Source organism: Notamacropus eugenii, chromosome 1 (genome assembly GCF_028372415.1).
Source record: "Notamacropus eugenii isolate mMacEug1 chromosome 1, mMacEug1.pri_v2, whole genome shotgun sequence".
In the NCBI taxonomy this organism is placed as follows: domain Eukaryota; kingdom Metazoa; phylum Chordata; class Mammalia; order Diprotodontia; family Macropodidae; genus Notamacropus; species Notamacropus eugenii.
The window spans coordinates 259721109-259943289 of record NC_092872.1 but is presented as its reverse complement, the minus strand read 5'-3'; the positions used below and the strand labels follow the sequence as shown (position 1 = coordinate 259943289).

Sequence of the window (222181 nt, the reverse complement as noted above, 5' to 3'; positions counted from 1 at the left end):
ACATGGCATGTTGATCTTCTAGGCTGTATTTGTATGTAGTTCTCCCACCACCTTTCAGCCTTCAGAGCAAACCTTGTTAAGGAATAATGACCATTTCTAGTTCCTAAGAAATGAAGAGGGAGCCAGACTTGAGATGTTCTCCTAGTTTCACAACTTCAGAAGTAGTTGTTTATAAAGTTGAAAGTAGTTGTTCTGCAGGCACATAATTTCAAGCTGGCTGCTTTGAAGGCAAATAAGACTGGTAATTCCCAGTATCTCCCACTGCTACCACCAATAAGTTTGTTTTTTGTCTTTTTGAGTAAAAATTCTTTGGCTGGGATCAAAGATGACCTGTTTGAACTTGCAATTCTAAACATTTAACAAAATGTGTTATGATTATAGAATGTCAGAGCTGACTAATCTGTCTCTCAGGTCCTTCTCAGCTCTGACATGGCATTTTTCCTTTGTTGCATAATTACTCTGTGACACTGGCCCTTTTCATAAGCATGTGGGAGCAAGAAAGGACCTCAACTCATTACGTGCAAGAGTCCAAAGCTTTTTTGGTCCCCATGGTTTTATTCAATGTGAAAGAATAAATTCTAGAGTTTACTGTGTAAAAATGCATATAAGAAATAAAGTAGTAATTTTTCAAAAAGAAAAGGCTGGGATGTGATTCAAGAGTACACCAAAGTTTTTTGTAACTTCATTCATTGGAAATCAATTCTAAATAAATCAAAATATGCCCCATACCCCTTATCTAGTCATACGCCTCTTGTTTTACAAGTAGGGAGACTAAGGCCCAGACAGAGGAGAATGGAGTTGCCCAAGGCATAGGTAGAATTAATGGAATAGCCATGATTTAGGGAAACCCAGTTTCCTTAACCCTCTGACCAGTGCTCTATTACTACTTTCTAAAACATCAGTCTCTTGAAAGTTAGGATTCTATACAATTATTGTGAAAGTGTCTGTTCATTATATTCAAATTAAAATATTTTAATTGGTCTGTATGGGACCTTGGAAGCCATATAATCCAACAAAAGATGTTAATGAATTCAGGTTGGGTTTTTCAAATTTTTCCACTAGCATTGTTTTAACGTGGTATTTTTGTTTTTTTAAAAAAAGTTTTATTTCTCTTGTTTTTACATGACCTATTTCCCTGTGTTCTTTCCCCTTTCCCTGCTCAGAGAGATATTTCTTGTAATAAAAATTTTTTTAAAAGAAAAAAACTAAAAAATCAACACTTCAAAAGTGTGACATGATATTATGCAGTGATACACAATCATTGGCCTCTCCTCTGCAAAGGAACAGGGGAACGGGGTCTTCTCATCATTTCTTTAGGGCCAAGTTTGGTCATTGTAATATTACAACATTCAGTTTTAATAATTATCTGATTCCTTCCAGTTACATTGTTATCATCGTGTAGTTTGAATCAATCAGTCTTTCAGTGCTTTTCTAAATTCATCAAAGTTCTTGAAATCTTGTTTTTCATGGTCTGACATATGCCTTTCACAAGTCAGGATTTTGGTGAATTCTGAGTTGGATGAACTCAACATGCACAGAAATGTCAGGCCATGGATGGTACATTTGATATATGGACTGTTCACTGATTAACTTCCCGGAATGTCTAACTAGAAGTGAGCAAGATGGGATCTCAGTTTAGCCACTAGCTAAGCATTCCTGAATAGGTTTGGAGCTAGGAGTGAGCCTGAGATGAGACACCCTGCCAAGAAGTCTTTGGGAACTTACTGAGATGAACATTTCTGCTTAATGTGATGCCTGTTGCCATGGAGACACCATGGTAACAACTTGGGGAACTTTGGAAGTTTCTAAGCAGATTCATGGCAGTTTTATTTTTTTTCTCTTAAGATGTAAGTGAGGAGTAATTTGGTTTACGTGATAGGGGACATGCCCTCATGGCTCTTGTAAACATGGATAAGACATAAAGAATGCAAGGTAACTTTCCTTCAGAAAGGAAGTTGAATGTTGTAAAGACATCTTTGACCTGTCACTGCATTTCCAGGGAAAGGCCAGCTAGACACATTCTATGGCTTCATAATTGTGCAGGGTGCCTTTTCTGAATAGATAGGTTAGCAAAGCAGTTTATGTATATTCTCATACCAACTCAAGTAGGTAGGGACTAGAGATGTGATGTATGCAATTTGCAGATGAGGAAGCTAAGATTCAGAAGTTGATTTACTTGTGGGTTTATACCTAGTAAGTGCTAAGAGGCAGGATTTGAATCCAACAATTCCAAATCCCGCACTTGATGTAGTACCCCTCTTCATACTGGAGTGGATTTTTTTGTGCTTTTTTAGCTTATTTCAATGCCAAAACATGGGTTTCTTGGTGAGACAGAGTGGTAGGATAATGACCCCAGGTGTAGGGAACTTGGTACAGTGAAAATGACATGAAATTTGGAATGAATTCTTGCTGAATTTAAAGTTGTAAAATTTAATTTAAATAAAATGAAGAGATTGAAGTAGATAATTTCTAGGTAGAGTCTTTCCTACTCTAAGCCCTGTAATTGCAGGGAGCCAACCTAGTAGCAATTAACAGGTAGCTGGTGCAGTGGGTAGAGTCCTGGGCCCAGAGTCAGGAAGATGAGTTTAACTCAAGCCTTGAACACTTCCTAGCTATGCCACCTGGGCAAGTCATAATCTCTGCCTCAGTGTCCTTAACTATAAAATGGGAATAATAATGGCATCCACTTCCCAAGTTTATTAGGATCAGATGGGATATTTGTAAAGCACTTGGCACAGTGCCTGGCACATAGTTGGCACTTAATAAATGCTTGTTCCCTCCCTCCCCTCTTCCTTGAGACCTGAGGGTCCTTGTCCTGCTCCCAAGGTGCTCATCCACTAATGATTCTGCTCAGAGTGCCACACCAGGTGTTTGAAAAGCAAATAAACACCTACCCAGGCCTTGTGTCAGGTGCTGAGGATATAAGAAAGGTCTCAGAAGCCATCTGATCTGACCCCTTCATTTTACAGGGTAGCAGACAGTCATTGTGGGGGGGGGGGGCGGGAGATTTGAGTCCATGTTCTCTGACTCTAGACACTGTCTTTCCCCTCTGTTGGGGAAGAAAACAGATAAAATAGATGTACACAAGATAATCCCAAGAGGAGTTGGGATCAGGGAAGATTTCCTGTAGGAGGTGGTGTTTGATTTCAGCATCCTAGGAGGTAGAGGGGAGGGAGTATGTGAGAAACAAGAAGATGCTGTGGAGGCAGAATATGAAGGCCTTTCAATAACATATGGAGAAGTTTATATCCTATTAGAATTTGTATTTTGGTTATATTAAAGGGGTCCCCCTTAGGCGGTCTGGCAAAACATCTGGATCCCATCTCTGAATGATATTTTTAAATGCATAAAATAAGATGTATGAGATGACAAAGAAAGCCAATTATATTGAAACATAGTTAGCAAAAAAACCAAACAAGTACACAGAACTCAGGTTAAGACCCCTGCCCCATAGAATTGCTTGATTTTTTTTTTTTTGTCATCATATGCCCAGCACTGGGCACCCAGCCAGGTCCTCAGAACTGATTCGATTGAATCATCTGGTGGGGAAAGTAGAGTCAGAGGTCATGGGATCAAATCCTACCACCAGTGCTCTCTGGGGACAAACTCATTTGAAGCTCATCCACCCCATTTCCACCCCCCCCCCCCAAAGTGAGTTAGACTGCCTTGATTGACTGGGTTTGTTGTTTTTGTTGTTACCCCTGGCGGCTGGTTTCTGAAGAAGCAGATGTTTGAGACCTGCTCACCAAGGCAATCATTTTGTAATGAAGGAAGAACTTCTTTGGAAAAGCAACAACTTCTGGAGCATCATGTAGGTTCAGAGGTCTGGGTGTCTGGAAGCCCAGAGGAAAGTGGGATCTCTCCCCTCAATGTAGTACAATAAAATCCTGATTTGGGGTAGTATTTGGTGAAGATTTAGGAAGCCAAGAATGGCATTCTTCCAGCCCTAGAAGACCTTATTTATTGAAATGAGTTATAAGAATATGGGGAGGGGCAGAGCCAAGATGGTGGAGTAAAGGCTCATCTACCATCTCCCAAACAATTTTAAAATAATACCTCAAAATGAACTCTGGAGCAGTAAAACAGACAAAAGAAAAGTATGAAACAATATTCCAGCCCAAAATAGCTTAGAAGGTTAGCATGAAAGTTTCACCTAAAAAAGTAAAGAGAGGGCAGTCAGACAACTGGTTAGGAAATTACAGGTGAGCCTTAACTGGCACTGGGTGCAAGATTCATTGCCCATACATGCCTATATGTGGGATCCAGGTAGTAGTCACAGGGTTAGGAGGAATGCTAATGGGAACGGGTTCCCTGACCATAGTTTCAGGTCAGAAAACATTGCCTGTGATCACTCCCAGATCAGAGCACAGGCCAGGAGAGCAATGACCACACCTTTTCGTAGATCATACCGCCTTAGAAGAACTAAAAACTTAAAGGATCCCCCCAATCCTCCCAAAAAACTCTGAAAACACAAAAAAACAAGCTTGGGACACCTCTGAAAAAGTCAAGAAATAAGCTGGGAAAATGAGCAAGTAACAACCAAAAAACCTGACTGTAGAAAGTTATTACAGTGACAGAAGATCAAAACACAAATTCAGAAGAGAGCAACAATGTCAAAACGCCTACATACAAAGCCTCAAAGAACAATGTGAATTGGTATCAGGACCAAAAAGAACTCATGGAAGAGCTCAAAAATCAAATAAGACAGATAGAGGGAAAAATGGGGAAGAAATGAGAGTGATGCAAGAAAATCATGGGGAAAAAAAGCAGCTTGATAAATGAAGCACAAAAATAATACAGAAGAAAATAATGCCTTAAAAAACAGAATCCTAGGCCAAATCGGAAAAACAAAATTCATTGAGAGAATTCCTTAAGAAGAATTGGCCAAATGGGAAAAGAGACGCAAGAACTCAATGAGGAAAATATTAAAAATTAGAATTGGGAGGAGCCAAGATGGCAGAATAGAAGCAGAGCCCTACTATAGGTCTCACCCCAAACCCCTCAATAAGCCTGTAAAAAATGACTCTAAACAAAATTTAGAGCAGCGGAAGCCACAAAATGACAGATTGAAGCAAATTTCCAGCCCAAGACTATCTGGAAGGTTGATGGGAAGAGTATCACATTAGGCTGAAGGTGGAGTGCAGTTCAGCCACAGTGGCACAGACTGAATGGAAGCAGGCCTTAGGGGAGGCTGCTTCTGGAACTCCTCACTTAAATCCCAAAAGTCAAGTAATTGGCTGGGAAAATAAGCTAAAGGGTGGGGGATGGGGGGAGGAGAAACAGACTATAGATTCTTTCTTGGTGAAGAGATATTTTCTTACGTCATTGGTGATGAGGAAGATCAAAACATACAGTCAGAAGAAGACAATAAAGCCAAAGCTCCTGCATCCAAAGCCTCTAAGAAAAATGTGAATTGGTCTCAGACCATGGAAGAGCTCAAAAAGAATTTTGAAAATGAAGTCAAAGAAGCAGAGGAAAAATTGGGAAGAGAAATGAGAGTGATGCAAAAAAAAAAATCATGAAAAATAAGTCAGCAGCTTGCTAAAGGAAACCTTCAAAATTGCTGAAGAAAATAACACCTTTAAAAAGAGACTTAAAAGTGGCAAAAAGAGGTCCAACGCCAATGAGAAGGATGCTTTAAGAAGCAGAATGAGCCAAATGGAAAAAGAAGTCTGAAAGCTCACTGAAGAAAATAATTCTTTAAAAATTAGAATGGAGCAAATGGAAGCTAATGATTTTATGAGAAATCAAGAAATTGCAAAACAAAACTAGAAGAATGAGAAAAATAGAAGACTATGTGAAGTCTCTCATTGGAAAAAACAACTGACTTGAAAAATGGATCCAGGAGAGGTAATTTAAAATTATTGGACTGCCGGAAAGCCATGATAAAAAAAAAGAGCCTACACATCATCTTTCAAGAAATTATCAAAGAAAACTGCCCTGGTGTTCTAGAACTAGAGGGTAAAATAGAAATGGAAAGAATTCACCAATCGTCTCCTGAAACAGATCCCAAAAGGAAAACTAGGAATATTGTCACCAAATCCCGGAGTTCCCAAGTCAAGGAGAAAATATTACAAGCAGCCAGAAAGAAACAATTCAAGTGTTGTGGAAACACAATCAAGATAACACAGGATTTAGCAGCTTTAACACTAAGGGACAGGTGGGCTTGGAATAACATTCCAGATGTTAAAGGGACAAGAGGGCTTGGAATATGATATTCCAGACGTTAAAGGAGATAGGATTAAAACCAAGAATCACCTACCCAGCAAAACTGGATATAATACTTCAGGGGGGAAAATGGAACTTCAATGAAATAGAGGACTTCAAAGTGTTTTTGTTGAAAAGACCAGAGCTGAATAGAAAATTTGACGTTCAAATACAAGAATCAAGAGAAGCATGAAAAGTTAAACAGGAAAGAGAAACCATAAGGAACTTATTATAGGTGAACTGTCTACATTCCATAGTTGGAGGGAATGTGTGTGTGTGTGTGTGTGTGTGTGTGTGTGTGTGTGTGTGTGTGTGTGTGTAGAGAGAGAGTCACAGGTTCAGCTGAATATGAAGGGATTATGTCTAAAAAAAGAAAAGAGTTGAGAGAAATGTACTTGGAGAAAGAGAAAGGGAGAGGTAGAATGTGGTAAATCATCTCACATAGAAGAGGCAAGAAAAAGCTTTTACAAGGGAGGGGAAGAAGGGGAAGGTGAGAGGGAATAAGTGAATCTTCCTTTCATTGGATTTGGCTTCAGGAGGAAATAAAATACACACTCAATTGGGTATGGAAGTGTATCTTACCCTGCAGGAAAGCAGGGGGGAAGGGGATAAGAGAGGGGGGATAATAGAAGAGACAACAGTTGGGGGAAAGGGTAATCAGAAACACTGGTGGTGGAACAGGTCAAAGGAGAGAACTGAATAAATGGAGGGTAGTACAGGATTGAGGGAAATAATCTTTCACAACATCTCTGTTCTGGAGGTGTTTTGCATGACCACACATGTATAACCATTATCAGATTGCTTACCTTCTTAATGAGGGTGGGTGGGGAGGAGGGAAGGGAGAGAATGTGTAATTCAAATCTTTAAAAATGAATGTTAGAGGTTGTTTTTACCTGCAACTAGGAAATAAGATATATAAGCAATGGAGTATAAAAATCTATCTTACCCTACAGGAAAATAGAAGGGAAAAAGATAAGGTGGGGGTCGGGGGGCAGGAGAGATGATAGAAGGGAGGGCATATTGGAGGAAAAGACAGAATACATGCTGTTCAGGGGTGGGGGTAGGAGGGAGATGGGGAGAAAAATTTGCAAAATTTTGTGGAAGTGAATGTTGAAAACTAAAAATAAATTTATATGAAAAAAATAGAATTGTGTTAAAGTGGAAGCTAATGACTCCAGGAGACCAATAAACAATAAAAAACGAATGAAAAACATAGAAGAAAATGAGATTTCTCATTGGAAAATAACTGACCTGGAAAATAGATTGAGGAGACATAATTAAGAATTATTGGACTACCTGAAAGCCACGATAAAAAAAAAAAAAAGCCTTGACATAATTCAAGAAATTATTAAGGAAAACTGCCTTGATATCCTAGAACCAGAGGGTAAAACAGAAATGGAAATGATCCACAAATTATCTCCTGAGATCCCCAAATGAAAACTCCCAGAAATAGTACAGGCAAATTCCAGAGCTCCCAGTTCAAAGAGAAAATACTTCAAGCAACCAGGAAGAAATAGTTGAAATATTGTGGAGTCACAGTTAGGATAACCCAAGAATTAATAGCTTCTATATTAAAGACCTGGAGGGTTTGAAATATGATATTCCAAAGGGGAAAGGAGCTAGGATTACAACCAAGAGTCACTTGCCCAGCAAAACTAAGTACAATCCTTGTGTGTTGGGGGTGTGGGGGGGAATTGATATTTTATGAAATAGAAGACTTCCAAGCATTCCTGATGGAAAGCCCAGAGCTGAATAGAAGATTTGACATTTAAACACTAGACTCAAGCATGAAAAGGTAAATAGGAAAGAGAAATCATAAGGAGTTCGAGGTTAAACTGTATTTTTACATGGGAAGATGATACATGTAACTCCTAAGAACTTTATTATTATTAGGTCAGTTAGAAGGAGTGTACATAGAGTGCATGAGTATAAGTTGACTATGATGTGATGATATCCAAAAAATAAGAAATTTAACAGGTGAGAAAGAGAGATGCACCGGGATAAGGAGTAAGGGAGGGGGGATAGAATGGGGTAAATTATCTCACATAAAAGAGGCACGAAGGAGCTTTTACAATGGAGGGTGAGATGAGGGGGTGGCAATGCTTGAACCTTATTCTCATTGGAATTGGCTGAAAGCGGGAATAATATACACTCATTTAGAATGGGAAGAGGGGGAAGGCTGAGAGAAAGGAGGGCAGATTCAGGGAAATGATGAGCAGAAGCAAAACCCTTGAGGGACAGGGTGAAAGAAAAAGAAGGATAAATGGGGAAAATGGGATGGAGGGAAATGCTAATCAAATGGGAATGGGATGAACTCACTAATAAGATGGAAGTGGATAGCAAGATTAAAAATAAAAATCCTACAATATGTTGTTTGCAGGGAACACTTGAAGCAGAGAGATGCACACAGTAAAGGTAAAAGCTAGAGCAGAATCTATATAATAGCTTAGCTTCAGCTGAAGTAAAAAAAAAAAGCAGGGGTAATAATTATTATCTCAGACAAAGCAAAAAGCAAGAATAGATCTAATTAAAAAAGATAAGAAAGCTACATTTTGTTGAAAGGTATCGTAGATAATGAAGTAATAACAGCACACTAAACATGCACCAAATAGTATAGCATCCACATTCTTAAAGGAAAGGTTAAATGTGTCACAGGAAGAAATAGACAATAAAACTATACTAGTGGAGGATTTCAGCTTTCCCCTTTCAGACCTGGATAAATCTAACAAAAAAAAAATTAACAAGAAAGAAGTTAAGGAGATGAATAAAATTCTAGAAAAATATAGATGTAATAGACGTCTGTAGAAAATTGAATAGAATGGGCTCAGGCCATGGAAGAGCTCAAAAAGAATTTTGAAAATCAAGTTAGAGAGGTGGAGGAAAAAGTGGGAAGAGAAATGAGAGAGATGAAAGAAAAGCATGAAAAGCAGATCAGCTCCCTGCTAAAGGAGAACCAAAAAAATGTTGAAGAAATTAACACCTTGAAAACTAGCCTAACTCAATTGGCAAAAGAGGTTCAAAAAGCCAATGAGGAGAAGAATGCTTTCAAAAGCAGAATTAGCCAAATGGAAAAGGGATTCAAAAGCTCACTGAAGAAAATAGTTCTTTCAAAACTAGAATGGCACAGATGGACGCTAAGGACTTTGTGAGAAAGACAGATATCACAGAACATAGCGAGAAGATTGGAAAAATGGAAGATAATGTGAAGTATCTCATTGGAAAAACAACTGACCTGGAAAATAGATTCGGGAGAGACAATGTAAAAATTTTGGGACTACCTGAAAACCATGATCAAAAGAAGAGCCTAGACATCATCTTCCATGAAATTATCAAGAAAATTGAATAGAAATTAAAACGAATATGCCGTTTTCTCAGCAGTACATGGCACCTACACAGAAATTGACCATGTATTAGGGCATAAAAATCTCACAAACAAATGTAGAAAAGCAGAAATATGAACTACATCCTTTTCAGATCATAATGAAATAAAAACATTCAATAAAGAGCTGCAGAAAGATTGAAAATTAATTGGACACTAGATCTAATCCTAAAGAATGAGTGAGTCAAAAACCAAATCATAGAGACAATAATTAAAGAGAATGACAACAATGAGATAATATACCAAAATTTCTGAGAGGTAGCCAAAGCAGTACTTAGGGGAAAATTTATATCTAAATGCTTGTATAAGTAAAATAGAAAAAGAACAGATCAATGAATTGGGCATGCAACTAAAACTAGAAAGAGAACAAATTTAAAATTCCCAATTAAACGCCAAATTGCAAATCCTGAAAATCGAAGGAGAGATTAATAAAATTGAAGATGAGAAAACCAGTGAAGTAAATAAACTAATAAAACTAGGAGCTGGTTTTATAGGGAAAATCCTCCAGTAAAATAGATAAGCCATTGGTTAATTTGATTTTTCAAAACCCCCAAATTTCCAGTATAAAAAATAAAAAGGGTGAATTCACCAACAAAGAGGAAATTAAAGCAATTATCAGGAGCTATTTTGCTCAGTTATATGCTGATAAATCTGACAATGTAAGTGAAATGGATGAATGTTTACAAAAAATATAAATTGCCCAGATTAATAGAAAAGGAGGTAGAATACTTAAGTAGCCTATTTTAGAGGGGAAAAATGAACAAGCCATCAATGAACTCCTTAAGAAAAGATCCCCAGGGCCAGATAGATTCACAAATGAATTCTACCAAACATTTAAAGAACAATTAATTTCAATGGTATATAAACTATTTGGAAAAATTGGCAAAAATAAATGAATTTTACCAAAGTCCTTTTGTGACACAAATATTGTGCTGATACCTAAACCAGGAAGAGAGAAAACAAGAAAATTATAAACCAGTCTCCCTAATATTGATGCCAAAAATTTTTAAGAATATACTAGCAAAGAGATTACAGCACTATATCATGAGCTATGAGCAGTTAGGATTTATATGAGAAATGCAGGGCTAGTTCAATATTAGAAAAACACATCAGCATAACTGACCATATCAATACAAAAACAACAAACATCATATGATTATCTCAATAGATGCAGAAAAAGCTTTTGACAAAATACAACACTCATTTCTACTAAAAACTCTAGAAAGCATAGGAATAAAGGGAACTTTTCTTAAAACGATAAGTAGCATTTACCTAAAACCAAAAGCAACCATTATTTGTAATGGGGATAAGCTTAGAAGCATTCCCAGTAAGATCAGAGTGAAACAAGGATGCTCATTATCACTACCATTATTCGTAGAGATGTTAACTGTAGCAATAAGAGAAGAAAAAGAGACTAAAGGAATTAGAATAGGCAACAAGGAAACAAAATTCCCTATCTGCAGATGATATGATGGGATACTATATTAGAGAATCAACTAAAAAATTGCTTGAGATAATTAACAACTTTAGCAAAGTTACAGGATATAAAATCCACAGAAATCATCAGCTTTTCTATGTATTACCAACAAAGTCCAGCAGCAAGATAAAAAGAGAAATTCTATTTAAAATAAACTGTAGATAATATAAAATATTTGGGAATCACCTGCCAAGAGAAATCAAAAAACTAAATGAATACAATTACAAAACACTTTTCTCTGTCTTTCTGTCTCTCTCTGTCTCTGTCTCTGTCTCTCTCTCTCCCCCTTCTCTTTGTGTTTCCCTTTCCATTTCTCTGTCTCTCTCTGTCATACACATGCCTGCCTCCCCAACCCCCCAATAAATCAATGTATCTTGTACTTTGAGTTGTGGACTCCTTGCCTCACCCTGCTCCCAATCTGTCTCCCAGGTATTAAGTGACTGGTTTGCCCTTCCTGTTTCATCTTGTGTTTCCTGTTGCTGTCTGTGGTGATAGAGGCTCTAGTCTGAGCTTAGAGAGGTGGGGATATCTATGGATGTCACTCATTAAGGTGCCTCCTAACTGTTTGGATGGGCCCACTAACAGGGTTCAAGGTCTCTCCTCTTACGTTTTTAATATAGCAGACCTAACTCTGAAGACTTGGTTGGGAGGATGGTGGAGTGTGAGGAGTTCAAGGTTTGGACTGAGTCCTGACTTTGCCTCACTGCCTGTGTGGCCCTGGGCCACATTCTATCTCTCTGTGTCTCAACAACTTCCTTGTAAAAACAGAGTTGGACTTAGGCGTTCTTAACTTGAGAACTGTCAACTTTTTAAAAAGTTTTTAAAATATTTTTTCTAATTACACGTGGAAACAATTTTTAACATTTGTTTTTCAAAATTTTGAGTTCTAAACTCTCTCTTTCCCCCTCTCCCTTCCCTCTTCTCTGGGAAGGCAAGCAATTTGACATATATTATATATGTGCAGTCATGCAAAACATATTTCTGTATTATCCATGTTGCACAAAAAATACAGACAAAAAAACCCAAGAAAAATGTAGTTAAAATAGTATGCTTTGATCTTCATTCAAACTCAACCAGTTCTTCCTCTGGATGTGAATCCTTCAGAATTGTCTTAGATCATGGTATTGCTGGGAAAATTAAGTCATCCACAGTCAGTCATGGTATGATATTACTGTTACTGTGTACAGTGTCCTCGTGGTTTTGCTCCCTTCACTTTGCATCAATTCATATGTCTTCCCATATTTTTATTAAATCATTCTGCTGGTTGTTTCTTTTAGTACAATTGTATTCCATCACAATCATATACCACAACTTGTTCAACCATTCTCCATTTGATGGACATAACCCTCAATTTTCAATTCTTTGCCATCACAAAAAAGCTGTTGTAAATATTTTCACACATATAGGCAACTTGTTTGTTTAGAAAAAATATTTTGGTAACTGTATTTCAATCTAATTAGTTTCTGTTGTAATCCTATGTGATTTGATACTTTTAAAAACATGATTCTGAGAAGGAATCCACAGGTGTCCTCAGACTGCCAGAGTCATCCAAGACACACCAAAAGGATGAAGAGTCTCTGGTCCAGGGGAGTCCAAGGTCCCTCCTTCGACTGATGAGAGTTCCTCCAAGGACTACAGACTTATTCATCTCTGTCCACCACAGCTCTGACTCCTTTAATTTAGGTCCTGCTTCTCCCACCAAAATTTTTGGCCAAGGGAAGGTTGGCAGAGAGTTGGGTAGAGAGCCTTGCATAGCAATTACTTTTAGTAGTCAGAAAAAAAGATCTAAAATGGTCCATCAGCAGATCATTTCCCCATCCCCCAACACACATTCTCTCTCTCTCTCTCTCTCTCTCTCTCTCTCTCTCTCTCTCTCTCTCTCTCTCTCTCTCTCTCTCTCTCTGTCTCTCTCTGTCTCTCTCCCTTTCCCTCTCCCTCTCTCTCTCTGTCCCTTGGTAATCTGCCAGAGCCTTCCTTGTGGACAATAGAGAAAGTGTCACAGGAGGGAGGGAGGAAGGGACAGTGATAAAGGTAAAGCTTAATCATTGAACCATTTGGGCGGCGTAGAGATAGGCCTCCTTCCCTGGAAGGCTTCCCTGGGAAGGGAGCAGGGCTGTGAGCAAAGGAGGTCCGGGCTGAACTGTTGGCAGAAAACGCTGCTGCCATTCTCCGGGAAAGAACTGTGCCCTGGGGCCGGACCAGCTCTCCAAGGAAAATGTTTGCTGTACATTTGCTGGCTTTTTATTTCACAAAGCTGAAAGAAGATCAGATTAAGAAGGTCAGGTAGGGGGGAGCAGTTTGGGATGGGGAGGATGCTTGGGGGAAAGACCAGGATGACAAAGGGTCAACCTGAAGAAATCTAGACTTTGGGGCAGTTGCACAGGAGGAGTGCCCTTACCAGTGGGTCAACATGGGGACCTGGAGGAAAGAGGGCTTCGACTACTTGGATGGATCCGTGATCTCACGGGTCTAAATATTCTCAGACAGAGCAGCTCACAGTCCCTCTGTTCTTTCCCATCCTATTTGATTCATGGGATCTCAGGAAATTAAATTCAGGACTGGAAAAGTCTGAAGCTGTCTGGATTGAGGCCCTCATTGTACGATGGGGAAGCTGAGTCTCTAAAAGATTAGGTGACTCACTTACCGTCACATCAGTAATATGAATTAAAGTGAGATTTGAACCTGGGTCTTTTGACCAGAAGGGGCTTTCTCTTGTTTTCATTTATGTTGTTAGGTCGGTATTCACTGAAGGATTGGAGAGGACCATTATCTGCTCATGGTTATTTTCTTGTGATGCTTTATTAGAAAAATCATTTTACTGCCCACCCCTGCTGTTAGCTGTGTGACCCTGGGCAAATCTGTTTGCTTCTCTTAGGCTCAGTCTCAGCATCTGTAAAATGAAGGGGCAGTCAAGCAAATTAGCAAACAAGCATTAATTAAGCACCCTACAATGACAACTCCAGCCTGGATGACCACTGAGCCTCTCAGGGCCTCAGTTTCTTTATCTGTCTCTGAGATCCCTCCCCATTCTCAATGTGTGAGTCTGTGTGTGAGGAAGTGTGCCAGGAGCTAGACAGACAAAAACAAACAATGAAACTATCCCTGCCCTCTGGCAGCTTATGTTTTGTTGAGGGTAACATGTACATGGAGTACAAAGTAATTTCTATGGGGAAGGGCGCAAACAATAGGGAGGGATCAGGCTAGGAAGGAAGCCAGGGATTCTACTGATGATCTCAAAGGTCCGTTCTAATGTCAAAACAGCCAGGTAGCTTTAATTTAAAACCTGAATTCAGATCCCAGCTCAGGCTCTTATTAGCTGTGTCAGAATCTGGGCAAGTTGCTTAACCTTGCTCAGCCTCATCTTCCTGATCTATAAAATGGGTCTGAGGTCCCTTTAACCTCTAAATCTGTGATTCTAGGATGCCTGAGCTGCAAAGTCCAAGCCAAGCTGGGATTTTCTGGGGTATTGTGCTGAGTTTTCCCATCCAGGGGTTTGGAAAAGAAGATCAGACTGCTTTGCTGAGCATTTGCCTGGGCTGTGAAGGCTTTCCCCTCCTGTTGTGTCTGGTCTGTACGCATAGGGCCATTGAGATGAACTGGATGGTGGCCAGGCTCCTGTCAGCTCTGTGGTAAAAGCCCTGCGACTCTTAGCATCCTTATTCATTAATAACCAATACCTGTGCTTGGACTTTGATACATAGACATAGGAAACCATAAAGTCTCACTCAGCTCTTGAAGCATTTAATTTCAAGAGAAAAGGGATGGTTGGAGCAAAGACAAGTAGAGTTCAACCAAGATAGATGAGATATGAAATTAAAAAAAAAATCTTGCCAACTTAGCAAATGTACATATATGAAATCTGGACCATTTTATATAAATATAAATACATATTTCTATGTTTATGTACATATATAAATATAAGCATATTTATGCCAAACAAGATTTTATTTGTTAGGTTCCTGAGGCCCTCTGTTGGCTATGGAAGGGGCAGAGCATTGAATCTTTCACTCCATTCTGCTTAGATACTCTAATATTAGCCCCATGGTAGTAATTCTTTGTAACTTGGGTTGACTCTTCACTGGCATTGGGACCCAGTGGGAAAGTTGCTGGATTTAGAATTATAGGCCTTGGGTTTGAATTCTAAGTCTTCTTAGTGTTTATGTGACCTTGGATATGTCTCGTCTTGGGGCCATTTCTTGGGCCCGTTTCATTTGCCCGAGACAGCATTTTGATCCGATCTTGGTGATAGGACTCTGTAGGTTGGATGCCCCAATTTATCTGTATCCACACGTCCCTTTCAGGTGTCTGTCAAGGCTAGTCCAGTCAAGTCAACAAGCCTTTATTAGACATTTACTGTGGCAAGGCATAGTACAATGGAGGGCAAAGATAGTGAGAGGTAAGGGATAAAATACTGCACCTGGAATCAGCAGTGCTCAGGTTCAAATCCTGCCTCTGATGCTAGCTGGGTGGCTCCGGGTCACTAGACCTCTCTACGACTCAGTTTTCTTATCTGCAAAGGAGGAGATTAGACTCGGTGACCTCTCAGGACCTCCTCAGCTCTGATCCTGTGAACAAAGACCTGGGTACAGCTCCCTTTACTTCTAACGCTTGCTGACTCTGTGTCCCTGGTCAAATTTCCTCTGGAGCTCAAGGATAAACAGGATGAGTGTCCCTAGAATAGGTTCAGCAATGCACCAAGACTTTTGGGACACTGCTATTTGGGCTACCTGCTGTTCAGGACCTTGCTGAGGCTCAAAACCCTGGATAATGGGATGTATTATTGTCATCATTATTGCTAACTTCGTGCCCCTGTTGGTGGTACTGCATCTCCCTGCAAGATGTGGGTAAGTCATTGTACTTATCACCTATCTCCTCTCCAGAGAGAGGGATTAGTATGAGGAAAGTTCTTTACAAACCTCAGAGCCCTAGAGAGAGGGAATCTGTTATTATTATCAGAGTAGTGGTGTAGACAGAGCTCTGGTTTGGAGTTCCAGCTTTGTCACTTCCTAGTTGCACGCCTTTGTAGGCCTCCATTTCCTCATCTGTAAAATGATGAGGTTGGATAGATATGCCTTCTTAGGGCCCTTCTATCTCTGAGGCTGGTGTGACTTCAGATCACTCACTCTCTGGGCCTCCCAATGCAGGGGTAGGAATTACAGCTATGATTCCCATTACTCAGATGAGAAAACCAAGGCTCATGGACAGAGTGCTAGCTTTGGAGCCAAGATGACCTGGGCTCAAATCCCACTTCGTGATACAGTGGGGAGTATATATGCTGTATTTGGAGTCAGGACTTGGATTCCATTCCCACTTCTGCAGTTTCATACCTGTGTGATCCTGAAACCTCTATGAGCCCCTGTGTGGTTTCATCTGTGAAATGGGAGCAAGGAAGATAAAATAACCTTTAAAGGCTCCTTCCAACTTTAAAATCCTGTGATTCTTACCCTGGAGCATTAAAAATTAAAGGAGCATTTAAGTCAGAAAGTTTTAAACTGGGAACCATCAACAGAGTGGGGAAGGTAAAAATGTAAAAAGATGAAAACATTATACCTTCATTTCCCCTAACCTCTGCTTGAATGTTTATGATTTTTCTTCAGTTATTTAAAAATAATTGGAGCCAGTTAGCTTCTTCTGATGCCCGGAGATGTCCATGGCACCACAAACATAAAAAGCCCTGCTTTAGGCAGCCAGCCTGCCCCTCCTTGGGCATGGTGAGTTCCCTTTGAGAAGTCCAGGTTGTCAAGATAAGAGACATGCACTCACTAGAGGTCAAGATACCCCTGGCAAAATCACCTCCCTGTCTCCCAGGGGAACTTCATGGCGCTAGCCACCTTCAGGATCCAGTGCCTCCTGTCCTGAAAGCTGGGAAAACTGCACTTTATTGCTGGTTTTGTTTCTTTGGCCTCTGTGAATTTGAAAGCATCCATAACGTCCCCACCCTGCACCCCCAATCACACTGTGTCCATTTACCCTTAAAATTCAACAACGGCTCTCTCTGGTCTCTTGAGAGGTATGGGGTAGGGGCCCACAATTTCTGGCCGGTTTCCTGTCTACTTCAGAGGGTGGGTTGGCTGGACTCTGAACTCTGGGTGCCCAGCAGCGCTGTTCCCAAGCTTACCCTGAGACTTGCCAATTTGCATCTCCTTTGTGCTATTTCTTCTTCAGTCTCGTGTCTCATGAGTCATGGCAGAAGCAGGCTCGGCATTCTCAGAGACAATGCCATCATTTTCTACCCGCAGCCCCATGCCCCGCTGTACTGCATGGCTTAGCACAGGGTTTGGCACATAGCAAGAGCCTAATTAAATGCATTTTTCACTTGTTCATTCACTGAATGGGTGCAGAAACCTTGCCTATTTGTGTTTTAAAGTACAACTCTCAGGGTTCCTTAATATTTGATTATTGTTAGTAAATTAGTTGTGTCTGACTCTTTGTGACTCCATTTGGGGTTTTCTTGGCAGAGATACTGGACAGGTTTGTCATTTCCTTCTCCAGTTCCTTTTCCAGATAAGGAAACTGAGGCAAATAAGGTTAAATGACTTGGCTAGGGTCACACAATTAGTGTGTCTGAAATGGGATTTGAACTCAGGTCCTCCTGACTCCAGGACAAGTAGTACTCTGTTAAAACTAAGGGGCATCTAGCTGCCCCAAACTGGATTATAAGTGAATGTACATCACAGTTGGCAAACTTTACAGGACTTTGCATTCGTTGTCTCATTTAAGCCCCACAACAATCTTGAGAGATAGGTGCTACTATCAGACTGAAAGGGGAAAAAAATGACTTCTCTGAGATCACACAGTTTGGCAAGGTCAGAGGCAGGATTTGAATTCAGACCTTCCTGATTTTAAGGCTAACCAATGGTGCTTACTATGTGCCAGGCCCTGGAGATTCAAAGGATGAAACAGTCCCTACTGTCCCAGAATTTATTCACATGCCACAATCCTTTGTAAGGGGCAGCTCATGAGAAACCCCATTAGATCCCTACTATGTTTATCCTTGTGAGACATATTGAGTGGGGGGTGATAGAGGTTTCATTCATTCAATAAGCATTTATTAAGTGCCTATTAAGCACAAAGCACTATCCTGGGAACTGGGGTTACATAGACAAAGATTGAAATAGTCCCTCCCCTCAAGAAGCTTATAGGCCAGATTTATACTCAGCAGACTTCAAGTCCAGGGCTCTCCAAATAAGGATAAGGTCATACACCTAGAGCTAGAGGGTCATTCAGATGCTCTGCAGAAGAAAGCCAGAGGAATCTGAAGGTTGGGACAGAGTCAGGAAGATCCCAGAGACCCGGCCTGTACTCAAGGCTCCAAGCTGTCCAGAAAGGTCACTGTTCAGAAAGACTGATGAGGATGAGTCCAGTTCTGGTCCAGTTTCCAGGCTTACTGGGGATCATCTGGCCTGAGCACTTGGGGCAGCATCACCGAGGCTCAGGGGTCAGTCAGGAGGACAGTCTGCCTCTCATGGACTCCGACAGATTTGAGAATTCTTTGCCCGGCACAACAACATGTTCATGGTCTGTTCTCTGAAATCGGGGGACAATTCATTGTCCTCATGTCAGTCAGTTACCCGTTAAAGATTTGACCTCTTCCTATCAGGCCCATCTGAGCCTCAGTGAATATTAATAATAAATACTGAAAGTCCCTCTAATGCTTTAAGAGAGACTATTTCTCTTACAATTACCCTAGGAGGAAGGCATGTTAAGTAAGATTAAGGGATAATTAACAATGTTATTGCATGCTAAGGTGTGCAAAATGTTTTACAAATGTCTCATTTGATCCCCACAATATCCATGCAAGGTGGGTGCCATTATTATTTCCATTTTACATATGAGGAAACTGAGGCAGGCAATGGACTTCAAGTCCAGAGCTCTCAAAATAATGATAAGGTCGTACACTAGAGCTAGCGGATCATCCAGTCATTTTGCAGATGAGGGATGTATGAGGGAACTGAGGCCTGGACAGGGAATGTCCTTTAGCCTTATTGGCCATCGTTAAGTGGCCAGAAGCTGCTGAATTCAAGATGTAGGAGTAGGGGTAAGGATGGGGTGAGGGCATGGTACAAGGCGAGCCTCGGGGCTTCTCAGAGTCACACCCTTGGTGTCTGTTTTAGGTGGACAGGTTCCTGTATGACATGCGACTCTCGGATGACACACTGCGGGACATCATGACACGTTTCCAAGCTGAGATGGAGAAAGGCCTGGGAAAGGACACCAATCCCACAGCGTGTGTGAAAATGCTGCCCACTTTTGTCAGGGCCATCCCAGACGGGTCAGGTGAGCATTCTCCAAAGACCTTTGGGGAGGTCTGGTCCGCAGTGCTGCTCCAAGCCTGACCATGTCTTCCCTCTTGGCTGCCAAGCTGGAGAATGGGAGATGTAGATGAGAAGTGAATTGTCAGACCCTGTCCACTCACAGATGGTGTGCCAGGTGGGTGTTGTGGGACTTCGTGCCTGCAGAGGACCTTAGAGGTTATTTTACTGAAGCCTTTTGTTGTACAGATCAGGAAACTGAGGTCTAGAAGCAATGATCTGACTTACCCAAGGTTGGACATCTAGTCAGTGACATAGTCAGGCCTTCTGCATGTTGACTCTTATGCTTAGCATACAGTAAGTGCTTAATAACTGTCTTTTCATTTATTCGTTGCTGGTTACAGCCAACCTGGTCTTCTCATTTTAAGTTGGTAATTCTCTGTTTACAAAGGATGAAACTAAGGAACAAAGATAGTACTAAATAGTAACGATGATGGTAATAAAAGCTAGCATTTATGGAACACTTTAAGGTCTGCAAAGAGCTTTACAGCTCTTCATGACAGCCTGCAGAGGTAGGTGCTATTATTATCCCCATTTTACAGATGGGGAAACCAAGGCATAAAGAAATTAAGTGAGTTCCTCAGGATTACACAGAATAAGAAGTGTCTGGGGCAGGATTTGATGGCTTGCAGGCCAAAAAGATCTTGTAAGACCCATCCCCTCAGTGTCCCAGCAGCTCACTAAGGTTACAGAGTCCACATTCATCCAGGCTGGCAGAGGAAGCCTCCCCCTCCCCCAAGAACTTCCTGCATTGATGGAATCACAGGGATGGGTCACAGACAAAAAACAAACATCTAAGGGATATAAAAGAGGATGTACCCCTTCTGAGAATGACCCTTGTCAGGTGGTCTCTGGCTTAGTTTAGAATGAGTTGTGGTCCTCAGCCCTGCAGCCTCCCCCCAGAGAGGCATCCCTAGTAGAGGCAGTCTGGCTCAGTGGGGAAGGCTAGGCTGAAAATCAATCAGGGCCTCGAGTTCCAATCTTGGCATTCTTGCCTGTGTGACCTTAGGCAGGTATTTTCCCTATCTGGGACTCAGTTTTTCCACCTGTAAAGGGAGAGGTTTGAACTCAGTGATCTTCAGGGTTTCTTTAAGTTCTAAAATTCTAAGGATCTTTTAAAATATTGAAGGTATCACTCTATGAAAGGCATTCCAAATCACCTCCTTAAGCTTCACCAATTTGTGCTTGGTGCTTGGAAGGAGGAAAAGATCATGTGCTTAGTTTGGGACATGTTGAGTTTGAGACGTCTGCAGGGCGTCCAATTTGAAATGTCCAGTGTCCAATGGAGAGATTCAAGGCTGGAGGTTGGGAGAGAGGTTAGGGCTGGATAAATAGATTGGAGAATCTTCACCACAGAGATTATACTTGAATCTATGGAAGCCAATGAGTTCACCAAGTGAAATCAATATAGAGGGAGAAGGGCTGTGGGGCGCACTTGGAATCAGATGCTTTGGGTTCCATTTTCTACCCTGCCATTTACCATCTATGTGACCTTGGGCAAGTCAATCTGTCCCTCAGTTTCCCCAAGTGTAAAATGAATCATCTGGACTAAGATCTCTTTCAGCTTTAAGTCCTATGATCCTCTGAGAGCAATCACACTGTCTATAGCTGAGGAGACTCAGAGGAAGGGATATGACCGACCTATCTGAGGCTCTCAACATCCCTACCCCCAGTGCCAGGCTGAGCTCTGATTTCCTGAGTCATCCTGGGGCCAGGACTATGTCCTTCAGACTTTTGCTGCCACTGCTACCTCACCTCTGTCCCCTGGATCAACCGACAAGTGGGCTTGGGGAGCAAAGGTAGGCGGAAGTGTTTGTGGGCAGGATGCGGAGGCAGCCAGGACCCCACCTGCCTCTCCTGGAAGCTGTCAGCTGCTGCTCAGGCAGCAGGTGGAATCTCCTCCACCACTGCCATTCAATGGGCAGCCTCAGAACACCAGAAGCTTTCCCAGTGTCTGACATGCTCTTTCCTCCTTAAAAAGAGTGTCTGAAATTTCACACAAACTGCCCTGATTCTCTGTATGACTCTGATTTCCCTTCCGTCCTCTGGCAATTGATTAGCAAACCCTAATTCTGAGGGTATTTGGCCAGAACTCTGCACCCTTAGGTCTCCCTGTTCTTGTACCCACTCAGTGCTCAGACCATAGGAGGGTCAGAGCCGGGGGTCCCTTGGAACTTAGAATATAAGAGCCAAAAGAGACCTTAGCAATTCATTCATTCATTCATTCATTCATTCATTCATTCATTCATTCATAAAACACCACGTGTCTCCCCTGTACAAGGTTCCAAGCTGCAACGTGGTGCTGCTGATTCAGAGCTGGCCTCACAATATAGAAGACTTGAGTACAACTCCCATTTGATACATCCTGTGTGATCCTGGGCAGGTCCCTTAATGGTTCAGTGTCCCCAGGCAATTCTCTATGATGAAATTGGAGAGCAAAGTGCATTGGTAGAAGGAGTTGCCTTACCAGGAGGACCCTCTGCTAGTGAGATCTCAAGTCATACCCTATGAGCCAAGGTTCAAAGGGAAAGCTCAAGAGCTTGGGAAAGGCCCTGTGAAGAAGGGGGTGATTTCTAAGAGCGATGGCTGGAATATCTGAACTGGAATGACCTTTAAAGGCCTTACATTTTACAAATGAAGAAAATTAGTCCTAGGAAGGGAAAATGACTTGCTCAAGGTCACACAGAGCGAACAACTCTTTGAATTCTTCTTTTGAGGCCAGAGTAGAGGGGCCTTTATGCAACGGCTGCTCAGGATTGAGTGGAGTCAGAAGGGTTCTTGGCTCCAGGGGTCAATCAGCCTTCTCCCTCAGGTTCACCTATAGCTGGACAGATCCTGGCCTGAGGTTTCTGGGAAACCATGGGGTGAGTCACTGATTGCCTCCCAGGATGTTTGAGAAGCGATAGCAGCACTCTGTACAAGGAAGCAACAATCTTCCTAACTTCCCTGTCCCAGGGGCCCAGCACCACTTGAAGCATTGGGGATTGTTATTCCATGTCTCATTTCCTCCTGCCCTTGGATCCCCCTAACTGAGGGTGATTGGTAGCTGGAAGATGGAGGAGAAACAGAAGCCAGAGGCCCAGGGTCCAAATCTGGTCTCTGCCCCTTGTCACTTGTGTCACTAAGGGAAGTGGCTTCCCTTATTTCCTGATCTATGAAGCGAGGGGGATCCGACGTGATGATGCCTGAGGTCCCTTCCTGCTCTGGCTGTGATCCCTCTAATCCCATGGAGCATCTGGTCTTGTTGATGGCCAGGGCTGAGAATGTCACCACTCATGAAATCCTTTGAGAAGCTCAGAGGGTTGAGACCATCTTACAAAACCTCCTCCTTTTACAGATCAAGAAACTAGGGCCTGAAGAAGCTATGTGACTTACCTACTTGGGCCATCTGGTTCTACTGGCCCAGTGTTCTTTCCCAATGATCAGCGTTTATACATCATTTTCAGATTGGCAAATCACTTTGCGTGCATGACTTCAAATGAACCTCACAGCACCTCTGTGAGGTAGTACTGATATTATGATAGCCTCCTTGTAGAGATGGGAAAACTGAGGCTCAGACCAGCCTCATGGTGTAATAGATCTAGAGAAGGGAAGGCATGAGATTAAATCCTGCCTCTGACACTTGCTCCTAGTGTGATGACTGTGAACAAGTCTGCTGCTTGCCTGGTCCCTCCCCGGTTATTCTACTGTGGCTGGGTCCATGAGTCCTAAGACCCAAGGAGGCTTTTCCCTTTTGCAGAGAAGGGCGAGTTCCTTGCTTTGGACCTTGGCGGCTCCAAGTTCCGTGTCCTGACGGTTCAAGTGTCTGAACAGGGCAAGCGGAACGTTCACATGGAGAGCCAGTTCTATCCGACCCCCAAGGAAATCATCCATGGCAATGGTTCAGAGGTACGTGGCTTGAGGGGCAGTGAGAGGGTGGCAGTCCATGCTGCTGACCCTGCTCGGCCTTCACACCCTTTCCCTCCTCCTCCCCCCAGCTCTTTGACTACGTAGCTGATTGTGTGACTGATTTCATGAAGACGCGGAACATAGAACACAAGAAATTACCTCTTGGGCTGACGTTTTCTTTTCCCTGTCAGCAGAGTAAGTTGGAAGAGGTACGTGGGGCCCACATGGTTTTACAGGTTTATTTTTTGTTTCTGACTAAGTTCTAGAACAGAGCAGTGGGAAAAACAGACTTTGGAGTCTGATGACCTTGGTCTAAGGCAGGTAAGGCAGGTGTTTGGGGGGTTTGGGACTAGAACTGTGATTTGTTGGTATAGGATTCCCAGGTGAGGAAACTCCCTCTGCTGTGCAGTTTGTCACTTTTTCTGAAACTCGAGTCTCTTGGAGATTTGCCTGGGACACTAAGAAGCCATTCAGCCAGTAGTAGGCAGTGGAAGGTCTTTCTGACTCCAGTGCCACTATCCACTAAGGCACATTGCCCCACTTTACAGAGAGAAGCAGCATGACAGAGACACGGTGGCTTGGCCCTGGTCCCACTGCTAGTGAGTGAGGGAGCCAGGCTGAGGATGGAGGTCTCTGGATTCTCTGGCCTGTCCTTATCTCCCTACCCCATGATCCTTCACTAGTGAGTCCTAAAGGTGGCTAAAATATAAGGAAAAACCTCTGGAGAGAGAGAGAAAGAAGTAAAGATCGCTGGGTAAGGAAAAGAAAGCCAAGCAGCTTTTCAAGCTGGTGTTGAGTTGTGAAATTCCCAAGCATTTTGATGGCATCTGAAACCTTCTCATAGGGAATCCTGCTTTCATGGACTAAGAAATTTAAGGTTCGGGGAGTTCAGGATACGAATGTGGTGAGCAGCCTGACCAAAGCTCTGAAAAGACACAAGGTAAGGCTCTTATACCAGTCTGGAGACGTGTGTGTGTGTGTGTGTGTGTGTGTGTGTGTGTGTGTGTGTGAATTTGCTGTAAATCATGGCAGAATGGGAGCCAGTCCACTCCCCAGTTGTAATGGATGCCAAATGTCCTCTGCTTGTGGTACCCAGTCATGCTTTCAGAAGAGAGATTAGGAACCCAAAGTGGGGTGGCTTTTGCTAGCTTTAGTTCTCTTTCTTGCTACTTTCTCTCTATTTTGCTTTAGGATTTAAAGCCATTTTTCTCTTTATGATGACCACCTCTTGCCTTCTAGGAACTAATCTTTTTTCTTTTCAAAACATGGTCTTGGTCCCAAAGCCTTGAGTATAAGTATATATAGAGAGATCAAAGTTTCCAGTGTAGAATAATTCATTCTGCCACCCCAAATGGTCTCATATGAAGATACCCACAGACTGTCATAGATGTAGGGGACCATTTCTGCTTCTCAAAGTATGTGCAGTAGTCTGTAGAAAGGAATTTTTGTATCCTGGACAAGGGATATGAAAGGCAGCTTAAGTGGTGGAGAGGGGGATAGAGATCCTGGAAGGTGAAGGTGATATGAGGAGGCTGCCATAGTGGGAGAGCTTGCACAGAACCCCATGGGAGGAGACAGGTCTCAAGTGATTGGTATGAGGTCAGTGATGGAAAGATTAATGAGTTGGCTGGAGGACCATTTGTCCATACAGTGTCCCATGGGAAAGAAACATAGACTTTATGAAACCAGTGTGAGACTGATACTAGAGAGGTAGAGTTTGATTCTAGCCAACTAGGTATTCAACTCCATTTATTCTGCCCCGCCAAAGGACTGCAAGTACTATCAATGCCCTCCACACTCAGGGCCCTATGTCAAAGCTCCAACTACCCAACCCTAGTTACTCTTAGCAGGTGCTCCAATATCGTCTTGTAGAAACTCCTCGGTTCCCAAGCCAAAAGGGCTTTCATTAGACAAATCCTAAGGTCTTCATTTGAGTAACTGAAATGCAAGGATGTCCTGCTCATTTTATGGGATCTGATTGTCCAGGAAGCTATATCCAAGGACCTTGGCTGCCATCTTCCACATGATCTTTTACCACTTTTAATCCTTTATCATGGCCAAAAAGTAGGCAGTCCTTTAGACTCCTAATAAGACAGAGAACATGATGAATGGTGGCAATCTGAAGTGATGATGGAGCCTGCTTCTCTCTATTGGTCAATTTGTAGGAAGGAAAGTGTAAAAACTAGGCTTGCCCTCTCTCTAATAGGTGATGTGACTTCTTCCCCTTCAGGATATCGATGTGGATGTCCTGGCCTTGGTCAATGACACAGTGGCAACCATGATGACCTGCGCCTATGATGACCCTCGCTGTGAAGTTGGAGTCATTGTTGGTAATTTCACTTGGAAATTGTTTTGGGGCCAGGATGAGCAACAAGTAGACAATCCAGCTCATCAGAGCGATTCCCTGTTTCAGCTGTGGGAAGCCTGCGTGTTTGGGCCGAGGAGAGCAGCATGGGCTGAATTAAGAAGGAAGAGAACCCAGGGAAGTGGTGGTCAGCTTGGACAACTGGAATAATGGGGAGGGGGAGAAGATGTTTCTGAGAGAGAGAATCATGGGTCAAATGTTACCTGAGGAGCACTGAGCTCAGTGCGAATGTCCATTAAGCACCTACTATGTGCAAGGCACTGTGATAGCTACTGGGAACAGTGATAAAAAAAAGATAATCTTTGCAGTCATGTGATGTAGGGGATGAGAACTAGGTCTTAGTGAGCCTCAAACACCAATTGAGTCAGGGAGATACAGCACCCAAAAAACTGATGTGATTATGGGCTGCTCTGAGAGGCATTGCTTCTTGGAATTTGGAGGTGATAGTCCTGCCGTACTCTGTTAATGAAATCTTAGTAATCTACAGTAAGAGAGAAGTGGGTGGGGAGGGGCAACGTCCCACTTTTCTCTGCCCTGGACAGGCTACATCTGAGCCTTCATCTCCTGTTGTGGTCATTACAAGGTCAAGAAAGACACTAATAAACTGGAGAGTGTCCAGAAGAGAGCAGCTAGGATGGGAAGGGTTTGGAGTCCATACCATATAGGGATAAATGGAAGGAACTGGGCAAAGAAGCTATGATGGGGCCATGCTAGCTGTCTGTGAATGTCGGAAGGGCTGTCCTGGGGAGGAGGGATTCAGTGATTTCCCCAGGCCCAAAGTGGAATGGGCTGCTTCGCCTGATAGGGGTAGAATGCCTTTGCCCTTCCACTGGTCATTCAAGCAGAAGCTGTGTTGTAGAGAAGAAACTCTTCCAAGTGTGTGTTGGATTAGAGTAGAGGGCTCTGACTGTCCCTCTCCACTTGGTGATATTGAGTTAGAAGGCTATATAGCAGCCAGCTTTCATATGGGGCAGCTAGGTGGGGCCATAGTATATAGAGTCCATAGACTCATTCAGTTTCCTGAATTTAACCTGGCCTCAGACACTTACCAGCTGTGTGACCCTGGTCAAGTCACTTCACCCCTATTTGCCTCAGTTTCCTCCTCTGTAAAATGAACTGGAGAAGAAAATGGCAAACTACCCCAGTATTTTTGCCAAGAAAACCCCAGATGGGGTCATAAAGAGTAGGACACGACTGAAAACGACTTACTAACAAGATAGCATTTGTATAACACTTTACTGGTTACAAAGTTTTTATATAGATTATCTCATTTGATCTTTACCAGTTTTAAATCAATGAGGAAAAGGGGCTTTGGTTGTCATATCCCTTGTGCTCCCTTCTCATATCTAAGCATTTAACACTGCCAAAAAAAAAAGAAAGAAAAAAAGAAAGAGAAAAAGAAAATGGTTGATCCTTAAACTTTCACTTTCTTGTAGCCAGGGAGCTCACTCTGGGAAATATTTATATTAAATTATTTATTTATTTTTCAAGAATATTTTTTATTTTATCTTTTCTTCAATTACTTGTAAAAACATTTTTTAACATTCATTTTAAAAATAATTTTTGAGTTCCAAATTCCTTCCCTCTTCCTTAAGAAGATAAGCATTGTAATGTAGGTTATAAATGTGCAATCATTCAAAACATTTCCATATTAGTCATGTTGCAAAACCCACAAATGAACACAAATGAACAACAAGAAAAATAAAATATGTTTTTATCTGCATTCAGACTCTGTAAGTTTTCGCCCTGGAGGTGGATACCATTCTTCATCAAAAAGTCCTTCAGAATTTCTTGTATTGAATTGCTGAGAATAGCCAAGTTGGTCATAGGTGATCATTACACAATGGTGCTGTTGCTGTATACAATGTTCTCCTGGTTCTGCTCACTTCACTTTCCATCAGTTCACATAAATCTTTCCAGATTTTTCTGAAACCATCCTACTCATCATTTCTTATAGCACAATAATATTCCATCACAATCATATACTATAGTTCGGTCATCCCCAATTGATGGACATCTCCTCAATTTCCAATTCTTCGCCACCACAAAAAGAGCTAGTATAAATATTTTTGGACATATAGGACCTTTTCCTTTTCCTTTGATCTCTTTGGGAGACAGACCTAGTATTGGTATTGCTGGGTCAGAGGGTATACAGTTTTATAGCCCTTTGGGCAGAGTTGCAAATTGCTCTCCAGAAAGGTTGGATCAGATCCCAACTCCACCAAGAGTGCATTAGTGTTCCAATTTCTCCATATTCCCTCCAATATTTGTCATTTTAAAAATTCTGTCATATTAGCCAATCTGATAGGTATGAGGTGGTACCTAGAGTTGTTTTAACCTACATCTCTCTAATCAATACTGATTAAGCACATTTTTTTATATGACTATAAATAGCTTTAATTTCTTCACATGAAAACTGCCTGTTCATATCCTTTAACCATTTACCAATTGAGGAATGGATTATATTCTTATAAATATGACTCAGTTCTCTATATATTTGAGAGGTGAGACCTTTATCAGAGAAACTTGCTGTAAAATTTTTCCTCAGTTTCCTGCTTTCCTTCTAATTTTGGCTAATTGGTTTTGTTTGTGCAAAAAGCCTTTTAATATAATAAAAATTATCCATCTTATACCCTGTAATGTCTCTATTTCTTATTTGGTCATAAACTTTTCCTTTATCCATCTTTCTGACAGGTAAATTTTTCCATGCTCCCCTACTTTGCTTATGACAATACCCTTTATGTCTAATGCGTATACTCATTTTGACCTTATCTTGGTATGCAGTGTGAGATATAGGTCTATGTCTAGTTTCTGCCAAACTACTCTCCAATTTTCCTAGTAATTTTTGTCAAATAGTGATTTCTTGTCTCAAAAGCTTAGATCTTTGAGTTTATCAAACACTAGATTACTGTGGTCATTTACTACTGTCTCTTGTGTACCTAATCTATTCCCCTGATCCACCACTCCATTTTTTAGTTAGTACCAGATTGTTTTAATGATTATTGCTTTATAGTAAAGTTTGTGATCTGATACATCTAGGTTCCTTTACACTTTTTCTCTGATTCCCTTGATATTCTCAACCTTTTGTTCTTCCAGATAAATTTCATTTTTTTTTTAGATCTATATGATGTGACTTTACTCCATCACAACCTGGAGTAACAACAAAGAAACTTCCCACAGAGAAGAGTAGCTAATTGGAGGCAGTGGGGAACATATCACAGAGATGTGCAGCGAATACTCTAAGGGACTCCTCAAAGTCTGGAGGTTTTCCCCTAGCTTTGTGTGATTGTCATCCTTTGCATGTGATAACAGGTTTCTCTCTGACTTGTCATTTAGGAACTGGTACCAATGCCTGTTACATGGAGGACATGAGCAATATCGACATGGTGGAAGGAGATGAGGGCAGAATGTGTATCAACACCGAGTGGGGTGCCTTTGGGGAGGACGGCTCCTTGGAAGACATCCGGACTGAGTTTGACAGAGAGCTAGACTTGGGGTCCATCAATCCAGGGAAACAACTGTGAGTGATTTTCTGTCTTTCAAGCACAGAGTGATCCTTGGGATGGAGGCTGGCTGCTTGAGGCTCTGTGCTTTGTGACTGCAGGGGTTTTCAGTGGCTGCTCATGAAAAGGTGACAAATTGAGATTTCAAAGCTTAAGAAGAAGTCTCCTTAATAACATCACCGCGTCTTAATCAGAGGCAGTCCCAGTCTTGCCAAGTCAGAGAACTATCTCCCTTCCCTTCCTCTCTGTTCTTGCTGCTCTGGCCTCTATATTAGTCATTCCCCTCCCTTGCACTCTGGCCGGAGCTGGCATTCACCTGGCCCTTTAAAGTTCACAAAGCCCCTTACATAAGCAATCTCATTGGATCATCATAAGAAACCTAGGAAATAGGAGCTATAACTCATCTTCACCCTTTCCCAGAATAGGTTTTTTCCCCTTTATACTTTTGGTCATGACCCACTTTTGCTCCAATGTCTTCTGAGGTTCCCTATTACTTAACAAGCAAAGACTCCTAATATCGTGGTGTTCAAGGTCTTCTGCAATCTGGCACCACCTTTTCTTCCTGGATTTAGCTTGAATTACTCTCTTTCTCGTAATCTGGTCCTGCCTCACTGACCTAATCTGTGCCCTTAGACAGGTCTTGTCCCCTCTGTCCTGGGGACCTTCATATCTGAAACATCTGAGTAGGAAGAAACTGTTTTTGAAATTAAATCTTTTATTAGAACCAACTATCCTTGGTTAATAACATTTCCATTTCAATTGCTTCATTTCAGCACCACACACAGTGTCATAATGCTTTCCCAGTCCTTTTAATGCTCCATGGGATTCTTTGTCCATTTCTTTTCATTCACTTTTTCCTTTATATGGCTACTGGGTGAATGTCATTTTTCTGGACTTGCTTTGTTTTGTTTTGTTTTTTTTTCACTTTGCATTATTTTATAAACAGCTTTCCAGATACTTTGTGGGTCTCACTTTCTGTCTTCATTCCATTACTGTGCTCCACAATTTAACCATTCTCTTGTCCATGGACATTTAGGCTGTTTACAGTTTTGGGTTTGGATGCTTTTTTTACATATTAATTTTTAAAAAAAAATTATACATGATGTTGCTCTGGAATCTTTGAGCATTAGTTGCTCTTTTTTTAGGGTCATTTTTGATAGCACCTTCATGCCATCTTCCTAACAGCAGAATCATTTGGAGCATGGTTTTTCCCAGGTGTGTGAGTACATATGCCATGAGTTCCTAAATAGAGCAAACACAACAAGTCCTCCAGAAGGAGCTGGTTCTCTAGGTGGGGCCGCATGAACCTGGGCAAGCTCTCTGGGCCTCAGATCCCCAACTTCAAAAGGCTGTCAATGAGGATGTGAACTTGACCGAGGCAGCTTGAAGAGCTTCGGAGAAAGGTGCTGTCCAAAGTAGGTCATCTTTGTCCCTTTCCTTGAATCTCAGGTTCGAGAAGATGATTAGCGGGTTGTACATGGGGGAACTGGTCCGACTTATTCTGCTGAAGATGACGAAGGCCGGCCTCCTGTTCCGTGGCGAGAAATCCTCCGCTCTCTACACCAAGGGCAAGATCGAAACCCGACACGTGGCTGCTATGGAGAAGTGAGATGTCCTCTGTCTTTGCTGTGTTCTTTAGCTTACTGTACCCTTGCCCAGCTCTTCCCCATCTATCTTGACCTGGGTGACAATGCCAAATTCTTCTTAATGCTAGAGGTGGTCAGATAGTGCAGTGGTTAGAATGCTGGACATGGAATCAGGAAGTCCTGAGTTCAAATCCAGTCTCAGATCTCTCTAGCTATCTTGACCAAATCATTGAACTTTTATTTGCCTCAGTTTCCTCATCTGTAAGATGGAGATAATAATAGCACTCTGCCTCCCAGAGTTGTTGTAAGGATCAAATGAGATAATTCTAAAGCACTTAGCACAATTCCTGGCATATGGTAAGTGCTAGATAATTATTGGTTAATATTATTATTAGCTATAAAACAAGGATAATAATAATGGGATATTATCTCTCAGAGTTTTGTGAAGATAAAGTGAGGTAATTTGTCACGTTCTTTGTAAGATCTTACAGTTCTATATGAAATGTTAGCTATTGTTATTACATACATATGTTATTATTACATTACTAATCTATAATGATCATTATTATTATTAATTCTGTGTTAGGCAGTTCATGGGATCACAAAATGTAAGAACTGTAAGGACCTTAGAAGCCTGGTTTAATCCACTTATTTTGCAGATGAGTAAACTAAGGCTCAGAAAGAGAGAGTGTTCAGGTCATTCAGGTCCAAGTTTACAGAAGATATAAAAGAAACTGACTTGACCACAGTCACACAGCTGAAAGTGACAAAGCTAGATCTCAAACAAACCCCGGCCCCCTGATCCCAGAGCCAGCAGGTGCACGCTGGACCCTGTGTCGGCAGAAGGGACCTTCCACACGGCTCAACTCGCTGGGTCTCATCCTCCTTCTCCTCTTCCTTCTTCCTCTCTTTCCCTGCTGCCCAGGTCTGCCTGGGAGGCTGGCTCAGGGTTCCCAGTCCTGGGCTCTTAATGTTGTCTTTTGTTCTGTGCCCAAGGACAGCCTTTGGTTTGGAAGGTTTTATTTGCTTTTTAATTATGAATTTAATAACAACCTCAATGGATATAAATAAGAAAAAAACAGTGATGACAAAATTCCAAAATAAATCTCCAAATCTGAATGATTTAATTGTGGCCAAAGAAGAATTTAAACCAAATAATCTATTCTAGACTCCTCCCCCTCCTTCTTACCTTGTACTTAGAAAATGTGCTGCTGCTGTTTTTTCTTTTTTAATGTAGGTCAAGCAAGGGTGTTTGGCCTGTTGTCTCTGCCTCACTTCATAGAAAGCTTTTCCTCTTTTCTTGTACAGTTTGTATTTTTTCACACCTTAAAATGCACAAATATTCAAGATGCCTCACATGTATCACTCTGAGCCTCAGTTTTCCTGGCCTGTAACCTTGGGTCAGATGATGCCTGGATCATAGATTTAGGAATGGAAAGGACTCCAAAGGCCATCAAATCCACTCCCTCGTTGGCTCTCCCAGATCTGGTGCCACACTTTGCTGAGCTCTTTCTCAGGCATTGAATGTGAGGGTTGTTCCCAGCTTTTTTTACTATTACAAGTAAGCCTGCTTTGAATAAGCAGTTTGTGGATAGGCCATAGATGGAGAGCTGGAGAGAACATTAGAGGTCACTGAGTCTATCCTCCTTCACTGAACAGCCAGGTAAAGGAGGCTGAGGTTTAAGGGACTAGCCCAGGTTCACACAGCTAGTGAATGTCCAATGTAGGATTTGAACTGAGGGCTTCCTGACTCCAAGTCCAAAGTTCTACCCACTGGACCACTTCCCTAGTGCTCTCAGGTTTACAAAGTTGTTCCCTCAGAGGTACCTTGTGAGGCACATCATCTAAGTGTTATTATCCCCATTTTATAGATGAGAAAACTGAGGCTCAGATAAGTGTGTTGCTTGCCTATAGTCACGCAGCCCAGCTAGTGAGTATCAGAGCAGGGATTCCAAACTCCACACTCAGGTAGTTTGGGGCAGTAGGTCAGTCTATATGTTTTTGTTCTCTTGGTTCTTAACCAGGTATAAGGAAGGCCTCCAGAATACCAGAGAGATCCTGATGGAACTGGGCCTGGAGCCTTCAGAGGAGGACTGCTTGGCGGTGCAGCATGTGTGTACCATCGTCTCCTTCCGATCAGCTAATCTCTGTGCGGCAGCCCTGGCTGCCATCCTGACCCGCCTGCGGGAGAATAAGAAGCTGACCCGGCTCCGGACCACTGTGGGAATGGATGGCACCCTCTACAAAACTCACCCTCAGTAAGGAGCGCCCCCTTTCACTGCCCTACAGCCAATGGGCAGAACTCTGCTCCCTCCCAGTACTGGCTCTGTGGCTCCTCACTGCACTTGCCTCAGTTTCCTCATCTGTAAAATGATGTAGGTGACGTGTCAGGCCCCATCTAGCACTTAGACTGCAGGCCCTGAATGTTCATTTGTCGTCTCTAAGGCTGGAAGGGGCCATTTCTGGCCCAACCCTCCTCACTGTGCAGAGGAGGAAGCTCAGGCTCAGGGCCATCCAAATAGTGGCCTTTGAACCTGGGTCTTCTGATGTCAGAGCCATCACTTTCTGACAGCCTCATCTGGGCAGACTCATGGAAGAACCAATCCCTAAAGGCTTTGGAATCTCTAGTGGACTCAGGTCAGGAGGGTCCTGAACATAAGGAATGTCTTTAAGTTCTGGTGAGAGACAGGGAGAGGGAGAAGGAGAGAGAGAGAGAGAGATGGAGAGAAAGGGGAGAGAGAGAAGAGTGAGTGAGAAGAGAGAGAAGAGAGAGAGAAAGAGGGAGGGGGGGAGAGAGAGAGAGAGGGAGAGAGAGAGAGAGAGAGAGAGAGAGAGGGAGAGAGAGAGAGAGAGAGAGAGAGGAAGAGAGAGAGAGAAAGAGAGAGAGAGAGAGAGAGAGAGAGAGAGAGAGAGAGAGAGAGAGAGAGAGAGAGAGAGAGAGAGAGAGAGAGAAGAGATCGAGAGAAAGGGGAGAAAGTGAGAGCTCAGTGACCATGCTGCTGTTGAGGACTCTAGGGTTGCTTTCCTTTTGGCTTTTGCCTCCCTAACATCAAGGGGAGAGAGTGAAAGGGGAGAGAACAAGCATTTACACAGCACCTACTATGTGCCAGGCATTGTGCTAATGTAAATATTATCTCATTTGACCCTCACATCAGCCCTGGGAGGCGGGGGTTGTTATTATCCCCATTTTACAGTTGAGGAGACTGAGCAGAAATTAAGTGACCTTCTCAGGGTCACGTAGCTTGTAAGTGTCTGAGGCAGGATTTGAGCTCAGGTCTTCCTGCCCCCAGGTTCAGTGCTCTATTGGTCTACCACAGTACCTGGAACATGTAGGTTGAAATGAGTTGAATTTGATTACATTACTCTTGTAGAGGTGTTCTATTGAGGTCACTCATTGTTCTTCTGAGGTAAGTCCTCTGGTCATGCCCATCTGGCAGAAGGACAAGGTTTACCTAGCCAATGTGAAGGATGCTCCAGGGAAGTAGAGGCCTTTGAGAAGCTTCTGGGGGAGTGGCAGGGAAGGTCCTGGGCTGATGGTACTTGGAAGGATGGGCTGTGGTACTAGGTGGAGGCTCCAGAAGCTGAAGACAGGCCAGCAGGGAGAGCTCTGGATTGGGAGTTAGAGGGCCTTGCTACAGAGCCCAGCTCTCCCTTTCCCATCTGAGTCCCCTGGGGTCAGGCTCTTCCTGTCTCCAAAGTTCAGTTTCCTCCTTTGTAACCTGAAGGGATTGGTCTAGGTGTCTGAGTCCCTTGGGCTCTAAATCCTTCATCTCATGATCCATGGGCGGTTCCTCCACTGCAGGTACCCAAAGCGCCTACACAAAGTGGTGAGGAAACTGGTCCCCAACTGTGATGTCCGGTTCCTCCTCTCTGAGAGTGGGAGCGCCAAGGGTGCGGCCATGGTGACCGCCGTGGCTGCTCGGGTCCAGGCTCAAAGGAAGCAGATTGACGCAGTGCTGTCCCTGTTCCAGCTGACGCGAGAGCACCTGGTGAATGTGATGCACAAGATGAGGGCCGAGATGGACTATGGGCTGAAGAAGGAGACCCAGCCACTGGCCACAGTGAAGATGCTGCCCACCTATGTCTGTGCCATGCCCGACGGGACAGGTATGGAGGAGGTGGAGGGATCCGGCCCTCCAGCTGCCACTTTGTGTGTGGCCTGATTTAGATCTTTATACGGATTTTCAAAGCCTTGTTTTAGCCCCAGAGCTTAGAGCCCCAGGACATCTAATCCAATTCACTCCCTTTACAGACAAGGAAACAAACCCAGAGAGGAGACTTGCCCAGGGTCACATGCCTGCTTACTTTGGACATGGATAGGCTGGGCAGGCATGCTAGGGTGGGAATCAGCTCCTCAGAGGTAGTTATCTCCATGACAAAAACCGCAAATTCACCCAAACAAAAAGTGTTATACTATAAAAAATCAATTATGTGGGGGCAACTAGGTGGCACATTGGACAGAGTGCCAAGCCTGGAGTCAGGAAGTCTTGAGTTCAAATCTGGCCTCAGACCCTGGGTAAGTCCCGTTACTCCTATTTGCCTCAGTTCCTCATCTGTAAAATGGGGATGAGCGGGAGAAGGAAATGTCAAACCACTCCAGTATCTTTGCCAAGAAAACTCCATGGACAAAAGTCCAGAGTCAGACACAAGTGAATAAATACGATCCGTTACATTCTTATTTACATTTCCAAGACAGACACTAACAGACAAAGAATGAAACAAAACATGATCTAAATCTCCAAACAAGACTTAAACTTTGAGGTTTTTGTGTTTTGGTAACAAAAGAAAAATAATGTTCTAACATTCAATTTAAACAAAATAAAAACTCGGAATGTCATTTTGTTCCCTTCTGAATCCCCAGGGTCCCCAGCCTGTTGCCCACGTGTGTCCTCTTCTTATCGCTCGTTCTTACTTTGCCTCCATCTGAAGCGGGAGTTGTTAACCTTTTTGTGCCACCAGGACCCCCCAGACCCCACAGGCTGGTGACCCCTTCTCAGAATCATATTTTTTAATTCATAAAATAAAATGTCTAAGATTTGCCAGGAAAACCAATGGTTACATCATTCATAGGCACTCATTTTTAGGGTACCTAATGATGACGATAATAATGGCTAGCACTTACATACTGCTTTAAGGTTCATGAAGTGCTTTACAAATATTATCTCATTTGCTCATCTCGACAACCCTGAGAAGTAGGGGCATTCTTATCACCATTTACAGATGAGAAAACAAGGCAGACAGTGTTTCAGCGATTTGCCCAGGGTTACACAGCAAGTAAGTTTCTGAGGCTGGATTTGAACTCAGATCTACCTGACTCCAGTTTTATTCACTGTACCACTTAGGTGCCTAAATATTTTTTGAGTGAGTGAAAAACTGCTTACTAAGCCTCCCTCCTGCGCTGCGCTCATGAGAGTGAGATGAACCCTTCCTTCAAGGTGCTTATAATGTTATGGGGAAGGGCAAGAAAAAGTGTTTGGCTCTAGAAGAGGTCCCAGAGAGGGCAGGCCAGTGACACCAGTGCAGATGGGGCCACATGAGCAGCCTTCTGTAATATTTCTTTTTGCTGAGTTTTGCCTGGCTTTTGCAGGGCAGGGAAGTAGGACAGCTGGTCAGGATTGGAATGCCCTTTAGAAAGGCTCCCCAAATTGCACAGTTATATCTGTACAGTACAAAAAGTATAACCTGGCTCTGAACCCAGAGCCTCTGGGTTCAAATTCTGGTTTGGAAGCTTGCACCCTGTGTGACCTTGGGCAAGTTACCTCTCTAGGACTTAAGTTTCCTCACCATTAGACTGGACAGTCTCTAATGTCTCTTCCAGCTTTGTCTATGATTTTATTATGCTGTATTTGATTCACATTTCTGCCTCAAGAAACAGTAGGGAATCACGAAATGGGAAGCCAGTCTCGGGCTCAGAGAGACCTGAGTTCAAATCCATCTTCTGACACATGGTGGCTATGTGACAGTCAAGTCTCTTTACCTCTCTGTGCCCCAGGAAACTCTCTTACACTGTTAAGATACAGAGAGAGTATTCACACCAGAAATCCCTAACACCGATGAAATCAAAATCCAGATTTTAAAAAGTCCAACAAAACCCCAAATCCCAACAGACTTCTGCCTCAGCTGTCCCTCACGGACCTGTGACAAGTCCATCAATTCCTCCTCAGTTCTAGACCCCCTCAGAAGGTCCTTCCACTTTGAGATCCTGTGGTCCCTAGGAATAGACTTCAAGAAGTGGTGGTTTCTCCTGTGTAGCTGCTCCCTCTGCTGGCAAAGATCAAATCTCGTGATGACCTTGTAATTCAATTCAATGATTATTTTTTATTAAGCACCCTTTATGTCACAGGCCATGGAGATACAGAGATAAAAATGAATCAGGCCCTGCCCTCAGGGAACTCACACACTACTCTATAGAATGTGGTTCTTTGTGAGTTACAATGGCCCAAAAATTCATCCCCCCGGTGACCAATGTGGTGATGAGCCTCGGTCCATTTAGGGAGGTGGGTCCTTGATAACGGCTGGCCTGTCTCAAGTCTTTGCAGCTGGGTTGGACTTGCCAGATCCTTGTGCTCCACAGGCCCAGTCTTGGAGGTACCACCGCAGGTCATCAGAAGTCATTAATACATCAGAGTTTATCCCACAAGTTTCCACCGTTTGGGTGTACTTGTTGTTTCTGTGAAGTCATTTTCATTCACATCTGACTCTTTGTGACTCCATTTGGAGTTTTCTTGGAAGAGATAGTGGAGCAGTTCATCATTTCCTTCTCCAGCTCATTTACAGATGAGGAAACTGAGGCAAACAGGGTGAAGTGACTTATCTAGGGTCATGCAAACCTCATAAAATTTGAACTCATTTCCTCATAAAATGAGGGTGATGAGCTTTGGTGGGGCACCAGGGAAGAGATGGCCTCTGAGGCCCCTTCCGGGCTTAAATCTGTGAGTCTATGAGCATCTTTAGAACTCCTGGTTCATTTGGAAGAGCTGCTGCTCACAAGACACCCCGATGTTCCTCCCTGCAGAGAAGGGCAAATACCTGGCTCTGGATCTTGGAGGGACCAATTTTCGGGTCTTGCTGGTGAAGATCAGAAGCGGGCGGAGGTCAGTAAGGATGTATAATAAGATCTTCGCCATCCCACTGGAGATTATGCAGGGCACGGGGGAAGAGGTAACTCTGGGCACCTGCCCCTGTGAGTCCCTGGGCCAAGCGGGGGGGAGGGTGCCTCCCCTGGCCTTCTTGTGATTCCCCCCTCTCCCCTTTCTCTGCAGCTGTTCGACCACATTGTACACTGCATCGCCGACTTCCTCGAATACATGGGCATCAAGGGGGCCAGTCGGCTTCCCTTGGGCTTCACGTTCTCCTTCCCCTGCCGACAAACCGGCCTGGACAAGGTAAGGCCCAGGCCTCTGCAGCCTAGACCATGCTCTGGCCTTCCTTCCCTCAGGATGTTCCTGAGTTGTAGGCCACTTAGTGACACCAGGCTGCTGGGGGGGACCTCACAGGGCATCCAGCATCTGACAGATGAGGAAACTGAGGCACACAAAGGAGGAGGGACCTGTGTGAGGTCACATAGTCATTAAATGTCAGAGGTGGGATTCAAACTCTGCGTTTCTGATTCTAAATCCAGTGCCCTGGAGATGGACAGGGGTGGGGGGGAGGATGAGGGAGGGGCCTCACCCAACACCCAGCAGAACAATGACAAAAGTCAGAGTGGATGTGCATGTTTATGATGGAGCATTTATTAAGCACTTTCTATGTACTTTGGGGCCACACACACAAGAAGGCAAAACAATCCCTGCTCATCTGAGGGTGCTTACATCCTAATAGGAGAAGATAACACATGGAGGGGTTCTGGAAAGGAGAGGAGGTATATGCGTGGGATGTGAAAGCTGGTATGGTTGGAGATGATGGGAAAGGGCTTCAATTGCCAGAGTCCTGTAGCCCAGCGGAGTCTCTTTCCCCATCCAAAAAAACATGGAGTGGTTAGAAATGAAGAAATATACTCTACGGAAGAATAGTGGTATCAGAGCAGATGGGAAAGGAGAAGGGGGAAGAAGCCTCCTGTGAGCCAGGCACTGTGCTAAGGGCTTTTTAAATCCGATCTCATGTGATCCTCGCAACAACCTGGGAGATCACTGTTGCTACTATCCTCATTTTACTGATGAGGAAACTGAGGCAGACAGAGGTGAAGTAACTTGACCAAATTCACACATCCATTGTGTGTCAGAGTTAAGACTTGGAACTAACTCTAAAACTTTTTGATCTGTCCACCTCTGGAGCTTGTCCATCCTGCTACCTGTGCCTACAATACCTTCCTTCCCCTTCTGCCCCTGGTGAATTCCTCCTCATCTTTTCAAATCCAGCTCCAGGAAAACTCCCCTGATCAATTTGGTCTGTCAACAATAACCTTGCCCTTTAAAGACCCCCCTTTTTTTAATTCTGATACACCGATGTTATATTGTGTATCAAACTGTGTGTGTGTATGTGAACATCTTATTTCTCTCCTAGCTTAGTAGTGCCATAAACCCAGAGATCAGATCTTTTCAAACAGTACATGTCCCTGAGCATTCAGCCAGAGCAACATATACAGCAGGTGCTTGATAAATGCTTGCTGCTTTGAATCATAGCGTTTCAGTCAGGTAGCATTCTCAGCCATCAGCACCATCTCTCCCCTTTCGGGAGGAGTTCTGACTTATTGCCATTCTCTCGCTTATTGTACTAACAGGCAGATAGAGCAGGGACAGGGCTGGTCATTTCCATTTTCCAGAGGAAAAAACCAAGGCTTATGGGTTGGATTGGAGACTTGCTAGAAACCACATAGGCCAGTGGCCGAGTTAGGACTTGAACCCACTTCCTTAGTCCTTGGACCATAGATTCCCTCTCCATCCAATACTCAGTTTAACTAAGACTCAGAGTATCATGTGGAACTTCTTTGCTTTTTCTAAAAATCCTCTTGGATAGAGCTTCCTGGCGTTAATGGAAACATCCTTTCATTGCCCCTCTTGGAGCTGGTGGGGACTCTAGAGGTCCTGTGATCCATCTTCTCTGGAGCAGAAATGGCACTTGAGGCACACTGGGGACTCTGTCCTAGACCCTCTTTTCCCATTCCATCCTCCACACACCCATCGACTCCACATCTTGAGTTTACTAAGCTAATCACAATCTGACCCTTGTCATGATCAAGGTCATGATGAGCTGTATGGGCACTTGTGGAATGTGCATGTGTGTGTGTGTGTGTGTGTGTGTGTGTGTGTGTGTGTTAGTTGATTGATTCTTCTGTTTGACTTTCTGCCTTCTCTTCCAGGGGATACTGGTGGAATGGACCAAAGGATTCAAAGCCACAGACTGTGAAGGGGAGGATGTCGTGGACATGCTCAGGGAAGCCATTAAGAGAAGAAATGTAGGTGCTGTGGATCCTTACACGACTTGCTTCCCTTGCCCTTATATTCCCCAACTCTCCAAGTCCTGCTTCCCCTGAGTGCCTCCAGCCTAGGAGCACAGGGGTGATGAGATAGGAGGAAACCCTGGGTCTGCTGTGGTGGGCTCCCAATGCTTATCATAGAACTCCCTCATGTTGTAGGAATTTGAACTGGATATTGTTGCGGTTGTCAATGACACCGTGGGCACCATGATGACCTGTGGCTATGAAGACCCTGACTGTGAGATTGGCCTCATTGCAGGTAAGTCTGATTTCATCTGTTACAATATCTCCTGCTCCCTGGAGCCTGATTGTTTGGTTCAGTGGTTCTTGCCACAGGACCAGAAGGTTAGGGATTTGTTACTGTCTCTGGGCTGCATCTCAGCTCTCACGCCAAGCTATTTGATTCTGAGTAATTCATTTAATCTGTCTGAGCCTTGACTTCCTCATCTGTAAAATGGGGTAAATAATACCTGGGCTACCTACCCCCAAAGCTGCTGTGAAGAAGGTGGTTTGTAAACTGTTAGAGCTTTATAGACATGTGAGTTGTTTTATTATATAGGTGGGGAAACTGAGGCACAGAAGATAATTTACCCAAAGTTATATTGCCAAGAAATAAGATAGCTAGGACCAGGGTCTCAGATCTAATTCTTAATCTGAGCAGAGTCTGTCTCTTGCTAGGGACCTTTAGACAAAAGTTTCCTCACCTGAGGACTTGTTTAGATAGACATATAGACAGATAGATATAGAGAGATAGAAGAGATAGATGGATGGATGGATGGATATATACATAGATGAATGGATAGATTGCTTGAGAGACAGATGGATAAATAGATATATAACTATTTCAATAGAACTGGTTTCCTTTGTAATCCTATGTATTTTATTTCACGCATTTAAAAACGTGACTTGGAGAAGGCATCCATAGGTTTCACTAGCCTGCCAAAGTGGCCCAGGACACACAAAAGGTTAAGACCCCTGAAATAGGTGATAAGGTGGCCCTTGTGGTAGCCTGCTGCAATGGGGGAAATGTTGGTTGTGGGGTTGGAGGAGCTGGGCTCTAAGCCTGCCTCTGTTGTCCTCTGTAAAATGAAGGCTGGGTCTGGATGTTTTCTGAGGCTCCTCCCAGACCTCCATCTATTATCCTTTTATCCTTCCTTGCCCTTGAGGGAGGAGAAAAACAAATCAATTCACTGGATGTGTAATAAGTGGCTTTCCTGTGCAAGGCCCTGTGCTGGTCCCTGAGGATATGACAAAACCAAGCATGCATACGAGTACACACACACACACACACACACACACACACACACACACGTGCATGCACATGCACTTGTACACTCATACGAGCAGGGAGTTTGCAGATCCTAGAATCTTGGAATCCTAGAGTTGAAAGGAACCCAAGAGATCCCCTGGTCTAATCTGTGTCTGACCTCATAACGATGTATCCTTGAAAGGATCACAGATGAAGAGCTACCCTGGGACACACACCCAATCCCCTCCTTTTATAGATGAAGGAAGTTAAATGAGGGGGCTGAGGTCACACAGGACTCCACACAGAGGATTCTTTCCTCTGCCATATTAATAACCCTATGTATTCATTAATAATTTAAAAATTAGACTGCTAAATGACCAAGACCTCCAGTTTAGCAACAGGACAAAACCAGATCCCTGTTCTCTTTACTCTGAGTTACCCAAATTCCTTTATCACTTGTATTTTCTACAACACCCCTTTAATTGAACTACCAGCTTCCAGTCTCTTCTCTTCAGCCCATCCTCGACTCAGATGCCAAAGTAATTCTTCTAAAGCACAAGTCTGATGCTTTAATGTGGCTCTGGGGAAGCACCATGTGGGACACCTGAGACATCTGGTTCTGTGCCAAGGAGGTGAGTGTCTCTGGACAGTAGGATACACTCCAGCTGGCCCTGTCACACAGAGCAGGTGTAGAGTCCATGCCAACCAATGGATTATTCTAGGACCGGCCTAACTCAATGCAACTGAGCTCATCACATGAGCAAACACTGGGCATAGATTTTTTTTGGCTACAGCAGTTCATGAAACTCCACTGTAGGGCAGAGTGTTTGCCATGTGAGTCTGAGGCAGGTTTGTCTAAGCTGTCGACATCGCAGCTCCTCAAAATATCATTGAGGTTGATGGCCATTGGACTTTCTTTCAGGAACAGGCAGCAATGTGTGCTACATGGAGGAGATGCGGAACATCGAGCTGGTAGAAGGCAGTGAGGGCAAGATGTGTATTAATACCGAGTGGGGTGGATTTGGGGATAACGGCTGCCTGGATGAGATCAGGACCCAGTATGACACTGAAGTGGATGAAGGCTCCCTAAATCCTGGCAAACAGAGGTAAAGTAGAGGGAGTTCTGAGGCAAGCTTCATGTGAGGGCTGCCTGAGGCAGGGAGAGAACATTGGGCCTGGGTTTAGATCTTGGTTCTGCTACTTATTTATTCCTGTATAACCTTCAGCAACTCATTTAGTTTACTTGAGCCTTAGTTTCCTCATCTGTAAAAAGAGGGGGTTGGACTAGGTGACTTTTAAAGTCCTTTCCAGCCCTCAATCTATGAGCTTAGGGCCTGGCAGGGTTATGCTGGGGCTTATTTCAAAAGCTCACTGACTTGATCTCTCCCCCAACAAGGTGAATTTGAAGCAAACCCTAATGTCTTGGACAATAGTCTTTTAAAAGGCAGTTGCCCTTCTATTTATATTTTTAAAAAAATAAGCATAGGAGTCAAAAGATTTTTCTTCATTGTGATAATATTTATTTATAAGAGTTGATGTTATATGTAATGGATAAACATTAGAGACTGCCACTAAAAGCAGGGGAAAGGCAGGTTTGTCTACTCTTGCCACTCCCATTCAGAATAATTTTTAAAATTCTAATAATAACAATAAAGAAAGAACAGGAGATGAAAGGATTAAGTGCTAGTAAATAAGGAATTTACAAACCTCTTTTTGATAAATTTTTGTATACTCAGAGAAGTCAAGAGACATAATAAAAACATTTGAGATGATGATGATAAGATGCCTTATCTCAGGGTTTTTAAGGACCATGCAATAGATTGTGAGTTGGGAGGAAGAGAGTCCTACCAAGGTGGAAGAGCTCTGAGTATGGGCTGGTGATAGACCATACGTCATCGGCATAGCTCAATTCAGACAGGTCTAAATTACTAGGTTAGCCAACAGAGGAGGATTTTTTTCTCAACCACTCAAAATTGACTCTAGAGGGGATGCATTTATATAAACACTATTTACACATCTATAATTAAGTGCAATTATTCTTATATCAGTAACTTTTTTTTTTTTTACTGCGTTGGAGTTCACTGTTTCCTTGTAACAATACTGTGAGATAGATAGAGCATTGATTAGACACTCAGTATATGTTAGGCCCTGGGAATACAAGTACATGCAAAGAAGACATTCCCTGTCTCAGTAAGATTATATTCCAATAGGGGTAGATAACATGTAAAGAGGAACTGCAAATAGGAGAGGTGCCATGACTAGGGAGATGAATGGCCAGGGTGGGGTGGAGTGGAGTGGAGACAACATGACAGAAGTTGTCCAGGAAAGGTTGTGGAGACCCAGAACCAAGCGAGACAAGGCAATAATGACTACTCCCATGTTACAGATGAAGAAACTGAGGCACAAGAAACTGAAGCAGCCTAATGACTCACTCAAAGTCACATCGCTTTTCATCATGACTTGGTTATTGTCCCCATTTATTCTTCCATGACAAAGGTATGAAAAGATGACCAGTGGCATGTACCTCGGGGAAATCGTGAGGCAGATTTTGATTGACCTAACCAAGCATGGACTCTTGTTTCGAGGGCAGATTTCAGAACGGCTCAGGACCAGGGGCATATTTGAAACCAAGTTCTTGTCTCAGATCGAAAGGTAATGACTCTGCTTGTGTGTCGCTCTCTCAGGCTTATGTAAATGCCAGTCTTTCTGAGTCCTAGAGCGGGTCTGTGATCAAGGGTGGTGAGAGAGCGGGGAATTGTGCCCCTGGGTGTATGATTGAAAGAGTCAGCACAGCGTTCTTTAAAAGTTACCTCTCTTCTAGGTGCCTCTGATGGATTTAAAAAAAAAATGCATAACAGTGATAACAAAAATAGCTTATGTTCTTTGTAAACTCATTGATTGCAGGATCAGAGATCCAGGGCTAACAGGAAACTTAGAGGTCACAGAGTCTAACCTCTGCTTTTACAGATGGGGAAAATGAGGCACAGAGAGGTTCAGTGACTTACCCAGGGTCACACAGCTAGTACCTCAGTGTTTGAGGCAGGGTTTTAAGCCAGGTATTCCTGACTCCAAATCCAGCACTTTATCCACTGTGTCATGCAGTCTCACAATAACCACAAGAGATTACTTTTTAATGTGAATGGTTTAATCAAATTGTTCTCCAAATACTAACTTGGGTCAGTTGCCCTGGATGATGGGTTGGAAACAAGAAGAAGAAATTTGGGGGTTAGGGGGTAGGCAAGACCTGGCTACGGCCCCAGAAAATCACCCTTGAGCAGCATGAGGATCTTGGACACTTGGGGATTGGGGAGGGTTAGGCTGTGGAAGAGAAGAATATCTGTAGGACCTGACATCTGTGGTGTGCCTGACAATCTACAGACGGCTGTGTGTACATTCTGTCATTCAGTCCTGAGGTACAGACTGGAAATGGTGACCTTATTCAAAGGGTAGTGTTTTGGAAAGAGCCTTGGATTTGATATCTGAAAATCTGGGTTCCAATTCTGGTTGTGCTTGGTTAGGTCCACCCAAGACATCTATAAAGGATAAGGATGGGAACTGGGCTTGTGATTTAATAGGTATAGGGAATTCCCAGGGACGGCAAGCCTTCTCTGAGTCTTTGTTTCTTCATCTGTCAATCAAAGGAGTCAGACTAGATCGTTTCTTTCTAAGACTTCAGGACTTCGAGCAGGAAATGACCTGAGAGATCATCTCCTTTAATCCCTTTGTTTTACAGAATGGGAAACTGAGTCTTTAGAGTAGTGTGACATAACATGTCCAGTGAACAACTCTGACTCCACCTGGATACTCTGTGATCCATGCAGGCTTCTTCTGGGGACGAGGAAGCCACCATGTCCCTCTGGTGCTGCTAGAATGGTCTTCTACTAATCACATACTCTGAGACCTGGGATCTCAGTCAGGCACATATTCCATTCTCCTTAACAGAGCTCACAATCCATGGGTCCCTTGCCCATCATGGGCAGCTCTTGTCCATGGCATCCTCTAAGTTCAACACAAGGGATCCTCCTTATGTGCCAGGGGGTTTCTTTAATCATCTGCCCAAATGCAGCACCAACACCACCAAAAGTCTTTTCAGGCCATTGCTGAAGGCGACACATCTGTTTTCAGAGAGCTTGGCTACTCCTGTGTGGGAGGCATGTTTAATGGGAAGGGAGGCTGCTTTCCTCTGTGTTTGATTTCAAGAGCCCTACTGTGTAGAAGATAAAAGGAAGGAAGGTACTTCCCTCCCAGTTCTGCTGAAGAGACTGGAGGCGATAAGTCTGCCCAGCGAGCACTAATGTCCAATCAAGAGAGCTGGGGTGGAAACCTTGGTTCTGCATCTCATTGCTTTTGGATGTTGTCTTTTCTCAGGGGCTTAGTTAGCTCGTATATAAAATAAAGAGGTTCAACTAGAACTTCTCTAAGGGGCCTTCAGTCTGGTAACAAGAACACTAGACTTAGAATCAGGAAGACCTAAGTTCAGATCCAACCTCAGACACTCACTAGGTGTGTGACCCTGGACAAGTCACTTAACCTGTGCCTCAGTTTCCTTATCTGTAAGAGGAGAATAATAATAGCACCTGCTTCCAGGGTTGTTGAGGATCAAATGAGTTAGAGTATTCTTTAAGATTTTGCAAATCTTAAAACACCATATAAGTGCTATTATTATTATGAGTCCTCAGTCAATCTCCCTAAATTTCAGAAGATACTGTCCAATCCTCCGTGTTCTCTAAACATCACCTTGCTCAGAGTCTGGTGATACAATTAAAATTCGATAAATACTTATTACTCATCTACTCTGTAGGTGCTGTCATAGGTGCTGATTCAAAGATGAAAAGAATGACCCAGTTCTTTTCCTTATGGAGATAGCCTAGTGGCAAGAGATAGGCTTGAGATTACAGGAGAGCTGGGCTCCAATCCTGCTTGTGACGAGCCCTGGGCAGCCTTCTACAGTCTTTTCTCTCTGAACTTCAGTTTCCTCATTGGAAAAAATGGAAGATACACTTGGGATTGTCCACCTTTCAGGGTTACTGTGAGCACGAAATGAGGTGATCAATGATGTATAGTGCCATAGAAAAGCCAGCTCTTCATTACATACATTACATATAGGACTCCCAGGAGGGACATGACACACAAATATAATGCAAGGGAAATAATAAAAATAACGGTTAGATTTATATTGTGCTTTAAGGTTGGCAAAACACTTTACAAATAGCATCTCACTGGGTCCTCACAACAACCCTGGGAGGTAGGGGTTATTATCTCCATTTTACAGATGAAGAAACTGAGGCAGACAGAGGTTAAGGGACTTAAGTGTCTGACACTCTGTGCGCTGTGGTACCACCTAGCTACCTCAAAGGAGGGTCTAGACCAGATACCCTTAGTAAATTTGAGGAAAGAGAGAACCCTTTCAGCTGAGATATCAGGAAAGATTCCATAAAGGAGTTGACATTTGAACTAATCCATGAGTCTTAAAATAAGATGGATTTATATATAAATACATTATAAACACAAATGTTTGTATTTATATAAATGTATAAATATAGTATATAATTATTACATAATTATATATTACCACAACATATTGAATCTATAAAATTATATTAAAATAATGTTTAAAATACGTACATATCTTATTTTTATTCATGTCTTTTATTTTTATATCATTGTCATTTTCCATCCCCATTCAGCAGATTGAACCCTTTCTTATGACAAAGAAAAGCAAGTAAGCAAAAACTCACAATGCAGAAATAAGGTCTGGCAGCTTATATAATTATTCTATCCAGGTTGTTTCACCTTTCTCTGCTCTCAAGGGGACGATATGTTTCATTATCTCTTATCCAGGCCCTTCGCTATTTTTTTTTCCCCTTTTACCCAGAGTTCAACTTGCTTCTATTGATCTTCAAATTTACCTTGTAGTAGTCAAAGTATAAATTGTTCTCTTGGTTCTTCTTGTTTCACTTTCCATCAGTTTATACAAATTTTCCCATTTCTCTGAATTCCTCATATACATCATGACTTTTTGCATAACAATATTCCATTACATTTGTCTACTATGATTTTTTCAGCCACACCCCCAACTGCTTCTAGTGCTTTGCACTCAAAGAAAATCTTAAGACCATTTTGGTACATATTGGACTGTTATATTTTTTTTTAGGAATGTATGCCTAATAGTAGAATTGATGGATCAAAGAGTATGGGCAGTTTGGTAGGAAGTACCTTCTGGGCATGCGAGAAGCATTGTGTGGGGAAGGGAGACGGCATTTGAAGCTAAAGAGACAATCAGTTGTCTAGCTAGTGGGTGTGAAGAAGGATGTAAAATACCTGAGAGGCTAGGTTGGAGCCCAGTTATAGAAGACTTACAATGCCTTTCTGAAGAGTTGATGTTTTATTTCATTGGTAATAGGGAGCCAATAAGGAAGGTATATGAGCGGGAAGATGGCACAGTCAGAAGTGTGCCTTAGGAAAAATCCTTTGGTAGATGAATTGGAAAAGGGAGAGACTGGAGATGGTGAGACCAATGAGAACTTTTAAGATGAGGATCTGAAGAAGAGTCATGGTGGTGTGAGTGGAGAGAATAGGATCAATGAGTAATGTTGCCAAAGTAGAATGGACAGTACTTAGCTTTAAGGGGCAAGAGAGAAGGAGGAATTAAGTAGGACTCTAATATTCTGAACCTCAATGGCCACAAGAATGGTGGTGCCCTCCACAGAGATAGAAATGTTGGGAGGAAGTGGTAGGTTTGGGGGCAGAAGGGAGTTGAGTCTTATAAGCCCTTAGGACACCCAAGAGGCCATTCCCAGCACTTGGAGATGTTGACCTGGAACTCAGGGCTAGAAATAAAGTTTTGAGAGTCATTGGCTTAGAGAGGATGGTGGAACCCATGGGAACAGAGCAGATAACCAAAAGGCAGGGTAGAAAAAGAAAAGAGGAGAGGACCTAGAACAGAGCCTTGAGGGACCCCAGATACCCTTTGAAGATGGAAGGAAGACAAAAGATGAGCAAAGGATACTGAGAAGCAATCAGATGGCTAAGAGGAGGACCAGGAAAAGGTGTTGTCATCAAAGCCAAGAGGAGGAGTGAGCAACCAGGAGAAGAGTGGGTGATACTGTTAGAAGCTACCGAAAGGTTAAGGGAACTACAAAAGAGCCATTTGGCCGGATAATTAAGAGGTCATTGGTGGCCTTTGACATAGTAGTTTCATTCCAGGGGAAGCCAAAATTCAAGCCACAGTGGGCTGAGAAGTGAGTGGGTGATGTGGCAGTGATGGCAGTGGGCGTAGATGATTGATATCAGATGTTTGTTGGTGAAAGCAGTGTCATTGTTTTCCCTCATTTTCAAAAAGGACCATGGTATCAGAAAGGTGATACCATGACTTGCAAGTGAGGGAGGGTTGTGCAAAGAGACCAGATTCACCCTCTCCTCCACATAGAGCAGGACAACTAAAGATGGCTCTGATGCAATGGGAGACCTTGGTCTTTTTCTTCAGTGAGAGGCAAGATGTCAAGAAATTTCCCGAAGGGAGGGAGTCTGGGCTCTCCAGCTTTTTCTTCTCCAAATCTAATTCAGATAATGGGCTGAGTCTAGAGGGTGACCCATAGCTATAGCAGGAAATTTATCTTCATGAACTTGGATGTAATTGTCTCATGTGATTCATTTATTCATTCAACAGACAAGCTATTCTGGTGCTGTCCAGAAGCACTCTCTGCCTTTGAGGAGTTTACGATTCAGTTGGAGATATGAGATGAGAGAGATCAAGCTTTTCTCTGGCTCATTGTCCCCACCCTGGAACACAAGTCTAGGCTAAGTCAGCTCCCTTGGATTTAAGAGCCATCTCTATGCTGATGACTCTCAAATGTACCTGTCCTGCCCAGTCTCTCTGCTGACTTCAGACATCTTGAATTGGATGTCCAGTAGACCTTTTAAAGTCAATATGTCCAAAATGGGGGTCATTATCTTTCCTCCAACCAGACCACCCTATCATGTGGACCAAGGGACCATCCAGGAGTCCCTGGTTGCGTATAACTTTTAGCAAGGGACTAGGGCACATGTATTCCTAAAAGGGGCCAACTCCATGGGAAGTACCCCCATGTCAGCAGATTGGTGTCTCCTGATTACCATATTACATGGAAAATAAGGAAGCTGGAGTGGCAGATTTTCCAGCTCTTAACAGCCTGGGAATCTTATACAGACAAAGTGAGCAGCCTAGATATGGTGGGTTCCTCTGGCAATGGTTGGAATCTTTGGTCTCCTCCCAGGTCTTAAACTCCGAGTAGAAGGAGACTTTAGACCCTCATGTGCCTTTTTGATCAGATTCTTTTCTTTTCTTTGGCTGCGATGTGTTCTAGTGATGGGCTGGCCCTCCTCCAGGTTCGGAGAATCCTGCAGCAGCTGGGCCTGGACAGCACCTGTGAAGACAGCATTGTGGTGAAGGAGGTATGCGGGGCTGTGTCTCAGCGAGCGGCCCAGCTCTGTGGGGCAGGTCTGGCTGCCATTGTGGAGAAGAGACGAGAAGACCGGAACCTTGAGCACCTAAAAATCACTGTTGGTGTGGATGGAACACTCTACAAACTGCATCCTCAGTGAGTATCCTGAGAAGCTTAGTCACAGTGCCAGGAATACAGTAGGTGCTTAATAAAGACTTCTTGACTTGCTCAGTGTAGGGGAAGAGATGTGGATTGGAAGCCAGGAGACCTGGGGATTCAATCCTGGCCCTTCTATTGATTAACCAATCACTCAGTTAACAGTCATTTATTAAGTGCCTCATGTGTCAGGCACATAGTAGGACAACAAAGACAAATATGAAAGTGTCTGCCCGCAAGGAGCTTACACTTTGTCAGAGGAGACCAAATATCCATATAGAGGAGTATTCAAAATAAATACAGAACAAGATACTGACCAGCTTTCTCACTCCAAGCTTCATCACTCATCTCTAAAGCAGGACAAATAATAATGATAATAACAATTTTCATTTCCATGGCACAGGGAGCTTTCTCCCAGCACTGCTCTCCTTGGCGTCCCAGTTGTGACATGTGGGAGTCCTTGGGCTCTCCAAAGTTGTGCCAATGGAAGGCAAGCTTGGGCAAGTTCTCCCAGGTTGGGAAGGCTTCGCGAACAGGCCCAATGATGGTCCATGTGTCTCTAGTTCTAACACCTGCCCAGCCAGTAACAATGGCTAACATGCATATATGGTGCTTAAAGACTTGAAAAGCACCTAAGCTCAGAGGGTCAGAACAACCCAGGTTGGCTGTAGAATGAGGAATTTGAACAGCCTCAGCAGCCCTCAGTGCCAGTCATTCTGCATTGGTAGAGGGGAGCAAAGGGAAGCATCGTGGTACCTTGAGAGGAGCTTCATATTTTGCATCTGATGCTTACCATCTTTGGCAAGCTACTCAATCCTGCTGGGCCTTAGTTATACCAAATGGGTGTAGTATCTTTAAAAATATGAATTATGGAAATGATTTAAAATTTCCAAAAATAAATACACACAGACAGACATAGTTAGGAGGGGTGGCTAGGTGGTGCAATGGATAGAGAGAGTGTTAGGTCTAATGTTAGGAAGATGAGTTTTCCTGAGTTCAAATCTGATTGCAGACATTTACCAGCTGTGTGACCCTGGTCAAATAAGTAATTTAACCCTGTTTACCTCAGTTTCCTCATCTGTAAAATGAGCTGGAGAAGGAAATGGTAAACCATTCCATTATCTTTGCCCTACTAGGATCATGGAGAATCAGACATGATTGAAGAAAGAGCCACTAACATTTCCTAATTTCGTGTTTCAGATATTTAAAATGTAAAATACTATGATGTGATTTTTGTTTTTCTTATATAAATTGTTGAGGTAGAGTTGGTAGCCAACTCTGGTAGCTTAAGGAGAGGCCAAATTCTCTATTCCATTCCTTCTTCCCCTCTCTCAAGCATATGGGCTAATCCCTCAAATTCAGCATCTCAGACAACTTTCTAAATCTAAGTTATGCAAAGCTCCTCATTGACATTGATGAAAGGAGGTTCCACAATGGGAATTCCCAACATCTTTGAAATAACAGTTCTAAACCAAATTAAAAATCGAATCTTATTATAGGCCCAGTGAAAGATGGCATGTCTGTTATCCCAGAGCTAGCCTAGATAAGTTCAGAGAGACTCACCATCAGGTTGGCCAAAGAGGGATGAGTTTTTAAGTCATGACAATTCTTAGAAATTGCCTATAATTACTATTATATCACCATCTTACATTTATGCAGCATTTTAATGTCTGCAAAGCTCTTTAAAGACATTCTTTCATTTGGTCCAAACAACAGCTTGTGGAACAGGTGTTGTTATTAGTCCGTTGGACAGATGCGGAACTGAGCCTAAGAGAGGTGAGGGGACATACACAGCATTTGCACTAACTCAAGATCTTCGATACTGAATCTGTGAGTCTGGCTGAGGCTTCATTCCACATACTTACCTGGTGTCTCCCACAACCAGAAAGGGCAGCAGGACCTTTCTGATCATTTCAAAGAGCCCCACCACAAGGGTAAGCTTAGGCACGGAGGTCATTCACAAACCAAATCCTTGAGTGAGAAAGGGAAGACCTCTCTGTCCAGCTCTTACACTTTCTCCCTTTGCAATTTTCTGTAGCTTTTCTCGGATCTTGCGGGAAACTGTCAAAGAGCTGGCCCCTCAGTGCGATGTGACATTCATGCTGTCTGAAGATGGGAGTGGAAAGGGGGCCGCCCTGATCACAGCTGTGGCCAAGAGACTGCATCTGAAGAAGGACAACTAAGAACTGAGAGGAAGAACTGCTCAGAGTCAGCTGGAATCTAGTGGTCTAGGTCCTTTGCCAACCTCCTTCCCTTGGGAACTAAATTGAGTACAAAAAGGGGCCACACTGCTCTTTTTGGCCAATAGGGGGAGCCCAGGGGCCTACTTGTCTCAGTCTTGACACGGCCCAACAGGAAATCTATGGGGTTATAAGGGTAGGTAGCCAGTGTTAGTTCACTGTGGAATACTCTGGAGCAGAGCGTTCCTGGAGTGAGGCCTTGCCCAATGTAGTGGGTTCTGAAAAACTTTGTAGTCCTTCCACAAATTAGAGCCAACAGATCTTAAGGCTAATATAGCTCGAAGAAATTAGATTATTCAAGAGTGTGTGTCATGCTGCTTGCTTTAGCTGAACTTTGTCTCATTCCAGGCACACACGTACAAAAAATGGCAAATTCTAGCTCTGTCTGGGAGTTTCATTCCCCACATATAACCCTTTGTCACAGGCCCCCTCAGAAATCGCAGTGAGTAACCTCACCAGGCCAGTTCCCAAGTCCTGAGGCAGCTTCCTTCCTTGTAGATGTGAGCCTAATACTTGGATGACTTGAAATTTATGATAAACTTCCCCATGGGGATGATGAAGAACTGCTCCCTTGCTCCAAGATCCTAGGGTTCCAACAGTAAATTTTGTCCCCTCCTTGCTAAGAGAAATAAATATTTTGAAACCTTTTTATTTTTTGTTACTGTGACCTTGACAGAACCCAGCAAATAGGAACCTTTCTATATACAAAGAAGAACTGAGAGGATTGTATATGAAACTACTACTCCTTGTACATAGCTCAGTTTTTGAAAAGCAAATAATAAATTTAACATGTTAGGTTCAAAGAAGTCCTGATTGTGTCTGCCTCTGAACTTCCTTTTGATCACTCTGTGCATTTTAAAATACTTCATCCATGCTGTGCTTTCCTTCTTCTTTTTTTGGCAACAGAATCACTAACCCCCTCTAATACACACACACACATACACACTCAATTTTCTTTTTAAATCTTCTCATGTAGCAAACGTTTATAGTTAAGCAAAACAAATTCCTGAATTGGTCATGTATAAAACTATATGTCATATTCTGCCCTCTAAGTCCTTTACCTCTCTTTCAAGAAATGGCTAATATGCTTCATTTTTGGTCCATTCCTGGAATTGTGGTTGGTCATTTCATTGGTTAGTGTTTTCAGATCTTTTTTTTTTTAATTAATTTTTAACATTTATTTTCACACAATTTTGGGTTACAAATTTTCTCCCCTTTTCTCCCCTCCCCCCCCCAAACCCGAGCTTTCTAATTGCCCCTGTGGCCTATCTGCTCTCTCCTCTATCCTCCCTCCCTGCCCTTGTCTCCGTCTTCTCTTTTGTCCTGTAGGACCAGATAGCTTTCTTGACCCCTTAACCTGTATTTCTTGTTACCCAGTGGTTAGAACATTACATTTGGTCCTAACACTTTGAGTTCCAATCTTCTTAGCTCCCTTCCTCTCCACCCCTTCCCCTTGAAAGACAGGCAATTCAATATAGGCCATATCTGTTTAGTTTTGCAAATGATTTCCATACTAGTTGTGTTGTATAGGACTAACTATATTTCCCTCCATCCTATCCTGTCCCCTTTTACTTCTATTTTCTTATGGTCCTTTCCTCCCCATGAGTGTCGACCTCATATTGCATTCTCCTCCCCATGCCCTCCCCTCCATCCTCCCCCTCACCCTGTTTGTGCCCCTGTCCCCCACTCTCCTGTATTATGAGATAGGTTTTCCTATCAAAATGAGTGTGCATTATATTCTTTCCTTTAGTGGAATGTGATGAGAGTAGACCTCATGTTTTTCTCTTGCCTCCCCTCTTTATCCCACCACTAATAAGTCTTTTGCTTGCCTCTTTTATGAGAGATAATTTGCCCCATATAACTTCTCCCTTTCTCCTCCCAATATTTCTCTCTCACTGCTTGATTTCATTTTTTTTTAATATATGATCCCATCCTCTTCAATTCACTCTGTACACTCTGTCTCTATGTATGTGTGCGTGTGTGCATGTGTGTGTGTGTGTACTCCCACCCAGTGCCCAGATACTGAAATGTTTCAAGAGTTATAAATATTATCTTTCCATGTAGGAATGTAAACAGTTCAACTTTAGTAAGTCCCTTATGATTTCTCTTTGCTGTTTGCCTTTTCATGCTTCTCTTCATTCTTGTGTTAGAAAGTCAAATTTTCTTTCCAGCTCTGGTCTTTTCATCAGGAAAATTTGAAAGTCTTCTATTTCATTGAAAGACCATTTTTTCTCCTGAAGTATTATACTCAGTTTTGCTGGGTAGGTGATTCTTGGCTTCAGTCCTAGTTCCTTTGACTTCTGGAATATCCTATTCCATTCCCTTCTATCCCTCAATGTAGAGGGTGCCAGATCTTGTGCTATCCTGATTGTATTTCCAAATACTTGAATTGTTTCTTTCTAGCTGCTTGCAATATTTTCTCTTTCACCTGGGAATTCTGGAATTTGGCCACAATGCTCCTAGGAGTTTCTCTTTTTGGATCTCTTTCATGCGGTGTTCTGTGGATTCCTTGAATATTTATTTTGCCTTCTGGTTCTAGAATCTCAGGGCAGTTTTCCTTGATAATTTCATGGAAGATGATGTCTAGGCTCTTCTTTTGATCATGGTTTTCAGGTAGTCCCAGAATTTTTACATTGTCTCTCCTGATTCTATTTTCCAGGTCAGTTGTTTTTCCAATAAGATATTTCACATTATCTTCCATTTTTCCAATCTTCTCGCTATGTTCTGAGATATCTGTCTTTCTCGAAAAGTCCTTAGCGTCCATCCGTACCATTCCAGTTTTGAAAGATCTATTTTCTTCAGTGAGCTTTTGAATCTCCTTTTCCATTTGGTTAATTCTGCTTTTGAAAGCATTCTTCTCCTCATTGGCCCCTTGCACCTCCCTTGCCAGCTGAGTTAGGCTAGTTCTCAAGGTGCCAATTTCTTCAAGATTTTTTTGGTTCTCCTTTAGCAGGGAGTTGATCTGCTTTTCATGCTTCTCTTTCATCCCTCTCATTTCCCTTCCCAGTCTTTCCTCCACCTCTCTAACTTGATTTTCAAAATTCCTCTTGACCTCTTCCATGGCCCGAGCCCATTGGGTGGGCTGGGACACAGAATCCTCGATTTCTGTGTCTTTGCCTGATGGCAAGCATTGTTCCTCCCCATCAGAAAGGAAGGGAGGAAGTGTCTTTTCTCCGAGAAAGTACCCTTCAATAGTTTTATTTCTTTTCCCTTTTCTGGGCATTCTCCCTAGCCAGTGGCTTGACCTCTGAATATTCTCCTCACACCCACCTCGCCTCCTGGTCCTCCCAGCCAGCGTTTGGGGACTGAGATTCAAATGCTGCTTCCCGCCTTAGGATTTTTGGCAGGGGCAGGGCTGCTATTCAGTGTGAGAATTAAGTTCAGGTGGTCAGGGGTAGGGCCGCCTCTCAGGCATAGTTCCCTCTGGGGGTTTATGCACAGACCTTCCACAATGGATCCAGGCTCCTGCCCGTTTGGGGAGCCCCCGTCCGCAGCCGCCTCTCAGCCCCCAATTCCCGGGGGGGCCTGAGCCATTGGGGCACCCCACTCCCCTCTCAACCCGCCAAAGAGATTCTCTCACCCACCCCCATCAGTCACCTGTTGGTGGGGGGGCTTGTGCCGCCGCTGAAGATCCTGCCTCCGGAGCCCTCTCAGATCTGTGCCTCTCGGATCCGCGGCTGCCGCTGCCGCAGGTCCGGGCTGGGCTCCACGTCTGCAGCGCGACGGACCTTTTGCGAGAGGTTTGCAGGTCCCTCTGTGGGTGGGGAGACCCGCGTAGCCGCTGGAGATCCCGTCCCCGTAGCCCTCTCAGATCTCCTCCCCTCCGTGTCGTGGCCACAGCAGGGCCGCACTCCGCTCCCCGTCCTGGCGCCCAGTCCGGCGCGAAGGACCCCCCCCCGAGAGAGGTCCACAGGTCTCTCCGGAGCAGAAATCTCCCTCGCTCCAATACTCCGTGGTCTCTGGGTGCAGAATTCACCCTGGCTTGGTCCCCTCTAGCCGTTCTGTGGTTTGTGTGTTCGGAGCTATATGTATGTGCGTCTTTCTACTTCGCCATCTTGGCTCCAGTGTTTTCAGATCTTTAGAGGTGATTTTCTTCCCACTGTTATAATCATTGTATAAACTGTTTTTCTGATTGTGCTCACTTCACTCTGCACCAGTTCATATGAATCTTCCTAGGTTTCTCTGAGTTCATCCCTTTTTTCGCTGCTCATATAATATGTCATATTGCACAATAATATGCCATCATCTTCCTGTGTGATCATCTTTTCAGTCATTCCCCAGTTCATGTCAATCAGTCAGTAAGCATTTGTTAGCAGAGACAATATTCAAACCCAAGTCTTCTTTCTGCAAATCTAGGCTGTTTTTATCATCCCATAAACATTTCTAGTCAGTAATAAAAAGTCAACATGCATTTATTATTAAGCACCTACTATGTGCTAGGAATGGTGCTAAGTTCTAGGGATAGAAAGAAAGGCAAAACCTAGTCCCTGCCCTCTATTCTAATGGAGAAAACCACATGCAAAAAACTAGATTCTACAAGAGCTATACAGAGTTCTTGTAGATAATAATGATATTAATGAGGTAACAGTAGAGGGAATGTCCTAGTAACTTCAGGAAAGTACTCCTGCAGAAGATAGGATCTGAGTTGAGTCTTGACAGAAGCTGGGGAATGAAGAGTAAGGAGATAGAGGGAGGGGCAGAATATTCCAGGCATGGAATATAGCCAATGAAAAGTCACATGGGAGGTCAGGGAGGCAGAACAACCAGGGGCCCAGAAATCACTGGATTGTACAGGATGGGGGGGTGGAATAAGGTGTAAGAAGGGAAGGGGAAAGAAAGGGAAGGAGGAGAAGAAAAAAGTGAATGTTTCAAGAGGGTAGTAAAGATTTGTGAAATAAACTAGAGCTCAAATTATAGATTCTTTGCCCTACCATGAAATCTGATTGAATTAAAAAAAATTAAGGCAGGACAAAGACCTTCATGCACTTTTTTTAAGAAACTGTGTTTTTTGTTTTTCCTCCTTCCTTCCTGCTTTCCTTCCTTCCTTCCTTCCTTCCTTCCTTCCTTCCTTCCTTCCTTCCTTCCTTCCTGTCTCCCTTTCTTCCTTCTTCTTTCTTTTTTGCATGTGTATGTATTTTTTTTTAATCTGTTCATTTAGCAGAGGGGGCAACAAGCAATAACCCCTACACACTTTCTGTATGAACCTGGTGCTTTTACTGGGATGGAAGAAATAGACTCCTGGTGTGTCTATTTCTTACCTTGTCCGTGGTCATTTCTGTTGTTGTCCACAAGTGTTATATAGGTAAATATGATCAGTTGTATATATGTGGTTTCTCACAAACCTTTGCTCAAGGTGTTGCTGTGTGGCCTCCGTGCCCTTCCATGCCCTTCCACATGACATCTCTACATTACTAATAGCCACTTCTAGCCACTTCTAGAATAGAAAATGACCCTGATGCAGTAAAGCACTTTTATGGGCCTGAAAGCTTCTCCATTTGCTGGGTAAACAGTAGAGACTTGGCAATTGAAGAAGCTTTCAACCAGCTTAAAATACTTTATTGTATGTATTATTTATTTGATGAAAGAATCAGAATTCAAAAAGACCTCCACAGGCTAGAATATTGAACATACTGCTAAGATAAAATTTAATTGGAAAAAATGTAAGATCTTATTCTTGGGCTAAAAAAAAATCAACTTCCCAAGTACAAGATGACTAGAAGATTTATTTTTAAAAGATCTAGGAGTTTTAGTGGGCCACAAGTTCAACAGAAGTTAAGAGTGTGATGTAGAAGCCAGGAAAGGTTGACAAGCAGCAAGCATTTAAGTGTTCACTGTATACCAGGCACTGTGGATATTGTTGTTCAGTTATTCCATCATGTCTAAATCTTTATGACCCTGTGGACCATAGCACTAGACACCAGTAGTGTCTGTGGAGTTTTCCTGGTAAAGATACTGGAGTGGTTTGTCATTTCCTTCTCCAGTGGACTAAGGCAAACAGAGGTTAAGTGACTTGCTAGTCTGGAGAGATAGAAGCACAACTGGGAGGAGAATGAATCATGGGTAGGCCTGTGTCTGTCCCCAAAATGGAGACCCCCTAGAAGTAACCCCACCAATGGGAGAAAGAAATGAGTGGAAAGACATTCCGGGATGAGAAGGCCAAATCATGGTGGCCAAGTCTGAAAGGGTCAGAAACATAACTAGGAGGGGAAATTTTCAAGCTCATGAAATCTTAGAAATGTATACTCTTCAGGACTAAGGACAGGTCAATCTCACTGTTCTCAGCCCTGGTCCAACCATACCTGGACTGTTGTGTTTTGCTCCCCTCCCCTATTTTAGGAAGATCCTTGAGAAATGGAGACCTTATTCTAAGGAAGTGAACCAAGATGGTGGAGGGATCTGAGTCCAGGCTGTTTAAGGATCATTTGAAAGAAATGGGATAGTTTTGCCTAGAGAAGACTCAATGGGGTCATGATGGGAAAGATGTGAAAGGCTGTTTCATGCAGGAAGAATCAGATGGATTTTACTAGACCTCGGAGGCAGGAGGAGGAGGAATGGGGAGGAGGTGGGGAGGAGATGTTGCAAAGCTGGGATTATGGTAAGGAAGAATTGTCCTAATAATCTGAGTTTTCCTAAAAGTGACTCAAACTCAGGTCTTCTGACTCCAAGGGTTCTTTCTATTCCAAGTTCCTGTTTTTTAAGCTTCCACTTAAGAGGACCTTCCAGGGATACTATTCACTCTACCATGCAGTCTTTCTTTCTAGCTTTGGTTAAGTTACTTTCTCTTTCTGGGCCTCAGTTTCTTCACCTGTAAAATAAGTGCATTAGATTGAGTGATGACTAATTCCAGATCCCTTGATTTTTGGTCTCTAAAATAGTGGACTTGGGTTTGGAACTATGCCCAAAGGGCTACAAAAATGTTCATACCATTTGACCCAGCAATATTACTTCTAGGACTGTATTCCCAAGAGATCATAAAAATGGGGAAGGGTCCCACATGTACAAAAATATTTATAGCAGCACTCTTTGTAGTGGCCAAAAACTGGAAATCAAGGGGATGCCCATCAATTGGGGAATGGCTGAATAAATTATGGCATATGAATGTAATGGACTACTATTGTGCCATAAGAAATGATGAACAAGAAGACTTCAGAGAGGCCTGGAAGGACTTATATGATCTGATGCTGAGCGAAAGGAGCAGAACCAGGAGAACTTTGTGCACAGCAACAACCACAGTGTGCTAGAGTTTTTTCTGGTAGACTTGGATCTTCATAGCAATGCAAGGACATAAAAAAAAATTCCCAATGGTCTTCTAAGGCAAAATGCCTTCCACATCCAGAGAAAGAAATATGAAATTCAATCGCAGAATGTAGTAGATCATTTTTTTTGTGTGTGTGTGTCTATGTGTGTGTGTATTATGTTTTGGTTTGCTATATGATTTCTCCATTTATTTTAGTTCTTCTACACAGCATGACTATAGTGAAAATGTATTCTATAGGAATGTTCTATAGATCCTATATGGATCCTATATAGAATTGTATGTCGTCTTCGGGGGGGGGGAGGGGGGTGGTAGGGGGTAGGTAGGGGGAAAAAATCTAAGTTTTATGGTAGTGATTGTAGAACACTAAAAATAAATAAAAAGAACATATATATTAAAAAAAATAATAGACTTGGAAGTACTTCCTCTACCATACTATTGTGCCTAAGCTCATTATTACTGTTGTCCTTTACTATTCAGGTCTCCTCCATCTCACAATCTCTGGCACATAATAGGTGCTTAGTAAATACCTGTTCCACCAGTAACTTTCAGTTCAGTACTTCTGCCACTGCTCCATGCTGTTCTCCCTGCCTCAGTTATCTTTCCCAGTCCTTTTGCTCTCTGTAAACCACCCCAGCTTCCCTGATTCTATCAAAAGTCCAAGGTTGTTTCTCATAGTCAGCTCCAACAGCCCAGAAGAGCTGATTGTTAAATGTTGATTGTGAGCATTTACACCATGAAAATCAGCAAATGCCACAGAGCGAGGCTTTACTTATTGTTTTGTTGATTGTCTCAACTTAAGAAAGTGATGGAGAAATTTTAGATTAACTGTAAAAGTGCATTGTATTTTCAGGGAGCCAGTTGTTAAAAGCTACCACTTCTCTGTTTTTCTCTCCCAACCCTCTTCATAGAAGCATGTGATTAAAGACTTTACCAAATTTTCCAACCATCTAGTTTGTCTCTCCACATAAGATCATGATCAGAGCTTTAAACCTGAACAGGGGATCTTAGAGGTCCATCCGACTGATGTCCCACTGTCATTCTACAGATAAGGAAACTGAGGTCTAGGGAGGGGCAGTGACTCACCAAAGGTCACCAGGTAGTAAGTATTGGATCAGGCCCCACTTCTGACATCCTTGACACTAGACCAGGTTTAGTTTGTGAAACGTCAATGGAACAGGGCTTCCAGAGAACCCTGGTGAAGACTCGAAAGCCAGAGTTGTCCAGGCAACCTTGTTGCATTCCACCTGATTCATGGCGTCATAGGATTCTGGGCCTGGAAGGGAACTTGAAAGATTATTAGCATCAAGACACCCACCCCTGCTCCATCTAGGGGAGATGGTGTCTACTCTAGCTCTAGACACCACTGGGGGAAAAGAAGCTACAACCACCTTAGGTAACCTCTTGTGCTTAAGTGGCCTCTAATGTTTGGAAATGTGTCTTTTGAACTAATCTCCCTTGCCTGAGAAATGTTTTGTGTATCTTCTTAGCCTTAGCTTACTGCGTAGATAGATGTATGGATGGATGAATAGGTGGATGGATGTATGGATGGATGTATGGATGGATAGATAGGTAGACAGATAAGTTATGAAATGCTTACTTGGTGCCAGACTCTTTGCTAAGCACTGTGGATAAAAATACAAGCAATGCAATCTCTGCCCTCAAGGAACTTACATCCTAACAGAAGAAAACATATAGAAAGAAACTGGAAATGAGTTAGGTGGTACGGAGTACCAGAGGAGGGAAAGAAAAGGGTTGCAATTCAACAGATGATGAGAAAGAGATAGAGAGAGAGATTCCAGCTGAGTGAGGTGATGTAAGGCTGGGGTGCTTTCTAAAATGGTGGATTCAAGGAGGAAGCCTCCAATGAGGAGAAGAGGGTTCTGGGTTGGAGGTTTCCCAGAGTGACAAGAAGATGAGAGTTGTTGAGTACTGACTTGGCTGGTTCTTTTCTAGGGATAATAACCTTAGGTTTTTTAAAGCTTTCTTCATGGGTTATCTTTGTTCATGCTTCACATGTTCACATGACTTTGATTGAGTTTCCTCACCCACATTGTACACATTAATTGAGTGAAGGGTTTGTCTCCTGAAGTACCTACAACTAATGTTTACTTCTAATATCCTACTCATCCCCCCAAGAAACCATATTTTGTGGGTGATATGGTCAGCTCATGGGCTGTCATGGAGCCTTAGAGTAATGAGCTCCCTAGAAATGAGGGGCAGCACAATATTGCAGAAAGAATCCTATGTTTGCAGACACAGGATTGTGGCATGTATGACTTTGGGTAACTCATTTGCCTTTTGCCATGGCAAATTCCTCTTTTCTCAAATGTGCAGATTGGATGATCCTTTCCAACTCTAAATCTTTCCAACCTCTGAATGAATTTGCATCTAGGTTCTGTTACTTGCTGCCTGAATAATCTTGGTTGGGTAAATCATTCAACTTCTGGTTCCTCCCCTGTTAGATGAGATCAGTGAGAATATTTGCCCTGACCATAGAAGAGAGTGCCTGTACTAAACCTTGAAGCTCATGAGGTTGCCATGAGGAGCCAAGAAATGGATACAACTTCTGTGCCAAGTTAAAAATGTTATTTTTCTGTTGCACCTTGGAAAAGCAACTGACTTTAGGGCCAAGGAACTTGGGTTCAAATCCAATCTTTTTCATTTACTACTGGTGGAACTTTGAGCAAGTCATTTAACCTCCTTGGGGACTCAGTTATTTTAACTATATGCACTATAGGTTTTTGGTTCATAAATAGCATTCAGGGAATCATAAAAGTGTTTGGATTATTACTATTAGCATAAAACTGAATTTCATCTACCTTCTTACTGAGCCAGGAATCTTGCATCTCTCTAAGCTTTGCTTATACTTTGCTTTTGATGTAATTAAATGCTGTCTTCTTAGAAGTGGATTAACTATCCTGCTGGTGAATCCTATGGAGTTCTGGTTTTTAACTTAGCAGCTTCTGAATTTCCCCATCATTTCTCAAAAACTTATGGTGCATCACAACTACTCAGTGCTAATGGAGCCACATTGACTAGTGAAAAGGACATGATCCTAGAGAGATGAGCCGAACACTTGACTGTTTACCTCAGTTTGAAGTCAATCCCTCCTCAGCTGAACTTCCAACTGAAGAAGAGGTTTTGAAGAACATTAGACTCCTTTCATGTGGCAAAGCACCTGGTACTGATTCTATTCCAGCTGAGATTTACAAGGTAGGGGGACTATTGCTCATATAAAAGTTGACTGAAATTTTCTAGGTTGTATGGAAAGAGGACGTTATCCCTCAGGAGTTTAAGGATACCTCCACTGTCCATCTCTATGAAGGCAAAGGGAATAGACTGTTCTATGACAATCACAGCGGGGTCTCTCTCTTAGTCATTGCTGGTAAGATTCTTGCTAGAGTCCTCCTTAATAGGCTGATCCTTCACGGGAAGATGGCCACATACCTGAGAGCCAGTGTGTTTTCAGAAAGGGCCGAAGAACAGTTGATATGGTGTTTGCTGCCTGACAGCTCCAGGAGAAATGCCAGGAGCAGAACAGGGGTCTGTATACAACATTTGTAGATCTGACCAAGGCCTTTGACACTGTAAGTCATGAGGACTTTTGGAAAATTATGTCAAAATCTGGTTGCCCAGAGAAGTTCATCAGTATTGTACATCAATTTCATGATGGCATGTTTGCTCGAGTTCTGGATAGTGGACAATGCTCTCATGCCTTCCAGTCACCAGTGGAGCAAAACAGGACTGTGTACTTGATCCCATGCTTTTCAGCATGATGTTTCCAGCCATGTGGTCAAATGCTTTCAATGAGGATGAACACAGCATCAAGGTCAACTACCATACTGATGGTAAGTTCTTCAATTTGAAAAGGTTACAAGCCAAGACGAAAGTGGAGGGAGTGTTGGTGCATGATTTTCTGTTTGCTGATGATTGTGCACTCAGTGCAGTCTCTGAAGCTGAGATGCAACAAAATATGGATCAATTCTCTGCTGCCTGTGCTAATTTTGGCCTAATAATTAACACCAAGAAAACACAGGTGCTCCATTAGTCACCTTCACACCATCCATACGTGGAACCATTGGTTACAACAAATGGAGAAGTTTTGAATGCTGTGGATGAGTTCTCTTACCTTGGTAGTATACTTTCCAGGGATGTACACATTGACAATGAGGTTGAGGCACACATTGCCAGAGGTAGCTCAGTGTTTGGGAGGCTCCAAAGAAAAGTCTGGGAGAGAAGAGGTATTAGACTGACTACTGAACTGAAGGACTACAGAGCTGTTGTGCTGACCTCATTGTTATATGCCTGTGAAACATGAACAATCTACCAGCACCATTCCAGGAAACTGGATTGTTTCCATTTTAACTGTCTCAGGAAGATTTTGAGGATCACCTGGCAGGATAAAGTGCCAGACAGGGAGGTCCTTGCTTGAACTAAACTGCCAAGCATTCAAACTATGCTTCAGAGAGCACAGCTCCGATGAGCTGGCCACATTGTTCAAATGCAAAATGTACGCTTGCCAAAAAGACTACTCTGTGGAGAAATTGCATGGGGCAGGTGATCACATGGTAATCAGAAGAAGCGATACAAGGACACTCTCAAGGTCTCTGTAAAGAACTTTGGATTTGATTGTATGACATGCGAGACACTGGAATAGGACTGCTCATGATGGCATGCCCATATCAGAAAGGGTGCTGTGCTCTATGAGCAAAGCAGAATTGAGACAGCAAAAAGTAAACATAGAATGTGCAGATTTGGAGTATCCAACCCAAATGTTCACAAGGACTATATGTGCCCAGTCTGTGGTAGAGCATTCCAAACTTGTATTGGTCTGAACAGCCATAGTTGGACACACTGAAACTTGAGTTTGTCATGGTGATGTCATTTTGGTCCTCTCTGAGAATGAAGGACAACAACCAAGCAACTTTAACTATAAAATGAGGGGATTGGACCATACTTATTTTATGTCGATATATGTGTCTGTATATGTATACATGCACACAGAATACATATACTTATGTGTATGTATATGTATATACACACACACACACACAGAAAAAGAAAGAAAGATAGATAAGTAGATAAAGAGGTATATACTTGCCCTTACTGCACTGTCTTCCCTGTTAGAATATAAACTCCTTGAGAGCAGGAATTCTTTTGCTCTTTGCACTTGTATTCCTGGTTTACTAAAGGCTTATTGATGGTTTGATTATTTCACCAAATGGTCTCAAGGCTCTTTCTAGCTCTAGGTCTCCGATCCACAATATGGGAAAACCCATTGTCATCTATAAAATCCTGTCAAATGTGAATTGGTGGGAATGTTTCAAGGATGAATTACAAAATGGGATTTTCCTAGGTGGTTTTCCCATGACTACTCCTTTTTGTTAAAAAAAAGTTTTTATTGATGTCTTCTGTTTTTAGCATCATCATTTTTGTCCAGCATTCTTCCCCTTTCCTCTCCCAGTGAGCCATCCCATATAACAAATAATATCTTTTTTTAAGAGCAAAAAAAAAAAAAAGGAAAGGAAAAGGAAAAAAGAAATCAGCACAATCTATCAATACATTGAAAAAGTCCAAAAACAATACCTGGGGACTTCCTGCCTCCATGAAAAGGGAGTTGTGGGAGTCCTCTCATGTTTTTCATTAGAATCCTGCTTGACCTTTATAATTTTGTTATATTCACTATGGAGTTTTTGGTGTAAAGTTGTTCTTCCCATTAAAATTTTATAGTCATTGTGTATATCATTTTCTTGTTTATTTATTTCATTCTGCATTGGTTTATACAGATCTTTCAATATTTCTCTTAGTTCATCACAAAATCATTTCTTATGGCACAGCAATAATCTGCTACATTTATGTATCTCTGTTTAGCCATGCTCTCTTCCATGGGCATCTACATTGTCCCCCCCCCCCTTTTTTGTTTTTTGTTTTTGCTATCACAAAAGTGCTGTTATAAATATTTTAGTGTAAAATATTGGAGAGTTTCTTCTTATCAATGGATTTCTTGGCATAAAAATCCAGCACTAGAGTTCAAAGGAAATGGACATTTTAGTCCCCCCTACCTTTTGTTTTTACATAATTCTAAAATGCTTTCAAAATGGTTGTACCATGTCACAGCTCTACCAACAATGCTTTAATGTCTAACTTCCCATAACCCTGTCAAAATTGACTGTTGTTATTTGCTGTCATTGCCAATTTTCAGGGTAGGAGGTGAAACCTCATGGTTGTTTCAATTTGCATTTCTCTTATTAATGATTTGGGATATTTTTTCATGTGGTTGTGAATACTTTGCAAATCTTCATATCCTTTGACTACTTATCTATTGGGCAATAGCTATATATATGTATATATTTATATCTATCTATTTATTATACCTTGGATATCAAACTCTTACTGAAATTTGAAACAAATATAACCTCCCATTCAACAATTGGTGCATTCATTTTGTCTATGCAGAAACTTCAGTTTTATGTAATCACTTATCTTTTGTAATTGCCTTTGTTTCTTCTTTAATTATGAATACATACTGTACTCATAACTGTGAAGGACAAATGATCTGTTTCTCTTCTAATTTTTAATGATCTTTAATGCTAAGGTCATGTATCCATTTAGAATATACTGTGGAATTGGATGTAAGGTACTTGTTTCATGACTATCACTAAGTGAAAGAAACCAAGCCTCCTTTAGAATAGAGTCATCATTTCTTTTGGGCAATATTTCATCCCAAGACGGTCAGTCAAGGACCTCTAGAACATTTCATATGAGGGCCAGTCGAAGGAACTGGAAGTCTTTAACCTGGAGAAGAGATGACTTAGAGACTTAGAGAGAGGAGGCATGATAGCATGGAAGAACAACTAGAGTTGTCTTTCTTGGCTCTAGTCGGCAGAAATGGGTGCAAGCTGGAATGGTGACAAGAGCTAAGGAGGAAAATTTTGGGTTGTAGTAAAGAAAAGCTGCTCAGTGAGAGCTATCCCCAAATAGCATGTGCTGCCTAGGAGAGTAGTGTGGGTTCTCCCTCACTCTTCAATAGAATCTGTATGACCACTTGTTGGAGAGAGTTTAGAGAGACTTCCTGCCTTAGGACAGATTGGATATGAGGTCTCCTCCAGCTAATGAGTAGCAGTCCTCCCTCTTCATTCCCTCTCCTTGCTTCTGGGGCATTCAAGACTCCAACAGTTAATCTCACTTAGTGGATAGTTGACTGCTTGATTATGAGTAAGAATAGCTCTCACTTCTCTAGTACTTTAGGCTATTTTTTTCTTCTAACTTAAATTTTCTTTTTTATTATGAAACTAAAAATCATCAGCAAATATGAATATTTTAGCATACAAAGAGTAAAAAAGGAGAACTTAAGAAATCTTGAACTCCTATTATGTCAGTTTGTTTTTTTAAAGTTTAACAAAATTTAACACGGAAGTAACAAAATTCTCCTCTTTGTGCCCCTTCTGAAACATTTGGTTTTATTCTATGTAATTTTAAATGTTCTCTTGATGTTCTTTAATTTTTTTCTTTTAAAATTTCTTAAAGAAGCAGAACCAGGAAAATTTTGTACACAGCAACAACCACAGTTTGCAAGGAATTTTTCTGGTAGACTTAGTACTTCATTGAAATGCATGGACTTAAAAAATTTCCAATGGACTCTTAAGGCAAAACACCTTCTACATCCAGAGAAAGATCTACGGAATTGGATCGCAGACAGAAGCAGACCATTTTCTTTTGTATTATATTATGTTTTGTTTCATTTTATGATTTTCCCCTTTCATTTTAATTCTTCTATGCAACATGCATTTAATAGGAAAAAAAATCTCTTACCACTACCTACTAACTCTTCCCCTAGTCCCACTTAGAAGCTCTCCCTTGTAACCAGTTAGTATAGTTAATCAAAACAATTCAACACACTGGTCACATCTGAAAATGATATTTCTTATTCTATGCCTCTAGTCCACCATCTCTGTACCAAGAAGTGGGAAACATACTTCATCATCAATGATGATTGATCAAATGATTGATCATATTCAAAATTATTTTCCTTTATATTGTTATGGTCATTGTCTCTCAGTTCTACTCACCTCATTCTATATCACTTAATACGAGGCTTTCTAAGCTTCTCTGAATTTGCCATACTTGTTATTTCTTAAGGAGGAGTAATATTCCATTACATTAATATACCAATTTGTTTGGCTCTTCCCCAGCTGATGGTTACTCATTTTTCCCAATCCTTTTTTTCAAAGAAAAGGGTGCATATATACACACATTATAAATATGGTTGTATGTATATACATATATATAAACATTTTGTACACACAGCTCTCTTTATTATGTTTGGCTTCTTTGGGATGTTATACCTATTAAAACTATTGCTGGGTCAAAGGTTATGCACAGTTTGTTAATTTTCTAGGCATAGTTTAACATTGCTCTCTAGAATGGCTAGACCAATTCATAGATCCAACAGTGAATCCATGTGCCTGTTTGCTCATAGCCCCTCCAACATTTTTTATTTTCCTTTTTTGTCAACTTTGCCCATCTGATGGATGTGAGATGGAACTTCAGAATTGTTTTAATTTGCATTTTTGTTATTAGAGATTAGAGATTTGGTTCATTTCTCATATGATTGTCAATATCCTGCATTTCTTCTTTAGAAACTGCCTGCTCATAATCTTCAATCTTTTATCTATTAGGGGATGACTTTGTTCTTCTATATTTGTAGTAATTCTCTGTATGCCAAGATCTTAGTTGTTTCTTTTTTTATGTTAAGCTTTAAGTCAGCTTTTATACTCTCCTCTTTCAACCCTTATCTAGAGACTTCTTTATTCTTCTTCACTTTCTATCATCAGAATGGTATCATCTACATATCTGAGGTTGTTATTTCTTCTGGCAGTCTGAACTCTGACTTTTGATTCATCCAGCCTGGCATTTTACATGATGCACTCTGCATATAAATTAAATAAGGTGACAATATATAGTTTTGTCATACTCCTTTTCCAATCTTAAACCAATCAGTTGTTCCATGTTTGGTTCTGTAGATTCTTGGCCCGCATTCAGGTTCCTCAGGAGACAAGTTAGATGTCTGATACTCCTATCTCTTTGAGGACTTGCCACATTTAGTTGTGATCCACACAGTCAAAGGTTTTAGTGTAGTCAATGAAGCAGAAGTAGTTGTTTTTTTCTGGAACTCCTTTGCTTTCTCCATAATCCAACAAATGTTGGCAATTTGGTCTCTAGTTCCTCTGCCTCTTCAAAAACCAGACTACTCTTCTGGTAATTCTTAGTTCACATATTGCTGAAGTCTACCTTACAGAATCTTGAGCATAACCTTGCTAGAGTGTGAAATGAACATAATTGTTCAGTAGTTTGAACATTCCTTGGCATTGTCCTTCTTTAGGAGTGGGACATAAACTGATCTTTTCTACTCCAGTGGCCACTGTTCAGTTTTCCAAATTTGCTGGCATATTGACTGCAGTACTTTAACAGTATCATCTTTTAGCATTTTAAATAGCTCAGCTGGAACAAACATTCCAAAGAAAAATAAGAGCAAGAAATCTAAATGGCTGTTTGATGAGACTTTACAAATAAATTAGGAAAGAAGGAAAGGTAAAGGAGAATGGAAAAAATATATCCAACTGAAAGCAGAATTTCAAAGAACAGCAAGGAGAGATAAGAAGGTTTTCTTAAATGTGCAATGCAAGAAATAGAAGAAAACGATAGAATGGGAAAGACAAGAGATCTCTTCAAGGAGATTAGAAATATCAAGGGAACATTTCAGGCAAAAATGGGCATGATAAAAGACAAACATGGTAGGGACTTAACAGAAGTGGAAGAGATTAAGAAGAAGTGGTAAGAAACACAAAAGGAACATACAAGAAAGATTTTTAACATCACCAATAACCATGTTACTCACCTAGAGCCAGAAATCCTGGAGAATGAAATCAAGTGGGCCTCAGGAAGCATTGCTAACAATAAGGCCACTGGAGGTGATGGAATTACAGCTGAGCTATTTAGATTCCTAAAAGATGATGCTGTCAAAGTGCTGCACTCAATGTACCAGCAAATTTGAAAAACATACAGAGCACACAAAGGTATAAAGTAGGTGAAAAGAATGTGAGCCAAATAGTTGATAGTGTTTGACAAAAGTGGACTTCAGGAGGAAGACTCAGGCTGGATGGATTAATCAGGGATGGAAACTGAGGAAGGCCCTCAAGGAAATAGTATAGAGACAGGGAGATGTAGGAGATCACTTAGCTTGGGGAACCCTGATCTGGAAGTCTGGAGAACTGGATTCTAATTTTGGTTCATCCACTGTCTCAGCATATTATCTGAACAACACAGCCATCACAGGATTCAGCACCAGAATCATCTAGAAAAACCTTCATTTTTATAGCAAAAGACATTGTGGACCAGAGGTGAAGGCTCACATAGCCAAGGGGTGGAAGAGGTAGGAGGCTGGCCCTCTGTTCACTGGATCATCCTACAAGGATCATTATTTCCATTTTGCACATGAGGAAATAGAAGTTCAGAGATGTTAATTGTCTTACCTGAGTCACATAGCTAGCAAATCTTAGAGGCAGGAGGTGATGAACTCATGCTTCCCTGACTCTCTTTAGGGAAGAGGACAAAGTGCCCAACACCCTTTGGAACAAGCTGACTTTTGTGACATTGTACTAATCATAATACTCCAGTCTTATAAAAGCACCTATTTTGTAACCACTGAGTTTGTAACCACAGAGCTCAGTTACAAAACCCTTGACTTCTGATGGAAAAGAGTCATAACAATGCAAAGGAGTACACGGAAACCAACCCTTACTTGTCCTCCTTTAAAGACTGCACCTCCTCTGGTAACCTCCAGGGCCTCTGGGCCCCTTCTTGTTTTCAGTTTTCCCAACTTGAAAGAGCTAAGAGTCCTGGGATCCTGCATTTGTAAAGGAGTTGCCCATGCTTCCAGGCAGAGATGCCCAGCCCTGATTTTGCAATATGTCAAGTGTCATGAAATCTTGAGAAGTCTTGATAATTGTATGGAGAATGCCTCTTGTCTAGCTGGCTGTGTGAAGTTGAAGGGGCAACCCATGGAGCTGGACCCAGCCGGTCAAACAAATATTCATTAAGTGTTTGCTGTGTGACAAGCACTATGTTAAGTGCTAGGAACACAAAGAAAGGCAAAAACATGGTCTTTGCCCTCACATGGGAGAGGCAACATGCTAAGAAACTGTTTTGTTGGGGTTTTTTACAGGAAAAAAATGTCCAATACATACCTATATAGCTGTTAGAGGTGGTTGCTTTTCTCTCCATTATAAATCCCCTGATTTTGTGAGATAGAATGGGAAACTGGGAGGGAGGAAGATGAGAAGAAGAAAAGGAGGAAAAGGAGGATAAAAAGGAGGAGATAGATAGATACATAGGGAGAGAGAGAGAGAGAGAGAGGAAGATCAAATGTCTATCACATTTCCGTGTATTGTGTCCAGGAAGTTATAACCCAGGGTTTGAGTAAATTGGCAAGTATCTCTCCACCAATGATAAAAGCCTTATGCAAATGTATCCAGACTTGAACCCAAAGTTCCAAAGATATATACAGAGTGAGTAAAGGAGCAGTAAGCTTAGCGGGGAAACACGCTGGGAGTGTCTTATACAGCCATGGCTGATAGACAGTGAGCTGGGTCCAGAATGAATTAGAAGAGGCAAGGGCTGGTTGACACTTCAGGAACTGGGCAACACTTCAGAGATTCCCAAGATATTGCCTATTATCCAAACAGTCATTAACATCAATATTTCTTTGACAATGCCATAGGACTATGAATCAGAGAGCACCTCAGTCTCAAAAGAATTGAAATTTCAGGTGACCCAAAAGGTTCATGATGGCCATCAGCACATGATCAATGAAGACGTGCTCAAGGAGGGGAGACTTGGAATCATAGATCCAGAATTCTACCAGTCCTAGCCCTTCCCTCACTTTGCAAATGAGTAAATGAGGTCTAGAGAATCTAAATGACTTGCCCAAGGTCACACTGGTAGCACATGGCAAGACCAGGATTTCAACCCAGGTCTGCTGACTCCAAATTCAGCCCTTTTTTCCCTATAGCATAATGCTTCTCTGTTTATCCAGAACAGGTATCATGGGAAATGGTGATGAGTCAGATAGGTGTTGAAAGCAAAAATCTAGTGGGCCAGGTATGACTCAGTCTGGTTTAGTAGGTCAAGTTCAAGGTTGGAATGAAATAATACAGACATTCAATGAACATGTGACAATCAACAGAACCATAAGGATTGGGGGAAGGCTATGGACCAGAGCTGATTGGATCAGATGTTGTTGAGTCATTTGACTTGTGTCCATTCATGGGGCTTTCTTGACAAAGACACTAGAGTGACTTGCCATTTCCTCCTCCAGGTCATTTTACAGATAAGGAAATTGGGTCCAGTGACTTGCTCAGGGTCACATAGCTAGCAAGTGTCTGAGGCTGAATTTGAGCTTATGAAGATGCGTCTTTCTGATGCCAATCCTAACACACTATGGCGCTAGGATAAGACAAAGATGAATTTAGATCTTCACCAGCAGAAGGGGTTGCTTCACAGATTTGGAGTCTGGTTCCATTAAAGTGTTTAAGTGTCTTGAAGCCTGTGGAAAGTAGCCTTGGATCTGGACACTCTAGATCCTGGGAAGCTAGGCCAATGGATGACAAACTCTGGCAGGCCCAGGTTCTGCCTGGGGGCCCAGTGATGGCTTGTGTTCTCTTCTCCCAATGACCAATCTAGCTAAGTTTGGAGAAGCTGTCCTTGGGGAAGAGATTTGGGGGACATCTGAAGACATCATAAAGAATTGTGGGATTTCCACTGGTGGAGAGAGCGGCCACACTAAAGAAATCACAAATACCTGAAGCACTGATGTTTTAGATTTTAAAAATGGACACCCTACAAGACCTCATTTATGAGACTGGCACAGAAGGAAAAGGAAACTTGCAAAATAAAATTTAAGGAAAGGTCAGCGCCTTGGAAGGGAGTCCTCCATTTGGGTTGGGATCCTGGCCCTGGCATTTATTACTTGAATGACCTTAGTCGAGTTCCGTACTTTCTATGGGCCTCCATTATCTTCCTCTATAAAATAAGGGGGAGTTGGAGCAGTCTGGCTTTAAGCTCTCAATCTATGTTTTGTAGTTACTTAAACTCCCAGATGAAGAAACTGGGGCCCACAGTGAGGAGGTATCTTGCCCTTGGTCCCCCAGCGACTTAATCTCCAGTCCCATCTCCTATTTTATTCTATATTGTTATGTTCATTTTTCTCATCGAGATGGTTTTGTTTCCCCTTCTGAACTAGAAGCTCATTGAAGGCAAGAACTAGGTCTTATCAGCCCTTCTCATGTCACTCACAGTACCTGTCCCTGGCTGGCTAAATTGGAGGTGCTCCATCCACATTTATCAATCAAGTACTGATTCATTTCAGCAAGTGTTTGTTCAATGTTTAGAATGTGCCAGGGACAGAGACACAATAATCCTGTAGTTGTGGATTGAAGACTGAAGGAAGTGAAAGGTTCTAGAGGTGGAGGTGAGGAGGGGCCTCAGGGGAGACCTTCAGCTATCAGAAGATGAATCTCATCTCTCCGAATAGGACATGTGCTCATCATTCAACTTTAAATGCCAATGAGAGGAATCCGTATTGTGTCCTAGAGATAGAGTCACCAGAGCTTCTTAGAAAGGGCTGTCTGGAGCAGATGGAGAGAAGGGGCTGGGGGCCTTGCCAAGCTAGGTTTGGGGGCCTTAACTGGGCAGAGTGCTGAGTCACTTCTTGGCATCTTGGGGCTCCTCTGGAGATGGAACACAGAGGCGGCAGCGGCGGCGGGGCAGCTGGGGCCAGGGCATTCCTACTGGCAAACTTCACTGGCGGTTTAAGGGCCGCACAAAGAGAAATTGCCAGCCCTGGGAGGAGGGGGTTGGCATGTGTGAGGATGAGAACTGAGATCCCTGCCCCACCCCCCTCCTCACTACCATGTTTCCCAGGCTAGGACACTGTGGGAGCACATAGCTAGCATTTTTCCATTGAGATTAGCAAGTCTTTGACTTCCTGCACTAGTGAGGCTTTAGCTCAATGAAGAGCTGTGGTCCGGTGCTGAAAAGGGCTTTGAGAGGACCCAGCACTGACTGGGTTCTTCAGTTGTCAATAGATGAAATTCAGCTGTCTGATCAGGACACACACTGGCAGATGGTTCTTTCCCTGCTCATCATCACCAGTGAATGTACTGGGCACCTGCTAGAGTGCCCCAGCTGCATTTCAGCTCCTCCATCCTGAAGCTGATCTTGCTGAGAATGGTTCACAGTCAACATTTCACAGTGAGTGAGCATGGCAGGTTTCTGGGACTGTTTCTTTCCTCTTTTGGGCAGGGAGCTGTTGGACTCTTCAAACGAGTAGCTATCTAGATTAATTCATAGACTCATAAAGTTCTCGCTGGAAGGGAACTTGGAAGTTAAAACCCTACATTTTGCAAGTGGGAAAACTGAGGCCCAGAGAAGTTACATAAATTGTCCAAGGTCACACAGGTAATAAATGACAGTTAGGATTCGAACCCAGGTCCTCCAACCCAGAAATCCAGAATTCTTTTGGTTGTGTTAGTCTGGTTCAGAGGAACTGTGATCTCATCAGCACAGGCACTTTCTCCACCAGTACAGGGACTCTGAGCTCTCTCTGAGCTCCTTTCAGCTCTAAATCCTGTGAGTCAACCACCCTTTTTAATCTCATGTAATTCTTCGTCATGCCTGATGATCAGAGAATCTTGAGAAGTAGGATGGAACAAGTACTCTCTGATGTTTACTTCCTTGGGCAAGTCCTTGGTCCTCAGTTTCCTCATCTGTAAAGTGAAAGATTCAATCTTTTTCAAGGTGGTCTCTAGCTCTAATCCTATGATCCTATGTATGCCCTTGGGCAAGTAGTGAGCTCCCCATCGCTGGAGGTCTCACCTTCCCCAAGCCTCAGTTTTCTCACTTGCATAATGAAGGGGTCAGATAGATCTTTTCCCAGGTCCTTCCTGTGCCAACATGCTGAACAGTAAATGCTGAAGAATCTGAAAAAAGGACGAACTGAACGTAATTATGACCTGTCCAGCGCTGCAAATTCTGTTCTAAAATGCTCATCAATTTTTTATTCCCAATGCATGACTTTCTGAACTCTCACCCTAAGGAGGGGCATAACACCCAGGCCCCTGATGCTTTCAAAGATTCCCTTTCCAGATTTCACTGGCTAAGTGTCAAGTAACCCAGGTCTGGTCTATGTAGAAGTAAAGAGCAGCTGCTTGGTCAAGTGGTAAGCTCCCCCTCCCTGGAGGTGTTCAAAGAGACACTGGTTCCCATAGGTGACTTTTGGCCTTGTCTTGTCCAGAGCCAGGCCTCCACAGTCACTTCCAAACCAAGCTGCATATAAGTACCCCCTCTACTTGCCCCCCGGAGTTCCCCTTTATTTTCTACGTTTCTCCAGTTAGAATACAAGTTCCGTGAGAGCAGTTACTATCATGCTTGCTTATATTTGTAACCTCAGGTGCTTGGCACACTGTGAGCACTTAATAAATGCTTTTTCATTCATTCATTCATGAGGACATCTTGGGGATGTGGTAGCAAGCTTTCTGGTTTGAGTTGAACTAGCTGGTCTTTGAGATCCCTTTCCCTTCTGATATTCTCTGATTCCAGAAAATGCATCGAGAGCCAACTTCGCTGCAAGGGGTCTCACTCAAAGTGGAGAATTAGGATGTGGGCCTAAAAGATACAAAAGGAAGGCCTGGAGAGGGGAAGGGAATTGTCTAGGGTCACATAATAATAAGGAATAAAATGGAGTTTAGACTGAAGGATGATAATAATAATAGCTAACATTTATAAAGCGCCTCCTGTACCCCAAACACTTTACAAATATTATCTCATGTGATCCTCACAACAGTTGGGAGGTTGGTGGTGTTATTATATCCATTTCACAGTGGAAGAAACTGAGACAAACAGAGTTTAAGTGACTTGCCCAGAGTCACTCAGCTAGGAAATATCTGAGGTCCAATTTAAACTCAGTGTTCTTGGATACAAGCTCAGTGTTCTCATGATATCCACCTAGCTGGATGATCTCTGAGATTCCTTCCAGTCCTTGGTCCTACCTTGCCTATTTTGACCATTGCCTTGAATTACCTGGGCAGCTAAGTGGCACCAGATCCTCAGGTGAGTTCAAATTCATCCTCAGACACTTCTCAGCTGTGTGACCCTGGGCAAGTCACTTCATCCTGTTTGTCTCAGTTTTCTCACCTGTAAAATGAACTGGAGAAAGAAATGAAAAACCACTCGAGTATCTTCACCAAGAAAACCCCAAATAGGGTCACAAAGAGTCAGATATGACTGAAAAATGACTAAATAAAACAACATTGAATCACCTTCCCCCTACTTCACAATGGATTAAACAAAAGTATTTCTAAAAACACCACCAGCTACAAATAAGTCCTGGGTTTGAGGATTCCATGGGTCCCTACCCTGCCTATTCTGGTGTGTGGCTGTTGTGTGGCTCAAATGGAAAACTACATTGACTTTGAGGAGCTGCTCCTTCCTGCAGGTTTAAAGCTATAAGGGACCCCAGACATCCTCCAGGGCAGGGGTTCTTAATTTTTTTTAATATCATGGACCCCCTTTGGCAGTCTGGTGAAGCCTGTGGACTTCTTCTTAGAATAATATTTTAAAATAATTGAAGGAAATGCTACATTACAGTTTGAGGTGAATGAAAAATATAGTTTTCCTCATCCAATTTCAGAGAAATTGAGCCACTGATATCAGTTGACCTTTTCTAATTGTCATCAGAGCCATAACTAAGGCAGGGCAAGTAAGGTTCAACCCCAGGACACCAGTATTTCTGAGATGCTGCCCTCCCTACTTCTCTGCTTATCTCAGGCACAAAAATTCCTAATTAAAGCTCTGCCTTTCATTTTACACAGAGGAAAGAGGAGCCCTGGAGAATGGAAATGACTTCCCTAAGGTCACATAGCAGATCCCATGACTTTATATCTAGTCCACTATAACACCACCTCCAGTCAGTTCTATTTTTTTCTTTTTGGGCAGTGTACCGCTTTAGCCAAGCCACTCCAAGCGCCTTCAGAGAGCCTTGCTTTTCTGACAAACACATCTTTGTCTTTCTGTTATCAGAGCACCCACCAACAAGCTAAAGGATTTTGCTTGGAGCTTTGTGGCAGTGGACGGCTAAGCAGAGGGGCAAATCTACCCAGGGTTCCTGCTTCCTGCCAAGAAACCTTGGTGGGATTGCAGGAGAGAGCATGTGCTGTCCTTGTGGAAAAATGAAAACCTAAACAAGCAGCTTATAACACAAGGCAACTGGAAACGGGTATGTGAGAGGCAAGGGGGGATCTGAAAGGAAGCTGGACCCCTTCTGATGACAGGCCTACCCCCCCTCTTCGTTATTGGTACTTTTCTGCTTGGCAGGTCACAGTTTCCTTTATAAAGTGGGGGGGTGATTCCCAGAGCCTTAACTGGGGTAGTACAATCAGGGCTTTGTCCAGGACATTGCCATCCAAGGTGGGGGTGCTTCTGAGAGTATGCACTGACTCTTGAGCATTCAACATTGAGTACTGCCTTGTGGAAAGTAGCTCACTAGGTGGTGCAGGGCCTGGAGTTTTTGCCCATGTGAGCCTAGCCTATTGCCTGACACATAGTAGGTGCTTAATCAATGTTTGGTGATTGGCTGATAGAAGATCCTTTTCAAGAGCTCCTAGAGGTGTTTAGCCTTTAGGAAAGAGGTTTTAGGATGAGGATGGAGTGAGATACTCATATGGAGGAAGGTTAGACCCTTCTTCTTGACCCAAGAGGCAGACCTAGGAGCTACAGCATAACTTTGCAGGAAAGAAGATTCTAGCTTAATTTAAGGAAAAGCTACTTAGCAATTGGCACTAAGCAGAAGTGGAATGAGTTGTCTCAAGAGGGAGTAGATGGTCCACCATTAGAAGTCTTCAGGCGAAGGCTGAATAAGTACATTTTGGGGATGGCATTCTGTTGGAGGCAGTGGGTATGTGTATGGGGTGGGAGGGGTATTTGCTCAGGTACAGAGTAGATCCATTTGACCCTAAGATCCCTTCTAACTCGCAGATCCTTTGGTTCTGTGCATATGTAGATCAGGTTAGAACTGGCTGAACTGAATAAGATGGAATTCAGTAAGGATCAATGAAAAATCTTGCACCTGGGTCCAAAAACCAACTTCACAAGTTCAAAATGGGGGTGGTATGGTTAGACAGCTGTTGTTCTGAAAAAGATATGGGGGTTTTAGTGGACTGCAAGCAGTGTGTGGTAGCAACCAAAAGGCTAATGGAAGCCTAGGCTACACTAAGAAGGCTGAACTTCTAGGGCTCGGGAGGTAACAGTCTCCCCTTCAGGCCCTATGCAGAGTTGTGTTCAGTCCTGGGGCATGCATTAACTGGGGAGGATCCAGAGGAGGACAAGTAGAATGTTGAGGGTCCTTGAGGATCAGGTGAAGAGACCAGGTATGTTTCTCTGAAGAAGGGAAGACTCCGGAGGGCACAGGTGCAAAGGAGCATGATATGTTTAGGGGAACACAACAGCAGATGAGGCTAGAGCTTGGTAACAAATATATTTGAAAGTCAGCTCCCTATTCCCATCAGGCTAAAACATCAACACTTCTGGCTTTTGAAACCCTGTATGTCCTGAGCCCATCAAACCTTTATTTATTATTCATTACTTTCCTTTCTGCAAATTAATCTCTCTGTTCCTCACACATGAGACTCCCATCACCCATCTCCATGCCTTTATATTGACTGTGCTCCCTGCCTAGAATGCACTCCCTCCTTAACTCTGCCTCTTAGAATCTCTTCTTTCCTTCTAGACTCAGTGCAAGGGCCACCTTTGGCATAAAGCCTTTCCTGAACCCCTTGCTGCTAGTACCCTCCAGTCCCCAATAATTTTGGAGTTTATTTCTTATATATCTGCTACATATTGGCATATGCACATCTTATCTCCCCCTCTAAAAAGTAAACGCTTTCCGAGTGAACATTGTTTCACTTTTGCCTTTGTATCCCAAGCACCTGGTACAAAGTAGTTGCTTAATAGATGCTCATTAACTAACTGATTGGTTGGGTGAATGGAGATTCAGGAAGAAGACCAAGACTGCAGCCTTGGAAATAAAGCCCCAGTTTTCTCCTCGGCTGTTTCTTCTTTTTGATTATAAGCTTAAATGGTAACTATTATTGCTGTTGTCTCCGTTATTGCTAATATTACTCGCCAGTCAATAAATATTGATTAAGCTCTTACTCTACTAAGCCCTGGGGATACAGAAAGAGGCAAAAGACAGTCCCTGTCCTCAAGGAGTCCATGATCCAATGGGGGGACAATGTGCAAACAATGATGTAGAGACAAGCTCTGTGGAGGTGTGTTCGTCCTTCGTTGCTGAAGAAGACCATGCCGTCAGAGAAATAATGACATGACTTGCACTTCACTTTGTTTGGAGTGAGGGAGGGCTGTGCAGGTCACCAGCCTCACTTCTCCTCCAGAGTCATCTGAAACCAGTGACCAGATATTCATCAAGATGAGTGGAGATGATCCAGGATGAGACAGGCAATTGGGGTTAAGTGACTTGCCCAAGGTCACACAGCTAATGAGTGTCAAGTGTCTGAGGTGAGATTTGAACTCAGGTCCTCCTGACTCCTGCACTGGTGCTCTATCCGCTGCACTACCTAGCTGCCTCACACTCTATGGAGGATAAATAAGAAATGATTGAAGTGGAAGGTCCTGGCATTCAGACATAAAATCCCAAGAGATGGGATTTCAGTTGGGACTTAAGGAAGTCACGGAGGCCAGTAATGGGAGCAGAGGAGGGAGAGTGTTCCAGATGTGGGAGATGGCCAGAGAGAATTCCCAGAGCTGAGAGATAGAACAGCAGGAGGTCTGGGTCACTGGAACTGAGGGTATGCACTGGGGAGTAAGGTAGTCATCTTGATGTCATGGTAAGAAGACTGGAAAGGGAGGAGGGGGCCAGAGCAGGAAGAGCTTTGAATGACCAACAGAGTATTTTGTATTTGATCCTAAAGGTGATACGGAGCCACTGGAGTTTATTTGAGTAGGGGGTGATATGGTCAGACCTGAGATTTAGGAAAATCCCTTTGGTGGCTGAATCTAGGGTGGATTGGAGAGGGGAGAGACTGGAGGCAGGCAGTACCACAAGCAGCTATTGCAATAATCAAGGCACGAGGTGAGGAGGGTCTGCACTAAGGTGGAGGCAATGCATGGAGAAAATGGGGCTTGAGTAATTAGGGAGATGCCAGGGCAATAGATTGGGTATGAGGTCAGGGGTGAGCTTACTACGCTGCAAACTAGGGGAGAGCAATGCTAGCATCTAATCCAGATTTTATCAAGCGCACAGTAGGTAATCAATAAAAACTGAATGAATAATTGGATAAATCCATTCATTCTAGAAAAGGGGTCACTAAGATCAGCCCACATTCTCCTGTGCTGGGAAAATTCACTTAACCTTTGCTGTGAATACATATGATTTTCTCTGTTTATTATTCATTTCAGCAAACAACTTAAATATGAATTAAATATGTTACGAACCAGTGTTAAAATTAAATTAAATATCTACTGTTTTCCAGGGGCAGGGCAGAGCACTAGGGACACAATAATAATGAGCATTTTTATGGCCCTTTAATGTTTGCAAAACACTTGACACATTATCCCATTTGATCCTCAAGAGAACCCTGGGAGGTTAAATGCAATTATTATCCCCATTTTGCAGATGAGTAAACAGACTGAGAAGGATTAAGTGAATTTCCCAGGGTCACACATTATATAAGTGTCTGATGTGGGATCTGAATTTAGGTTTTCCTGACTCCAGGTCCAACACTAACCACTACACAAAACTGCCTCTCCAAAAAAAGCAAAACTTTTTTTTATTCCACTCTCAAGGAATTTACAGTCTATCAAATGACCTTTGTTAAGTCTCTGTTCACTTAAGGTCAGCATGGCTTAGTAACTTGAGAGCTGCTTCGTAGCCAGGAAGACCTGGTTTCAAGACCTGCCCTGAGAGATAGATAGCTGATAATAATAGATGATCTCATAATATCATCATAGATGATAGATAGACTGATATGTAGTAGTTATAATAGAAGGTAAATATAACAAATAGATGATAGCTACAACAGATATGGATGGATTGATGATAGCTATAATGGATGATAGATATTGATAGATGCTAGATTGATATATGATAGATATATTAGGTATAGAGAGATGATTGATATGTGATAGGTCTAATAAATGATAGATTGATTAATATATGACAGATATAATAAGTGACCTTCTAAGGCTACAAGTTGTCGAGAAAGCCCTGAAGTTCATTGTCCTTTTATCGGTGAAATTGTAAGTCAAATTCTGTTCCTTATCATTCAGTCAGGTTTTCAGCACATTGACTAGGATTATCCGCCTCTAATGAGAAGTTTCCAAAAAGCTCTTGGTGCAGTGGCTCCCACAGAGAAATGCGCCAAACATACTTGAAGCTACTTTTTGAGAGGCAGTATGGCATAATGGTTGGAGTCCTGGATTTGAGTTGGAGGATCTGGATTTCGATCCTACCATCCCCACTGTATAAACCTGAGCAAGTCACTGACCCTCTCTGAGCTTTAGTTTCCTCATCTGTGAAATGGGAATGATAGAACCTGCAGTAACTTCCTCTCAAGGTTGTTATGAAGACTCAGTGGTAAAACAGATTTAAAGCCCCTTGCAAACATTAGTGTCATATAAATGTCATCAATTATACCAACGGCACAGTCACAAATCTAGCAACCTCTCTTCATTCCTCTTCCATCTTCTGCTGACAAAAATCACTGCAAATGAGACGTGGAGCCCTTGTTCTTCCTGTGAATGTTCCTGCTCTGGGACCAAGCATTCTGTGGAATGTATTTCTTCCCATGTTTCATTCTGTATGTGACCAATTCTCGATCATCCCGTTTGTGGATTTTCAGTGTCAAAAGTTAAATTTCAGAAACCTTACTCCAATAAGCAGGATGCTTCTGCCCTTATCTTCTTATACTATCTCCTGTTTTCTCTTGGTTGGCAAATTTTCAGGAAATGTAACTAATTTTTATTATTAATAAAAACAAAATGTAATTTAGAGGCAATCTGACATAAAAATCAAATCATTGAATGTACACCAAATCAAAACAGGAATGAAAATTACCCACTGTTTGACATTTTCCATAAAATTATTCTTTCTTTTAGGAAGATTGGGCTCATAGGTTCAGGGCTGGAACCTCACCATTTTACAGATGAGGAAACTGAGGCCTGGGGAAATCAATTGACTTGACCATGGGGTCTTGTAACTAGTAAGGAACAGACACAAGATTTTAACCTAGATTATTTGACTAAAGAACCAATGCTTTCCCTATTAGATTGTGAAAAAAATAACATGGTGTAGTAGATAGGACATTGGATTTAGGATCAGGAAGATCTTGGGCAAATCACTTAACTGACTTCGGCCTCACTTTTCCCATCTGTAAAATGAAAGGGTTGGACTAGATGGTCTATCTCTATCTCTAAGACCCTTTGAAGCCTTTAGCTGGTAAAAAGGGCATTGATGCCCAATAGGCCATGATAGCAGCTTCTAGCCATGGGCTAGAAATAGAAATTTCCACAGGGGAGGATAGTGATCTATTAGCAGATATCAGCCCATGGATCAGTGGACTGTCAACCTCAATTAACTGCCAGGAAACCCCTGACTTTCATTCTTTGGCATTATATCCTCTTGGATTGGAAAGAGATCGAGGCTGAGGTTTGACAAACTGAGGCAAGTAGGGAAGAAGCAGGTTAGAACCTGAGTCTATCTCTCTTTTCTTCTTTCCTCCTCAGTCTGACCCTCACCAGCTGGCTGACTGGGGAGAAAGAAGAGGAAGGCCCAGATCACCCAGAATCCCTTCAGCTACAATGGGACAGACCTGCCAGCATATGGGATGTGTAAGTTGTCCTATGGCATTTCTTATTAACTTCCAGACCAGAGGTTCTTAACTTGGGGTCCATGAACAAGCCTGTGAACTTGAGTGGGGAAAAAATTTACATCATGATGTCCACTAACCTTTGTTTTTATTTCTAATCCCATATATTTTTTATGCATTTAAATCATTGTTCTGAGAAAGGGTCCATAGGCTTGACGAGATTGACTGCCATGAAAAAGTTAAGCCCTCCTGGACTATGGTCTCTTAGTTTGACCATGGGGAGCTCTTTAAGTGGCCGTGGCCCCATTTGGCATCTAGTTGGCTTTTTTTACATCCATTTTACAGATGAAGAAATTGAGACTCAAAGAAATGAAATGACTTGCCTAGAATCACACAGCTGGGGAGGGAATGTCCGAAGCAGAATTTAAAGTCAGGTCTTGCTGACTGCCCAGTCCAAATCTCTATCCATTGCACCACGGTTCAATTTTACAGAGATCAGAGGTAAATCTGTTTGCCAGAAGTCACTAAGTTAGTAGTAAATGTGGACCTTGGACCTGAGATGTTTGCCTCCAAATCAATCAATCAATCAATCAATCAATCAATGACAAGCAGAGATTATGTGCCTGGCTTTGTGCTCAGTACAGACAAAAGCAAAGCACTCTCTACCCCGACGGTACTTAAGCACTAGCAAACTGACCTTTCCATTCTCCCAGGGTCCTTAACCTGAGGCCCATGGACAGACTTCAGGGATTCTCTGACCTTGAATAGGAAAACACTGGCACGTTTACTTCTACTAACCTTTGTTTCCCTTTGTCATCCTATGTATCTTCCATGTCTCCTCATCTAGGAAATGAGAAGGGTTGACAAATGATCTCCAAAAGCTCCAAATCCTAGGAATACTTGCCTGGACCTTGTTATCAAACCCCAGGCACTTACCTTACCAAGGCTTGCTACCGAGGCAGGGTGCCCCCTCCTGCCCATCCCCCTCCCTGGCTGTGGTTCACTGCTTATTAGAAACTGAGGCCAAGAGGGTGGACCTGTGACTCCTTCTCCCCTCTCCAGGGTGGCCTTCCTTGCTTTATTTGGCAATTGATAGGGAAGTATCATTTGCCCCATTTGACTTCTCCTAGAGTCTAAAATGTGTTCTTCAGTATCCTTGACCCCAAAGGAAAAACATCTGCTTTTTAGGATGGTTTCATTTAAGAAAGAAGCTTGCACTTCTGCTCCCATTTTCCAGATGGGGAAAATGAAGAGCAGTGGGCTAAGTTAAGGGGATGACTTTAAAGATACACAACCAGAGTCCATTGCTTAATAAATGACTGATAAAGAAGTGCTGGTAGGGTTATAGATTCAGAACTGGAAGAAACTTCAGCCCTCTTTACAGCCCTTCATGTCTTGACTCTGATTTATACCCCTCCCCACCATTCTAATTACATGTTAGCTCCTATACTACTCACTCCAGCCCAACTGGCCTGGCTGCTTCTCACACTGACCTCTATCTTCCTTCTCCAGGATGTGCACGGACTGTACCCCAAGCCCAGAAATGATTCCCTTCTCACAGCTGCTGCTTCCAGCATTTCCTTCCAAATTTTACTCAGATTAAGTGCCTGTGTATGCTGGTATTGTCTCCCTCCAAACATATAGTTTGGAATTATTTTGTTCTATTTTCTATATTCTTGTTTGGGAATATCTTGTCTCCTTATCCTCTTTGATCCCAAGATGATTTCTTAAAGTAGGCACTTAAGAGATGCATTGTTGATCAATTGATTGACTTAATATATAATCCCCTCACTTTATAAAGAAACTGAACCTCAGAGAGGGAAAGTAAATTATACTGTAATGAACTCATCATATTTAGTGAGGATCTCAGGGGCATCTAGACTTATACCTACTTACAAGGATGAAGAGAGACCACAGCATACCTGAAAGTAGTTTGTTGTTCAGTTGTTTCAGTCATGTCCTACTCTTAGTGACCCCATGTGGGGTTTTCTTGGCAAAGATACTGCAGTGGTTTGCCATTCCTTCTCCAGCTCATTTTACAGATGAGGAAACTGAGGCAAATGGAGTTAAGTGACTTGCTCTGCTATTAAGTGTCTGAGACTGAATTTGAACTCAGGACTTCCTGATTCCAGGCCTGGCATTGTAATTGATGAACATTCACTCTATCTTGCTGGAACACAGGTCCCAACTTTCTGCAATTCTCCATTCCAGTTCCTGGCCCCCTCCATGCTAGAACACTAAGTCTAACTTAGAGAATAGTAAATATACCAACACCACCCTTCTGGGAAAGGCCATGGAAATCACAGTTCCCTCTGACTTCCCTTACTCCTTCCTGGCCACCATTCACCTACATGTGTCACCTTCTCCTATTAGAACAAAAGCTCTTTGAAGGTAAGAATTGTCTCGCTTGTTTCCATTTATATTCCCAGGGGTTAGCACAGTGCTTGGCATATCATACTTAATTATTCATTTATTCCTTCCTTCCATATTTCCCAACCATATAGGACATCATGGGAAGGATAGAAATATTAGCAATACGGGTTTTTGTGTCTGGGAAGATCTTGGAATCACTGAAAGTGCTCCCATTTTGCTCAAGCAATCCAGTCTGCTCTTCTCTGATTCCATTCAGGGAGGCTCACTGAGCCTCCACAGCATCTTTCCAAAGTATAGGTTCAGATGGGCAGACTCAATAGGCCACCAATACAACTGCAAATCCTAAGTTGGGCAAGGGGAATTCTTCATCTATTTGGTTTTTCTTGTGTGGATTGTTAGAACAAATTCTTTAGAGCGACTATGGATTTCATGAAGAAGACCTTGCTATTCTGCTGTTTGATGCACTCAGCACAATGTTCCCCACAAATAACATCTGGAAAACCTCACCATCTATAAGGAATCCTTGCATTCTGTGCAGGAATCCTCCATGATAGTGGCAGATATCAGTCTTATCGATTGATGATTTTCAAAAGACAAGAAAGATGAAGATGAGCAAATAGGTGCCTGGTTAGCTGTTGTTGATGTCCTACTGATTATTTTTTTCCTGGTGATAATGTCTGTGCTTTCCTTCCCCGTTATTCAGTATCTTTCCCTCCTTTGAAGATCTTGAAAATGAATTCCTTGTTGCTTTCAAAATTGCACAGATTTCCTCCTCTAGCTTGGTTCAGCTACTCTTCCTGTCTTCCATAGTCCTATTTCCATTTGTTCATAGGGCTCATCAGGGCCTGAGGCATTGGGTTTAGAGTTGGTGGCTTCCCCATCAATGATGAGGAAAATAGTTTGTTATAAAAACGCTAATATATATCCATTTCATTTTTGTCCCTTTGTTGCCTTCCTTCTCATTTTATTTATTAACACTCTGGGGATGATCTAGTTTAACTGAGACTCATACCAAGCTTTTGCCAGACTCAGTTTCCCTTCCACTACTCATCACTGTTATTGCTTGTCATATTCTACCATTTTCTTCCATGTTTCTTAAAATACATTCATATTGACATCTCTAGTTTTTGTATCACATATATTACTAGTAAACCTTTCGTTCCTTTCCCTTCCAGAGATAGATCTTTTATAATGAAGAATATAAAAGGGGGGGAAAAGCCAGTTCAGCAAAATTATGCAACATGTGGAAAATGTCTGACATTATATATGTTCCATTCCTACAGTCCTCTTCCTCCCTCTAGAATATTTTGTGAATTTACATGCTAAGTCAACATTGCTGGTCATTGCTGTGTCTCTCCATTTGGACATGAAACATTTGATGACTGAGGAGATTTCTGGGCTCTTTTGGTAGTCTCCTTGTGGTGATTGATTTATATCTGTTACACTTCTGTAGGAAATGGTCAGTTTGTTCGAATGTCTATGCCTTTGTCCATTCTTCTTTGGGAATGCTGAAAAGCTTTCCTCACTTATATAGGCAATAGGCTAGATGTGGTGAGTCAGGATATCAGTGTTTGAGTCCCAGCTGCCATATTTATGAATTAGGAAACCAATCTCTCTCTCAACCTCCTAGGATTACTATGAGGAAATCACTTTGAAAACCTTAAAGCCCTTTATAAATGTGAATTAGGATTATTGTCTTTGGTAGATCAGGTTTCCTAAGAGAGGACTCCTTTCCTCTAGCTCCAGCTTCAGGGCCCCCAGTGATTATTGTTTAACCCCTGAGATAATCATATCAGAAGAGATAAGAGTGTTTTAGTTAATAGCCAACAGATCTTTAATGAGTATCTTTTACAAGCAAGGCTGTTGCTGTTGTCCTTTATTCTCCAAGAGGACCATGACATCAGGGAGGAAACAGGCATTTAGATAACACCTACTATGTGCCAGGCACTCTGCTAAGCATTTGATCCTCACAACAACTCTGTGAGGTAGGTGTTGGCATTATCTCCTTTTTACAGTTGAAGAAACTGAGGCAAGCAGAGTCACACAGTTAGAAAGTAACAGGTCAAATTTGAACTCAGGTCTTCCACACTCCAGGCCCAGAGCTCTGTGCACTATGGCTTCCATATTATGATAGCCACTGTATTGGTTCAGTCATGTCCAACTCTTTGTGACCCCATTTTGGGGTTTTCTTAGCAAAGATACTGGAGGGGTTTGTCATTTTCTTCTCCTATAAAGAGATGCTTAAGATGGTAGATGTCCTGGGAAAAGCTTTGAGCCTGGAATCAAGATACCTGTGTTCAGGGCAAGTCACCTAGCTTTTTTGAATCTCAATTTCCTACTCTGTAAAATGGGACCAATAATACCTGCCCTTTCTACTTGACAGAAAGTGATTTGCAAATGTTATGTTTTTTTTAAAATAAATGAGATTTCATATTATTAGAATCCCTGCCCTCAAGGAGCTTACTACATAATTAGAGAAATAAAACATACTTGCATGGAATGAGAGGGGATGGCAACTAGACCTGTGATTTCATTGGTATGAACAACTCCTCCTCCCACTTTGGGGTAGGTACCCTCTCTGTAACTTATAACAGAGCTTCCTAGAGCACAGAGAAGTTAAATAACTTACGCAGGGTCACACAGCCATTATGAACCCTGATCTTTCTGGATCTAAGGCTAGTATTCTGTTATGTCATGCTGCCTCCTATCAACACAAAATTAAGATGGCAAGCTAGCTTAGGATGAAAGCTGATAGTGTTGCCTTGGGAAAAGGGGCTGTTCTGTAGTGAGAGCCCACCCAAAGGTTGTTGGAGTGGATTGCTTCCTTGGCTCTTGACACCATCTAGCTTGATGCCTGTTGGGTACTCTGATCTTTTTCTGTGTGTTCATTTTTCTCTTATAAAGAGAGATTGTTAGCAGTATTTCAACACACCAATTCCTTCTTCCCATTCCTGAGGGTTAGGCATGGGCCTTAGAGATACATCATTTTCATAAACTACAGATGATGACGTTTCTATTCATGTGGTGGGAACTTTATGGGGTTCAGTCATCTGGGCTGACCATTTCCTTCGCTGACACCTCTTGTTGCTGTTGTTGCTTCAGTTACCCTCCAAACTTGACTTTCAGAGTACTGGGAACCAACTAGGTCTTTTGGTCCTATCCTCTGTGAGGCCCAGGCAGCCCCATATTCCCCCTTGCTATCTGGGGCTCTTCAGACTTACAGGTACCCTCCTCCTAACCTCCTTCCACCCCAGTCTCAGAAAACTGTAATCCTACCAGGCCCCTACCATTGCCTCTGGGAAAGGTTTGTTCATGGACTTCTCTAGTGTCCCACTTGCTAACTTTGTGTTTTTCTAGATGCCAACTCCCTTCCTGCCCACCAGTACTCTATCTGTGTGGTTTCCCTGATTTGAACCCCTAGGGGGCTGGAACTATCTCCCTTTTTATTTATTCCTTCCCTACACACATAGTAAGCACTTAATAAATGCTTTCCATTCACTCATACATTCATTTGTGTTACTCATCTGTCCGTCTTTGGTCAGAGCTCCTTGGATGGATGAGAGCTGAATACACTGAGTCCCACAATAAACCTCTTTTTCCTTTGTTGTCTTGGGCACATTACTGGATCCTCAGGTTCCTTCCAGTCCTGTGGGCTTACACCTTCCTACGTCCATTGATCACAGAATTTAAAGTTAGAAAATCTGGTTCACATTCTAATTCAGATACTACTAGTGCTTCATGTATACAATTGAGCAGATTGAATGAGAAGATTGCTAAAGTCCCTTTGGAGCTTGAAATCTATGATCCTATCCATGTTACCTGGGGCAAATCCCTTTCCTTCTCTGGGTCTCAATTTTTTCTTTTGCAAAATGAAGGATCAGCTTAGATGATCCCTAAGGTTCTTTCCAGTTTTAAACCCCATCATCCATCACTGCTTGAGTTTGGGTCATGTTTGATCTGCTTTGGAGATCTCTCAGAACATCCCCCAGATGTGAGAAAAGTCCACAGAATTTCACCAGACCATATTAAATCATCTTCCTTTTTCAAATCCCTCCAGACTCATCAAAGAATTAGTCTAACCCTTAAACTAAGGAGGAGGATCTAAGGCTAGCTTTGCTTTTGATGACCTGAGGCTGAACTGCTTCTGGCTTATCACGGACTTGAATCCAAAAGACTGAATGAAAATGAACCTAGTAGTGATTCAAACTGGCAACAGGGTGTCATGGAAAGAACTCTGGATTTGGAGATTCACAGGACCTGAAGTTCAAACTCCAGGCTTCCAGTCATTTAATCTCTGTGCCTAAATGTCACTTCTGTAAAATGAGGGAGGTCTCCATCCCTTAATCCTGTAACCTCTCAGGAGAAAGTGAGGCCAAATGGTTAGTGTGTAGGAGCTTGGAATGTTAAGATCCCACACTTAGGGGCTATGGGGCCACTGGCAGTCTCTTCATTGGCTGAGCTTCAGTTTGCTTCTATGTAAAATGACCTAGTTGAAATAGATGGTTTCTAAAGTCATTTTCTGCTCTAGTTCTATGGTCCTAGAACCCTATGACCTTTCTGAGCTACCAAAAGCCCTGTGGTTGCCCCTTATATCACCTCCCTTCTGGCAACGACAATTCCTTTGGAGATGAGGTCTCTCTACAAGGTGGAAGCCTGGCTTCTGAAATGTCCCTGCATCCCTGAAATGATCCACACATGCCTAGAGGTTTTGTTTCTTATTAGTGTCCAGAAAGCCAAATTTCTAAACTGGCTTTCTTCAGCTGAACTGTCCTATTTCTAATGTCAAGGGGATGAGAGAGAGGGTCCAAAGTGGAATTCCTCTAGCACAATAAGCTCTAGAATTATGTAATTATATCTAATTACTATGGAGTAAAGTCTTCAGACGCTGTAAGATCACCCCATCTGCCCCTTACTCCACTCCCTTTTTTGCCCAATCCCACCAACAGGCAACTATCTTGTCTGCTTTGGTGTTGAACAGTGGCTCTGACCCTAACTACCTGGGATCTTGGACCCTGTGCCTCTGAGCATCTGGTATATAGGGAGGCAGTTGGACTAGACAGTTTCTTAGATTCCCTTCTAGATCTAAATAGAAAATTCTATCTGTATGACTTTGGGCAAGTCACTAAACCTCTTAGAATCTTAGTTTTCTTCTCTGAAAAAATGAGTGGATTGGATGGGATCATTGCTCACATTCCTGAAAGCTCTTGCTACTACTTCCCCATGATGCCCTCAGAGGTCTTCTGTAACCTATAGACACCCCCTCCCCACCCCATTGGAGAAACACTAAGTTAAATGTTCCTGGTCAGCACAGGCACATAGAAGGTCTGACTTCCAGCAATTGTGAAACCTCTGCTATTTGCAGGAGTGTTTTTGTTCCCTCCTCCTTTATAGTCACTGAGTGCAGAGCCTTTAGCCCCAGACCAAAACCTGTTCCTGACCTTCAATATTGTGTCTATGTCCATTGGCTTTCTGAGAAAGAATCTGATAGAGCTAGAGTGACTGAGTCATCAACGTAGCTATCTAAGCCAGCTTAACAAAGTGTATTTTACTTTCTGTTTTGTCTTGTTTTTCTTCAATGCTGAAGAGTTGTGAGCCATCAATTACTCTTCCCTTGGACGATGAAAAGGTAAGGTGTTCAAGTGTATCCTTTCCATGGTTCTGCTATCCCTTGCTTTGGATTAATAAATGGGAGTCCTTAATAAAGCCCAATCTGCATTAATTTTCCAGAGGATGAATTCAATTTCATCCAGCATCAGGGTAACTGTGCTGGGTTCTGGAGATGTAAAACCAAAAAAAAAGTCTCTATTCCTATTGAAAGGATACAATATATCTTCAGAAAATTAAATACAAAATATATACAAAATAGCAACCAGGAGACAGAAAAAGACTTTGTGTAGTGGGTAGTACCTCCTACATGTACTTAGAAGAAAGTTAGGAATTCTAAGAGGCAGAGGACAAGCAGGAGTACATTCTGATTATTGGGAGAAGGAGAAGAAAACCTTCTCTGCAAAGGCCCCAAGATGGGTAATAGATAATGTGAATGGTAGTCAGCAGGTTTGATTGACTTGAATGGAGAGCGAATAAGGGGAGTGATAAAACCTAAGACTTGAGGACACAAGAGAGGAAGGGAAGCACCTTCCTCCATCTAGTTCAAAGGGATAAGCTCTGCCTGGGAAAGACACATCAAGATTGGTCAGCTGTGGTGAGTAGGATAGGGAGTTGACGAGGGAGGTATAGAAGAGTTGCCTAGCAGGAGTGAGGGCCTAGTTGGGATGGGTAATATAAATTTGTAGTGGATATAGAATGTTTGCTTGATTTTCTCCATCTTAATTGAGCAACTTGTGTAGCAGTGAAGGCAGCAGATGGTGGGAGTGTTCCTAGGTGGAGATTTAGTGGGGCACAAGTGGCAATATGATGAGGGGAGCAAGGGGCAATGTAGAGTTGAACTGGGTCATTAAGGGATTAAGGTGAGGATAGAAAGAGGGTGGGACTAATGTAAAGGTGATGCCCTGAGAGAGAACTGAAGTGTCATGGAACTGATGATCACAGTGTGGATGAAGGATGGTTCTATGGCAGAGAGATGGAAAGCCAATAGACTGTAATCAGTTAAGGGACTTATTAACAACATTTGTGGGTAATTGAGAAAGCAAGAACCATCTTTGTGATGGCTGAGGTGGGATGGAGGACTCAATCATAGGAAATAAGTAGGTTGAAGAATTGGTAGGTTAGAGTATTTGAGGGAGAATCAAAGTGTATGAGGGCAAGGATGAAGTGGAAAGAGAAATTTGGAGCCAGGTGCTGAACTCACTGAGGAAGGAAGAGGAGGTCCTGGGGGCCTGTAGATAACAGTTGTCTGGATTTTGATTGGGTAGTAGATGTGAATTGCATAAACCTCAAAAGAGGAGGTTACTGAATGATATTGGTGAGGGGGAGAACCTGGAATTATCAGTGGGGAACAAAGACTATTTTAATTTCCCTACCTTGACCAATGAGTTGAGGAGAAAAAGTTAAAGTACAACCAGCACTGGAAAGGGTGGCCAGGAAGGCAGTGTCATCAGGAGGGAGCTAGAGCTAGGTCTCAGTGATTGCTAGAAGATAGAAGCAGTGTGTAAGAAAAAGTTTTAAGATGAAAGCAAGTGTGTTGCCTATGGAGCAGGCATCCCAGAAAGCACAGTAGAAGAGGTAGGTGGCATTTGGCTTGGGAGTCTGGGGGAAGGGAATAAGGAATTGGGGAATAGGAGATGGGGAATGGGGTGCCTCTTTCTACTAGAAGTCAAGATTTGAGGGGGATCTTGAGAAGTAGAAAAGGGATAAAGGCTGAAATATGATCCTGAAGGACCAGAGCTCTCAGAACTTGATCTTGGGCTATCACTTTCTTAGAGTTATAAAGAAAAAAGCAGGAAATCAACTCTACCAACCACAGGAAAAATCAAGCTGATGAAAGCTTGGTGCTGGTATACCATTTGGACATGTGTCTAAAACACAGTAGATATTTAATAAATGCTTTTTGGACATTTAGGAATGGAAGAAATTATTTTTCTCCCCTTCCTCTCTAAGGATAAATCAGACCCACCATGGAGTCCACGGGGCATTGAATATGGATGCTTTTCAAATATCCCTCTTTTTCTCTAAGACTCATGTTACATTACCTGACTCTAGATCGCCCCTACTCAGTGGTCTCACTACCAGCTCAGTGATCTACCAGCAGACACAGTACTACATATTTTGACTCTGATGTCTTGTCCTTTAATCAATTTCCCCTCTGTGTTGACACACAAATATTTTAAGGAGAAAAACCTTAGAATTTTTATAAAGTTACAAGTAGTGTGAATCTAGAGAGGGCCCTATAAGAATGAGACACAAGGATGTGTCCCTGGGGAGGTAGGGATGTCAGTAGGCACTGACTTTTGGTGGAGTAGGTAGCAATGAATCACAGATATTCAAGACTTCTCCCAATATTGCTCATGCCCATGGGCAGGTATGGATAATGGGATGAGCTGTGTATAGTAAGCAGGAAGTACCACCATCCTTTGACAATGTTGCCATAGTCAATCTCTTTCCACCCAGTAGCTGCTTGAAAAAGAAGTTCAAGAAGGGTCTTATATCTTCGACTTAAGAATAATATTCTATTGTGGAAGGTTGCCTTTTTTGGGGCAGACATGCATTTAGAATACAGATTGCTGAAGGAGGCACCTGGATCATTCAGCTCAATCCTAGTGATCATTGGAATAATGTGTCAGCCAGTTTATTCTTCTGTGCTCTCCAGTAGAGGGAAGGAACTAAGGATGGAGATGAATGGGAAAAGAGAAGGTTTCAAGTCTACCAACAGCTTCATCCAGTTGTAGACCTCTTCCTCCTCCCACTCCATTCATATGGGTTTGACTTAAAAAGAGTCATCCATTACCTGAAATCTTAGCTTATATGCCTCCCCTTGCTTATTCATTCAACAAACAATTGATTCATATGTGTTCACCAAAAAAAAAAAAAAAAAGCAAAACTAGTCATTAAGTATACACTGCCCCCATAGCACTGAAATGGGGTCTTTCAACCTTGTGGAGCTTACAGTGTAATAGAGATCTAAGTCACAAACACAGATAACTATAATATGTTTTACATGAAGACTGCATTGGATAGTTACAAAATGGAATCTATATGAGGTTGTCACCCACTCAGGGTTAGAGGGTGCAAGGATGAGGATTGCAAACGGTTCATGGAGAATTTGAGTTTAGCTTTAAATGATGGACAGGAATGCAACACTTGAAGAAAGAGAAATGGGGGCACCGAGGCAAAGAAAATAGCGTGAGCAAAGACAGAGAGGTGGGAAATACGTTCAGAGACCAAGACGCAAATAAATTTGGCTATAGACTAGAGTGTCTGGAGGATCCAATGTGAAATAAGGCTGGAAGAGTAGGATGGCATTGTGTTGTGGAAGGCCTTGAATGCCAGACTAAACTTCTAGATTCAATAAGAGGGACAATAAAGATTTTCAAGTAAAGGACTGAGGTGACTAAACTTGGTCAAAGGAAGATTATTTTGACAGCATTTGAGGGATGGATTGGATGGGGAGAGTGGAGCTACAGATCTGTTACGACACTATTGTGGCAGTCCAGGAGGATGGTAATCAAGGTCTATGGGAGGGTAGTAGGTCTGGAAACAGAGATGATGGCACAGGTTCAAGAGTTATGGCAGAAATGAAATCTACAGGCCTTGGTGACTGGAGAGAGAAAAGTCCAAAAGATCCCAAGGTTTCACACATGGAGTAGGCAGAGTTAATGGTGATACCATGGATGGAAATAGTCATGCAGCAGGAAGAGGGAGGGAGAAAACCAACAAGGCTGCCTTTGGACATGCTGAGCTTGAGGCGGTGAGGAGATATCCAGGAGAAACATTACTGCTCAGAGCATTCATACCTAGATAAAGACAGCCTAGGATATATGAGGCCATTTTGGGTGCCTTACCACCAGAAGGCAGTGATGAAGCTGGGCTCTAGGTGGTAAATCAAGATCTCTGAGAGGCCTTTACTCAGGCACTTTACTCTTCTGTTTGGCTCTTTCAATAACCCTTGGGCAAATGGCCTGAGGAATTATGGCTATGGGATTGGTCAGGGTCATCTCCAGGATGACTGTGGCAGTGTTCCATCACTGCAGCAAGAGGAGCTCTCTTCTTCAAGGCATGTGAGGTGAGGGAAGGCCTTTGAGTCTCTATCAGAATTCAAAGTACTTTTGGAAGCTCATATCCCTTCTGGACACGATCTCTTTGCTAGGATCCCTTTCAGACTGGATTTCCCTTAGGGAAGGACTAGACCATGGTATTGCACAGTGAGCATGTAGGCAGGTAGAATGGTTTAGGCATCCCTTATTTCTCTAGCTTGCCAGATGTTCCTTTCTCTGTTCTGAAAATGGGATATTGTGGTTGTTCAGTTGTTTTAGTTGTTTCTGACTCTTCATGACTCCTTTTGGAGTTTTCTTGGCAAAGATACTGGAGTGGTTTGCCATTTCCATCTCTAGCCCATTTTACGGATGAGAAAATTGAGGCAGAGTAATTTGTCCAGGGTCACGCAGCAAGTAAGTGTTTGAGGCTAGATTTGAACTCAGGAAGATGAGTCTTCCTGACTCAGGGCCTGACACTTTATCACTGAGTCACGTAACTGTCCTTAAAAATGGGATGGTCTCTCAGAAACCACAATCTTTTAAATTGTAGATAAGGAACATTTCCTTCAGGATTTCTATTATCTGGACTTTAGTGGGTAGAGAGGACAGTGTTGAATGAGAGGTAATGAAAAATATTTTTTGAATGCCTTCTGTGGAAGAGACCATGAAGGACTTTTACAATGTTAAAGAGAGATGGAGGGAGGAAGAAGGGGGAGAAATCAAGGCCATAAACCAAACTTTGTCCACATTAGGTTTACTAGGTACTGCTGTCTACAGGTTTTCTTTGCCAACTCTCTGATACCAACATGTCTCCTTACACTATCTGATGGGTGCAGCTGCTCACAAAACAGCCCAACACATTTCTGCCCTACAAAGTGACCCTAAATATGTGAACCAAATAGAACAGTATTTAATATGCCTAAAAGAAAAGCTAATTGAATTATAGGAAAAAATAGAAAGTAAAACAGTAATTGCTCTGCCCCTTTAATTTAATTAATTAATTTAATTAATGTGCCCCTTTGAGAATGCAAGGACTGTTTCTGAGACAATCAACTGTGTGTAGACAATTGGCTGGCTACTGTTTGGCCACTATTTTCCCTGGGCAAGAAAAGAAGGATGTTCTGCAGTGAGTTAACACAGTGATACTCAATCTTCCATTCTTGGGACATTGCTGAAGGAACTCAGGAAGATCTTGGTCATGTTGGTTAGATTTGTCTAATTCTGAAAGTGTTACCAACTTCCCTCACCTCAGCTTGTCATCCACTGGATGAAAGCTGATCCTGGTTGAAGAGATACAGTAATAGTTCTGTGAATCGAATTTTCTATTTTAATTGAAACTCTTGAGAAGGAACAAGATGATAATCCATGAATACTGAGGTGCAGCATTGCGCTAGGCATTTTGTGTTACAGAAGGGAGGCAGCAGAATATACTGGAAAGAACAGTGGACTTGGAGTCAGGAGAGACCTGGGTTCAAATTCTAGTTCTGATGCTCACTAAATGGGCAAGTTCCACTGTGAGCAGTGGTCTTCTCATCTGCAAAACGGGGTTAACAAAACTTGCATTACCTCCCAGTGAAGAAGACGTTGTTTGGTAAGCCTTAAAGCAATATAGAAATAGTTGTTATTATATCTAAGTACAAGACATGATCTTATCTCTTCAATATAGGCCCTCCTAGGCCCCTAGGAGCTTCTTTCAAGTTGAAGAAATAAGACTAACTTGATGACAGAAAAGAGTATAATTATAATTAATTGTCACATTACATATAATGCCTCTAGAAGCTGAGAAAATCAATATAGGTTGGAGTGGTCAGGGGAGGATTTCACAGGGCAAGCTGGACCTGGAGATATACTTTAAAGGATAGTGAAGATTTGGGTGAACACAGATGAGAGGAAAAAATGGGTAAATATGAGAAAACAGAGAATGAGCATGGATGGCATGATGGGGAGGTGGTCCAAACAGTCAAAATGGCCCAATGAGAGATAAGGTTTGAATTGGAGGTTGGGGGAAATGGGATTTCCAATCAAATCCAACAAGTATTTACTGTCTACTGCAAGAATTGCCAAACTGAGTTACGCATCCTTTAGTGGACACGAGAAGCTTGTCAAGATGTACAGGGAATATTTGGTAAATAACTATGGAATACTATTGAAATTAATCTGTGTGTTTGTCCTTCATTGCCTGAAGAAGACCATGCCGTCAGAGAAGTAATGACATGACTTGTACTTGAGTTTGTTTGGAGTGAGGGAGGGCTGTGCAGGTCACCAGCCTCACTTCTCCTCCAGAGCCATTTGATTCCAGTGACCAGATATTCATCAGGATGACTGGAGATGACCCAAGATGAGGCAATTGGGGTTAAATGACTTGCCCAAGGCCACACAGCTAGTGAGTGTCAAGTGTCTGAGGTGATTTGAACTCAGGTCCTGCTGACCCCTGCACTGGTGCTCTATTCACTGCACCACCTAGCTGCCCTTAAAATTAATCTACCTTGTTTCTGATGCACAGATTCATGGTAAATTCTAGAATATATTTCATTTCACATTGAATAGAGCACATGGGAAGGTTCTACAGAGAGCCACAGGGTACAGGGAAAGAAAAGGACTGGGAAGGTCCTGAGGATACACACTCAGAAAGAGTCCCTACCTTCAAAGAGTTTGTTGAGTGAGAGAGTGGTGATACAATTTGGAAACAGATAAGCATATTAACCATTTCAAAACCATTTGAAGTCCAGAAGGAGCACTGATATTTGGGAGGGAAGGGATTAGGAAAGACTTCCTCTATGTCGTGGTGGTACATGAGCTAGGCCTTGAGGGAAGCCAGCGATTTCAAGAGGTGAAGGACTTTATTCTAGTCCTGGGCTGGGGGGGCTGGAGGGGAGGAAGGCATAAGGAAAGGCAATGGGAATGGAGAGGATGAGATAGAGAGAAGAAACATCTTGTAGGTAAAATTGATGAGTCTTTGTAAGTGATGATATGGAGGATTAAAGAGAGTTGGAATTGGGGTTATGACTTGTGATTTTAGTACAATCTGTTAGCAAGAGTCTGAGAAAGTTGCTCTTAAACTTTTATCTGATTGTTCCCTGATCTTCTGGCAAACGCCATACTACAAATGTAATCTTGTTGCTTACCAATGGATTGTCTCTCCCTGATTAATGGATTGCTAGCATGAAGGTGATGTTTATGGACATGTAACTGAAGGTGTTGACTTAGGCTAGGAGGTTGTTCTTGGTTCTTCCCATCCTCAAGCCTCACCCCCAACTTGGCAAGATCTCATTCATAGGAAATGTGACTTTCATGGCCTCATCTACACTGGAAAAACAAAGTGGATAAAGGTTATATACTAGCTACTCATAGCATGAAGTTGAGTCAGAAGCCCTGCAAGTGCTGCAGATACCAGTGAACTGAGTCCAGAGCTGAACATGAGGATGAAACTGGACTGAGATTACCTTTAGGAAAACACACAATGCCTTTAGCTGATTTCTGCTAAATCCTGTCTTCTTAACACCAGTATTCTTTCTGAGATGGTCATGTATATTGGAACACCACAGAAAAATCAAAATTGCAGACAATTCAAAGGGTGATGACAAGTTGCATAGTGGGTCAGGTGCCAGGACATCATGCCAATAATGAGTTGCACATGAGGAATGGCCTAAAGATGCTTACCAGGACTTGTATAATGAGAAAAGGTACTAGATAATTGGTAAGAGTGAGAGATGACAAAGAAGATGCTCAAGGGTTCCCCTGGGGTCCACAAAATACTAAAAAAGGGAGGTCTCTAGTATGCTAGGTGGATCCTCTCTGAAGAAGCTATGGCTTATAAGAGGTGGAGAAAGATCACACAAGTATATATGTGTGTGTGTGTGTCTGCGTGTGTGTGTGTGTGTCTGTGTGTGTTCAGGCATTTTTCAGTTGTGCTGAATTTTTCATGACCCCATTTGGAATTTTCTTAGCAAAGATATTGAAGGGATTTGCCATATCCTCCTCCAGCTCATTTACAGATGAGGAAACTGAGGCAAACAGGGTTAAGTGACTTGCCCAGGGTCACCCAGCTAGTTGTCTGAGGCTGTATTTGAACTCAGGTCTTCCTAATTCCAGGCTTGGTACTTTATTCACTGACCCACTCAGGAGTTGTTGTTGCTGTTGTGTTTGTCCTTCATTCTCAAAGAGGACCACGACATCAAGATGATGACATGACTTGCAGTTGACTTTGATTTAAGTGAGGTAGGGCTGTGCAGGTCACCAGCCTCACTTCTCCTCCAGAGCCATCTGGGTTCAGTGGCCTGCTATTCATCAGGATGACTGGAGATGGCCCAGGATGCAATGTGAGACCCTGGAACTTTCAGGCTAAGGTCTAATCACATTCTCACTTTGAGTGAGATACACCCATTCAATGAACAGGCTTCTATAAGTAGTTACTCAAGAGATGGCCCCTTTAATCAAAAAATAAAAATCAAACTTGTAGGGGAAGACCCTCAGGGTTCCTGGGTAAAAGAGAAACAATTGCTATTTAGTAATTACAATCACTCCATGGGCGAGGATTTGTTGTCCAGTCTATGAGCTCCAGTGAGTTAGGTTTAAGGCTTGATCTTTGAGCAAGAAATGTAGCCAGTAAACCTAGAGGAATAAAGGCAGCTTTTGGGCATGGAGTGTACCTTCTCCTAGGTAGAACACCAGAGGACAGGAGGAGGAGGAAAGGAGGTGCTATTCACTCACAGGTTGTATTTGTCCTTTGTTCTGGAAGAGGATCATGACATCTAGATGATGACATGACTTGCAGTTGATTTTGATTTGAGTGAGGGAGGGCTGTGCAAGGTCACCAACTTCACTTTCTTCTGAGCCATCTGGGTCCAGTGGCCTGATATTCCTACTCTGAAGCAGGATCAAGATGGAGAAGGCATGGGAGGGATTGCTATCTTCTTCCTAGGTTCCCTGAGGCCAATGAGACTGTGGATCCATCTAAGTGTAATCATCTGTAGAGGTCTATTTCAGCACTAGTTTTGACACCATTTGGTTAAGAGGAGTTTGTTTGGGAATATCCTTATTTTAGAGGTCACAGATTGCAGACGTATTGGAACCAGGTGAGAATTTGGAGATTATCTGATCTAAACCTGCCACCTTACAAATGGGGAAACTGAAGTCCAGGCAGATTGTCTTTTGCCTAATGTTAGGAAGCCAAAGGGTTGTTTACAAGTTCATGGATCTAGAATGGGGAGAGACCTTAGAGGTCATCGAGACCTATCCTCACATTTTACAGATGAGGAAACTGACGCTGAGGGTTTCAAAGGGTGGTAACACAGTTAGAATTTGAATTCAGATCCTATGACTTCACATTTCAGGGTGCTTACCACTCCAACGTTAAAATTCTGGCATTATTTACCTTTGATGTCTCTAAGAGCACCAAGAGGCAAAGACAAACAGGACTAAGCCTGGGTCCCTTGTGCTCCAGGCCAGTGGGTTTTTTCATGACATTAAAACTGCCTTCTCTCATTATGAGCTCTTTCCTTCTTCCATTATTGGCTTGCTTGAGTGAATCACAGCTATTGAAATGGGTAGAGTGCTGGACTTGGAGTCAGAAAGATTGGAGTTCAAATTCTACTTCAGATCCCTATTAGCTATGTGACCCTTTCCCAGGTTCAGTTTCCTCATCTGTAAAATGGGAATAATAGATAATAACAAGTATTTCACAGGGTTGTTGTGGGGATCAGAAGAGATAACCTATATAAAACACTTTGCAAATCTTAAGGTTATTAGTAATAATTATTATAATAATAATAAAGTATTATTGTTGTTATTTTTATACAAATACAAAAATACAAAAAAAAGACAGTCCCTGTCCTTAGGAGCTTACATGCGAGGGAGAAGGGGAGAGAACACACAAAAGGAAGCTGAAAGGGAGGTAGGGGCATCTAGGGAAGGTCAGAGAGGTCCCACAGAAGAGTAGCCTGGTAAGAAATGATACATCCTGAGCTGAGCACCCTCCTTAAGTGGAGGCCCCAATCACTCCCTAAACCTCAAGGTTGTAGAGGGTGTAATTTGTAAGAGAATATGACAACAAGTAACTAATTTTATACGCAGCCCCTCAGTGTCCTACACTGGAAGAGTGATAGGTGGTGACTATAGGCCCGGATTCAAATTCTTACTCTTTCACTTGTTACCTGTGTGACCTTTAGCAAGTCACCTAACCTCTGGACCTTAATTTCCTTTTTTTATAAAATGATCTATTAAACTAGAGGACACTTCTAGCTCTAATTCTATGTTCCTCTGACTTTCTTCAGGGGCACTATGGCATAGTATATAAAGAGGCAGTCTTGGGTTCATGTCCAGTACCCATCTGCATCAGTAACATTTCCTCACCCAGAATTCCCTATACCAATAATATTACAGGTCTAGTTAGAAAAAAAAATCTCAAGTAATTTTTCTTGGGCCTCATTTTGGACTCACCTCCCCTAGGATCAATCAACCCATAAGCATTTATTAATATTAGCATTTACACATAACTTCAAAGTTTGCAAAACATTTTACAAACATCATATTTTATCTTCATAACAATCCTGAAAGGTGGGTGCTATTATTGGCTCCCAGTTGAGGAAACTGAGTCAGACAGAGGTTAAGTGACTTGCCCAAGATCACACAGGTTGTGTTTGAGGCAGGTTGAATTTAGGTCGTCTTATTTCAGGTTCAGTGCTCTATTCATTGTGTTATCCAGTTGTCTCTTTCTTAATCAGGTCCTGAGGATATGAGTATAAATAAGGATACCATCCTTGCTCTCAGGATTACATTCTATGTGGAGATAACTTATACATAGATAAATAGACAGATAATGACTAGAAGGTAATGAGTGAGGAAGTGTACCAGTGGTTGGCAAGAGGGGCTGGAGATTAGTAAAGGTTTTGTGTAGAAAGTGGAGTTTGAGCTAGGTCTTAGGAAGTGAAGGCAGAGGGGAGGCGGTGCCTTTTGGTTGAGAGGCATGAGATGAGTGATGGAGAGCCTCGTGAGAGAGAAGGCCGGTTGGGTCCAGGGGTGGGGAACCTGTGGCCTCAAAGCCACATGTAACCCTCTAGGTCCTCAAGTGTGGCCCTTTGACTGGATTCCTCAAGGCCTGCAGGTTTCTCACCCCTATTAGATTCTAGAATGCAGGAAAGGAAATAATGTCCAATGGGTAGGGAAAAGAGAAGTTGGAGCCTCGTTATGTAGAAATTTCAAGTCAAATAGGATTTTACTTTTGCTTCTGGAGGGGAACCATCTGCACATCTGGAAAATCCCTTAGGCAGCTCTGTTGGAGGAAGGATTGAAGAGGCAAAAGGTGATAGATCCAAGGTCTAAGGCGGTGGTGGGTGTCAACAGAGAGGAATGTCAACCACCAGAAAGGAGGAGGAGGTGGAAATGACAAGACTTAGCCACAGACTGGATTTGTGGGGTGAGGGAGAGGGAAGCATCCAAAAGGACTCCCATATACCACACCTGAGAAAATGGAGAAATGGTGTCACTGCGAGGGGAATGCTTTCTAACTTCTAAACACTGGGCAAATGAGTGCCAAGGTCTCTCCTATCACTAAAGCCAAGGAGTTGAGAATGAATTCATTGTCTCTCCTCTCTGAATCTTTCTGTCTTTGTAAAATGATGGGATTAAATTATTCCCTTTTTCCCTAGGATTTAGAGCTAGAACATCAGGACTTTAGCGATTATCGAATTCAGTCATCTCTGAGGGCCCTTGAGGCCGCTGACATCTTCCGACTCTGTGATTAAACCCAGCATCCAATGAGCCCTAGAGGCTTGGAGGTTTAGATGGCTTGTGTTTGTGTATGACCAGTGTCTGTGGCTGGGCAGCTCTCACATCTATAGCAGGAGAAGGGCACTGCTTTTGGAGTCCTAGGACCTCTATTAGAATCCAAGATCTGCCCGTACTACCTAGGTGACCTTGGTCAAGTCCTTCACCCGTCCCCCCTCCTCGCCCCTTTCAGTCAGTTTCTTCCTCTGTAACGTGGACTCAGATGATCCCGAAGTACATTCACTCTCAAGGCTGACATTCTGTGGGCAGAGGAATGAGGAAATATCAGGTCAGATTTTTAGGGAGTGCTTATAGGCTTTGCAAAATGCTTAACGTTAGAAGTTTGGAAGTCTGATTTATTCTTATCCCATGAGGTTTCAAGGATTAAAAAATTCACCACCAAAGAGCCTGAGTGTCTCCCCCTTTCTCTAGGTCTCAGTAAAATGCCCCACCGGGCAGGGTTGGTGACGGTTTTAGGTTGTTTTTTTTTTTTTTTTCCAGCTCCCACTGTCTGGGATCAAATGCGAGAGCTTGACAGAGAGGTGTAAACACCAAGTGCTGTCTGAGGGTCAGAGGGAAGCGGTGCGAAGGCTGGGAGAAGGGGAATTTGGAAGCTTATGCTTCCAGGGCGATGGAGCTCCCCGGCCTGGCCCTAGCCTAGTGCTGCAAATCCGCCCTCCTGGACGGGGCGGGGCGGCTACATCAGCCACTTCTTGAGGTGTACTAGTCTAGCTGTTTCCCTCCCCCCTCTTCCCCACCCCCCCCCCCCCCGCCCTGGATCGTGACGTGTTTGAGGCGGGGCGGTGCCTGCTCCCCCTCTCCCCTCCCCCCTCCCCTGACTTTCAAGGCAGCCCGGCGCCTTCCTGCCACCGCGAGGGGGAATGGCTACCACGATTGATGCTTTGCTGGGTTTATTGCCACCATCGGAGATGGAGAGGCCGCTTGCTTGCTGCTCAAGCCCGCGCCCTCCGTATCCAGGCGCCCCAACCCAAGGCCCTTAAGTCTGGGGCTTGCCTGTGGAATTCCTTGAGGTTGTGTGACCCCCTCTCCCTCCCCATCCATCTTCCATCCTCACCATCCGACGGTGGGAGCTGGGACGGATCTTGGAGAACAATTTATCCGAGGAGGGCAGCGAGACCATAGACTCCGAGACTTGGAACTGGCCTCGAAGTATTGTACTTAGAACGAGGGACACAAAACCTAGAATGCGAGTGCGTGAAAGGGGGCTGATAGTATCAGAATGATCGTGCACGAAGATATACCAGGCCATGGAACGTTGCAGCAGAGCATCATAGAATGTTCTTGCAGGAACGTTGCAACAGGGCATCATGGAATGTCAGACATAGAACTCGAGAACGCCGCTTAGGGAACGTCAGGGCTGGAGGGAACCCCGTCATTACCCAGAGGCAGAACCTCTGGGGGCAGGAGGGAGGAGGAAGGTTCGAAGCTGGACGGCGCTCTTTTGTCCAGCCGTCATCTCCAACCATCCCTTCACCTAGAGCCGCAGCAACCAGGGATTGGGGCAGGAAGGCGGGTGGGGCTCCCGACCCCATCGTCCCCTCTCCACCCCCACTAACCCCACTCAAGCAGGCCTTCCTTGAGGTACGTGGGCGACGTGCCCATGCCGGGATGCTGGACTGGCGGGGGGATGGGGGGGATGTCCACCCGCCCCGCCGCTCCGCCCCGAGTCCCGCGCTGGCTCTGCCCTTCCAGCAGCCAGACCGGGATGCCGCCCTAGTCCCGGCCCGGGTGCCCCGCCCGGCCACCGCGCTGCAGCAGAGCCGGGAGCCGGCAGCCAATGGGAGAGCAGGAGGTGGGCCGGCTTAGCGCTGTCACCCTCCCCTGGAGGAGGAGGAGGAGGAGGAGAGAAGGAGGGAGAAGCGTCCGCGTCTTCTCCATCTGCGAGGGAGGAGGAAGGAGCGGCGTCCCCAGGCCCGGCACAGACGCGGAGGGAGGACCCCAGGCCAGTTCGGGAGTCTCAGTGGAGCGCAGCGCAGTCAGGGGCCCCAGGGCTAGGGCTCGCCTTCGCCGGCACCATGATAGCCGCGCAGCTGCTCGCCTATTACTTTACCGAATTAAAGGATGACCGGATCAAGAAGGTGGGTGCCGGTCCGGGGGTGCACAGTTCTGCCTCCCCGCAAGGCTTTTCTCCCTCCCAGCTCCATCCTCCCGGGAGGCCAGCGTCTGCAGCTGGAGCTGCGCGCATTTCCTCGGAAAGCAGCTGCTGCCGCATGGAATCCCGGATCCCCCTCCAACCCCCCCCCCCCCCCGCCTTCCCGGGGAGCCCTCCCCTGCTCCCAGGTTCTAACCTGAGCACGGGGTGGTCTCTGCTTGGCCAGACAGCCCCTGAGACCCATCGGCTTACTGCAGTGTCCTTGAAAACAGGATGGAGATGTCCCTTTTACCCCCAAGCAGCCCCATACTGTAGAAGCAAGATTTTCCATCCCCAAGGCCTCTGTTACCGTCCTCGGAATTAGCTCCCTCCGGGCCATAGGCTTTGTACCCAGCATGGGGGGTGGGGGGTGAGTGAAGGCTCGGATTCGGAAAAGCCTTTAGAGGGTGGAGGAAGAAAAACCCAATCTAGTAGTTTCTTAACTGGGGGCCACTGGGGCCCACTCGCCTATTTTTTCTCATCTGCTCTTAGCTGGGATAGCTTGTTAATTAAGATGGAGGGGGGAGCCAGCTACAGGCATTCCCCAGGATCCCGTAATTTGGGGGTGGGGGCAGGGTGAGAAGAACACCATTGGCTCACTTGTCCCTTCTTTCCCAGCTTCTGATCTGACTGGATTTCCCAACTCCAGAAAGACGGAGTTGTAATTTTCCCCAAATCATGGGAATAAAATAAGATCCTTTGGTCATTTCAGCCGTATTTAGGACTAATATGCCCCTGTATTTCTGTATCTGCATAGACATACATATACATACAGTGTATATGGGTTGCTTTAGGATGCCTTTGGAGCCTTAGTGGTGGGGTTCACCATATGTGTGACTGTGACTATTTGTGTCTGTATTAAGGATCCCCACACAAACTTATGTGATGATGCTGGGCCTTTCCAGCACGGTGCAATATGATCTGCTCCTACCAGACTAACATTTGCAATGTCTGGTTGAAACAAAATGTGTGCCCAAAGCACCCCACAGATCAGAGCAGGGCTCTGGGCTTCTGCATGTGGGCTCCAAGCCTTGTGATGAGGGAGCCCTAGCTTTAGGTGACCACAGGGGTGAGGTCTTCTGAGGACTCACTGTCTTTTTTTTTTCTTCCAGTGGAAGTTGTCCTTGTATATTGCTCCATTCCTCTTTTCTTGCATAAGATTCTGGTAAAAGAGTAGATATGTATACAGGAGTGGAAAACAAACCTTGCAGGGCATTGGGGACAGCCCACCCAGAAAGATGGCATCCCATGGCCAAGGTCACACTCAGCTAGAATGTGACAGTACCAGGGCTGAATACTCCGACTCAGCTCTTGGGCTGTTACAGGGAGGATCTGACCTGTGGAATGAGAAGTGAGGGCCAAAGTAGCCTTTTGAAGAGTACGGTAGATAACTGAATGAAAAGAAGGCTGAAATGGTGACCTATTGCCCTGGATGGAATCTGCAAGCAGCAGAATTAGGAAGGTTTAAGTCTTCTTTCCTTAACTCTCTTCCCCAGCACTGAGACATATTTAGCCCTGAGAACAGGTTATCATGTTTCCCCAGTGATTAGTGGTTGAGAAAGCTTGGGTGAACTGCTTCTTTATTCTTGCTTTAGAAATGACAAGGTCTGAGGATCACCGAGCACCTTTTATGGGCTGCCAAGTGCTAGCTAGCCAAATCACATTTACAGTATGTAGACACCTGGTTCCTTATCGGGCTTTCTCATCTTTGGGAAGTTAGGATAACTTCCATTTTAAAATGGAGGAAATGGGGCTGAGGCTGTTAATTTTAACAATCCAAGGGTCCTTGGTTAGATTTTAGAGGGTCTATGAGCTTGGATGGGGGAAACTTTATTTTGATTTCTCATTTAGTATTTCCTTCAATTATTTAAAAACATTATTTTGAGAAAGGGCCCAAAGGCAACACCAGATTCCAGATAGGTTCATGACCTAAAAAGGGGTTAAGAACCCATGATCAGACTTTTTTTAAGGCTTGCAAAGCATTTACACGTTATTTCAGTTGACTTGATCATCAGAGGAAGGGAACCATAGTCACTTGTCTCCAAGATAGGATTCAAGTCTTACATAGTGTCTTATAGAGTTGACAATGACCATATATAGTATCTCAGATCCTGGGGGTAGTGTAAACAGGGGGAGAGTCATAGAACCACAAAACCAAAGACTCATCTCCTCCTAACTTTGCGGCTCAGAGGAAGTGAATTAGGCCTCAGTTTCCTCATCCCTTTGAAGAGGGGGCTGCAGAGAATGATGGCTTTCCCTCTGGGCATGTTTTCATTCATGGTGTCTGCCCTCTCTCTTTCTCAGTGGGATTCCAGTGTCCCAGGCTTCTGTCCTGTCCCAGGGGTCTGAGTGACATGGGATAGGGGGGGAGGGATTTTCAAAGCATGATGACTCCTCTTCTCTGTGGGATGCTTTAGGTGGGGTCCTGCTACTAAGCCAGGTATTTGTAAGGCCTCTTTCAGGCTGGAGAATTCTGTGAATCATTTCCCAGAGGTTAAGCCTTTTTTGGGGGGCAGGTAGGATTTTTTTGAGGGGAGGAAGGGAACGAGAGAGGAGAGAAAGAGAGAAAGAGGAATAGAGAGAGGAGAGAGAATGCTTTTTAAAAGCTTAAACTGGGTGTGGCCCAAGAAGAAACCACACACACACACACACACACACACACACTCTCTCTCTCTCTCTCTCTCTCTCTCTCTCTCTCTCTCTCTCTCTCTCTCTCTCTCTCTCTCTCTGTGTATTGTCAGCTTCCTGTCTAGGCCTGGCCTCATGGTACTTGGTTGTCCTGATGACCTTGATCAGTTGTCCTAAGTGAGACAATGTACGTAAAGTGCTTTGCAAACATTGAAGTACTACGTACGTGGGAGCTAATATTATTACTTGGTAAATACCTCTCCCTTTCAGGGGCTCCTGGCACTACACATAATCTAGTCTTACTCTCACCTCCTTACTATTCCCTGGTGGGGCTTACAGAGGAGGCTCCTTTTAAAAAATATAGTCAATAAACTTTTATTAAGTCCCTACTATGTGCTGAGCACTCCTACTTAACAAGGGATCTTAGAAACTACCTAGGACCCCTCCCATTTTATAAATAAATTAAGAAGGGTCACTGCTGGCCTGGGAAAGGGGAACATGTATCTCTCACACTTGCCTCCTTTGAAGGAAATGGAGGTGGTCTCTGATAATAATATTAGTGAAGACTGGCTATAGTGCCTTAGCTCATTTGATTTTTCATAAGCGATTTTCAAAGGAGTCAGGAAGACCTGAGTTCAAATCCTGCTGTAGATACTAGCAGTTTGACCCTGGGCAAGTCTCTTTATCTCACTTATCTCATCTGTAAAACAGATTATGAGGAACAAATGACATTAATTGTAAAGCCATTAGCACAGTCCCTGCATGTAGTAAGTACTATATAAATGCTAGATATTATTATTATTATTATTATCAGCATTTTACAGATGAGGAAAGTGAGGCAAAGAGGTTAAGCCTCTTGCCCAGAGTCACAGAGATAGTAAGTTCTGAGATGGGAACCCACTGTCTCCCATTGGTACTTAGTAGAGCATTAGGTATGTAAGGCTATTGTCATCATGATGAGGACTTGTTTCTATAGTCCTTTGGAGCAGATAACTGAGGCTTAGAAGAGTGTCGAACAAGGGACAGATTTAAAATCCAAAGGATCTGGGCCTAAGTCTCAGCCCTGCCACCTGTTTGACCTTGGACAAGTTATTTCTGGGCCCCGTTTTTCTCATCTATAAAATGAAAGGATTGAATTAGATGATCTTTAAGGCCCTAAATCTATGATCCTATAAAGTGAAGCCAAATTGGCAAGGGAAAGGTCAATTAATATCCACTAGGGCTCAGGATGCCCACCAGTCATTTTTGCTTCAAGACTCTGGATACTTTAAATTGAGTTTCTGTTTGTGATTTTTAAAAGCATTTACTGGTCATCTTCTCACTAGCTCTTTCTCTTTGGGATCAGGGAACTTGGGTACAACTGCTATTTCTAATATACTGACTAGCTCTGTGACCCAGGTTAAATTTGCTCTTCTGTAACGCAGGGAAAATATTTGCCCTACCTGCCTCACACAGGGAGAAAAGAGCTTTGTATCCCTGTGACCAAATCATTCAGCCTCAGTTTCTTCTTCTGCAAAATGGGGATAATCATGCTCTACCTACCTAACATTAGATCCAGAGCTAGAAAGGGACATTAGGGTATAGTTGAGGAAAACTGAGGCCTGGAAAACTGGAATCACATGCCCAAGGTCATCCAGGTCAACCTGACTCCAAACAAAACCTTCATTTCCACTGAGTCACACTGCCTTCCTGACGTTGTGAGGCAAGTGCCCTGGAAACTTTAAAGCCTTAGAGAAACGAGAGTATATTATTGTGAAATATAAGTTATCATTTGCCCTGAAGGAGACCCTGAGAGAATAAACCGGACAGAATATCATGGTGGTGCAGAAAAGGCCCTAGTTCTGACATTTATTCACTTTGCGCCTTGGAACAAATAAGTTTTCTCTCTCCAGGACTCAGATTCCTCGGCTGTAAAATGATGAGTTTGGATCACGTAACCTTTGAGGTCCCTTCTGTGATTCACCAAACTTAACCTCTCTTTAAGCAGGAGCTTATGTACTATTGTGTTTGCTTAGAGAAAGTTTATCCAGGAAGATAAGAAGTTGGCTTTTCAAGGACTATGTTTTCTTCCTTGCTAACTTAAAAAGGCAAACCAAAAACAAACCCCCAAAACACAATAGCTAGAAATGGAGACTTTATTTCCTTCTGTTTTTTCTCTCATTGAGCCCCCTACTATCATTATCCCCATTTTACAGATTAACAAACTGAGGTGTGACTTGATTGATGACAGAAACTTAATAAGTGATATCTCAGGTAAGATTAGTTAGAAAACTTTATCCAAAGATGCACATCCCCATTCTGGGCTTCAGTTACCTAAGACACATAGATCTACATATAGATAATAAATGCCCTCTTCCTTTGTTCCACAAACATGATGAGATTGTGAATATTTGCATGGAAGGTGGACTGAGTATATCTGTTCAGATATGGAGGGTCACAGCTCCAAATTGGATGGGTTCTCTAGAAAGGAAGTGATGTGTGTCAGGCTGCTGCAGCTGACTGTGGTGGTTGGGTCCCAAGGAGCCTAGGGGTGGCCTTTCTCAAGGATTTATCTTTACCTTTAACCCCCCCCCCCCCAATTTCTCCAGAACTAAATACTAGTCTAGAGTTACACATTATTTTGTTCCATATTTTTTCTCTCTGATTCATCAAGTTATGGAACGGTACAGTTAAAATTCAGAGGACCTTGGCTGGAATACTGCCTCCCCTATAAAATAGAAGATTTGGACTGGATGGATCCCTTCCAGCAACTGTTGTCTTCTTGTAAAGTACACATTTGGCAAAAAATCAGGGACAGGAATTGAACCCAGGTTCTCCAGACCCAGTGCTGCCTTCCTTTTCAGCTCTACTCCTCTGAACTCTCATTCATATAGCGCTCTTTCAAGATTTCAAAATACGTTGCATATTTTATGAACCATACTGCTTCTCATATTCAATAATCACTGCCCTTTATGTAGAGTTTTAAGGTTTGCAGTGTAGGAAGTGCTGGCCTTGGAAGTCAGAAGCCCTAAGGTTGAATTCAGCCTCTTGATACGATCCTGGGCATGTCACTTAACTTCTCATCCTCAAGTTTCCTTGTGTGTAAAATGGGTATAATTATAGTACTCCCCTCCTGAGGTTATTGTGAAGATAAAACGAAATAACTTGAAAAATGCCCTGCAAACCCTATATAAATGTTAGCTATTATTATTTTCTATAGTTTGATCTTCACAAGAATCCTGGAAGGTTAGTACTGCAGATAGTCTTCCCTCCATTTTATAGACATAAAACCTGAGTTTGAATGAGGTTAAAATGAATCTGTTTGAAAATTGAAAAATGTCCAAAGAAAAATCCAAATATAGACCCAGAAAGTGTGGGAGAGGGTACAGCAGTCAGACTTACACCTAAACAGAATTTGCATATCTATCTAGTCCTCCCATGTGACTGAAGGAAACGAGAGGTGTTGAATGGCTAGGCACTGACCTGGGCCTCTTCCCCAAACAAGAGGAGACAAAGGCAAACATTTCTGATATTATCTCAGTGGGTGCCCACTCTGTGGGATCCTTATCTGATAAAATACCAATTAGCCAGGGGTGCCCAGACTCCTTGAAAGACAGGGAGGGAAGCTTTGGAGAATGTGTGTGAGAATTAGTTGCAGAAGAATAAACATACTGGATTCATAGAAGTCCAGGAAGCCTAATGGTGTGTTAGTTTCAACTGTCTCCAACCATGAGCTAGTTATGTCAATTTCAACTCTCTAGCCATCAGACAGCTATGTCAGTTTCAGCTCTCTCAGTTATGTTAGTTTCATTTCTCTCTAGTGATGATACAGTCATGTCATCTTCAACTGTCTCCCAGATTGGTCAGTTTCAACTCTCTAGCCATGAGATAGCTATGTCAATTTCAGTTATCTCCCAACTATGTCAGTTTTAACTGTCTCCAGCTATGAGACAGCTGGCCCAAATTCAGAGTAAGTCACTGTTTTGAGAAATGTTTCACTTCTTTTCAAGAGCTTGTAAGATGGGGAGCTTAGGGAGAACTAAGCAGACCCTTAGAGTCAGACAAACCCTAGCTGCTAAATATTTCAGGAACACTTCACAGCAGGTGCTTGAATCAGCCATTCTTCATTGATTGAGGGCCCTCTTTGAGTGTCAGTAGAAGATGCTATATAAAGAAGGTGAAGTTTCTATTCTTCTTGGAGAGACACAGGGCACACATCAAATGAGGTTCAAATGAGATAAGCCATAGAGTTCTATATAAATGCTAGCTCTGTGACCCAGTGACTAAGTCAACCTCTCATTTTACATATGAGGAAACAGGCCCAGAAGGGGAAGCATCTTGCTCTAGACATTAAGTGGCAGAGCTGGGATTTGAACCCAGGTCCTCTAATGGCCAATTTAACACTTTCCACTACTTGCCATTTAGAGGGTCTCAGAGAGGACCCTGGATGGGAGTCAGGGGACTTCTCATCCTGTTCCCTACCACCAACTAGCTGTAAGACCTTGGGCAAATTCTCTGACTCATTTTGTTTTTTGTGCTAATCTCAGTATCGGAATGTGAAGGGGTGAGGGGTTGAGCAAAAAACTAGACAGTTTAAGTTATCCATAAAATGAGAGGGTAGGTCTTGATGAGCTAATGTCTACTCCCCCCTTCCTTTTCCTTAATTCTGTCCCACATTTTAGAGAGACTGAAGTGTGTGGAAATAGCATTGGGAAGCAGTCAGAAAAATCTAGATTAGTTTTGAGTCTGCCACTTAATTTCAGGGTGACTCTGGGAAAATCACTTTACATATCGGGGCTTCACATAACTATGCTCCTGGGTGATTCCTTGACCTCAAGTGTTGAAGAGGAGGAGCAGTGTATGTAAAGTACTTTTGCAAACTTTAAAAAGTACCATAGGAATCTATCTCATTTCTAATTTTTAAAGAAGAATGAGCTTTTGGAATAAAAACTGGAACTAAAATCTCACTTTCCTAAAACATTTTAATTTCTCTTCCTTCTAGGACCCATTTTGGTTGATTGATAACCAACATAAAAATAGTCTTTTATAAACCATTAACCAAAATGCCACATAAAAACAAAAAAACCTTTTGAATTGATCAGGTTTTCCCTGATATTACCTGTGTTCAGAAAATCAGGAACATATTTTGAGAACCACATTTTTCATCCTCAACATCTCTGAAGGAGGCAGAATGGGAAACTTACTCTTTCCATCTTGTGGCTAAAAGAAATGAAGGCCTAGACAGGCAAGATGACCTTTCTCTAGGTAATTTTCTAGTAATGACAGCCTGTGTTCTATTCTTGTGGAATTAAATTTCTTAAGGGCAGGGAGTATTTTTTTTTTCTTTGCCTTTGGTCATTTATTTGTTGGGGAATGACCCTCGTGTCAGTTTCTTATGTCTCACATATCAGACTTTTATAAGAGATGTTTGATGCAAAGATTTTTTTTCCCACTCCATAGTTTCTTTTTATTCCAGCTACATTGATTTAGTTCATGCAGAGGGCTTTAAAATTTTCTTAAGTCCTATTGCCTAACATAGTGTCTAATTCATAGTAGGAATTTAGTAAACGTGTGTTGAATCAAGTCCCAGAATCTGTGGGTTTTCTTATCTTTTTTTAAGGTAGATGAAAATTTACTGAAGGAACTTGAAAGTATAGTAACTCATTGCTTGTTCAAATTACATTCTGAAATTGGAGAGGAATTTGGTAGCATCATTATTTTGTTGCTTTTTGACTGTTTTATTTTCCACTGGTAACAGAACCTGTGCTTGGAAATCTCCATTCCCCTTCTCCCACTCCAGGAACTGACTCATCAATAATTTTGAGAATATTCTCTTTTCATAGATAGGGTCTTATGATTTAGAGTTGGCAGGGACCTAGCCACAATGGTCATCTGGTCTAACCTTCATCATTTTCTGTCATTGAAGCACTAGGAAGTTAAGTTTGTAAGTGACTGTAAGTCAGTCCTTTGTACTCTCTCCTTACGTGTGTTCATTCATGTTTTGACACGGAGCTTGGTATAAAATTAGCCCAGGACCTAATTCGCCTTATCAGGTAGAGCTGTTTTGGAAAGTATGACTGCATTAAGTTGACAGGGTCTATTATGAGAAACACCAACTTCATTGACTGCTGCTAATGAAATATTTATATAATCCCAGCTTTATGGATTAAAAAAAAAGTCTTTTAAAAAAACCTCTTAGTTTTATTTGGTAGACGTACATTAAACTTTTTAGGGAATGAAAACAAGGATGAGGACCTATTGACTTCCTATCACAAGTCCTTGTCTCTATATTTCTTGCCCTAGGCTGGCCCTTCTTTTGTGGCTTCCAGGCATGTCTGTTTTCTGGGTAAGGAGTGGATGACTAAATCCGGAGGCAGGCAGAGCTAAAACATGAAATGTGCAGTACAACCCTTGAAAATAGAATCTGTCTCCCTAACCGTGGAGGAAGTGTACACACCCACATTGTTATTTCCCTAGGCCCTTGAATGAGCAAAAGACATTCTGCATTCCAAGTCATGAATGGTCAGTGTGACACTGGCTCAGAATATTTAACCTTGATGAGGCTCAGAGTTCTTGAGAAATGACTGGACTTGGGCATCTTTAAGGGAAAAGTTCTTAATTTGGGGGTGGGGTGGGGAACTTTTAATAAATATTTTCATAACTATTTCACTATAATCGGTTTCCTTTGTACTCCTATGTATTTTATTTTTATGCATTTGATAACATTCTTCTGGGAAGGGGCCCATCAGCTTCACTTGACTGCCAGAGGGGCCCAGAACACCAAAAAGGAACTCCCTGATCCAAGTTCTTAGATTCTGTGATTTTAAATACTTGTCATTGCCATGCAAAAGCTAGGCCTTTTTTCCTGGCTCCATATCAGTTTGGATTGCCAGCACCTTGGACTCTCACAGGATCATATGGCCCCAATTTATTGACTAACTTTGGGTAAAACTCCACCACTCAGGATCCATGGCCCCTGTTTATTGACTGACTTTGGGTAAGACACTCCACCACTCCCTCACTAAACTGCTCCATTGACAAAATAAGAAAGAGTAATAGCTTTCTTTGCTCAAAGGGATGGGCTTAGGCTGTTGTCATCAGAGGAATTTTTAAAATTAAAAAAAAGCAAACAACAACCCATACCTTTGTGCATGAAAAACTAATATAGAAAGTACTTTGAACTCCTTAGAGACCAGAGTATCAGACTGAAATGAATGGTTTTCTAGAAGTCTGTTTACATATCCAGCCTTCAGTACTTTTTGCTTAGAAATAATATTATAAAGGGGGAAAGTAGGGCAAGCCCCCAGGCCAGCCCATTAAGATTTATGGATTGTTGCCATTTATACAGGGTGTCCCCAAAATCTTAGTGTAGTTTTAAAGCTTTAAATTTTAATAGTTTTCAGCTGCACTAAGTCTTTTGGGATACCCTGTTTAGCTCTTAAAGGTTTGCAAAATATTTTATAGATGTTATGCAACTGACCCCCTTGACAACTCCATTAGGTAGTTACTAAGGAAAATCAATCAATCAAATATTTTTTTTTACTTTTAAAAATTTATTTTATTTTTAATTTATGGAATAAAACAAGCATTTCCATAACATAGTACAATTTAAAAAAAGATGATTGCACATGAAACTGCAAATCCGTTATGTGTACAGCTTGTATTCCCTTTAAATATATGTTCTAAAATATTTATAACAGCTCTCTTTGTGGTGGCAAAGAACTGGAAATTTGGGCATGCCCATCAGTTGGGGAATGACTGAACAAGTTGTGGTATGTGGTTGTGGTGGAATACCACTATGCTGTAGGAAATAATGAGCTTGATGATCTTAGAAAAAACAAGCATTTATTAAGCTCCTATTATGTGCCAGGCACCGTGATACCCTGAGTTGCACTGGGGACACAAAAAAGGGCAAAAACATTATTCCTGTCTTCAAGGAACTCACATTCTAGTGGAGGAGACAAATCCTCTTCCTTTAAAATACTTAAAGATGTGGATGATATCTGTTCCTTTGCCCTAAGTCTCCTCCAGGCCAAGGCATCCTCAGCTGACATGAACTCTATCTAGGCCTTTCATCATCATGATGGGCTTCTCCAGGACACTCTTTTAACTTATCCTAAATCTTCCCAAAATGTGGTTCCCCACTACTTCAGGTATGGCAGGATCAGGACTGAGATCATTGGTAAGATCAGCCTCAATCCAAGATGCTGTGTGTGCCTCATCCACACACCTCATTATTGACTCACCCAGAGCTGTTGGCCAATCCTGCCTCCCCCACTTGTACTTGTGAAGCTGATTTTTTTTAGCCCAAGTGTAAGACTTTCCATTTATCCCTGGTAGGCTTTTTCTGACTCTGTTTGGCCCAGTGTTCCAGCCCTCCAAGTTCTTTTTATATCTTGCCTCTGTTGGGTTAACAGTCTCTCCCTACTTTTTGTCATCTGTGGCATTGATAAACATGCCATCTCTGCCTTTATCTGAGTCACTGATGATATGAGTAAATAGTGCAGGGCCAATAATGATTGACATTTATATAGCATTTTAAGATTTGCCAGGTACTCTTACATATTTTATCTCATATCAACTTTATGATGTGGGGCTTCAAATGGTAATTTAATTTTGAGTCCAGATGAGATTTTATCAATTTGGGGAACTAGAGAGATATGTATTAGCTATCAGTTGCTTACAGAGTTGCTCTGAGCACTGAGAGGTTGTCACCTGACTATATTCCCACATAATTAAGCCTACTATGTGTCAGGCAGTGAGCTAACCACTGGGCATGCAGAGAGAGGCAAAAAGTGGTCTTTGTCTTCCAGGAGTTCACAGTTTAATGGGGAAAGACATCATGTAAACAACTTTGTACAATTAATATATACATATATACATGCACACATGTCTCTACAGAAGGAAGTTAAGGAGGACCAGTCAGAAACCAGGGACTGAACTAAGGTCTCCACTTCAAAGATCTTTGGATCATTGACTTGGAACAGGAAGGGCCTTTAGAAACTATCCAGTCGAATTTTTACAGTTGAGGAAGCAGACCCAGGGATGCAAAAAATTGTCCATGGTCACATTAGGGAGTACGAGGAGACCGAGGCTAGTTTTGAACTCAGACTCTCTCATTCTACTTCAATACTTTTCCCACTATACAAGCTGCCTCTATGGTTAGGTGTTACAGGTGTTATTATCCCCACTTGATAGATGAGGAAACAGACACCGGGAGATAATGTGACTTTTCCAGGGTCACACAGCTGGCAAGTGTCGAGTCTTTCTGACTTCAGGTCTCTTTTCCACTGTGCCACAGCATCTCAGGGCAAGCAAAGATTCCGGGAGTACCCTGTGTTTAAAGTCCTCAGTAACAGTGGAGCTCACTCTTCATTCATTCACCTACTTGTCCATTTCCATAGTTGCAATTCATTGTGTCCATTGTGGGAGGTATTGGGGAAAAGAGTGAGCATGTCCACTGGGGAATACTGCCAGGTGTGGGAGCTGATCTGGAGGCAGCCAGGTGGCTCTGTGGCTAGAGCCTGAAGACTTGAATTCAGATCTCTCTGTGTGACCCTGGGCAAGACATTTCACTGCTGTTTGCCTCAACTTTCCCATCAAACGAGGATGACAGTAATACTATCTACCTCCTTCCCAGGGTTGTTGTGAGGATTGAAAGAGATAATGTAAAATGCTTAGCACATACCAGGTGCTTTAAAAATATTTAATCTGAAACAAACAAACAGAAAAATCTAGATGTTGGAAAGAAAGCCACTGTTGTGCCAGTGTAGAGAGGACTACAGGTAGGACATTTGTTAAAGACCTTTTGGCTGTCCACAGATAAGGCTGGTTGTGTCTTTGCCTGGGACAAGCCTGAAGGGAGATTGGATTCATGGGTGCCCATTTGGGAGAGGGAATGAAGGAGTGCAGAGACTGGGAAGTAAGACCTCCCCATAGGGACCCCATAAAGATGGAGCATATGCATAGAAAAGCCTCAGTGGCAGTGTAATGGCTCAATAGGTTGGAATGGAAAGAGTGCCAAATTTGAAGTTAGGAAACCTGGGTCTGTTTGAGATTGGCATGGGATACTGGCTCATAGATTTAGAACTGAAGGTGACCTTGAGCATTGACCTTGGGAGTTAGGACTCCTAGGCTTGAATCAAAGCTCTGTTGCCTTGAGCAACTCAACAAAATCTTTCTTACACCTAAGTTTGGGGATAGTAATACTTGAGATCATAGAATTTAGATCAGGAAGAGACCTTTAATATCGAGTTCAACCCTCTCATTTTACAAATGAGAAAACTGAGGCCCAGATCTGATGGCTTATTTTGTTGAACTATAACTTATTATAAGAGAAGTTCTGTTGTTAAGGAGGGAGGAAGTAAGGGAAGTGATAGTTATATTTTTTAACCAGCCATAAAGTGGTTGTTTAAACAACCTAGCATGGAAGAAACTGTAGCCAACAGAGGTAATGGGTTGCCCAAGATCAGATGAGGCAGTCAGTGCCAGAATCATGTGGAGAGGCAGGTCCTCTGACTTGAAATCCAGTGCTCTTTACCCCATTCTAGCACTTTGCCTCACCCAATTGTTATGGCAGCCATAATCATAGATCATCGGGGCTGGAAAGGGGCCTCAGAGGTCTAGTCGATGAGCTGAGCACCAGAGAGCTGAAGAAACCAACGTTACCCAGGGATCAAGTTGGCAGAGTATGAACTGAGGTCCTCTGACTCCAGATCCATTGTTCTCTAATATCATGAGGATCAAATGTCATAATAGTTATAAGGCGATTACCCCAGTGCCTGGCACACAGTAGGCACTTAATAAATGCTTGTTCCTCCCTCACTTCATGGCTTTGCAAAAGGAAAAGTGCTATAGAAACAAATAGTGTCATTATTATCATGGGCAAATCACTTGCCTTCAGTGACTGTTTCCTCATCTGTAAAATGAGTGTGGGGTTAGATTGGATGACCTCTGTGGTCCCTTCCAGATGCTCCACTGTTACCCTGAGCTAAGCTGGGCTATGACAAGAGGTCCTACGGCTTCTGGCTGAACGGATTTCTGGAATGCCTTCCTCTTGAAGGCTTATATGCTTACAGAGTACATAGTTATATTTGTGTGTATTGTTTCACTGCCTCTTCTATGAGGATGTAAGGTCTTTGAGGGCAGGAAGAGTTTCATTTTTGTCTTTACCTTTCCAGTGCCCAATACAATGCCCAGCACATAGTAGGGTTGTAGAATTTTAGTTTTAGATCTCAAAGGGACCTTCAAGGCTGCCCAGTCTAACGCCCTCATTTTACAGATGACAGGCTCACATAGTAAGTGACCGGGAGGTAGTAATAGAACCTGCTTCCTCTGACACTAAATTCAGTTCTCTTTCCACTGTACCCTATTGGATCAATTAAAGGGCTCAAATCAGGCAGAATATCTGTTATCCTTGTTTTTTCCAATGGAAAAACACAGAAGGCTTGACGTGACCTGTCCAAGGTCACATTGTGCATGTCAATGCTACAGTAAATCCTACGATAAAGGTAAAGCTTTCCCTTCTGCCCAATCCCCCCTTTCCCTCACTGAGCCTGCAGGAGGCATGGGAGTTGCTTCAGTGGTTGCCTGGGTGCCCTTCATATCCCAGGGCTCCTGTTTGTCCTGCCATACTACATTCCATCGCTATTCACCCGAGCGATCAGTAGCTGCCTGTATTTTTAGCTGGTTCAATGTAACAGCTTTGTCCTAGGCCCTGGGCAAGGACCCCAACAGTGGGAGGCTGCTGCCACCTGGGGTCAAGGCCACTGAGAGGTCAGGGTAACCTGGGCTGCAAGGTCTTGGACTTGAAACTTGAATTAACTCAGAGGGTTTCCCAGCCCCAAGCCTGGGCTTTGCAGAAAAGCCTAAGAAACCATGGAGGAAGGGTAAAAGTATTATCTGAGGAAAGGCTGATGGTACTGATAAGATGTATGTGACAAGAAAAGAGTGAATTGCAGAATCTGAGAACTGCAAGGGATGTCATTGGTCAATCCAACCCATGCTAGCAAGGAATCCCCACCGTAACACCCCCAGAAGTGGTCTTCCAGTCTCTTCTTGAAGACCTCTAAGGAACCCACCATGTCTTCAGCCAGTCCATTCATTCCACTTTGGGACTGTTCAAAATAATAGGAAGTTTTTCCTGATATCAGGCCTAAATTCTTCTGTTGGTGACTTCTCCCATTGCTATTCATTGTAATGAAGGGAGAAAAGCCAGCAGTTCTTAGACAGGGACCACAGAGGCCATCATTCTTAAGTTCTTGGGTTCCATTTTGTCCAGATGTCTCTTCCTCCCAACCCCTAGTGCTTTGAAGTTTACAAAGCACTTTACTTCCATTATCTCACACGAGCCTCCTTGAAACTCTGTGAGATAAGTACTGTGGGCATTTTTATTTTCATTTTATAGATGAAGAGACTGAGGCTTAGAAAGTGTTAGTAGAGTGATATTGAAACTGTTACATATACCTATCCATGTACACGTCATCTACCTGGATAGAATTTAAGTTCTATGAGGGCAGTGCTTGTTGACTTTTGTCTTTGTATCACCAGTGCTAGTGCCTGGCACTAAGTCCATGTCTAGTAAATGCTGGTTTATTGATTGATTGGTAATTCCATATTTCTTGAGGTGGTGGAGGATTAAGAATCCTGGGTTTTCCAATAAGTGCCCAGGAACACCTCACCATCATAGGACTGAAAGCTGGAAAGGATTTTAGCTCCTTTGATCCAACCCCAGTTGGCCCCAGATCACATGCTAGAAAGTCAGTGTCAGTGTTGGGGAATTGGAACCCTTTTTGTCTCAGCTGTGGGATACAGATGATTCCTGAGATTCTGTTATCTGGAAAGCCAGGATGCACCTGGAATCATCTCACCCAATTTGCTCATCTGTAAGATGGGGGAGGCTGGGTTTGGATTGGCTGGCTTATGGTTCTTTTAATGCTAGGAAACAGGGCTGCCATGAAGGAAGACAGCTCATTGAGAGGCCCTGGGAGCCAGTCAGTGCAGGGCAGGGTGAGGAGGCTTCAGGTCTTATCTGAAGGAACAAGCCCTTCTGATAAGCCCGCCCTGTGGGAAGTCACCAAAGACTTTCGCGGCTTTTCTGCTCATGCACCCTGTTCAAGCATTGCGTGGCCCCATACTGGATGGACAGAAGTAGCTGAGGCATGAGCTGGGGGCCCAGAACACCTGCAGGGGACCTCTAGCAGATGCTCTTCTACAGCCCATGTCCATGAGGACAGAATAACTTAGCCTGACGGGAGAATCTAATGCAGGGGGGATGCCGAGGCGAGGAGTAAGCAGAGTCAGATGGGGCCTACTATGGAAGATGATGGCCCGGGGAAGGTGAGTCAAGGGCCAGCTTTGGAAGGTGGTGAGCTGGCCCTTCCTGCATGAGAGGGAAGATATTTCAGGAAGTGTGGGAAGTTGCAGGTGCAGCTGTGGAAATGGATGTGTGGAAAAGGGCAGATCATGGGGCTTTTGAGGAGAAACTTGAATCACCAATGAGGCAGAGTCCCCAAGTGGAGGGACCATGGTATCTGAGTGTAAATCCTGACTCTGCTGCTTAGGCTAATCATTCTACTTTCTCCAGGTCTCCATTTTGACTGGGGGAATCTCCAAAGTTGCTTATTTCTGAACGTGACCCTCTCCTCTGTGCCAAGAATCGTATGAATGCAGTTAGATTTAGATTTGGATTTAGGGAGCCTTTTTTTTTTTTGTGCCAGCCTATCACACTCTCAGAGAATTGGCAGCCTTTAGTCAGGGTCTCTCTGCTGTTCTTAAAAAGAAAAAAATCACCTTGTTGATCTCTTTTGTTTTTAAAATCACCTTTGTTTCTAAGCATGCCCCTCTCCCTCCCCATCTGTCAAGTTACTCCTTGTAACAAAAATTTTAAGAAGAGAAAATGAAATAATTAATAAAAACTAAGTGACACCTCATACCCCCAAGGGCCTCCTCTTCCCTGGCAAAGACCCCTTCTGTTATTCTGAGCAGAGATGGGAGCAGGGAGAGGAAGGAGCTTGTGTTTTAAGCAGGAAATGGGGTCAGGCCCTTGGTTAGGGAGAAGGGAGCCAGGCCAGTTGGAGGCTGTAGCAGAGGTTCTAGTTGGGGGCCAGGGCCTTAAAAAATGGATCAGGCCTGCCCTTCCTCCCCTGGAAGACATGAAAGAGGGGAGTGAGCTGAGCCAACAGCTTGTGACTGGCCTGGACCTTGCCAGAGGGCAAAGCATCTCCGGATGCTGTGGGCATGGGAAGCAGGAAGCCCTAACCCTCTGTTCATCTAATAAGGACGGAGGCTGTGTTCCCAGGCCATCCCTCTAGGTAGCTCAGACCTGGGGTTCGGCTGAGTCATTCTAATATCCTGGTGGGAAAGACCTCTGGACTCAAAAAGACAAGAAGACCTGGGTTCAAAACCCCCTCCTGCCCCTTAGTGCTTGTGTGACCTTGAGCAAGTCACTGCTTTGTGCCTCAGTTTCCTCATCTGTAAAATGATGATATTGGATGCAGTGACCTCCGAGTTCTCTTCCAGCTCTGTCTGTCTGTCCTCTACTCCTGAGTCACAGTTGGATTCATATAAATCTTTTTTCAAATACCTACTTGCTCTCGCCACCCCTCAGGGTCTCTCCTCTGTATAATGGGTATGATGCTGCTCATAGGACATAGCTGAGGTAGTATCTGTGTAGTACTTTTTTGCTATTATTAATGGAAGAAATGGAGTTTGCTGTTCCCATTTCAAGGGTTGTTCAATACTCAAAGGGATCCAGGAACTCCTTGGTGGGAATGTTGTCCCGCCTCCCCAGTGAGATGAATTGAAGCCCTGTTTCTCTGTCTTTCCACACGTTCTTCACAGGAGGTCCACTCAATGTGCTTTAAAAAGAAACTTTTCAGATTTCCTCCAGGTCTCAGTTTACTTTTCTGCAAAATGGGACGATAATGTTTACTAGTTTTCTTAATTTTTTTTAAGATCCTAGTAAAGTAGGCTGCTCTTGAATTGTGGTCCTTGGAGGCAGGGCAGTAGGTAATGAGGTGGTGTGATCCAGGGTTAAGCCAGCAGTGCCTAAGAAAGGGAGGCTCCCTCCAAGGAGCCACTGAAGAGCCTCAGGGATGTTTACTGGGGAGAAGAGGAGTCAGTTTGCTGGGTAGGGACTGGAGAGTGGGGAGCATGACAACTGCCTTCAAGTATTTGGAGGCACCAGGTTTATGGAGGAGGGATACATTAGGTTTGGATCCCAGGAGCAATATGTGGGAAGTGGAGAGAGGCAAATTTAAGTCTAGCTTATGAAAGAAACAATTCAGGATTTATTGTTAAAAGTGAGACAGCTGCGTGTCAGGAGGCTGAGGGTTTGTCATCATCAAAGATCTTCAGGCAGAGGCTAGGTTCCAGGGTATTCTCAGCCAGGAGCCTCTGGGCTCCTTGCTGGTGACCCTTACAGCTCCTTCCCTCCCCTGAAGCAAGGAGGCTTTTCTGAACCTGGCCCCCAAAGGAGCCCTGGATCCTTCCTTGTGAATTTCTTTCCAAGTTAGACCCCTCAGTAACAAGGCTGGCTTGGTTAGAGGGGACCCAGCGATCACAGGCCCAAAGATCATTGGCCACAAGCTCAGGGTGGGGGTGGCCAGGATGGGGATTTTCCATGGTCCTTCCTCCTCCCACAGGGAGAAAAGTGCCAGGATCTATCTCCTGGTATTGCTGTACTAGCTTCAGGAAGCTGGACCATGGCTCTAGATGCTTGGGCCACTTTGGGGCAAGCTGAGACTTGGTCTTCTCAGGTCAGGCTTCCTGCCCTTTGCTGTTGCTGTGGCCTGGAAAATGAGATGCAGGAGGTGGAGGCGGCCCTGGGGAGTTTTAAGCTGAATGTGTTCCTGAGCTTGGAGCCAATCCGGTTTGGGTTATTAGCTGGGAGGCCTGGGGCCAGGGAGCTTGGCACACTGCTGCAGATGGGGTTGGGCTAGGTTTGGTTTCATTTTGAGGCTCATAGATTTTTCAAGCTAAAATGGACCTTGGAAATTAATGTGCTCAATCCCCTCATTTTACAGAGGAGGGAGACTTGGAGAGAAGAGATGTGTCCACCCCCCACCCCCCCAATCCCTCCAGCTAATGGATGGGAGCATTTTTTCTACATCAGTTATTGGTGGTAGTAGTAATAGTAAATGTAAGTCACCAATGAAGACATTTTTCTCCTTATTAGGAATGATTGCATTTTCATGGGGGCCTCATACTTAGCTGCCTCTAGAAATTGTAAGAGGGCCAGTGCCCTCCCTTAGTAAAATGGGAATCATCACAGCCCTTCCAGAGTTATTGTTTGGTATGCACAATGCTTTGGAAAGCCTCTATAATGTAGGCCATTATTGTCACCACATTTATTTTTGCACATATTCTGAATAGACCTAGGTATGTCCCTGTTGTCTTCTCCAGTGTAATGTAAGCTCCTGGCTCTGTGCTTAATAAATGCTTTGTTGATTATTTAATTGTCCCTTTACTCTGGACCTGATGGTTCATCTGTTGGGAAATTCTGCACTGGGTAGGGAGCGGGGAGTGGTGAGCAGGAGCAGGGAGGAACAATTTTTCTTTTCATGCAATATAGCTTTGAGTCTGGGATTGGGGTGAAGTTTTCCAAAGCCTGGTCTGGACTAAGAGAGTGTTTACCTTGCATATGTCCAGCCCAGGGAGTGGCACCTTAGGACATCTCTCATTTCATTGATGGCTAAAGGCCACTCACATGCTCATTCCTGGTGCTGTCAGTATTGTGGCCACCAGTAACAGAACTTTCAGGTTTTCAAGATTTGTTTACATCTCTTATTTGATTTGAGCAGTCCTTTACTGTGTGTCAGGCAGTATGCTCAGGGCTGGGGACTGAAAATCAAAAATGACCAAGTTCATGGGGTCTGCAGTACCCATGCAGTCATCCAGTCTTCTACCAGGACACCTGGCTTACTCGTCTTGCCATCTGCCTTGTTGCATCCTCCCCACCAGATGAAGGCACCCTCGGATGGGGTCCTCTAAGCACCAAACACCCTTACCATAAGGAAGTTAATCCATTTAACTCTGAGATGCTACTATCTGTCTTGCTGCTGCCCCCTTCCTACCAGGAACAGGCACCCTCCAATGGGAACCTCTAGGTCTCAAGTCTTCTCGTCACAAGGAAGTTAATCCATATAACTCTGGGCCTCCACTTTGGAGCAAGTCTGTCCTGACCAGGAAGTGAGTGAATGAGAACTCACCTACCCTGCTCTCTCTAGCTGGCATCTTCACATCCCATGTAACCTTACATTCACCAGAACTCCAGGGCCTACCCAGGGAGGTCATGTTGGTGTCAGTCCTGCTGTCCCCTGCTCATTTTTCCACTCCTTTTCTATTATATCTGGCTCTTGCTTTCGACAGAATCATCAAATCCATATTGCCATTGCTACTGGAAAGAGCATGATCATTGACCATCCCTGTGACTGCCTAAAGCAGAACTCTCCTCCCTGACCCCAATCCCCTCTTTAGATTGTATCTCCCTCTCATTGTGTGAACTCCTTGAAGACAGAGACAGTTCTGTCTTGGTGTACTCAACACCTGGAACAGGGCTTGTCCCCCAGTAGGTGCCTAATAAATGCTTGTAGATTGACTGGGCTTGTAGGTACAAGGGTTGGAAGGGCCCTTGCAGCCATCTTGTCTGGCATGGACATTTCTAACAAGTGGTCATCTGGACTCTGCTGAAAGGAGGCAGGACTCATCAGACAGCCTGTTATTCTTTGGTTATTTTCAGTCGTGTCCAACTCTTCATGATCCCATTTGGGGTTTTCTTGGCAAAGATATTGGGGTGGTTTACCATTCCCTTCTCCAGTGCATCCCCTTTATACAAACGAGGAACTGAGGTAAACAGGGGTTAAGTGACATGCCCAGTCACTGGGGCAGCTAAGTGGATAGTGGATAGAGTGCTGGGTCTGAAGTCAAGAAGACTCATCATCCTGAGCTCAAATCTGGCCTCAGACACTCACCAGCTATGTGACCCTGAGCAAGTCACTGAACCCTGTTTGCCTCAATTTCCTCATCTGTAAATGACCCAGAGAAGGAAATGGCAAAGCCCTCCAGTATCTGCCAAGAAAACCCCAAAAAAGGTCATGAAGAGTTGGACAGGGCTGAAAAATGACTGAACAACAAAGACTTGCCCAGGGTCACATAGCTAGCAGGTGTCTGAGGTGAGCTGCCCTAGGTGCTTAATCAGTGCTTACTGACTGATTCAGAGGTCCCTTCTTGCTTTAAATCAGTGGTTGAGCCTGTGTGTGTTTGGGGGAAGGGGACAGCCAAATAGCAGAATTGTGAGGAAAAGGAGGCAGAAAGTCTAAATGCCTTTTTTAGAGTTTTGGCAGGGAAGGAGAAAGAGGGTAGCCAGTCAATAAGGCCTTATTTATTCAGTATGGCCTATGTGCCTAGGATGGTGCTAAGCACTGAGTAGTCAAGGGAAGGGGAAATGTGAGCATTTTAGCAGGTGGACAGAGAAGGAGCCAGTAGAAAAGGAGTAATACCGTGGACATTTATTAAACACCGCCTGTGTGCAGAGCAGCTCCACATTTCGGGCTTTGGTCCTTTAATAGTTTTACAGTCTCATTGATGTGGCTCCTTCTTCCAGAGATCCAGATTGCAGCCTGTCTGTGCCCTCTCTTTCTGTGGAGTCCTGATGCATGACCTCCCATCTTTCCTCAGCAATGGGGTTCATTCAATGTTCTGGGGGCCTTGCTCTGGATTTTGGCCTTGGCTAGTGGAGCTCAAGTGCTGGCCACTGGTTAGTACTCATTCTTCCACAACTAGCCTGCCATCTTGCTTCTCTGAGCATGTTCTTCCATCACTTCTCTTGGTCAGTTCTTGTTTGGTAATAAGAGGCAGCTGGTGGCTTTGTGGATAGAGCACTGGTCCTGGGGTCAGGAAGACCTGAGTGTTCAAATCCAGCCTTAGACACTTCCTAGATATGTGACCCTAGGCAAGTCATTTAACCTCTGAATGCCTGACAAAATGGATCCATTGGAGAAGGAAATGGCAGACCACTCTAGTATCTTTGCCAAGAAAATTCTACTTGGGGTCATGAAGAATCGGACATGACTGAACAACCACCAAATGAGTAGCAGCCTACTCAAGGCTATCCAGAGAGATGAATATCTCTTTGAAGTCCTTGGAGTGAATTCAACTTGAATTCTTCAGAGACTTTCCTGTCCCATGACTGGAAGCTGGACAGCATCAGGAGAAGAGTGTAGTTGTTAAAGAGGGGACCTCTGTTATAGACACCAACAAGCATTTTTTTAAGTGCCTGCTGTATGTCAGTACTAGGGATAGAAAGAAGAATAAAATGGAGCTTGTGATCCAGGTGGGTGAGCCAACATGTACACATGTAGGGCTACATAACACAGATACAAGATAATTTGGGGGAGTGGAAGAGTGAGTAGGGCATGAGTAAATGGAGGGATTGGGCAAGGTTCCATGTTGAAGGCACCACTTCATTCTGAGTCAAGGATACAAAGTGGAGGTGAAGAGGGATGGAATTCCAGGTATGAGGAACAGCCAAGGCAAAGGCACAGAGATGGGAGATAAGTGTTGCATAGAAGGTACAGTAAGTAGGTCCTTGTAGCTGAATCATAGATATGTGAAGTGTGTGGAAGGGAGACAGAGGAAGAATGGAAAAGTAGGAATGGCCAGGTTATGAATTGCTTTAAAAGCCAAACAGAATGTTTGCTGAGGATGAATAGAGAGCTCCTGGGATTTACTGAGTGGGTGTGGCAGGTGATGAGATCAGACCCATGCTTTAGGAAAAGCTTTGACAGCTGTGTGGATAAATTGGCATAGGGAGAAACTTGAGGCACCGAGAAGGCTATTACATACTGGAGGTATGAGTTGAGAGAAGGGGGTAGATACCTGAGATTTTTGTGGAGGTAGAAATGTCAAAATTTGACATTTGGTCTGAGAATCAGGAAGTTCTGAGTCCAAATCCTACTTTTAATGCTTACTATCTATGTGATACTGGGGAAGTCACTTCCCTTTTCTCTCTCAGCCTCAATTTCCTCATCTGTAAAATTAGGATAATAATAGTACCTACTTCAGAGGGTTGTTTGAAGGATCAAATGAAATTATATGTATATGTATATAGTGCTTTGCCAGCCATAAATCACATGCTTCCCCTCCTATCATTATTATTACTAATGAGCTGAATGGGTTGAGGATGGCACCATGGTTGTGAACCTGATATGTTAAAAGGTTAACAGTACATCCTGCAACAGAAAAAGGGGAGCTTGGAAGAGGGGAGGTTTGGGAAGCAAAGGCAACAAGGGCTGTTTTAGACATACGGAATTTTGAGATGCCTCTGGGGCATCCATTTTGAAATGTCCAATAGGCAGTTGGCAGCATGAGACTGCAGCTCAGAAAAGAGCCTAGGGTTGGAAATATAGATCTGGAGATTATTACTATAAAGAGAAAAACTAAACCCATATGAATCAATGAGGTCACTAAGTTGATGAGGTCTCAAATGATTATAAAAGACAAGCAGGTCTCTTGCTTTCCCAGAGCCAAGAGAGAGAAGATCCTGTAGAAGAAGGGCTCTAAGCAAAATGGTGGATGAAGACAAGGTGGGAAATGTGGCTGTGTGTAGAAGGACCATCTGGTCTTAGACTGTTGAAGTTGAGGAGACATGGGGGAAGACAGATGTTCAAGGTGTGGAAAAGGAGAGATGAAGATTTGAGGACCTCTGGTACTTCAGCAAAGTAGGAAGCAAGGTCATCTTGAGGTGAACATGAGGAGAGGCGGTTTGGAAATTCTTTGGAGAATATGACCAAAGTCAGGTAACATCGGTGAGGTCAGAAGGCAGAAATTTGCAGTATGCTCATGCACTTCAGCATCATTTCTTCTGCTTGGGAGCAGAGAGTAGGGGCAGCTGGAGATCAAGGGAGTGAGAGTTTGTGAATTGGGAATGAGTGCCTCCTTGCAATAGTAAATCACAGGGTTAAGACTAAAGGGAGAGAAGGAAAGCCAGGACAGGGCTGATGGATGGGGAAAAGAGAGTTCCTCCTGGGTCCTGAGGTGTTCATAGGTGCTGTGAATCATCAATTCTTACAGCTGGAAAAGGTCATCTCATCCATCTCTGAATCTCCCTGTTTCTATGCAGGGATTCATCAAAAAATGAGGATCTATTCATTTTCTAAAACCATCCAGAAAAAGAGAATGCAAAGTGAAGTTTGGGGAATGAGCAAGTGAGAGACATTCTTCTCTGAGTCTTGAGGGAATTCTGAAGACGAATACGTGACTGAAGCAGCTGCAGGAGATAGAAAGGCAGCCAGAATGTGAGGAGGGCTGAGGGGGAGGAAGGCAAAACCACAAGAGTCTAAGCCTGCTGGAAAGGAGAGAACATGGAGACAGTGGGGGAAATGAGCTGTGACCATTTGATAGAATGGTTTAATAATAGATGTTTAAGAGCTGCTGGCAGGGAAAGCAAGAGATTCATTGATTATTTCTTTAGGAAGGGAGCCAGGAGAATTTCTAGGTTAATCTTAGTTTAATTTCAATTGGGGGTTAACTAGTCTAACTCTCATTTTACAAAGGAGTAAACTGAGGCCCATTTAATTAATTAATTTTAAAGATGAAATGATAATTTTTTTCAGTTATCAGAAATTTGCCTTTTTTCTCTCATATCTCCCTTGTCTTTCCCAAGAAAGCAAGAAGGAAGAAAACCTATGTAGTCAAGGAGAGATGAGCAAAACAAAGTCTTGTATTGGCCATATCCAAAAACATGTCTTTTTGTGCATAGTTGTCTTTCACCTCTCTGTCAAGAAATAGGCACGTTCTTCATCATCTCTCTGGGGGCCCATTAAAAAAAACAATCAACGTTTGGCTTTTCTTCTAGCCTTCCGTGCCACTCTTAGCCCTGCCATCCTATTCCTTTCTTACTCTCACCACCTAGACTTGTACCCATCTGCTGGGAATGAGGAGCTAGAGTGCCTTGGTGGGTACCAAATGCTTCATCTATTCCTTCTCCATCATTTTCTTTCTCTTCTTGCTCCATGCTGGACTCCTAGCTTTTCCAGAGCCCCAGGTTGCTTTGGAAGCTGAGTATTCTCCATGGAAGATAAGCCTGAAAGGAGATCAAACTATGGGGGAAAGAAAGGAGCCATAGTGACTTGGTTTGCTTTCTAAGTCCGTTGGATCTTCCTTTTTGAGTGCCTTCTGTGCACCAGTAGAAAAGATTTAAGCAGGGAAAGTCCCTGTCCTGAAGAGACCCCTGAGTCTGCTGGCTGTTTCCTCCTTTCTTTCTTAAAAGTTGTGCTAGGTTATAGGCTCATAGGTCTTGAAGTGGAAGAAAGCCCAGACCACTGAGTACAATCCCCTCGTTTTGTAGAAGAGCAAAAGTGACTTCCCAAGGAAGTCTGGTGGAAATAACCCTGGCTTTGGAGTCAGGAGGACTTGTTATCTGTGTAGCCTTACCTGGATTGTGAATTGGGTTGGATTAGATAAAATGAATGTTGATCGGTTTGGTTGATTGATTGATTGAGATGGTGTCAGAGATTCCTTCCAGCTCTCTGAGTCAATCAGTCAGTAAACATTTATTAAGAACCTACCATGTCCCAGGCTTGGCTAAGCACAGACTTGGGTTCAAATCCCATCTCTGTCACTTCATATCTGAGTGACCTTGGACAAGTCACTAATATCTCTTGATCTCAGTTTTCATATTGTAAAAATGAAGGGCTTCTTCTAGCTGGCTGGTGTTTTGAGCTTGACCATACCCATAAAGAAGAAAGTCAGTTTGTGAGCATTTATGAAGCTCCTGTGGTATACTGTCTTCCACACATTCTGGAAGGATACAAAGAAAGGGCAGTTTATGATTCATGCATGCACGGTCCAAGAACTAATGAGTCTGTCTGGAAGGACAGAGCCTTTGTTCTGACTTTGGACCAGTGACCACTTCTCTGCTGTTTCTCAGTTTTCTCTTCTGTCAAAATGCAGTAGTTGGAATTAAAATGCCAGCAATTTCCTCACTTCCCTCCCTCTTTCCATTGTCATTTCCTTTCATTTCTCCATCCTCTTCCCCTCCCTGTTTTGCATCTCATTTCCAAGGAGCCTTTCCCCCTGGGCTCTGGAGCTCATCTTTCCCCTTCTGGATCCTCCCAGTCTTTCTGGATTGTTCCCTTCATGATCAGACAGGTCTCCCAGAGAAAAGGAAAAAAAGGAAAGCTTTTTCTTACCTCCAAGGCCCCTGGGAGTCACCCCCATCCTCTTCCTCTGCTACTTCTGCTAAATTTCTTGGAAAAGTCTTCACATGTCATGCTCCTTTCTTATCTCTCTTATCTTGTGCTCATTCTCCCGCTCTGGCTTCTCCTCCTTCCATCTGACTGTCTTTGTCAGTCCAATGACCCAGGCCTGCAGTGCCAGATCTGACGCCCTACCCCCTCTCCATCTTCCTCAATCTCCCTGCAGCATATGACCAGGTCAACCTCTCCTTCCCTGAAACCGTGTCCACAGTCTCCGCTCCGGAAATAAATGAGACACAGTGTTGACAGTTAACTATGACTGTGGGGATCCAGAGGGGTTATTGAATCTCTCAGTAATCCAGTTTCCTACTTGGTCAAATACTGTGAGGGTGCTGCTTGAAATAAAAATGTCCTCTAAGATTTACAATCGCAGTTCTGTGAATGACTTACCCTGTTGGTGCCTCCATTTCCTTCTCTGTAAAATGAGACAATTGTTGGTCTAGATACCTCCAAGGTCTCTTCTAACTCTAAATCTGTGATTTAGTTACTTAATCTCTCTGGGACTGAGGGGATTAATTGGAGTAGATGGACTCTGAGGTCCCCTTTGAGCTCTAAATCCCACAAAATTGTGATCTCATGAGCTGGTGGAATCCTACAGAATCCTTTAAGGGTTCCTGGAATAATCCAGTCCAATAAGTATGTTAAACACCTACTGTGTGGAAAGTACTGTACCAGGATGCAAAGACAAGGTAAAAGGAGTCCTGACCTTTAAGGAACTTCTATTCTCCAGACTCAAAAATCACCTCCTCCCCAAGTCTCCTAGCCAGAAATCTTCCTCCTTCTGGCCCTGTGGCAGTTTGCTTGTGTATGATGTGGATACAAATTGTGCCCTAAGGATTAGTAAGGGTCACTTTCCCAGGTTCTCTGAGGGAGTTTGAAGCTCATTCTGTAGCCCATCCTGTAATTGGAGGGTATCCTAATGCCTTTTCCCCCTTTTCTTGAAATAACATGCAACTTGTATCGAAAGAATGGCTTTTGTCCCCCTTGTCCTGTGTTCCCTGTCCTGTCTTTCATCTTCCTTATCCTGTGTCATGATAACTTTTCCTTATCTTGCAAGCAGTCACTTTCCTCACCTTGTTTATACTTATCCTGTCCCTAAATCTCCAACCCCCATAAGAAACCCCAAAATTACATCATCATCCTCCAGGCTGTATGGCTTTCTGTCTGTAAGTCTGGATTTTTTCCTATGTCAGGGCCTTTGTTTAGCTCCTTGCTAAATCTCAGGTCCCTGTGCTTTCATGTCAATAAAGCTTCCATTAGCTAAAGAGAAGATCTAAGTGAATTCTTTCGTATCTGAACCAGCTCTCCTAGCTGGCACCTCAAGAGTGAGCACTATCACGTTCCTCCTTTATTGTATTCATTTGCACATGGATCTCATCTCCCATTCTAGACTATAAGTTATTTGAAGGTGGACCTCAGTAGATTCCAGACTGTGCCCAGCACAGTGCCTTGCTAGATAGAGATAAGGAGAGGGGGAGGTCAGGCCTCTGGATACTGGTGAGATTGGCCAGCCCTTGCTAAAGCATTGACTGTTCTGGGAGGGACCAGGGAGGAAGGTTTGGAATATGAAATAGAGCCTGCAGACTGGACTGCGTGTCATTGAATCAGTACATTTCTGCACCAGGGATAGGAGAGAAGGGGAGGTGTGGCCCCTCTGGAAATCAGAATCTAGCTTTTCTCTAGTCAGGGCACAAATCTGCTCTCCTATCCCTCTTCACATGTTTCAGGCAAACCCAAAGCAAAGCCTCCTAGCATGGGCCCATTCCTCTTGCCTTATAACCTGGTCTAGTTATGGTCCTCTGCTAGTCGGCCCCTTGGTGCTCTGAGAAGCTCACCATGGTTTCCCTTCCTACTGGTTCAGGCACCTCATCTGAACAAACGGTTAGGACAAAGAATGATTTTCTACCTGTTTGACTTGGAAGAATACATGCAGACTCTTATAAGTACACACAGCCCAGGGGCTCTTTCTTGTGAGATCTCTGTCTGGCCACTGGTCAGAGAACAGTCATTTTGGGAGAGGACATTCTGGAATGAAAAGTAGGATTGGGAAAGTATGAGTAGGGTTGGGTGTACAAGATGATCCATAGCCTATTTTTCCATTCAGGTATTGAACTTTTTCATGTGGGAAGCCAAGGACTGAATGAGTGGTCATGAGGGCCCAGCAGACTTTAGCCATGAGTTTAATCCAGAGCCCCACAGAAGCAGGATTGGTCTTTCTCCACACCTCAACCTCCTTCATTGAAGTCTTTCTTTTCTCTCCCCCTAGATCGACAAGTACCTTTATTCCATGCGGCTCTCAGATGAAATGCTTAATGAGGTCACAAAACGATTTAAGAAAGCTATGATAAATGGCCTCTCCAGAAATTATAATGTAACTGCTTCTGTGAAGATGCTGCCAACATTCGTGAGATCCATTCCCGATGGCTCAGGTAAGATGGCGGGCATATTATGGAAGAGTGTGTCAAGGGAGCACAAATAGTTAAACTTTAAGATTTACACATGTGTCATGTTTGATCTTCAAAAACATCCTGGGAGGTAGCCACTATCATTATTATTAATTATTATGGTTCTCATGTTACAGATAGATGGGGAAACCAAAGCCCTGAGAGATTAACCTAGGAAGGGTCTAAGGCAGGATTCAAACACAAGTCTTCCTGACTCTTAAGTCCAGTGTCCTGGCACATGGCCTTTACCAAAGAAGTACTTTCATTGTGGAGCTCTGAAGTATTGAGGCCAGTATAGGGACCAGTATAGGAATTCTTGACCTCTTCCCCAGTCAGATCACATGTGGGGGCCACATCTCACAAAGGACATTACAGTATGTCTTGAAGAGGGTGACCCGGATGATGAAAGGGGCTTAAGAAGACTAGGCTGCACTGGATTGGTTGGAAGAAGCAGGGGATATTTTGCGGGGCTAATAGAAGGCTTAGGGAACCGATAGCTGCCCTCAGGGCTTGTTCTCAGAGGGCAGAAGCAGAAAACAGTGAGAGTTAGAAGAGAAACAGGTATGTTGTCTGATTAAAAAAAAAAAAAAAAGCTTTCTAATAAAGCTGTCCAAAAAGGAAAAGTGTGTCCCCAGAGATTGTGCCCTGTCCCTGGGGGGAGGTCTCTGAGCAAAGTCTACACGACCTCTTTGTTGGATAATGCAGAGAGAAATCTTCTTTAGGTACAGGTTGGACCAGCTGACCTCTGAGGTCCTGGACTCTCTGGGATTCTAAATAGACCTGGGGCAAAAAACAGTTGAACAAGGTGGGGACTGGTGATGGTTGCAGCAGTATACATTTCAGTATTCATTTCAGACAGTCATGCCTAGGGGGAACAACACTCCTTAGGAGAGGAAAGCCACAGTGATCACGAATCTTAGGAGTGTTGGCCAAAGATCAGGGGAAGAGAACTGGGTCTTGGCACAAGCCAGAGGAGAACTGAGAGGTCTATCCTGGTTACCCACTTTAGGACGTACTTCATCTGTAATGTCTTCCTAAGAAGTGGCCCCCAGAACAAAACACAGGATTCCAGGTGTGATCTGACTGAGGCAGAAGCCAAGAATTCCTAGTTATGACTCTGATCCTATGTCCTCTAGGGTTCCACAATTCAGGGATGGCAATCTGCCCATAAGAAGGAAGTATGTCCCACCAGATATTGGTGCCCTGAAGCAAAGCCCTGATTGCCTCACCTCAGTTACAGCTTTGAATCACTATTGTTGATTTCCTTAGTCTGAAAGTCCACTTACGGGCTCTTTGGAGAGTAATTCTTTCAGTTTTCTAGACCTCCTTCCAGTGTACCAAATAATAAAAAATATCTCACATTTACTCAGCACTTCAATGTTTTAAAAAGTACTTTCCTTCCAGAAAACCTGAGGGAAAAAATATTTCACATTTACCCAGTTTTAAGGCATTAATTAACAAAACACATTTCCCTAAGCAATTCTGAGGGAGACCCTGTAAGCATTATTTATTCCCATTTTCTAGGTGAGAAGATGGAGGCTTAGAGAGGGAGAATGACCTCTCCTCAAAGCTAGTAAGTGGGACTCTAGGATGCCCAGTCCAGGCTGCCTGGCCTGAGTGGTCAACTGAGGCTTAGAGACTTAAGGTGACTTGTCCAGGGTCATGTGTTTAGTAAGTGTCAGACCTGGGGCTTGAACCTGTGCCTCAGACTTTTCATCTCATGATTTTTCGTCTCTGCTTCACTACTTTTCAAAATTTATCAGTCTGCCCTTGACATGAAGTCTTACCTCTCTTGAGGAGACAATTTCCCTGTTCACAGGTGGGGGCTTTAAAATTATTTTTCCCATCATCTGAATCATCAAAAAATACAAGCATTTCAAGCTACAAAGGAGGGCAAAGGAGCTTGTTATGTATGGAAGCATTTACTTCTCTTCTGTTTTTTCAAGTATCTATTGAATAGTTTAAAAAGGTAGTAACTAGATTGCCCGGTTTGTATGCCCTTCAGGGCTTCTTTGTTTTGCATCTGTGGATTCTTAAGAGGTTTTATTGATCATTCCTTTTGTGCTTCTCCCTACCACCCCCTGCATCCCCCTTCCCCCCACCATAAACAATTCACCTCATGCACAGGCTGTGTCTGAGAAGATAAATCTACCCAGAGTCAGGAGGCAGGCCAGAAGAGCCTTCAGGAGTCACTGTATTGGTTGGAGTCTTTCAGGTTTTCTTCTGCGGTATTGTAGAATAAAGGAGGCACAGTTCTTCGGGCTTGCTCACTTTTCCCAGCATCAGTTCATGTAGGTTTTCCCAGGTGGGAACCCCAGGCTTCTGTGGGATCTGCTCAGTATGTGGACACAAGATCACCTGAAGTTAGGAAGGAAAAGACAGTCATGAGATCATAGATCTGGATCTTAGAGGCCAAGGACCTAAGGTCCCAGGGAGGTCATGGTTTGCCCAGAGTCTAATAGCATGAGGCAAGATTTAACCCATTTTCTCTGTTCCTCTCAGTGGCCTCACCCAGTCCCTTCTTACCCACTAGGTAAGAGAGGTGAACTCCCCCACAATCCTGTTAGATTTTTGCCCTTCTTTGAGAGGGGAAGGCTGGAGGTGGACGAGGGCGGTAACAGAGAAGTTCTCATGGTTTGCTCTCCTGTGGCCTGACCTATCTGGGAATCTGCCCTTCCTACTTTGTGGAGGGCATCCTGCCCTGTAATGAGGCAGACTCCTGGCCCCATGTGAGCCACCCCTGGTCATTTGCAGGTTCTGGAGCTGCAGAGATGGCTAGACAAATCCTGGGAAGGGCCTTCGAGGTTCCTCGGGGGATGTTCTCTGAATTTTCATGCCCATCTGCCCCTGATTTTCCTCTCCCTCTTCTGGAGCCTCTGGCTTTGAACGGGTAAGAGACACAGGAAATGAATGTCAGGAGGAGTTGGGCAGCAACTACTGCTGCCGCTTTAGTGCCCAAGGCACCAGACGGGTCAGACCTGGGAGCCTGCTGGGACTTCCTCTTCCGACCGCAGCCTGCTTTTAGCCTGAGTGCTATGAGTCTGTTCATCAGAACTGGATGAAGGGGTTGCAGCCTCTCTGTTTACTCCTCCTCCCGAGTCGTTGAACAGTGTTTGTGTCTAGGGCACAAATTGGCATTTTCATCCCTGGCATTACTGTGGCAGCTTCGATATCAAGCTTAGACCCATCCAGGGCAGTCCAACAACCAGCTATTCCAGTGGGAGGCAGCTTGATATAGTGAAAGGGGAATTCCAGGGCCTGGATTCAAACCCCAGCACTGCCACTGACTTCTTGAGAGGCCTCAGGCTGGGCCTCAGTTTCCTTGTTTGTCAGTCCCATCCAGGTCTGGCAATCCTAGGAAGTCCTCCATGTTCTGGGCACTGGGCTAGATGGATTAACCCTCAAACTTTGCCTTCTGAAGGAGATGTGCAGACCAAGACTACACTAGATAATCAGAGAGAGGGAGGGCACTGGAAATTGGGGGGGAGGGAATCAGGAGTGGCTTCCTGTAGGGGATGACGCATGAGTTAAGCCTTGATGAAAGTCAGGAAGTCTAAGAGACTTGGTAAATTCCAGAGAACCAGGAGTACAGTCTTGATGAGACAAGAGTCCTTTTGTAAAAAAAAACAAAAAAACAACCCAAAAAACAAACAAAAAAAAAGCATTTTGTTTGAAGGATTCTGGAACCTTTATCCCCCGCAGGACTAGCCCCTTTCTGTAGGAGGTAAGCCTGAGAGGCAGGAGAAGCAGCTGCAGTGGATGTGATTGGCCCTAACAAAAGTCACCTGATCTCCACTTAGTGAGAGCAGAGAGGGAAAGACGATACCTCCCCAAGGTCACCCGTGTCTAGTGCGCTTTTCCCCCTACTCCCTCAGGATATCAGAGCCTTTTCAGCTGTGACAGGTGCAGCCTGGGCAGGGCTTTGTCCGAGCTGAGGAGCACCTGTCTTTATGCTTAGGACTCAGCTATTCCCCATCCGCTGGCTCCCCTCCTCCCATGGTTATCAGGGGCTCTCTTCCTAACCAGAAGGCCCCTGGTCTCTGGAGGCAGGTAGTCTGGAGCTTAGAGGCATGATCGTGGGATAACAGTCTTACTTTGGAAACAGTCACTTAAGGGTGCACTGTGACTCCAGGTGGCAGCAGTCAGGGGAGGAAGAGGAAGAAGAGGGTGGTGGTATTTTTTTAAATAATAAGTTTTTATTAATATTTTCAATTTCTTACATTACTATGTAAGTTCGTCTCTCCCTTCCCATCTCATAGCACAAATGGTATTTTTTAAGAGCAGAATAAAATGTCACCACAAGTGGTTGATATATTAAAAGTTCAAAAATATGAGTAATGTGTGACTGACCACCTGTGGACCTCCTATCTCTCTCCCTCACTCGAAGGGGAGGTGGAGTAGGTCTTCTCATATCCCTGAAGCATCTTTTGTAAGAAGTCACCTGCATTCTCTAACTCGTATATCCTGGAGTGGACCTGGCCAGATTGCAGTGAGGCCTTGAAGCCCCCTAATCCCCCCATTTTTGGAAGATTTTCTAGCCCCTTTGGTCAGTGTGTGTGTTCTGCAGCCTCCAGGATGGGGCCCCAGAACAGTAAGTCAGATGGTCCTGTTCTACTTCTAAAATATTAATCACAGCTCCACACAGAGTAATTAGTCACCAACTGAATTGGTGTTAATCCCGAAGCACCCAAGTAACAATTGAAACTAAATGTGGAGAAATTCCCTTCTTAGAGAGAGGGCCAGGGAAGTGTCTGCTCAGGCTTTTGAGTGATAGAAACAGTGATAATAATAACTGATGTTTACAGAGCACTTTTTAAAGGTTTACAAATATTATCTCATTTAATTCTCATTGTACAGATATAGAAACTGAGGCTTGGAGATAAAGTGACTTGCCCAGGGTCACACAGCTGGTCTGTGTGGGAGTCAGAAATAAGACCAGGTCTCTCCTGACTCTTGAGTCCTGGGCTCTTTCTTAAATACTTTCTGTGAGCCAGGCACTGTGCTAAATGATATAAGAATTTTCCTCTTCTGTGTTCTCATAGGACTTATTGTCCTTGCAGAAAGCTTTTCAATTCCATGTAGACTTGTCTGGATTATTACAATGACCTCCCAGTTAAATGAGTCACCCTGCCTTAACATTTTTCTTCTTTTAATCCATCTTGTGCTCTGATGCAGAATGATGCTCCTTAAGTTTGGATTTGACCATGTGACTCCCCTGCTTTACCTACAGCAGCTGACCTGTCCAGGGAACAGTGCCTGAGATGTAGAAAAGGTGCCGTTCTGCATTGATAGAGGGAGGTTCAGTCTTCTTGTCCCTGTCCCCTTTTCCCCACCATTGGAAGTCTTGTATTGGAGACCAAGTGGCCATTTGTTGGTGACATTGTAAGGGAGAGGCAACTGAGGAAGAGGCAGGAGGCTGGTTGGTATCCAGAATCCCTTCTGACTCTGAGATTCTGGAAGTTTGAGGTGTTGCCAAGAGCTTCAGATGGAGATGTTCAAGGGACAAGTGAAAATAATAATAACCAACATTTATGGAGCACTTTTAGGTACTTTAATCATCTCCTTTGAACTCTGTGATAGCTCTGCAAGGTAGATGCTACAGGCCTGCTTGTCCTCCTCTTAGAGATGAATGAATTGAGACTTATAGAGGTTAAATTCCTTGCCCACTGTCACACAACTAATAAAGATCAGAAACTGAATTCCAACCCACTCATGCTGACTTAGAGTGTAGAATCCTAACCACTGGACCATGCTGCCTCCCAAAGTGGGACTTTTTAGGGAAAAAGATCCAAAGATAGAGATAGAAAATATTCATTGGAAAACACATACAAGAATCACAGAGGATGAGAAGGCATAGAGGGGCAGCAATCAGTGTCAGTGAAGGGAGTAAATAAAACCATTCCTCTCTGGAGTTTCCAGCTAAAGTGGTCATAGAGGGCCTTACATCTTAGGAGCAGTTAGTCTGGTGGTCAACTTTTAGAAGACAGGGACATACACTTTCTTTAGGGAACTAATCAGGAGGTGAGCTATAGTGAGGCTTCCAATGTGAGCAGCTGAATTTCTAAGCAGAGCAAAGGTAGGCATTTCAGAAAGGTAGCATTTGTTTGCACTATCATCCAGGGCTGACTCCCACTTGAAAAAGACATCTGTCCCAATGTTTGTTTTCCATTATGGTCTGCCTGCAGTGACTGTCATTAAAAAGTGGAGAGTTGCTAGTGGCCCTTCAGATGGTTTATTTAATAAATGTTCTTGTGGAAGTCACTCTGGCTTCAGGGCTAATGGTAAGTGTTGGAAAAGTAAGCAAAAATGGGTGCATTTTCAAGGGAATGACTGTAAGGTACATTGGTAGGAATATCCTAACTCATGGCCAGAGTTGATGACCTCTGCCTCCTGGACTCGGGTTTTTAGGTTTCCATACCAAAAGAAAGGGGCTTAATATGGAAATATGTCTACATGATTACACATATATAGCCTATGTCAAATTGCTTACTGTTTTAGGGAGGGGGAAGGAGGGAGAAAATTTGGAACTCAAAATTTTTAAAAATTAAACATTAAAAATTGTCTTTACATGTAATTGGAAAAAATAAAATACTACCAAACAAACAAAAACAAAAGAAAGTGTCTTCAGGGATGAAATACCTTTAGAGCCAAAAGAGACCTTTGAAGTTATTGAGTCCAGCTCCCTGGCTCAGAAACCTTAAGTGACTTACAAAGGGTCGCATGGCCAGTAAGCATCAGAAGTGGATTGGAACTCAGACATTTATAATTTCAAGCCCAGTACCCCCTAGCTGAGGTAGTCAGAATGGTAGAAAGGAAACTGTAGTAGATTCCAAGATGGTAGTTGTATTAAATGAAATTGGAAGATTCAAAAGATGTACCTGATCTTTTATGTTTATTTATTTTATTCCGTCCAATTAAAAAAAACAACACAAAAATATCCATTATATATAGGACAGTATTCTTGGAGCTGGGGCAATAATGGCGATTAACAAGGAATTGTTCTTATGCTGGCTGAGGGGAGGGGGAAGAGGCATTGTAATATGGATAATCTGAGGAGGAATTGAGTGCAAACAATGGAGGGATATTTATTTAGTTTCAGTTTTATTCACTCAGTACAATGGATCTCAAACTTACTAGCTACAGTGACCATGGAGAAGTCTTGATACCTCTCTTTGTTGTAGGCAACTAAGATTGTAAATTCTAGAAGATTAGCCTGTTTGTATTTGTAGAAGGAGTTTTCACACCAGAGATTGATTCCCTGAACTGGTCTAATCACAAATCTGCACCAAAAAAAAATTTGTAGAGTGCTATTTTCATAGCCCCGTGAGATATGCAAATATTTTGCAAATGGAAATTATTTTCCCTAATATTTTGAAGTCAGTACCTGCTTACTGTTTTTCGGGCACTGTGCTAAGGGCTATGGGTAGAAATAGAGGCAAAAACACCCATAACCTTCCATTAGGTATCTAATCTAGTCCAACAAGGATTGCTATATGCTAGGCAATGGGGATATTAAAAAAACAACAACAAAAACAACCCAACCCAACCGTTAAGAAGTTTCCATATGGGGATATGTTGTTATTTGAGAAGAGAGAATCCTAATAACTGGGGGCATAAGGAAAAGCTCTCCACATTCAACTATAAAATGAGTGTGGGGTACTAGATGAGCTGCATTAATAAAGCTGCATGTGTGTGTGTGTGTGTGTGGAGGGAGAGAGAGAGAGAAAGAGCAAGAGAGAGTGAGAGACCTTTTTTTTGTATCACTAGAGCTTAACATGATGCCTGGCACATAGGCACTTTGTAAATGCTAATTAACAGACTATGGGCCCATGTTACCATCTCTAGCACATATGCAGATTCTGGAATGAAGCTTGTGATACTATGAGATGGAGGGGAGGTGGGAATGCCTTCTAAGCCTAGAGACCGTCCTGCTCAAAAGTATGGAGGTCAAAGATGGAGTGTCAATTCAGAGAACAGTAAGTGAGCCATTTGGACTGGAACATAGTGTGGATGAAAGGAGTAGTAATATGCAATAAGCCTGGTAATGGTAGAGTAGAACCAGATTTTATTGGCCTGAATGGACTATGTGGTTGATCCAAGATGGTGACTCTTACCAGCCAGTCCATCAACAAACAGTGAGTACCTGCTGTGTGCAGTGCACCATCCTTAGGATTTTGGGGACTACAAAAAAGTTCAAGATGGTGTCCCTACTCTAAGGTGGCTTCCAATCTGGAGATATATCTATATCGGAAAGTAATTATAAATGAAAACTTTCATTCTTATCTTTGTTTCTCCAGTGCCATATAAAGTAAGCACTCAAATGTTTAGTGAGTGCCCTTTGGTGTGGCACAGACAATCATTTCAATGTCATGCCAGTCTCTGCCTTTAAGAAACATGTGCCACCTTTTTGTTTTGGCAAGGAATCCCTTCCCTGAGGAACCAGGGGAGGCACAGCCTCAGGTTTGGAGGTTATTGGGTTACTTGTCTCTGATGGTATTTGAACAGGTTCACAATAGATTGAACAGAGGGGCTGGCATGAAACAAAGCCTTCACCTGGATGAATGGCTGAAAGCACTTTTCCTCCTTTACCAATTTAAAATGTCCTCCCCTTTCCCCGCCTAATGAGCCATCACTTATCACAGAGAATTAGAAAAGAGAAGAAAAGCAATTCTGCAAAATTCATAGATACTGAGTCTGACAGTAAATGTAGTGTGTCACACCCCTAGACTCCCATCTCTGACTGCAAAGAATCTCATATTGCTTCTGGGAGATCAAACTTGGTCATTAGAATGACCTGGAATTCAGTTTCTTTGCATGAGTTCATTTCTAATACTTCTCCTACACTGTAATATTATATGGCTCTGCATCCCATCTCCTAGCACTTATTTCCTGCATGACTTTAGGCAGAGAACATCATCTCTTGATCTTGGTTGTATGACTTGTAAAGTGGAGATAATATTGCCTATACTGTATCCCTCCTAGGACTGTTCTGAGAAAATCTCTTTTCAAAGCAAGGTAAATCAATAGGACTGACCCAGAGTCTATGCCAGTAGAGAATCACCTTGGACAGCTCCTCCCAAGCTAGAAAGACTTTGATTCCCCAGCCTCCATCAGGGAGGGAAAAGGAACCCTTGACTGTGAGTTTTGTTGTCAAGAAAACAGCCTAATAATAATGACTGACATTTAATCACACTTTAAGGCTTATAAAATGCATAACCTTCCACCCTGGTCTTCCTGATGCCTAGTCCAGTATTCTGTCTATTAGCTCTTCACTGCCTGCACAGCTCTGGAGACGGGAGAGAGAGAGTTCAGATCAGATTGGTTACAACATAGAATGGATGGAAGAAGAAGAAAACTGAGCAAAAACTCTTCAAGTATTCTCCCTAGGCAGAACAGCAATAGGGATTGTCATGATAGGATGAATGGGATGACTTTTCTCAGGACTGGCATCTGACATGACACTTTTTATTTCTTAAACAGAAAAAGGAGATTTCATTGCTCTGGATCTTGGTGGGTCTTCCTTTCGAATTTTACGAGTGCAAGTGTCTCATGAGAAATATCAGACTGTTCAAATGGATTCAGAGGTTTATGAAACGCCTGAGAGTATAATGAATGGCAGCGGAGTCCAGGTGGGTAATCCTCCACATCTCCACCACACCCCTTAATCCTTACAAAGGGGAGGGGGGTGTTCAATTAACAGGCATTCATTTTCTTCTCCCACCCATCGAAAAAAAAAACCCCAAACCCTCACAATAGATATGCATAGTTAAGGAAAACAAATTCCCATATTGACCTTGTCCTCCATCTATGTGTATGTGTCTGTCTTTCTGTCTGTCTGTTGGCACCCTGAGTCCATCTCCTCTTGCCCTAGCTTTCCATCCCTAAGCACTGGTCCCCTCCTACACTCTTTCTGTGATCCAGCACTAGCCAGTAGTGAGCCACAGAGCTGCCATTTGGCACTGGTTTTACCCCCAGCACAGACCAGTCTGGGCCAGTTCTGGGCCCTCCCCTTGTCCTGGTGCACAGCTCTCTTTCAGCAATCCCTGAACTGAAATGTGATCTCACACACTCCTGGCTAGACTCCATCCCCAGTGTCTGCAGTCTCCATCTCTGTCTCTCCAGCACATCTGGGCTGGAAAAAAGGCTCACTGTGTTTTTTTCCTTGGATCTCCTGATCAGGCCCCAGACTATGTTTTTTCTATCTTTTTGGAGTAATTATAGGAGAAATCTTGGCTGTACTTCCTGCTACTCCCACTGTATTGACTGGTCTTTACTCATTAACTCTTGAGGGCCAGCTCTCCATCAATGTTACCTCTGACAAAGTCAATTCTTGGGTGTTTGGATCAAACAAACAAGAAATCCTCAGTAACCCTGGGTCAGATGAGCACAGATCTCTGTGATGTGTCTCCAGAAACACAGAACTAAATAATGGATGAACAAGTATTTATTAACATGCTTAGTACTTGATTTATTATTAAAGGCTTACTGTCTGCAAGGTAGTGAGCTGGGGAATGGGGATATTGAGACAAACAGTTTCTGTCCTTAAGGGCTTATATTCTCTTATACAGAAAAATTTGTCCAAAATCAATCTTAGTTTTAGGAGGGATGGAGAGGTGGGAGGAGAGGTGCTAGAAGCTGGAAGGAATCCAGAATGGCTTCCTGGAGGAGGAGGTGGTGACTAAGCTGAGCTTTGAGGGATACCAGAGCTTCTAGAGAGAAGCTTGCAATGAAATGTTCTGTCATTACACTCAGAGTCTGGCTAGGAATCAGAGGTTTACCCAGACTGCCAGGTGGGAAGCCACCTTCTATGTAAGCAAGTGAAAGCTGAGCCTTTTGTTGAGCCAGGATGGGTGTGTTAAGGAAATACTGTGTACCTTGTAGGGAGAGGCATTGGTGCCCTTCACTATCTCAGGGGCCTTCGGGAACTTGGCACAAGATAGGGGCCACTTTCATCTGGTAGCCTCAGGGTTATCTGGAGAAATGCTCCTCCCATATGGATTACTTCCACAGAATGACCTGTTTCCTGCCTCCCCATCCCCACCCTCCTCATTCACACTCCCCTTCCTCCTCACTCCTAGCTCAGATGCTGGAAAAACTTTACTCACAATTAGAACTCGCCCAAAATGGACAGAACCTCTGTAGATAAGGAGTGGATTTTCCTTTGGTTGGAGGCCTGTAAGCTGCCTTTGATGTGGTGGATGACTCAGTAGCCACTTTTGCTTTCATCCCTACCTGGATGCCAAGGGTTGTTAAGGTTCCATATCTCTAGGTCTTATCAGGTCCTTGGCACTCTACAAACACTCGATGAGGAAAGGGTGGGAGCAGGGCACTGGCACAGGGCCTCCTAAGGGTGGCCCCCTGAAAGTTAGAGGATCACACATCTAGAACTGAGAGGGAGGGCCTCAGAGACCACTGTGTTTGATCCCCTCACTTTACAGATGAGAAGACTGAGACCCAAGGAGGTTTGTGACTTGTCCAATGGGGTCACACAGGTAGTTAGTATTGGAAGTAGCATTGAACCTAGGTGGTCCTATTCCAAAACCATACTACTTCCAAGTCACATACTAGCCTCCTTTCAGTGGAAACTAGACTGTATCCATGTGCTTAGGAGCCCTGCCCCCTCCTTTTTGAGCCATGTGTCTTCCATACCTAATTCCAAGATGGGGTGGTCTCCCATCTGAAGGACTACTGGGGCTTCACAAGGAAACAAGATGGCCTCAGATCCCCATCAGGAGGAAGTGGAAAGTGAGAAACCCTGTCCCTCTTGTTCCAGTTAGGTAGCAATGGTTAGAGTATGTCTGGCTCATTTTTCTGGTCAAGATTGGTCCAGATTTAATCAGCCTTTCAGTCAATCTGTTCCAAACCACTTCCTAGTCCATGAGGGTGTCCAGTTTCCATTCTGAAGAGCCTTCACGCTCATCATGTGGCTTTGTCCTTGGCTGGGCTGTTTCTCCTGGCAGATGAGACATCCTGGCTCCTCCAGTTCAAGGCTGTTTGGGTGACTCGCAGGCTGTGTCCATGATGCATTTTCAGACCCTGCTCAGGTGCTTTCTTGGGGGACACAGAGGAGCATTCTACAAAGAACTAACTCTTTGTCTCTGAATGGAGCTCCAAACAGGGCTGGAATTCCCAAGATCTAGACTTCCACTCTGAAGGGTCATAGGATGGTAGACTCTGAGCTGAAAGGGACTTCAGAGACCCCTCATTTTACAGTGAGGTTCAGTTTGGGGAAGTGACTTATACACTCAGAATTAGAAGGAACCTCTGAAGCCATCTACCCCTCATTTTACATATGGGAAACTGAGGTCCAAAGAAGGGGCCTCTTTTTGGCCTTCGAGCCTTGATTTCTCTGTTGACAAAATAAATAATACTATTCCCTCCTGACCTGTTTCAGATGGGTTATGTAAGGATAAAAATAAGCAGCCTGATCATTTGAGGCTTTATTCTCATAGTAGTGTGGTATAGTAGAAAGAGGATTAGCTTGGGAGTCAAAAGATCTGTGTTCTAATCCTGGCTTTGCTATTTATTGTATTACATCTGTGACTTTGGGAAGGTCACTTTGGGAAGTGACCTTCCTCTTTCCAGGTGCCAGTTTCCTCCTCAGTTAGTCAGCAGACATTAAGTGCTCACTATATGTCAGGCATTGTGCTAAATGTTGGGACACAGAGAAAGGCAAAAACAACCTCCCAAAACCTTCCAGTGGGACAGATGATGTAAATAATTAGGTGCTTAGAAGAAGTAACCTCCGAGAGGAAGGCACCAGCAGCCAAGGGAGATCAGGAAAAGCCTCTAGCACAAAGTGGGATTTGAGCTGAGTCTTGAAGGAAGCCAGGGAACTTTAAATGCCAAGCAGAGGACTTTATAATTTGATCCTAGAGGTAATAGGGAGCCCCTAGAATTTATTGGATAATGGGTGACACAGACTGATGTAGGAGATTGGACAGCTGTGTGAAGGATGGATTGGAGTGGGAAGAGCCTGGGCAGGGCACCCAATTATAAGACTGTTGCGTTAGTCCAGGCGGGTGCTGAAGGCCTGCACCAGATCGTGCAGACAGTGTTAACAGAGAGAAGGGGTCTTGTAGGAAAGTTGCTTTCGAAGGGTCCTCCTAGCTCAAAATCTAGATTCTTGTGATTCTGCTGAGGAATGAGTGTGGGCCTCCTTAGAGTACAAATGTAAGGGAATAAAATTATTATCCTGGCCTTAAATGGTGCCATGAAACAGGAAAACATCTCATATTGACTCCTTTGGTTAAATTGATCCCTTTGGTTCTGACCCATGCACAGAGCTATCATGACACAACTGGGGACATGATTTCTACCTCCTCCCCACAGAGAATGTGCATATTTTTCTCCTAGCCCCTCCCAGCACCTCACTATCTGGGGGTCTCATGGCTATCATACCCCTATTCTCAGAGGCTTAAGGTCTCCATGGCCCAACTAAGCCACTTGGCCTGGTAGAGCAAATGCCAAGGTGGGAGAGAATGCCCAAGATCAGCACCCCCTCTTCTGCCATTCCCTCCTCCTTCCCCAGTCACTTTGCTATGTACCTATCCTCTGAGAACCTTCTGTTGTGATAAGGATTTAGAGTCATTTATTGAGTCCTAGCTTAGCCACTTTCTGGGTAGGTCTGTCCTTGGCTAAGTCTCTTCACCTCTCTAGGCCTTGACTCCCTCATCTGTAAAATGCAAAGGTTGAATTTGGTGCCCCTCCATTGCTAAATCTCTTGTCAAATGAGAGGATATTTGTCAAGCTCCTTGCACATAGTAAATACTTAATAGATGCTTGTTCTCTTGCTCTGTTCTATGATCCTCCCTTGTTCCTTCATCTCCAGGTGTTTACTGAATCCTGGCTTTCTCCTGAAGATGCCACACCCCTTGGCAGTTCAAACCCTACACCCTTTGACACAGTAGGCTAGGAGTGGAGCTTGGCTCACTCCTTGCTCTTCTGCCCCTGTCTCCAGTAACTACCCCTTCTCCATCCTGCCCCCATCTGGGTTGCTGTCACCTTCAGACCTCCAGATCTTCTCTCCTGAATAAATCCTCTACCTGACTCTATGCCAGTTCCTGCCCCACTCAGTCTCCTTGCTTCCTGTTCCCTTTCGTCGTCTGTTCTAAGCTGCCTCACTCCTTAGAGCCTCCATGCACCCCTACAGCTAGGCTCGACTGAGTTTGCCCCTGCGAGCAGAATTCTTACTTAAGAGTTCTGTCCTGGCCTGTTGAAACTGGACCAGTTTTCTCTGTGCAGGGTGTTGTGTAGGCAGCCTGAGGTCAGCCTGCTGTTTATTTTCCTAAGAACATGATTTGAATCTGATTCAAACATTAGTTTCCCTGTTTGTTTCCCCTTTTGCTGTTAATAAATGTCTCTGGGTTTGCCAACATTTTTACATAACAAGCTCTCCAGAAACAGGTATCCCTCACTCATCACATACTCACCTGGCCCATTTTATCCATTCCTGATATGTATTTAATTATCTGAAAGGCTCATCTCACAAACCTCTGCTCATGAAGGTGATTTCTGAACCACATATTTATTGTTACTACATTTCAGCGAAGCATAGGGGGTAGAAGCTGACTCTGGAGTCAGAAAGCCCTGGGTTCAAGCCTTTGACATCTTGCTGAGTGCCTCTCCCCAAGTCACTTCACTCAGTGCCCCATGAAACTCACTCAAGCTTTTGAGAAGGTGCTGCCCAGCCCAGTGAGGGGGTGCATCACAGCCTCGCGTTTATCACTCAGTTTCAGAGATTCAGAGACATTAGTTAGCTTCCCTAAGGTCATACAGTAAGTGTGACAAAGGCAAGGTCCAGAGTGACCTGACTCCCTTCGTTATTCATTTATTGAGTGCTCTCTCTTGTGCTGGGTGAGATAGAGAAAAATCAAATATGGTCCCTATCTTTGAGGTCCTTTCCCTTCCCTTTCCCTTTCCCTTTCCCCTTCCCCTTTTCCCTTCCCTTCCCTTCCCTTCCCTTCCCTTCCTTTCCCTTCCCTTCCCCTTTTCCCTTCCCTTCCCTTCCCTTCCCCTTTTCCCTTCCCTTCCCTTCCCTTCCCCTTTTCCCTTCCCTTCCCTTCCCTTCCCGAAGTCCCTGTCCTCAGAAGCTTACATTCCAATAGGGGATACAATAGAGACAGTGGAGAGAAGAAAGTATTGGATGCTTGCATCCAGGGTAGGGGATTAGGGGTGGGACAAGCCATCTAGAAACATAAATTAGACTTTGGTTAAATGCATTAGAAAGATACAGGGTGCCAAGTTAAGGTGGGAGAGAGAGAAGAGCGAGGAGAAAGAGGGGAGAGAGAGGAAAGAGAGGGAGAGAGAGAAGTGGAAGAGGAGGAGGAAAGAGAGGAGGAAAGAGAAGAGAGAGGAGAGGAGTTGAGAGAGCATGAATCAGTAAACTCCTAGGGTAGAGCTGCTGTGAGTCATTAGGGGCTAGCTTGTCTTCTATCACACCTAAGTGCCCTCCTGAGACTGTAGCAATTTGGTTTAAGGTTTCCATACTCTGCTTCTCAGATGTCTTTCCAAATAGCAAGTTTCTCTGATAAAAGCCTCATTTCTCAAATATACAGAGAATTGAGTCAAATTTATAAGAATGTGAGTCATTCCCCAAAAGATAAATGGCCACAAGATATGGACAGGCAGTTTTCAGATGAAGAGATTCAAAGCTATCTATAGGCATATGGAAAAATGTGCTAAATCATTATTGATTCGAGAAATGCAATTAAAACAACTCTGAGGTACCACCTAATACCTATAAGATTGACTAATATGACAGAAAAGGAAAATGATAAATATTGGGGAGGATGTGGAGAAATAGAGACACTAATGTAATATTGGTAGAATTGTGAACTGATCCAACCATTCTGGAGGGCAATTTGGAACTATGCCTAAAGGACTATAAAGCTGTATATATCCTTTGATCCAGCAATACCAATACTAGGTCTGTATCCCAATGAGATTTTTAAAAAAGGACCTATGTGTACAAAAATATTTATATTGTGGTTGCAAAGAATTGGAAATTGAGGGGATGCCCATCAGTTGGAGAATGGCTGAACAAGTTGTGGTATATGAATATAATGGAACACTATTGTGCTATAAGAGATGATGAGCAGGCAGATTCAGAAAAACTTACATGAACTGATGCTGAGTGAAATGAGCAAAACCAGGAAAACACTGTACACAGTAGCAGCAACATTGTATCAGCTGTGAATGACTTCGCTATTTTCAAATGTCTGTCCAGCTTCTAACTTCTCCGCTTTTGAGATCTGGTCATCTGCAAGGAAGAAAGTGGTGGCTCACACTCTCTGTATGAGCTTTTATAGCTCTCCTATAGACTGATGTTCTTCAGCTAAGAGGCAGTATTGCCCACTAGAGAGAATACTTTACCTAGAATGAAGAAGACAGACATTTACTTGCTTTGGAGCTGGAAGGAACCTCAGAGGTCATCTAGTCCAAGGGGTCTTAACCTATGTGTGGGTGTCTGGGAACAGATTTAAGAGAGTTTATGAACTTGGATGGAAAAAAATCCATCTTATTTTCACTAACTTCTAATTGAAACTGAGCATTTTCTTTAATTATGAAGGAAAAGATTATTCTGAGGGAGGGATTCCAAGGCCTCACCAGGCTGCCATAGGGATCCATGATACAAAAAAGATTAATAACCTCTGATTTATCCCACCCCTTTATTTTACCGATGAGGAAACTGAAGCCTCGGTAGGCCTAGGAGAGCCATGATTTGAACCCAGATTCAGCCTCCTTTAAGCTTCACTTGGCTTCAGCTCTCCCTTCTGTAAAATGGGAATAATAATATAGGACCACTGTAAGATAGAAGGGACATGATGGATGCAGAATGCATAGTCCTTATTCTGCAGGGGACCAGATGAATGCATTTCATACCCAAGCTATCCCATTATCCCATTTATAATTGTATGACATGCCAGCCCCCCACCCCACAGTGTCCTGGAAAGGATTTTCTAATAGATTTTAGATCAGTCTGAAATGTAGGTCAAGAGAAGCTTATCCAGGCTTGCAGAGGGGATGATGAGTCATATGTATCCCTTCCAGCCACCACACTTGGTTTAGCCCCCAGAGGTACAGCAGGCTCTGAGGAAGAGACAAACTGTTATAAATTATAATGAACCAGTATCTCTGTTGATGTGATGGCCAAGCCTGATGTCAGGTAAATGACACAAAGCCTGTTCTCTGGAATCTTAGGCTGGTGGTGATGGGGAGGATATTGGAGAAGGACCCTTGCTGGGAGATGCTTCTCCACTAAGAGCCCAGGGCTGGGGCTGGAGGCAGCAGCTGTCAGGTCATATGTGAGAGTGTATTCCTTCTCTTAACTCTCCAGGGATGCCTCCATGAGCTGCAAGGGGCCCTGCTGTTGTACTGTCAGCCTTCACAAGCCAGTGGGTTTTCATCAAATAAAAATCCCAGGCAGGCTGGTGTTCAGCCGAAAAGCTCTGAAATCAGAAGGACTCACAATAATGTGGGTCCTGACTCATCAAACAGAGCTGCCACATATTCATGGGGGACAAAAGGCCAGGGCAGAGTCTTAGGTCTGTGAAAGGAAATTGGATGGAGAAGAGGGGATGTTTAGCCTGGGGAAGAAAAGATTTAGGGGGCCCATGATAGTTACTTTGTAGTATCTGAAGGACAGACATATAGAGGAAGGTTTTACCTGAGCCTAGAGGGCAGAAAGAGGAACAATGAATTGATGGAACTTACAGAGATGCCAATCTTGGGTCAATGTGAGGAGAAGCTTCCCAAAAGCTAGAGCTGTACAAATGTAGAAGAGCTGCATGGGCAAAAACCCATAGCATCTCAGTTTCAGAGTTGGAAGGGAAGAATGGGTCCATCTAGTCCAACCTCAACCCAAAAGGAATCCCCACTAACCCACTGTAATGTCCCCAAGTGCTCTTCCACCAAAAGGGTTCTCATGGCCTCCTAAGACAGTCCATTTGTTCCCCTTTTGGACAGCTCTTGTAATAAGCTTTTTCCTCCATTAAGGCTAAATTGTTCCTTGTTTCCTGGAAAGTGGAAAGTCTCTGGAGAGCAGGTGTTTTTCCCTCTTTTTGGAGAGTGCCATGTTCTCTCCCTTCAGCACCTTTCTCACTTTGAACTGCTGGTTATTTTTTCCCTTCTGTTTCTTCTAGCTTTTTGATCATGTTGCTGAATGCCTGGGTGACTTCATGGAGAAAAAGAATATTAAAGACAAGAATTTACCTGTTGGATTTACCTTTTCCTTCCCCTGCCGACAGACAAAAATCGATGAGGTAAGAATGTCCTAGAACTCCGTGGCTACCTGGTGTTCTGGGCCTAAAAACAAGCAAAAGAAGTTTCTTGGTTCATTTTCCTTGGTTGGGTCCATGATGGAGGATCCTGGGAAGTTCTGTGATGGAGATTCAGTGATATAGATTCCATGACTGAGAGTCAGTGATGGAATCTGTAATGGAGTTGGAACGTCTGTGATACCCATCCCATGATTGACAATCCATGCTGGAGATCCATAGTAGAGTGCCCATTAAGGGAAGTCTACATGATATTTACTCTGAAGTAGTGGTATAAAGAAAATCATCTGCAAAAATGAATGTGACTCTGAACTTTGGCTATTCTGATATGCTTTTTTCCTCAATTATTTTAATTATTAGCATATTTTTAGGAGAGGAGTGTAAAGGTCCTTTGGGTAGAGGAGGAAGTTTATAAAATTTCTCCAAATGAAGGAAAACCTAGCTGGGCTTGAGATGAATCCAACAGAGGGAAAGAAGGGCCAGGCCTTACTGGATCATGTATGAGCCTTTCCTTCCTGAGCCATTTTTGTGTGGCCCATGTAGTCTTCAGGAGGAAGAGGCAGGTTGGGGGTAAGGGGGTGGTTTTATTCTTTTTCTTTTCTCAACCACCTCATGCCTCCTATTTCCAATGTATCTATGGACACAGCCTCCATGTATAAGTATACAACATATATATATGTAGATAGATAGATATACATATATATACATATATACACATATGTATATATACAAACTTATAGGTATACATTTAATGAATATTCTCCAGTATTTGTATTTGGCATTATTGATATTAATGTTCTGTTGATATTAATAATTAATAACATATAATAATATTTATGTATAATATATAAACATTATATAATATTCTATGAAAATATTAAATATGTATTATATAATAAATAATAATTAATGATATTGATGATTATAATAGTTAATAATAATAGAGAAACAGCACAATGTGGTAGCTGGAAGGCCTGCCTTCAGAAAAGATCTGGAATCCAAGTCCTCACTCTGACACTGGACAGGTCACTTAGTTTGTCTGTCAGTCCTGGAGACATTTCCTTATAGGTTACCGCTGAGCTGCTGAGTTGTGTCAATGAAAGGGGTTTCCACACTGGGAATTTACAGGGCCAGACCAAAATAGTTAAGAGTATGTTGTTGTTTTTGTTGTCATGTGGTGGGAGTGAAACTCACAGTTAGATGTGATTTTAAAATCTAAAGTCACTTGGCACTGCATCTTCTGGGCCTTTGGTTTAAGCTTTACCTTCTTTTGTCCAACTTTTCCACCCACAAGTTATGTGACCTTGGTCAAGTCACTTTCTATGACTCAAATTTCCTTATCTGTCAAATGGTTATAATAATCAGGGCGCTGTTATAAACCAGTTGAAAATCTAAAATCAAGGGAGCAGCCTCTTCTGGAGGATTGAAGAATGGGAATGAGATGAACTGGTGAACCATTGAAGTAATATAGGTCCACAGAATATGGAATTGGACCCCTGAAAAGGAAGCAACTTCCTGTTCTCCACAGAGTGATGGTGAGGATCCATCAGTACAGTCAGGATGAGAGAACATGGCATTCAAATGTCACCTCTGCCACTTACTGCTTGTGTGACCTTGGGTGCCTCTCTGAGCTTCAGTTTCCCCATCTGTAAAATGGAGTGATTGGACTAGATGTCCTCTGAATCATAGCTCTAAAGCAATGAATTCTGTGCTAGGCTCTAGAACTGATCACAGGAGGAAAAGACAAAGTCTGGTGCTTGGAGACCATCTGCTCAGAAGGACCCAGGCAGTTATGTGCTGACCCTACATGAACAAGGAGAAAGTTTGTTGTCTTCATGTCAGCTAACATTCAGAGACTGCTCTGTGCAAGGCTATAGAATGATCCCCACTCTCAAAGAGGGCATTCTACTAGGAACAGATAACATGTATACAACTAAGTAAGCACAAAGTAATTTGATTAGAGGGAGAGTGTTAACCACTGAAAGGCATCAGGAAGGAAGTGACAGTTGGCAGAGTATATATCTAGCTGGGACACATCACACTGCCACCAGGGACTGGTTAAACCCAATCCCCATTATTCACTTCTGATGAGTTAAATGACACCTGTGTGAAAAGATACTGTGGGATCTCTAGAGATTGTGAACTTCTGGGCAGAAAACGGAAGATGTTAGAGGCACAGGTGGCATTTTATATCCCTTGGCTGCCAGGGAATGATAGGGGCTTCTGAAAAGAGGGACAGATATAAGAAGCACGAATGTTAATTTGATAATAAGATTATATTAATATATATTTATAAGATCATTAGATTAATATGATCATATTGGAGAACAGCATTTGGATCTTTAGACCAGAGCTGGAGTTTTAGGAATGATGGACTCTTTGCCAAGGATGGAGTGTAGCTAATGGGGCTGGAAAGCGTAGAGATTTGCACGTTTGATTAAGAGAATTCTACTTTGAATTTGGAGGGGATAGAAGAAGACTGCCCACATACATCTCCTAAGCCAGGTGCCATGAGAAGATTAACTTCAGAGAGGCCTAATGTTTGAATGAGAGACAATCCCCAAAGTGTGGCAGTAATGTTTCATGCCTTTGCACCCCAAGCACCCAGTTCAGTGCCTCACACATCATATATGCTCATCTCTTTGCTTGATGATTGACACACTGGATTGTGGGAGGATAGATTTCAAAGAGTTCAGAGAAACAGGGTCCTCTGGCCCAAGATTCTGTAGAACATGGAGAGGCAGAGATCAGCTTAAGAGGAATGGCACCACCCTCAGAAACACAGCCCCAGTGATGAGAACAGAAGGAAAAAGGGAGTGTTGTGTCTAGATGAGAGCTGTCTGATTCACTGGGGCACAGTACTCCTGAGTGAAAATTTAATTAGGAAATATTTAACAAAATAAATAAAAAATATATTAGAAAATTATTGTGTTCAGTTGTGTCTGACTCTTCATGATCCCATTTGGGGTTTTCTTGACAAAGATACTGGAGTCGCTTGCGATTTCCTTCTCTAGCTCATTTTACAGATGAGGAAACTGAGGCAAACAGGGTTAAGGGACTTGCCTAGGGTCACACAGCTAGTAAGTGTCTGAGGTCAGATTTGAACTTGAATCTTCCTGACTCTAGACCTGGCACTCTAACCACTGAGCCACCTAGCTGCCCAATAGAAAATAGAAAGTGTTAGCTTGTGGTTTTTTAAGTCCATTTGAGGGACTGTTTCCATTTGAGTTTGACAGCACTGTTCTAGATGGAGGGTGGAGCTCCATCTTAGACTTTACCAAGATATGAGGAGAGGAGAAGAGAGGTGAGGAGAAGAGAGGAGGGTAGATCTGGGCTCAGAATGATCGCAGGAGGGTAACAGGTGATGGGGAAGGCAGAACTTCTCAACCTCATTTTTCTTCTGCTTTCTCCACTTTATCTCCAGAAGTTTTTTTTCAACCTTGGCAAGTCTTGGAAGACCTTGTGTTGAGTCTCCAGACACTGATTGGTGTATGTGTGAGTAAATGACACAGACAATGTGCCAAGAGATGAAGATACAGAGACAAAAAGGAAACAATTCCAACCCTCAGGGAGCTTGTATTCTATTAAGGGAAACAAGCCATCTATATCTCTCTGTATATCTAGGCATATGTAAGGCAATTGGGACTGGACGTTTGATTTACTTGGGATAGAATCCTCCCAGGTGAGGAAAATCCCTCCAGCAAAACAAATGGGCACTCAACTTACTGTCTTAAGAAAATTGCTGAGAGTGTTCCACAGAGTCACACAGCCAATATGTGTCACAGGCAGGATTAGAACCTAGGTCTTCCTGGACTGTTAGATGGTGCAATGGGTAGAGGACTGGATCTGGAGTCAGGAAGACCTGAGTTCAAGTCTAGCCTCAGACATAGAACCCACCTGACAGACAGACTGTAAAGTACTTTGTAATCCTTAGGGCACTATATACATGGGAGTAGCTAGATGGTGGTGGGGTTAAGAATGCTGTATTTGGAATCTTGGGAGACCTGAGTTCATATCCTGCCTGAGATAAATGCTAACTTAGTGACATTGAGCAAATTATTTAACTTGTTTGCCTCAGTTTACTCATCTGTATAATGGGGAAAATAATAACACCTACCTCCTCCTCAGGTTGCTTTGAAAATCAAATGAATTCATTGTGAAGCATTTAGCACAATGCCTGGCACACACACAGTAGGTGCTATATATTAGTTATTATTATTTAATTTTTTAAAATTTTATTACTCCTAGTTCCAAGATCAGCTCTACATCCACCATGCTAAGCTACCTCTCAGACCAATATAAAAAAGACATTTAAAAATAGATACAAGACAATGGCGGGAGGGGCAGAGAAAAGCATGAATAGTTGGGGTGATCAGGAAAGGGCCTCATGTAGAAGATAACACTTGAGTTCAGCTTAGAAGGAAATGAAACATACTAAGGAAGAGGTAAGGAAGTAAGTGCATTCCAGGAATAGGGCACAGTCAGAGCAAAGGCATGGAGGTAGGAGATGGGGTATCATCATATAAAAGAAAAAAATGAGGTCACTTTGGTGACATTATAGAATGTGTGAAAGGGGTTGATGAGTAAGAAATCTATCCCAAGTCGTGAAAACCTTTGAATGATGAGCAGAGGGATTTATGTACCAAATAGAATAATCTTCAGATTGAGAAATAGAGGACAAAAATGATCAGTAGGGGGTTGAAATCTAAACTAGAGAAAGCACTGTTAAGATGCATCCTTTTTTTGGAGGAGGCAAGGATGGATTCTGGACTTTTGATTTAATTAATATAGGGAACTTCCTGTGTGGAAATGACCTTCACCGATGAAGATTAGTCACTTACAGACTCTAAGAGCTGCTTGGGTTACTGGCACATTTTTTTAACTCCCAGTCCAGAACTCTCTTCATTACACTATTCTCTCTGGACTTTTGGGGAGGGGAGGAGGGGAATTGGGGGTGCATGTAGCCCTACAGGAGGAAGTATGGTCTCTGGAGGCATTTTGAAGGACAGGTCACAGCCAGTTTTCTGATGTGAGATGGAGAGCCATCATGCACTTATCCCAGCTCTTTATTTCTAATCATTTTCTCCCAGCAAACCCTGTCAGGACATAATTGCATTTTTTTGCAGGATGCCAGGGCCAGAACTACAGATTGTTAATTTAATTCTATTAAGCATCTACCATGTTCTAGGCACTGAGCTGGGTATTGGGGGATGAGGGGACATACTGAGATGTTCTTATGTCCTTGCCATCTTTTCATAGGCAGCCCCCTTTCAGGGATTTTCCCTTACACATCCTTAAAATGAACAAACAAGGAAGCCACCCATCAGGAATGAGTCAGTGGTGAGAACAAAAGCTCTGGTGTGCATAGCACTCACCGGTGTGCTGTGTGACTCTGGTCAAACCACCTGCCTTCTCTGGGACAGATTTCTCTTCTGTCCTGGGACCATATCTTTACACTCCAGTTTTATTGGTGCCCTATGTTTCCTACCACAATCATTTCCCTGTGTAAACCTCCCCCAAGCCCCACACAGAGAGATCCCTTCCTCATTACAAAGAAAACCAGTCAAGGAAAATACACAGACATGTGTCTGATAGGGCAGGAGGTATTACATACTGGTGGACCCTCATGTGTTTTATTATTTGTTGTCTGGGACTGATTGGTCATTGACGTGACTCTGAATTCAGCAGACTTGTAGCGTTTGTCTTCATTTACATCACTGCAGTCACTGTATAGACTGTGCGTATTGTACATCACATATTGTATGTATTGTGCGTATATTTGTGTGTTATGTACATATGCATATATTGTGTGCTGTGTGTACTGTACATATATTGTATATTGTGTGTGTTGTGTATGTTGTGTGTATCATACATATATTGTGTATGTTGTGTACATGTACATATAATATGTGTTATGTATGTTGTATGTATATTGTATATTGTGTATATTGTGTGTATTGTGCGTATATTTGTGTGTTATGTACGTATGCATATATTGTGTGCTGTGTGTACTGTACATATATTGTATATTGTGTGTGTTGTGTATGTTGTGTTATCATACATATATTGTGTATGCTGTACATATATTTGTATATGTTGTGTATATATGCATATATTGTAGGTTGCATATATCATACATTTGTTGTGTATATTGTGCATATATTCATGTGTGTTGTGTGTATTGTACATATGTTGTACATGTTGTGTATGTGCTTTTAGTCCTATTCTCTTGGCTTTCCATCTGTTGTTACACAATTTCCCATGTTTAAATGAGTTCCTCATATTTGTCATTCCTTTTGGCACAGCAATATAGACCGTAATTGATTTATCCACTCTCTAATTGATAGGCAGGATTTTGCTACCACGGAAAGTACTGCTACAAATATTTTGTGCATGCATACATACACATCATGTACCCATGGATGACATTTCTTTCTTGCTTTGACCTCATTGGGCTATGTACTCAATAGTAGGATCACTTGGTCAAAGGGCATGACTTTTCTGGAATAATTACACATTGTTTTCCAAAACGGTAAGCATATTTACTAACTCCATCAACCTTTGGTGTGCCTGTTTTCCCATAGCTTCTCCAACATTGACCATTTCTATCTTGAATTGTCTATGCCAATTTGATGTGTATGGTGTGAATGATCAGGTGTTTTTGATTTGCATTTCTCTTGTTATTGATGATTTCGAATGTTTTTTGTGGTTATTGATGTTTTGCATTACTTCTTTTGAAAAATGTTATCTTTTGACCATCAAGAACGGGTTTTTAGTTTTTTGTGTTTTCATCAATAGTTTTTATGCTTCTATATTTTATATATTATATATTACTACTTGTTATGTCTCCTATTAGAACATAAACTCTGGGCAAGCAAGATTGTTTCATTATTTTGTATTTGTATCCCCAGTGCCTGACACATAGTAGGTGCTTAATAAATGCTTGTGGATTGGTAGAATTCCTTATTTGTCTAGACATGAGACTTTTATCAGTGGTATTTGAACCCTTTAGGTTTTGAAAGAGTTTTGACCCCTCATATACTGTCTTGTCCTTCACAGGCTGTCCTGATCACCTGGACCAAGCGCTTCAAAGCCAGTGGTGTGGAGGGATCTGATGTGGTACAGCTGCTCAACAAAGCAATCAAGAAGCGAGGGGTAATTTCTCTTTGATATTCAGGCACCAGAGGATTAATTACCATGGTTGGAGTGCTTTCTAAAATGAGTAGAGACATTTTCCTGGCTTATCAGTCACTGCACTTGGGCAAGGTTGGAAGGCATAGGCAATCTTAGGAAGCCAAGGATCTGGAGTCCAGAAGGTCAGGCAGAACAGAAATACCAGTGAGTCTGACCCTTGGATGCTAGGTGTCTGACCTCTCTCAATCAGTGATTATAGATACCTGATTCTATACACTGAGAGAATAAAGGTGCTCCAGTCCTAAGGAATCCAAATCTTTTAGGGTGTGGCACATTGCAGTATACCATCTTGGAGTTTACCCAGATAAAGTCCAGGCCTAGATGATTGAGTCAATGTGTTTTTTCCTAATTTGATTGTATCTCAGGATTCAGTTTTAGTTCAAACCCCAGTGAGAACAAAACCAGTAATGGCAGTAAAGCAGAGAGAGATTCTTCTTCTGGGAGGCCTGCCTTCCCATGGCTTCTGTCTCTCCATCTGCGTGATAGCCAAGCTTTTCTGTTGGGTCTATCCCACAGCAGTGCCTGAAGGTGGCACCTTATTTCTGTCCTCAGGATTATGAAGCCAACATCGTGGCTGTTGTGAACGATACCGTGGGGACAATGATGACTTGTGCCTTTGATGACCAGGAGTGCGAAGTGGGTCTGATCATTGGTAAGGTTACTGCCTGGCCTATCCTTGAGTTAGGGGTGGCTGCAGGCCTCTGTCTGTTGTCCTTGGGTCCCACCCCTCCATGTTTTCTCTTCAAGGTACCGGCACCAACGCCTGCTACATGGAAGAGATGCGGCACATTGACGTAGTGGAGGGAGATGAAGGGCGTATGTGCATCAACACAGAGTGGGGGGCCTTTGGGGATGATGGCAGCATGCATGAGTTCCGCACAGAGTTTGACAAGGAGATCGACCGGGGATCCCTCAACCCTGGGAAACAGCTGTGAGTCCCCTGACTGGTCATCCCTGCTTTTAGGGTACCTCAACATCGAGATGTCAGGACTCAGGGAGAGGAGAAGATAAGGCAGGTGGTGACAGTCAGGAAGATCTGGGGGAAGCATTGTGGGTCAGATCCTATTTCTGGGCCTCAGTTTCCCTATCTGTAAAATGGCAGCTAACATCTCTCTGAGCACTAAATCTTTGTGTCTGTGAACCTTGATCTGTTACTTGCCCAGGGACATACAAGTGATAAGCATAAGAAGCGAGATTCAAATCCTGCAGATTTAAGGCCATATTTCCATTGCCTTTCTATGTGGGGTAGATGTGTTGTCAGAATAGCATCTGTCCTATGGAGCTCTGAAGCTGCTCTGATCCTCAGAACAGCCCTGTGTGATAAGTGCTATCATATCATCCCCATTCTCTAGATGAAGAAACTGAGGCTCCCAGCTCATCTGAGCCCAGGTTCATAGGCTCTGAAAATTAACACTGGAAGGGACCCTACAGGCCATTTAGGCCAACCCCTTCATTTTACAGATGAGGAAACTGAGGCCCAGAGAGGAGAAAAAGGGCCTGCTCAAGGTCATCCAGAGGTAGTAATATCAGAGAGGGGTCCTGTAGCAAATAAATGTCAGGCAGAATTTGAACCATGGTCTTCCTCACTCTGGGTTCAGTGATCCATACATTATACCATGGTGTCTTACGTTTGCATTGGCATGAGAACCTTTGTCCAGATGTGGAAAGGCATAAATCTATGAGGCATCTGTAAAGTAAGTGAGGATAGGGAGAGTCGTTCACACACATAGCAAAAATATTCTTGGGGGGTGCCTTCTTGGGGCTGCGGGGATCATAAATCGAGTACCCTGCCCCTCTCCTTTCTGCCTTCTGTCCAGACAGCATGGGCCTAACAGACTACTAAGATAGGGCTGCCTCTGGTGGGCAGTATCACAATGTCTGCCCATTCTAGCAGAATTTGGGAGTGACAGGGGGTGAATAGGTAAACAGATCCAAGACTGGTGACTTCTTTTGAAGTCTGGACCTGTGATCTGTGGTCTATGATCCCGTTACACATATCAGCAACATGTCTTGACTGGTAAGTGAGAGGCCCAGGGTCACCCAGCCAGTGTGTGTCAGCGGTGGGCCTAGAACTCAATTCTTTCTGACTCTGAGGCTGGCTCTGGATCCAGTAATCCAGGCTGCCTTTTGGGTTTTGTTAGCAAGGTCATTTTTGGATTTATGAGCTCATGGCATCAGAGAGAAGAAAATATATAGATGGACTGGAGACTGTAATTCACAGTTTTGTTCACCTTCAAATGTCCTGGTGACTTGAGGCCCTTCTGGGCCCTCAGAGTGATGACTCATTGTCTGGGCTGGCTCCGCAGAATGGGGCCTGTGTCAGAGGACAGCTCCCTGTTTTCACAGTGATGAGGGCACCGTCCCTGTACTGTTAAATTGGATGCCAGGGGCTGAGAGCTGACCAGAGTGGGGTAGTGCCTTTGGCCAGCAGTCCTCGTCTGCGTAGCAGAGTAGAGTGTTGAGTTGGCCATCTGGCCTGCCCTTGAAGACCTCTAGTATTGGGGAACTCACTACCTTTCAAGACTTGCCATCCTACCCTGGGGGTAGTTGTGATTTGTAGCAATCATTTCCTTATTTTAAACTGAAATCTTCTAGGTGCAACTTCTTGGTCAAAGTCCTTAGTTCCACTTTCTGGGGCCAAGTGGAATATACCTAATTCCTCTTCCACATGAGGTTCCTTCAGCTACTTGAAGACAGCTGTCATTTCCTCCCTGAATCATCTTCTTCAGGCTAAACATGCCCAGCACCTTTAACTGATCCTCCCATTTGGCATCATTTCCAGCATCCTGAGAACAGGGACCATGTTTTTGCCTTTCTTTGTATCTACAGTGTTAGCTTAGTACAGTTCCTGGCACATAGTAGGTGCTTAATAAATGCTCATTGACAGACTATTCCCTGTCTTCTGAAGCTCCCACCTATCAGTCTCCTTCCTAAAACGTGACACTCCAAGGCACACCCCGCCCATGTGGCCTGATCAGAGCAGAAACCCCTTGTTTCAAATACTATTATTCTGAAATCCTCCTGCTCGACCTTTCTGTCCTGTTCTTAGGCAGTTGACATAGAAACATTTATTAAGTACTCATTTTGTGCCAGGCCCTGGCCGTTGCAGCCTTTTGGGGTGGCCAGATCCCAAGTTCTTTTTGCTCCTGGATTCCTCGCATCAAGGGTGTCAGACCCAGAGGGGTGGCTGCTCTGTCCATAAGGCCATTGCTGACTTAGTTTTGGAGAGTGACAGTATCGATGTTTTATGACATTTTCAGTCATTTTGTTGACTATTTCCCAATTCCATTTGTATGCTGCATGTGGACAGGCCACGTGTTGGACTCCTGCCTTAGGACACTTCCAGAACATCACAGGGGAAGCTTGGCATTGAGGAAAGAGCCCCAGATTTGGAGTCCAGGAGACCTGGGTTCGAGTTCCTAGCTCTGCTACCTCAGACAAATCACTCAATTTTCTTGGGACTCAGGTCCCTCTACTGAAAAATGGAGGAGGTAGTACTTATACTGCCTCCTTAGAGGCCTGCTGTGAGCATCACGTGAGACAGCTTGGGCAGCTCAGTGGGGCAGTGCAGAGTTAACAAGACCTGAGTTCAAATCCAGCCACAGACACCTACTAGTCTCATGACCCTGGCAAAGTCACTTAACCTCTGTCTGCCTCAGCTTTCTCATCTATAAAATGGGGATAATATAGGGTTGTGGTGAGGATGAAATGAGATACTTTTTGTGAAAGTCTTTTGTAAGCCTTAAGGCACCATAGAAATGCTGACTGTTATGATGAAAAGACTTTGTCAGCTTCAAAGTGCTAGAGTCATAACTGACATTTCTATAGTACTGACCCAGCGTTTGCTCCTCTCAACTCTCTGAAGTAGGTGCTTATTCATTGGCCCATTTTACAGATAAGAAAATTGAGACCCAGAGAGAGTAAGCATGTGTAAGCAAGAAAGAAAGGAAGTAAGCTGTGGTCCTACCACCTTGTAAGGAGCCAGAGGTGAGATTTTGTCTTAGCTTCCAATTGTCCTGCATTCTATAAAGTCAGCTTTTGTTGGGGTCACCATATTGTCGTTCAGCATTCCAAATTGAACCCTCCACTCCTGCTCTCGTTGGTCAAGTCCATGGTCCCTCAGCATTTAGAACTGCTATGTGCCCTCAGGAAGTTCCCTTAACCTGTCTATTTTTCAAGCAGCACCTCTGGAAAATGGGTGGGGTAAGAACAGAGGACCAGCTAAGGAAGTGCAAGTAATCAGCATTGCAAGTCTTAAATTCCCGGAGAAATGTCAGCCATCTTTTCATGGTTAACATTTATATAAGGTGAACATTTAATAGTTATGTTGTATTTCAATAATAGCTATTTAAAAAATTTCTAAAAAAATAAAATATTTTTTAATGAGGATAAGGATTAGACTGTCATTGGTGTAGGAAACTCTCTCTGCCAATAGGGGATTGTCATAATATGTTGAATATTGTTAAACTAAGCAACATTAACACTAAATAGAAGCAAAGCAAGACCCCAGCCCCCACCCCTCTCCTCGTCTGAGCAGGCCCTCACTGAACGATGCCGAGGGATGTAGAAGCACTTATTTCTTTCTTCTTCAATAAGGGGGTATCTGGGCTGGGGTCTCCCATGAATGCTGAGGTTAACACTTCTCACTGCCCTCAGTTCTCCGGGGCATGGCTACACCCGCCCATTGGTAGGTGAGACTATGCCCAGCTTCACTAGGGCATCTTCTACCAGTTGGAGGGAGACACAAGCTTTGGGGCTGGCCTGCCCTGGGAACTGAGAGAAGATCGTGGTTATTTTAATTCTTTAAATTTTACCCACATTTCTATCATTCTTTAGAGTTTGTGCACATTTTAGAAGACAGGACATCGATTTAGACCATTTAGTCTAACTCCTCTCATTTGACGTGGTTTTAACGTACCACCTTCTAGACCAATGGATCCTAGTAAGTGAAGTACTGTAGGTATGATTCTCCCCATTTCACAACTGAGGTTAAAACCCCAGAGAGGTTAAGCCACCTGCCCATAGTCACACAGTCACTAAGTGTCAGAGGGGAGATGTCCACCCTGCTCTTTCTGAGTTCTGGATCCAAGGTGAATGTGCTGAGCCTGGGCCTTGGTAGGGTTGGGGGTGCAGGGACGGGCCATGGCCCAGGTTGGCTCAGGCGATGGTTTCCATGAGAAATGATCAGGGTCTTGGCCAGGACTGCGGCTTCATCCTCAGGGCTTACCCAGGCAAGCCCATTCCCGTGGCGAGAGGAAACAATGAAAGCAGTGTTCTCACAGTGCCAGATGTTGACAGAAGGGGAGAGGGCAGCTGCCAAGCAGGTTTGAGCTGCTTCCCCTGGGGATCAGCTCTCATGATGTAGGTTTATCCCATTGCTCCAAGTACCTGGGGTCTGTCTTAGCACCCCACAGCAGTCTTTGACCAGACTGTTCACTGGCCAGGCACTCCCCTTTTCAGAAAACAGCACTGGCCCCCACTTGCCAGCTGGATGGGGTCTAAGCCCCACTGCCTTGACCTTCCAGGTTCTTGGCCTCATTCTGTCCATCTGACCTCTCCCCCCACTCCCAGATGCAGCCCCCTCTTCTCTCTTCCCTCCGTTCCTTTACGTATTGAAAAGTGGTGGTTCTAATCCTCCCTCTCCCACTGGGTGACCTTGAGTACCTTGTATTTTCTCTCTTTTCCTGTCTTGTCCAGTGGGATTGGATGGAGATGATTCCCCAGCCCCTCATAGGGCGGTAGTGAGACCCTGATGAGGAAGTGATTGTAAATGTGCTTTTAAAAGGCTCTAGGCAATATGAAAGGCAGTCTGGTCTAATGGATCGGTTCAAATCCTGCCTCAGGAACCTCTTGGTTGTGCGACCCTGGGCTTGAAGATGCGTCCACAATTCAAGGTTAAGTGTCTCTATATCTTTCAGCTATGACATGAACTTGAAGGTCTTCAGCATCCTGGTCCTCCCCAGATATCTTCTCCATCCTCATTGTCGTTCCTAAAATGAGGTACCTGGAATGGACCACACTATTCTAGATCTGATCTGGCCAGGGCAGAAGATGGCAGGGCTGTCACTTCCCTATGAATCCATAAGCATTTATTAAATACCTCCTGTGTCCCTGTCACTGTGTTAGGTGCTAGGGATACCAGTACAAAGAATGAAATAATCCCTAATCTCAGTGGGCACGGATTTTTTTTTAAAATTTAATTTTATTATTATTTTTTTTAATGTTTTACAATCATTGCCATAAAATTAAGATTTTATCCCCCCCATACCTACCCCCCACTACCCTCTTCCCTCCCCATGACAGCATACAATTCTGTACAGCTTCTACATTTACTTTCCTATTGAGTACGTTTTCACTATAGTCATGCTATGTAGTCGATCTAAAATAAATGGAAGAAATCATATAACAAATCAAAACATAATAGACATACACACACACACACGATCTGCTACATTCTGTGATTGAATTCCATAGTTCTTTCTCTGAGTGTGGAAGGCATTTTGCCTTAGAAGACCATTGGGAATTTTTTTTTAAGTTCTTGCGTTGTTACGAAGTTCCAGTTCTACCAGAAAAAACTCTCGCACACTGTGGTCGTTGCTGTGCATAAAGTTCTCCTGGTTCTGCTCCTTTCACTCAACATCAGATCATATAAGTCCTTCCAGGCCTCTCTGAAGTCTTCTTGTTCATCATTTCTTATGGCACAATAGTACTCCATTACATTCATGTACCATAATTTATTCAGCCATTCCCCAATTGATGGGCATCCCCTTGACTTCCAGTTTTTGGCAACTACAAAGAGTGCTGCTATAAATATTTTTGTACATGTGGGACACTTTCCCATTTTTATGATCTCTTGGAGATACAGTCCTAGTAGTGGTATTGCTGGGTCAAAGGATCTTTTTTTTTTTTTTAGTGGGCACAGATTTTAAAGGGGAGAGACAACACAGACCTAGACAGTCAAGGATGTATCCACATTGGATCCCTCTGGGATCTTTTATCAGCTTTCACGTTCCTCCTTGGATAGTGTCTGGCCATGTCCTTGCCCAAGTTAACCCAGGGGATCGATGAGTTGCCACATCCCAACAAAGAGGTGATGGACTCAGTGCAGAATGAAATACACATTTTTGGCCGGGCCTGATATTGAAACTTGTTTTGTATGCTTATGCTTATTTATTGCAAGGATTTCCCCCCTCTTTTTCTTCTTTTTTCATTGGGGATGGGGGAGGTGGGAAGTAGAGAAAATAGATTTTTATTCATTGATAAAATTTAAAGTGTTTTTTAAACCCATGGTAGGGGATCTATCCAGTGTGCTGTCTGCCTGTCTCTAGATCTGTTGATAGTTTGTGGATGGATACCTTATTCCTTGCTCTTGTGAGTAGGCCCATTTTTTCCTGCTTTAACATATCTCCTGGACATTTTTTCATGCATAACAAAGTTCATCCTCTTCCTACCCACGATGCCCTTCTTCACATTCTTTGGGTGACTCATACCTTGAATTCTTTGAAGACTGGAAGGATCTAATGACTTGCAGTCAGGTAGTGTCACCAGAATACTGTTAAAAAGAGGTACCTTTGTTTCAGGGAAGAACTTGGGGTTATTACAAGTCCTGCTCATTTTCTCAAAGACTACCCTACCCATTGTTCTCTTCCTGTTCAAGGTTGGGCCTAGCTCATTGCACAATGAGCTTTTGTCCAGGATGGATGTGCTGACAGACTGGCTCTGTAGAATGGCCATCTAACCCAATGTTACAGTTGGGATTACAGATGCTTTCTACTTGTCTTTTCATGCATGTATGTCTGGACTAAATACTTGGAGTTCAGCTTTGTTCTGATTGACCCCTCAGGGAAGAAGCAAGAGGAATTAGTGGAAATTACAGAGGAGCAGATTTAGGCTGGACCTTAGGGAACACTTCCTAACAATTAGAACTATCCAGAAGGGGAGTGGGCTGCTTTATGTAACTTACATGTCATGTTTCCACTTTTATGGAGCAAGACCTGTAAGATACATGTTCTGCAGTCCTAGTGAGGACAAGACTTGGCTGCCCCTGATTGTTTAAGATCCCCGGGACTGACCTCCTCAAACAGTATAGCCATGAGCTGCCCATGCACAGTTTAGCCTGGTCCCTACAATTTTCTAGTTGGAGAATCCTTTGAGGTTTGCTCTTTATTCTCTGCTTCAAGATCTATGCTTCAGAATGACTAGTCTTGATTCCAGAAGACAAATGATGAGTGTCGATCAATAAGCTAGTATTAGTCATCCACTCTATGCTAGGCATTGGGCTAGGTACTGGGGATATAAGGGGAAAAAAAAAGAAATAATACCTGACTGCAATGAGCTTACATTCCATTGGGGTGATAACGTATTTATAAAATAAATGTAATAGATACAAGGTGATTTTTTTTTGGAAGGGGGAGAAGTTACTAGTAACTGAGAGTAAAATAAAGGCTTCATGTATTTTTTTTTAAATTAGAGTTATTTATAATTTTTTGATTTATAAGTATTTTATCACTCTTCCCTACAATGGAAAAAAAGGAAAAGGAAAACCAAAGCCTTATGACAAAAATGCATAATCAAGCAAATCAAATTCTCACATTGGCTAAATGTGTACATCTCATTTTGCACCTGTAGCCCCTTTCCTCCTGATGTCATGAGGTAGGCAGCACATTGCATCAGTCTTCTTGAGTCATGGTTGGTCATTGGAGAGATTAAAGTTCTTAAATATTACTATAGGCTTCATATAGAAGGTGGCACTTGAGCTGAGTTTTCAAGGAAACTAGAAATTCTCAGAGGCAGAGATTAGGGGAAGTGTGCTCTAGCTCCACAATACAAAGAATGGAATGCTGTGTGCAAGGAACAGTAAAGGACTGATTGACTCATTCATAGAGTATGTGAAGGAAAATAATATATACCAAGGAAAGCCAGGTGTGAAGGGCAGAAACACTGAAGAGTTTTCTGTTTGCTTCTAGAGGTAACAGGGAGTCAGTAGCATTTATTGAGCTCAGGAATGATATGGTCAGTCAGTCCCCAAACATTTATTAAGCATGTTCTATGTTCCAGGCATTTTGCTAAGCACTGAGGATACAAAAAAGGGAAAACTTGTCTCTGCCCTCAAGGAGGTCACAGTCTAATGGGTGAGACAACATACAAACAACTATGTACCATCGGGACAGATACAGAATTAATTGGGGGTAGTCTCAGAGAAAAGGTGTTAAGAAGGACTAGGAAAGGCTTCCTCTGGAAGGTGAGATTTTAGTTGGGACTTGAAGGAAGCCAGGGACGAAAGAGGTCGAAATGAGGAAGGAAAGTGTTCCAAGCATGGGAAATAACCAGAGAAAAATCTGGAGCCAAGAGATGGTGTCTTGTTCTGGGGACAGTCAGGATGTCAGTGTTGCTGGACTAAAGAGTACACATCTCGGAGAAAACTATGAGAAAACTGGAAAGGAAGGAGAGGGCAGGGTCAGGAAGGGCTTTGAATGCCAAAAAGAGTCATTTTGTATTGGATCTGAAGGCAATAGGGAGCCACTGGAGTTTTTTGAGTAGGAGGGGGTGACATGGTCAGATCTGCATTTTAAGAAAGTCACTTTAGTGGCTGAATTGGAGTGAGGAGAGACCTGAAGGAGGCAGATCCCCCAACAGGTGATTGTAATAATTTAGGCATGAGGTGATGAAGGTCTTCACTAGAGAGGAGAGAAGGAGGCATATTCAAAACATGTTAAAGAAGTGAAATTGGGCTTTGGCAGCAGCTTGGATATGGGGGATGAGAGAGAGTAAGGAAGCCTAGGATGACTCCTAGGTTGTAAGTTTGGGTGACTGGGAAGGTGAAGTAGGATTCTGAGTATAATGAGTTCATTTTTGGACATGATGAGTTTAAGATATTTATGAGATATCTCATTTGAAATGTTCAATGAGTAGGTGGAGATGCTATTTTGAAGATTAGGACCAGATAACTAAATCAGATCATCAATAAAAAGATGATAATCGAATCCATGGAAACTGATGCAGTCACTGGGTGAAATAGCATCTAGGGAGAGAAGAAGGCAGCCCAGGACAAAGCCTTGGAGAACACCCACAATTAGGGACCATAATGTGGATGATGATTCAGCAATGGAAACTGGGAAGGAGTGGTCAGACAGCTAAGAGGAGAACCAAGAGACAGCGAGGTCATGAAAACCTAGAGAGAAGTAAGTATCAAGGAGAAAAGAGTTGAGAGGTCAAAGAAGGATGAGTCTTAGGAAAAGACCCTCAGGTTTGGTGATTATGGGACCACCAGTAAATTTAGAGAGAGCCGTTTCGGTTTAATGATGAAGTTGGAAGCAAGATGCAGAGAGATTGAAAATTGAGGAAGAGGACAAAAAGTGGAGGTGCGAATATCAAAACTTTTTCAATTTTTTAATTTGTTTTCAGTTTTCTACAATCACTTCCATATGTTTTAAATTTTCTCCCTCCCCTTCCTCTTCCCTCCCCAAGATGGCATCTAATGTGATGTGGGCTCTACACATACATTCCTTTTAAACACATTTTCACATTACCCTTGTTGCACAGAAGAATTATAATGAATGAGAGAAACCATGAGAAATAAAAACAGAATAAAACAAAAAAATGAAGAGTCTGGCAGAAAACTTTAAGGAATAAGTCTAAGAAAGGGAAGAGAAGCAATAGAGGGATGATTGTAGTGAGGGTTTTTTCTTTTTCCAGGTTGGGGAAAAATTGAATGTGTTTGAAGATAGTAGAAGGGAGCACATAGACAGAAAGAAGTTAAAGATTAGAGATAGTGGGGGGATGATCGTGGGGACATTCAGCTGGAGAAGATGGAAGGGAATGGGATAAATTACATACTGAGTAGTTGGGTCTGGCAAGGAGAAGAGCCACCTCTTCATCAGGGACTGAAATAAAGAAGACCATGGGGGTTGATCTTGAGAGAGAGAGCTATTGTCCCACCCCCTGGAAAATGAAGTTACCACCGTTTTGTATTTGTTATGACCATGACAAAGGGTCTAGCCTAACAAATAGTGGTCCAGCAGGCTCTATGTCCAGTTCCCTGGGGGCATCTTTTTTTTTTTTTTTTGGTATGGTCTCTCTGTTGCCTAAGCTTGCTGTTTTCCTCTTCACAGGTTTGAGAAGATGGTTAGTGGCATGTACATGGGGGAGCTTGTCAGACTGATTATTGTGAAGATGGCAAAGGGGGGCCTCCTGTTTGAAGGGCGGATCACACCTGAGCTGCTCACCAAAGGGAAATTTGAAACCAAGAATGTGTCTGCCATTGAGAAGTAGGTGGCTCCTTCCTTTCTATATCTGATTCTGCCATCCCAGAGCACTCCAGCATTGCTGGCCTTTGCTTCCTGGCCTTTTAACATTTTCTCCAAGAGATAGTCTTGTTTCCAGTCAGTCTGTGGACCTTGGGAAAGGGAGGATCAGCGATTATTCCCAGAATAGAGCAGATGGGTCCTCTCTACTGGTTAGTCTGTTCTCCATTAGTTCACCCTAAAGGTACCTTGGATTGGCCACAGCATCCAAATCACAGTGCCACTGGATGCCTCAGCTTCAAAGCCTTGCCTTTACTAAATCCTAAAAGGATGGGTTGGGCAGGGACAAGAACAGTGCTGACATCAGCCAAGCAAGCGATGAGCCAGAAAGCAGATGGTTTGGGTGATGGAGCAAGGATTAAAAATCCCCAGGACTTCGCTTCTTGAGGATTTCCCTCCCAAATTTCCTTAAGTGACTTTTTCAAAGCTCAGCCCAGAGAGCACTATAATTCTAGCTTTAAGCATTTTGCCTGGCAATCTAGCAGCTGCTTCTGAGTATTAAATAAGAAACCTGGGAATTCACTCTTCTTATGTATTTGCTAGTCAAGTGTCTCTCCCCTTACGGGCAAAACTGAGTGAAGAGTTCAAGAGTCTTAAGAGCCTTGAAAATTAGTTATCAATGAGTCAGAGGGCAGCTGGAGCCTGGGGTCCACAGACTACACTCCCTCCCGAGGGAGCTATAGATGGCTTTCAAGGGGGAGGGAGTTATGAATTTGGTTGTTGTTTTAATAACTATATTTCAGTATAATTGGTTTCCTTTGTAATCCTGTGTATTTTATTTGATGCAATTAAAAACATTTTAAGAAGGGTTCCATAGGCTTTAGTAGACTGCCAAAAAACTGACCTCTATAATACCCACCCCCCACAAAAGAATGAAGAAAACTGATTCTGTAGGACAGCACCAAGAATGATGCGTGACCTGGAATCTTACCACACCAGTCAGTCAAGTTTCTGAAAGGTTGTCAACAGAAAGAGAGTGGATTTATTCTTCTTCTCCCTAAGAGGGCAGCACTAGAATAATGGGGGGTAGTTATAAATTTGGGTATGAGATCAGGAAAAAGTTGCAAACAATGAGAGCTGACCCTGAGTGGAGTGAGCTACCTTGGGTGGTGGTGAGTTTCCCCTCATTGGGGGCCTTTAAGTGGAGGCTGAATAATCACTTGTCATAGGTGAGGTTGAGGCCAGATGAGGGCAGAGGCTGGACCAGGCCTCTGAGGTTCATTCCAACTGAAATTCTGTGAACTAGAGCATCAAGTAGCATTTTTGTGTTTATCACCAACAAACTCTTCTATCAGTACAGGGGACACCAAGTGGACATTGGAATATCCCTGGAATTTGGGGGTGAGTGGTCCGTATTGGAACATCTGCTTTCATCAGTGACTGGAACTTTCACTTTGCATAGGATGAGGGGCTTCGCTTTTCATGTTCTCTCCAGAATGGCTTGCCTATATGTTGACCTGGATGGCCTCTGAAATCCCTGTAAATGAGAAAAATGGGGGTGGGCCAAGATCTGAAGACTGAGGTTAGATAATTCAATTCAACAGCATTTATCATGCACCTGGCACTATGCTAGGAGCTAGAAAAACACCACCAAAGTGGGATGGTCCTTACCCTCAACGATTTTACATTTTATAGGGAGATAAAAGAATGGATGCTGCGAAGTCAGTATGAAATAGCTCTAAATTACCATTGAGATTTATCTGTCTTGGTCCCTGTTCAGGTCTTAAGTTTACTTCCTCTTCCTTCTCTGTAAAGGAAAGGGATTCGATTATGTGACCTTTAATGTCCCTTCTTGCTCTAAATCTCTAATCTGAAAAATCCTAAAATTTTAACATTTTTTCTCATTCTATATCCCTTTGGCAGTCTGGTGAAGCCTATGAACCTTCTCAGAATACCATGTTTAAATGTATAAGATAAGTTATATAAGATTACAAAGGGGATTGATTATATTGAAATAAAAGTGTGATTATTTTCCTGCATCCAAGTTCAGGGACCTTTTGAAATCTATCCATAGATCCCTCCGGGATCCTTGCACCCCAGGAGAAGAACCCTACTATGATTTGTCTGTGAGTAATTACTCATGACTGGCCATGCTACTTCTTTGTTCCAGCAATATGACCCAATTAACATAGGGCTTTCCATCATCTAACGTGGTAGGTCTTCCTCATGGCCCTATCAGAGTCTAAGTCATTACAGTAGTGTCTGACTCTTCATAATCCCATTTGGGGTTTTCTTGGCAGAGATGCGACAGTGATTTGCCATTTCCTTCTCCAGCTCATTTTATAGGTGAGGAAACTGAGGTAAACAGGGTGAAGTGACAGGGTCACACAGCTAGAAAGTGTCTGAGGCCAGATTTGAACTCATGAAGATGAGTCTTACTGACTCCAGGCCTGGAGCTCTATCCACTGTGCCATACAATTGCCCAATTCCATGGTCACTCACCATGTCTGACTCTGGATAACTTGTAATCTCTTGTGTGACCCTGCCCTTCATGCACCCTAATGTGTCTCTCTGACCTTATAGAACTAAGGAAGGCCTCCAAAGAGCCCAAGAAATCCTGACCAACCTTGGCTTGGAGCCATCCCCTGAAGATTGCGTCTCTGTCCAGCATGTGTGTGCCATTGTCTCACATCGATCAGCCAACCTGGTGGCTGCCATGTTGGCTGGCATCTTATCTCGCCTAAAAGAAAACAAGGGTGTGACTCGGCTGAGGACCACCATTGGTGTGGATGGGACACTTTACAAGTTTCATCCACAGTGAGTCTTCTATCTCTGTAACTAACCACTGATATGCCAAGCATTGCTTATAGATTAATTGACTGAGTGATTGATTGGTTGATTAGGCAGGCAGGCAGAACCAGAGGCATAGTGGAGATCTGATGACAGTTTGGTCAGAACCAGCACCAACAGATATGAAATAGCACAATGTACTCAGGTTAGAAAACTAACAGAGAAGTTTTGTCATATAGCCATTGGAAGCTCTAGTTCTACCTCCCCCTCTTTTTGGGGAGGGCAGTCCAGGTTAAGTGACTTACCCAGAGTCATACAACTAGTGAATGTCTGAGGTCAGATTTGAACTCAGATCTTCCTGACTCCAGGACTAGTACTCTATCCGCTGCCTCACCCTCTTTTTTACAGGGTGGGAAGCTGAGGCTCAGCCAGGCAAAGTGATTAGACCAGAGGTTGGAACCAGGATTCTTCAAACCTGGTGTTCTTTTTACCAGCTCTTGTTTCTCTCTTTAGCCCAAGAAGGCAGAAGTAGGAATAGTGGGTGAAATTGGAAAAGGGCCAGATTTAAGCAGATTTAAGGAAAGCCTTCTTAGCTATTCAAACACAGAGTGGAATCCCTTGGGAGGTAGTGAGCTCCCCTTCACCTGGAGGTCTTTAATCCAAGATTAAATGAATTAATCCTATGTAAAGTGATTTTTAATGTGCGTGCTAGCTCTTGCCATCATAATTAATTATTGTTATTATTGAAAACAAAAGGGAAAAACAAACTGAAAGAATTTTTTTTCCAGGAATGGGCTAGACTGGAGGGTGGCAAGGTCCCTTTCAACTCTGAAATTGTGCTTGGGAGCGATTGCAGAATGTGCTGTGGAGAGATGTCCCAGGTCTTTGAGGAAGAATCCATTTTCTTAAGGGACCTTGGATTCAGGCATCTGAGTCACCATCCTAAGGTCCTCCTGGGCCTCACCTCCTTATAACCCTTATGGGCCCCTGTCTGCCTTCCCTTTTGTTTTTCCATGATGATGATGATGATGATGATGATGATGGTGATGGTGGTGATGGTGCACTGGAAGGTTACTAAAGCACTTTACATATATATATATATATGTATGTGGTTAATTCCTTTTGATCCACCAAAGGTCTCACCAGTTATTTCCAGTTTCCAGAAATAGAGGGTAGATAGCATTTGTATGTGGTCTAGACAGTGACTCAAGACAATTCCAAAGGACCCATGATGAAAAGTGATAAACTCTGAGACAGAAGCACGATGTCTGTGGAAGCTGTAGCAATGATAATGATCATAATAAATCGCTAGCCACTTGACATGCATCATCTCACAACAAACCTGTGAGCAAAGAGCTGTGATTTTCTCCACTTTGCAGGTGAGGAAAACACAAGAAATTCAGTGACTTACCCAGAGTCACGCTGTTAGTAAATCACTAAGGCAGAAGATGGGTTCAGGCCTTCCTGACTCCAAGTCCAATGCTCTGTGCACTGTCCCTTTTTCTCCCGCCAAGACTGTCCAGGCTCCATATAAATGCAAGGTAGTGTTATAGAGTAGAGTGACCCAAAAGTCTTGGTGTGGTTTTATTTTTACTACCTTAGAAGCTTCCTAAAATGTAACACACCACCTTTGGGACAACCTGTATAAACACTGAATGCAGATAATTTAGGTTTGAAAAAAATTTCCCCCAACATGGTCCCCTCTTGTTCAGTAGGCTCTGAATATTTCTTAGGGCTGTGAAGCAGAATCTATAAACTGTGATCTTTGAGATGCCTTTTTCTTCTCTTTGCATCATAGCACAGTTGTGGGGTGTTGGCAGTGGGGGGTAGAGAGACGTGTGCCACACTGGTTCCCAGAGTCTGATGACGTTGTCCCCCCTACACCACTAGCTATGCCCGTCGATTCCACAAGACCCTGCGGCGCTTGGTCCCTGACTGTGATGTGCGCTTCATCCTCTCCGAGAGCGGGAGTGGGAAGGGGGCTGCCATGGTGACCGCTGTGGCCTATCGGCTGGCTGAGCAGCACAGGCAGATGGAGGAGATACTGGCCCCTCTCAAGCTCAGCAACGAGCAGCTCTTGCAGGTGAAGAACAGAATGCGGGTAGAGATGGATCTTGGATTACAGAAGAACACCAATGAAACGGCCAAAGTAAAGATGCTGCCGTCCTTCGTCTGTGGCACCCCCGACGGAACCGGTGAGCTCCTCTGGGTGAGGGAGGGGCCATCAGCCCACCTGCCCCTGTTATTTCCCAGGGGACCTGGAGCGCATCTTCTTCATTCTCCTAGAAGGAGAACAGGCATCTCCATTAATTCTGTGAATTCCCTTTAGAGATGTCAGTGGATCATCTCAGGGCCCTTCCTCCCTTCAGGTGTCTGCCTGAGGAAGGTCTAAAAGTCCTCAGTCCATGTGTGCATGCACATGTATATGTGTGCATATGTATGTGTGAGAGAACCATCAGCCTGTGTCCTTGAACCACTCATTCTCCAGTCTGAGCTTTCCTCCAGAAATCTGGGAGCGTGTCTGAGCGAGCAGTAGCCTGGCTGTTAGGGTACCCTTATACCCCTGTTTTCTGATGCCTGGCAGAGAGCGGAGACTTCCTGGCCCTGGACCTTGGTGGCACAAACTTCCGGGTCCTGCTGGTAAAGATCCGCAGTGGAAAGAAGAGAAGTGCTGAAATGCACAACAAGATCTACGCCATCCCTGAGGAAGTGATGCAGGGCACCGGGGAGGAGGTGAGAGAGGGACAGGTCGGGGGCTTTCCTGGGCTAGCCAGAGCACGGCCATTCCCAGGGCTTCAGGTTGCTGGTACTCATGCACAGGGAATAATCGTTTAATCTGTTAGTATTTCATTTAGATTAATATTTATTTAAATGTATTTCACAATATTTGAATCTATTTCTATTCTACTGAAACTTTTAATAATAATTCTATTAAATCTATTTCTTTGGAAAACTGAGTAGCACCCTAGAGTACTGAAAGTGTGAGGGTTTTGCCGTAACAACAACAACAATAAAATAATTATAGCTAGCATTTATATAGTGCCTTAAGAGTGTTTTGCCATAATAACAATAATAATGAAATAATTTTAACTAGCATTTACATAGTGCCTTTAAGAGTGTTTTGCCATAATGATAATAGCAATAAAGATAAAATAATAGCTAGAATTTAAATGGTACTTTAAGATACACATGCTATCTCATTTGATCCTCACATCAATCCTGGGAGGGAGCTACCATTATTCTCCCTGTTTTACAGATAAGGAAACTGAGGCAGACAGAGATTAAGTGACTTGCCCAGGTCACACTACTAGTAAGTGTCTGAGACTGGATTTGAACTTGGATCTTCCTGATTCCAAGTCTAGTTCTCAGAAAGACATATCCTGGAGGAAGATCATAAGGTCATAGATTTAGATCTAGAAAGGACCATGGAGGTTATTGAATCCAGGTGCCTCGCTTTACAGATGAGGAAACTGAGACTCAAAGGCCAGGTAACTCGTATGAGGTAGGATTGGAATCCTGGTCTTGGGCTCGGTAGCCTGGGTTGGTCTGTGCAGGCTCTCACTGGAGGAGTCACATGTGGTTCTCCATCTTTCTTCTCCAGCTCTTTGACCACATTGTTTCCTGTATCTCTGACTTCCTCGACTACATGGGGATCAAGGGTGCCAGGCTGCCCCTAGGCTTCACCTTTTCCTTCCCTTGCCGACAGACCAGCTTGGATGGGGTGAGTTGTGCCACGTCTCAGGTCTGTACTTTGACTCCCAGGTCGTGGGGGATAGAAATCTGGCTCCTCCCATTTCCAGATGCTCTGTGGGAGGCTCATTGGACCAGCTGGCACCATGGTCCACTGGGCTACAAAAAGCCTCAATATCTCCCTTGCTGATCTTTGATGAGCATGAATGGGGAAATACCATGAAAGCTGTGGGATTTTTAAGTATTTGAATCACTGGTTATTGTTTTTAATCCTTGTCCATTTTATAAATCACTTTTTCTGTGTTGTGGGGGGCCTGCCAGTAAAAAATGAACCTTTTCTTTCCTTAGGGCATCTTGCTCACATGGACTAAGGGATTTAATGCATCCAACTGTGAAGGACAAGATGTGCCCACCTTGCTGAGAGAAGCTATTAAAAGGAGAGAGGTAACAGCTTTAATTGAGTTTAGCCCCACCTGGTTACTGCTGTGACACCTGGGTGCTCAGGAGTTCCCACGGGCTGGACCTGAGCTGGGGGAATGTGGTCCAGAGATAGGCACCTCCTCTGCACCCTAATGTTGGAGAGGCTCAGCTCTTAGCATTGGCCCTGGAGCATAGTAGGTCCCTCTAGGGCTAAGAGATGCTCAGGGACTTTGACCATGTTCACATGACCAGGATGAGGTAGACACGTCTTCCTGAATCTCAGGCTAGCTCTAACCACTTTGTCACGCTGCCCCTCGTGGCTTTTGGTTAAATCTCTCAAAGATTCAGTCTCTGTTTACCAATCTTTCAGTAGTGAAGAATCATAAAATAGCAGGGATGGGAGAGACCTTTAGGGTACTGGAGCTGGCCAGGACCTTAGAACATAAAGTGTTGAAAATAGAAAGAAACTGAGAATTAGGGAACCTAGAATATATTAGATTCTAATAATATTTGAACCTAGATCTAAGAGGAATCTTAGAACATTGAATGTCACCAAGTTCTTAAAGGAGTCTGTGGACCTTTCAGGAGGAGGTCCATGAACCTGGATGGGGAAAAAATGACAACTTTATTTTCACTTATCTCTAAAGTCACATTCATTTTTTAAAATGTTGAGTTCCAAATTCTCTCCCTCCCTACAGCCCCTCCCCCACTCATTGAGAAGCAGTTTGATGTCCATAATAATACATTTAGCATTTCTTTCTTTCTAAAAAAAGTCTTTATTTTTAAAATTTATTTTTTTTAAACGTTGAATTCCAAATTGTCTTCCTCCCTCATTGAGAAGGCAAGCAATATAATATCAGACATTTAGCATTTCTTTTTTTACAATATTGAGTTCTAAATTTTCTCCTTCCCTTCAGCCACTCCCCAGTCATCTCCTCCTCCCTCCACGAAGAAGGAAAGCAGCATATCCATGTGAAGTCATGCAAAGCCTATTTCTGTTAGCCATGTTAATATTTCTTTCAAACAAGAAACAACATTATTTCTGAGTAGAGGTCCCTGGCTTTCACCAGTTTGCCCATGGAGGTTGGGACACACACTCCTGCTGGAGCTCAACTTACTCATTTTATAGGTAGGGAAACTGAGGCGCAGGGACCCAGCATCAGAGACGAGATTTGAACCTGTAGTTTCTGAATCTCAGGTTGACGTTCTTTCCTGAACTGGCCCGCAATAGTCACATCCAAAGGAGGTGTGACTAGTGTGGTTAGGGGACTGGAGAACACAGCAGATGAGGTCAGTGAAGAGAATGTGAGATATTTAGCATAGAGAAGTTTACGGTGGGAGTAAACATAGAGGCAGGATTCTAACTCAGATCTTCTTAGTGCCTTGGATTCATGACCCACACTGCCTTTCTGCTTCCCTTTCTGAACTGTGATCCCCGGAACCAAACACAGTTCTCCAGATGGAGTAAAACCAAAAGGTCTATGAACGTTTTACAGGTTCCTATTAAAACACAAAAATCAAAACCTTGAGGCCTGTGCTCTATGTAATCTTATCCCACACCCTACTCTCTCCAAAGGAATTTGATCTGGATGTTGTTGCCTTGGTCAATGACACGGTGGGTACCATGATGACCTGTGCCTATGAAGAGCCGACTTGCGAAATTGGACTCATTGTAGGTGAGTCTCAGATGAACTCTGGTTCCCTAGTGTCTAGCTGCCCCTGTAAGTCCTGGGGATTAGCCCAGTAATTATTTTTTTTAATAATTAAATTTTATTTTTCATTTTTAACACAGTTTATAACAGATAAGACAATTCAAACTATTGGTCAGGTGATACATCTTTTTAAAGCATTTACAATATGGACCACAAAAGAATTTTTTTTTAAAACATTAACCAGCTAAGACACAAATAATATTTATGTTGCTAACTTCACAAGCTCTTGACCTAATTGTCTCCACAGTATTACTAAGAATTAAAGGACCCTAACTTGTTGTTGGTCTAAAGTCCTATGCCTAAAAGCTTAATTTTAGACAGCCTCAGATGTTCCTCTACCCATAATCTATAATTTAATAGATCTGGTATTAAGTTCACAAACCTTTTGACTATAGGAAATTGCCACCAAGAGTAGGGACATTGCAGGGATACCATATCTCCCCAACTTCGTGTCAATTCCAGGCAGGATTAGATTGTCCACTTGCATTCAGTCAGGCTTAAAGTCTGCCAGGTGTCAGTGGGGAAATTTGAGTCAGGAGAATCCTACCTCAGCCCAGGCTGAATAGCCGCTCTCCCACCCTTCTAATGAGATCACCTTTTGCAGTTCATACCAGCATCTCACCAGCTTACTGGCATCATGGATTGGAGGCTCAGACTGCCTTTCTTGCCATTCATACCTGGAGTTAAACTCAGAAAAACAGTCACTTAATAGTCCCATAGCATCTAAAAATTAGCCCAGTAGTTATTGCCAGTCTGGCTTATAGGCTGTGGACGTGTGTGGGGAGTCCTCATTCTGGTATCCTTGGAGGTGTGCCCATAACGCTTCACTTACCCCAAATATCATAACAGCCCTTCAGTTATTCGTAGGGTAGGATTTCTTTGTGTTTTCTCCTGGTGTTTTCAAAGACACGTGCCCTTGAAGAGATAGTTTATTAAACAATTAGCTTCTGGTTGACCTAGAATCCCAGAGTCTGAGAATTGAAAGGGTCCTCGATGGCCACTCAGTCCAACCCATACACCAAAGGAATCCTTACTGTGGTGCTCCCAGTAAGGGGTCCTCTTCAGCCTCTGTGTGAAGGTCTCCAAGGCAAGGGGCAGCGCCTTTCTTGCCATACTATTCTACTTTTTGGACAGCTTTCACAGATAGGAAATTTTTCTTGGACTTCAAAGTCTACATTGGCGAGTAAATCTAACCCATCTCCTCCAAGAGTCACATGCCAGTTCTTTCACTGAGTCCTTATTTGATCACACTTTTGTGGGGGATTGATTTATGGGATTGCTAGGACATAGGGTACATTAGTTCTGGTGGCTGAAGTATATACGGAGGGCTAGACCAGAGAAATCCTGTGATGGAGGACAGTGGAAAAGGGATAGGGAATAAGCATTTATAGGACCCCTACTGTATGCAAGGCACTGTACTTTTTATAAATATTAGCACATCTCATCCTCACAACAAGATATTTTTAGTTGAGCAAACTGAGGTAAGTAGAGATTAAGTGACTTGGTCAGGGTCTCACAGCCAGTAAGTGTCTGAAGGCAGATTTGAACTCAGGACTTCCTGACTCCAGGCCAACTTTGGCAACCAAAGGCCAGCAGAAGATCATTAAGTATGTGAGACCTGGGGAAAACAAGGTGTAGGAGCTACTAGACACTCACGAGACTTCATCCTTTAGCCAAAGGACACTGCTTCTGCCCCCTGGCCTTTTTGTTCTAACATTCTCTGCTCCATGTGGTTTATAAAGTCTCTTTCTAAAGATATGAATTTTAAAGCCACTGTAGAGCTTATCTGGAGAATTTGGGCTGAGTTTGAATTAAAGAGTCAATTGAACATGTATTAAGTACTCACTGTGTGTGGTTCCTTGGTCAGCTGGGAGAGGCAAGAAAAGACCCCAAGATCCTTGGGCAGACCTCATGTGGTGATTTTATGGGAAGGCATGGATGAATTTCTCCAGAAGAGGAGGCATGGAAAGGTTGCCATTTTGAGCTTTCGCAGGGAATTTCCATGTCAGTAAGATCATGGATACATTGGAGTACATTTATATCGAAGTTATTGATCTTGAGTTGAAGGGGACCTCAGAGGTCATGTAGTGCAACACCTTTCTTTTACAGATGAGGAAACTGAGGCCCAGAGAGATAATGTGTGAATTGCAAACACCAGGTAGTAAGGTCAGAGGCAGGATTAGAACCCAGGTCCTCCAGTGTACCATGTGGTCTGCTATTTAAGGGATATCAGCTAGTTCAATGTAATTCAACATTTATTAAGCGGCCTTCTTTCTGAATAGCAGAATATAAACTTCTGGAGATCAAGGCCTAGTTTTATTTTATCTTTGGAAACCTGGCACGTAGCATACAGCTTTGCCTATAATAACTTTGGGTACAAGGCCCTTTGCTTGGTGCTAAGAGCATCCATAAAGGGCCTAGTGGCTAATAGGTGCTTAAAAAATGCTTACTGAAGATAATTAAACATTTTTCAAATATCTTCTGTATACAAGGCCCTTTCCTGGTGCTGAGAGTATGAACATAGGGCCTTGTGGATAATAGATGCTTGTAAAAGATAATTAAATATTTACTAAATGCCTTCTGTGTACAAGGCCCTTTGCTTGGTGCTGGGAGTATGGATATAGGTAGGGCCTTGCATATATATGTTAATATATATTATTACATTACGTAATATATATCAATAAATACTCAGTGAAGATAATCCAGCATTTATTTACTGCCTCCTATGTACAAAGCCCAATGTTTGGTGCCTGGTACACAGACATAGGACCTGGCATATAATAGGTGCTTAATAAATGCTAGTTGAAAATAATCAAAGGTTTATTAAGTGCCTCCTTGGTGAAAGGCTTTATGTCAGGTGCTTGGGCGAATGAGTCAGTGTTATAAGCAGAAGACAGACATCTATGAAGACAGTATTTATTATGGTGGGTGTCAAGATTGCCTTACCATGCCTCATCCTCTCCAGCCTCACTTTGCTCATCCATTAGAGGGCAGAGTTGGCCCAGATGACCTCTGGGCTTCTTTGCATCTCCACAACACTGCTTTCAAGAACTGGTTGACCAAGAACCCACCCTGGTGTTCATCCTCAGGACAACGTTGCTTGCTGTTTATTTCCCAGGGGATAAGGGAAGGAAGGGAGCAAGACCAATTTTTCCATGATTCTTTTTTTTTTAAATTTAATTTAATTTTTTATTTAACTTTTAACATTTATTTTCACAAAATTTTGGGTTACAAATTTTCTCCCCTTTTCTCCCCTCCCCCCCCAAACCCAAGCATTCTAGTTGCCCCTGTGACCAATCTGTTCTCTCCTCTATCCTCCCTCCCTGCCCTTGTCTCCGTCTTCTCTTTTGTCCTGTAGGGCCAGATAGCTTTCTTAACCCCTTAACCTGTATTTCTTATTTCCCAGTGGTAAGAACATTACAGTTGATCCTAACACTTTGAGTTCCAACTTCTTTAGCTCCCACCCTCTCCACCCCTTCCCCTTGGAAGACAAGCAATTCAATATAGGCCATATCTGTTTAGTTTTGCAAATGATTTCCATACTAGTTGTGTTGTATGGGACTAACTATATTTCCCTCCATCCTATCCTGTCCCCCATTACTTCTATTCTCTTAAGATCCTTTCCCTCCCCATGAGTGCCGACCTCGGATTGCATTCTCCTCCCCATGCCCTCCCCTCCATCCTCCCCTCCACCCTGCTTGTGCCCCTGTCCCCCACTCTCCTGTATTATGAGATAGGTTTTCCTATCAAAATGAGTGTGCATTTTATCCTTTCCTTTCGTGGAATGTGATGAGAGTAGACCTCATGTTTTTCTCTTGCCTCCCCTCTTTATCCCTCCACTAGTAAGTCTTTTGCTTGCCTCTTTTATGAGAGATAATTTGCCCCATTCAACTTCTCCCTTTCTCCTCCCAATATTTCTCTCTCACTGCTTGATTTCATTTTTTTTTTTTAAGATATGATCCCATCCTCTTCAAATCACTCTGTGCACTCTGCCTCTATGTATGTGTGCGTGTGTGCATGTGTGTGTATGTACTCCCACCCAGTACCCAGATACTGAAATGTTTCAAGAGTTACAAATATTGTCTTTCCATGTAGGAATGTAAACAGTTCAACTTTAGTAAGTCCCTTATGACTTCTCTTTGCTGTTCACCTTTTCATGGTTCTCTTCATTCTTGTGTTAGAAAGTCAAATTTTCTTTCCAGCTCTGGTCTTTTCATCAAGAAAATTTGAAAATCCTCTATTTCACTGAAAGACCATTTTTTCTCCTGAAGTATTATACTCAGTTTTGCTGGGTAGGTGATTCTTGGTTTTAGTCCTAGTTCCTTTGACTTCTGGAATATCCTATTCCATTCCCTTCGATACCTTAATGTAGAGGGTGCTAGATCTTGTGTTATCCTGATTGTATTTCCACAATACTTGAATTGTTTCTTTCTAGCTGCTTGCAATATTTTCTCTTTCACCTGGGAATTCTGGAATTTGGCCACAATGCTCCTAGGAGTTTCTCTTTTTGGATCTCTTTCATGTGGTGTTCTTCGGATTCCTTGAATATTTATTTTGCCTTCTGGTTCTAGAATCTCAGGGCAGTTTTCCTTGATAATTTCATGGAAGATGATGTCTAGGCTCTTCTTCTGATCATGGTTTTCAGGTAGTCCCAGAATTTTTACATTGTCTCTCCTGATTCTATTTTCCAGGTCAGTTGTTTTTCCAATAAGATATTTCACATTATCTTCCATTTTTCGAATCTTCTTGCTATGTTCTGTGATATCTGTCTTTCTCATAAAGTCCTTAGCGTCCATCTGTGCCATTCCAGTTTTGAAAGATCTATTTTCTTCAGTGAGCTTTTGAATCTCCTTTTCCATTTGGCTAATTCTGCTTTTGAAAGCATTCTTCTCCTCATTGGCTTTTTGAACCTCTTTTGCCAATTGAGTTAGGCTAGTTTTCAAGGTGTTAATTTCTTCAACATTTTTTTGGTTCTCCTTTAGCAGGGAGCTGATCTGCTTTTCATGCTTCTCTTTCATCCCTCTCATTTCTCTTCCCAGTTTTTCCTCCACCTCTCTAACTTGATTTTCAAAATTCTTTTTGAGCTCTTCCATGGCCTGAGCCCATTGGGTGGGCTGGGGCACAGAATCCTTGATTTCTGTGTCTTTGCCTGATGGTAAGCATTGTTCTTCCTCGTCAGAAAGGAAGGGAGGAAGTGTCTTTTCTCCGAGAAAGTACCCTTCAATAGTTTTATTTCTTTTCCCTTTTCTGGGCATTCTCCCCAGCCAGTGGCTTGACCTCTGAATATTCTCCTCACACCCACCTCACCTCCTGATCCTCCCAGCCAGCGTTTGGGGACTGAGATTCAAATGCTGCTTCCCGCCTTAGGGCTTTTGGCGGGGGCAGGGCTGCTATTCAGTGTGAGAATTAAGTTCAGATGGTCAGGTTGGGGCAGGGCCGCCTCTCAGGCACCGTTCCCTCAGGGGTTTATGCACAGACCTTCCACAATGGATCCAGGCTCCCGCCCGCTTGGGGAGCCCCTGTCTGCAGCCGCCTCTCAGCTTCTATCTCCCGGGGGGGCCCGAGCCATGGGGACATCCCACTCCCCTCTCGACCCGCCAAAGAGACTCTCTCACCGACCCTCGTCACCTGTGGGTGGGGGGGCTTGTGCCGCTGCTGGAGATCCCGTCTCCGTAGCCCGCTCGGATCTTTTCCTCATGGTGTCGCGGCCGCTGCAGGGCTGCACTCAGCTCCCAGTCCCAGCACCCAGTCCACAGCGCGAAGGACCCCCCGCGAGAGGTTTGCAGGTCTCTCCGGAACAGAAATCTCCCTCGCTCCAATATTCTGTGGCCTCTGGGTGCAGAATTCGCCGTGAGTTACTCCCCTCTAGCCGTTCTGTGGGTTGTGGGTTTGGAGCTATGTGTATGTGCGTCTTTCTACTCCGCCATCTTGGCTCCGCCTCCTTTCCATGATTCTAAAGTGATTGTTCGGCTTGAGTCATAAATGCTCAGAAGAAGGCTGGGGTCTCTCCCAACCCCCATAGTCCAGGCCTTAGAGAGACATTTCCAGGGCCCACCTGCTGCTTGCCCACCTGTTCAAAGAGCCAGTACTAGGATTTTTTTTTTCAATTCCTGTAGAAAAAGCTCCATAAAACCAACTTTCCTTTGGGACTCTTTTTTTCCCTTCTTTCTCAGAACTCTTTCCCACATGTCTGGGTCTGGGTCTGAACATGCTGAGGTAGGGTGACAAGACAGATTTGGGGCCCAGTGTGGTTTGCCTTCCTGCCTAAAAAACACACCCTGGAAGGGCAGTTGGTCAGAGGCTTCCCTGGAAGTGAGTTACAGGCTTAGGGGAACTCTTGACAACAAACATCAGATCCAGAAACCCTGAGTCACCTTCTTGCAGACTAGGGACTCCAGGGCCAGCTTCCCTATGGAACAGGGAGAAGGGACCTGGAGGTTCTCATATCACAGATGAGGAAAAAGGCAGGCAAATGAAGAGCCTGCTCAGGGTCACACAGCTAGTAAGTGTCTGAGGCAAGATTTAAACCCACCATAATTCAGTATGGGAGCATCTGGGTTTTCTGTTCCAAAAGAATCTCCCCCAGGACATGTCTTAACAGACAGGTGACCCTCGGTTGTGTCCTGCCAGAGTCACCCAGGTAATAAGTTGTGCAAGCTGGATTGGAACCCTAGTGCTTTGACTTCTAACTTTATTCTTTCTGTAACACAAGGCTGTCAAGTCACAAAGCCATCACCTCCATAAAGAGGTGTATCCAAGTATCCAAAGAATCCTGAGCACAGAAAGTACTAGATTTGGGGTCAGAGAAACTGGTTCCAATTCCTGCTTCTTCTTACTCCTGTGTGACCTTGGGCATATCATGTTTCTCTTCTGTAAGATGGCGGGTGGGGCAAACTAGGTATTTTAGAAACTAGCCCTTAGTCCGCAGTTGTATGAAAGCATTGATTCTTACCATGTTTTTCCTTTCTTTGTCCAATTCAGGGACAGGAAGCAATGCCTGCTACATGGAAGAGATGAAGAATATTGAAATGGTGGAGGGAAATGAGGGACGGATGTGCATCAACATGGAGTGGGGTGCTTTTGGGGACAACGGATGCCTGGAAGACATTAGGACAGAATTTGACAGAATTGTGGATGATTATTCTCTCAATCCTAACAAACAAAGGTATTTGTCTAGGGTTCAGTGAGATGCAGCATGTGGTTGAGAGAGAAATTGTCCCATAAAGGGAGGGAGGAAGGAAGGAAGGAAAGAAGAAAGGAAGGAAGCAAAGGAAGGAAGGAAGCATGTTTCAGAGCCTACTGTGTGCCAAGCACTGTGCTAAATGTTGGGAACACAAATAGAAAAGGCTGCCCTCAAGAAAATCACACTCCAATTGGGGGAGACCACATGTAAGAAAGTTCGTAAGGGTTCAACCCTAGGGAAGGTGGCAAAGCTCCAGGGTTCTTAGTTTGGGACATCAAGAGAGTGCAGGTTTACAATGTGGGAGGTCTTCAGAGAAACCCTAAAGACTGGAGGAAGCCCTTGAGGAAGGCCTGGTGGTCCTCCACCTTACTACAAGGAATAGAATGGTGACTCCTTCTCATCCAAGAGGTGTGAGCATTTAGCCAATGACCTAGCCAAGGACACAAGTCAGAGAAAGCATTTGAACCCAGGGCTCAAACTCCCTCTTAAATTTTTTGGTCACTTGCCATCACGAGGCAGCTTTTTGGTGCTCCGTTCTCTGTGACTTTCCCAGAGTCTCCCTAGGACTTTTGTCCATTCCCTTTGGAGAAACTCCAGCCTCACAGTCCCAGTAACTTTTTAGCTCCCTTTGGGGTGAAGCCACAGATGCTAGAAGATATACCATAGATAAGTTTGAAATTCTTTATTTTTCCTTGAAAACCCAGAATGTTTTGTGGGAAACAGATGAAAAGTTCTAAGGACAGGTTTGAAAGGAGTAAAGTCCAGTGGCAGGGTGGGGAGTGGGGGAGGAGAGGCAGGAATGACTAGGATCCTAGCCTCTGTCACTGTGCGACCTTGTGCTAACCATGTCCTTTCTCTGGGCCTCGGTTTCCTCCAAAGTGCCTTTGAGCTGTGGATCCTCCACAAGCCTATGGAGGCAGGCCCCAACCAGAATGAGAATTCCCCTCTACACAATCCCTCACAAGTCTCATGGCTACCATCCACATCACTCTGCCAGGACAGTGACACTCTTGTAACACTAATGGAGTAGAAGAAGGATGTCTGACCGAAGGGAATTGTTCCTGGGCAGCTTCCTTCCTGACCGCATTGCTTTTCTGTTTAACTGGTAGTGTCCAAGCAACTCAGATGCTTACGGAACCATGTTGGAAGTATTTGGCGCCACCTGGTGGTTTTAGGCTGCTACCAAGGGACCTGGTCCTGGGACCTTATTAGTAAAGGTTGTTGAATCACGTCATCAGCTAGGAAGGCTTCCTGTCAGGGCTACACCAGGGAATAATCCTGCCAAGAAATTCTTCTATAATTGATGTAGGGCGACCTCCAGTATTGAAAACAGGATCATGCACTCAGAGAGAGAAGATGGCCTCTCTATCATCTCTAGAGAACTGACCTTGAAGGGTTCTCTAGTGCAGCTCCCTCATTTTACAGATGAGAAAACTGAGGCCCAGAAAAGTGACTTGTCCAAGGTCACATAGGTATCAGATGTCAGAGGTGGGATTTGAACCCATTTCCTCTAAATTCAAACCCAGTTGTTGAACACATGATATATGATGGTAGCATGGGTCAACATTCCATTACCTTTGTCATTTATTTTTTTGTCCATGGTACTTAGCTTGCTCTTTTGTAAAAGAGGGAGCTTAAATCAGACAGTCTCTGAGACTCTTTCCAGGTCTCATAGTTGATGAGTCCCTGGGTCTATCTGTCATACGAGGACTAAAGCACAAGGGTATGGCCTGGGCAGCTGGTCAAGCAGCAGGCTGTGTCCTGAGCCACAGGGAAGGGACACTTTTGTTATATAATCCCCTTCTTGCTAAGTGAGAGCATTGCCTGGGATTGCTCCATCCTTACCCTTATTGATCCTAAAAATCAAAATCCCGCCTGCGTGGGGTAGAGTAGAGGGCTCTGAACTTATGAGTTTAAATCCCATCTCAGACAGTTATTAGCTAGGTAGTCCTGTGCGTCACTTCCCTTATGTGCCTCAGTTTTCTCATCTGTAAAACAAAAGGGTTAAACTCAGTGGCTTCTGAAATCCTTTCTAGCTTGAAATCTCTTCTGATCTTGTTCTATCCTCTCACAGTGAGGAACAGGCTTGGAGGAAAGAGCCCTGACTTTTCTCTTTTTTAAGGTTTCCTTTCTCTTTGGATACCATGTTTTTATGGAAATTCCCCTGGCTGTCCCCCCATTGGCCTGCCTCTTACTTATGGAGGAGGGCCAATGAGGATGTCGGTGGAGCCCTCTGAGATGCTCTGGGAAAGCCCACTGTGTAGAATCCCACAGAGGATGGGAGATCGTTGTTGGTTTCTTCTCAATATGATGCCTCTTACCTCTCTGTTTCAGGTATGAGAAGATGATTAGTGGTATGTACCTGGGAGAGATTGTCCGAAACATTTTAATCGACTTCACTCGAAAGGGTTTCCTGTTTCGAGGTCAGATCTCTGAAGCCTTGAAAACTCGGGGAATCTTTAAGACCAAATTCCTATCACAGATTGAAAGGTAAGTGAACAGCAAGAGGGAGAGTCTGGACTCCTAACCATTTCCCTTAGGTACTGTGTTAAATCGCAGGCAAGTCCCCACTGTGCCTTAGTAACCCCATCTATACAGTGGGGATAGTCATCTGAATTTTGCCCTAACTCTAGGCAAGGCTCAGCCTTACTTGATTCCCCTTTTATTACCCCAACAAAAAGATTTTGCATCTTTATATCTATTGATTTTCCCCAGTTGAATGAAAACTGCTTGTCCTTGAGGAAGGATTCATTTCCATTTTATTCTGTCCCCAGCACATGGCAGGTGCTTATTAAATGCTTGTTGACTTGAATTTCTAACCATACAAGGGTACAAGTACTTTGGAAGGTATAAGGGCATAAGTACTTTGGAAACATAAACATAGAAATCAGTGTGGTATTAACCATATATCAAAAGGATTATTGGTCCTCAGAGTCCCTAGGTTTAAATTCTGCCTTTCTGATGTTGACCAAGTCACTTGAGTTTCCTGGACATCAGTTTCTTTTTCTATAAAAAGCGGGGGCTTGGACTAGGTGGTCTATGAGGTCCCTTCTGCTTCTAGCTCTATCATGTAAGAACTTCCTTAGACCTCAGTTCCTTTATTTGTAAAACGAGAGTTGGACCAGACAGCCCTTGGTGTCCCTCCAAGTGCAAAGTCTATGCTCAGTGCAGATGCTCTACAAAGAATCATCATTACATAGAGACAACAACAAACTCAGATCTCTCCTGATCGATTGCAAGGGTAGGGCTCTTTCTGTCTCCATGATTCTTACTAGGAACTTTTGCACACTGCTCAGAGATCCATGTGTCCAGATGACTGACCGCCTTTCCTTGCCTTTCCTTTCCTTCCTGCAGCGATAGGTTAGCCCTGCTCCAAGTCCGAACGATCCTGCAGGATCTGGGCCTGAACAGCACCTGTGACGACAGTATCCTTGTCAAGAAGGTCTGTGGGATCGTGTCCAGGAGGGCTGCCCAACTCTGTGGGGCTGGGATGGCAGCTGTTGTGGAAAAGATCAAGGAAAACAGGGGCCTGAAGATGCTGAATGTGACCGTAGGAGTTGATGGGACGCTCTACAAACTCCATCCTCAGTAAGTCTGATCCTTGGCTTCAATTCTGGCCTCATCAATCAGTCTTCAGTTGTGTCCGACTCTCCATTATCCCATTTGGCTTTTTCTCGGCAGAGATACCAGAGTGTCCTTCTCCAGCTCATTTTACAGGTGCTCCTACTGGGGCATTTTCTCATGACCATTCTTGTCATCTCTCTGCCCCTAGATTGTCCTCTCCTTGACAATTCCTATTTCTTTCAAGGGTACTATCATCATCTCAGTCAAATTTGATAATATTTGTAAGGCACGGTGCCTGGTACACAGTAAGGGGTTAATAAGTGCTTGTTCCCTCCCCTAGGCCTCTTTGGGGGATCATCTTTGACTATTGCTTCTTCACTTCTGCCTTCAATTCATTTGCCATGTCCTCTAGATTCCATTTCCATATCTTTCCCATCTCTTCTTCTTTCCTTGCCATCTCTCCTCCGTCTTCTCCTCCCCCTTCATTTCCTCCTCCTAGCTATCCTATAATACTTTTCAGTTTTGCAAAGTACTGTCCTTATATCATCTCATTTGATCCTCCCAGCAACCCTGGGAGGGAGGGAGGTTCTATGATTATCTCCTTTTTACAGGTGAGAAAAGAGGTTCAGTGAGTTGGCCAGGGTCACCCAGCGTCAGAGGCTCTTTCTGATTCCAAGGCCCCTGTGCCAAGCTGCTTTTACAAGTGTTCTTTGCAGGAGGCTCCTCCTCTACCTACCCTTCTTAGGATCCCGAGAGATCTCAGGCCATATAGCTTGATCCCCTCAGAAACTAAGAAAGTTGTCCAAGGCAGGGAAGAACCAAGAGAAGGATTCCAATCTGAGGACCCAGAGGACAGAGGCAGGGTCCTTTGTGCTGTAAAAGACCCAAAAGTTGGGGGTACTACAGGGCCAGCAAATGTTGCTGACATCCCCCTCCACTGTCCCCCTCTCTTCCTCTCTTGTAGCTTCTCCAAGATCATGCAACAAACAGTGAACGAGTTGGCCCCCAACTGTAAGGTGAAATTCCTCCTCTCAGAAGATGGCAGTGGGAAGGGAGCGGCGCTCATCTCTGCAGTGGGGGTGAGGCTCCGGGAGGCCAAGGCCAAGGCCAGCTAAGAGCCCCGCCCTCTCAGGAGCCTCTCCCCCTCTTTTCTCTCTTTCTCCCTCCCCCCCACCCCCGCACTCCTCCATCTTCCTTCCTTGGGTAGCCTGAACTGAGTGCACACCAGACCCTACCGATGTATGGAGCCCTATACACCTCAAGGCATAAAGAACTTGGGTGCAAAATTGAGTGTGTGCTGTCGATAATATCTCTCACCCGGGAGTCCTATCCTTCCTGCCCCGTCCTGCCACCTTCTCCCCTCTCCTGTCACTGTTCTGCATGTTTTCATTTCCATTGGGTCGTCCAATTTCCACATGTGAGTTAGTGAAGTCAATTCCTAATTTATATAGTCATCTAAGTTATTTATTGATTTGACGTGAAAAGTTCCAGCCACCCAATAGACTCTCCTCCTCTGCTGCCCTAGGGAATGTGTCCTCTCTGTGAAATGTATTATCACGGCAAATTATGTCTAGACACCCACCACTGCCCCAGAGTTACCCAGAAACCAGAGGGCTCCTTCCGTCCCAGTAGCAAAAACCAGCTGTCTTACTTCCTAAGGTCCCCTTTGGGAAGGGGCGGTGCTGGGCTATGCTGTGAGGGTCTGGTAATTACTTGCTGCATATGATAGTCTAGCCCCGTGTGTGTGTGTGTGTGTGTGTGTGTGTGTGTGTGTGTGTGTGTGTGTGTGTGTGTGTCAGAGGGAGGGTCCAGAAGGGGCCTCACCTCAATTCTTTTCCCCACCTGCCCCCCCTTCCCAAAGGATCTCTTTTGTCTCCTATCTTATCCTTGGACTGCCTCATTGTTTTCATGGGCCGTGTCTTGTGTGATTCTGTAAACTCTGTACCATTCCAACAGTCAGAGCCTTGCTCAGGCTGATCATGGGTGTGGGAGGGTGGCTACGTCTCAAAGTGTGGCCAAACCAAAATGCCCTGTAGATTCCCATGAATTTGGGGGGTTCTGGTTGGTTTGGGGGCATATATATGTCTTGTCCCTAAGCCCACCCTTCTCCCCAGCCTTGCCCAGAAAGACTTGACTTGGTGTGACTGTATTGTCTACCCTTCCATGTTGTGCGTGATGAGGATCTCCCCCACCTCTTGTCTAGTACTGTATCTCAGTCATCCTGCCAGCTCCCCTCACTCTTCCAGTAGTCTCCAACCAGAATGTCCTCTCCCTCCATCACAATGTGGGGTAAGCAAATGCTAGGGAATGAGATGGAGAGTCAGTCTCACTGGCCTCCTCACCTCCCTGAGCAGGGGCCCAGGGAAAACCACATAAAATCCTAGGATGATAGAGATAAAACTAGAAGCGACCTCAGAATTGAGAGTGACTTGCCCTAGGTTGCACAGCTCAGAGGCAGGATGTGAACCCAGAGCCAGTGTTCTTTACACTGGACCATATAGAATTGGAAATAGGAGGGCCTGGTTTGAATTTTATGAGGAGACAGGGACAACCGCTCCTTGACCTGCCATTTCCAAACCAAGGCCCTTCTGTCCCTCTTTGACCAACCTGGAGACATGAAGCTAAGTAGATTCTCTCCAATCCAGTTGTTCCCAAGCAGATACTAACGGTCCTTTGAACTCAGCGTGTGCCCTCCTCGGGCTAGGTGAAGTTGACAGGCTCCATTTTTATCTCTTCCTATTCATGAACTACTCCCTCCCATGGGAGGGATTCACCCGACTCCAATCCCCAGCTCCATTCTGCCTCTGAGAGTCTCAGCCTCTGGTTTCCTTGGCCCCAGCCGCCATCTTGAATTCCCTCCCCTCCTCCTTCATGGATCCCATGTCCACCTGTGTCCTGATGCACTGTGATTGACTGAATGTTGTGAGGTGCCACGTTTGTCTGCTTTGCTATTACTGCAGTTTTTGGTGTGTCCACCTTCAGGGACTGCATGCCCACTTGGTTAGGACAGGGAGGAAGTCCTTCCATTTGTTGCGTTGGCAGTGACCATGCTCCGTACTCGCGGCACAGTGATATTTGTGGAGAAAACAGACAAACATCATTAAAAATTTTTGATGTCGGCTCAGTGGTGTGTAATCATTCTTTCTGGGGAATCTTGGGGATGAAGGTGTGGTATCTCAGAAGGAGAAGAGCTTTTTTTTTCATTGAATTGGTCAAGGTCCAGTGTTTCCTGGAAACTGGGAATGGCTATTATGGTCTCATGGGGAACCCAGGTATGGTCCCATACATGTGGACTTAAGGTCATGGAAACAGTGAGCCAGCCCTCACCTGTGCACAATGGGCAGGCTTCTGGGTAAATAGGACTGATGTTTGGCTGTCCCATGAGACCCTTTCTACAGTGAGTCAGTGTAGGATATGTGCTGTTGTCTAAACAAGGCCCCTTCCTGTTCTTGGCTTATTCATTGATATTTTGGTGTGTAACGGTGGTTTGAGCAGCAAACCCCAATTGAAATAAGCAGCTTATGGATGCCATCCACCTTATCTCCACTGTCTGATTTCCCACCAGAGGTTCAGAATCCATGTCTGCCTTCCTTAAGGTTTGTATTCATGGGTGCATAGATTTAGAGTTGGAGGGGCCATGGAGTCCATCAGATCCAATCCCCTCATCTAACAAGAGAGGGCTAAGGTTTTGGTTAAGTGATTAGCCCAGGATCACGTCTGAAGTATACTGAGGGCAGAATTTGAATTCAGATCTTGGCCCTTATCACATGAGCCACCTTGACTGGAGACCTATGAAGGTACACTAAGTGTGGTTAACTATACTTAACCAGTGCCATAGCAGACTCTGTGTCACATCCCATTGAAACTCGTGGACCCCCTCTTTACTCCCTGCTTTTCACCTCCAGCTCTGGTCACTATCATCCAGTCAATGTGACCATTATTTCTGGAAAGAAAGTCCTGCTTACTCGATAGCTCCACTCAAAACTCTGAGAGGTAGGTCCTATTAGTCCCATTTTACAGATAAGGAAACTGAGACTGAGAGATGTTACAAGACTTGCCCAGGGTTACACAGTTAGGAAGTGTCTGAGGCTTGATTTAAGCCCAGATCTTCCTGACTCAGGCCAGCCCTCCATCTACTGTGCCACAGCTACCTCTCATGGACCAGCCCTGAGCCCTTCAAAGCACCAGATTCTAGTGGGCCCCCACAAGTTCACCAGGCACAGCATTTTTCAACCCCCTTGAGGTTGTCCTGCCTAGCAGACCTGGAGCTCTGTTCATTCCCAGAATCTTAGAGCTTTGACAGGACCTCAGAAGCCTCATCCAGCCACCACATGGGTAGGAAGTCCACTTTGCAGCCTGCTCCCCACCAGTGGTCTCATCCAGCCTGCACTTGACCTCTAGAGAGTGAATTCTGCATCCTTGTGTACAGAGCATTCTACTTCTGAATAGCTATGATAGTTTAGTGGTTTTTCTTTAAATCCATCCAGGATCAGCTTCTCTGCAGACAGAAACCCGGGTCTCAAGGCAGGAGGTGAATCTTAGCAGCAATCTAGGCCATACACCTCCCATTTTACAGATGAGAAAACTGAGACCCTTAGAGATTAAGAGACTTCCACCAAGGTCGCATAGATAGTAAGTATGATTGACAGTAGAATGTCACAGGCCTTTTCTTACCAGCAAATAAATATCTGTAGCCAGGGCCCAGAAAGAAGGGGGAAAGAAATAAGCATTTGCTGCATATAGCACCTACTATGAAGTAGGCCCTGAGCTAAGCCATTTACAAATACTATCTCCTCACTCCCATGACTAATAGCATATAAGAATCTTTCATCCTTGAAAAAAATCTACTTGAGTGTCTTCAGGAGCAGGCTTGTCAGATGTGCCTTTTAAACAGGAGATTTGCTCCCTACACTGTCTTTCTCACATCCCAGGAAAGGGAGGGAATACAGCCCAGTGAGTAGAAAACTGGCTTCAGAGGCAAGGAGCCCTGGGTTCAAACCCTGCCTATGAGATGTGCTGGCTGTGCAAGACAAAGCAAGCCACTGAACCTCTCTGGGCTCTCAGAGAGTAAGTTGCCAAGCTATGCCAGTAATGGGAGTCCCCTTACCATGGTCTTCCTATACCAATGGTGTCAAACCTATGTAGAAGCCAGGGGCCATAGGTACAGAAGATTCCTGACTGGCCACATTGACTTAGAAAATCACACATATTATCTATGTTCTATTGTGTTTTTATTTATTTTGTGAAATATTTCTCAATTATATTTTAATCTGGGTCAGGCCACACTTGGGAGCCTTGTGAGTCACATGAGGCATATTTGATAGCCCTGATCTACGCCAGTGAAATTACAGGTTTGGTCCAAAGAAAATTAAAATAAAGATCATTGGGAACATATTTGCGGTCAAATTCAGAGCAGCCTTGAAGAACTCTTCCCTGCCTCCCAGTTTCTCTGAGAATATGGTATGAAAAAATAGAGTCCTGACTTGGCACCTAAGAGACCTTGTTCAAGTCCAGAGCTAACTACTTCTATGGCCTGGGTGGGTCACTGCACTCAATGAGAGACTTGGATAACATCTCAAAGGTCCCTTCCAGCCCTAACTTCCTGATCCTATCATCTCATAACACTTGGATCACAAACTTTTTATGAGTTAAATTTTTTTTTAAATTAAAATCTGCCTTCTTTCCTTCCTACCTCCCCAAATGCAAAAAAAAAAAGAAAACCAGAGCCCATTGTGTATAATCAAGAACAATAATTTTCTCATGCATTTTCATACCCTATATTTATACATCTTAATTAAAAATTTTTAAAAGGTTCATTTCTCCCCCTTCCCTTCTTCCTCCACCCAATGAAGCAAGAAAAACACCCCCTCCCCCCCATTATAAACATGTATGTTAAGCAAACACATTTCCAAATTGTCTCTGTCCAAAATAATCTCAGTCTGTCTGGAGTCTGTCAGTTCTCACTTGGAGGTGGAGAGCACATCTCATCAAGAGACCTCTGGAATTGTGGTAGGTCATTGTGTTGATCACAGTTACTAAGTCATTCACAGCTGATCCTCGTTACACTATCACGGTTACTGTAGCAATTGTCCTCCTGGTTCTGCTCACTTCACTTTGCATCAGTTCATGTAAGTCTTCCCAGGTTTTTCTGAAACCATCCCTTTCATTTTGTATAGCACAATAGCATTCCATCACACTCATAAAACAGAACTTGTTCCCCACTGATGGCACACGTTTATTTTTTACTCTTACTAGATTTCAAGTTCCTTGAGGGCAGGAACCATGTCTTATTTCTCTTTCTATCTGAAAACAGAGACTTCATAGGATTTAGAACTAGAAGAAACCTTAGATATCCAGTTCAACTTCCTCGTTGTACAGTTGGGGAAACAGGCTGAGAGAGGTGAAGTGACTCAGCCAAAGTCACACAGCTAATAAACGGCAGAGTCCTAATTCAAGCCTCGGCCTCTGTTTCCTCTTTGTGAAGAGGGTATAATGAGACACACCTTAGTTAGCACACGTTATTTGACAATCAAACACTTTTAGAGAGGAGGAGAGGCCACAGGTGGCTTAGGAATGTTCCTTGTCTCTGCACTTCTTACTCCCCCTCTCCCCCATGCATTGCCATTAATCATGATAACTGATATTAATAGTATTGTGCTCTGAGTCTGCAAGGTGTTATCTTTTTTCAGCCTTGATGAGCTAGATAATGCAAATATCAAGAACCTTATTTTATAGATGAGGAGACTAAGGCTCTAGAGGTTAAATGGTCACATGCCCATGGTCATACAACTAGAAAGGGTCAGAGGTAGGATTCGAACCCAGATCTTTCTAACCTCAAGTCCAGTACTGGCCTGTAGGGGGTTTATGTAGAGCTGCAAATATTGGTTGGAAGGGTTTTTTCTTTTTTTGGCTTTGGAACCAGGCTATTGGCTCTCTCTGTTCTTCAAGGACACATGCAGCTCAGACTGTCTTCTCTGATCCCAGTTTCATGATGTGTGTGGTTTTTTTTTTTTATTTATTCTGATGGGAAATCAAAATTCTTATTTTCTCCAGCCAACATTTTATATAGTGGAAAGAACAAAGGATTAGAGTCAGAAGACCAGGGTTCGAGTCCCAGCTCTGACACAACTGTGTGATTTGGGGCAGGTTGCTTCCCTCTTGGGCTTGTCTAGGAGATGGGGGGTAGGGAGGTGTTGGATACTAAGTCTTTCCATGTTCTGAAAGAACATCATCCCTGCTTTAGAGCTGTCAAGGGCCTCACAGGTCATCCAGTTCATTTTACGAGGATAAGACTGAGTCCCAGACAAGTGAAATGACTTACCCCAGGTCACATAGGTGATGTGAGAGAGGGGTTTCAACCCATATATTCTGATGAGCACATTTTCCATTCTGCCCCACTTATACCCACTTTGAGTATTCTAACCAGAAGTGTTGGGAGCCTCATAAACATGGAGACCTATGTGGCTCAGAACCATCTTAACAGTAAGTTGCTACAAGGCTATCTCATAAAGATACAGCCAGTAAGGGTATTAAGCTGTTTTGTGGGGTTGAGCTAGCGGGTGGCTCACTCATGGAAGTACGGATCTTCTTTTATACAAATCTTACCTATCTTCAAGGTGTTATCAAGGAGAGCACTTTTTATTTAAAAAAAATATTTAGTGTTTTATTTTTCCCAATTGCATGCAAAAACAATTTTCAACATTTTTAAAATTTTGAGTTCCAAATTCTCTCCCTCCCTCTACATCCCTGTTATTGAGAAGGCAAGCAATTTGATATAGATTATATATGTGTAGTCATGCAAAACACATTTCCATATTAGTGACATCGTAAAAGAAAACATAGACCAAAAACCTGAATAAAAATCAAGTAAAAAAGTATGCTTCAATCTGCATTCCGATTCCATCAGTTCTTTCTCTGAAGGTGGATAGCACTTTTTATCTAAGCCCTTCCGTGTTGTCTTGGATCACTGTATTGCTGAGAATAGTTGTCATTCACAGTTGATCATCTTATAATGCTGCTGTTACCATGTATGACATTTGGAGAGCACTTTGTTAAAAATTAAAGTAATAAACAAATATCAGCTGATATTCTCTGGTCTGGTTTTGGTGACTCTGCTTTGTTGGTTTTTTTTTTTTTGTCTTTTTTTTTTTCAGCACAAACCCAACTTTATAGAATTCCAAAGCTTAAACTATGAAGCCCCCTTAGAGAAAATTATCTGTCCGCCCAGGGACATAGCCTATTTTTTGCTTTCCATTAGACAGTTAAGGACTGACTTTCCAAACTAGATATTGCTGATTCCAAGGAAGAAATTGGGTAGGGGGAGGGTAAGGGAGGAGGGATTCCATTTGTGACTCCAGCAAAGCAAAGACAAAGGGATGGCCATCAGAGTTCACTAGGAAGCTTGAATTCAAGGTCTCCCTCCTGATCATTGGGGGTATCTGGGAAGGACGCTTTTCTGACAGAGAGCGACATTTTGTTGTGGTTTTTGTGGATGGTCATACACAGTGACTGATTCTGGAAGAGTCTTAGCTTGTCTTCATCAGGTGGGGTGACCCAGGGACAGCAGCGAAAGGCAAGTCGGAAGCCAGAGCGAAACCTAGGGAGTGGAATGTTTTGATGAATCCAGTGTTCCGGTTAATGGAGACTGACCCAGAAGAATAGTGGGAAGGTCAACCATCCACTCCCATCAAGGCTCCATCTGCTCCTATCAACTCTGTATTCCCTCTCATTAACACTTCATCAGGGCTCAAAGGTGACCCTGGCTTTGCCAGCTCAGCTAAGGTTGAGCAGTATAGATACCACGCAGAAAAGGCTTCAGGTACAGCATGAGTGACAGATTGTACCAGCTATCACATAGCCCACCTAGTTTAGCGTAGTGCCTGGTACTTAATCCCATAATAAATACTACTCACTGACTGACTAGCTTAGCTTAGAGAGGTATATTGTCAGCATCTCAGCTATCAGGTCATTGGCAGCAGAGAGAATGAAAGAGAAAAAAATCCAAAATGGCCTCCATTCCCATGTAGCGTCCCCTTCTACTTTTGTAGTTATGGTGCCATGATGGGGGAAAGTGGGCAGAGGTTACTGAGGAACACACAATTTTAGACTGTTGAGAAATGTTGCCTGTGGGTGCTTCAAAGGGGAGATCTTTGCAAGTGCTGAGCAAGTTGACATGTTATTGTGGGAAATGAACCACATGGATATTGACATTCATGCTATAAATGAAGCCAGAGATGACATGAAGAAGCAGCTGATGGATGGAAGGATGGCTCCCAGGTTCCCCTGGAAAAGGCCAATTAAAGGGGCTAGCTGGATTGCTTTCACCATGTGCCCAAAGGCCCCAGGAAGCATCATTTTATGTGATAGTTGGTCACAGTGAATGTCAACAAAAAGACCATCATGAACATAATTGTAGCTTATGCTACAAAGAATGAAGATGGAAAGCTAATCTACAAAGACCTTGGCAACATCATCCAAGTCAAGTGAACATTGAGCTTGGGTCTATCTTTTGTGGAAGGGACTATAAAAATAAGCTAGAACATAGAGGTCTAGATTTTTTCCCCTAAACCTATCATTTCTCTGAGTATGGAAGCTCCTATCCGTACAGGTTGACAACTTCTCTGTACCTTCTAGAGAGTTGCTTAGGATACTACTGAAAGGTTAAGTGACTTGCTCATATAAGGCAGAAATCAAATCCAAGTCTTCTCAATTTGGGGGTTTCTATCTACCACGTAGATTAGGAAAAAAATCAAAGGCTTATATCCTATTCAGATACCTCTCTTCAGTTTCCTCACCTGTAAGATGGGGTTAATAAAATCTATAGTACTTACCTACAGGTACATAATGAATTCTGTCTTCATGAAGTCAGAGTAAGCTCTGAGCATCAGTTCCCAAAATGAAACTGACTGTATCTTAACAGACAGGCAATAATTGGTTGTGAAGGGAAAATCATTTCCAAGACATTTGTCTGTGTGCAGTCAGACCATTAATAAGAGTAAAGGTCAAGATTGACATCAAATTGGAAGGATAAAGAGATATGACATTGCACATGATCCAGGTCAACCTACTTAATTAGCCCATTAACTATGAGAAATGGATAAAATGAAGTCATTGATTTTGACTACCACCATTTCTTAGAGGAGTTTAACTGATATAAAACAATTACAATAAGACTAGCCCAGAAACCTTCTAAGTCAGCAAATTTTTTATTTTCTTGCCAACCAAAAGGCCTGATAGCAAAGGGCAGTGATGGTATAATATGTATAAAATGAAAGATGGTGAAAGATTATAAATATCATTGACTTCTGAAACAACAAAAGATGACAGGAAAGGAAAAAAGCCTGTAGGAATTTGGGAGAGAACTCAATCAGGTCACCCCAAGAGTAGTTGTAGATAAGATTAGATGGGTAGACAGCAAATACATACAAAATTGGTAGGCCACTGTTTCTTCAGTGATCTGTTTTCAATGTCCACATGGTTTATAATGTCTGATGAAGAAATACAAGAGAGTAGCTGGACCTAACCAAGTATACCCAAGAGAAATCTCTAGTAGAAAGGGAATAGAAGATTGATTTTTAAGATACTTGAGAGGAAAAAATGCCCCAAAAATTATTCCAAAAAAATTACCAATAAGACAGTTGATCCATAGCATCCTCATATTCCACACAGGTAAATTAAATGGATGATGAATGCCTAGATTATAACATTCAGTTGAATGGGCAGCCCATTAACTTCTTCCATCGGTATGTAGAGGTGGGACAGATGCTACTCATGTACAATGAATCAGGACCAGAATGGACTGGGAGGAGGAAGGCAGAGTGGCTTGCCTTTAGGAAGTCCCATTGTGCCTTCATTGATCCCCAGTTGCCCTCTGATACAAAATCCATCTTTTTCACAGCAACATTCTCCCATTGGCACTACATGGCTTTGAATTACAGACTACCAGTCCTTGAGCAATCAAAATTGTGGGTGACCAGAGACACTTAGACCTGGGTCAGAATCCCAACTTTGCTTCTTAGCTGTGTGACCTCTTAGCTTCCCTATCTGTCAAATGTTTCTTTCGATTCTGAATCTGATGTTAATGTACACCCTTCGTGCCCTCGTTGATGATCATATGGCATAATAGCTAACATTTTATGTAGCACTTTACACATATTATCTCATTTGATCCTCACAATAACCCTGTGAGGTAGGTACCCCCATTTTAGAGATGAAGAATCCGAGGTTGAGAGAGGTTTTAAGTGACTTGGCCAGGTTTACATAACTAGTCGGAGTGAAGCAGTATTTGGATTCAAGTCTGGTGCTCTATTCAAGATGAGTACCGTAATATGCCGTGTAAATAAAAGGCACGACTCAAATGTAAGAGACACACATTTAGGGTTGTTAAGGAAACACTTGCTAAGAAGTTGGAGCTATCTAAAGGGGAATGAGATGCCCCAGGGGTGGTAGGTTCCCCATTACTGGAGGTCTTCAAGAATAGACTGGGTATCCAACCACTTCTCAGGAGTGTGGAAGAGGAGAGTCTTGTTAGGGTGAGGTTTGGTCTGGAAGAACCCTGAGGCTGCTAAATGGTCACGGAGAGGCTGCAGTAGGCCATGGTAGAGTGGAAAAAACACTGGACATGGAGGAAGAGAATCTGCTTCGTGATTTGGCTGAAGGCATATGAACTATACAGGGATACTTTGAGATTGTCTTCAGAAATGCTAGAAGCTGACTCGCTACTGGGATGTCCTTCCTTATCCTGTGTCCTCCTGGTGGGTGGATGGGTAAGGTTGCCAGATCTTGTTTGTGGGTGTCAGAGACTGTGCTTTTTGCCTTTCTTTGTCTCCTCAGTGCTCAGCATCACGAACAGCATTTGGAACATACTAAGTAATTAATAAATGCTTACTGACTGTCAACAGTCATTAACACCATATTCTCCATTTTTTTGTTCACTACTTTCTTCCTCCCTCTCCTCCCCAACATATGGTTTGAACCTCTAACATGGCACTCAGAAACCATGGGGTGCTCAACCAGTAGTATTGAGTATTTGACCAAGGACTGGGCTGTATCCAAATACTTTCATAGTTTTAGAGCTGTGATGAGGCAGTAGACCCTGGGAAGGTAACAGTGATGAGACCACCTGGTCTAGAACCAGGGTTTCATGCCGGGGAGTCACAATACATGTAAATATACATATATATATGTGTGTGTGTGTGTGTGTGTGTGTGTGTGTGTACCTACAATTATCTGTTATGATAGAGGGACCAGCCTGAGGAGAAAGAAGAGATAAAGAAATGTCCCCCTCCTCTCCTCTGAGAGGCATCAAGCTAGCATGAGATGGCAATATAGAGGACATCTATTCCAACTCCCTTGGGTTAGAGATGAAAGAATGGAGTCCTGACGACATGAAATGGTTTGCCCAAAGGCACACAGTAAGTGACAGAGGGTAGGGTTTGAATCCAGGCTTTCTGACTCCAAATTCACTGCTCATTCCACTCTGTGTGTCTCTTCTCCCTCCCTTCTTTACAGGACTGGGAGATTATGAGTATAGAATCCTGCATACACAGTCAAGCTCACAAACTTTTTTTCCCCTCTTTCTTTTTAAAAACTTTCATCCCAAGGGATGGCTCACTGGGATACAATCAGGAATAAAGGTGATGAGGGGAAAAAAAGATTGATATAAGTTAAATATTGCTCTAAAAAGAAGATTGCTGGAGTCAAATGAGGAGATATCTAGGTGTGAATCTTGGTACTTACAGCATGACTATGGTTGGGTCACTCTGCCTCTGCCTCAATTTCCTTCATCTGTAAAATGAGTGTGATACTTGTAGCCCCTGTAGTAATTACCTCACAGGGTAATTATGAGGGTCAAGTGAGAGAATGTATGCAAAGTATTGCTGAACTGTCAGTTATTATTATTGTGATCAATGTTGGAGAGGGCTTTGAAGGCCAAGCTGGAGAGCCTGGGCTTGGGTCTGTGGAAGACTCACCTTTGGTTGAGGCAGCAGTAGATGATGGGGTTGTACATGGTGGAGCTCATGGCGAGCCAGAAGAGGGCCAGGTAGACCTGCTGGATAAACTTGTGGCAATAGATGTCCTGATGGAAGGTGCCCAGGAGGAAGTAGAGGTGATAGGGCAGCCAGCAGATGGCAAAAGTCACCACCACCACCACCATGGTCTTCACGAACTGCTGAGAGGAGGGAGAAAGAGCCTGGGATCATTAGTCCAGCCAACACATTCTGCTTTAGATTCTAGGAAATCCAAAGGGCTCAGCAGGCAGCTTCTAGTTTATTTGAAGGGACAGGGAACTGCATCCACCCACAGAGAACCATAAAACAATTCCAAAGCATCTTTAAAACAAGTTTGTAGAGGAGAATACAGGAGACAGGTGCACCAGTGGGTGCATGATGGCTGTCTCCAAGGATTAGGTGGCATCTTGGCCCATCTTGGTGTCTTCAACACATTTCAGCATCTTTTACATGGTCAGCAGTGATGTGTATGTCCACAACTCACCCTACTGCACTGGGAGAGCTCTAGAAGCCTAGTACTTGAGAGCATTATCCCCAGTCCTGTTTCACCTTCAGTTGCTTCTTCCCTCCCTTTCCTTGACCCAGCCCTCAAGAATAATTATTATAGCTGGTATTTACACAAGATCTGTAAGGTGCTTTCCATTTATAACCTTATTCAAGTGAAGGATGCATTCCTGGCAGAGTTCTCCGCATTTTACATATGAGTAAATTGAAGCTCAGAGACATTAAGTGATTTTCTTCTGGTCACTTGGCTATTATATTTCAAACGAGAGGGATCCAAACCCAGGTCTGCCTGACTTGAAGCCCAGCCCTGGATCCACTAGACCAACACCCTCCATGATGCCCCTTCCTCCCCAGACTAGAGATAGTCAAGTCTTTCCCTATTCCCCCAATCACTGATGCGCTCTCTTCCTAAAGTACTGGATAGAGCGCTTGTCCCAGAGGCAGGAAGACCTGAGTTCAAATGTGACCTTAGACACTTCTTAGCTGTATGACTTTAGGCAAGTCACGTAAAATAGGACTGCCTCAGTTTTTTTCATCCCTAAATGGGGATAATAATAGCACCTATCTCTTCTAGGATTATTGAGAGGGTAGAATGAGATAATATTTCTAAGACATTTGGCACAAAGTAGGGACTTAATAAATGCTTGCTCCCCCTACATATGTAAATGGTATCTCCCCTGACAGAATGCTTTTTCTTTCTTTCTTTTTATTCCTTCCTTCCTTCCTTTCCCTCTTTCCTTCCTTCCTTCCTTCATTCCTTCCCTCCTTCCTTCCTTCCTTCCTTCCTTCCTTCCTTCCTTCCTTCCTTCCTTCCTTCCTTCCTTCCTTCCTTCCTTCCTTCCTTCCTTCTTTCCTTCTTTCTTTCTCTTTGTATTCTCCAAACATAGTGTTTGGTGTACATTTAGTACCAGCATGATACAAGCATGGTACATTTGTTCAGTTGTTTCAGTCATGTCTCATTCTTTGTAACTCCATTTAGGGTTTTCTTGGCAAAGCTACTGGAATGGTTTGCAGTTTCCTTCCCTGGTTCATTTTACAGATGAGGAAACGGAGGCAAACAAGATGAAGTGACTTACCCAGGGCCACACAGCTAGTGTCTGAGGCTGGATTTGAACTCAGGTCTTCCTGCTTCTAGGCCTGGTGCTCTAGCCACTGAATCACCTAGCTGTCTGCAGTACATAGTAGGTGCTTAATAAATGCTGTTTGGTTGGCTAAAGAGTTGCCATGTCAGGAAAATGTATCTCTTTGTAGCCAAGCTGGTGATGGGTCTCTGAGAACTTGTCCAGCTGGTCCTCTGAGGACAGGCTGTTACAAAGTCCAAACCTTAAGATATTCCAGCTTGGCATTGGAGTTAATGAGAGTTTGTATTCTGTTTGCCTCGCCTGGAGAACCCAAGGTGGCCACTGGGAAAAGTCCCACTCTGTTCTAGAGTTTCTAAATCTACTTTCAATGCCTGCTACCTGGCCAAAATATTTAACCTCACTGGGCCTCAGTTTCCTCCTCTGTAAAATAAGGGGCTGGACTCAGAGGGCTCTGAGGTCTCTTCTATGTTATCTATAATTCTCTGACCTCAGTGGAGGGTCAACCCTAAAGGGTTATGGGGATGGATGTGTTTTGTATATAGACCCTGTATACATTCTGTAAATAAGCGCAGGCCGGAGAAGGGCCCAGAATGACCTGTGTTTGGCACAGGGTTCTTGGCTCTGCAGGAAGCCTGGGCTCACCCTCTTTTTTGCTGCAATGTGTCTCCGTCTCTGCTGGACTCTGACCAGCTGGTTTCCAGGGACCACCTGTCTCCAGAGGGTGACACCCACGATGCTATACGTGACAAACATCACCACCAATGGCAAGAAGTAAGTCAAGACGATCACGGTGAGATGGTACCTGGGGAGGAAACAGGAAGATGGGCTCGGGTCACTAGGCCCAAATATGACATGCTGCCTCAGGCCCTAGTGGAATCCAAGGACCTTTGAGCTAGATGGGACTCCCTCTTGTACCTGACTGAGAATCCACCTATCTGCACCTCCCCAACCACTGATCTGGCCTTTCCAGGCTTCTTTACATGGTATTTTGTGCACACTCTCCAATCCAGCTGTATTGTCCTACTTTCTGTTCCTTGAACCTCATCTCCAGCCTCCATGCCTTTGTATTGGCTGTGTCCCCTATGTGTGTACATTCTTTCTCCCCTCCCTTTCCAACTTCCCTGGCTTTCTTCAGGACTCAGCTTCAATTCCAAGAACTGCTATTTTTTTCTTTGTGTCCCCAATGCTTAGCATACTGCCTGACATTGTAAACATTTAATAAATACTTGTTAGCTTGACTTGGCTGGGAGATATAAAAGCCTTTGCCTGGGGCCTGCTGGACTGACTCAGCAGGGAACACAGCTGGCCCTCCCAGCCTCATTGAGCTTCACTCTGGGGTCTGCTTCTGAGAGTACAGTTACTGAGAACTTGGGAAATGCACAGAGAGACAGATTTGTGGTTGCTGTTTTCCCTTCTCTTACAATGCCTGTGGTGGTGGCCTCCTATGTGGCCAAAGCTTCCCAGCGGTAATCACTAGGCTGAAAATGAACCTAATTCTAGGTGCCATCCCCCCTTTCATAGAGGAGGAAACTAAGGTTCAAAGATACCTCTTTTTAAAGCTTAAAAGGATCTTAGATATCTTTCTCCCTAACCCCATTCTATTTCATATGAGGAAACGGAGGCCCAGGGGAGCAAGGGTCTTGCCTCAAGGTCATATAGTAAGTAGCAGAATCAGGCTTGGGAGCATAGAGGTGAGATTCAAACTCAGATCTTGTGGCCTCAGATGGAAGGCTCTCTCTTCTATAGGACAGAGGTCCTGTCAAACCCACACCTAAAGCAGGAATCCCTCGTGTTACATTGAGGACCCTTTATAACCCGAGGCTGGCTCTAAGCTTCGGTGGGGGTCCAGGCCAGGTAACTCCTTTCCCCCTGTCTCCAGATCAGTGTGCCCCGCGCTTGCATCCCCATCCCGCATCTCTTTCAGCTCCTCTGGGGGCAGAAGGTAAAGAAACTCTGCCCCCTAGTGGCCAGCGGTCACTAAGTGAGCTGGAAGAGGCTCAGACCCCAGAGCCTCAGCTTTTGAGTGAACCCCACAGTCCTACTCATACCGAGCAGAAATTCCTCTGCAACATCCTTGAAGAGGAGGAAGGCAGTGCTAGAAAGTGGAAAGGGTAGAGGACCCTGTTCAATCCCTCCTCTGATGCTTACTACTTGTGTGACCTCTGGCAATTCACCACCTCCCTGGGCCTCAGTTTCCCCATCTGTAAAATGAGGCTGTTGGATTAGATGGTCTGTGACCTCCCCCTCCTCTCAAAGCAAAGGGAACTCACTGCCTGTGAAAGTAGCCAATTTGACTTTTGTTCAGCCTTCATTTTTAGCAAGTTTTTCTTTGCAGGAAGCCATCTCTCTACAACTTCTACCATTGCTCTTGGTTCTGTCCCATCTAACCTTAACTCCTGTTCCCCATGACAGTCCCTCAGATACTTGATGATGACTCTCATGTTCTCTAACCTTAAATCCCCCTTTCTCTGGGCTAAATATTCCCAGTTCCTCCTTAGAGGCAAAAATTCCCCCACAGACACCCATGATCCATTTCCTGAGACATAGAACTCCCAATCTATATTAAGTAGCCTCCATACCCTTTAATAGAGTTTTAAAATTTTACTTGGTTTTCTCTTCCCTATTTGATCATAAACTGTGTGAGGGCAAAGATTCTGGCTTCCCTGGGACAAAAGTCCTTAGGGTCTAATATGGGCTCTGACTCCCAGCGGGCACTCAGGAAAAGTTTGCACAAAGGAAGTCCTATCGTAGATAACCTGATTGTCCGTGGCCAGGGACACTGGTGAGCCAGCAGGGATTCTCGATGGCAGGCCACCACAATCAAAAGGTCAGTCAAGCAATGAATCAGTTTAGCATGCATCTGTCAGGTACCTGCTCTGTTCCAGGCATGTGCTAGACAAAATGAAAGTCTGTCCTCAGAATGCTTACATTCTATTGTTAGATTCTATAGGTGCAAGATACACACAAGGTATTTACATGTTATATTTTTATGCTATATATGTAATATTTATATATTACAATCATGGGGAGAAGATGGTATAGAAGCTGAGCATTGAAAGAAACTAGGGATTCTAAGAGAGACATGAGGAGAGGGCATCCCTGTGCCTGGCATGGAGATAGAGGTTGTGTGTGAGGAATGACCACACCTGGATCAACTTGGATCCTATCTGACATGTTCCTGGGAGTGATATATAATAAAAGGTAAATTGGAGCCAGGCTATGAAGGGTTTTAAGGGTCAATGGAGGCTTTTGTACTCAATCCTGGAGGTGTTAGGGACACCAGGCTGGAGTGGTGTTTCTTGAGCCAACCCAATCCACTCACTTCCCCATCCTTACACAAGGAGCTTGACTTTGCCGTCCTCTGGCCAGTCCACAATGCACTTGGTGACCCCTTCTTCCACAGTGACTGTAGAGTAGAAAAACTGAGGGAAGGCCAGTCCGGAGGCCACCAGCCAGATGGCTCCAATGATGACCTTGGTGCGGAGAGTTGACAGCCGGGGCTGGAAGGGATGGATGATGGCCATGTACCTACAGATGGAGGAGGCACCATAGAAAACCATTGGTGAGTGGTGGCCCTGGTTTTTATGAGAACTTCCCCTCTCCCCCCACCTCTGACCATTACGCACAGCCCTGCCTTCCTGAAGACAGCTGGGATGGGAGCTTAGAGATCACCTGGGTCATCTTACAGTAGAGAAAACTGAGCCTCAGACAGAGACCTCTACCCCTTCTTTTCTCAGTCTTGAATCTTCTCCAAGCTATTTCCTGTGTCCCATTCTAAACTGGTCCTTGATCTCAGGTCGCTTGGGACTAATCCAGTGAAAGGAAAACTAGGTCCTTTCTAACAGTGGTTAGAGCTCTGGGCCTAGAAGCAGGGAGACCCGAGTTCAAATCCAGACTCAGACACTCACTAGCTGTGACCCTGGGCAAATCATTTAACGTCTCTGGGCCTCAGTATATTCTCATCTGTAAAATGAGGGAGACTCTAAGGTCTCTTTCTGACTCTTCATGTAGTCAGTTAGGTAGCACAGTGGCTAGAGTCAGGAAGACCTGAGTTTAAATGTGCCCTCAGGCATTATTCTCTGTGTGACCCAAAGGAGATATGTAACCTCTGTCTGCCTTAGTGTCCTCCACTGTAAAATGAGGACCATCACAGCCCTCATCTCTTAGGGCTATAGTAAGAATCAAATGGGATAAAATTTGTGAAGTGATTAGCCATAGCGCCTGGCACATAGTAGGTCTTTAAATGGATTTGAAGTGGGGTTTCCTGACTTCAAGTTCATTATCCTTTCTATTGCTCACCTTTTCAAATCTTACCAGTTCTTATCAAACCTTATCAGATCTATTTCTTTTGATCCCCACTGTATGTGAAAGGAAAGAAGGGATTTCACTGTTTCTGGCTAAGCTGAGAACTGGTCACTAATGGACATTATGTTAGCGCCCCCCTCCAAGTAACAGCTGCATTTCAATAGGGCCCTTCAGTGACTTAACCCCCAAAGACAACTCCCCAGGCCCAAGGCTTCTTGGGCAGCTCTTAGAGGGCAGGTTCGGTGGACTTTGGAAGGAGGCCTAGAGTCAAAGGACTATAGGAGTTGGAGCTGAAAGGAAGCCCAGGGATCACCTAGTCCAATCTCCCACAGGGATGGGCTCAGGGAAGGGAAATGATTTTCCTGAGGTTATACTCCTAGTAAACAGAGAGGCAGATTTTGAACCCAAGACCTCTTGACCCCAAATTTAGGGCTCTCAGAGGAGAGTTTCCGCCTGTCTCTGCAACCCAGGCTCTTGCAGAGAATCCCCTTCACCTTCTCACAAGATCCTACATCAGCACTAAGGGCTGAGATCCATAGGCTCATACATTCAAAACAGGAAGTACCCTTAAAGGTCATTTTGTCCAAGACCCTTATTTTAATAGATGGGGAAACTGAGGCACAAAAAAGGAAGAAATGACTTGCCTAAGATCTCACAGGTCTTAAATAGTCCACCTGGTTCTAACTCAGGCCTTCTGACTCTGAATGTAATGCTGTGTCTCTGGGCTTCCCTAGAGCTCAGACTCACACAACAAGCCCACAGACACTGAGCTCAGGGGAGGAGATTATAAACCAGCAGAAGCCTGGCTAATGTTTGGCCCCCATCCAGTCCCTTTCTGCAGTTCTCAGAAAGGAACATGGAATCATAGATCTGAGAGGCCATCAATCCAGCCTTTTTCTTTGGAAAATAGGGAAACTGAGGCACGAAGAAATGAAATGAGTTGTCCAGGGTCTATCAATCAACAAACACGCATTTAATAAGCCCTTACTATGTGCTAGACTAAGAGTATAAAGAGTGAAACAATCCCTTCTTTCAAGAAGCCTACATTGTAATGGACAAGATAACAAGTGTCCATTTTTCAGCTTTTGTTAAATCCCATGTCATGATCCTGTGTTCCCAAAACACATTTTGGACATGCTCCTCCCATCCCTTCCCTGTCTCCTTACCCCCTCTCCCAATAAAAACCCAGGACAGATATTGCACAGGCATGAAGCCCATTTGAGTCCCAAGATCCTTTTTGATTTGCATGCAGACAGGTATCACTGGTACTTCTTACCTCACAGGGTGGTTTTTGGGGAAGAACTTTACTCCTACTTAGTTAGAACTATACCATCTTTATTCATAATAGGTAGATAATACTTTGAGGTTTGTAAAACACCTTGTATGTGCTTTTTCATTTGATCCTCACACCAACCCTATGAGGTAGGTGCTCTTATTATCCCCATTTTATAGATGAAGAAACTGAGTCTGGGAGAAGTCAAGGGATTTATGCAGGGTCACACAACTAGTAAATGTCTCAGTCAGGATTTGATCTCAGGCCTTCCTGTCTTCAAGGCCAACACTGTCCACTGTACCATTTAGTTGCCTGCTTATTATCAGAACCACAATTAGTGGCAGCAGTAGAGGGGTAGAGGAAGGGGCATATTCATCCAGGACAAGTCCACTCATAGAGAGTAGCGGGGGAGGTAAAAGAACCATCTAGGAAATAAGATTTTTAAGGGAAGATAGTATCCATGGAACAAGACTGTTGCTTCAGGGGCAGGCTGGGCAGGGGAGAAAGCCCTGATCACCCAACCCTAGTTATGGCTTTATTAATCATTATACTGGGCTGATACAATCCATTGATAGGGGTTTCTTGTCCCTCATATCCTTTGTTCCTTGCCCCCTACCCCACATCGATTTCCCATCACTTGCCTGTCCAAAGCAATGGCCATCATGGAATAAATGCTCACAAACATCGCCATGACAGGGAAGAAATTCTGGGAGTGGCAGAAGGCTTGGCCAAAGTACCAGATATTGTGACTGGCGTAGACAAAGTTGAAGGCAACGTTGAAGGTGGCCATGCAGGTGTCAGCCAGTGCCAGGTTAACAATGAAATAGTTAGTCACCGTCCGCATTCTCTTGTGTGCCAGGATGATCCAGATGACAGTGATATTGCCCGTGAGGGCCACCAGTATCAGGAAGAGGTAAACTATGGCCCAGAGGGCCAGCTGCCACCCAGGCAATGAAAATGCTGTGATGCCTGTGATGTTGCTCTCGGAGGCAGAGGAGCTGTTTCCATCACTTGACAGGATGCATGCGACCATGACTTCCCGGGGGATGGAACTGAAGACTGAAAGAATTTGAAATCTCTTGGTTTCCCCCACATTCTCTATTTTACGGATTTGCTATAGAATGAAAATGTCTTTTGATGGGCATGCTGCTGTAAGAAGGTGGGGGTGTCTCAGAAGTCAGGACAGTGACCTCATTCTGTCCCAAACCCTTATTTTTCCAGAGGAAACTCAGAGAAGGTGAGGTATCAAGCCACCCAGACAGTAATTACCAGAATCAGAGCTAAACCCACATTATAGAACCACAAGTTAGAGTTAAAGGGCCTCCCAAGTCAGCTAGCCCAACCTTTTTATTTTACAGATGAGGAAACTGAGGCCCAGAGAAATCAAGAGACTTACCCAGGGATTCTTTCTTCTATTCCTGCTAGTTCCTTTGACTCCTGACAGTAGCTCTTTAAGGCCAAGAATGGAAGATTTTCGTCAGCTTCTGTGGAATTCTAGGTCCTAGCTTCTGTTTGGGAGAAGTTATCGGATAGATGCCTGAAACAATTCCCACTCTGATCCCAGGATAGCTCGAAGGGCTGGCTGGATCTTCTCCTCATCCAGGCAGGGGTAGGGACTGTGCTTGAGCCAACCCACTGCTGGGTTGGTCAACCTCCCTTCGAAACAACTGCCTTTGAAGGAAGGAGGGAGGTGGGAGGTTTCTCAACATGGACTCTTGCTCTCTTCTTTTCCCTGCTGGAATGGCTCACTCACTTTTGTCACTGTGGCAAATCTTTAAGCTAACTTGGTTCAGCAAAGGGAAATGGAATAATTCAGAGGAACAGTAGCCCCAAGGACAAATAAGGACCTTCTAAAGAATGGGAAAAGCACATTTTCATGGGCATCTTTATTCCCTTTTTCTTTCAGAAAGAAATGGGAAAGTTGCCACTTGAGAATTAAATCAGAGCAGTAATAGAATCCTGATAGTAATTAGCTGTGTGATCTTGGCAAGTAAATCACTTAATCTCTTGGGGCCTCAGTTTCCTCATCTGTAAAATGAGGGCTGGATTAGATGGCCTCTAAAAATTAAATCTTGTGATCTACTCTAGATCCCTCATTTTAAAGAGGAAAAAAATGAAGACCAGAAAGGAGAAGGGAGATACTCAAGGTCACTTTCTCCTCTAGCCCAACCTGGGACTAACTTGAGAAGAGAATCCTGACTAACACTGAAAGATATTAGAACTTTGAATCAAGATCATGACCAGTCCTGACTCTAGAGGATTGATGGTGAAATATTTATTCCCAAAGAGGTTCTTGGCAATTTCTAATCCTAAATCACAGAGTTATCTGGGAGAAAGGACTTTGTGTCCAACTCTAACACAGGTGTTAAAAGAAAAGACATAATCTTAGCTTGGGAAAACTGTGCCTGGCTTTTGTTAGCTGGGTGCTTATGGCTCATAACCTGTGTCTATGACTAAATAACTGTCAGACTGCTCTTAACAAAGACCTGCTTTCTAGTTTCTATACTCAAGCAAACTGAAGCTGACATTGGCAGCAGGTGGCCCTCACAAGATAAAGCTGAGAAGTGGGTAGTAGCAGGCAACACAAGGGAGTAACCATGATAAAAACAGTGGGTTGGGAAGCAGAGGAACCCCAGGGATTGACAGAAAAAGAGAACAGCTGCCCTAGCATGGTGTAGTGGATAGAGTGAGGGACTCGGAGTCAAGACATGAGTTCCCACCTAAGATACTCAAATACTGGAAGACCCTGGGTAAATTCCAACCCTTTCTGCTTATTTCCCCATCTGTAAAATGGGTATAATAATAGCACCTATCTCACAGAGTTGTTGTGAGGATCAAATGCAATGATATATGTACAGTACTTGGCAAAACTTAAAATTGCTATATAAATGCTAGTATTATCAATATCATTATAACCAGAAGACATTAGCAGCCCTGTAGCATAGGAAGCATGAGTTGCTTCTCCGTGCATGTGCCTTGTTCGTGTGTTCCCAATGTGTGTACCCCATTTGTATGTTCTTTTGTCATATGCCTTCCTTTCACACATGATTCCTATGTATGTCCATTTTTCCAGATGATGGTGGGAACATTTGTGAGAAAATATGGTATTACACAGACTGGGAAACTGAGGCCCGGTGATGTTAAATGATTTGTCCTTTTGGCACAGTGGTAGAGCTGGGATTCCAACCCAGGTCCCCTGACTCCAAAGCAAGTGTTCTTTCACTTCCACAAGGGCTGACAATGGTTTGAATGGGATTCAACTCTATGGGAACTTATATCCTACAACTAAACCTTATCTTGAAAGTACAGTGGGACTTAAGGCTGTCATGGCTTTTGGGAGAGGAGTGGAATGTTTTGGATCTCTTTTTTTATTACTTTTTCAATTAAACCCTAGATTTAACCATAAAAGGTAGAGAGCTCATCTAACCTACTCTCTCCCATTTTACAGATGAGGAAATTGAAGCCAGAATGGTAAATTGACTTGACAATGGTCTCTCCTATGGCAAGTAGAAAGGTTTAGTCGTCTTTCTCCACTGAGCACCAGTGGCTGGGTCTTTCAGTCTTTGGCTAAGAAAGGCACACAGCCTTCCCATAACTCCCAGTCCCACCCCTTGTACCAAATAAACACCAGACTGCTGCCACTTTGTCTAAATACCCTCAGTGTGTTGGTGGCAATGTCTTAGGGGAGGGTGCAAGATTTATGAAGCTGGAGGAGAGCCCCAGAGGTTGTATAAACCAACCTCCAAACTGGCAGGCTCACAGCCCCCTGGGCAGTCTCTTCAGGCAAAGTCTGTTTATCTTCTGAGTATATAGATCTTGGACAATCTGAGTAGAGGTAGAGTAGCTCAGTGCCTCAGGGCTAGAGAGGGGATCCCCACCTCAACATACACTTGAAACAGCATTTGAGAAGTGATTTCCTGTCTTATCTGATAACGCTGAGAGGTCTCAGAAAGTATCATTACCATCTCATAGATCTCTGTTTTAACAAATTATTTTTGCTCACTGTCTTTTTTAACCTGCTGAAGGAACACAAGTTGCCTATGATAGCCCTCTAAATGTCAAAGCCCTGTATATGCCACCTTAATTAGCATTCCTAACATGCCCATTTCACAGGTTTTGAAAGGATCACCTGAGATAATATTAGTATTGCTAATTCAACTTAACATACATCTGTTAAGTATCCACTACGTGCAAGGCCTTCTCTAGAGGTTTGGGACATGAAAAGTCATTAGACATAAAACTCAGATCTCAAAGATCTTGCAGTGGAAGAGGAGGAAGGCAGGTGACAAATAACTATGCTTCCTATGAGAAGATGATTGTGAAATAGGCCAAGGGCAAAGAGTTGGGAAGTGCTTGAGGACTTTCCATTTCAGTGTGGAGTGATCAGGGAAGGCTTCACGGAGGAAGTGACAGACGACTTGGGCCTTGAAGGAAGAGAGAGACATCCACAGAGGCAGAAGAATGAGAGACAACATGGTTTTAAGCCTGAAGTGTTTCCATAATAGTCTTCTTCTGGTGGAGAGAATGTCTGCCTGTGTGGGGAGTGGAGTTGGTTGACAGCTATGGAGTGGAATGACATTCTTCATTCCTTTTTTGAGACCCAGGTGGTTCCATGCTTTCTTTGGAGAGAGATGTGTGTGTGTGTGTGTGTGTGTGTGTGTGTGTGTGTGTGTGTGTAGAGAGAGAGGCAGAGAGAAACAGACACATAGAGAAACAGAGAGAGAAACACACACACTACACACACACACACACATACACACACACACACACAGAACTTTGGGAAGATAGAGCCATGTGGAAGAGCTAGCACCTCCACATGTCCCTGCTTTTCAGTTTGCTTCCTTAGAAAATTGAGAAAATTTCCCCTTGGATGAAATCAAGGCACCTTCCTTAGTTGTGTCTTCTCTTTTGGATAAATGGACTTACTCATTCTTTGCTATTTGTGATGGTCTTTTGTGCAACAGCATTTGGTGGGAAGAAGTCAAGTCTGAAGGTGTAAACCACAACCCTTTTAAGAGAGAGCAATCAGGAAAGCAATTGAACCTAAAAATGAAGCACTCCCCCAGACCTGAGATACTTAGGGGGGGGCAGATAGCTATATTTAGCATGCTAGACCTGGAGTCAGGGAGACCTGAATTCAAATCTAGTCTCAGATCCTCACTAACCATATGACCCTGGTCTGCCTCAGTTTCTTCATTTGCAAAATGGTGACAATAATACTTTTTTCAAGGGCCTGTGATTTCCTAATTGAGGGTTCTCTTTCTTTTGAGCCTGATGTGGTAGAAGAACATTAATCTGGACTTGGTTTCAAATCTTGTTTCCACTTCTACCAGTGTGACCTCATTTCCCTTCTCTGAGGCAGTTTCCTCAACTATCAAAAGAACAAACTGGAATTATAGACCAAATAGCTCTGATTCCCATAATTTCATGACTGAGAGCAGGCACTGTTTCATTTTTTCCTTATCTATTCCTTAGTGCCTAGAGTGTCTTTGCCTGCAATAACTCTCAAATGCCTGGGTAAATAAATGTCTGGGAAGGTCATGTGCAGAACATGACACTAGGGGGCGACCTCGTCAATATCTTCTTGGGAGGTTTGACGTTGCCAGTGGTCAATTACATGACCAGGAGGCAGCTTTTGAACACACACTGCAGGGCTTCTTTTCCTTTGCCCCAAACCCTTCTCCAATGCCCCTCCCGCTCTTCAAATCCCTTTATGTCTGAGCTCCTCTTCCCCTCAAGCCCTTCAAACAGGGAGCAGAAGTATAACTTTTTCCCTACTAGGTCACAAGATTTAGAGCTTGAATAGACCTTAGGGATCATTGAATCAAATTCCTTAATTTTACAGATGGGGAAACTGAGGTCCAGAGAGATGACGGGACATGCTCATAATCACATAGATGGTTAGTAAGTGTCAGAGTCTGGACTCAAACCCAGGAATTAGATTTCACTGAATTACAGAATTTCAGCGTTTGAAGGGGCATTGAGAGGAGTATGGAATCTTGAATCAGCTTAGGAGAGTTGATTGTTAAATTTTCAGTGTGAGGATTTACACCTCAGGAATTGGCAAACCACAGCAAACTAGGACTTGGATTGATTGTTTCGTTGATTGTCTAGACTTGAAAAAGTGATAAAGAAAATGTTAATAATGCAGATTAACCTTAAACAGGTAGCATGCATACACTCTTATTTATCTCTTTTTTTTTTGAGACAGCTGGTTTTATAGCACATAATAGGTGCTATATAAATGCTAGGTATTTATTTCATTTATTTGTATTTTTTAAAAACAGCATTTTATTTTTTCTAACCAAATGTAAAAAAAACTTTTCAACATTCACTTTTACAAGATTTTGAGTTCCAAATTTCTTCCTCCCTCCTTCCCCTCTCCCCTCCCCAAGATGGCAAGCAATCTTACATAGGTTATACATATACAATCATATTAAACATTTCCACATTAGTCATGTTGTGAAGGAAGAATCAGAATGAAATGGAAAAACAAAGAGGAAAAACCAAAAACAAAAACAAAGGTGAAGACAGTATGCTTCCATCTGCATTTAGATTCCAAAGTTCTTTCTCTGGATGTGGATCACATTTTCTATCGTGAATCTTTTGGAATTGTCTTAGATCATTGTATTGCTGAGAAGAGCTAAGTCTATCGAAGCTGATGATCATAAAACGTTGCTATCATTCATTGTATACAATGTTCTCCTAATTCTGTTAACTTCACTTAGTTCATGTACGTCCAGGTTTTTCTGAAATCTGCCTGCTCATCATTTCTTATGGAATAATAGTATTCCATTACATTCATATACCACAACTTGATCAGCCATTCCCCAACTGATGGGCATCCTTCAATTTCCAACTCTTTGCCACCACAAAAAGAGCCACTATAAATATTTTTGTACATGGTCCCTTCCCCTCTTTTTTATGATCTCTTTGAGATACAAACCTAGTAGTGATATTGCTGGATCACAGGGTATGTACAATTTTATAGCCCTTTGGGCATAGTTCCAAATTGCTCTCCAGAATGGTTGTATCAGTTCACAACTCCACCAACAAAGTGTTAGGCTTCCAATTTTTCCACATCTTCTCCAACACCCATCACTTTCCTTTTCTGCCATATTAGCCAATCTGATAGGTGTGAGTTGTTTTAATCTGCATTTCTCTAATCAGTAGTGAGGTAGAGCATTTTTTCATATGACTATAAAATTATCACTTTAATTTCTTCATCTGAAAACTTCCTGTTCATATCCTTTGATCATTTATCAATTGGGGAATGAATTATATTCTTATAAATTTGACTCAATTCTCTCTATATTTTAGAAACGAGTTTCCTTTAGCAGAAACACTGGCAATAAAAATTGTTTCCCAGCTCTCTGCTTTCCTTCTAAACTTGGTTGCATTGGTTTTGTTTGTGCAAAACCATTTTATGCAATGAAAATTACCCATTTTGCATTTCATAATGTTCTCTATCTCTTGTTTGGTCATAAATTCTTCCCTTCTCCATAAATCTGGCAGATAAACTATTCCTTACTCTTCTAATTTGCTTATGGAATCATCTTTTATGTCTAAATCATGTTCCCATTTTGACCTTATCTTGGTATATGGTGTATGATATTGATCTATGCCTAGTTTCTGCCATACTATTTTCCAGTTTTCCCAGCAATTTTTGTCAAATAGTGAGTCCTTATTGTAGAAGCTGGAATCTTTGGGTTTATCAAACAGTACATCATCATAGTCACTAACTACTATGTCTTATGTACCTAACCTATTCCATTGATCCACCACTCTTTCTTAGCCAGTACCAAATAGTTTTTGTTAATTGCCACTTCATAACATAGTTTTAAATCTGGTATGGCTAGGCCACCTTCCTTTGCATTTTTTTCATTCATTCCCTTGATGTTGTTGATCTTTTGTTCTTCCAGATGAATTTTGTTATTTTTTCTAGATCTATAAAATAATTTTTCGGTAGTTTGGTATGGCACTGAATAAATAAATTTAGGAAGAACTGTAATTTTTATTATATTAGCTCGGCCTACCCATGAGCAACTGATAGTTTCCCATTTATTTAGATCTGATTTTGTGTGAAAAGCATTTTGTAATTGTGGATTTGCCTTGGCAAGGAGGCTATCAAATGTTTTATATCATCTACATTTTTTTAAATGGAATTTCTCTTTCTATCTTTTGCTGCTGGGCTTTGCTGCTAATATACAGAAATGCTGGTAATTTATGTGGTTTTATTTTATATCCTGCAACTTTGTTAAAGTTGTTAATTATTTCAAGTAGTTTTTTAGTTGATTCTCTAGGATTCTCAAAGTATGCCATCATACCATGTGTAGAGAGGGATACTTTTCTTTCCTCATTTCCTATTCTAGTTCCTTCAATTTCTTTTTCTTCTCTTATTGCTAAACCTAACATCTCATTATTTTTATTTTCATAATAGCTAACATTTACATAGCACATAGTAGATGCTATATAAATGCAAGCTATTATTATTATTGTTATTTTCTCTGTGCAAAGCCCCTTCAGTTCCTTTAACTAATCCTCAGAGGTATGAACTCAAAGCTCCTCTGGACTATCTCCAGCTCATCAACGTTTTTTCTTCCTTTAGGATCCTGGTACAGAACACAACACTCCTGATGAGGTCTGACCAGGGCAGAGGACAGAGGCATTATCACTTCCTTCTTCCTATTCTCCTAATGCAGTCCAATATCAGTTTAGCTTTTTGGTTGCTATGTGACAGACTTTACTGATATAGAACTTGTGGTCCACTAAAACCCCCAGATATTTTTTCAGAACTGCTAACCCTACATTCCCAATCCTGCACTCATGAAGTTGAGGTTTTTCTGCACCCAAATAGAAGCCTACATTTAGGGACAGGAATAAGGCTGAACCTGTGATTTTACTGATATAGGGAACTGCCAGATGATGATATTGACTCTACTATTCCAAGTTAACACCTTCTTTGCATATAGTCCTAGGGAGTTGGGGAGAGCATTGAGAGGCTAAAGCCAGTGTGTGCCAGGGGTAAGACCTGACCCACAGGTCTTCCTGGCTCCAAAGCCAGCTCTCTAACCACTGCACCACAGGACACCTCAAGCCACTGTCAAGGGATTTTTGGATGCTAAACCTGCCATCAAGGGCATGAGCAGATTTGATAAGATATTGCATCCCATGAAGGTGTAGATATACCAAATTCCTTAGAAAGAATAATCATTTCTGAAGAGCATTCAGGGCTTTATACACAATAATCATAACTGTCACCGGCATATAACTTCACCCTTAATGAAAAGGGGTGAACTTCACTTGGGAATAAATTAAAGACGGGGGAGGAGACTGCTGTCTTTGAGCGTCTGAAGGGCTCCCACCAGGGACTGGACCCTTGTACTTGGCTCCAGTAGATGAGCTAGGAACATAAGAAGGACTGGAAGGGAGGGGGATGAAAGGGACAACCTCCTGCCTGTTGTAAATGAAAGCTCTCCCCAAATGGGGAGGCCTACGAGGGAGATGATGACTTACCCCTCACTGGAGCCTTTTAAACAAGGCTGGATTGTCCATGGTGTTGTTGTAGGGGGATTTCTTGTATGGGGGTCAGGCAGGATCTCAGAGGATTTAGAAATGGGACCTTACTGGTCATACAGTGCCCCTCCTCTATTTTACAGATAAGGGTACTGAGCCCCAGACTGGTACCTGCCCTAAATCACACCACTTAGTCAAACAGAGAGAGAGCTGAAAGTTGGGGCCTTCTAGTTTAACCCTTTCAATTTTTAGATGGGGAAACTGAGACTGAGAGGTTAATTAACTTGTCCAGGTCACACTGGTAGTACTCATTAGAAGCAGGATTTGAACCCAGGTCCTTTGATTCCAAAACTATTTACTTAACACTATACTGGGCTGGTTGTCATCTCCATCTTATAGATAAGGAATTCTAGAGAGGTTAATGGTTTGTCCTACTTCATCCAACCACCAGCCAGTGCAGACCCAGGACTAGAATGTTCACTACCCCTGAGTCTGGATCTCACTCTATGTGCTAAGCAAAAATGTGCTTGTGATGGGCTTTAATAATAGCTATAGATAATATATAATGATATACTTTATATAACATAACTACATAATTACTAATAATATATAATAGCTATATATAAAAGATATACCACTTTAAAGTTTCTAAAAGCATTTTACAAATATGATCTCATTTCTTTAATAGTATCAGCTTTATTAGTAAATGAATAATGAATACAATCTCATTAAAGTAGGTAGGTGACATCATAGCCCATAGAGTGCTGGGCCTGGAGTCAGGAATACCCGAGTTCAAATCTTGCCCCATACACTTCCTAGCTGTGTGATCCTGGGGAAGTCACTTCACCTGCTTGCTTCAGTTTTCTTATTTGAAAAAAAGGCTGGGGGAGGAAATGGCAAGCCACTCCAGTGTGTCTGCCAAGAAAACCCCAAATAGGGTCATGAAGCCACGACTGAAACAACTGAACAACCCCCCCCCGCCCACATTCTCATTAAGGCAGACTAGAGTCATCCAGATTTTGTCCTAGCTGGGCCTGAGCTCCTGGGGGCCTTTTCAGCAGGCCTTATTTTATACTACTTTGTTTCAGATCTATGAAGAGGAGGTTTATATGCCCCCTGGTAGAATGTAAACTCCTGAAGGCAGGCAGTCTCATTTGGTTTTTTTTGTCTTTTTATCCCTATCACAGGACTTAGCATAAAGCAGGACCTTGTTAAATATTTGTTGATTGGGATATGTGTAAGTGCATGTGTACGTGCATATGTGTATGTGTGTGTGTGTGTGTGTGTGTGTGTGTGTGTGTCCCTACTAAGGAGAAACAGCGCTTTAATGAACTAGACAAAGTTTGTAACTATTTCTCTGCAAATACATGATGCTAATTACAGATGTGCCTCTTCTGGAAACATCTGTGAATGATTGGGCTGAGTTAGAGGGCATTCTTGAAAGTAATAAAGTTGGTTTTCTTTGAAGGTTCTTCCCAGGATGCCTAAAAACCTGGGCTCTCATTATTCCCATAACAAAAGACTGTCACTGGAAGAGCTCCCTTTAAATAAGAGAGATAAATCTTTCAGTGCCTTTTAAATGGATGGGATTGAAAAAGTCAAAATTCTATCTCCAGGGGGCTATTCCAGCCACATAAAACAAAGTCACCCCTTGGGTAAAGTGAGTCCCCTCCCCCCTCCTCTTTGTAACTGATAAAATTCGGTTTTGACCCAGCAGAAATATCTAACCACACAACTCACCCCTTCCATTTACTCCTTAAGAGGTAGAAAAGGTAGCAGCAACGGTGGCCACTGATTTTTACTTGAGTTTTATTATGGCTTGAGGTTTTCGTTTCCAAAGCTGGCATCAGTGAGCAAATTGTTGACCTGGTTCTCTTTCCTGCCTTTTGCCCAAACTGCCCAAATTCACACAGCCAGCTTCCTGGACAGCCTTTTCCATTATAATAAGCTAATTCAATTCACCAATCAGTTATCCATCAATCAGCCAAGACATTTGTTAAGCGTTTAGTCTATGCCAGGCACTACGCTAGGAATGGAGGACATGAATACAGAAAGGAAACCATCTTTACCCTTAAGAAGCTCATATTCTCCAAAGGCGAATCTATAGATGGTCTTCAGCCCTACCCAGCCTCCCTTCCCTCACTTCTCCTTTTTGATCCATTCTGCTCTCCCTCATAGGATAAAGCCAAAATTCTCTTTCTGTGCCTTCCTTTCCCAGAGTCCCCCACAGTATCTCCTCATTTTGGGCTGGTCTGCCCTTTGGGCAGTAACCCCTTCTGGTTACTGGGCTATGCCCGAGGTAACCCTGGCCTACCCCAGGCCTGGCCTGTGATATAGTCATGAACTGCCAAAGGCTCAGGCGAATTCAGCCATGTCAGTGTGAGTCAGCTAAGGCCCTGGAAACTACACCCAAGTCAGGGTTCCCTCCCTAGCCCACTTTCCTGGTACACTTACCCAACCAGGCTTTCTGGAGAAGTTCCATACCCTGGAGCACAGAAATGACTTTCAATTCAATTTAATAAAATTTATTGAGTTCCTATTATGTGGAAGAACCTTCACTGGGCCCTGGGCAAATAAAGATAAAAAAAAAATACAGTTTCTGCTCTCATGGAGTTTGTCTCTCACTGCAAATCAGTGCCTGGAAAAGAATTATAACAATCTTTGTTACTCAGTTTTATCATAGAATTTTCAGAGATGATCTAGTCTGATACTTTCATATTGTAGATGAGGAAACTGAGTTCTAGAGGGTGGAAGGCAGGTCCTCCGGCTCCACATCCAGCAGTCCTTGCCCTAAAAAACCAACAAAAATAAGCCATGTACCTGCGTTAGACTCAGTGAAAGAGTCCTGACCTCTAGGAGTTTATGGTCTTACAAAAGGGTATAAGATATACACATATAGATCCTAGGAGGATGGTAATGAACATTTCTATAGCCTTTTCAGGTTTACAAAGCACTTTCCTAACAGCTCTGTGAGGGAGGTGGTACAAGGCTCATCTTCATTTCTCAGATGGGGAAACTGAGGCACAGAGCAGCTAAGTGATTTATCCATGGAGGTCCATGGCAGAGCCAGAATTTGATCCAGGTTTTCTAGCTCTAAGCCCAGAACTTTTTACTTGGACTCACAAGACATCTGGGTTTGAACATCTGCCAAGACTACACCCCTAGTCTCTGGCGATAGGAATTGTTTGGTGGGGAACAAGCTCCTCAGAAGTGGTCTACCACAAGGTCATCCTAGTAATGGTCTTCAGGGTGCTCCCCAGAAACCCCAACAAGGTACTAAGACAGTATAATATAGCAGAAAGAACCACCAGCCCTGAAATTAGGGGGCCTGAGTTCAAAACTCACCTCTGATACTTACTATCTAGAACATAGTATACCTCGATAGATATCCATTCCCTCAAATAGGGACAATAATACTTATAATACCTACTTAACAGATGTGGTAAGAAGAAAATGCTTTTTGTAAACCCCAAAGTGAAGGAAAATGGGAGTTATTACCCATATTAATTCCTGGTGATACGCTACAGGCTTGAGGTCACAAAATCCCCAAATCTCCAAGGAATCCTAATTGCAGATTCCCAAAGAGTCCTGAAGGTTGCTTGTTGGTGTGAGGAGGTTTGGGCAATCTCCCTTTGAAGACTTCTGCACAAGAAGTGAGCTTTGGAAGAGGAAAGTGGGCACAGCCACCAAGAGATTGGTCCAAGTGCTTCCCCCTTTCCAAGAAGGAAATCTAGACAGAAAGTTAAGAAGGATAGAGGCAACCTATGTCAAAAG

General features: G+C 43.3%; 3 protein-coding genes and 2 long non-coding RNA genes across 6 annotated transcripts; 2 read left to right on the top strand and 3 right to left on the bottom strand.

The window, feature by feature from the left end:
* The first annotated feature begins 12997 nt into the window (after window positions 1-12997).
* On the top strand, window positions 12998-53006 carry LOC140517463 (hexokinase HKDC1). Its single transcript, XM_072628758.1, has 18 exons — window positions 12998-13341; window positions 19178-19340; window positions 23115-23263; window positions 23353-23472; window positions 24108-24203; window positions 25494-25593; window positions 28965-29148; window positions 30581-30736; window positions 32742-32975; window positions 34520-34824; window positions 37733-37878; window positions 37980-38102; window positions 40016-40111; window positions 40292-40391; window positions 42304-42487; window positions 43878-44033; window positions 49727-49960; window positions 51999-53006. Exons 1-18 carry the CDS (start codon window positions 13279-13281, stop codon window positions 52141-52143), a joined length of 2754 nt encoding a protein of 917 aa, XP_072484859.1. The 5' UTR covers window positions 12998-13278; the 3' UTR covers window positions 52144-53006.
* LOC140517466 (uncharacterized) lies at window positions 49013-60732 on the bottom strand. Its single transcript, XR_011971593.1, has 2 exons — window positions 60542-60732; window positions 49013-49786 (listed from the first exon to the last, which is right to left on the bottom strand). It is a non-coding gene; the product is annotated as an uncharacterized lncRNA (long non-coding RNA).
* Window positions 60733-60743: 11 nt separating this feature from the next.
* HK1 (hexokinase 1) lies at window positions 60744-191841 on the top strand. 2 transcript variants are annotated; one of them, XM_072628756.1, is made up of 21 exons: window positions 60744-60851; window positions 76595-76790; window positions 82313-82417; window positions 90353-90394; window positions 132466-132628; window positions 142124-142272; window positions 150787-150906; window positions 157981-158076; window positions 158668-158767; window positions 158863-159046; window positions 169227-169382; window positions 171942-172175; window positions 174039-174343; window positions 174733-174881; window positions 175750-175869; window positions 176187-176282; window positions 177835-177934; window positions 184952-185135; window positions 187488-187643; window positions 188508-188741; window positions 189682-191841. In XM_072628756.1, the coding sequence occupies exons 3-21, from the start codon at window positions 82388-82390 to the stop codon at window positions 189830-189832; spliced, it is 2769 nt and encodes a 922-aa protein (XP_072484857.1). In that variant the 5' UTR covers window positions 60744-60851; window positions 76595-76790; window positions 82313-82387; the 3' UTR covers window positions 189833-191841. The 2 variants fall into 2 exon arrangements, with proteins under 2 accessions (XP_072484857.1, XP_072484858.1); XM_072628757.1 differs by lacking the exons at window positions 60744-60851; window positions 76595-76790; window positions 82313-82417; window positions 90353-90394 and adding an exon at window positions 104048-104281.
* On the bottom strand, window positions 134290-136350 carry LOC140517465 (uncharacterized). Its single transcript, XR_011971592.1, has 2 exons — window positions 135170-136350; window positions 134290-135001 (listed from the first exon to the last, which is right to left on the bottom strand). It is a non-coding gene; the product is annotated as an uncharacterized lncRNA (long non-coding RNA).
* Window positions 191842-195373: 3532 nt separating the features above from the next.
* TACR2 (tachykinin receptor 2) lies at window positions 195374-209930 on the bottom strand. The gene is made up of 5 exons (XM_072628759.1): window positions 209533-209930; window positions 206650-206841; window positions 203956-204115; window positions 201689-201885; window positions 195374-197313 (listed from the first exon to the last, which is right to left on the bottom strand). The coding sequence occupies exons 1-5, from the start codon at window positions 209922-209924 to the stop codon at window positions 197100-197102; spliced, it is 1155 nt and encodes a 384-aa protein (XP_072484860.1). The 5' UTR covers window positions 209925-209930; the 3' UTR covers window positions 195374-197099.
* Between the last annotated feature and the right edge of the window lie 12251 nt (window positions 209931-222181).

What these genes read in the sequence shown, in the direction of transcription:
- LOC140517463 (XM_072628758.1), top strand. Translation starts at nt 13,279, where the DNA reads ATGTTTGCTGTACATTTGCTGGCTTTTTATTTCACAAAGCTGAAAGAA. An exon ending in AAGCCATTAAGAGAAGAAAT is followed by an intron (nt 40,112 to 40,291) that starts GTAGGTGCTGTG and finishes CTCATGTTGTAG; the next exon opens with GAATTTGAACTGGATATTGT. An exon ending in TTCTTGTCTCAGATCGAAAG is followed by an intron (nt 44,034 to 49,726) that starts GTAATGACTCTG and finishes GATGTGTTCTAG; the next exon opens with TGATGGGCTGGCCCTCCTCC.
- TACR2 (XM_072628759.1), bottom strand. Translation starts at nt 209,924, where the DNA reads ATGGTCGCATGCATCCTGTCAAGTGATGGAAACAGCTCCTCTGCCTCC. An exon ending in ATGGCCATTGCTTTGGACAG is followed by an intron (nt 206,842 to 209,532) that starts GCAAGTGATGGG and finishes CTCCATCTGTAG; the next exon opens with GTACATGGCCATCATCCATC. An exon ending in TACTGCTGCCTCAACCAAAG is followed by an intron (nt 197,314 to 201,688) that starts GTGAGTCTTCCA and finishes TCCACTCCCTAG; the next exon opens with GTTTCGCTCTGGCTTCCGAC.
- HK1 (XM_072628756.1), top strand. Translation starts at nt 82,388, where the DNA reads ATGGGACAGACCTGCCAGCATATGGGATGT. An exon ending in CCTGCCAGCATATGGGATGT is followed by an intron (nt 82,418 to 90,352) that starts GTAAGTTGTCCT and finishes TCAATGCTGAAG; the next exon opens with AGTTGTGAGCCATCAATTAC. An exon ending in TTCCTATCACAGATTGAAAG is followed by an intron (nt 187,644 to 188,507) that starts GTAAGTGAACAG and finishes TCCTTCCTGCAG; the next exon opens with CGATAGGTTAGCCCTGCTCC.